This window comes from Bos grunniens, chromosome 3 (genome assembly GCF_055505025.1).
Source record: "Bos grunniens cultivar Pamir isolate PY7600 chromosome 3, Bosgru_T2T1.0, whole genome shotgun sequence".
Lineage (NCBI taxonomy): Eukaryota > Metazoa > Chordata > Mammalia > Artiodactyla > Bovidae > Bos > Bos grunniens.
In genome coordinates this window covers 100,601,355-100,838,499 of record NC_141167.1, presented here as the reverse complement: position 1 = coordinate 100,838,499, position 237,145 = coordinate 100,601,355, and the positions used below count along the sequence as shown (strand labels likewise).

At 43.7% G+C, this 237,145-nt stretch overlaps 15 protein-coding genes, 3 long non-coding RNA genes, 12 other non-coding genes and 1 pseudogene across 69 annotated transcripts; 18 read left to right on the top strand and 13 right to left on the bottom strand.

Moving 5' to 3' along the window:
• Positions 1-4,535: 4,535 nt before the first annotated feature.
• On the top strand, positions 4,536-5,159 carry H2AC21 (H2A clustered histone 21). The gene has a single exon (XM_086392355.1). It carries the CDS (start codon positions 4,679-4,681, stop codon positions 5,069-5,071), a length of 393 nt encoding a protein of 130 aa, XP_086248481.1. The 5' UTR covers positions 4,536-4,678; the 3' UTR covers positions 5,072-5,159.
• A 27-nt stretch (positions 5,160-5,186) lies between these two features.
• On the bottom strand, positions 5,187-5,674 carry LOC147376381 (histone H2A type 2-C). Its single transcript, XM_086392356.1, has one exon. The coding sequence runs from the start codon at positions 5,625-5,627 to the stop codon at positions 5,238-5,240; it is 390 nt and encodes a 129-aa protein (XP_086248482.1). The 5' UTR covers positions 5,628-5,674; the 3' UTR covers positions 5,187-5,237.
• H2BC21 (H2B clustered histone 21) lies at positions 5,192-8,234 on the top strand. The gene has a single exon (XM_086392357.1). The coding sequence runs from the start codon at positions 5,945-5,947 to the stop codon at positions 6,323-6,325; it is 381 nt and encodes a 126-aa protein (XP_086248483.1). The 5' UTR covers positions 5,192-5,944; the 3' UTR covers positions 6,326-8,234.
• Positions 8,235-23,710: 15,476 nt separating this feature from the next.
• Positions 23,711-28,001, bottom strand: LOC147376378 (histone H3). Of its 2 annotated transcripts, XR_015160933.1 has the most exons (2): positions 25,519-26,496; positions 23,711-25,032 (listed from the first exon to the last, which is right to left on the bottom strand). XR_015160933.1 is itself a non-coding variant. In XM_086392352.1 (1 exon), the coding sequence occupies exon 1, from the start codon at positions 26,494-26,496 to the stop codon at positions 26,086-26,088; it is 411 nt and encodes a 136-aa protein (XP_086248478.1). In that variant the 5' UTR covers positions 26,497-28,001; the 3' UTR covers positions 23,711-26,085. The 2 variants fall into 2 exon arrangements, 1 of the variants encoding a protein (XP_086248478.1); XM_086392352.1 differs by having other exon boundaries at positions 23,711-28,001.
• LOC147376379 (histone H2A type 2-A) lies at positions 27,450-28,001 on the bottom strand. Its single transcript, XM_086392354.1, has one exon. The coding sequence runs from the start codon at positions 27,950-27,952 to the stop codon at positions 27,560-27,562; it is 393 nt and encodes a 130-aa protein (XP_086248480.1). The 5' UTR covers positions 27,953-28,001; the 3' UTR covers positions 27,450-27,559.
• Positions 28,002-28,305: 304 nt separating this feature from the next.
• LOC147376376 (histone H2B type 1-C/E/F/G/I) lies at positions 28,306-38,633 on the top strand. 3 transcript variants are annotated; one of them, XR_015160932.1, is made up of 3 exons: positions 28,306-28,682; positions 29,394-29,525; positions 32,769-38,633. XR_015160932.1 is itself a non-coding variant. In XM_086392349.1 (2 exons), exons 1-2 carry the CDS (start codon positions 28,306-28,308, stop codon positions 29,458-29,460), a joined length of 444 nt encoding a protein of 147 aa, XP_086248475.1. In that variant the 3' UTR covers positions 29,461-38,633. The 3 variants fall into 3 exon arrangements, 2 of the variants coding, with proteins under 2 accessions (XP_086248475.1, XP_086248476.1); XM_086392349.1 differs by having other exon boundaries at positions 29,394-38,633; XM_086392350.1 differs by having other exon boundaries at positions 28,306-38,633.
• LOC147376377 (histone H2B type 1-C/E/F/G/I) lies at positions 37,856-38,633 on the bottom strand. Its single transcript, XM_086392358.1, has one exon. The coding sequence runs from the start codon at positions 38,575-38,577 to the stop codon at positions 38,197-38,199; it is 381 nt and encodes a 126-aa protein (XP_086248484.1). The 5' UTR covers positions 38,578-38,633; the 3' UTR covers positions 37,856-38,196.
• Positions 38,195-39,433, top strand: LOC147376375 (histone H2A type 2-A). Its single transcript, XM_086392353.1, has one exon. It carries the CDS (start codon positions 38,931-38,933, stop codon positions 39,321-39,323), a length of 393 nt encoding a protein of 130 aa, XP_086248479.1. The 5' UTR covers positions 38,195-38,930; the 3' UTR covers positions 39,324-39,433.
• Positions 39,434-39,573: 140 nt separating this feature from the next.
• LOC147376374 (histone H3) lies at positions 39,574-40,852 on the top strand. Its single transcript, XM_086392351.1, has one exon. It carries the CDS (start codon positions 40,387-40,389, stop codon positions 40,795-40,797), a length of 411 nt encoding a protein of 136 aa, XP_086248477.1. The 5' UTR covers positions 39,574-40,386; the 3' UTR covers positions 40,798-40,852.
• Positions 40,853-45,674: 4,822 nt separating this feature from the next.
• LOC147376373 (histone H4-like) lies at positions 45,675-50,627 on the bottom strand. Its single transcript, XM_086392347.1, has 2 exons — positions 47,670-50,627; positions 45,675-46,110 (listed from the first exon to the last, which is right to left on the bottom strand). The coding sequence occupies exon 1, from the start codon at positions 48,212-48,214 to the stop codon at positions 47,762-47,764; it is 453 nt and encodes a 150-aa protein (XP_086248473.1). The 5' UTR covers positions 48,215-50,627; the 3' UTR covers positions 45,675-46,110; positions 47,670-47,761.
• A 6,040-nt stretch (positions 50,628-56,667) lies between these two features.
• Positions 56,668-58,845, top strand: LOC147376372 (histone H3). Its single transcript, XM_086392345.1, has one exon. It carries the CDS (start codon positions 58,347-58,349, stop codon positions 58,755-58,757), a length of 411 nt encoding a protein of 136 aa, XP_086248471.1. The 5' UTR covers positions 56,668-58,346; the 3' UTR covers positions 58,758-58,845.
• Positions 58,846-59,048: 203 nt separating this feature from the next.
• On the top strand, positions 59,049-60,341 carry LOC147376371 (histone H2B type 2-F). The gene has a single exon (XM_086392346.1). It carries the CDS (start codon positions 59,859-59,861, stop codon positions 60,237-60,239), a length of 381 nt encoding a protein of 126 aa, XP_086248472.1. The 5' UTR covers positions 59,049-59,858; the 3' UTR covers positions 60,240-60,341.
• A 5,846-nt stretch (positions 60,342-66,187) lies between these two features.
• LOC147376370 (uncharacterized) lies at positions 66,188-69,817 on the bottom strand. 3 transcript variants are annotated; one of them, XR_015160929.1, is made up of 2 exons: positions 69,409-69,542; positions 66,188-68,696 (listed from the first exon to the last, which is right to left on the bottom strand). It is a non-coding gene; the product is annotated as an uncharacterized LOC147376370 (long non-coding RNA). The 3 variants fall into 3 exon arrangements; XR_015160928.1 differs by having other exon boundaries at positions 66,188-68,742; positions 69,409-69,526; XR_015160930.1 differs by lacking the exon at positions 66,188-68,696 and adding an exon at positions 69,013-69,294 and having other exon boundaries at positions 69,409-69,817.
• Positions 69,747-135,371, top strand: LOC147376367 (myomegalin-like). 30 transcript variants are annotated; one of them, XM_086392326.1, is made up of 9 exons: positions 104,711-104,949; positions 120,155-120,244; positions 120,429-120,579; positions 124,264-124,496; positions 125,767-125,818; positions 126,869-127,056; positions 131,518-131,751; positions 133,039-133,170; positions 135,140-135,371. In XM_086392326.1, the coding sequence occupies exons 3-9, from the start codon at positions 120,458-120,460 to the stop codon at positions 135,229-135,231; spliced, it is 1,053 nt and encodes a 350-aa protein (XP_086248452.1). In that variant the 5' UTR covers positions 104,711-104,949; positions 120,155-120,244; positions 120,429-120,457; the 3' UTR covers positions 135,232-135,371. The 30 variants fall into 30 exon arrangements, with proteins under 30 accessions (XP_086248465.1, XP_086248460.1, XP_086248467.1 ...); XM_086392329.1 differs by having other exon boundaries at positions 120,361-120,579; XM_086392325.1 differs by having other exon boundaries at positions 104,711-105,007.
• On the bottom strand, positions 74,119-80,700 carry LOC147376369 (uncharacterized). The gene is made up of 2 exons (XR_015160931.1): positions 80,586-80,700; positions 74,119-74,457 (listed from the first exon to the last, which is right to left on the bottom strand). It is a non-coding gene; the product is annotated as an uncharacterized LOC147376369 (long non-coding RNA).
• Positions 81,702-90,682, bottom strand: FCGR1A (Fc gamma receptor Ia). Its single transcript, XM_086392344.1, has 6 exons — positions 90,583-90,682; positions 90,176-90,196; positions 89,157-89,411; positions 85,126-85,377; positions 83,098-83,382; positions 81,702-82,273 (listed from the first exon to the last, which is right to left on the bottom strand). Exons 1-6 carry the CDS (start codon positions 90,611-90,613, stop codon positions 82,068-82,070), a joined length of 1,050 nt encoding a protein of 349 aa, XP_086248470.1. The 5' UTR covers positions 90,614-90,682; the 3' UTR covers positions 81,702-82,067.
• A 1,211-nt stretch (positions 135,372-136,582) lies between the features above and the next one.
• On the top strand, positions 136,583-137,577 carry LOC147376366 (elongation factor 1-alpha 1 pseudogene; annotated as a pseudogene). Its single transcript, XR_015160927.1, has one exon. The product of XR_015160927.1 is annotated as an elongation factor 1-alpha 1 pseudogene (transcript).
• A 14,349-nt stretch (positions 137,578-151,926) lies between these two features.
• On the bottom strand, positions 151,927-152,000 carry TRNAN-GUU (transfer RNA asparagine (anticodon GUU)). Its single transcript has one exon. It is a non-coding gene; the product is annotated as a tRNA-Asn (tRNA).
• A 678-nt stretch (positions 152,001-152,678) lies between these two features.
• TRNAH-GUG (transfer RNA histidin (anticodon GUG)) lies at positions 152,679-152,750 on the top strand. The gene has a single exon. It is a non-coding gene; the product is annotated as a tRNA-His (tRNA).
• A 4,237-nt stretch (positions 152,751-156,987) lies between these two features.
• Positions 156,988-157,058, top strand: TRNAG-CCC (transfer RNA glycine (anticodon CCC)). Its single transcript has one exon. It is a non-coding gene; the product is annotated as a tRNA-Gly (tRNA).
• A 5,987-nt stretch (positions 157,059-163,045) lies between these two features.
• Positions 163,046-163,117, top strand: TRNAE-UUC (transfer RNA glutamic acid (anticodon UUC)). Its single transcript has one exon. It is a non-coding gene; the product is annotated as a tRNA-Glu (tRNA).
• Positions 163,118-169,707: 6,590 nt separating this feature from the next.
• On the bottom strand, positions 169,708-169,779 carry TRNAE-UUC (transfer RNA glutamic acid (anticodon UUC)). The gene has a single exon. It is a non-coding gene; the product is annotated as a tRNA-Glu (tRNA).
• A 482-nt stretch (positions 169,780-170,261) lies between these two features.
• Positions 170,262-170,335, bottom strand: TRNAN-GUU (transfer RNA asparagine (anticodon GUU)). The gene has a single exon. It is a non-coding gene; the product is annotated as a tRNA-Asn (tRNA).
• A 653-nt stretch (positions 170,336-170,988) lies between these two features.
• TRNAH-GUG (transfer RNA histidin (anticodon GUG)) lies at positions 170,989-171,060 on the top strand. Its single transcript has one exon. It is a non-coding gene; the product is annotated as a tRNA-His (tRNA).
• Positions 171,061-177,112: 6,052 nt separating this feature from the next.
• Positions 177,113-177,186, top strand: TRNAN-GUU (transfer RNA asparagine (anticodon GUU)). Its single transcript has one exon. It is a non-coding gene; the product is annotated as a tRNA-Asn (tRNA).
• A 10,457-nt stretch (positions 177,187-187,643) lies between these two features.
• LOC147376357 (NBPF family member NBPF6-like protein) lies at positions 187,644-207,825 on the bottom strand. 2 transcript variants are annotated; one of them, XM_086392307.1, is made up of 7 exons: positions 207,495-207,825; positions 200,558-200,742; positions 198,210-198,312; positions 196,049-196,284; positions 192,137-192,188; positions 191,085-191,246; positions 187,644-188,076 (listed from the first exon to the last, which is right to left on the bottom strand). In XM_086392307.1, exons 1-6 carry the CDS (start codon positions 207,509-207,511, stop codon positions 191,099-191,101), a joined length of 741 nt encoding a protein of 246 aa, XP_086248433.1. In that variant the 5' UTR covers positions 207,512-207,825; the 3' UTR covers positions 187,644-188,076; positions 191,085-191,098. The 2 variants fall into 2 exon arrangements, with proteins under 2 accessions (XP_086248433.1, XP_086248434.1); XM_086392308.1 differs by having other exon boundaries at positions 200,558-200,700.
• Positions 207,746-214,632, top strand: LOC147376356 (uncharacterized). 4 transcript variants are annotated; one of them, XR_015160926.1, is made up of 4 exons: positions 207,746-208,022; positions 208,706-208,741; positions 213,834-213,886; positions 214,369-214,632. It is a non-coding gene; the product is annotated as an uncharacterized LOC147376356 (long non-coding RNA). The 4 variants fall into 4 exon arrangements; XR_015160923.1 differs by having other exon boundaries at positions 207,748-208,022; positions 208,503-208,741; XR_015160924.1 differs by having other exon boundaries at positions 207,875-207,966; positions 208,503-208,741.
• A 5,371-nt stretch (positions 214,633-220,003) lies between these two features.
• Positions 220,004-220,076, top strand: TRNAV-UAC (transfer RNA valine (anticodon UAC)). The gene has a single exon. It is a non-coding gene; the product is annotated as a tRNA-Val (tRNA).
• Positions 220,077-224,470: 4,394 nt separating this feature from the next.
• On the bottom strand, positions 224,471-224,542 carry TRNAQ-CUG (transfer RNA glutamine (anticodon CUG)). The gene has a single exon. It is a non-coding gene; the product is annotated as a tRNA-Gln (tRNA).
• Positions 224,543-228,908: 4,366 nt separating this feature from the next.
• TRNAN-GUU (transfer RNA asparagine (anticodon GUU)) lies at positions 228,909-228,982 on the top strand. The gene has a single exon. It is a non-coding gene; the product is annotated as a tRNA-Asn (tRNA).
• A 600-nt stretch (positions 228,983-229,582) lies between these two features.
• Positions 229,583-229,655, top strand: TRNAV-CAC (transfer RNA valine (anticodon CAC)). The gene has a single exon. It is a non-coding gene; the product is annotated as a tRNA-Val (tRNA).
• The last annotated feature ends 7,490 nt before the right edge of the window (positions 229,656-237,145 follow it).

The following is a 237,145-nucleotide window of genomic DNA, read 5'->3' as shown; positions in this document are numbered from 1 at the left end:
AGGAATTTAAGCACTTGCTGCTGAAGGTCACACAGCCACTTACAAAGACATGATTAGAACCAAGGTCTGCCTCACTCAAAGTCTGTGCTCTTTACCCCTCCAAGCACACTACTTCACTAACTAGATTATGGGCTTCATGAAGCAAGCCTTGCTTCCTCCCTATTACAGAGAGAGGGAGAGCTGGAGAGTTAGAGTGAGAGCTACAGAGCATGTGAGAGGTGTGGAATTAGATTTAATATTTTAGATTTCATCTAGCTATAAATCCTTATTAGATAAGTCCAGATAGGCCAATACCCTACAAATTACATCAGCCTCAATTACTATCTATTGTTCCCTGGAGTTCCTTTCCCAGCATTCTTACCAGAGCTATTAAAATATATAACAGAGTAGGCCATTTGTAAAAGCCAAATACCTTCACAAATAGACTGGATCTTATCCCCTTGAACACCTCTGGGATTTTTAACCGAAAGCAACTGAATTCCTAACCAGGCAATCTAGTTAATCAAACATTTAGTGCATTCGAGCTCCACTGTATCATTCCAACCATACTCCTTTCCACTTTTCCCCAGCTCCACCCTCAGCCCCCTCCACACTGAGCTGCACATCATTCATGACATGAACCAGGCCGTCCCACGGCTCCTAGCCATTGCACATAAAGTTGCCTTTGGCTAGAATGCTTTCAGTCTTCTCTTGACCCACAAAGTCCTCCTCATGGTTCCATGAGATATCACCTCCTCTTTCATGAAGCTTCCCTACTCCCACACATATAGCCTCAGTGTACCCACATCTCTTTGTTCATGGTCTGCTGATAGACTTGAAGCACTGTGTCCTGTGCTTTGACCTTGGTCTCACTTCCTTTCTGTGACCACTTCAAGGGTGAGACCATGTCTTCATCACCTTTAAATCAAGAGTCCTTTATTCCCTCCACCTGGCTCTTCAGTTCAGTTCAGTCACTCAGTCGTGTCAGACTCTTTGCGACTCTATGAATTGCATCATGCCAGGCCTCCCTGTCCATCACCAACTCCCGGAGTTCACTCAAACTAACGTCCATCGAGTGGGTGATGCCATCCAGCCATCTCATCCTCTGTCGTCCCCTTCTCCTCCTGCCCCCAATCCCTCCCAGCATCAGACTCTTTTCCAATGAGTCAACTCTTCACATGAGGTGGCCAAAGTACTGGAGTTTCAGCTTCAGCATCATTCCTTCCAAAGAACACCCAGGACTGATCTCCTTCAGAATGGACTGGTTGGATCTCCCTGCAGTCCAAGGGACCCTCAAGAGTCTTCTCCAACACCACAGTTCAAAAGCATCAGTTCTTCGGCGCTCAGCCTTCTTCACAGTCCAACTCTCACATCCATACATGACCACTGGAAAAACCATAGCCTTGACTAGACGGACCTTTGTTGGCAAAGTAATGTCTCTGCTTTTCAATATGCTATCTAGGTTGGTCATAACTTTCCTTCCAAGGAGTAAGCGTCTTTTAATTTCATGGCTGCAATCACCATCTGCAGTGATTTTGGAGCCCAAAAAAATAAAGTCTGACACTGTTTCCACTGTTTCCCATCTGGTAATAAATATTTGTTTTTGAATAAACAAATAAAACTATACTCTTAGAGAATTAGCATCTTCTTTTCTAAACTATTTCTCCGGCTCTCCCTCCCTCTGTAATAGAGGGAGGAAGCAAGGCTGGGCACAATGACTTCATAAAGCCCGTAATCTCCTTAGTGAAGCAATGGGCTTGGAGGGATAAAAAGCACAGACTTTGAGTGAGGCTGCAGGTCAGGAAGCAACAGAACTGGACATGGAACAACAGACTGGTTCCAAATAGGAAAAGGAGTACTTCAAGGCTATATATTGTCACCCTGCTTATTTAACTTATATGAAGAGTACATCATGAGAAACGCTGGACTGGAAGAAGCACAAGCTGGAATCAAGATTGCCAGGAGAAATATCAATAACCTCAGATACCCAGATGACACTACCCTTATGGCAGAAAGTGAAGAGGAACTCAAAAGCCTCTTGATGAAAGTGAAAGAGGAGAGTGAAAAAGTTGGCTTAAAGCTCGACATTCAGAAAACTAAGATCATGGCATCTGGTCCCATCACTTCATGGGAAATAGATGGGGAAACAGTGGAAACAGTGTCAGACTTTATTTTTGGGGGCTCCAAAATCACTGCAGATGGTGATTGCAGCCATGAAATTAAAAGATGCTTACTCCTTGGAAGGAAACTTATGACCAACCTAGATAGCATATTGAAAAGCAGAGACATCACTTTGCCAACAAAGGTCCATTTAGTCAAGGCTATGTATGGTTTTTCCAGTGGTCATGTGTGGATGTGAGAGTTGCACTGTGAAGAAAGCTGAGCGCCAAAGAATTGATGCTTTTGAACTGTGGTGTTGAAGGCTCTTGAGAGTCCCTTGGACTGCAAGGAGATCCAACCAGTCCATCCTAAAGGAGATCAGTCCTGGATGTTCTTTGGATGGAATGATGCTGAAGCTGAAACTCCAGTACTTTGGCCACCTCATGTGAAGAGTTGACTCATTGGAAAAGAGTCTGATGCTGGGAGGGATTGGGGGCAGGAGGAGAAGGGGACGACAGAGGATGAGATGGCTGGATGGCATCACCGACTCGATGGATGTGAGTTTGAGTGACCTCCGGGAGATAGTGATGGACAGGGAGGCCTGGTGTGCTGCAATTCATGGGGTCACTAAGAGTCTGACACGACTGAGAGACTGAACTGAGCTGACTTTGGTTCTAATAATGTCTTTGTAAGTGGTTGTGTGACCTTCAGCAAGTGCCTAAATTCCTCTGAGCCTTGGTTTCCTTATTTGTGAAACAATTTCAGTCGGCCTTCAGTATCCACGGGTTCTGAACCTGAGGATTCAACCAACTGTGGGTGGAAGATATTTGGAAAAAAAAAAAAAATCCAGAAAGTTTCAAAAAGCAAAACTAGAATTTGCCCTGCCTTGGCAACTATGTACATAGTTTTACATTTTACAACTATTTACATAACATTTACATTGTATTAGGTGTTAAAAGTAATCTGCTGCCCCTGCTAAGTCGCTTCAGTCGTGTCCGACTCTGTGCGACCCCATAGACCCCATAGACGGCAGCTCACCAGGCTCCCCCGTCCCTGGGATTCTCCAGGCAAGAATACTGGAGTGGGTTGCCACTTCCTTCTCCAATGCATGGAAGTGAAAAGTGAAAGTGAAGTCTCTTAGTCGTGTCTGACTCTTAGCGACCCCATGGACTGCAGCATGCCAGGCCTCTCTGTCCATCACCAACTCCCGGAGTTTACTCAAACTCATGTTCATTGAGTCGGTGATGCAGTCCAACCATCTCATGTCGTCCCCTTCTCCTCCCGCCTTCAACCTTTCCCAGCATCAGGGTCTTTTCCAATGAGTCAATTCTTCGCATCAGGTGGCCAAAGTACTAGAGTTTCAGCTTCAACATCAGTCCCTCCAATGAATATTCAGGAATATTCATGAATATATGCTGTAAGATGCAGGAAACTGTAGATGTTAGCTCAGGTACCGGGCAGACTGTTGGAACAATTCAGGGAAAGAACAAAGACAGGAGAGCTGGCGAGGGTAGGGGGGTGGCGGGGGTTGGCAGGTGACTGGATGAGTTTGCTCTTGGATAGGTCGAGTTATTGGGACAGACAGGTTGAAGCATCCAGTAAACAGGTATATAGGCCTGAGCTTCTGCAACAAATACTAGTTGAAAGCACTGAATTGGGTACGACTTCAGGAAGAGTTAAGAATGGAATGTGCGGAAAGGGCGAGTAGGGAGGCAGAGCCGAGCTTAACAATGGGATTTAAACACGGGCAGAGGAAAAGAAACAGAATGAGGAAGGACGGAGGGCGACGTTTTGAATGCCAAGTTAAAGAAGCCTTCAAGTTGAAGGCGGTTTGGGACGCCTCCTGGAGGTCAAGAGGAGGATGACATTCTATTCTGGGCTTCCCTGGTGGCTCAGACCGTAAGGAATCCACCTGCCTGCAATGCTGGAGACCCGGATTCGATCTCTGGGTCGGGAAGATCCCCTGAGAAGGAAATGGCTCTCGGTTAAACGGGAGTCTGAGGAACAGAGACGGGTGGGGATGGGGCGAAGCCACACCGCAGACAACAACTAAACTGAAAGAAAAGAAAAAGCCTCAGTAGTTCTATATTTTTTAAGGTAGTCTGGCTTTGACGAGCCAGGAAAAGAGGAACTTAGTAATTTAAGGTTCCAAGGCCCTTGAGTGGGAGTAACTGCATTTGCTAAAGGCTCTCTGCAGCCCTTTAGGACCCTTTTTAGGATTTCCCTTGGTGTAAACCGGGAAAAAACCTACCACCCGTAACCCAGAAAAATATTGCCACTCAGTAAATAAAGCAAAACAGAAAGGCGTCTTGTTTGAAAGCCTTCACTTTAAAAATCCTGGCATGCAAATAAAGGGCTTTAATGTGGCTCACAACGATTGGTAGGTACTTATAGAAGCCGTCATTTCCACGTAGCGCAAGATGCAAACGAAGAGTCTGCTTTTCGCTTTCCTATTGGCTGTTCGATCGGACTCCCCTTTTAGCCAATCAAACCACTTCCCTTCGCCCCTCCCGGTAGCTCTTATAAATTACATCAAATTGGTTACCCTTGCCATATCCTTCTCCTTGAAAAAGAAGCCGTAACTGCAGTTTTAGCAGTAATGTCAGGCCGCGGAAAGCAGGGAGGCAAAGCTCGGGCCAAGGCCAAGTCGCGCTCATCCCGCGCTGGCCTTCAGTTCCCCGTAGGGCGAGTGCACCGCCTGCTGCGCAAAGGGAACTACGCCGAAAGGGTGGGGGCCGGCGCACCGGTGTACTTGGCGGCAGTGCTGGAGTACCTGACCGCGGAAATCCTGGAGCTGGCGGGCAACGCCGCCCGAGACAACAAGAAGACGCGCATCATCCCTCGCCATTTGCAACTGGCCGTGAGAAATGATGAAGAGCTCAACAAGTTACTCGGGGGTGTCACTATTGCCCAGGGCGGTGTCTTACCCAATATCCAGGCAGTCTTATTGCCTAAAAAAACGGAGAGTCACAAGCCTGGCAAGAATAAGTAATTAAAAGGCTTGATACCATCCCCACTCACCCCAAAGGCTCTTTTAAGAGCCACCACCAAAGTGTCAAAATAAAGGGCTGATCACAAAATAGCGCATTAGCTCTTTTTTTGAAAACTTGGGTGGCTCTAAAAAGAGCCTTTGTTCTTTGGCTTACTTTAAAAAGGCTTTATTTGCTTTTGGCTTTATGGCTTTCGGTTTTCTTTGGTAACAGAACGGCCTGGATATTGGGCAAAACACCGCCCTGGGCGATGGTGACCTTGCCCAACAGCTTGTTCAGCTCTTCGTCGTTGCGGATGGCCAACTGCAGGTGACGAGGGATGATGCGCGTCTTTTTGTTGTCTCGCGCCGCGTTGCCGGCCAGCTCCAGGATCTCGGCTGTCAGATACTCCAGAACCGCCGCCATGTAGACGGGCGCGCCGGCCCCCACCCGCTCAGCGTAGTTGCCTTTGCGCAGCAGGCGGTGCACTCGCCCTACCGGGAACTGCAAGCCTGCGCGGGACGAACGCGACTTGGCCTTTGCGCGGGCCTTGCCTCCCTGCTTTCCGCGACCAGACATGACTAAAGATACGCGTAGTACGATTAAAGATCAGAGCCCCTCGGCTTAAAAAAGATTAGCAATTGGAAAGCCTTTATAAGTTTTCCGAGGGGTGGAGTCAGGAACGAGCTTTTCATTGGTCCTAAATTGGCTCCTGAAACAGCCAATAAGGTTAAGAGTCGGTGTTGTTCTGTCGCTATTACTGATAACGTAAGGTCTCTCCGCGGACCAATGGGAATGTAAGACTTTTGGAGCCTTAATTTGCATACGGTGGTTATAAATGGATCAGGCCCGCCCATTCTCATACCTCTTTTTTTGCCAAACGGCGTTGTTCTACAATGCCTGAGCCGGCAAAATCCGCTCCCGCGCCCAAGAAGGGCTCCAAGAAAGCCGTCACTAAAGCCCAAAAGAAGGACGGCAAGAAGCGCAAGCGCAGCCGTAAGGAGAGCTATTCCATCTACGTGTACAAGGTGCTGAAGCAGGTGCACCCGGACACCGGTATTTCGTCCAAGGCCATGGGCATCATGAACTCATTTGTCAACGACATCTTCGAGCGCATCGCGGGCGAAGCGTCGCGCTTGGCGCATTACAACAAGCGCTCGACCATCACGTCCCGGGAGATCCAGACGGCCGTGCGCCTGCTGCTGCCCGGCGAGCTGGCCAAGCACGCCGTGTCCGAGGGCACCAAGGCGGTCACCAAGTACACCAGCTCCAAGTGAGTCCTTGCTGGTACGCGGCGCTCGCACGAGGCGCAAAGCCGCTTGATTTTCCAAAGGCTCTTTTCAGAGCCACCCACCTAATCACCAGAAAAGAGCCTTGTTCACTTGTTTTTCCTCAGTTCCTCACAAAGTAAGTTACTCTAGTTGGCTAAAAGTAATGGAAGATGACACACGTAGCTTTTTAAGCCCTTATGACTTGAGATTCCTGGCGCGTGACTGGCTTTGCTTTTGAATCTAGGGCGCGTCTTAACCCTCACTGCTGCTTAGCTTTCGTATGAGTCAGTTCTAAATTAGGATACTGAGACTGCTCCTAGACTTGTGTCCTGGTGGCTCTGTTGGGTACGTTTCACCGGTGTTCCAAAACGAAGTGAGTGATTTCAGCTATCCACATTTAAGAAAGGACCCCAGGACACGACCAAGCCCGGGTCTTTCCGAACATTGCATCACAGCCCTGAAGAATTGCGAGTTTGGCAGCCGCGTGGGTGCCGGATCACCAGTTACGCCCTTGCGATGTGGCTTCCTGTGGACACCAGCGGTTCGGGATACTTCGTACTGAGCCCGCGCTGCCTGGTCTCAGCCTTTCCCTGATTGGACATGAATATTCAAAATCTCCCGCCGCTCTGGAATTCATAGGTTCTAGGTTTGCGCCGCTCACTTTGGCGCTGTGAAATTCCTGTTATTTCTTGGTTTGTGGATCATTTTTGCTTTTAATTCTCTTTTCTCGAAATATTTCGGCGTCAAGTCACTGCAAGGCACTAGTCATTTTAGTTTGGTCTCAAACGTCACCTCCCAGACACCTTCGGGAAGTTGTGCCTCTCCTTGCCTCTGGTCCCTATTTTATCTTCTTCCTAGCAGCTGTCAGAAATTGTTTTGCTATTAGTTTTTTTTCTTGTTTACCATTTTCCTCAAGACCTTAACAGAAACTTTATTGGTTTGGTTTGGTTTTTCTCTATATTGTCCCCACCAACCAGTGCTTGGCACACAGTGGACACTTTAAGTACTTACTGAATTAGTATTTGTTGAATTGATTTTTCTGTCCCTCTTCTTTTAAAAATAGCCTTCGTGGATGGATGGGTGCGGTTCATTTCCATTAGGTGTATGGGAAGACATGATGAAAATGGAAATGTTTCGGAGCTCCTTTCCCAAGTTGGCTATGGTCACCTCAGGGCAACAGCTGGGAGGAGGGCTGTATTTGTGTGTGTGTGTGCGCTAAGGAGGAGGTGGCAGTTTTAAGTCCTTCCTTTATGCTTTTCAGTTTGGTCTAATCTTTGGATTTTCATTAAATTCAGAACATTGCTCACTAGAAGATCCTTTTCCTTTCTTCATTTATGATACCCTCCTTCCATCCTTATCTTTTGTTCCCCATTGAGATGAACTTTTCATTTATATTAACAGTGTCATTTACTCTTCAGGAGACCCTATAAAATAGACAAGGTTGGGGCTTCCCTGGTGGCTCTGGTAAAGAATCCTCCTGCCAGTGCAGAAGACACAGGTTGGATCCCTGATCCAGGAAGATCCCAGAAAGAGGAAAAAAAAAGAGAGAATGTTAATATTTCTTTAAAAATGAGGTTGAGAGTGAGTGATCCACTGGTCATGTAGCTAACATTGTCCACCTTTGTACCCTCAGATGCAAGGACGATTGGATTTTAGTTTTATTTCATTGTAATCATGGAATGTTGTATTTTTCTGTCCAAGCCTTGATTCTGCTGATAATGGCACTGATGATCTGATCAGTTATTCAACTCTGCTTTTGGATAAGGGGTCCTGGAGTTGATTGCAGGTGTTTCATGAATCCAAATGGACTCCAGACATTATCAGAGACTGAATAAATCTTAATGTTTCTTACATGTGTGTTTTCAAATGTGTGTATATGCTATTGTTATTAATAAATTTACCAGTTAATTAAAAAGCTTGGCTGCATTCTTTTATCTGTAATATATTTTCTAACTAAATGAAGTAGATAAAATCACTACTGGCTCTAAGCAAATGTATAGAGATGTTTGAGTGCCTCTGACCTGGAAGGTGAATATTTATAAACTATCAACCAAATTTGCTTCTACTCCAGAAGGGTAGTGGGGCTGAAATAGTCTGGTAGGACACTATTAATGCTTAGTAACTGAAAAGTGCCTGAGCACAAAATGAAACAAAGGTCATGACCACAAACAAGAAGCACTATAAATAAAATAGAAAAAATAAAGTTATTAACAAAGTTTAGAAAATACCTGCAGAGTACTTAGTATGTGTCTGTCAGATGTTTTAGGTCCTTCACATGTATTGACTTATTTAATCCTCACAAGAACTTTATGAAATAGTTACCATTATTGTCTCCCACTTTACAGGTGAGGAAACTGAGGCATAGAAAGGCTTCTCCTCAGAAATGCTCAAAGAATAGACTCTTAGGTCAATGTTTAAGGGACTTGAGAAAGGAAGATCCCTCTCCAAAAACCTGTATTTGGGGGGAAATAAATAAGTATGCTTTAAAATTAAAGAGAAATATCACCTACTTTAATTTCAGGATGCACCGTGGGTATACATCTGTGGTGGAGGTGGTGGCTGAAAGTGTGTGGAGGGCTCTCATTTTCCAGAGGCCATAGCTCAACTCTGTTTAGTTTGTCCCCATAGTCAGGGCTCACCAGCTGAAATACTTTTACTAAGATAAGAGAGCTTTGGTTACTGGTTGTGGGCTCCTCCTGGGCATGGTGTTTACTAGGAAGGAAGTTACAAAGTGAGGAAGGAGAAAGAAGTGCTAGAGTTGATATTTTAACTCTGGAGGGGAGATGATTATTGATGGTGAGTTTTATTCTCCTAAAGAACCTCTTTGATCTTTTCTTTCTCCTTCTCAAACATCTCTATACATTTGCTTAGTGAAGTGAAAATTGCTCAGTCGTGTCAGACTCTTTGCGACCCCATGGACTATACAGTCGATGGAATTCTCCAGGCCAGAATACAGTAGTGGGTTGCCATTTCCTTCTCCAGGGGATCTTCCCAACTTAGGGATCAAGCCAGGTCTCCCACATTGCAGGCAGATTCTTTACCAGCTGAGCCACGAGGGAAGCCCAAGTTGGAGTTAATAACAATACTTGTTATAATAATACTTGCTTCTACTTATTGAGCACTTAACTGTTTACCTTGTCCTCTGCTGAGTGGTTTACATGCATTGCCTCATTTAATCTTCACAGCCACCACTTAAGATACATTCCATCCTTATTTTATAAGTAAAGGAAATTGAATCTCAGAGAAGTTAAATAACTTGTCCAGGATCATTTTGGAAGTAAGTGGTGGAACTACAACCCAATGTACACTTTAAAACAGTTTGATATTCAAGGCCCTCCATAATCTGCCTCTTCCTTCTTCGCAGCTCTATCTCCTACTGCTATACATACAGTTTTCTGCTCTAGTCACCTTCCCCTAAACCCATTTGCTGTTTCCCAGGACCATACTGCACTGCTCTTTCTTTCTGGCTTGGCCAGAGCTTGCTGTCAAGCCAAGGCCATAATCTTCCACCACCCCAAATGATACCTCTCAATTAATTTCTCTACCTTCATCTCTTCTTTAAAAATAGTAACAGAAAGAAATGGTTTACTGCGGTAATTGGCATACAATAAACTGTACATGTTTAAAATACAATTTGTTAAGTTTAGACATGTGTATATACCCATGAAAACATCACTACAATCAACATAATGGACATATCCATTTCCCCCCCCCCCTCCACAAAAGGTTTCTTCATGCTCCTTATAGAATTCTTCCCTCCTGCCCACTTCATCAGTGTCCTCCTTTGGCTCTGTTCCTGACCTCAGGGAACCACTGGTTTGCTTTATATCATTATAGATATTTTGTATCATACAATGGGTATCATTTGTATCTGGCTTCTTTCACTCAGCGTAAGATTCATTCATATTTAGGTGCATTCCTTTGTATTGGTGAGTTGTATTGCATTTTATGGCCACAATTGATAATTTCAGTCACTTGATGGATAGTTGTGTTGTTTCCAGTCTTTCTCCACCTTTTTTGTTTTCCCCCCCTTGGCTTCTCCACGTGGCAAGTGAGATCTTAGTTCCCCAATTAGGGATGGAACCTGTGCCCACTCCAGTGAAAGCATGGAGTCTTAACCACTGGACTGCCAGGGAAGCCACCTTCCTCCGTTTTTTAATGCATTCCAACTTTGTGTCATGATGGTTCCACACTAAAATTTCTGCCTTCAAATGGGAAAGGAATTCAGAAGGGGGATAAGACATATACACAAATACCTATTCTATTCGAGTAGGACAAAGTATTAGGGTTTCACTTCTGTTATCCTAGGCTCAAAACCTCTCTAATCCATTTTATGTCCTGTGACTAGAGTAGTAGTCTATAGCACAGACCTGACTTTATCACCTACCTGCTCACAAACCTCCAGTGGCCTGCCTTACTGACATAGTTTCGCCTTCAAAAGAAAAAAAATGAAAGTAAAAAATTCAAAACTCTATCAGCAATTCTTAGTCATATTTGGTTGTACAACATGGTCTGGGTAACTCTGGTCCTTTAAAAGGGAGGCTAACATTGATCACAATATGGCTAATCAGTGATTGTGGCATAAGGGAGTAAGCCTGAGGGGCAGCTCTGTTCAGGTTGCAAAATTGACCTCTAGCTGAAAGACTATCCCTGTGACTAGGGAGACTAGGTTTAATCATTCATTTAATATGGGTGATTGAAAATAAGAAGATTGTATCTACTTATTTTAAAAATAATTATCTAGTCCCTGATGGCTCATTGGTGAAGAATCTGCCTGCCAAAGCAAGAGGCGTAAGAGACTTGGGTTCAATCCCCGGGTGGAGAAGATACCCTGGAGAAGGAAATGGCAACTCATTCCAGTATTATTGCCTGAGAAATCCCATGGACAGAGGAGTCTGGCAGGCTATGGGGTTGCAAAAGAGTCGACACGACTTAGCAAGTAAACAACCTGGGTTGAAAACCAAGGCTGCGTCTCTGCATTAGAGTGATTTAGGTCCTTTGGACAGGAAGAGGATATTTCATTCTTACTGATAAGATTTCACACAGCAAAAGTTTTTAAAAGACCATGGTTTCTCAGTGAATAAGAAAGCTGTGGTCACATAAAGAAGGGGATTCTGATTCTTTGTAGCTACAGTTATATGTCCTTGGGACTTGTGTTTCCTCTAATTCTTTGATTAGATTATCCCAGCCTGATGAATGGCAGAACAGATTTTTTACTTTCTCAGTCCTAGCGAATGTCTACTTTCTCAGAATGCATGTTAAGTGGTATTGCGTTTTATATTTTATTCTATTTTTTATTTTCTCCCTTTCTAACCTATATTTTAAACATTGACCTTTGCCTCTCTACTCCCACAAAAAAACATCTGTATCTCTCTTTGCTATACATGTTGTGATATAAATGTGCACTCTGTTGACTGAAGTACTGCATTAAACTTCAAGAAATACAAACAGCACACTTATCCCCCTCTCTCCCAGTGAAAAGCACCCACATTTGCTCCAATTCCCCATCATCACAAAAATGCTGTTATAAACATCATTGTTCATTTCCTTATGTAAACCTAGCCTATCCCTAATTTGGCATTTGAGGTCCCTGAAAATGGTCCTTAATGTCCCCAGCATGAAAAGCTCACTTCTCCTTATTGCCCTTTTACATGTTTGTTTGTTTTCACTGTCCCTTCTGCCTGGATTATACCACCTTCCTTAGCCCCCAATCTGAACATGTCTCAAATCCTAAATATTCTTGAGAACCCACCTCAAATATCACCTCCTACGGGATGGGTTCCCTTGTTTGTTCAGCTGGAATTGAACAAACTTTCAATTTTCAATTCCTTTCCCTCTCAGCTCCCACAAGGCTCAACCTGCATTTCTCTTTGTCATCCTCCACAATAGGCCTTCCACTCTTGCTATTCACATGGGTATCACTTCCCCACAAAGGCGTCAGGTTGTGTGTACAAGAATAGAGAAATTCAGAAGGCATGTTTCCGAAAAATACTGACTTTAAAACATAAGATGAGTTTTACTTTATCCTTTGTAGTGTCCTCTAGCCACTGTTTTTTTAGCTGTGGGTTGTAACTTATTAGTGGGTTATGAAATTGGTTTTTGATAGAGATCACCTTTTTCCTCCCCCTTTTTAAGAAGAGAAGAGAAAAATATCAGAGTATATCACAAATAGTAAATATCATTTTGTGAAACCTATTATAATTTATATTCTTATGTGAATGTGACTAAGAAGCAATGTAAAAGTGTTACTTACTGGGGGTTGAGGTTAGGAGAGGTCCCTTCTACTGTACTGAAAGGTCATAGAAAATGCCACTCCAGAATATGCTACTTTGGCATATTGATAATTTTGAGCTGTAGTCACTTAGAGGCCGACTTTCTCTGAACTCCCATTAGCTGCCTAAGAACAGATTTTCCAAAAGAAACTTGATTGTCATAAATGCCCTCCCCCAGGAATTACACTGAACGGGAAAGATTGACTCATCACAGGAGAGGAGACTAGAAGTCAAGACCATACCCAGACCAACTTTGTCACAAACTATCACATCTCCCTGGTGGCTCAGATGGTAAAGAATCTGCCCCCAGTGTGGGAGACCCGGGTTTGATCCCTGTGTCAGGAAGATCCCTGGAGAAGGAAATGGCCACCCACTCCAATATTCTTGCCTGGAGAATTCCATCGACACAGGAGCCTAACAGGCTACAATCTATGGGGTCACAAAGAATAGGACACAGTTGTGTGACTTTCACTTTCACTATACCTCCCATCTATTATTCTAGGGCCTATTCCTTTCGCCTCAAAGGCATTTATTCTCCTTTAAGAGGCCTACATCTCCCATCCCCTTTCCCTATTAAGAATGATATTTAAGTCTGAATTCTAAGTCATCTTGGGGTGTTACTCAATTTTTTTTTCATGAGTACTTACTGTGTATACATGAGGTATACATGTTAGTAAACTTCTGTTTGCTTTTTTCTTGTTAATCTCTCTTTTATTATGGGGTCACACCTAAAAATTGAAAAGGGCAAATTAGCTTTCCTCCCCTACAGCACATGTTTTGATGTTATTTGTAGCTATTGTGTATACATCACGTTTCCCTGAAACATTGACTCTAACACAAAAAACTAAGAAAAAGGTAAAATACAAAGCTTAGATTCAAATTCCATCTTGGCCTTGTTTTAGCTGGGTGACTCACATTCCTAGGTGTCTCGTCTTCACCAGAAATTTTCTTTTCTGTAAGAAAACAAACAAACCCTCTTCATTTCCTGGGTTGTTGTGGAATCAAATGAAAGGATGTAAGTGAATGGCTTTTGTGATTCGTAAGGCACCCAGGAACCCAAATATTCCTAATGTTGGCTGCAGTCTAGCAGAATCTCAAGATGCTAATCATCTAGAGAAGAGATAGTGTACTAATTGTTTCCCATGTATTAGTCTTTTCACAACATGATTGTACTGTTGCCAAAGGGAATATTTAGGACTTGTATCAATTAGTGTTCATCATAATGTTAATTGAGTAATAATTATTAATTCATTGCCATGTTGAAACTGCTGTTAAGTATTTCGTATTAACTGTATTTATCTCATTTTATTTCTATGGTAATTCTATGAAGTGTATACATTTATTGTCACTGTTTTACAGGTATTGAAACTGAGACCCTGAACTCTTATTCTAGCTCTATGTCTTTTCTCTTTTAGCTTTTCCCAGACAAATGAATCCGGGGAACAATCTACTGTTGCCCAGACAGTTCAGGCCATCTCCTGGTTAGCAGAGGCCTTTAGCCAAGGGCCAAACACATCTCCCTGTACTGCCCCTCAAGCCTGGGCTTCCCCAAGTGGAGAGAAGCCTTCTCTCTAGCCTCCACACTCATGGACACAGGGAGCATTAGTAAAAAGGCAGACTCTCACTCTTAGCTTTAATACTCAGGTGTAAGTGACTGACTGAGGGCCTTTTGGAGGTGAAGGCTTCATGGGCACCTAGACAAGGGAACCAGGGGAAGTATGGGCCTGCTTCCAGAGGTCCATAGAGCTCAGAACTCAGCACCAATAGTGGGTTGAATAGTGTCCCCCCAAAATGTTCAACTCCACCCAGAAACTCAGAATGTGACTTTAGTTGGAAATTCAGTCTTTGCAGACATAACTAAGGGTCTTGAGATTAAATCATCCTGGATTGAGGATGTGATAAGTGAAAGGAAGCGGCAGAGTTGGACACAGAGATTCAGGGAAGAGGGTCTGGGAAGACAAAGGCAGAAACTGGAGTTATACTGCCAGAGGTCAAGGAACAGTAACCACTTGAAGCTGAAAGAGGCAAGAAAGCAAGAAAGCATTCTCCCCTAGAAGCTCTGGAGAGAGGATGGCTCTGCTGAGACTTTGTTTTCAGACTCCTGATTTCCAGAACTCTGAGAATATCAACTTCTATTGTTTTAAGATACCAACTCTCTAGTAATTCTCTATGGCAGCCCTAAGGGAAAAAGCACAGCACCCTGGCAGCAGTCTGGGTGTGAGCTGTCCTGAAGCGCAAGAAGAGCTCGCCACTGCTGCAGACCACAGCAGAGTCAACCTGGGCCCTTTCTGCCATGGCATGGCCTCAGGGAGCTCTCTAGATGTCCATGTCTAGGAGAGGTCACCACTGTCTAGGGGCCTTTGGTAACACTTGTGAAGATAGAGATGCCCTGAGGAACTCTGGGTTAAGCTGGTCAAGGGGCTCATGAAGAGGACAATCTGTTTGCTGTGGAACACCAAGTCTCCCAATCCAGAAGCCTTTTTTTCTCCTCTACTATCTTCCTTCCCTCCCTCCCACCTTTCTTCCAAGTGTATTGCACACTCTGTTCCTAATCACACTCAGATCTCCCTTCCCACAAATTAAAAAAAAAAAAACTAGTGTCTTTCATGAATGACAGGATGGTATATTATTTTCCCATTCAAACTAACAAATTACCACAGATTTAGTGGCTTAAAACAACACAGATTTATTCTCCTGTAGTTTTGGAGGCCAGAAGCCAAAAATGAGTCCTAAGGGGCCAAAAATCAAGTGTCAGAAAGACTGATTTCTTCTGGAGGCTCTGTGGAAAGAGTCCATTCCTTGTCTCTTCTAGCTTCTAGAGGCTGCTGGCATTTCTTGGTTCCTGGCCTCATCATCCCATCTCGGCTTCCATGATTACATCAGCAGATGAAAGGTTGTTGTTGAATCACGCGAAGACCCCGGGATTCTTGGCCCCCAGAGGAGAAGAATTCAAACGGGGGCCAGAGACGAGGCTTGATCGCTCAGAGCTTTTGTGTAATAAAGTTTTATTAAAGTATAAAGGAGATAGAGAAAGCTTCTGACATAGATATCAGGAGGGGGCAGAAAGAGTACCCGCTTGCTAGTGTTAGCAATGAAGTTATATACTCTCCAATGAATCCAAAGCATGTCTGGAGGTTATAAAGACCTCACCAGACCTACTCCCATAATTTACATTTTAAGATAACAGAATTAGCCAGAAGGTTTAATCCAGAGACTGTCCTTAATCCAGAGACTGTCCTCAGGCAGGATACATTATTGTTATATAATCCTAAGGAATGCAGAGAAGGAAAAAAAAAGTTTGTCCTTTCTTCCTCCTTGAGAATTCCAGACCCCTCTCTCCTTGGGGACCCCTAGACTCCTTATCAATCTGCCTAGGGAATGACTCTCTCAATCAGCTCCTCCCCACTTAGCCTCCTGCCTCCCTCTAATAAGGTCTGTTATGGTTACATTTAGGGCCCACAGCGATCAATGTAAAGAAATAGAGGAAAACAATAGAATGTGAAAGACTAGAGATCTCTTCAAGAAAATTAGAGATACCAAGGGAATATTTCATGCAAAGATGGGCTCAATAAAGGACAGAAATGGTATGGACCTAACAGAAGGAGAAGATATTAAAAAGAGGTGGCAAGAATACATAGAAGAACTATACAAAAAAGATCTTCATGACCCAGATAACCACAATGGTGTGATCACTCACCTAGAGCCAGACATCCTGGAATGTGAAGTCAAGTGGGCCTTACGAAGCATCACTATGAACAAAGCTAGTGGAGGTGATGGAATTCCAGTTGAGCTATTTCAAATCCTAAAAGATGATGCTATGAAAGTGCTGCACTCAGTACACCAGCAAATTTGGAAAACTCAGCAGTGGCCACAGGACTGGAAAAGGTAAGTTTTCATTCCAATCCCAAAGAAAGGCAATGCCAAAGAATGCTCAAACTACCGCACAATTGGACTCATCTCACATGCTAGTAAAGTAATGCTCAAAAGTCTCCAAGCCAGGCTTCAGCAATACGTGAACCGTGAACTTCCAGATGTTCAAGCTGGATTTAGAAAAGGCAGAGGAACCAGAGATCAAATTGCCAACATCCATTGGATCATCGAAAAAGCAAGAGAGTTCCAGAAAAACATCTATTTCTGCTTTATTGCTTATGCCAAAGCTTTTGATTGTGTGGATCACAATAAACTGTGGAAAATTCTTCAAGAGATGCGAATACCAGACCACCTGACCTGCTTCTTGAGAAACCTGTATGCAGGTCAGGAAGCAACAGTTAGAACTTGACATGGAACAACAGACTGGTTCCAAATAGGTCAAGGCTGTATATTGTCATCCTGCTTATTTAACTTATATGCAGAGTACATCATGAGAAATGCTGGGCTGGATGAAGCACAAGCTGGAATCAAGATTGCCGGGAGAAATATCAATAACCTCAGATACCCAGATGACACCACCCTTGTGACAGAAAGCAAAAAAGAACTAAAGAGCCTCTTGATGAAAGTGAAAGAAGAGAGTGAAAAAGTTGGCCTAAAGCTCAACATTCAGAAAACTAAGATCATGGCATCTGGTCCCACCTCTTCATGGCAAATATATGGGAAAACAGTGGAAACAGTGGCTGACTTTATTTTTGGGGGCTGAAAAATCACTGCAGATAGTGATTGCAGCCATGAAATTAAAAGACGCTTACTCCTTGGAAGTAAAGTTATGACCAACCTACACAGCATATTAAAAAGCAGAGACATTACTTTGCCAACAAAGGTCCATCTAGTCAAAGCTATGGTTTTTCCAGTAGTTGTGTATGGATGTGAGAGTTGGACTATAAAGAAAGCTGAGCGCCAAAGAATTGATGCTTTTGAACTGTGGTGTTGGAGAAGACTCTTGAGAGTCCCTTGGACTGCAAGGAGATCCATCCAGGCCATCCTAAAGGAGATCAGTCTTGAGTGTTCATTGGAAGGACTGATGTTGAAGCTGAAACTCCAGTACTTTGGCCACCTGATTCAAAGAACTGACTCATTGGAAAAGACCCTGATGCTGGGAAAGGTTGAGGGCAGGAGGAGAAGGGGACGGCAGAGGATGAGATTGTTGGATGGCATCACCAACTCAATAGACATGGGTTTGCGTGGACTCCAGGAGTTGGTGATGGACAGGGAGGCCTGGTGTGCTGTGGTTCATGGGGTCGCAAAGAGTCAGACACAACTGAGTGGCTGAACTGAACTGAACTGATAATCCAAGATAATCTCCCTCCCTCAAGGTCCTTAATCACATTGGCCAAGTCCCTTTGTCATATAAGGTAACAATATGTTCAGAGATTCCAGGGATTAGTCATGTTAATGGGGGGAAGATCTATTATTCAGTCTACTACAAATATGGTAAAGAATCCACCTGTAATGTGGGAGACCTGGGTTCGATCCCTGGTTTGGGAAGATCCCCTGGAGAAGCGAAAGGCTATCCGCTCCAGTATTCTGGCCTGGAGAATTCCATGGACTCTACACAGTCCATGGGTTGCAAACAGTCGGACACAACTGAGCGACTTGCACTGCACTGCACTACAAATATGAACCCCTCCCTAAAGCATCTTCCTTCAAGCACTGATCCCGTTAAGTGGGTTGTATGTGTGGGCTTAGTCCTTTCAGTTGTGTCTGACTCTTTGCGACCCTATGGACTGTAGCTTTCCAGATTCCTCTATCCATGGGATTCTCCAGGCAAGAATATCGGGGTGGGTTGCCATGCCCTCCTCCAGGCGGTCTTCCTGACCGAGGGATTGAACCCGCATCTCCTGCACTGCAGGCAGATTCTTTACTGCTAAGCCACCAGTACAGCCCATTAAGTGGGTTAGTAGTGGTGAACTCTGCCCTCAGAGGTCACTGGAAATAGGCTAACAGTTGGCTTTAGCCATTTGTGGGCAAGGGTTAGAGCCCAGGCAAACTACCTTCTACCCTCTTCTAGGGCAACCTGCAGGAAATTTCTTCTAGACTTGCTGTTGGCCTGCAAATTCCTGAGAGTTCCCTAAGAGCTAGAAGGGGCCTGGATCAGTTCAGTTCAGTCACTCAGTTGTGTCCTACTCTTTGTGACCTCATGGACTGAGGCATGCCAGGCCTCCCTGTCTATCACCAACTCCTGGAGTTTACTCAAACTCATGTCCAGTGAGTCAGTGATGCCATCCAACAATCTCATCCTCTGCCGTCCCCTTCTCCTCCTGCTCTCAACCTTTCCCAGCATCAGGGTCTTTTCCAATGAGTCAGTTCTTTGAATCAGGTGGCCAAAGTATTGGAGTTTTAGCTTCAACATCAGTCCTTCCAATGAACACCCAGGACTGATCTCCTTTAGGATGGACTGGTTGGATCTCCTTGCAGTCCAAGGGACTCTCAAGAGTCTTCTCCAACACCACAGTTCAAAAGCATCAATTCTTTGGCGCTCAGCTTTCTTTATAGTCCAACTCTCACATCCATACACGACTACTGGAAAAACCATAGCTTTGACTAGATGGACCTTTGTTGGCAAAGTAATGTCTCTGCTTTTTAATATGCTGTCTAGGTTTGTCATAACTTTCCTTCCAAAAGGCAAGCATCTTTTAATTTCATGGCTGCAATCACCATCTGCAGTGATTTTGGAGCTCAAGAAAATAAAGTCTGTCACTGTTTCCACTGTTTCCCCATCTATTTCCCATGAAGTGATGGGACCAGATGCCATGATCTTAGTTTTCTGAATGTTGAGCTTTAAGCCAACCTTTTCACTCTCTTCTTTCACTTTCATCAAGAGGCTCTTTAGTTCTTTTTTGCTTTCTGCCATAAGGGTGGTGTCATCTGCATATCTGAGGTTATTGATATTTCTCCCGGCAATCTTGATTCCAGCTTGTGCTTCATCCAGCCCAGCATTTCTCATGATGTACTCTGCATATAAGTTAAATAAGCAGGGTGATAATATACAGTTTGATGTACTCCTTTCCCTATTTGGAACCAGTCTGTTGTTCCATGTCGAATTCTAACTGTTGCTTCCTTACCTGCATACAGATTTCTCAAGAGGCAGGTCAGGTGATCTGGTATTCCCGTCTCTGGTATTCCCAGTTTTCCACAGTTTGTTGTGATCCACATAGTCAAAGGCTTTGGCATAGTCAATAAAGCAAAGTAGATGTTTTTCTGGCACTCTCTTGCTTTTTCGATGATCCAATGGATGTTGGCAATTTGATCTCTGGTTCCTCTGCCTTTTCTAAATCCAGCTTGAACATCTGGAAGTTCACGATTCGCATACTGTTGAAGCCTGGCTTGGATAATTTTGAGCATTACTTTGCTAGCATGTGAGATGAGTGCAATTGTGTGGTAGTTTGAACATTCAAAAGGATACTAGGTCCTTTTGAGTGAGGATTCAGAAGCCAAGGTTCTAGATCCCTCATGAAACAAATATTTCTTGACCACGTAGGCACTGTCAGGATGCTGACCTACAGAGACGAAAGGGACCAAATGCCCACTCTGAAGGAACTCAGAATCTAGTGAGGAACTAGAATGATTAACTAATCCTAGAGGAATTGCTAAAATGGAGGACCTGTATGCTTGTTGCTTCCCTGGTGGCTTAGCTGGTAAAGAACCCACCTGCAATGTGGGAGACCTGGGTTTGATCCCTGGGTTGGGAAAATCCCCTGGAGAAGGGAACAGGTACCCACTCCAGTATTCTGGCCTAGAGAATTCCATGGGCTGTATAGTCCATGGGGTGGCAAAGAGTCAGACACAACTGAGCGATTTTCATTACATGCCTATTGGAACCCGAGGAGAATGCTGCCTTTTGGCCTGAGGAGTGAGAGGGTTGTTGTTGTTGGGAGTGGTGGTGGCAGGGTGCAGAAGGGAAACATCACAGGGCTGAAGTCTACAGACTAAACAATAGGCTTGCACAGGAGGGGCACATATATGGACAGAAGAAAGGGTTTTGCCAAGTCATGGAAGTGGCTGGGAATTGAAGACACTGGGCAGGGCCAGAATAAACTTGTGCAACTTCTGCTTACTGAACCACGGAAAACTGTTTTTTGGAACTCAGGAAAAGCCTTGGAGGCTAAAGCCTTCCTACAAACAAGAGGTCAGGGGGCACAGGAGGGGATGGCCCCTCAGGAAAGCCCAACAGGGTCCTGCTTGGTTTCACTAGGGAAATAGCTAGTTAACATCTAATCAAACCCAAGGAAGATGTATAACTTTGGATGTATAAGGAGGTTTACCTTTATAATTTTGTTCAATTTTCTAAATTGCTAATAATAGCATTATAATTTTTTCTAGGGTTTATTTTGAATCATACACTGCTTGTCCCTTTACGGGAACTGTTCCTTTAAATATTTCCAAACACCACTACCAGGCTAGGCCCATTATCTCCATTTTACAGATGAGGAACTGAGGCCTGGTGAGATGAAGCATCTTGCCACAGTCATGCAGGTAGTAAGAGGCAGAACCAGGACTCAGAGTCACATGTGGGGCCTTGCACTTAGCCTCTGCCTCTCTGTACTGACTCTGACGTGTGGGTTCCATTCTGAAGGTAATGGGGTGGAGGGCGTGGAAAGACTGTACAGCGCATGAGGGGCAAGCTCAGCTCTGGCATTGGGTGGAGATGTTTCTCCACCTGATGACAGGAGACAGGTGGAGACTGGGTAAGCAGGTGGAGAAGATTGCACTGAAGCAGTGGGGCCATCAACCTGGGGTTCAATCCTGCCCCCTCTGGCATTTCCCCTCCCAGCTTCCAGAATGTGCCCTTTACTTGGTGTTTCCTGCTTCACGTGAACTTTGGAGCCCCAGCGCTTTGGTCAGAATCCTTTGCCCTAGCTGTGAAAGCTTGGGCAAAATACTCAAGGCTTCCTAGTCTAAAATGAGAATAAACTGTTTACTTCCCTTGCAGGGTTGTATTGGTGATTAAAAGAGATACAAAACATAAAGCATGGTCAGAGTCCCTGTGTTGACCATTTTTGCCTCTTTGGGATACTCTCTTCCGGTGGCCCTCTTGTATTTCTGGCTGTTCTGTCTCTTGATGTTCTCTTCATCTACGAGCCCCATCATTGTTCCTCCTTGCCTGTCTTCTCTTCTGACTCCTGGGTGCATGAGTGCTAAGTCTCTTCAGTCTGACTCTTTACAACCCTATGGACTGTAGCCCACTAGGCTCCTCTGTACTAGGCTCCTCTGTCCATGAAGATCTCATCTAATTTTCTGCCTTCTATTATCCTTATTTATCTCCTAAGGACTTCCCCCAGAGTAGCTCTAGCTGAGCCCCTTTGCTGATTAAATTAATATTCCTAACTCCTGGTGAATGTATTATAGATAAATAACCCGAATCTCAGCTATAATGTTGCAAAGGACTTATTGCAGCTTTTTGGTTCCAAAAGCAATTTCTTCTCTCTAAATTCTCTATCTTAGTGAAATCTACCATTATCTCCTGGCTTCTCAAGCCAAGGAGAGGCTCCTTCCTCTCTTGCATTCTCCAAATACCTATATCACCAAATATTATCAAATTTACTTTCAATAATTCTCTCAAGTTCATCATTTTATCTCTGTCCACTCTTAGCCACTGCCTTAGCTGAGGCCACCATCAGCTCTGATTAAAGGACCCAAAGTCCAACAAACAAGCCAATTCCATGGCCAACTTTTTCTGGAAACAGGCTGGACATGATGAAACTTTTAAAAAGAATGTGAATTGATTTTTGCTTGAGCTTCTTTTTTGTCATCTGAAATTGGGAAATTATTTAAGTACCTAAAATAATCAAATTTTGATACTGCCATTAAAAATATTGGGTACTACCTCACCCTAGTTTTGCAAACAATGAAGACATTCCAAAAGTTTTCTACTAGGCTTAGGAAGTTTGACCTTCACAGAATAGTGGTAAGAATGTCAACTTTGTCCTATTGCCCAAAATGTATCAATGTTTGCTGAGTGGCTCAGTTGTGTCCTGCAACCCCAGGCTCCTCTGTCCATGAAATTTTCCAGGAAAGAATACTAGAGCGGGTTGCATTTCCTACTCCAGTGGCTCTTCCTCACCCTGGGATGGAACCTGTGTCCCTTGCATCTCCTACACGATAAGTGGATTCTTTACTACTGAGCCAAATCTGTCACTAAAATGTTTGTGGCAGTTTGGGAAGCCCTGAAGGCACTGGAGAATTCCTCAGTCCTCCTAGAACATGCTCACAGTGAGAACCAGATTCTGTTGTCATAAGCTTGTGGGGCAAATCCCCAAGATGACTACTGATTGGTGAGACCGTAGTGTCTTGCCAAGGCCTGACCCTCCACTAGGTGAAAAGGATTGGGTCACGCAGGTCCCACTTTCTCAGAAAGTGAGTGTGCAGACACCAGTTTGCACTGCCTATTGTTTCTTGGCCGTATGTGAGGACAGGGGACTTAAAGAGCTGACCTGAGTACACTTCCACAGTCGAGGCCCAGAGCCCCGTTATGTAGCGGCCCTGGAAGACAGATCAATTACACAGACAAGGCCCTGCCATTAGGGAGTTCACGTTTGACCAGAAACCAGGAAAGACCAACCAGGGAGGCCCTCCCCTTTTCCACCACCAAGAGCCCAGTGCTCCTCCCTCTCTTTCTTTCACCATTCTCCTTTCACACCCTGTAAGTGTTGAGTTTGGGGAGTGAGCACTCCACTGTTGTGGCAGAAGTAACAGAGGTTGTTAGAAAAGTGAGGAAGGCAGGACAGACATTTCTGAGAAGCTAGGAACCCCTGAACTGCCTTAGCCATGAGAGATGCCCGAAGGCTGACCCCAAATTTCAGGACCATGGGGAGATCTTAGATACCTGCTTTTAAATCTGATATATTAATAGTATTACTTCAGGAAATATGATCCTTGGGAGGAAAAGCCCTGACATGGACATCTATACAGTCAGGGGTCTGCTCAGCCACTAATGGCTCAGACATGCTGGAAAGTCACTCACTGAGAACTTCACTCACTGCAACTTTGCAAACAAATGTCAGTGGATGAGATGCTGGGTACACACGGGCCACCCCTGCACAGCCCTGAGTCACTGCTGCTTCTGCTTATATCTCATAGAACACAGATCCTGAGGAACCCATCTTGCAGCATTGGTCTGAGCAGGGAATGAGACCCTGTGTCTGTATGCATTTCCTAGGGCAGCCATAACAAAATACCACAGCCTGGGTGGCTTAAACATCTTAACTTTATTTTCTCACAGTTCAAGAGATTAGCAGTCCAAGATCAAAATGTCAACAGGGGGACTTCCCTGGTGATCCAGTGGTTAAGAATCCACCTTGCTATGCAGGGGATACAGGTTCGATCCGTGTTTGGGGAACTAAGATCCCACATGCTTTGCCACAACTAAGACCCAATGTAGCCAAGTAAATAAAATAAATGAACGAATTTTAAAAAAGATATCAGTTGGCTTGATTTCTTCTGAGACCTGTCTCTTTGGCTTGCAGATGACTGCCTTCTCATTGTGTCCTCACAAGACTGTCCCTCTGCTGTCTGTGTCCTGATCCTCTTCTCTTATAAAGATACCAATCATATTGGATGAGGACCTATCTTAATGACACCATTTTAATCTTAATCGCCACTTTAGAGGTCCTGTCCCCAAGTAGAGTCACATCTGAGGTACTAGGAAAGGGCTTCGACATATGAATGGGTGGGGGACACAATTCAGCCCATAATAGGGCCTTTTCTGAAAATCTTTGTGAGCCTGGGGCTAAAAACTGGGTACCTACTGTCAGAAGCTACAGTCCACACCGCTCTTCTTTGCCCTCCCCCACCCCCAACTCCTTGCAAGGGGCAAAGGTTTTCAACAGTGTGTCTACTTCAATTTCTATTCCCCTGAGTGCATTTTCATTCATCTCTGAGTTGTTGGTAGTTCACATCTACCAACTGTGCTGAGACACAAAACCCCCGAACTCTGACGTCTTCAGGTGCAAACAGGCCATACTCAAGGTCTCGTGTAACATGGCCTCTGCTCTCCACCCCGCGAGGTGAACAGCTTTGTTCCTAAAAGACAGAAAGAGACCTTAGACTTCCACTGTCCTGTGGTGCAGGAATCCACTCCTCTGAGGCAGCGTCAAATCTCTGCTCTCAAATCCTAAGGCCGGGGGATGGGTGCAAGGAGGAGGCTCTGTTGCAGGCTCTGTTCTGCCTTCCATTGGTTCAGTGCCTCCCTGCGCTTCAATTCCGAGAGCCTTGAGCTGAATAACTTCTCAAATAACTAAACAGAGCTCAGGCCTGTGCACTTCAGGATGTCTCCAGGAAGAATCCGTCTCCTGCTGTGGAGCGGAGAACAATACCGACAAGACCGAGTTGTCAGGTAGTGAGCTAGATTATGGTGGCCTACGAACCCCGGTCCATTCATCCTCTTCTTCCCCTTGCTGTTCCTTCGGGCAGGTCAAACCCACTCGACTGTCCGAACTGAATGCCCGGCCGGAGACACAAGATCCTTCCCCATCCTTTGGTCTATTCCAGCACAGAGCTAGTGGTACTTGTCTGAGTTGTGTTGGTATTTGAAAGGAGCAAGGTTGAGGAAAGTGAGAATGTCAAGGGCTTAAAATACTAGGCAAAATCATTCAGGCTTGCGCGGGAATCTTGACAGAAAGTAGGGTAAGGGGATGAATAGCATCCGCTAATGTTTTCCCTGAGGGAAGTCCTAGCATTACCGTCATTCAACCTGCTGCCAGGGTCAAGAATGCCGCACTTTACCCCGCAGAAATGGGCCTGGACGAGGAGGCGATTTCCCTCCCTCCCAAGCGGGAGATTCACGCCAGCGGGAGGGGCCCTTTCCGGCGCGAGTGAAGAGGTCAGATCTGCGCCCGGCTCTCAGCCGCCTAAAAAGCCAGCCCCGCCTGCTCTAGCCCGCGAATCCTGAGTCCCCTAATCGCTCCGCCTCCCCTGCCCCCACCCACGCTCCCGGGACAAATTACAGTTCTGGGCTACAGCCCAGCTCCAAGACTCCCCAGAAGAACACGAACCTACCGGACGTCTTGGCCGCGCCCAAGAAAGCAGCGGCAGCCTCGCCAGTTCAGATAAGCACTTGACACTCCGGAAGACGGCCAGCAAGCAGGGGCTTAAACCGGTTACATGGCCTCTAGCCTTTGTGTTGGGAGTCGTGTTTTGCGCATTCTAGTGTCCTCCCGTCGCTAGCGCGCCTTCCCCTCCCGGAGCGTGGAAGGGCCTGCCAGAAGAAAATCTAGCCACCTCTAAGCGGCGAACTTGGACGTTCTAGGGCGCCCAAGGAAGCAGCGGCAACCCGCCAGGCCAGACAAGCACACTGACCCAACTCTTAAGTTACTGACATCTGGGAAGGCAGCAGCGAGCAAAGGTTTAGACTGGATAACTGGCCTTTAGCCTATGTCTGTTCGGAGTCCAGAGCTTTGCGCGCTCTAAGGTCCTCCCGTCTTGAGCGCGCCCTACCCTCCCGGAGTATGCGAAGGCCTGCCTAAAGAGCCTGGACAAGTGACACAGCTTCTTTCAAGTGTAGTCGTGGGTGGCTCTGAAAAGAGCCTTTGGATTTGATGGAACCTCGAGCACAGCGCACACTTCTTAAGCCCGCTCCCCGCGGATGCGGCGAGCCAGCTGGATGTCTTTGGGCATGATGGTCACGCGCTTGGCGTGGATGGCGCACAGGTTCGTGTCTTCAAACAGCCCCACCAGGTAGGCCTCGCTCGCCTCCTGCAGAGCCATCACGGCCGAGCTCTGGAAGCGCAGGTCCGTCTTGAAGTCCTGCGCGATCTCGCGCACCAGCCGCTGGAACGGCAGCTTGCGGATCAGCAGCTCGGTCGACTTCTGGTAGCGCCGGATCTCCCGCAGGGCCACGGTACCCGGCCGGTAGCGATGCGGCTTCTTGACGCCGCCCGTGGCCGGCGCGCTCTTGCGAGCCGCCTTGGTGGCCAGCTGCTTCCGCGGGGCCTTGCCACCGGTCGACTTGCGGGCAGTCTGCTTTGTACGAGCCATAGCGAACCAAGACGCGAACTTACGGGACCAGCGCCGCGCAGGAAGAGTAACCAGGGGTGCGACCGCTGCAGCAGTCTTTATAGGCAGTCTTTTCCCAGTTGGGCGGGACAATACTTGAAAGTCCCGCGCTGGCTATCCATTGGCTGGGACGTCGTTCTCTTTAGCGCCACTGACTGGCTTGGGCCGACTCCTCCCTACCCCGCCCCCTCCGCCCCACCGCCCATCGGCCTCCCTTTCTACTTTCCAGTTTGCCTAGTTTTTCCCTCTCCTCGGTTTTCATTTATTTCAGGGTGAGAGTCATATTTGAGAACAGCTGTGACAATGTTCCTTCTCAGTCCCTTAGAACACACTACTTACGATACCCTCTTGCTTTCTACGCTAACTCCCAAACCGAACCTCGACCTGTTTGCACCACCCCCGCCCCCAGCACCCTGAACGCAGTTACCTTTCCAGAGGTCTCCTAGTCTAGTTGGCTGGACGGATCTTGGTTTGTTTTCCTCCTTTCGGTGCTTTGAAGATCGGAAAGTTATCTCCCCCGCGGCAGGGCGCGAGATCCCGTTTCTAAAAGCCGAACCGGGGACCTCTATCTCCACCGCTAAGGCATCTTTATCCCTTTAAGATAGTAGACTTAAGTCAAAAACCCAGGCCCGCCAATTTCTTCACATCTGTCCGCTTCCCTAACACACTGGGGTGTCCGAGATGTATGCGTGTGTGAGGGAACATCCCGCTGATACTTAGACCTCCTCGAGTTGGGCAAAGGCCTGGGGAACAACTGGTGTTGAACCCTAGACATCCGACTCCCAAACATAAACCATCGCGCAGCACTTAGAACTGAAGCGACCGTGGCGCGCTCAAGTTTCCTACCTTCACCTGGCTTAAGTCCTAGGTTTTACGGTCCACCACAACCCAGGCTGGGCTCCCCGTTTACTACCGACAAGGTTGGAATCGAAAAGTTATTGTTAACAACTCTTTATTTGAAAGCGTGGGTGGCTCTGAAAAGAGCCTTTTGATTTTACAGATGCCCCTTCTACAGGAGAGCTGGGTAGACTTGCGGAGACCGGCCTCACTTGCCCTTTGCCTTGTGGTGGCTCTCAGTCTTCTTCGGGAGCAATACGGCCTGGATATTGGGCAAAACGCCGCCCTGGGCGATGGTGACCTTGCCCAACAGCTTGTTCAGCTCCTCGTCGTTGCGGATGGCCAGCTGCAGGTGACGAGGGATGATGCGCGTCTTCTTGTTGTCTCGCGCCGCATTGCCCGCCAGCTCCAGGATTTCGGCGGTCAGGTACTCCAAGACCGCCGCCATGTAGACGGGCGCGCCGGCCCCCACCCGCTCAGCGTAGTTGCCTTTGCGCAGCAGGCGGTGCACCCGCCCCACCGGGAACTGCAAGCCTGCGCGAGACGAGCGCGACTTGGCCTTGGCGCGGGCCTTGCCGCCTTGCTTGCCACGACCAGACATGACAGCGACACCCACTAACAGTTGCTCCCGCCAAACGCCCGACAAACTCGCCCTCCACGGCCCCACTTCACCCTTTTATAGGCAGAACGGCGATTGCCTGTGAAGCACTTTGATTGGCTACAGCACATCTTCGGCCTCGTGACCAATAGGATAGCGCAGTCAGAATCCACTCATTTACATAACCTTGTCTCCCTCGCGAGAGAGCCACTGAAATCTCGCCAATCGCAACGGGGCGTGATCAGAACCTTAATTTGCCTACAGTCTCTATAAGTACCGAGTCGCTGCCGGTCCGCCCGCGTGCTCCCTGTTGCCGTCTGCGTTTTTGGTAATCTGTGCAGCTTGTGTTTGCGGTTATGCCCGAGCCGGCAAAATCCGCTCCCGCGCCCAAAAAGGGCTCCAAGAAAGCCGTCACCAAAGCCCAGAAAAAGGACGGCAAGAAGCGCAAGCGCAGCCGCAAGGAGAGCTATTCCGTCTACGTGTACAAGGTGTTGAAACAGGTGCACCCGGACACCGGCATCTCGTCCAAAGCCATGGGCATCATGAACTCGTTTGTCAACGACATCTTCGAGCGCATCGCGGGCGAAGCGTCGCGCTTGGCGCATTACAACAAGCGCTCGACCATCACGTCCCGGGAGATCCAGACGGCCGTGCGACTTCTGTTGCCCGGCGAGCTGGCCAAGCACGCCGTGTCCGAGGGCACCAAGGCGGTCACCAAGTACACCAGCTCCAAGTGAGTCCTTGTCGGGACTCGGCGCTCGCACGAGTTGCCCAGCCACTTGACGTTCTAAAGGTTCTTTTCAGAGCCACCTGCCTTCTCAGTAGAAGCAGCTGTCATCTTTATTTTTGTTGTCTATTATGGTACTTTTTTGTACCGCCGATTTTTTTTTCTAGTAAGAACTGTCCTTTCCCTTAGGATGAAGAGGAAAAACTCCAGAAAGGACCAAGTTTTGTCAATTAGTCTAGAACTAGCTAGAGGAACTGTTTACTCATGCAAGTAACTTACCTTTTCCAGTAAAACCGTGAGAGATGGATGGTCAGTGTAAATCTACTCAGGAGGATGGGGAGGGAGGGTGGAAAGTTAAGCATTAGTTACTTTACAGCAGATAGAGTGGGTCAACTCAAGTTCATTTTTCTTGAGCTCAAAAACCAAATTTAATGTTACTTTAAAAGCAATATTTTGATACCATGCCCCAGCATGAATAGAAAACAGTGCACCTGGTTATCTCGATTCCATTTGTCCACTGAAAAATGCACAACCTGAGTTAAGAATTGTGTTTTATTCAATAACTTGTTGTGGACCTAAGCCAAGTAGATGGACTTCCCTTGTGGTTTAGATGGTAAAGAATCCGCCTGCAGTGCAGGAGACCTGTGTTTGATCCCTGGGTTAGGAAGATCCCCTGGAGAAGAGAATGGCTACCCACTCCAGTATTCTTTCTTGCAGAATTCTATGGACAGAGGAGGCTAGCAGACTACAGCCCATGGTGTGGCAAAGGCTCAGACATAACTGAGTGACTGACACTTCTAAGCCCAGGAGACAGCCTTTCAAATAGCACTGAGGGGCTGTTTTGAGAAGGTAAGGGAGGAACCAGAATATATAGCAGTTTTGCAAAAACAAACCAGATAGTTGAATATTCATCAAAAGATTTCTGCTAAAGAAGAAATCTCAATAAATTTAGCACTTCTTTATTTTGTGTATGGAAAGTTGGAAGAGCAGGCTGACTGAGATCATTCCTTGATACACATTTTAACTATCTAGGACCCGTATCCTGTTTTTCTCCATCCTGAATCCCAGGATGACTAGAGTGGCTGCAGTGGCTGATGGCTTGATGGCCACATCCTTTGATTACAGATATGGCAGTTGACATTTTTCATCCACACATAGTTAAAGTAATTTTTAATCTATACATACTTTTTGTCTCACTTTGCTATTCCTTTCAGGTGCCTACACTGAAGTCAATGTTTTGCCCAAATTCTAGATATTAAGCAACATTGTTAGAAAAAGGTTATACAAAAGCCATTGTTATCCATAGTAAATCCCACCCCCCCCAGATATTGATATCAACACAATTCCCTATAGTTGTAGTTTTGCTATTTTATAATTTGAGTAAAGAAGCAAGAAGGAAAGAGGCTTTATAGTCAGGGATTTCAAGAACCTGGGGCTGCCAATCATAAAATGTGCTCCAGAGACTTTATCCAGCAGTTTTTTTGTTGTTGTTAAACCTACTTAGCCTTAAAAATACTTTCCCCTTCCCTGGAACAATTCCCTCCTCTGAAAACAGAGACACCAAAAATGAGAGAATAAAGGCCCTCACCTTTTTTTAGACTAGATGGTTAAAAAGCAGTGTTTCCTACAAACAATTCAAAGGCCATTGGATCTTTAATTTACCTATCTACCCTTCAAACCCTACATACTTCCATTGAATCCAAATCACCAGGCCTCAGTGGGCGGTCGAGGGTTGGGGGTTGGGGGTGGGGCAAGGATGAACAGTCTATGGAACAAGTCAAGTAATTCAAATGTTTGATAACCACTGACAGATCAATTACAAGATTCCCATATTGCTTGGGAAGAACTTGTTCAGTTTGCAGTTCCCACCCTAGATATTTTCTTTCTTTTTTCCTAATTGTCCTTTCCCAGAACTGTTTGTAAAGCAACATGAAAAACTAGTTTCATTTATTCCCTCATTAATACAGAGTACCAAATATTGCATAGAACTTAACATTTTCTGCCTTTACTAGGATTTAAAAACACATTTTAAAGAAGGTAAAATGAGAACAGAAGATAAAGTACTGCAAGGTATAAAGGTGAAACTTCCTAGAAAAAAAAAAGTTAAGCTCACTACAAGCACCCTTTTATTCATTTTTTCTTATGTATGTACATAGAATCCCAAATATTATCTTCCAGCATTATTTTCATTACCTCTCATCTGTCCCACCCAATCAAAAACAGGTAACTTGTCTCCTAGTTATTGTACTAAATCCATACTTTCTTTGGTCCCAGAAAACATTTCCTTGCTTTTGACCTGCCTTGCTTGGATTTCCTGAGAGGTGAGGCAGGTTGCTTGGAGCTTGAAAAGTTCAGATAAAGCACGGTAATGTGGAGGAAAGACAGAAAGATGATAGGGGAAAGTTTGAGTTTACAGGATAAAAATAAAACAAATATTCTAAGAGGCATGCAGGATGTTGGGTAGATAACCTAATTACAAGTGGGTGAGATAATGGTCAGTATTTGGTTCTGAGGACTCAAAATATGAATAGGAAAGCGGAATGGAGAAATCCAAGACTCAATGCAACTTTATTACCCATCAATCAATAGTTCCTTTAGCACCAGCATTACACTTACAAGTGTGAAAGCAAAACTGACACCTTGTCTAGCTTCCTTTATGCATATCACTTCTCACAATATGGGAGAGGGAAAAAATTCATACTGAGATAAAGCAATAAAATAGCAATAAACAGAAAAAATCCCTGTCTGTATAAAACTACATTCTAGTTGATGGATGCTGAGAATAAGCGAAAGAAGGAAAAGAATAATAGTATATTTAGGAGGTGATCTGTACAGCAGAATATTGAGTGTGGATGACAGATCTGATCAGTTAATATTTGAACAGAGGCATGAATGAAAAAAAGTGAGCCATAGGATAACTTAGAGAAGTGTATTCTAAGAACAAAGGCCCTGAGGTAGGTATAAGTTTGAGAAGTTCAAAGAATAAGCAAGGCCACTGAGGCTGGAGAACAGTGAGCAAAGGAAAGATGTGCAGGGAGATAGGATCGGAAAGGTAGTTGAAAGTCAGATCGTGTGTGCCTTTGAGGGGCCTCCTAGGCCATTGGAAAGGTTTTGTCTTTAATTTGAAGTTAAGTTGGAGTGCCTTTGGAGAGTTCCATCATGAGAGAGTTCCATGACATTATTTGACTCATGCTAAAGCTCACCCAGGATACTATGTTAAAAAATAGACTATAGGAGAGCAAGAGTAGAGGCAGGAAGAATATAAAAGAGGCTATAGTAACACTCAGGAGAGAGATGGGTGGTAGCCATGGAGATAGTGAGAAGTAGTCAAGATATATTTTAAATGAAATTGATGAATTGTACGTAGGTTATGAATGAAAGAGAGGAGTCAAGGATTAATTGCAGGTTCTTGGACTGAGCACTTGGAAAGAGCTGCAACTTACTGATAAAAGAGGCAAGTAGGTTTGGAGGGGGAAAGCCTAGAGTAATATCTTAGGCAAAATGTTGAGATTCTTGGTTGCTATCCAAGTGGAAATATCAAATAAGAAATACCAAATTCCCAAGTTGGGAATATGAAATTTGAGAATCTGGAGTTCAGGAAAGAGAAAGGGGTTAGATTTTAAAATCCCACTTCTTGCTCGTTTATAGGGTTCTACCCTTTCTTTCCTGGTGTAGGAAATGGTGTTCTTGCCTGGAGAATCCCCGTGGACAGGAGCCTGGCAGGCTATAGTCCATGGGGTCTCAAAGAGTCAGACATGACTGAGCAACTAAGCAGAGCACCCTTTCTGGAAGCTTTTAGAATCAATTTAACATGTCTAGATACATTTTCCCCCCTCATATCTAACTTTGGCCTTAGTATTTCACTACAATTTGGACGTATTTGGGAGCCCTATTCTACCTACCCCAGCTGTTGACTGTTGTTATGCATTGAACTGTGTCTCGCTAAAAGATATGCTAAAGTCTAACTCCCTGGTGCCTTAGAATGTGGCCTAATTTGAAAATGGGATCTTTGTAGATGTAATCAGTTAATAAGGTCATTAGGGTCTAATTCATAAGGTCTAATCCAATATGACTGATGTCCTTGAAATGTAGAAATGCACAAGAAAAAAACTGAGACAAATGGGGTTACGCTGTTGTAAACCACAAGATACCTGGGGCTACCAGAAGCTGAAGACAAGGAAGGATCCTGGCAAAGAGGGACAGGGCCCTGCCAACATGTTGACTTTAAACTTCAGAATGATGACTGAATACATTTCTGAGAAACAACATTTCTGTTGTTTTAAGCCACTCAGTTTTGTGGGGCTTTGTTATGGCAGTCCTAAGAAACCAATGTAAACTAAAAATTTTAATAATAGAATTATATTATTTAATTTTAAATAAAATTTTAGATTTTTAAAAATTCCTAGACATTCCTTCTTAACAATTCCTTCTTAACAGTAGTATTAATCCCTGGCCTGGTCAAATACTGGTTTTAAAACTTGGACATTTAGTATAAATATATAGTTCTATTTTTCCTTATCTGCCTTATTTGGCCTCTTTGAGGCCTTCCAAGATAAAAGGTGTGTTGTCTTTCCTTTTATTCAGGGGAACTATTTATTACTGTTTCTCAAATAGTTCAAGATCCCAGTTAGTTTAAATAGTATGTCATACAAACTGGCTTCACTGGATGTCCAAAAGTACAGCAGGGCTCAGAGGGTGGCCGAACTCTGAATGGCTCAGTTCTCCAATTCTCCCCCTCAGCAGTTGCCCTCCTGAGTGCTGTCTACAGTTATTCTTGCCTTCATACCCACATGACCCTCCATCTTGCTGCTGCCTCTTGAAAACAAAGAAGTTTCTTTAACAAAAGATAAGAGCAATCTACATTCCCCTACTCCAGGGTACCTCTGGGCCGCTATCTTATCTGCGGTGGCATTAGATTAGAAATATAGTGCAAAATAAATGTAATGCACTTGAATCATCCCCAAACCATCCCCTCTCCACCACTGGTCAGTGGAAAAATTTTTTGTCTCCCACAAAATTGGTCTCTGGTGCCAAAAGGGTTGGGGAACCCCTGCCCTACTCAGTCCAACTGCCGAAATGTTTGTGCTAATCAAATTGGTCTAAATTTTTTGAGCTAATCAATGTGGAAAGTGGTTGGGACTACGTTTAAACCAATCAGGCCAAGGTTAAGAACTGAGATAATCTCTCTCTTTCGGGGAACACACAGTGGCTGCTGCTGCTGCTAAGTCACTTCAGTCAAGTCTCCTAGCGACCCCATGGACTGCAGCCCACCAGGCCCCTCCATCCATGGGATTTTCCAGGCAAGAGTGCTGGAGTGGGTTGCCATTGCCTTCTCCGACACAGTGGCAGTGATTCTCAAAACTGACTGCTCAATGGAGTCACGTGGGGAGCTTTTTAAAAATTCTAATGGATGAAAGTGAAAGTCACTCAATCAAACTTTTGCGACCCCACGGACTATATAGTCCATGGAGTTCTCTAGGCCAGAATACTGGAGTAGGTGGCCTTTCCCTTCTCCAGAGATCCCAACTCAGGGATCAAATCCAGGTCTCTCGCATTGCTAGTGGATTCTTTACCAGCTGAGCCACAAGGGAAGCCCTAAGTGAAGTGAAAGTTGCTCAGTCGTGTGCGAGTCTTTGCGACTATACAGTCCGTGGAATTCTCCAGGCCAGAATACTGGAGTGGGTAGCCTTTCCCTTCTCTAAGAGATCTTCCCAACTAATGGATGGCTATATTCTAAATCACTTAAATCAGAATTTCTGGGGATAGCACCAAGACATCAGTATTTCTAAGAGTCCTCCAGGTACAATGGGCCGTTGTTTTTGCCAAAAGTTTTCACTTTTGTCTCAGGTTCAAAGGATTTGTTAACAGAATAAGCCATTTGTTATATACAAGTAAATAATACAAATATTAGAGAATTATCTAGCTTACTTTCAATATACTAACATTAAATGAAAAGAAAAACAGAAAGAGCAGAGGATACATCACCAAATTGGGTTTTGACCAACATCCAGACTTAATTAGCACTGGGAAGTCCTGTGTCACAGAACATCTGGAGTCCCAATTGGGGAAAGGTCCCAGGCCGTGCGTCCACTCCATGGGTGAGATTGCAGTTTGGGGTTCCCACTTAAAACCCCAGGACAGATATCATCATCAATCTGTGACCAAATTGCAAGGCTGGTTTCATGTTAATGCTATTTGTTTGCTTATTTAACTTATATGCAGAGTGTGTATATATATATATATATACTTATATATACTCTAAGTATATATACCCATATATACTTATATATACCCATCATGTGAAATGGGTCCAGGTTGGAATGGGTCCATCCATCCAGGCTGGATGAAGCACAAGCTGGAATCAAGATTGCCGGGAGACAGACAAATGGCTGAGAAAGTTGTGGTACATACACACAATGGAATATTACTCAGCTATAAAAAATAGTGCATTTGAGTCAGATCTAATGAGGTGGATGAAACTGGAGCCCATTATACAGAATGAAGTCAGAAAGAAAAACACTAATACAGCATATTAATGCATATATATGGAATTTAGAAAGATGGTAATGACAACCCTATATGCAAAAGAGACACAAATGTAAAGAACAGACTTTTGGACTCTGTGGGAGGTGAGGGTGGGATGATTTGAGAGAATAGCATTGAAACATGTTACTACCATATGTGAAATAGATGACCAGTCCAAGTTGGATGCACGAAGCAGGGCACTCAAAGCTGGTTCACTGGGCCAACCCAGAGGGGTGGGATGGGGAGGGAGTTCGGAGAGGGGTTCAGGACAGGGGGACACATGTACACCTGTGGCTGATTCATGTCAATGTATGGCAAAAACCACCACAATATTGTAATTAGCCTCCAATTAAAATTAATTAAAAAGATTGCTGGGAGAAATATCAATAACCTCAGATACCCAGATGACACCACCCTTATGGGAGAAAGCAAAAAAGAACTAAAGAGCCTCTTGATGAAAGTGAGGAGAGAGTGAAAAAGCTGGTTTAAAACTCAACACTCAAAAAACTATGATCATAGCATCCACTCCCATCACTTCATGGCAAATAGATGGGGAAACGATGAAAACAGTGACAGACTTTCTTTTCTTGGGCTCCAAAATCACTGCAGATGGTGACTTCAGCCATGAAATTAAAAGACACTTGCTCCTTGGAAGAAAAGCTATGACAAACCTAGACTGCATATTCAAAAGCAGAGACATTACTTTGCCAACAAAGGTCCATCTAGTCAAAGCTATGGTTGTTCCAGTAGTCATGATGGATGTGAGAGTTGGACCATTAAGAAAGCTGAGCACTGAAGAACTGATGCTTTTGAACTGTGGTGTTGGAGAAGACTCTTGAGAGTCCCTTGGACTGCAAGGAGATCCAACCAGTCCATCCTAAAGGAGATCAGTCTTGAGTGTTCATTGGAAGGACTGATGCTGAAGCTGAAACTCCAATACTTTGGCCACCTGATGTGAAGAAGTGACTCATTTGAAAATACCCTGATGCTGGGAAAGGTTGAAGATGGGAGAAGGGGACGACAGAGGATGAGATGGTTGGATGGACATGAATTTGAGCAAGCTCCAGGAGTTGGCATGCTGCCATCCATGGGCTCACAGAGTCGGACACGGCTGAGCAATTTAACTGAACTGAACTTTGTCTTGTAAAACTTAGAATGTTGTTAAGTCTGGGGCTTGATTGGCCAGGCCCCCTCCACGGGCTCAAAAATCTCAAAATTCTTTCCCCATCTTATCTAAGGTGCTGCAAGTCTTGCACTCACAGCAGGCAGTCACTCCCAGTCACTCCCAGTCAGGGCAGTGTCCAGGCAAGGTAGAAGCAAGATCAGAGGCCTGCTCTGCTCTTTTGCCTCTGAAGCTTGAAGAAGACAACTTCTATTTTATTTCCCTAACAGCAAATTTGAGAACTACATACATAAGGGATTAGGTGAGTTCCTTAATGAAAATCAGCATGCAACTAGAAAAACAGAAGAAAAATGCTATATAGTAGTTGACAGCCCTATAATGTATATTATTGACTAAGTTATACTTCATAACATAAGAAATCAAGTCTTGAAGAATACTTTAAGGAAACACATAAGAAGAAATGAAAGTCTACAAGAATACTTTCAACTAAGAGTTTGAGTGCCACAACATAAGATCCTGCATGCTGCAACTAAGACCCTTAGCAGACAAATAATTTTTTAAAAAAGAATACTTTGACGTGATAGCCTTCATCTCCATTGCTGTGTTTACAGTGTGGACAAAGACTGTAACCTGCCATTTCAGTAAACAAAGGATGTTGTGGCCAAAAAGTCATCAGCCTCAGCAGCTGTCTCCTCAGTGCAACCTGAGGGAATTAGGACAGAGCAAAACAAGATAATGGCCCTACATAACCCTGGGAGTTGGTGATGGACAGGGAGGCCTGGCATGCTGCAATTCATGGGGTCGCAAAGAGTCGGACACGACTGAGCGACTGAACTGAACTTAGTGTCTGAAGAGTCCACTTTTAATGAATTTTCAGGTAATGCTAATACTGCTGGTCTCTAGACCAGATTTTGACTCACTTCTCTAACCTGTGACACTGTAATAGCCTTCTAGTTGCTTTCCTTGCTTCTACTGTGAACTACCTAGGATCTATGATCCACAAAGCAACCAAAGTGATTAAGGTTAATCTCTACTGGAAGCAATCCAACAGTTCCCAAAACATTAAAATGAAACTGCAGCTAGTCTCCTTTGCACACCCAACTGTATTATAACTTTCTGCTCCTTTAAGATTTCAGACTTTTTACTGCTTTGGAAAATATGCATAATTTGTTTCCATTGTATGGTCAAGTTCTTTATATACGGCAACCTTTTTTGAGTGGTAATTCTCTGGGGAGAACACTATCACTGAAAATTAGGCACGTTTTATGTGATTTGCCATGAGGCAGAGCAAAGGCAGCAAAACGGTTAGTTCTTGGGTATCATATCCAAGCTTCAATTTCCCTAACAGGGGAATCTACACATAAACTGGGCACCCATGTGCTTGTGAATGCAGGATGTATAAACTCAAGGAATTTGTTAGTACCAAGTGTAAGCTAAATTATCCCGTTTTGTACACAACACAGAACATGTTCTACAAAAATTCAGTACCACATCGTTATATCACTTCGGAGCACTAGACAGTCGCACCATGGATATTGAAACTTTTTAATCTTGTATGCTGAAATTCATAAAAAGCAACATCATCGAAAAAGCCAGTTTCAACAGCAGTTCTTTGAGAAAACTTAGCACATCTATACCCTATTATATTCTCCCACAAAACTAGATAATCATACTTATTCCCTCATTGTATCTAAAGGAATAAGGATATTTGTACTTAATGAGTGAAAACCAGCACAAAAAGCTGGGCAGCAGAAAACCTGTGTAAAACAAAATGACAGCTGCTTCTACTGAGAAGGCAGGTGGCTCTGAAAAGAACCTTTAGAACGTCAAGTGGCTGGGCAACTCGTGCGAGCGCCGAGTCCCGACAAGGACTCACTTGGAGCTGGTGTACTTGGTGACCGCCTTGGTGCCCTCGGACACGGCGTGCTTGGCCAGCTCGCCGGGCAGCAGAAGTCGCACGGCCGTCTGGATCTCCCGGGACGTGATGGTCGAGCGCTTGTTGTAATGCGCCAAGCGCGACGCTTCGCCCGCGATGCGCTCGAAGATGTCGTTGACAAACGAGTTCATGATGCCCATGGCTTTGGACGAGATGCCGGTGTCCGGGTGCACCTGTTTCAACACCTTGTACACGTAGACGGAATAGCTCTCCTTGCGGCTGCGCTTGCGCTTCTTGCCGTCCTTTTTCTGGGCTTTGGTGACGGCTTTCTTGGAGCCCTTTTTGGGCGCGGGAGCGGATTTTGCCGGCTCGGGCATAACCGCAAACACAAGCTGCACAGATTACCAAAAACGCAGACGGCAACAGGGAGCACGCGGGCGGACCGGCAGCGACTCGGTACTTATAGAGACTGTAGGCAAATTAAGGTTCTGATCACGCCCCGTTGCGATTGGCGAGATTTCAGTGGCTCTCTCGCGAGGGAGACAAGGTTATGTAAATGAGTGGATTCTGACTGCGCTATCCTATTGGTCACGAGGCCGAAGATGTGCTGTAGCCAATCAAAGTGCTTCACAGGCAATCGCCGTTCTGCCTATAAAAGGGTGAAGTGGGGCCGTGGAGGGCGAGTTTGTCGGGCGTTTGGCGGGAGCAACTGTTAGTGGGTGTCGCTGTCATGTCTGGTCGTGGCAAGCAAGGCGGCAAGGCCCGCGCCAAGGCCAAGTCGCGCTCGTCTCGCGCAGGCTTGCAGTTCCCGGTGGGGCGGGTGCACCGCCTGCTGCGCAAAGGCAACTACGCTGAGCGGGTGGGGGCCGGCGCGCCCGTCTACATGGCGGCGGTCTTGGAGTACCTGACCGCCGAAATCCTGGAGCTGGCGGGCAATGCGGCGCGAGACAACAAGAAGACGCGCATCATCCCTCGTCACCTGCAGCTGGCCATCCGCAACGACGAGGAGCTGAACAAGCTGTTGGGCAAGGTCACCATCGCCCAGGGCGGCGTTTTGCCCAATATCCAGGCCGTATTGCTCCCGAAGAAGACTGAGAGCCACCACAAGGCAAAGGGCAAGTGAGGCCGGTCTCCGCAAGTCTACCCAGCTCTCCTGTAGAAGGGGCATCTGTAAAATCAAAAGGCTCTTTTCAGAGCCACCCACGCTTTCAAATAAAGAGTTGTTAACAATAACTTTTCGATTCCAACCTTGTCGGTAGTAAACGGGGAGCCCAGCCTGGGTTGTGGTGGACCGTAAAACCTAGGACTTAAGCCAGGTGAAGGTAGGAAACTTGAGCGCGCCACGGTCGCTTCAGTTCTAAGTGCTGCGCGATGGTTTATGTTTGGGAGTCGGATGTCTAGGGTTCAACACCAGTTGTTCCCCAGGCCTTTGCCCAACTCGAGGAGGTCTAAGTATCAGCGGGATGTTCCCTCACACACGCATACATCTCGGACACCCCAGTGTGTTAGGGAAGCGGACAGATGTGAAGAAATTGGCGGGCCTGGGTTTTTGACTTAAGTCTACTATCTTAAAGGGATAAAGATGCCTTAGCGGTGGAGATAGAGGTCCCCGGTTCGGCTTTTAGAAACGGGATCTCGCGCCCTGCCGCGGGGGAGATAACTTTCCGATCTTCAAAGCACCGAAAGGAGGAAAACAAACCAAGATCCGTCCAGCCAACTAGACTAGGAGACCTCTGGAAAGGTAACTGCGTTCAGGGTGCTGGGGGCGGGGGTGGTGCAAACAGGTCGAGGTTCGGTTTGGGAGTTAGCGTAGAAAGCAAGAGGGTATCGTAAGTAGTGTGTTCTAAGGGACTGAGAAGGAACATTGTCACAGCTGTTCTCAAATATGACTCTCACCCTGAAATAAATGAAAACCGAGGAGAGGGAAAAACTAGGCAAACTGGAAAGTAGAAAGGGAGGCCGATGGGCGGTGGGGCGGAGGGGGCGGGGTAGGGAGGAGTCGGCCCAAGCCAGTCAGTGGCGCTAAAGAGAACGACGTCCCAGCCAATGGATAGCCAGCGCGGGACTTTCAAGTATTGTCCCGCCCAACTGGGAAAAGACTGCCTATAAAGACTGCTGCAGCGGTCGCACCCCTGGTTACTCTTCCTGCGCGGCGCTGGTCCCGTAAGTTCGCGTCTTGGTTCGCTATGGCTCGTACAAAGCAGACTGCCCGCAAGTCGACCGGTGGCAAGGCCCCGCGGAAGCAGCTGGCCACCAAGGCGGCTCGCAAGAGCGCGCCGGCCACGGGCGGCGTCAAGAAGCCGCATCGCTACCGGCCGGGTACCGTGGCCCTGCGGGAGATCCGGCGCTACCAGAAGTCGACCGAGCTGCTGATCCGCAAGCTGCCGTTCCAGCGGCTGGTGCGCGAGATCGCGCAGGACTTCAAGACGGACCTGCGCTTCCAGAGCTCGGCCGTGATGGCGCTGCAGGAGGCGAGCGAGGCCTACCTGGTGGGGCTGTTTGAAGACACGAACCTGTGCGCCATCCACGCCAAGCGCGTGACCATCATGCCCAAAGACATCCAGCTGGCTCGCCGCATCCGCGGGGAGCGGGCTTAAGAAGTGTGCGCTGTGCTCGAGGTTCCATCAAATCCAAAGGCTCTTTTCAGAGCCACCCACGACTACACTTGAAAGAAGCTGTGTCACTTGTCCAGGCTCTTTAGGCAGGCCTTCGCATACTCCGGGAGGGTAGGGCGCGCTCAAGACGGGAGGACCTTAGAGCGCGCAAAGCTCTGGACTCCGAACAGACATAGGCTAAAGGCCAGTTATCCAGTCTAAACCTTTGCTCGCTGCTGCCTTCCCAGATGTCAGTAACTTAAGAGTTGGGTCAGTGTGCTTGTCTGGCCTGGCGGGTTGCCGCTGCTTCCTTGGGCGCCCTAGAACGTCCACCTTGGCTGCTTAGAGTTGGCCCTGTGTTTTCTTGTAGGTTGGGGCTCTTTTCCAGCGCCTTTGTGCTCCACTGTGGCCCACGATTGTAATTGTCCCGGGAGCAAGGTGAGCTGTGATTAAGTGCGGGGCGACTGGTGGTGTGGGGAGGTGGGTTGAAAGAAGGCGGAGTCACGGGAACGCTCGGGATTCGCGGGTCAAAGGGCTTTTGGGCGGCTGAGACCCGCGCACAGATTGGACCTTCTCACCGGTCCGGGCGCTTGGCACCCCCCATCCCCCGCCTCCGGAGGGATACCGCCACTCGGGTCCTGACCCACTTCCGCCGAGTAAAGTGCGGCATTTCATCGCTTCAAGTGCCAGTAATTTGAAGCCTCAGTCCCACCCTCTACTTCTCAAAAGCCGGGGATGAATGATAGGGTGATTGTACAGACCCTAAAGCCACTTTGGTGAGCTGGGTGTTAAAGGGATTGCTTTCCTGCCCAGTTCCACAAAGAGGCTCCTAGAGGCTGTCGCTTCAACCTCTGGTAGTGTCTATATCTGTTTCATTCAGACATGTGGGAAGTCTCTTCTCAGGTTTTGGGTTACTCAGTGAAAGGAAAGAAATGGGGCTCCGAGCTCAAGTTTGGGGAAGAGATCAAACAGGCAGAGCATGGTCTTCCTTTGGGGAAATGAAGTCCTCCCCACCCCCCCGCACCTCCCCCCACCGATTTCCCGCCCCCCGCCCCCCACCCCCCAGCTCCGCCCCCGTTAGGAAATAGTGAGAGTGGAGGCCTGAGATGATTCTTGTACCATTTGGGCCGGGGGTGAGGGGGGGTGAAAGTGCAAGGCCTCTAATGGGCAGCAGAGTAGGGGCAAGGTCTTGCACAGCCCTTCTCCACAGATCTCAGACACAAAGGCTGCATAGGTCTTATCTTAACCTTCTCAGTCATCTATCTGAACTTGGACGAGGCCAAGGCCTGTTTTTTGTTTTGTCTCAGCACAGTGACAGGTTAAAAGCATTTGTTATAGAAGTCAGTGAGAATACAGAGGAGGGAAAAGGAAAGATACTTTTTTTTTTTCTTAAGCTTTAATTCAGTTCAGTTCAGTTGCTCAGTCGTGTCCGACTCTTTGCGACCCTATGAATTGCAGCACGCCAGGCCTCCCTGTCCATCACCAACTCCCGGAGTTCACTCAAACTCATGTCCATTGAGTCGGTGATGCCATCCAGCCATCTCATCCTCTGTTGTCCCCTTCTCCTCCTGCCCCCAGTGCCTCCCAGCATCAGAGTCTTTTCCAATGAGTCAACTTTTCGCATGAGGTGGCCAAAGTATTGGGAGTTTCAGCTTCAGCATCAGTCCTTCCAATGAACACTCAGGACTGATTTCCTTTAGAATGGACTGGTTGGATCTCCTTGCAGTCCAAGGGACTTTCAAGAGTCTTTCTGCTCCAGGGTCACAGCAATTTCCAGAGCATGCCTCCAGGTCTCTGCCTAGACCCTGATTACCTGCTTAGGTCCTCAATGCAGGGTGGATCTAGGACCTGTGTCAGTACTCTGAGTTAAAAAGTAGTAACTTTTAAGGTGTGGTGGGGCACCACCTTTGCACTTATCATCTCATCCATCCTCATGGTAAAACTTTCAGGGACAAACAGACATAGGGCTTTCTGAGGTACAGCTTGAGGCTCTCAGTTGAGTGACTTGATTTGCTGGCATATTGAGTGCAGCAGTTTCACAGTATCATCTTTTGGGATTTGAAATAGCTCAGCTGGAATTCTATCACCTCCACTAAGCTAGTGATGCTTAGTTAGTGTAGTGATGTTTGTAGTGATGCTTCCTAAGGCCCACTTGACTTAGCACTCCAGGATGTCTGGCTCGAGGTAAGTGATCACACTGTTGTGGTTATCTGGGTCATTAAGATCTTTTTTGTCTAGTTCTTCTGTGTATTCTTGCCACCTCTTCTTAGTATCTTCTGCTTCTGTTAGGTCCATACTGTTTCTATCCTTTATTGTGCCCATCTTTGCATGAAATATTCCCTTGGTATCTCCAATTGTCTTGAAGAGGTCTCTAGTCTTTCCCAGTCTATTGTTTTCCTCTATTTCTTTGCATTGATCACTGAGGAAGGCTTTTTTTTTTTTTTTTTAATCTCTCCTTGCTATCCTTTGGAACTCTGCATTCAGATGGGTATATCTTTCCTTTTCTCCTTTGCCTTTAGCTTCTCTTCTTTTCTCAGCTATTTGTAAGGCCTTCTCAGACAGCATTTCCCTTTTTTGCATTTCTTGCAGGTTATACAACAACAACAAAAGGAAAGATCCTAACTTGAATAATCTGGTTCCAGAATTCATGCTCTCAATTTCCAACAAGAAGTGTAACTGATTAGTCCATTAGCTCCCTGCAGGCAAATCTATATGGGAAGCCAAACTACAATCAGAAAGATTGGAAGAGCCTGGAGGCAGATGACTTCAGTGGCTGCCATTACTCAACCAGGGTACCATTTCACTCTAAAGGCTGCCTCATTACAAGAACTGGAAATGCTCACTAGAGAGTCAGGGTACGTCTGCCTTGGAGGGTATTTTGATGATTGCAACCCCCTTGTTCCCTCCTCTCCTCCCTCATTTCCAGCCCTCTTCTCTAATAAGGTTGTGGTAAGAAGTTACTTTGTTGTAATCATAGTCTTCTACTCTACTACCAGATAAGAAATCCCAGAGATCACTGAATAGAAAGGCCAAATAAAGATGTTCAAACCACAGTTAATTGAATCCATTTAAAACATGAAACAAAGAGCAAGGGAAAATGAGGAGCAAGGGGAAATTAACATCCATATTAATAGAACAGGGTTCAATGATGGGGGAAGTACAACACTGTATCCAATGCTGAGTTACAGTTTTCTGTCCTGTCTTGCTCTGTGGCCTCAGCCTTCCCCGTTGATGCTGCAGTTAAAAGGACTAGAGATGAGAGTGGACAAGGGGACTCAGCAGACAGAAGGTGCTTGATCCTAATTTAAGCTTGTTCAGTCAAAGAGATACAGGGGCAAGTGTGCCTGGCCGTTATTGTAATTCACCAGTAACTTGCTGAGTAGCTATGGATTTCTCTGTTTAGCATGCAGAGGACATTGGGCAACAGTGGCTGTCACCAGTGGATGGCTGATAGAAGCCATGAATACTGGGCATTTCATGTATCTCATGAATATTTGATATGGTGCTTACTTGGTACTTCTGCCCTTTCATATATCTATACAGGAAGATGCTCTATTTATTTATATTTAACATTTCTCACAGGCTATGTTATAACTTTCTACTTGTTATAACTTTCTACTCTTTATACACATTTTAACAGTCAAGTCAGCTGGCAAGTTTGATTCTTTAAGATGATTTCACATTTTTCTGCTCTAATTCTGAAAAATCTGGACCTGCCAACTTGTTCATACCCACCTTTACCCACTGTCTTCTTTGCTCTTTAAATTTTGACTACACTGACTCCCGCTTCCCCAGTTATGAAGCATAGAAGACCTACATTGGGTGAAATAGGCAGTAAATACACCAACTTAGGTTTCTATTTCATTACAAGACTTTCACATAGAAAGATTTCACTTTAATCTTTCAGAGATCTTCTCATTTGATCCTTGAATCATTTCTGTAAGAAAGTCAGGAATTCTCAGCAATATTACAATGAGAAAATGGGACTGTGGCAAAGTTAAGATTTTCCATGGGCCATATAACCCAGAATCTCTCTTCCTTTCTCCCTCATTCCCCATCCACCCCACATCTTCTGATTGTCTGGGTAGGGGTGGGGGCTGGTATTATACATGCTTATTTAAGATATTGGAACAATTCAAAACGTTAAATGATTATAACAAAAACCAACACCTATAAATCACTCAAATTTCTGTGAACATTCTTCCTGATAGTTTTCTATATATCCATACATATTTATATGTACTGATAATATTCTGTATTAATGATAATTCTATACTTTTGGCTCACATAGAGAAATAACATGTACATCAATAGTTTCAATATAAAGTTTGGAGTCGAATGTTTCAGAGGAAGAACGTTGTGAAAGATGACAGGCACATCTAGCCTTCAGGAGGATAATGCTGCTATTCAGAGAAGTTGGGAGTCTGGAAAGGTAAGGTAAGTCTTCTAACTGGTCCAGTGTGATGTCTGATTAGCCAGTGACACTTAAGTGCCTCTATCATCATGGTAATGGAAGTAGACATGCAGACTAAACAATCATTTGTATGCATGTATTGTACTGAAGGTCCTGAATCACCCATGGGAGGAACAAGCTGATAGCCAGGGCTGGCTTAAACAGTATTTGAGCCACTCAGGAGGTAGAAATGGAAAGGAAATTATTTTGTTACCAAATTAGAGGTGAAATAGCATTATATTCCTCACTGTTATACAAACCAATGATATTTAGTAAAACAAGTGATTTTTAGTAAAACAAGCTGACTACATTTTTTATTCGTGCATTTTTTTTTTGCCCCAAATGCTTTAAGGAAATAAGCAATTCTACCTTTTCCTCCTGTAATATTTTGTCCTAAAAATTTTTTATTAGGATCATTTACCTAAAGTTTTCTTTTTTTTTTTTGGTATCGAAGAATGCAAAATTTAACATATTGTAAACAAATTAGGGCAACATATACTCAGATTCTAAATATTTTTGTTTGATTTAAAGAAAAACTGTTATTTAACCAGTTGTTCTCAAACTTTAACGTGTTTCAGAATCAACTGAAGGGTTTGTTAAAATACGAATGGCTAGATCTCACTTCCCAGAGTTTCTCATGCAACAGGTCTGGGGTTTTGCAAAATCTGGGTTCAAGATTTTGGATTTCTAGCAATTCCCAGGTAAGCTGATGCTCCTAGACTAGATACCACACTTTGGGAATCACTAGTTTAGATAATGGATATGTCGCACCCTCCTTCCTTTATTCTTTGATTTCTCTTCAAAATTTGATAATCTCCTTCAGAGGATCTCAGCGAGGATCAGATATATTCAATCTGCATTGCCTTTAAAATGAAAAAAAAAAATCATAGTGATGTTTGAAATAGAAATGTCATCAGTTGCTGTTGAGATTTTAATTTGAAGGGAAGATGAAACATCTTGAACATTGAATCCTTTTGTTTACTTCTCACTTGGTCATCTTCACAAATGTTATTCTTGCCTTTCCCTCCCTGATCCTCCCCCTCCCCTTTACCATATATCTTATCAGGATGCCAGGCATTCTGCTCCTTCTTAACAGCCTGATACAAGCCCCACCTCTACAGCCAAGCCTGATCATTTTCCAGCAGCCAGTGACCTCTGCTGTTAGGACTCCTATAATAATCATCATTTACATTTCGCATCATCCCAAATATGTGACACCGTGTACTTTTGGGCTGTGTGTGTATGTATTTTATGTAATATTTTTCTCCCCTAGTCCGTAGGGCTGCAAAGAGTTGGAAACCACTGAGGAACTGAGCATTCACTCCCTCATTCTGATAATAACCTCTTTAGGGCAGGTTTCCCATGCTTTGACTTTCTGGCATCTCCATTGCTAAGAACCATGTTTTAAACCTAGTTGACCAAGTGTTTGATGCTAATGAGAGCAGCCAAGTGTGGAGACCAATAAAGCAGTATCTTTCGCGAATTGACAGAATTTCTTTTGTAGGATTTTTTTGGGAGCTACAGACAAGCCAAATTTAGCTGTAAAATCATAGGCCTGGAACATTAAAAAAAAACCTTTTACTTGCAAATATAATAGCTGCAAAACTATAATTAGGTTTAAGGACAAGAGGTGTGGACCTACACTTCAACTCAAATTAGGGCAATTTAGCAGTGGTGGTATAAAGACTATGTATCTCTATCTATATATAAAAATTTGCTTTTGCCTTGTTAAAAATTAAACTGCTTTCTGTATTGATGATATGTTTCTGACAGTCTGTTACTCTAAGCTGCAACAGGCCTTAATGGAAAAATCACATACCAGAATTTTGTTTCTTGAAGACGTGTTTTCACATTAAAGTTATGTACTCTGCTCAGCTTTTGAAAATTCGTATTTGTTTCTACATTTTATCTTTGTAATATCAGCGAAAGACAAATCTCTTAAATCTTTAAATTCTTCCTTGAATGTTGTACACACACACACACTACTCTCAGCAGCTAATTGTGAGGGGCCTTTAGCATAAAAAGCACAGGATACCAGAAATACCTTGCATACACTGGTCGGATAATTTCCGAATGTGTTTAAAACTCAATGAGCCCACCTCTGACCTAGCAACCCCTTATTTGCTTCATTTTTGAATGGTCGGTTACTGGATTTATTTCTTTGCTAATGCTCTTGCACCTTCCCAGGTAAGATCGTAATGGTAATTACCACCACCCAGTGTGATCACCAGAGCTGGAAAGTGAAGCCCACAAACTACTTTCCACAGCCTGGTCCAACGATTACAATTGACAGCGAGCCCAAAAGCAAACTTAAGTCGAAACAGACAAGAGCAGCTTTTGGTAAATGACTTGTCTTCCGAGCTGTTAGCACTTTTAGGACTCGCTACTTCTGACACCACTAGACAGATACAAAATTACCTACACTTTTAAGTATCCAGCTCTTCAGATGACCGTGTGGTTGGCCCTAAAAAGGGCCTTTGAGATTGTCGTCACACACAGCACAGGGGCAGCAGCTCAACCTCCGAAGCCGTAGAGGGTGCGTCCCTGCCGCTTTAGCGCGTAGACCACGTCCATGGCAGTGACCGTCTTCCGCTTGGCGTGCTCTGTGTAGGTGACCGCGTCCCGAATAACATTCTCCAGAAACACCTTCAACACGCCTCGGGTCTCCTCGTAAATGAGGCCGGAAATGCGTTTGACTCCCCCACGCCGAGCAAGGCGCCGAATGGCGGGCTTGGTGATGCCTTGGATGTTATCTCTCAAGACTTTGCGGTGGCGCTTGGCACCACCCTTACCTAAGCCTTTGCCGCCTTTTCCTCTTCCAGACATGACTGAGCTGGTCAGAAAACCTCTGATACAGAAAGGGCTGCTTTCCCCCAGATATACAAGAGCAGCGGACCTGACTGAAAACCGAAAGCGCGCGGGCGGGAAGAGGTCCCAATTGTCCCCGCCCACTCGACTGTCCGTCATTTCTGCTGTTTCCGTATCCTCCTCCACCCTCCACAGAGCCCTCTAATGGAGCCTCTCATTTTTATTTATTTTTGAAGTATAGTTGATTTACAATTTTATATTAGTTTCAGCTCTACCAACAACGATTCAATATTTTTATAAATCAGATTGCATTTAGTTATTATAAAATATTGGCTACATTATCTGTACTGTAGAATATGCCCTTTTAGCTTATTTATTTTATACATAGTACTTTGTATTCCTTAATCCTCTACCCCTATCTTGCTCCTCTCCTCTCGGACTGTACTCTTTTAAAAGATCTATTTGCCAGAATTCCCGGGAGAATTCGGATCCAAGTTTCCGGATCCTGCCGCTGTTTTCGCCTGTCTCGCTCCATCTGTGAGGTCCCAGAAGACATTAAATTTAGGCTAAGAAGAAAGGAATGGGGAGAAAAACCAGAGGACGGGCAGATGGAATCCAGAGACAGAAAGGAGTTAGAGAGCTCCGCGCCGGATCTAACCTCGACAGAGAGATCCTAGGCTTCGAAACCACGGTTACATAAAACAGCAGACACGGTTTCCACAATTAGACTGACAGACCCAGGAGGCGATCCCTAGGGCAGCTGCACCTGGCATGCGTGAGGACGGGGAAGAGAGAGAGCGCAGTAATTCCCGAGTCTCGTCTCTATTTTGTGCGTATGAGGCATGGAGTTTCACCTCACCCAGGAGAAATCAGATCCTAGGAAAATTGGTCTCTATACTGCAAGGCTTCTAACGTGGAGGTCAGTGAATCCAACGCACTGTCATCCTAAACTCTGCAGAAAGAAGCAATACATACAAAAAGAAGACTGAAGGGGTTTCTGTACCTCAGTTTCTACAGATCCTCTACATCTGACCCTTGTTTTTAGCAAGAATTCAGTGCCTAAATTGAGACCCCACATGGAGCTAGCAAAGTTTGCTGAATTGGGTTTCACACAAGAGGACATCTGCTCCATATTGAGAGTCATTATCAGAAACTGCCTTATGAAATTGATTGGGGTTCTACTGATAGCACATTCATTACCAGGGTCTTCTGTAGAATATAGGAAGAGATGTGGTTTCTACCTCAGAAAGAATTATCTTTTTTCTGAGATATGCTTATTATTATTTTTAATATCTAAAACATACAAACTTTAAAAAAAGAAAAAAGCTAATGGCTAAATGGAGCAATGTTAATAAGATGCAAAAAATTTATGTCCAGAATATTAGAAATTATAATTTTAACTAATATATTTGCAAATTATGTTGTATTAGCCTGGTCACTGGTGGGAAATAAGTCATAACAGACCTAAAAAAAAAAAAGCATAAACAACTTATCTGCCTTCTTTCATCTCTCCTTTAGTTCTATCTTCTGTGTGCTGCTGCTGCTGCTGCTGCTAAGTCATTTCAGTCGTGTCCGACTCTGTGCGACCCCATGGACGGCAGCCCACCAGGCTCCCCCGTCCCTGGGATTCTCCAGGCAAGAACACTGGAGTGGGTTGCCATTTCCTTCTCCACTTCTTTGTGCTAGTGAATCTTAAATCTATATCTTTATCTAAACTTCTAGGCTCCAGGAACAGAGATTCTCCTGGTTATTCTTTAGTCATTTTAAACTCAAAATCTCCCCAAATCAATATGTTTAAACTCTCCAAGGTGTGACTCTTGTGGGGGCTGAGGAAATATATTCTCCTCCTTCCACGCTATAAAAATTGAGATTCTCTCTCTGCTCATGTGGAGAAGGAAATGCCAACCCATTGCAGTATTCGTGTCTGGAGAATCCCATGGACAGAGGGGCCTGGCTGGCTACAGTCCATAGGGTTGCAGAGAGTGGGACACAACTGAGTGACTGAACAACTCTGCTCATTGGATGGTGCTATCATAAATCACAAGCCTAAATGAACACCCTGGAATTCACAGTAGATCTTGAAGGGTAGCAGCATATGCCACCTCAGAATATGACTGAGAGTTCTGGACATGCTACTTCAAAATATATGGCATTGGTATATTGATTATTTTGAGCTATAATACTTTGAAAAGCAGCTAATGTAGGGATAGACTTTCTTTGAACTCCTTTACCTACCTAAGACAGATCCTCAGAAAGGAACTCAGTGGAAATCCCATGGAAATGGGATTTCTATCAACCAGGGAAGATTGGCTCAACACAGGAGAGGAAACTGGACGTCACTACCACACTCAGACAAACATCACAAATGATCACACCACTCATCTGTTCTAAGGCCCCATTCATCATTCCTAAATATCATTTACTCTCCTTTAAAGGCCTACCTGACCACTCTTTCCTATTAAGATGGTATTTAAGTCTGTATTCTAAGCCATTTGAGGGAGTTATTCATTTTCCCCTGTATCTCTCACATAAACCTGAGGTATACATATTAATAAATTTGTTTGTTTTTCTCTTGTTAATCTGTCTTTTATTATAGAGGTCTCAGTTGAGAACTCAGAAGGGTGAAGGGAAAATTATTTTTCCTTCCCTGTAATATCTTCCTCTCCATTTGCTGCTTCAGGGCAGAGAAACACATGCTTTTTTCTGACTCTTTAGCCACTCTTACAGAATCTATCACATTATCTTTATGTATCTTTTGCATCTTATGTATTCCGCCCCCTCCCCCCGCCCCCAGCTTTGAGTGCCTGGCAGTGGTTTTTATTTTTCTTTGTAAACCAACATGTTGTTCAGTATCTAGCACAAGCTCAAAAATTGTTTATAAAATGAACAGTTCCTCCATTTGACTGCTTCAAATGCTACTAGGAAAGAGACACAACCAAAGTGTAAACAACTGCAAGCCAAGGTTTGATCTCAAGTGCTCTCGGCCTGCAGAAGCTTGAAGCAGGGCTTTGGTTCCTGGCCAGGCTGAGGCTGGGGTCGTGGTGGTGAGAGCACCAAATCCTAGCCACTAAACCAGAGGTCAGTGACAAGGCCCTGGCTCTCTGGCTTTGCAGAAAAGAATTTGCACAAAGATGGAAAATAGTGAAATCAGTATTTGTTAGGAGGAAAAAGAGTCCAATATGTGCAGACAGACACACGGGCAGGCTGAGAGAGAGTAGCACTCTCGTGGTGGTTTGACTCACTTTTATGGGGCATTGCTTCCAGGTTTCCTTTGGCCAATCATTTCTATTTGCCTGGTTCTGAGTCTGTATATGAGAATCCCAGGGACGGGGGAGCCTGGTGGGCTGCCGTCTATGGGGTCGCACTGAGTCGGACATGTCTGAAGCGACTTAGCAGCAGCAGCTGAGTCTGTATTTGGTATATCTCAGGATCTTTCCATGTGCTCATATGCATCTCTTAGCCAAGATGGATTCTAGTGAAGAGGCTTAAGGGTAGTTGATATCAATTACTATGAGGTGATGCCCCCTCCCTTTTTGACCTCCAAGGAGCCTTTCTGCATATATGTAACCAGGGAGGTCTCCTTAACTTCATGAATGAGAAATATGTGGTCTTTTATCTCTTATCTGGGCAGAGCCCAGCCTCCTGAAAGAAACTGTTCAGCCTAGGGTCCATGTATCTCCTTCCCCAGGCTGACAGAAGTGATGATTTTTGATGTCAGAGGGAACAGGGCCCTAGGCAGATTCAGAGAGAGTATCTACAAACTTTCAGTATGCTTCATCTGCCTGTAAAGCGACTAATCACTCATTACCTAAACAAAATTCTCTCCAAAATAAATTCTTTTCTCTGTTGCAAGTAAATTCAGATTGAGAAAGCAATCCATGTGCAGCTGTATTAAATGCAATAACATATGTACACTGTTGTTACAAAAATTAAATGAATGTTGAGGAAGAGGATATGTTTTAAAAAATACTTTTTTTTTTTTTTTCCCAGACAGGCTATATGTAGGTTGAGTTGTGAGCATTCTGTTCTAATTTTCCCCACAGACCAGAAGTATTATGTGTCCTGCTAACAACTGTGGCCTGAATTTTTTTTCTAAGTTGGAGTTCAGTTCAGTCTCTCAGTCGTGTCTGACTCTTTGCGACCCCATGGACTGCCACACGCCAGGCTTCCCTGTCCATCATCAACACCTGGAGTTTACTCAAACTCATGTCTATCACATTGGTGATGCCATCCAACCATCTCATCCTCTGTTGTCCCCTTCCCCTCCCACCTTCGATCTTTCCCAGCGTCAGGATCTTTTCAAATGAGTCAGTTCTTTGAATCAGGTGGCCAAAGTATTGGAGCTTCAGCTTCAGCATCAGTACTTCCAGTGAATATTCAGGACTGATTTCCTTTAGGATGGACTGGTTGGATCTCCTTGCAGTCCAAGGGACTCTCAAGAGTCTTCTCCAACACCACAGTTCAAAAGCATCAATTCTTCGGCGCTCAGCTTTCTTTATAGTCCAACCCTCACATCCATACATGACTACTGGAAAAACCATAGCCTTGACTAGACGGACCTTTGTTAGCAAAGTAATATCTCTGCTTTTTAATATGCTGTCTAGGTTGGTCATAGCTTTTCTTCCAAGGAGCAAGTGTCTTTTAATTTCATGGCTGCAATCACCATCTGCAGTGATTTTGGAGCCCCCCAAAATAAAGTCTCCTAATGTTTCCATTGTTTCCTCATCTATTTGCCATGAAGTGATGCGACCAGATGCCATGATCTTAATTTTCTGAATGTTGAGTTTTAAGCCAAATTTCACTCTCCTCTTTCACTTTCATCAAGAGGCTCTTTAGTTCTTCTTTGCTTTCTGCCATAAGGGTGGTGTCATCTGGGTATCTGAGGTTATTGAAATTTCTCCCTGCAGCTTGATTCCAGCTTGTGCTTCATCCAGCCCGGCATTTCACATGATGTACTCTTCAAGTAAGTTAAATCAGCAGGGTGACAATATACAGCCTTGATGTACTCCATTCCGGATTTGGAACCAGTCTCTTGTTCCAAGTCCAGTTCTAACTGTTGCTTCTTGTCCTGCAAACAGATTTCTTAGCAGGCAGGTCAGGTGGTCTGGTATTCCCATCTCTTGAAGAATTTTCCACAGTTTGTTGTGATCCACAGTCAAATGAATGTTAAAAATAATATCTGTAGCCGTTAAAATCCCTGCAATATGTAGCTCAAATCTCATCAGGATGGTTAATGAAGCAAAATAAGTTCTTGTTTGAATAGCTTTAAAATACTGTGTGTAACTTTACTTGAACCTACTACAGTCCACAGGGACATGTTATACTGGAAAGCCAGAAATTGTATAAACTTATAGCAGAGGGAATTGGAGAAGGAAATGGCAATCCACTCCAATGTTCTTGCCTGGAGAATCCCAGGGATGGGGGAGCCTGGTGGGCTGCCGTCTATGGGGTCGCACAGAGTTGGACATGACTGACGTGACTTAGCAGCAGCAGCAGCATAGCAGAGGGAAAATTTTCTTTTACATCTTAGATTCTGTGACTGGGCCTGATAATTAAACTGACATAAATCCAGTCAAAAGGAAAAACAAATGTAATTTCATATTTCTATGTGTATACAGGAGTCTTCAAAAGGAACATGAAGACCTAGGTAGGCCCCGAACTTATATATAACTTTTAAAACAATTAAAAAACCCGATGAATTCTAGAGATGTGACAAGACCAAAGGGTTTGGACAAAGGTAGCTAACTATGTCAGAGAAGGCAATGGCACCCCACTCCAGTACTCCTGCCTGGAAAATCCCATGGACAGAGGAGCCTGGTAGGCTGCAGTCCATGGCGTCGCTAATAGTCAGACACGACTGAGCGACTTCACTTTCACTTTTCACTTTCATGCATTGGAGAAGGAAATGGCAACCCACTCCAGTGTTCTTGCCTGGAGAATCCCAGGGACAGGGGAGCCTAGTGGGCTGCCGTCTATGGGGTCACACAGAGTCGGACACGATTGAAGTGACTTAGCAGTAGCAGCAGCTAACTATGTGAAGTTAACTGCAGGAGTTAACTAGGTAGAGAAGTAACTAGGAAGATATGGGTTAGTTTAATAAGGTTTGTTTGAGCAGATTCCTCTTGGCTTTCCAGGATTCCCTGTCTTGGAACACGCTCCTGTATAGGGAAGACATCTACTCTATGGGGCAGGGGGCTTAATCTCCTTTTTTAAGGAAGAAAAGGGGTTGTCAGAGGGCCCTTCTTGCATCTGCTGTTTTTCAAGTGCCTTTTGTTTAAAAAGTGAAAGTGAAAGTTGTTCAGCCATGTCTCTCTTTGCCACCCGTTGGATGTAGCCCATGCCAGGCTCCTCTGTCCATGCAAATCTCTAGGCAAGAGTACTGGAGTGGGTTGCCATTCCCTTCTCCAGGGGATCTTCCTGAACCAGGTATAAAATCCAGCTATCTTGTGTTGCAGGTGGATTCTTTACCATCTGAGTCACCAGGGAAGTCCCCTAGTTTAAAATAATCCTTACGTTAAAGTGACATATTTTAGGGGTGGCATATATTGCCACTGATGGGGTTCAAGACATGCTACTCCAAAATACAGCACCTCAGCATATTGAGTAAGCTGAAGAAATTTTGAGAAAATGACAACAGGGTCACTATGACCTTCCCCAGACTTTCTCACCTGAAAGAGGTCACAAAACTCTTCTGTGAGAGGTGCTCTCCCTATTCCCAGAGAAAAAGAGCACCCTTATCTCTGAAGACAGAGGGACACACAGAAGAATCCTAACAAGCAGGCCTTGCTGTTCTCCCAGTTTAGTACACTTACCTCATACTCATTAACCTCTCATATTTCTACACAACACCTGCTCTTCATTAAATCTAGCATAAAAATGCTCAGGCTTGTTTCTCCAGATCTTCATTTCCTTATGAATGTTCCTGCATCATGTAAAACTTAAACACGTGTGTGATTTTTCCCCTGTTAATCTGTCTTTGTTTACTTTTCAGACTCAGCCAGGGACCCTAAGTGGGTCAAGGAAAATTTTTCCTCCCAGACACATTCCCTCACTGTACCTTACAGGCAGTAGTGTTAGGGTCAGGCAGGAAAGGGGAAGTGTTTATCCAATAAGTAGAGTGTTGGGGGAATGAGTTTAGCTCAGAATGGGACAAAAAAGGAAACTCAAAATCCTTTGCCTTCTCTCAATTTGGTCCAGGGCTGCAAGCCATTCAAAGTGAAAAGAAGCAGGCATGTGGCCTGAAACCCACAGGCTGAAGATTTAGCCTCAAAATTGCGATACTTGAAACCTTGGGGGTACTTGAAGCAAAAAAAAGACACAAACTGTCTTCCTAGAACTTATAATTTAGTTCATTACTTTTGTATTAAAAACAAACACATGCACATACAAAACATTATATTTTTGCCTGCTTATTTCCTATGGCAAAATTTAAGCTTCTCATGCCTGTTTTCTTCCCCTGTTCAGTACTAAATAATGAAATTTTAGTGCTCAGTCTTAAAACTGCAGATTCTTGTTATTTCTAATGAAAGAAAGTTCAGAAATATTAAAAGAGAAAAAGATTGGCTCTTCCTCACAGCTGTAGCAAAGCACAGATTCTTCTGTTATAAACTTGCTTTTGATAAAGTGGTATATTGAGAACACTGACAGGATTATTACTCTATTGTCCAATGTCAATACTAGGTGAGACTAGGTGAAATTGAACTAATATGAATCAGAATTCTCTTATTAAAGGTGACTTCTAGACAATCATATATCATATTAAAGATGACTTCTAAGGTGACCATATATTAGATTGTTATATTCAGAGAAATGTTACTTATGACCCTAAGTAATATACGATTCTGATTATCTTATTTGATTTGTTGTCTCAGAGTTAACATTTAAGTTGGCATCACTGTTTCCTGAGATGTAGAAATTCTTATTCAGCTTCTTTATTAAGCCAGAGGAACCCTTTCAGAATTTTGTCATTCTCTGTTATAAAGATACCAACTAAAAAAAAAAAAAATGCACAACATGAGAGTTGTGAGTTAAGTTTTATTTGGGGCAATATAAGGACCGCAGCCTGGGAGACAGCACCTCCGATAGCTCTGAGAAACTTCCAAAGAGGTACAGGGAAAAGACAATATATACTTGATTTTGGCAAAAAGGGAGCACATGCAATCAAGCACATATTTTTTATAGAAAGTTTCTGCTGGCGTTATGAAACTTCTGCTGGTCACGAGAAACAAATATCACCATGAAGGATTTTAGTGTTTTTCTAGATATCTTATATCTGTATTTTCTTATAAGAATCGGGCTCATGAAATCAGCTCCTGAGAATATCTAACTATCTAAAGCCCCATCCTGCCAGTTTTCCAGAGCCCAGGGTGCCTAATTTCTGCTTTCCACCCTGAACTCCTTCAAGGAGTGTTGGAGGTCAGCAGCTGCAGCAGCCCATGACCTAATCCTTGTAGAGGAAGACGGCAAGCACCTGTGGCAAGTGCCAATTTTTGGTTGATAAAGGTAATACAAGTCCCATTACTGTTGGATTCTATATAAACAGACAGCTTGAGAATCTTTTTCTTGTTTAAATGAACACATCCCATACAGCTTGGCCAAGAGTGGATACATCAAAACAAATTAAAAAAAATTTTTTTTCAAAGAAATGTGACACTTGGGTGGACAGCTTTGGGCTGTAACCCAGACACCTGCCGTGGGGTAGTTTCTTCTTCTGATGGGAACACCTGAGTTGAGTAATTCGATTGTACGTTGGGAAAATTCTTTAGTGCTTTAAAATATACCCCAAGCCTGAAGAAACTGGAAATACATTGTAATTTCATTCTTGTGCTTTAGAATATTATGTAGGCCTTGTTACTTATCCAGGATGAGCCATAACATCTCTGAGACTCAGTTTCTTTATCTGTAAAATGAGTTTTTAAATAACATCTATTTCACAGTTGGAATTAAATAATATGCATAGAAAATTTTTAAAATACTGAGCGGTGCTCTGTATATACAAGACATTATTACAAAATAACCACAGAAGATGGTAACAGTTGTTCATATCAGCAACACTTTCTCACTGACATTTTAGATCTTCTCTCTATAGCAGGAGATTGCTGCTGCCTAAGGAGATGTCTAATATGAATCAGAATTCTGTTATTAAAGGTGACTTCTAAGGCAACCATACATCACAGAGTGTCTCCACCTTGTGTTTAATGTTCAGGAAAAACTCTCAAAATCACTTTAAACTTCAGGAAAGTGATCATCATACCTTGGAGCTAAGTTTTGAGCCTCTTGGGCCTGATTTTATTCTCAGGTTTGAGTTTTTATATGCGATGTTCTTCCAATCAAATAAGCATATCATTAAAAGTGTTTATTACAACTTTAAGCATTGGTAACCTTACATAACTTTTGTTTTATTACATGCAATTTTCTGAGAAATTCTTCAAAGCACAGGAAATAAAAGGCAAAAGATCTTCAATTTCTGTATAGAGAATAGAAAAGATTTGAAACTGTAAGCATTAGGAAACACTTTATTGAAAATATGATAGCAAATCAGTAATCAACAGATTATGTGCTTTGACCCTTTAACGTTAAATGACTGATAAGCAACTTGACTATTTAAAACTATTCACTATTGTAAGGAAGAAATTAATATTTCCGGTCTTATCTTCCCTTAATTAAAGCGTTTTGTCCATAGGACGTAATTACGCATTGATGGATTGAGGAGAAAACCCGCACTCAGTGGGTGGAGGGAGGCAGATGGCTCTGAGTTGGTAACCATCAGCACACAATTTTGGTATAGTTCCGAACCAGGTAAAGGTTAAGTTTAATTTCTGGTTCCTTCAACTACATATTGTTTTGTTGAACCTCAGTAGTAATGTAACTCTCGCTTAGCTCAGTGTCAGGAGCTAAATAAATTTGTTAGTTATGGGAGAGGAGTTACAATAACTAGTAAGTGGAAATGCATGCTGAACCCTAGGGCGTGCTTGTATTTTGAAAGAACCTGCTAAAATATAAATCCCAAGCGTGCAAAAACACTTCATAAATTGTTCTTACGAAAGTTAACAGCAATATAAAGAAAAGGTCTTTTTAAAAAAAATCTTTAATAAGATTATAGAAAAGGACTGGAAAAGGGAGGTTGTAAGTAAAGAGACTAGCATTACAATCTTCTGCCCAAATAGGATTGAATTCTAGCCAATGAGATTACAATTTCGGAAATTGCTAGCTTTTCTGGCCCAATCAAGACTAGGCTAAGTCTATAAATGAGACTGCCTAGGGGGTCGGAGAATAAAACCTGTGAGATACTATGGCGCGTACGAAGCAGACCGCCCGCAAGTCGACCGGTGGCAAGGCCCCGCGGAAGCAGCTGGCCACCAAGGCGGCTCGCAAGAGCGCGCCGGCCACGGGCGGCGTCAAGAAGCCGCATCGTTATAGGCCGGGCACCGTGGCCCTGCGGGAGATTCGGCGCTACCAGAAGTCGACCGAGCTGCTGATCCGCAAGCTGCCGTTCCAGCGGCTGGTGCGCGAGATCGCGCAGGACTTTAAGACCGATCTGCGCTTCCAGAGCTCGGCCGTGATGGCGCTGCAGGAGGCGAGCGAGGCCTACCTGGTGGGGCTGTTTGAAGACACGAACTTGTGCGCCATCCACGCCAAGCGCGTGACCATCATGCCCAAAGACATCCAGCTGGCTCGTCGCATCCGCGGGGAGCGGGCTTAAGGCGTACATTTTAAAGTAGACGATCTAAAGGCTCTTTTTAGAGCCACCCACGTTTTCTTAAAAAGCAGCTGTACCAGCTTTCACTTTAGTCGGTGAACTCTTAATGCACGAGTGTTAAGGGTAAAGCGGGTAGGGGAGTTTAACACGCGTTGAGTGGTGAGGCTATGGAGTTAAAGCTGACAGACGCTAGAGGGAGCGCCAGAAGCAAGGTCTGGGTCGTTTTTGTTAACTGAGCTTACAAGCTGGTTTGATTTCTTAATACAGAGCTCCAACCTAGTCATTTCCTTTTTTTTTTTTTTGAGAACCTAGCCATTTCTGAGAAAACTTTGCAAGAAGCTAAATTCTCTGCCAGTCGTTTCTAGCGCTTTCCAAGCTGCTAGTACAAAACGTTAGCACAAATCTGAATACTGAAGAAGGTCGTCATTATGTGATAACTGTAGGAATGGTAATCGGCTTCAGCTTGATTCTACAGTTACTAGAATTAGGCCAGATGTTAGATAAAATCCTCGATCCCCAAATAGTTCCTCGGTACTTCAACTGTTAAGAATGGGGACAAGAGTCCTGAGATATGTAGGATCCCATCTTCCTAACTGCATGAGACAGAAGGCGCAAACTGTAAAAAAAAAAAAAAAAAAGGCGGGGGAGGGGGTAGGCGGCTAAGGTATTGTTGCGAAAACCAGAACCAAACTTCCACAAAATAGTACAGAGGAGTAAAACGATGCAAAAATAAGAGAAAGTTAGCTTGTCTTTAGCACGCGCTTCAGATCTCTACTATATACAAGTCAATCAACGAGAAAAAGGGAAAATCATTTAACGAAAGACCCCAAACAGGTGAAACTACATTTACTTAATTTAGTGTGAAACAGAACATTTTGATTGGTTAACAAGACATTTGTTGTAAGAACCACTAAGAAAGCGCGAGCAGGACCTCATTTACATGACGCTGCCTCTCTATGACGACACTGTTGTATATTAACCAATAAAAATGCAGTACTCTGTTAGCCTTCATTTGCATACAGGCTCTATAAATAGCGTGTAAGCGGGCGGTTTTGAGGTAGTCGGGTCGTTTAGTACGGGCGTGTGGTGTGTCTTCCTGCAAAGATGCCGGATCCAGCAAAATCCGCTCCTGCTCCAAAAAAAGGTTCTAAAAAGGCTGTCACGAAAGTGCAGAAGAAGGATGGCAAGAAGCGCAAGCGCAGCCGCAAGGAGAGCTATTCCGTTTACGTGTATAAGGTGCTGAAACAGGTACACCCGGACACCGGCATCTCGTCCAAGGCCATGGGCATCATGAATTCTTTCGTCAATGATATTTTCGAGCGCATTGCCGGCGAAGCGTCGCGCCTGGCGCATTACAACAAGCGCTCGACCATTACTTCCCGAGAGATCCAGACGGCGGTACGCCTGCTGCTTCCCGGCGAGCTGGCTAAACACGCCGTGTCCGAGGGCACCAAGGCGGTCACCAAGTACACCAGTTCAAAGTAAGGGCGCGCAAGGGACGAAATCGAACGTCTACGTTATACACAAAGGCTCTTTTCAGAGCCACTTACGTTACCAGAGAAAGCGGCTGTAAACACTTAAATTAGTTGCGTTGGGTGGATCCGTAATTAGGATCGCATATACATGTAGGGCTATATCAGGAGAATGGTAAAAGTTGCCCTAGCAGTTAAAATTCGAAACGTCCCATGATCCAGTGGTGCCACCTAATGGTAAATGTTTTATTAATAAGTGGTGTTCAAGATGGTCCCTACCTGCCTAGTCTGAGTCCTCAGTGGAGTTTAGGTACAGAGGGGAGGGGGAGCTAACCTAATACATTGATTTGTTCTTTTATCTAGTAAACGAGCTGGGATTTACTGTCAACGTACAGATAGCCTTGAGTTCCCCAGTCCCCGCGGTTTACTAATATTTTAGTCTTTTTTTAAACGTACACCTCTGGGTATGTAGTCCCAAGCTTTTGCCAACATAGCCAGGTGCTTTAGCATGTTGGCCTGTCAGCAAATCCCAACCTAGCAATCCTCCCGTAACTTCTTTTTAGCCCAGTGACCTTCAACTAGATAAATTTTCGCACTCCCTCCCTCCCCCAGGCTCCCAACCATGGGGCATTTGGCAATATCTGGAGACATTTTTGATTGTCATCACTCGGGAGGGGGTGCTACTGGCATTTAGTGGGTACATCCTACAATGTATAGGACAGCTTACAGCCCCCACAACTAAGAGTTATCTCTTTGGTGCATAACGTTGATCCTTGTGATAAGGTTGAGAGACCCAGTGCCCAAAGACTTCCTTTCCTTCAGGGATTTCCCCCCCAACCTTTTAGGATTTAGTTCTCATTTAGATCAAACATTTTCCCCTGTCCTCTGCTTTTGGTGAAAACTGAGGAGTATACTGTGATTGTCTACACTCCTCCACAGGAAAATAATCTCCAGGGCAAGGACCTTGTCTTAGTTTTGTAACAAACTTCCCTGGTTACAACAACCACTTACCAGCCTGCTAAACATACATCCAGGTGCCTGTCCTGAAGTTCTCTGATAGGTTGGGGGTGGGGACTGGGGAGGTGGATTTTAGTATTCTCAGGTGTCTTTTTTTTTAAAATAGATTTTGGGGGCATGATGTATAAAAGGGCACAGTTAACGTGGGATGACACAGTTAACGTGGGACGAATTTCTAAGGCTCTCTCAGAATTTGCGAAACTCAAGACTAATCCTGATTATTTGTTTTACCAAATAAAATATACCCTTGAGGCAAAAGGACAAAATCTTAGTTTCCAATTCACTTGACAGTCAAGTTTTGATATTAATCAAACTTGGGAGAATTTACATGACTGTGCTTAAAATAAATTTTATTAATTTATAATGTAGGAGTTCAAATTTACATCTAATTAAAAGTTGAATAAAGTGGGCTGTATGTGATTTCTCTCTTTCAAGTGGAAATAAAGATTCTCAGTGAGTCATCTTTCCCCAGAGACTATAAGACAAAGAGGCCAGAGAAAGATGACTCAACTGAGAATCTAAAATTTTCAGTTGAAAGAAAAAAAATCATTATAAGATACATTTTATGGTAGCAAAAATCACTCTGTGTTTAAAGGCCAGGGTGGTGTGTCTTCTACCCAAACAAGCCATCAGATAGTATATCTCTTCTCCTCAACTAGAATCTTAAAGTTCAGGGGCTCTCTTCTCCCTGAGGACTAGGGACCATGTTTCTTATGGTCTTTTGAAGTTGTTAAAGCGTTGGCAGTTGGCTCACCTAATCAAAAGCCATCATTATTTATCCAATGACTAAAAGATTAAACCTCAGTTCCTTATCCTGAAACTAAAGGCCTTCTATCATCTTGCCAAAAGGTACCTTCTTCAATTACTTGTTTCCCCCAGTCCTCTAGCTTAGGTAAAATGTTCTACTCACTATCCTTTCAGTTCAGTTCAGTTGCTCAGTCGTGTCTGACTCTTTGCGACCCCATGAATTGCAGCACGCCAGGCCTCCCTGTCCATCACCATCTCCCGGAGTTCACTCAAACTCATGTCCATCGAGTCCATGATGCCATCCAGCCATCTCATCCTCTGTCGTTCCCTTTTTCTCATGCCCCCAATCCCTCCCAGCATCAGAGTCTTTTCCAATGAGTCAACTCTTCGCATCAGGTGGCCAAAGTACTGGAGTTTCAACTTTAGCATCATTCCTTCCAAAGAAATCCCAGGGCTGATCTCCTTCAGAATGGACTGGTTGGATCTCCTTGCAGTCCAAGGGACTCTCAAGAGTCTTCTCCAACACCACAGTTCAAAAGCATCAATTCTTTGGCACTCAGCTTTCTTTATAGTCCAACTCTCACATCCATACATGACCACTGGAAAAACCATAGCCTTGACTAGATGGACCTTTGTTGACAAGGAAATGTGTCTGCTTTTAATATGCTGTGTAGGTTGGTCATAACTTTCCTTCCAAGGAGTAAGCGTCTTTTAATTTCATGTCTGTAATCATCATCTACAGTGATTTTGGAGCCCAGAAAAATAAAGTCTCCCACTGTTTCCATTGTTTTCCATCTATTTGCCATGAAATGATGGGACCGGATGCCATGATCTTGGTTTTCTGAATGTTAAGTTCTAAGCCATCTTTTTCAACTCTCCTTTTCACTTTCATCAAGATGTTCTTCAGTTCCTCTTCTCTTTCTGCCATAAGGTTGGTATCCTCTGCATATCTGAGGTTATTGATATTTCTCCCGGCAATCTTGCTTCCAGCTTGTGCTTCATCCAGCCTGGCATTTCACATGATGTACTTTGCATAGAAATTAAATAAGCAGGGTGACAGTATACAGCCTTGACCTATTCCTGTCCCAGTTTGGAACCAGTGTGTTGTTCCATGTCCTGTTCTAACTGCTGCTTCTTGTCCTGCATACAGACTTCTCAGGAGGCAGGTCAGGAGATCTGGTATTCCCATCTCTTTAAGAATTTTCCAGTTTGTTGTGATCCACAACAAAGGCTTTGGCATAGTCAATAAAGCAGAAGTAGACGTTTTTCTGGAACTCTCTTGCTTTTTCAATGATCCAATGGATGTTGGCAATTTAATCTCTGGTTCCTCTGCCTTTTCTAAATCCAGCTTGAACATCTGGAAGTTCTTGGGTCTGTTGGAGCCTGGCTTGGAGAATTTTCAGCATTACTTTGCTAGCTTGTAATTAGTGTCAAATTACCCTAGGTTGTTGGGGTAGTTTGAGCATCCTTTATCATTGCCTTTCTTTGGGATTGGAATGAAAATGGACCTTTCCAGTCTTGTGGCGGGTTCCAGTCCTGTGGCCACTGCCACTGTTATCCCTATCTGCTCAAGCTATATCTGGAATAGAGTGGGCGCTTGCAGTCCAAGGAGTGGCAAACAAGATGATAGTCCCCAAACCTCAATATTTCTTTTCTTTGACTGAGAGCTCATTATACAATAAATATTTCAGGTGGTTTTCCTAAACGGCAGCATAAGAATCTAGAGAGTATCATTATCAACCAATCCAAGGAACTTTGCTTTGAATGGTCAAAGCCAGAAACAGAGAGCAAAATAGGAGAACTAATTGAGCTTGAGCAGTTCTTTACTGGAAAAGGCAATGGCACCCCGCTCCAGTACTCTTGCCTGGAAAATCCCGTGGACAGAGGAGCCTGGTGGGCTGCAGTCCATGGGGTCGCTAAGAGTCAGACATGACTGAGCGACTTCCCTTTCACTTTTCACTTTCATGCATTGGAGAAGGAAATGGCAACCCACTCCAATGTTCTTGCCTGGAGAATCCCAGGGATGGGGGAGCCTGGTGGGCTGCCGTCTATGGGGTCGCAGAGTCGGACACGACTGAAGCGACTTAGCAGCAGCAGTTCTTTACCACTTTCCCTCAGAGGACCCAGACCAAGATGATAACTGGTCTTGGGACTGAGGTAGCACAAGGTACCCAGAAGAAGGAATTCCTGTGGCAAAAAAAATGGAGGATGCAGATTTGTGAAATGAAATAAAGAACAATTTCTCTCTGTTGTTTTACAGGATCAAAGGCAATAATTTTAAATTGCCAGAAGGTAGGGGAAAATCCTTATCATTCTTTTTTTAATCAGTGTTTTTAACATTCAGGGGAAGACAAAATACCTAAAGCTATCAGCTTTATTTTTTGTTATTGTTCGAAATGATGTTGGAGATTTGTGTAGGACTTAGTTTCCAGTTAGTGGGATTATCATTTTCAAATGCATGGAAGGAAAACTCTAGTCCAAGAGGGAATGTGAAACAGAGTTCAGACATACCACAACCCTGGGCAAAGGTTGTTCAATGTTCTTAACAAAATTTCCAACTCTAGGGTTGGGCCTTAAACCACTCGAATTTCTTTCTGGAGATTTAGATTTCATCTAGTTTAGCATGTCCACTTACACTCCCTATTATAACATGGAGAATAATGAGCAGAAGAAAGTCATACTGATTAACTTGTATATATATCAACCATAAGACTACTTCCAGCAAGGGAGCATATCCTTGTTTAATAGGCTTTTCACTTTTCTCCCTGCTGCAACATGAAAATCAAGTAAGAATGATTTTGCCTATGCAAGCTGTCTTGTAGATGCCTTTTCCTGTGATGTCTTTGTAAATGTTTGAATTTTTATTTTCATGATTTTTTTACATTAATATCAAGGAACTGGGCGACAGAAATTATTCTTAAATGAATTTTCTTCAGAAACAACAAGTATGCCTAGAGAACACAATTTTAGAATTAGCAGTAAAGTTAACCAAGGCAGAATTTGAATTAAATTCTTAGACTAGAGAAAAAAAGTAAGAAATCTTTTCATTTGGCTAAAGGAACTTCATGGTATTTATGATTGTGGAATCTGTTTAGGCTGGAAGGGGCATAATAGGTAAATCTTTCTGGATTAGTGCATGGAAATCATTTATAATGGGAAACAGTAAAGTCCCAACTATTCTAAGAGTAAAACAAAACAAAGCAAAACAGCTGTGGCTATTTTTTTCTGACAGGAGAAAATAGTAGTATGTACATGGATTACAAGCATGACTGAGTCTTTTAGATTGAGTTGTCAGATAACCATGTAGCAGGGCCCCACAGCAGCACAGAGATGTCAAAGTGACAGTGTAGGATAATGTAGCCTTAAAATCTTCTGAGTATGCCATCGTACAGTGTGTTAGTAGAGAGCAATGCGCAACCCAAGTGTCATACATGGTGGTCCTGAGTAAAGAAAAGGAGACTTTCACAGAATTTATATCTTCAGACTGCAAGTTTTCCACTAAATGCAGAGTATACAGAGATGAATTAAAAGTATCTTTATCTATAGACATGGTGATAAAATGTCAAAACACAAGAGTTAAGGAGAAAATTGCAGAAACAGAAAATTCTTTGCAAAGAAATAGAAATCAAGTTATGTCAGACTTCTCATTTGGACAACTTTGGTTATAAGAAGACAATGAATTGGTAGTTTTTAAAATCTAGGGAAAATAATTTTGAAACTAAATTTCTGTGTCCAACGAAACTATCATCTAAGTGTGGATTGACTTTTCAAGCCCTCCCTGAAAGAATTTCTGGAATTGTATTCCTGCAAGAATAAGAAAAGATTCTAAGAGGAAGATATGAGATACCAGAAGGGGGCCATGTGCCAGTAAAATGTATTGCTAAGTCTAAGTTCTGAAAACTTTCTTTAAGGCTTAGAATACTTGCTGTTTATTCATCCATCTAATTTCATTATTGAATGTCTTTATTGAGAAATTAGAAATCAAGTGATAGGAGAGAGATGAAATAAATGAATCAGAAAAGGCTCAACTAATAAAGGAATATAACACATATACCAAATTACCTGTAATAAAATTTTAAAAAGAAATGTGCTATAAAAGATAGATACAAAGTGGTGCAGTGGTAAAAGAATCTGTGTTTTGCCCAAAGTTTAAACTTTCATCTCAGGTTCAAAGGATTTGTTAACAAAAGAAACTAATTGTCATACACAATTTCAATATTTAATAGAGAATTATCTAACTTACTTTCAATAAACAATCATTAAAAGGAAAGAGAAACAAAACAGCAGATACATAACCAAATTGGGTTTTTACCAACATCCAGACTCAAACAGCACTGGGAAGTCCCATGTAACAGCAGCAATCTGAAACCCCCATTTGGGAAAAGGTCCTAGGCAGTGTCCACTCCACGGGTGAGACTTCAAAATTGCAGTTTGGGGGTTCCTACTTATAATCCCAGGCTGCAAACTGATAACATCATCTGTCTGTGAGCAAACTGCAGCTCTGGTGTCACGTTAATCTTTCACAATGCTGTATGTTTTATCTTGTGAGTGTTGATACTCTCTGGCCTGGGAGATTGGATCTCCAGAGCTCAGGAGAATTCCAAGACTCACTCCCTATTTTATCTCTGATGCTGCCCAGCTGGCTGGTAACAGCCAGTGTACGTGCAGGCAGGCAAGTCAGGGACAAGTCAGAGGCCTGCTCTGCTTTCTTTGTTTCTGAAGCCTGAAAAAGACTACTTCCCTAACAGTGCCTGCAATGCTGGAGATACAGGAGATGCGGGTTCAATCCCTGGATTGGGAAGATCCCCTGGAGTAGGAAAGGGCAACCCACTCTCCAGTCTTCTTGCCTGGAAAATCCCATGGACAGAGCACGGAGGGCTACAGTGTAGGGTTGAAAAGAGTTGCATGTGGGATCAATTGTGAGGTTAGAGGTACAGGTGATGTTGTTTGTGATATCCTGGGTCACAACAAGAAGCGTTAATTTACTTTACCACCATGTTTGTATTGAAATCTCCCTCTGTTTTGATTACTGATTTAAGTTTGGATTTTAAGATTTTTGTTTAGGTAACTCTGATTACACAGTTTTTTACATTTACGGTCTCTCCTCCACATTTTGTCTACTATTTTAAAAAAACAAGAGTTCAAAACCATTAGTGACTTCAAATACAGATTCTTTTGGTCTGGATCCTAAAAATTAAAAAGAAAATCTGGACTTCAAATTCCAGATGATATTGACATGGTAGGGGGGTGAGAATGAAGAGAAATAAAACAAGCTAACTAATATTTGTGTTATACTCAGGAGGAGGATATAGATTATTATTCTAGAAGTTAGAAAAGTGTAAGTTTAAATACACCTGTACATACAAAATGTGTATGTATAAAAGTTGACTTATAAAAGTACTAAATATTTCATATTCTGAAAAGCAGAAATCCATTAAGCAGTGATCAAACCAGTCAATCCTAAAGGAAATCAACCCTGAATATTCCCTGGAAGGACTGATGCTAAAGGTGAGGCTCCGATACTTTGGCCACCTGATATGAGGAGCCGACTCACTGGAAAAGACCCTGATGCTGGCAAAGATTGAGGGCAGGAAGAGAAGGGGGCGACAGAGGATGCAATGGTTGGATGGCATCACTGATTCAATGGAAAAGAGTTTGAACAAATTCTGGGGGACAGTGAAGGGTAGAGAAGTCTGGCATGCTGCAATTCACAGGGTTGCAAAGAGTCAGACAGGACTTAGCAACGACAACAACAAAAAGAACTGTTTGCACTTGAAAGGTGACTGTAGGAAGAAAACTTCCAGTCGAATATGAAACCCATTTGCTAATTGTGTGTGTGTGGCGGGTGGGGGGTGGAGGGGGGGACAAAGCTTTTAAATTATACAATGTAAAAAAAAATTGTATCTAACACAGGTACACACACAAGTATATCCTCAAGAGTGCGTACACAAAGATTTAAAATAAGTCAACAATCAAGTGTTAATTATGTTAGCATAGATACATCTTTCTCAGGAATTAAGACTAAATCAACAAAAACTTATTTGAAGATATAGAGGATTTGAAGAACATAGTTAACAAGATCAATCATAAGTGTACTATACCTGCACCGTTTTTATCTAATAGAGTACATTATATTGAAATTCACATGGAAAACTGATTAGAAACTGACCATGTGTGAGATGACAAATGAAAACAAGTGCTGAAAAAACTGAAGCCATACAAGATATATTTGCTAATCATAATGCAATGAAATAACTAAAAATACTATCCTTGATCTATACTGTTGAGGAAAAGCACGTCCGTCTAGTCAAGGCTATGATTTTTCCTGTGGTCATGTTGGATGTCAGAGTTGGACTGTGAAGAAGGCTGAGCACCGAAGAATTGATGCTTTTGAACTGTGGTGTTGGAGAAGACTCTTGAGAGTCCCTTGGACTGCAAGGAGATCCAACCAGTCCATTCTGAAGGAGATCAGCCCTGGGATTTCTTTGGAAGGAATGATGCTAAAGCTGAAACTCCAGTACTTTGGCCACCTCATGTGAAGAGTTGACTCATTGGAAGAGAGTCTGATGCTGGGAGGGATTGGGGGCAGGAGGAGAAGGGGATGACAGAGGATGAGATGGCTGGATGGCATCATGGACTCCATGGACATGAATTTGAGTGAACTCTGGGAGTTGGTGATGGACAGGGAGGCCTGGTGTGCTGCAATCTGTGGGGTCACAAAGAGTCGGATACGACTGAGCGACTGAACTGAACTGAAAGATATCAAAATAAAAATTATATACTCCTTAGAAATAAAGTGAACATTACATTTTAAAACCTATATGAAGAGGTCAGAGGAAAATTCATAGCTTTAAAATGCATTTATGAGAAAATAAGAACTATTAAAAACAATGAGTTAAAGCTATTAAAAGCTAATAAAGGAATAATAAAACCCGAGGAAAACAGAAAAAATAAATTAGGATAGAAATCAATGGAACAGACTTCCCCACTCCCCCAAAACAATTAAAATCATAATCTGATTCTTTGAAAGAAAATTCTTTAGTAAATTTAAGTTTGAAAGAAAAAGTACATAACTGTCAGCAACATTAGATACAGAAGTATTAAAATGGTATGTATATTTTGGTACAGAGATTCCTTCTCAGACTAGTAACTTCCCGTGTGTTCTGAAGCGGGCCTGGACTCTAGCAGAAGCTCCCGTGATCCCCAAATGAGTTTAGGGCCCTCCTACAGGCTGGAAGGTGAAAAACAACTCTTCTCCACACCCGGTTGCCTGTTCAGCTCCATAACTGTGCTTCGGTCTAGCCCTGGGGAATATAAGATAAGGGCCCAAGGGCTTCTCAGATGAAGCCTTGGTAAATCCAGCTGGCCCTGGGTGTTGTCCCTGCTGAGACTGAAAGCGAAGGAAAAAAAACTCCAACCTTCCTCCTCTCTCCCAGCCAGCTGCATCAGTCCCCTCTGGGGCCTCGTTCTCAGCCCCGGAAATGTCTTCCGGAATAGACAGGCCTTGGACCCTTCAGGGAGAAGCTCCACAGTTCCCAAAAGTATTTCAGAGCAGCCTGGGGGCTCCCTGCCCAGCAGCCTGCACACTCTGCCGGCCGAGGGTCCCTTCCTGGCTCTTGATGGTGACGGAACCAGCAGGGAAGTCATCAGTGCTCTACTGGACAGCCGCCTCGTACTCTCCACCTGCTCCCTCCCTGCTGCTGCCGCCGATTCCAGCCGCCTTTTTCTTTAGGTCTCGCCCAGATGGCTAGCGCTCCTCCCCTTCCGGTGACCCCCGGACCAGGTTTCAGCCGAGGCCGCGGCCACCGGCAAACTCCTGCGTGCCCCGCGCCTCCTGGCAACCCCAGCGCCAGACGGCGGCCGGGAGTGCAACCGGAACAGGCGGCCCGGGGTTGGCGCCACCGTCGCCGGGCCCAAGAGCGGGACAAAGCCGTCCCTGTCCGCCGACCCGACCATAGCTAATTTTTTGCATTTGCTGGCTCTGGGGAAGCAAATATTTGTCATGGGACTTTGGGGAGAGGTTGCAGAAAGCGTGCACCCTGCCAGCCTCTGCGCCGCCGGATCCCCGAGCCCTGACCCCAGTCTCTGGCGAGCTAAGGTCGCAATGTGCACAGGAGATCACAGGATGGCGCCAGCGGTCTTCCGAGGGATACCGTCGGAGCACGAAGAGGATTCCGCGTCATTCCTAGAGCTACCGCTTTAGTCTGTCCTTCCGGTAGCCCGGTTCTAGTAAGTAAGTGTGGAGCTAAAAAAAATGTTTTAATGACCGTTAGTGTAGCAGTTTTACAGTGGAATCTACTAACACCAGTTAGAAACAAATGATTGCAGATTTGCAACCGAGTGAAAATATGAATATGGATTTACAGTATCTAGTACTGTGATCGAAATCGCACATCCATGTGCCCCATGCACAGTGAGACCCATCAATACTAAACATGAGTCTGGAACAGAGAAGGGTTTATTACAGATTCATACAAGCAGATGGGTGGCTCATGTCCTAAGAACCCAAAGTTACTGAAAGCTTTCAGCATGTCCCTTTAAAATCAAAAGGTGAGGGATGGGTATGGTTAGCTGTTGCAGACTTCTGGGTGTCAGATCCTTTGTTCTCAAGGTCAGGTCATGGTCAGGTAATGATGTTCCTGTAAATCTCTACCAGATGAATGTTATTCTCTGTCCTGATGAGAAAGGCAAAGTCCCAAGGCACAACTTTTACCTTCCAAGGTCCCAGTCCTGGCTAAGAGGAGTCAGATCTCAGTTGGCAGCTCCTTCAGGGCCAGATTCCCATATCCTGCCCAGCTATCATCCCAGAGGGAGTCAGGCATCCAACCCAAGTGGCCCTCAGTCTCCTCAGGCCATCCAAATGGGGAGACCAGGTCTCACAGACTATGACTCATACAGACGGCCACTGCTAGTGGGTCACAGAGACAGGGATGGGGAAGAGGTTCACTGCTTCTCAAGTCCTGGGCCTTGGCTAGTGGAGGCCTTGCTCCCTGGGCCCTCCAGCTCATCTGCTGGTCCAAGGCTGGGTAAACTGGAAGGCCTCCAGGAGAAGGCCTGCATCTGCCTCTTACCTCACTCTCTACCTGATGACCACTATCCCACAGACCCTTGACTGAATCACTTCCCCAGTGGTCCCTCATTGACAGTTACCGGTGGGCAGGGCCCAGCTCAGCGCTGACCAATAGCTTAGCAGGACAACTATATGTTGCTCATTGACAGCTGGTTGCTTGTGGGCAGGGCCTGAGCTTGAGGCACCGAGCAATGGCGGAACAAGACCTGTTGCCTAGTAACAGGGTGCAGAGTAATGAGGCACAGCAATGCTAGGTGTTAAGGGCTGTGCTCATCCTGCTCTGTTGCAATTCCCCCCTTTTCTTTGATAATCCTTAATCTTGAGGATAACACGTGGATATGTCAGGAGGAAACCACTGAAGTGTAGTGCTGAAGCTGATGGTGATCTCCTTAGGAAATTGATCTAAGCCTTAGGAATGACTGCCCTTCTAAAGTAAAAAGACCAGCATCTGATGTCAAGTTTGCAATTCCAAACATACCATGCTGTTAGTCACTGCAAGATTGATCCCTAGTCCAATATTTGTCGTTTTTCTATTATAAATATTATAAATGCAGAAAATGTGAAAGAAGAAAACAAAATAATTCACCACTCAAAGAAAGTCAGTATTAAAATGTGGAGAATTTCCCTCTTGTCATTTTTCTATGCACATTTTAGCATAATTATGTTTGTGTGTTATATGTAAAGATTTTACAGTCTGTTTTTTTTTTTTTCAGTTTAAAGTGATAGTATAGTATTTGTCCATGTTTTTTTTCCGCAGGTTATCCACATATATTAGCAAAATCCATTTACCTAAGTTTAATCTAATTTCAGCCTACCCATGCATAAAACTCCTCATGTGTTTTTTACTCAGCACATATATCCTACTTTCCTATTATATACTGATAATTTTTTCCTTTATTCTTAGTAACTTTAATTACACATTTAGATCAGAATCCTCAAGTCTTAAACACCTTAATTTTTAGTGAAAACCAAGAGGCAAGTAATTGTGAACTGTTTGTCATACCAGCATTTTCTGATTGGAAACTTATGGACTGTAGCCCTCCAGGCAAGAATACTAGAGTGGGTTTCCATGCCCTCCTCCAGGGGATCTTCCCAACCCAGGGATCAAACCCAAGTCTTCTACACTGCAGGCAGTTTCTTTACTGTCTTATTTGACCTCCAATAAATCTAGGTACATTTAGCAAGACAACAAACTTAAGCTAGTTTCAATACCAGGTATCAATTCAGTACTGAATATTTTTCCCATATCATGATGATATGAAATTCATTTTGGCCAAGTTTCTAAATATTAGAAAGTATTTAATTTGTAAGCACTTACTTTTGAGTCAGTTAAATAGAAATCATTTACAAATTAACTCAGAAGTATTATAACCAAAAAATGGTCCAATTCTGGAGAATGCAGCTGAATAAGCTGTATTCAGGAAACAAATTTGAGTTCCCCTAGCTGGCACACTTACACACAAAAGAAACACAAACACACACAAAGAACAAAAATGTAATCCCTGCAGGACAAAAACAAAAGGGTGAAGTTCAACAACTTCCTCAACTTTTTCAAACCAAGATTCCTCTTATTAATAACAAACAAATTTCATGCAAATTGAAAGACAGGAGATCATGACTACATGTGTCATGGCAATTCACCCGACAAACACAAAACCAGAAATAACAGTAGGAATAAGTTAACTTTATTTAGTTAACTTCATGCTTTCTCTTAGAAGTATTTTTATTTTCTTAGTGTCAGAATTCTGAAAAAAGTATTTCATCAAGCCAGCTTTCTCCAACTGCATATACAAAAAAGGGCCAGTTTTGGAATTTAAAAAGTTTCATCTTGACCAATTTTTCCCCCGCTCCAGAGTCTAAAGAATATAGTGGCCATGCAGTGTAAAAAAAAATTTTTTTTAACCCTAGAGGGGGACTATAAGATGGAATAGAGCTCTGATTATTATCAAATACCAGGTGTTATCAAATACCAAACAAACAAATGCAGTGCAAAATGGTCTCTAAGATTCACAGTTCCCTAGCACCAAAAAAATGAGACTTCCACCCATTGCAAAGGGAATATCCCAACCAATGTTCCACCACAGGCGAAACCCAGCTCAATAGGGAAGGGTACCTGATGTCATCACATGCTAGCTCCATTATTCAAAGACATCTCAACTAACCAGTGAAAATCCTGATTCACAAACATACAACATGCAAATAACAAATGTGGTCCCACGCACAGAAGGACAAACCAGAGTGACCCAACCCAAAATGATACACACAAAAACACAAACAACAAAGAAGCTGCAGTCACACAGACAGATAATTAGAGAAAGTGAGTCTAAAATTCCACTTCCACTACCAGAGGTCTCCAGAGTAGCCCAGCTCTCAAAAGAGAACAGACCCAAAATGGCTGACTTATAGAGTGGACAGAATTACTAGCTTGTGCAAGCTTGAGTGACTTACTCCAGGTGACACCAAATGTGGACCATAGCTCTGGATGTTTCTTTGCTCCAAACAGCCTTGTGCCTTGGGGCAGCTGGTGCCTGTAAGGGAGAGTCCCTTCCATTTCCCCAGAGCAAAATGAAGTCCAGCAGCTGCTGAGTATTTGGGAAGGGGCTGCCCCTGGCCAGGATCAACCTGCCCCAGTCACCATAAATTGTTACTGAAATCTCACATCCATGTGCCTGATGCACAGTGAGGCCTATCAGTACTAAACATGAGTCTGGAACACAGAAGGGTTTAAAATACCAATTTGCCTTCAACTTCTCCAATGGCTCAGTGGTAAAGAATCCATCTGCAATGCAGGAGACCAGGGTTCGATCCCTGGGTTGGGAAGGTCCCCTGGAGAAGGGCAGGGCAGCCCACTCCAGTAGTCTTGCCTGGAGAATCCCATGGACAGAGGAGCCTGATGGGCTACATCCATGGGGTTGCAGAGTTGCACACGACTGAAGACACACTACACACTTGTTTTACTTGAAGCTATAATGTTGAATCTGTTAGAAGTAAAAGACTTTTCAAGTTTTTAAAATCATGCTGCCTGTTCAACTAAGAAACAAGACTGAGTCATGATGAATGAAGATCAACCCCTTCCCTTTACTGAGATGATGCAGGGAGACATGGCTCTTTTGAAATTAGTTGGTATTTCCCAGCATGCTTTTGGCATAGCTTAAATACTCTGTGGTTGCATTTGTGCTGTTGTCACAATATTTCCAGCTCCTTGTTTTTGCTTACTTTAGGATTTCACATCCTCTTTGTGGCTGGGTGTAACACAAAGTTCTGACCCAAGCATTGGAAGTTGACGTGTTGGTTGTGACTTCTGGGCTAGAGCATTTAATTCCTGGTTTGAGATGTTCCAAAACTCTTTTTCATTCTGGCACAGACACCTGGCCTTCTCCCTCCCTCTCAGCTGACCCTAGAGAAAATATGAACAACAAAACTTTATTGGTGTAAGGTGCTGGGATTTTGGAGTTGTTTAAACCCCCAAACAACGTGTTACAGATTCGCATACAGCCTAATTCATAGATGACTAGATTAGGTATGGGCTGTGCATGTTTGTTGTCCCAGATGAGATAATTTGCTGCTGTTATCAGGTAGTAAAGAATTCATCTGCCAGTGCAGGAGATGCAAGAGATTTGGGTTTCATCTCTGAGTTTGGGAAGATCCCCTTGGGTAGGAAATGGCAACGCATTGCAGTATTCTTGCCTGGAAAACTCTGTGGACAGAGGAGCCTAGTGGATTATAGTCCATGGGGTCGCAGGGTCAGACATAGCTGAGTGACTAAGCATGTACAAGGTTGTTATCAAGTATTTCTTACTTACACTTTCTTTGCCTTGCTCTCAGAGGACTTTTGCTGCAGAGCCAAGCCTTTTTTTTTTTTTTTTTTAAATAATAATGCAAGGAAGCAAAGTCTTTGACTAAAAATTGTTGTGAAATCCGCCCTACTTCTCTATAGTATACTAGGATTCAAAACATCTCAACATGGGCCCACAGTGGTTTTGAATACCTGACTTGGCACCTAACTCCCATAAGTATAAGACAGAGAAAGATGAAAATTACCTCTGGTTTGTATAATAGTTCTTTTGTCTCTTTGGAATCCCCGGGGTAGTGTATCATGATTCGGGATGGGTGAGAGCTACCCATCTTTCACCCGCTTTTCTTTTGTAAACTAGGAGAAGGATGAGTGGGAAAGAAGAGTTTTAAAAGGATGAACCAGCTTCAGCATTTACAGCAGGCATGTTTTTAGGCTGCACAAATGTAATGAAAGGGTGCATATGGAAATTGATGATTAGGGGATGAGTTTCTTAAACTATCATTGCCAAGGTACCTGTTAGGACATCTTTATATATATCCCTGTGAGTTTGTACAGCCTTCGAGGACACCTATGCTGGTGAGTGAAGCAATCCATGTGTATGACAATAGGGAGTGGTGGTGACTGTAGAAAATAAAATGCCGTACGGTGCTTGTTTTACCCGTACTGAAGAAAATCATATTGACCCATTTCTTGATTCTGCAAATAAAATTAGTAGGCTTACATTTCTTTTTAATTAATTTATTTTTGGCTGCACTAGGTCTTGGTTGCTTTGCAAGGGCTTTCTCTAATTGTGGTGAGTAGGAGCTACTCTTCCATACAGTGCGAAAGCTTCTCATTGTGGTGGCTTTTCTTGTTGCAGGGCTCAGGCTCTAGGTGCACGGGTTTCGGTTGTTGTAGCCCGTTAGCTCATTAGTTGCGGCTCCTGGGCTCTAGAGCACAAGCTCAGTAATCGTGGCACTGGGGTTTAGATGCTCCGCAGCATGTAGAATCCATGACCAGGGATCGAACTCATGTCCCCTGCATTGGCAGGAGGATTCTTATCCACTGCTCCACCAGGGAAGTCCCCAGGCTTGCATTTTGTGTCTAATATTAACTAGTGAAATTCTAAACCCTGACTAAAATGCAAGCCTGTGTAACTCATAAAAGTATAATCAGAAAAAAAAAAAAAAAAGAAAATATTCTCTTGCTTACAGCTAGAGGGAGAGACAACATTTTTGCTTCATAGGACAGCTCAAAAAATTCAATTTGAGAAGGTGTTAAACCAAGAACATTCACAGGAATATCAAGCTTATTCTCCTGTCCAAAATGGAGGTGTGGTGCAATTATTTTTAATGTTTTGTTCTCTGTTACAAGAAGTGTGTCCCTAAACATGTTATTTGAATGTCTTATGAGACTCCAAAGGCTTTACAATTGTTGTAGCGACTTACAAACTGCTCAGGTTGGACTTTCTGGAAGCAGAGGCTGAGACAGTGTTTGGGGTGAAGTGAAGTGAAGTTGCTCAGTTGTGTCCGACTCTTTGCGACTCCATGGACTGTAGCCTACCAGGCTTCCTCCTTCCAGGGGATTTTCCAGGCAATAGTACTGAAGTGGGGTGCCATTTCCTTCTCTAGGGGATCTTCCCGACCCAGGGATTGAACCTGGGTCTCCTGCATTGTAGAGAGATGCTTTACCATCTGAGCCACCAACAAGATGATTATTAGGGATGAACCCTTATGAAAGGAAGAATGAGGACATAGGATTGGGCAGAAGAAGAAATCAGATTGCAGTGTAGGCTTTGATGGACCCTCCAAGGAGCTCTGGAGCAAGTGCTGCTCCTAATAAGTTATTTGAAAAAGGCCAGGTGCAATGGTGTGTATATTATGCCAACATTTGCTTACAAAGGGACATAGAAGAAAGAATGCCTTCTTTCATTTGCCTATGAAAGCATAAAAATCTCTGAGATGACAGAAAACAACCAATAGAAATTATCTTTGGAAAGGACATTAGAAGGTGCTATGGACTGAGTGTTCATGTTTCTTCCCAAATTCATATGTTGAAATCTTATTCCCAACGTGATGGATGGTATTAGGAGGTGAGGGGTGTTAGGCCGTGGTATTAGGCCGTGGGTGGTATTAGGGGTGTTAGACTGATGGTATGAGGCCAGGGGTGAGGGGTGATTGAGTCATGATGGTGGAGTCCTCATGGGTGGTTATTTAGTGCCCTTATGAAAGAGACCCCAGACAGCTCCCTCACCCCTCTGCATATGAGGACACAGAAGGAAGATAGTCATCTATAGATCAGGATTTGGGCTCTTCAGTTCAGTTCAGTCACTTAGTCGTGTCTGACTCTTTGCAACCCCATGAACTGTACTGCCCATCACCAACTCCTGGAGTCCACCCAAACCCGTGTCCATCGAGTTGATGATGGCATCCAACCATCTCATCCTCTGTGTCCCCTTCTCCTCCTGCCCTCAATCTTTCCCAGCATCAGAGTCTTTTCAAATGAGTCAGCTCTTCGCATCAGGTGGCCAAAGTATTGGAGTTTCAGCTTCAACATCAGTCTTTCCAGTGAACACCCAGGACTGATGTATTTTAGGATGGACTGGTTGGATCTCCTTGCAGTCCAGGGGACGCTCAAGAGTCTTCTCCATCACCACAGTTCAAAAATATCAATTCATCGGCACTCAGCTTTCTTTGTAGTCCAACTCTTACATCCATACATGACTACTGGAAAAAACATAGCCTTGACTAGATGGACCTTTGTTGGCAAAGTAATGTATCTGCTTTTTAATATGCTATGTAGGTTGGTCATAACTTTCCTTCAAAGGAGTAAGCATCTTTTAATTTCATGGTTGCAGTCACCATCTGCAGTGATTTTGGAGCCCAGAAAAATAAAGTCTTCCACTGTTTCCACTGTTTCCCCATCTATCTGCCATGAAGTGATGGGATCAGATGCCATGATCTTAGTTTTCTGAATGTCAAGCTTTAAGCCAACTTTTTCAATCTCCTCTTTCACTTTCATCAAGAGACTGTTTAGTTTGTCTTTACTTTCTGCCATAAGGGTGGTGTTATCTGCATATCTGAGGTTATTAATATTTCTCCTGGCAATCTTGATTCCAGCTTGTGCTTCCTCCAGCCCAGCGTTTCTCATGATGTACTCTGCATATAAGTTAAATAAGCAGGGTGACACTATATAGCCTTGATGTACTCCTTTTCCTATTTGGAACCAGTCTGTTGTTCCATGTCCAGTTCTAACTGTTGCTTCCTGACCTGCATACAGGTTTCTCAAGAGGCAGGTCAGGTGGTCTGGTATTTTCATCTCTTTCAGAATTTTCCACAGTTTATTGTGATCCACACAGTCAAAGGCTTTGGCATAGTCAATAAAGCAGAAATAGATGTTTTTCTGAAACTCTCTTGTTTTTTCGATGATCCAGCGGATGTTGGCAATTTGATCTCTGGTTCCTTTGCCTTTTCTAAAATCAGCTTGAACATCTGGAAGTTCACGATTCACATATTGCTGAAGCCTGGCTTGGAGAATTTTAAACATTACTTTACTAGCGTGTGAGATGAGTGCAATTGTGCGGTAGTTTGAGCATTCTTTGGCGTTGCCTTTCTTTGGGATTGGAATGAAAACTTACCTTTTCCAGTCCTGTGGCCACTGCTGAGTTTTCCATATTTGCTGGCATATTGAGTGCAGCACTTTCACAGAGTCATCTTTCAGGATTTGAAATAGCTCAACTGGAATTCCATCACCTCCACTAGCTTTGTTCGTAGTGATGCTTTCTAAGGCCCACTTCACATTCCAGGATGTCTGGTTCTAGGTGAGTGATCACACCATCGTGATTATCTTGGTCGTGAAGATCTTTTTTGTACAGTTCTTCTGTGTATTCTTGCCACCTCTTCTTAATATCTTCTGCTTCTGTTAGGTCCCTACCATTTCTGTCCTTTATTGAGCCCATCTTTGCATGATATGTTTCCTTGATATCTCTAATTTTCTTAAAGAAATCTCTAGTGTTTCCCATTCCATTGTTTTCCTCTATTTCTTTGCATTGATCACTGAGGAAGGCTTTCTCATCTCTCCTTGCTATTCTTTGGAACTCTGCGTTCAAATGGGTATATCTTTCCTTTTCTCCTTTGCTTTTCGCTTTTTGTCCTTCCACAGCTATTTGTAAGGCCTCCTCAGACAGCCATTTTGCTTTTTTGCATTTCTTTTTCTTGGGGATGGTCTTGATTCCTGTCTCCTATACAATGTCATGAACCTCCATCCATAGTTCATCATGCAGTCTGTCTATCAGATCTAGTCCCTTTAATCTATTTCTCACTTCCACTGTATAATCGTAAGGGATTTGATTTAGGTCATACTGAGTGATCTATTGGTTTTCTCCACTTTCTTCAATTTCAGTCTGAATTTGGCAATAAGGAGTTCATGATCCGAGCCACAGTCAGCTCCCGGTCTTGTTTTTGCTGACTGTATAGAGCTTCTCCATCTTTGGCTGCAAAGAATATAATCAATCTGATTTCGGTGTCGACCATCAATCTGTAAGCACCTTGATCTTGGATTTCCCAGCCTCCTGATCTATGAGAAATAAATTCTGCTGTCTATAAGCGACCCAGCCTATGGTATTCTTTTATAATAGCACAAACAGACGAAGACAAAGGGCTTGGAGTCTGAGATGGAAGGAGATTTTTGTACATTTTGGATTTGAGTATATATTCAAAAACAAAAAAAATTATTATAAATAGATAATGTGATACTAAATATTCAATAAATAGTCTTAGCTATTCTGAAAAAAGCATTGGGTTAAAAACATGTAAGACTTTGATTTGTCCTGATGATATTAAATTCTGAAAGATTTAAGTAAAATTACTAGAATTTTTGTCTTTATAGGTGGTAAAAGACCACTTAGGTTTGTTTACCAAGATACATCTGATTATAAATCTTGAATATGTACCCATGCATTAAGTTATTATTAGTTGACAAGATGGTGGCCAAATGAATTTGTTGCACATGATCTGGAGCCTAAACTTGGTTTCCAATGCACTTTCTGAAGGGAATTGGTAAAACATACTTCCTATATCCTCCAGTAGGTAAAAGCTGATGTCAGCTTTTACAGAAGCACTTCTGGGTGTCCCTGGATGCTAATACACACAGCAGAGGAACCTTTAAGAATCAGAGGCATTTTGGAGAACTGCCTGCAGGAAACATCTCAAGTGTACAGAAGGGCATGAGACTGACATGGTAGCACACAAACCACAGGAAACAGAATGGCTCCTTTACAGTGATCATGCATGCTCCAGAGACTGGAGTCAGCAACCATCTCTTGACTTTTTTCAGCTATGCCTCTCCCTGCAAACTGAAAACTGGTGTGAAGATTCAAGTTGATCAGTGTATTTGTCTTTGTGTCTGAAACAAATTGGATTTAGTGATTCAAAATATGAGACCATGAGGTCAAGTTTCCCTGTGGATGCCTGTTGATTTGTCTCTAGAGCAGACCTAGAGAATCTTTCACTTTCCTTCCTGTGGTTGCCTGGTCCCCTCATACATAGGCTTTAACCAAAGGTGGAGGATGATGAACAAAAAAGGGATCTAGGTCCTTTGGGCCTCTCTCTCCAGTAGGAGCCAGTGATTTCTGTATGTTTCCACAGTGGATGGAATAAAAATAAAGAGGAGTGAGCCCTTAGAGAGATTGGGCAAGTGCTAGGGAGACGGCAGTTAACCCCTGTAGAGAAATTGTAGGGCTGTACACCCACCTGGAGAAAGGGGGAGGCGGCATCAGACCTCGACCAGACTCAGCACCAAGGCTTGCGGACCAGGCAGGTGTGCCTCCGTCTGGATCCCAAGAGCCTGTTTCCAGCTATACACTAGAAATGAGGGTACATGGAGGTACAGATTGTTCAATCAAGAAACTAACTGAGTCAGATCCATTTTTTAAGTATACTAAAGTATATATGAGAAAATACTGTGGCAACGATACAAGCATGGAAAACTCCGGATAGGAAGCACAAAAGAAAAGCATGGGGAAGAAGGAAGTACTTCCAGATATGTTAACGATGATCAGCTTCATTACAATTTCCGCCAGGTCTGTATCCATGTCTACCCCCAACTTTCCGTCTCCAGGGAGCCCTATTCCTGAAATTCCATCCACCTAGTGAGGGTAGAATGTAACTGTCTCCTCTGAGTGTGACTGTCACTTCCTGCTTCAATTCCCAATTCCTCAGTCTAGAGTCTTCTACAGACAGTCTCTCCAGAGAGGGTCTTTGGGCCTCTTTCCTATGGAACTAATTCCCTGCAATTCTAATTTCTGTTTCCACAGTCCATAAGACCAAATATGGGTAAACAATAAGGCTCCTATGATGATCTATGACCATTTCTTTTAATACAACTGTTGGAGTTATATTTATATTGAGATGACAATTACTGTACTTTTTTTCTTAAGATGAAGGGGAGAAGGACATTCTCATTGTCCACAGACTAAGGAAGCAGGGGGCTATGGTGCTCTTCCATCTGCTTCAAGTCTCAAGTCTCTGATGACAGAGAGGTTATGAGAAAACCTCAAAGGAAAGGGCAAAAGTGATACACCCATTTTTCATCATGAGTCTCTTCCTTGTATCTCTTTGAGGTGTATGCAATACAGAAAAGTCATCAAGGGACCACCCAGACACCAAGAAGTATGAACTCTCTCATTCTCAGTCACCCAGATTCATTTGTGGGTTATAGTTCTTCTTTTTTTTGTTTATACTGTTTCCTCTTGTCTCCCTCATATCCTTCCCCTCTCTCTTTCTCTCTTTCTCTATCTTAATCTCTTACATATACACACACTTACTTTTCCACCCTGTCTCTGTAAATAAATTCTTGCTCATAAATAATAATTTGATAACAATAATTTATTATTTTAATAGGATAATCAGGTTAGACTTGACTTCCAAGTTTAAAAAAACTTTTTCTTTAGAGTAAGTCTTATAATCATCCTTGTTACCAACTTTTCCAGTTTATTTCCATTGAAGTCAACCTCATTTACTTGCTTTATTGAAGAGTTAGATGCCATGGGAGTTGCAGTTCTCATGTCTGTCAACATTTGGGTGTTTGTGCCCCGTGCTTACACAGAGAAGAGGGGAAGGGGCCTCTGGACCTCTGGGCACCCATGGCATGATTGCCACAGTCCACCCTCTCAGGGCTTCTCCTGGTGTGTCCTTTCTTACAGTTGTTCTTGTTTCTGACATTTCCGCTTTCTTTTAATTGTCTATGTTTTTGAAGGTAGGAGGTACCTCCTTCCCATGACCAGAGTCCAGAGAGTCCAAATAGATTTCTAAATTCCACATTTTCTTTCTTTGTAGTTCCTTATGTATTACAATACATAAAACACTGTCCACCAAAAACATTATCCCCACTGCCAGATAGAAAAGAAAATGAAACCAGACAGGAGTTGTTGACTGGAGGCCTGTAAAAGAAAACAACAGAGGATAAATGCTATTTAGAAACCAGAGGGATCTGGCTGAATTATGTTTGGAAGAGAAGGTTGGCTGAGACTTGCTATGTCTGTGCCTGAGGGAGACTCTGGGGCTTTGGGGGGCAGGAAGGAGCTGGTGGTAGCTGGAGCTGGGCTCTATGGTTATGGACAGGGGGCATGCTCCTCGTAAGAGCCTAACTGCCAGGGCCTTGCCAGTGCACTTACTTCCTAGTTTCAGCAACAACTGCTATCTGTGCCATTTAAAGATTAGAATTTAGTTTGAAGATAAACATTTTTCCCCAAAGAGTCTTTGTTCTGGAGCTCATATTCCCTCTACCTCAGCCATACGTAGACACTGTGGCAGGCAGGTATTCATGTGCAGTCCACAAAACCCCCGTCTCACCAATCTACCATGTGAGCTCTCTGAAGTAAAAAAAAACTGTACCCCAGTGTCTTTATATCCCCAGACCTATAAAATAGGAAGAATTCAATATATTTTTTATCAGATTATTGGTGAAAGAGGGAGGGAAGAAAGGAGGAAGAGAGACAGAAGAGAGAGAGAGAGAAGGCAGGAGAAAATACAGAGAAAGGAAAAGAAGGGAGGAAATAAATGGAGGAAGGAAAGAGAAGAAAGAGGAAAGGAAATTTAAGGAAGTTTATGAGGAGAACAGTGAAGTTTTGAATCAAGAGTGCAAAGACCTGTTCGTGGTTTTTTCCTGGGTGGGCTGTGAAAAAAGTGTCATGAGATCTCAGTCCCAGAGGAGGGAAGGGCATGTCTCCTTGTATATCAGTCAGTTCCCCTCGTTCCTACTTACCAAGCACCGGAAGCTCCAGCTCAGGGCTGCGCTTGATAAGATTCCCATCTCCTGTGGCAGCTTCACACCAGTATAGCCTACGGTCTTCTTTTTTAGCAATGAATGTCTGGTATTCAGAGGATGTGGTCCTGCTTATTAGGGTCTTGTTTCCCACATAGAAGGAGAAGTAAAGCTGCTGACCAGGCTTCTCTGAGGGCAACTTTGTTTCACAGCTCAGGTTGACCAGATTCCCCTCTTGGTGAGGGGATGAGAAGGATGTTCTCAGCACTGGGGCTGGAAATAGCTCTGAAGAAAAAGTTGATAGGGAGAGGGTGGCCTGCATCAGTGTCAAGGTTCTTTTGTTTGTTTTTTAACAGAAGATATACTCCTAGCCCCTTTGGGAAACCTGCCCCTAGAGAATATATCTATAAGACAGAGTTTCTCCACTTTCAGCAGAGAGGTATTCTTAGGATTTCCTCATAGACATACTTGCAGTTACTAGCTTGACCATATTATTCTGGGGAGAATACCTCTACATAGTTCATGCTTCACTGAATAGCCATGTCATTTATTATATGACCCTCTGGTAATGTTTAACCGGGAGTGGACACTGACACCCTGTCAGGAAGCATTTAACAGGAGGCTTCCTGTGTGCTGTTTTGGATCTGTCAGGAATTCTCTGCTCCTTATTAATTCCTGAATATTCAGGAATTAAGAGGAGAGGCAAGCCTGTCCCGGGACTGAGGAATCCAGGCATTTCCTTCGTTAGTTTTTCTATACAGTAATAAGTACCCTCTTCCTTTTTATGAACCATATGGTAAAAGTGGTTATTTACAACTCTCTTTCATATGGATGACCTCATGTTTTCTTGATAACTTGTAAGTTTTGATTTTATCTCTGCTGAAAATAGCTATCTTGTAAGACAGTATAAATACCTACACAATGTTGAATAAAACATCTTTGCTCCATCAGAGCTCTGGTCCCTGTGTCTTTCTTTCTCTTTCTTTCTCTCTCTCTCTCTCAGGCTATTTCTTTGTAGCACAGAGGCCCTCGGAGTTCACCCTCTCAAGAAGGTGCTCTGTGGCTTCACCCCATTGAGAGGGTGCCTGAGGCCTCCATGAACAGAGCAAGCCCTGTGCCAGGAGCTTTATTGGCTTTCTGTGTAAACCAAGGCATATCAGCCTCTTTCTCTCCTTTACTTTCTTATTGTCGACTCCGGACCACCAGGTTCCAGTCCACTAAGGACCTCAACAACACCCCCCCCCCAGCCAGTTCAGTGACTCAATACTTGTGTTTCTGACTCAAAAGATAATCTGGAGGGGAATTCCCTGGAGATCCAGTGGTTAGGACTCAGTGCTTCCACTGCAGTCAGGGCAGGGTTTGATCCCGGTCAGGGAAGTAAGATCCCTCGAGTTGTGTGGTGCAGTCAAAAAGACAGAAAGAGATAATCTGGGACAATAATTTTTTTTCCATAGGAATGAACTATTTTTCAGACACACAAAAGTTGCTAGTGGTTATGACTACTAAGATAAAGGCCATGAAAGAGTTATTTCAAGAACCACATGCAAACTAGGACAGAGGGAACTACTTAATTAGCAGATGTTCAGAGGGAAGTGGAACCAGAGAGGCCACGTGGTCCCTGGGAAATAGATGGAAAGTATAAGCACATCCTAATGTCTTCCTTACTATGGAATTTTTATTAAATTTCATTGAGTTATTTTCTAATAATCTTCCTACCTACCTTGAGTGCATCTCTGTTCCTTGCAACTAAAATAAAATGGGTGAAGTAGATTCCCACTATGGCATGGCCTTGACGTTAGCTCCTGGAATTAGTGATGGGGCACTGTGGTATACCGGAAAGAGCAATGGACAGGGACCCAAAAGACCTCAGTTATGCTCCCAACCCAGCCACTGGTCATTGTGTGGCCTTCTTAAAGGCAGTTTACCTCTCTGGAGTTCAGTTTCTTCACTTGCTAATTGAAGTGATAATTTATGATGGTTCTTCTGGTTCTTATAACTAATAGCTCTATGACTATTTAGATATAGTACCTTTTATAGTGATAGATACTCCTGCCGATGTGTAGCGACGCCTTCTCTCGCCCGAGCAGTGATAGATGCCATTGTGACTCAAGTTGGTTTGCAGAATGGTGAATTCAGAATTCTGATTAGAAAACCTAAAGGGCTTGCCATCTTTGTAGAAAAGCATTTTGTACACTGGCATATTCTTCCATGCATGACACCTCAAGGCCAGAGGGTCCCCTTCTGTGAAGACTCTGCTAGTGACCTGGAGTAGTAGCCAATCTGGAAAATATGGGCACAAAATGTGTGTATAAGGTGGCAGAGGTACAAGGAAGCCAAAGCTGGACCCTGTGGGTTTATCTTTTTTCACTTTGTAAAGTTCCAACTTTAGAACTCTGTTGAATTTAAGGTCTGTCTCCTGTTCCTCAAATATCTTTAGCTTTGCTAGGAAGAAAAGTAATCTTTACCAGCAGGCCCTTCTTACTTTTTCTTTCCAGGTCTCAGAAGTTGGTTGGGACAAAAACAGCTTACTCTATGTGGTAGGCAGCATTTTAAAATGCCCCCAGTGAGTCACATTCTTGCATGTGGCTAGAACCTATGACTTACTTCCAGTCAACAGAATATGGCAAAGTTTCTGAAATGCCACTCCTATCATGATGTTACATTATATGAGGTTGTCTTAGCTGACTGGGCTGCAGGAGACTCCTGCCAGCCTTGAAGAAGTGAGCTGACATGTTGTGAGAGGGCCTGTGTGAGGGCCACAAAGAAGGGGGTCTTCAGGAAATGAGACTGGCCTCCAGCTGACAGCCAGTAAAATGGCGGGGACCTCATCCTACAACTGCAAGAAACTGAGTCCTGCCACGGTCATGGGAGGTTGGAAGAGCTGCCAGGAGGAACATAGCCCAGTCAACACCCTGACTGCAGCCTCAGTAGAGCACCAACCAAGCTGTGCCAAGACTCCTGACCCATGGAAAGATAATAAATGTATGTTGTTTTAGGCTGCTAAAGTTGTGGCAATTTGTTACACAGCAATACAAAACTAATACATTCTAACTCCTGACTAATTTGTTAACGGTATCACACATACTAAGACAAACACACAGAATGGCAAGTGTATGTAAGTGTATGTATGTCAATGCTCACATATGTGCAAATCAGTGACATAGCTGATAAAAACAAACTCCAAATCAAATGAGCCCTCCCTTTTGATGTTCATCTCCATACATACCCCAAAAGGCCTACTTTATTTTATCTCCCTTGGGGCAGTTGGCTTAGCTGAATGAGGATGAGGTTCTTACAGGACGAAAGAGGAGAAGAGATAATAGTGCTTTTCCTCCCTCCAGAACTTATCTAAGAATGGACAGCAGGTATTCCGTGCTATATGGTGTATGGTTTTTACAGTCTAGGATGCTGCCATAGTGTTTCTAAATAGAATGAACATTCTTTATTCCCATATTTTCATTCCCAGCCAAAAGGTGCTCAAAGACTGCACTGCCCAAACACACAGACACCTTTGCTTTCTGCCTCCACACACACAGTGGGAAATTTTAACATGCTTCCATCAGAAACTGTCAAAACTACTAATAAAGATATAAATATTTGAATGATACAATTAATAGACTTGATTTCAGGATTTATAGAATGATGTACCTTAAAAAAAGAAAATTCACATCCTGTGCAAAGACACATGCAACAGTGATTAAAAAATGAGCACATAGTAGGCCACAAAGCAATTTTCAACACACATCAAGGAACTGATACCAGATTTAACACAAATTTTGACCAAAATGCTACCTAATATATCCAGAATATACAAAGAATCACATGAATCAGACACAACTTAGCAACTAAAACAACAGTAAAATACATGTATAAAAATGTTGGACTGAGCAACTGAGCACATACACAGTATTAGAAGTCAGTGTTGAGGGTAGTGACAAGAAATCGGCAAGAGGGAATTTCTGTGATTCTAGAAATGTTCTGGCTATGATCAATAGGGTCACAAAGAGTTGGACATGACTGAAGCAACTTAGCTTGCAAGCACACATGATATACTTCAATAAAAGTTTTACATTAAAATATATATAATATATGTAAAGTCACTCAGTCGTGTCTGACTCTTTGTGACCTCATGGACTCTACAGTCCATGGAATTCTCCAGGCCAGAATACTGGAGTGGGTAGCCTTTCCCTTCTACAGGGGATCTTCCCAACCCAGGGATGGAACCCAGGTCTGCATTGCGGGCAGATTCTTTACCAACTGAGCTATCAGGGAAGCCCAAAACATAATGTAAAAGATATATAGTATACTGTAACAAATAATGTAAAAGATATTTTTCTCAATAAGTCATCAGTGGAGAAGGAAACGGCAACCCACTCCAGTATTCATGCCTGGAAAATCCCATGGACCGAGGAGCCTGGTGGGCTACAATCCATGGGGTCGCAAAGAGTCGGACATGACTGAGCAACTTCTGTGTGTGTTTGAAGTTCAAGAGTCTGTGCAGAAGCAAAGAAAATGGCCCCTTCCCAGCCCTAGCTCATCTTTTGTTATTTGAACTATGAAATGTTTCTGCTTCTGCTTGAATTATACAAAATCTCATGTTTAAACAGTTCTGTCAGCTTCCCTTACCTCTCTCGCATAGGAACTGAGTCTCGGAGTCTTAAGAGACACGTAAGAAACATCTAGCATTTGCTCTGACACTCTCAACATTTCCTTGGCTAAAGCACATTTCCTCCAAAAGCACCCTTGTCTACATAAATCTAATTCTGCCTCCAGTATGAGTTAACTTTTGATTAATAATTACAAAGAAGTTTTAACATTGCTTTTGAATAACTGAATCACCCAACTGAATGATTTGTCCTGAATAATGAAACATTTTGCCCTAAAAAATACTACAGTCTCCATTTCTTGATAAGTAGGAACCTCTTACAGATTTAAGTGGGTGGAGATTGTTTTCTCTGCTTCCATTCACCAAAGTTTTTAATTCTCAAAGTCTCACAGTAATTTCATGTCCAAAATATTATATTACCAATATATGTGAAATGTGCCCCAGACTATGTGTATAAAGATGTTTACTGCAGGCACTGATTGTAAAAGCAAAAATGGAAACAGTAGAGGTTTACTAATATAATGGTTAATTATAAAAGTTGGAAGTAGATTTCTATTGATATAAACAGACAGCCAAAGTATTTTAAGTGATAAAAGTAAGGTGTAAGATGTATATGGAGTATTCTATCAACCACTTTTAAAAACAAATGTATATATACTAACAGTTTCATTTTTGTGGAAGGTAACTGCAAGACTTGGGAGTTCATATACATTAACAGTTTCGTTTTTGTGGAAGATAACTGCAGGACTTGGGGTTTGGGTGGGAAGGAAATGTGATTGTTCATTTCTCTGAATTACTATTTACTATGTGTGCAGGCATAACTTTTTTCAACAGAAAGAGATAACTTTGAAAAATAAAGTCTTAGTAGGGTATCTAGATTAAAACTTAGACCCTAAGGACTGCAGGGAGATCCAACCAGTCCATTCTAAAGGAGATCAGCCCTGGGATTTCTTTGGAAGGAATGATGCTAAAGCTGAAACTCCAGTACTTTGGCCACCTCATGCAAAGAGTTGACTCATGGAAAAGACTCTGATGCTGGGAGGGATTGGGGGCAGGAGGAGAAGGGGACGACAGAGGATGAGATGGCTGGCTGGCATCACTGACTCGATGGCCGTGAGTCTGAGTGAACTCCAGGTGTTGGTGATGGACAGGGATGCGATTCATGGGGTCGCAAAGAGTTGGACACGACTGAGCGACTAAACTGAACTGAACTGAAGAGCTGCCCTAGATGAGGTGTTGTTGGGCACAATTTAAGAACCCTAATGTTATGTTTTGAGTATCTTGACTTTTACCTGGTAGACACATAGAGCTGAGACGCATACTCAGATAAATCGGTACACACACGCGCGCGCACACACACACACACACACACACACACACACGGCATCCAGGAAGGAGAAAACACCAATGAAGACCTGGTGATTTCTAGCCCTCCTGTTCCATGCATACTCACCACTGTGGATTTCTAGCTGTACTGGGTCACTTAGCATTGAGAGGCCTGTCTGGCACTTGTATTCACCACTGTCATCGAATGTAGCACTGTTAATACTGTATCTGGGGGCCAGGGTCTTGATGGCTGTGCCGTTGAGAAACCACTGTGTAGCAGTGTCCCCAGGCTGGTGGGGCCCCTCACACAATAAGGTTACATTTTCTTCTTGGAATACACTGACCCATGGAGGCTTCAAGGTGATCACTGCCTTTGTGGGGTCTGCTTGGGGATTAAAAGAAAAGAAGAAGATCAAGTGGAATAAAAGGGAAGTCTGAGCAACTGGCAAGATATGGCTAGCACAATGAAAAAAAAATCCAGTATCAATACTCAGATTGAAAAATAGGCAAGTAGAAAACTACAAAAGCTAACCATTAAGAGTATCCAGATCCTGCAGCAGAGTTCTATTCATGTTATTAAATCTGCATCTGGCTATTGGAGATTTGGGGTTCCTGAGAAATAATTGACTAATTTAGGTCTCGGTAAGCACGAAGCATGGTTTTAAACTAGGGCAAACTGACTGGAGCTGATTCTCCTATCTTCTGTACTGTTCTGTCTCTGAAGGTTAACCTCAGACTTTAATTAGCATCTGTGTTGGAAATCTATGTTCAAACTCTACACTTTGAAACCTTCAGTACCTGTTTGTTTTTTTCTGAGGAGAAGTAAAAAACAAATAGTTTTCGTCTAAAGGGGAATGGTGTGGGGGGTATTGGAAAACACAGCAGAACTACATCTATGCTTTTGCAATTTTGGTCCTTTCTTATTATTATATACACATTTTTTAGGCATTTAATCAAGAGATCAGGGTGCATTTGGAAAATTTTACAGAGAAACCTTAAAAACCAGGATTTGGTCACAATCATACTCTGAATATAGGGAATTTTACATCATTTATAAATCTTTCTCCTTTCTGTCCTCTCCCTCTACTCTCTTCTTTAGAATAAGGGGACCCATTCTGTGACAGGAAAGGAAGTTGAGTTACTCACCCACTTGCTCAGCAACTGGAGCTGTAAGAGACAAAGAACAGAGACATCAGTTGGTCAGTGGGAGATGACAAGGAAGGGAGAATTGAGGAAACAATTAACGTGGACTGAATTTAGGTCTCTTGAGTTTCTCTTTACCCACTTTTCCAAAATCGGGTACAGGTGATAATGAACAGCCTACAGATGGTTATTCGTGGGGCTTTATTTTGACATCCTGCTTCCAGGCTTATTGTTACCTCAGAGTTTCCCTCCCCAGTTTTTTGATACAATAGACACGAGTAAACCATGGAAGCACAGAAACAGTTGTCTCCATACTCATGAGTTCTAGCCTAGGATACCAAAGGAAGACAAAAAGTCCTGAGTCCCCACAGCCAGAGCCTTCTAGTTACCCCTTTCTAAACCCAACTTACCCCCAAGGATCAGAGCTATCATGAGCCACATCTCCAATCTGACAGGAACAGTGAAATCTGTAACACACAAGGCATGAAAGTTTCTGTTTGGGGTTCTGGAGTCAAGATTAGAAAAGAGGAAGGAAACCGCTTTTCATCATGCTCCTTTTCTGGGAAACGCATCCCTAATTCTTGAGGCATGATCTCATTTTCATACTTCTAGGCTCATTTCCCCAGTTTGACACTCTGGATTTTGGGTTTATGGAATTTATAGAATCCAAGGGAAGGGCTAAAGTTTTGACATTCTCTTCTGATTATATTCTCTCTCCACCAATTCTGTTTCTTGGGGCTAGACTACGGCAAATCTCCATTTAAAAAAAAAAATTGGTTCAAAGACTGGCTAATGCCTTCAAAACCTGATCATTTGAATCCAGATTATCTATATCAGTGTTGATGAGGCATGTGAAGAGTTACTCATCTGTGCAAACCAGCCTCTGTACCTCTGGGAAAACATGCAGGATTTAATATCCTATTTTGGTTTTTAAAAAAACCATCCCCTAAAAGACAATATGAATTTGGGATATTTATCTTGGCTGAATCCAAGGAAATTCAATATTTAATGTGAGTACTATAGAGAAGAAAAATAACTCATATATATGGGTGGAAATATCCCTCAGAGGGAGTTTCAGAGTCCAGATGGGAAGCCCTTATGCCACCAAAGTGAGCTCGTTCCTGAGTCAGAGTTGCAAAGATACAAAGAAATTTTTAGGTATTCTGTTATGAGAGAAAGTAAACTAAACAGAAACAAGGATGAATTCAACGAGTACAAAGAGAGACTTGGGTAGCAATCTTACAGACAGACAATTTAAAATGATGACAAATAACGTAGATTAAATTACTGGCTCCAATTTCTTATCGCTCCTCGAATCTACCCCATCTCTACAGCTTCATGAGAGGCTGGGGGTATTTCTCTGACCCTTGGATTTGGCTCATCCACGTGATTTTCAGTGACCAATGAAACGTGGATGGAAACAGATGTGTTCATTCTGAACCTAGGCCTTAGGAAGCTTCACGTATTGTCTCTCATCCTCTTATACTTCTGTGATTGTCATGATAAGAATGTATTCTGGCTAACTAGCTCTGTTGTGAGGTGGAGCTATCCTAGCCCTGAAGTAGAGCTGCTCCATCTGCCCTGCAAATTTCTAGTGAGAAATAAATGCTTACTGTTTTATGCCACTGAGATTTTGAAATTATTATAGCTCTATAGCTGACTTATAGAATGAAAAGCAAGAAAGAAAGGTCTAAGAATAACTCAAGATGTTCTGGGAGAGATGGGAGAAGCCTCAGCTCACTCCAGTTTACTCTCGAAGTCTGTATTCCAAACTATTATACTATTTTGTCTCCAAAGTTTTCCATTGTGTAGCTGTACCATACTTTATTTCACTAACGTCTCTTCATAAATGTTATTTCTAATGTTTTACTGTTAAGACCAGCACTGCAATGAATAATCTTATCTTTAAATAGTCAACTTGTTATTCCCATAGGTGCAGTCCTAGAATCAGCATTGCTCTGCCAAACAAAATGTACATTCCACCCCCCAAACCCCAACTTTGGAAAGATTGTTAGGTTGTCTGTTATCATCATCATTTCATGTAGCTGTAGAGTGCTTATTATATGCCAGGAAAACATGCTCGATATGTATTTTCTCATTTAATCCTCACTGTAAACTATGAGTAGACACACTGTTCTCTCCATTTTATAAGCAAAACTAGCCAGAGAGGAATTTGGTAACTTGACCAAGGTTATAAAAAGTAGGGGCAGGATTCAAAACCAGGCAGTTTGATTTCCTTTGCATTCTTACCAGTAGATTATAACAGTACCTTCTTCATCCCTTACAGTTCCTGCTTTCTAGCAAAACAGCTGCTGCTTTGAAAATGAGTCAATGTGTTTTACTGACCAGGAAGATATGGGGGAAGAAGTATTGTTACAGAAAAGGAATGAAAGAAATTCATAACCTGGAAGGATGAAATACTTTTTTTCTAGTAAGCATCTATAATTTCCAAAATTTGAGGATGTAAGTTTGAATTCATGTAAAAAAGAGCAATCGTTTTAACTAAGGCAGGGAGTAGTCTCTAATATTTAATGATCATTGTATGTCATGATGCTCACAAGAGGCATTAGGAGAATTTACATCTGTAAAAAATTCTTAGGAGCAGTTAAGTAAGAGGATGACAAATGCTAACTCAGGGAGGACTGAGGTGGTTCTTAGTTACAGCCATATTCTTCCCCTTTACACTCAATCCGCTAGATCTCACTTCTATTTCCAAGCCTTAGTTCAACCATAGAGACATCACTGCCCCAAACACGGCCCAGCCTTCAGTTCTGTCTCTACAGTTTCAAGAACTATGAACTATGAAACCAAATGAAATAGATAAGATTAGAGGCCTAGGAGTGCAAGGACTTCCTGGGATCATATTATTATTCTCCCTGTTTTGGTTAGGAATATTTTATCCTAGCTCAAATAGATGGCAGTTCGTTCAGTTCAGAAAACTCACGTGGGGAAAGGCCATTTCCAGCATCAGATTTGTGGCATTCTCCTTCTTCCCTAAGGTAAGTGAGTTTAAGGGTGCTTTTTCTTTCATACATACTAAAAGAAAAAAATTATTTCCCCTACTCATGACACTTCGGATACCAGATGTATGAATTCCGCCCCCCACCGCCACAATAAGCAATTCTGATACTAACTACTCAAAGTGTAGACCCCACATGGCCAGGGCTCAGTCCCACAAGACTGCCCCCCACTTCACCTGTGCTTCTGACTGACCAGCTGTGAAATAGGAGTTCCCACAACCTCCTCTTCACGTTTGTAAAAATTATTGATGATATCAAGTTGGAAAGAATGAAAGAAAAAGGATACTTTTACACTGTGTCAATGGAAGTAAATTGGAAAAGTTTGAAATATATATATATATAAAGCAGTGTATAAGCAAATTTGAACTTTTTTCATTAGGTTAGTCTATTATGTTGAGCCATATGAAACTGCCAATATTGAAAGATTTTGACTTAAAAGTGGACTTAATGACAAATCAAAAGAAACCATCAATATTGAAACACAAAAAACGAAAAAAGAGTGAAATGTTTTCATATTTTCAGGAGCACCTGGGTCAGAAAAGAATTGAACCAGACCAAAATTTATTTTTCATCTTGGTAGCTCCATCTACTGGTTAGATAAGGCAAGAACTTCCCTCCTACGTAGGACATGAGGGGTAGGTGGCGTTTCAACTCCTCTATCAATGTTGCTACCTCCTAAGAGAACACTCTTCCTTTCCTGGTTCCCAATCCATATACTTCACTGTCATTTAAGGGAGTATTTTATTGTGTTTGATGTCTTCAAAGACTACTTTTCACCTAAAAATTGAGAATGTGTTCCTAAGCCATACTTTCTAGATATTTTGAAGCAGGAAATGAGATAACCATCCAAATAGGAATGGTAACCATTTCCAGATGCAGTGTTAAATAATGCACGACTTACTGAACAGGCTTTATGATAGAAATGCTAGAGATTAGGTTTCTTGGGTCCTAAGATAGACTTTTAGAAACTAACCCTTGAAATATTAGAGATATTGGAGTTATCATAGAGACTGTAAAGCAGTTATGTCTATATTGTTTATGAAACAATTGAAAAATCTGAAAATACTAACTCAAAAAACTACATGCATTCCCATGTTCACTGCAGCATTATTTATAATAGGATGTGGAAACTATAATTGTCCATCAAGAAATTAATGGATAAAGAAAATTCAGCATACACACATACACAGAGGAATATTATTCAGCCATAAAAAGATATGAAATCTTGCCATCTGCAACAACATGGATGGACCTTGTGGACATTATGCTAAGTGAAATAAGTCTGATGGAGAAAGATAAATACCATGTGATCTCACTTCTATGTATTGGACTGGCCAAAAAGTTTGTTTGGGTTTTTACATAAAACCTTAAAAGAAAAAGAGGGGGGCTTACAGTTACAGAGAACAGATTGGTGGTCACCAGAGGTGGGTAGTGAGTGGTGAACAGAATGGGTGAAGGAGGTCAAAAGGCACAGATTTCCAATTATAAAACACGCCATTGGGATATAACGTGCAGTATGGCAACCATGAGGCTTCCCTCATATCGCAGTTGGTAAAGAATCCACCTGCAATGCAGGAGACCCCAGTTCAATTCCTGGGTTGGGAAGATCCACTGGAGAAGGGATAGGCTACCCACTCCAGTATTCTTGGGCTGCCCTTGTGGCTCAGCTGGTAAAGAATCTGCCTGCAGTGCAGGAGATCTGGGTTCTGGAAGATCCCCTGGAGAAGGGAAAGGCTACCCACTCCAGTATTCTGGCTTGGAGAATTCTGGCCTGGCTCACAAAGAGTTGGACATGACTGAGCAGCTTTCACTTTCATGGCAATTATAGTTAATTGTACTGTATTGCATATTTGAAAGTTGCTAAGAGAGTAAATCTTAAAGGTTCTCATCACAAGAAAAAAATTATGTGATTAATGTTAACTAGACATTGCAGTGATCATAATGCAACATATGCAAATATTGAGTCATTATGTTGGACACCTGAAACTAATATAATGTTGTATGTCTATTATACCTCAATAAAAATTTGTCTTCATTGAAAATTTGGAAGAATTTTGCTCATTTAGGGAGTTTTCTTGGTAGTGGTGATGGTTTAGTTGCTAAGTTGTGTTCGACTCTTGCAACCCTATGGACTGTAGCTCCCTAGGCTCCTCTGTCCATGGATTTTCCCAGGCAAAAATACTGGAGTGGGTTGCCATTTCTTTCCCCAGGGGATCTTCCAGACCCAGAGATTGAACCTGTGTCTCCTGCATAATAGGCAGATTCTTTACTGCTGAGCCACCGGGAAAGCTGCTGTTCAGTGGCTCAGTCATGTCAGAATCTTTGAGACTCCATGGACTGCAGCACGCCAGGCTTCCCTGTCCTTCACCATCTCCCAGAGCTTGCTCAAACTCATGTCCATTGAGTTGGTGATGCCATCCAACCATCTTTGTCCTCTGTTGTCCCCTTCTCCTCCTGCCTTCAATTTTCCCCAGTATCAGGGATTTTTCTAATGAGTCGCTCTTTGCATCAGGTGGCCAAAATATTGGAGCTTCAGCTTCAGAATCAGTCCTTCTTAGCTAGTTCTTAGCTGCAACTAAACATTCAGAACCCTAAGGCTTTCATAGGCCACATATGGCATCAGTCTACTCAGAAAGATAAAAGATAAGAACTACAGCTTCCTTGCAAGCCAACCTCAGGCATCATTCTTCTGTGGGAATAGTCCTTGCAGCAGTCAGCACTGTCACCCAAGATATATTATCCTGGTTCTCTGCCCCTCACTTTCTAGTCTTGGACAGCTGGTGTGAGGTGTACGGCAACAAGATACAGTAGAGCCATGCTGGCTTTTAAACTCCATGTCCCAGGAACCAATATCTGTTGCAAAACTTCACAGAGTAAGCAGATAGGGTAGGGAGGTGCCTGGAAAAAGAAAACCAGGCATAGCTTTCTTGACATAAGAGAAGCCATTTTTGGCCTAAACCATTTTGTGATCTAAGCCTGGCCACAGAGTCAGGGGAGACTGTAGGAAAAAAAAAAAAATCAACCCAGGATGACACTGTCTCTGGCATGCAGATGAATAGATGGATGGTGGTGCCAAATTCATTGCCTGCTCTTGCCCAGCTTTCAGCTGCTCTTTTGTCTCTGCTGCCCACAGTGAATCAAATGGTCGTTTATGTGGCTTCTCTGATGCCAACTGCTTTACTTATCACTGGGCCATCAGCAGAAGGTATTTGGACCAGAATAGTCTTAAAGAATACGCCTGCAATGCAGGAGATGCAAATTCGATCCCTGGGTTGGGAAGATCCCCTAGAGAAGGAATGGCAACCCACTCCAGTATTCTTGCCTGGAAAATTCCATGGACAGAGGAGCCTGGAGGGCTACAGTCCAAAGGGTTGCAAAGAGTCAGGCACGCCTGAGCACAGGACACAGCAACACAACAGTCTTCTGCCACTCCACTGAACTTCAAACATTATCCCTTCTTCCTTCTTAATTGTGTCTTTTCTGAACACCAAGACTGATGATGCCCATTTTCCCATCCTGTGTTTCTTGTACATGTATCAAAGAAGCAGAGGTCTTTCTCTCTTGCACTTTCAGCCTTCTGAGCGGGCAGATTTAGACAGATTAGAGATAAGGAGGACACGTTTTCTGTTTTGGCAGATGAACTGTCCACATTATCACTTGATGTAGACTCATCTGTGAGGAGTGGCCATGTGGTAAATCAGGGAGTTTTGCCATTAACTGAGTGGTTATCAATGAAAGCTGATTGGGTTTTGACTGGCTTTAGCACTTTCTAGAGCTTCTCCCACACTTCAGTTTCTCTCTCATTCTAAACAGCTTTTGTTCTGTATTTGTTGTACCCACCTAATAATTAGCCGGAAGTTCTGAATACTCCTCTGTTATCTGTAATTGTCTGATAGACAGTTAGAAAAGGTAAATAATTAGCATTCAAAATGAACAATTGACTTCTCAGATAGTAGATTCCAAAAATTAATGTACAATTTTAACCATTTGAGATGTTGTGGTGACCTGTATGAAAGTCCCTCAGTTGTGTCTGACTCTGCGACCCCGTGGACTGTAGCCCACCAGGCTCCTCTGTCCACGGAATTTTCCAGGCCAGAATACTGAAGTGGGTACCTGTTCCCTTCTCCAGTGCATCTTCCCAACCCAGGAACTGAACACAGGTCTCCTGCATTGCAGGCAGATTCTTTACCAACTGAGCCATGACCTGTGCAGTGACCTGTTGAGAGAAATGTCTTTATTGACCAGCTTCCTCATCTTTCTGGTCCAATGTAATATATAGGATGTTCAAGAAAAGTTTATGCAATGGCAACCTAAAGGATAGGATGAGACCTCCTCTATATTCCTGAAATCTCTTAGGGGTACATTTACATGCATCATGACAAGAGAAAATCAGAATATTATAGGTATGACAAGGGAGAGAAGTCTTCTGATCTTCCAAAGCTAGCTTCCAAAGAGAGAATACACAGTAAAAGTATTCTTCATATTCTAGGCCACTCATTTGGTAGTGGGTGATGTCATGGTGTCAGAGGTGATACACAGAGTGTGGCAAGGATTTTAGCTCTAAATGTTACATGTCCCAGCAACACACCAGAACTCATTTCCTGCCTTGGAAGATGCACCCCATAGGAATAGCTGTGTAACTCACACCAGACATTTACCTTTCCATGATGACAGACCTATCCCAGTCCCAAGGCACAGTGTTCAGTCATTTCTTTCCCCAAACACTGACCATTTATTCTTTCCCTCCCTTTCCTCAGCTGACTGTGTTGCTCCTACCTGTTGGATCTTGGCATAGATGAGAATTGCCTTTGCAATAAAGACTTAATAGAGGTAGTAAATGAAGCCACTGTGGTGGAAAAAAAGACAAAAAATTGTTTTGGCATGCAATCAAACCTGGGTCACTCGTGTGGGAGATAAGATTCTTCCTACTGAAGCACTGGTCTTCTTAAAGTGTTCTTCTATAGGTCATAACACATCCAGTACTTCATGAGACTCATTCTCCCACAACCCCAGCGGGCCCTGGGACTTCATCTACCAGGATTCTTCAAAGAAATGGAGCCACCTGTCCACCCCTGGAATCAGTGATCACACAGATTCCAGCATATTAAGCAGCCTACTGTTTCTGGAGCTTGGTCTGGGATGGAAGCTCCCCCAAAGGATAAAAGTTCTCCCCCGAGGAACCTAAAATTACCCCTGTAGGAAGACCTATGTGCTCCTAAGACAACCTCTGAATCTTGATCACTGAGAATTCATGTAAGACCAAGTTTCAGAATGTTTCCTCCAGAGAATGTATTAGAGGGGCCTTTTGGTGGCCTTTACTCCTGCTGTGAGGAAACTGACTCAGTGAAAGTGAAAAACCAGAAGGTCAGGTGTACCAGCACAGTGATTCATTTTTATCCTTGCTTCCTAATTTCCAAGCCCTGTCAGAGACTTGTGCTTCTCCAATATGTAAATATTTCCAAGTCAACATAAGCCCAGAACCCACTATCTCCAGAGGCTGATTCTATTGCAGTTTGTTTCCCAGTGCCTCCCACAGTCTCCAGGGCCCTAATGATCAAGGGAGGAGGGACTACTGTTGCTTGGCTACTGTCTTGGATGATGCGGAATGTCCAGATTTATGCCATGGAACGGTCAATCAGAACGCAGTGTGGCAAAGGGATTGAATAGACTAGACTAGCTGTAGGGAGGGCATTTTTTGATCTAATTATACTAATGGAGGTAAGAGGTGATAGAGGAAGGGCATAGTAATGAAGCAGAGGTGAGTCTGTAGAGAATCCAATAAATTTAAGCACTGTTTGTTAATTATACTGGAAATAAATTTCTATGCTGGGAGGATGAGAGAGTTTATCCAAAAAGGATAGCAAGATGGGCAACAGGCTGGATGGTGGTGAGGGTAAATGTACCAGGCAGGGAAGGGAAGAGGTCTGGGAATTGTTTTAGTGATCAGTTGAAATATGGGACATATGTAACATGCTGTACCTGGGTCTGACCATAGTGTTGAGGCAGAGGGTAGTGTGTGATGCTGACAGGGATCGGCTGGTATGTTGAGTTTTAACATATGTGACTCTGAGACACATGTGAGGCATCGACTTGTGGATTAGGAGTTGTGAGTTGAAAGTATAGGTCTGTAGTTTAGAAAGAGATGTGGGGACAAATGTTGATCTAGTTGATGTAGGTGGTAACTGAAAACATGTCGGCCAGAGCATATGCGTGTCTTGGGTGTTGGGCAGAGGGCAGCCAAAGCTCTTCAGTGTCAAGGTAATGATTGTTTTCCTTGTTTATGACTCAGCCTGGAACTAGCTTAGCTTCTCAGCAGAAGAAGCATAATTACAGGTCACAGCTCCTGTCTTTCAAAAAGTCCTAAATCCCGACATGTGAGGATCTCCCCAAGTTCCTTTCGTCAGTTTAATTTCCCCAAGGACAACTGAAGAAAGAAACCTCTATACTATTTGAACTTCACTAAAAGATCACAATGCTAATATTTTAATGATCAATATTTCTTTTAAATAGTCTACTCTTGGGATTTCCCTGGTGGTCCAGAGGTTAAAATGCCACGCTTCCAATGCAGGGGGTGTGGGTTAGACTTCTGATCGGGGAACTAAGACCCAACATGCCAGTTGGTATGGACAAAAATAAATAAATAAATTTAAAAATGAAAGAAAAATAAAATCATCTACTTCTCACACAGCTAATAAATCAAAGCCTATTAATTTCAGAAAAGACTCTTGAGAGTCCTTTGGACTGCAAGGAGATCAAACCAGTCAATCCTAAAGGAAATCAACCCTGAATATTCTTTGGAAGGACTGATGCTGAAGCTGAAGCTTCAATACTTTGGCCATCTGATGCAAAGAGCTGACTCATTGGAAAAGATCCTGATGCTGGAAAAGATTGAGGGCAAGAGGAAAGGTGGGGCAATAGAGGATGAGATGGTTGGATGACATCACTGACTCAATGGACACAAGTTTGAGCAAACTCAGGGAGATAATGAAGGACAAAGAAGCCTGGCCTGCTACAGTCCATGGGGTTGCAAAGAATCAGACATGACTGAATGACTGAACAACAACCTCAAAAAGCAGACACATACTATTATTATAATGATCATAACACTGACCTTTACTCTTTCAGGAAAAAAAAATTTTAAAGGCTCAGACGACCAACTCCAAAATTTATCTCTCCACTATTTCTATCTTGATTCTGTCTTTTCCCCCCTCTTTCTTCTAATTTTGATTCTGATTCTGATTTCTTTCCTGGATTAGAATTATATCCTACCTAACCTACAAGATAGAAGACTTACACAGAAGGGACTGTGTAAGCTATAAAACACTTAGCTGCAACATGAAATTGGTTCCTTCCCTCTTGTCATCAAAAGGGCAAAGGAGAAGCCCCAGCAAGATGGTAGGAGGGGTGAAATCGCCTTTAGAATCAAACCCCATACCTGCCAGAGATGCTCAGAGGGCTCAAATATACCTTTTGCGCACCAGGACCCAGAGACCCAATCGAGATTGAGACAGAACTGTGTTTGGGTGTCTCCTGAGGAGGTATGGGTCAGCAGTGGACTGCTGCAGGGTCAGGGGCTCTGGGTGCAGTAGACCTGGGTATGGCATAAGCCCTCTTGGAGGAGGTCACCATTAACCCACCCCAGAGCCTCCAGAACTTACACAGGACTGGGGAAACAGACTCTGGGAGGGCACAAAAAGAACCTTGTGCACACCAGGACCCAGGAGAAAGGAGTAGTGACCCCACAAGAGACTGATGCAGACTTGCCCGTGAGTGTCCAGGAGTCTCTGGTGGAGGTGTGGGACGGTGGTGGCCTGCTGCAGGGTCAGGGGCACTGAGTGTAGTAGTGTATCCATGGGACCTTCTGAAGGAGGTCATCATTATCTTCATTACCTCCACCATAGTTTGGCCTCAGGTCAAACAACTGGGAGGGAACATAGTCCTGCCCTTCAACAGAAAATCGGATTAAAGATTTACTGAGCATAGCCCTGGCCATCAGAACAAGACAAGGTTTCCCCTCAGTCAGTCTCTCCCATCAAGAAGCTTCCATAAGCTGCTTATCCTCCATCAGAGGGCAGACAGACTGAAAACCACCATCACAGAAAACTAACCAATCTGATCACATGGACCACAGCCTTGTCTAACCCAGTGAAACTATGAGCCATGCCACGTAGGGCTACCCAAGATGGACAGGTCATGGTGGAGAGTTCTGACAAAATATGGTCCGCTGGAGAAGGGAATGGCAAACCTCTTCAATATTCTTGCCTTGAGAACCCCATGAACAGCATGAAAAGGCAAAAAGATAGGACACTGAAAGATGAACTCCCCAGGTTGGTAGATGCCCAATATGTTACTGGAGATCAGTGGAGAACTAACTCCAGAAAGAATGAAGAGATGGAACCAAAGCAAAAACAACACCCAGTTATGGATGTGACTTGTGATAGAAGCAAGGTCTGATGCTGTAAAGAGCAATATTGCATAGGAACCCAGAATGTCAGGTCTGTGAATCAAGGTAAATTGGAAGTGGTCAAACAGGAGATGGCAAGAGTGAACATCGACATTTTAGGAATCAGTGAACTAAAATGTACTTGAATGGGTGAATTTAACTCAGATACCATTTTATCTCCTACTGTAGGCAAGCATCCCTTAAAAGAAATGGAGTAGCCATCATAGTCAACAAAAGAGTCCAAGATGCAGTATTTGGATGCAATCTCAAAAATGACAGAATGCTGTTTGTTTCCAAGGCAAACCATTCAATATCACAGTAATCCAAGTCTATGCCCTGACCAATAATGATGAAGAAGCTGAAGTTGAATGATTCTATGAAGACCTACAAGACCTTCTAGAACTAACACCCAAAAAAAGATGTCCTTTTCATTATAGGGGACTGGAATGCAAAAGTAAGAAGTCAAGAAATACCTGCAGTAACGGGCAAATTTAGCCTTGGAGTACAGAATGAAGCAGGGCAAAGGCTAACAGTTTTGCCAAGAGAATGCACTGCTCATAGCAAACACCCTCTTCCAACAACACAAGAGAAGACTCTACACACGGACATCACCAGATGGTCAATACCAAAATCAGATTGACTATATTCTTTTCAGCCAAAGATGGAGAAGCTCTACAGTCAGCAAAAACAAGACCGGGAGCTGACTGTGGCTCAAATCATGAACTCCTTATTGCCAAATTCAGACTTGAAGAAAGTGGGGAAAACCACCAAACCATTCAGGTATGACCTAAATCAAATCCCTTATGACTATACAGTGGGAGTGAGAAATAGATTCAAGGGATTGGATCCGATAGAATGCCTGAAGAACTATGGACGGAGGTTCATGACATTATACAGGAAGCAGTGATCAAGACCATCCCCAAGAAAAAGAGATGCAAAAAGGGAAAATGGTTGTCTAAGGAGGCCTTACAAACAGCTATGAAAAGAAAAGAATTGAAAGGCAAAGGAGAAAAGGAAGGATATACCCATTTGAATGCAGAGTCCAAAGAACAGCAAGGAGAGACAAGAAAGCCTTCCTCAGCGATCAGTGCAAAGAAATAGAGGGAAACAATGGAATGGGAAAGACTAGGGATCTCTTCAAGAAAATCAGAGATACCAAAGGAACATTTCATGCAAAGATGGGCTCGATAAAAGACAGAAACAGTATGGACCTAACAGAAGCAGAAGACACTAAGAAGAGGTGGCAAGAATACACAGAAGAACTGTACAAAAAAGAGCTTCACGACCCAGATAATCACGATGGTGTGATCACTCACCTAGCCAGACATCCTGGAATGAGAAGTCAAGTGGGCCTTAGGAAGCATCACTACAAACAAAGCTAGTGGAGGTGATGGAATTCCAGTTGAGCGATTTCAAATCCTAAAAGATGAGGCTGTGAAAGTGCTGCACTCAATATGCCAGCAAATTTGGAAAACTCAGCAGTGGCCACAGGACTGGAAAAGGTCAGTTTTCATTCCAATCCCAAAGAAAGACAATGCCAAAGAAGTTCAAACTATCACACAATTGCACTCATCTCACACACTAGCAAAGTAATGCTCAAATTCTCCAAGCCAGGCTTCAACAATATGTGAACTGTGAACTTTCAGATGTTCAAGCTGGTTTTAGAAAAGGCAGAGGAACCAGAGGTCAAATTGCCAACATCCATTGGATCATCTAAAAAGCAAGAGAGTTCCAAAAAAAAAACATCTATTTCTGCTTTATTGACTATGCCAAAGCCTTTGACTATGTGGATCACAACAAACTGTGGAAAATTCTTCAAGAGATGGGACTACCAGATCACCTGACCTGCCTTGTGAGAAACCTGTATAAAAGTCAAGAAGCAACAGTTTGAATGGGACATGGAACAAGAGACTGGTTCCAAATCAAGAAAGGAATAGGTCACGGCTGTGTATTGTCACCATGCTTATTTAACTTATATGCAGAGTACATCATGAGAAATGCTGGACTGGAAGCACAATGAAGCACAAACTGGAATCAGGATTGCTAGGAGAAATATCAATAACCTCAGATATGCAGATGACAGCACCCTTATGGCAGAAAGCGAAGAACTAGAGAGTCTCTTGATGAAAGTGAAAGAGGAGAGTGAAAAAGTTGGCTTAAAGCTCAACATTCAGAAAACTAAGATCATGGCAGCTGGTCCCATCACTTCATGGCAAACAGATGGGGAAACAGTGGAAACAGTGACAGACTTTATTTTGGGGGGCTCCAAAATCACTGCAGATGGTGACTGCAACCATGAAATTAAAAGACGCTTGCTCCTTAAAAGAAAAGCTATGACAAACCTATACAGCATATTAAAAAGCAGAGACATTACTTTGCCAACAAAGGTCCCTCTAGTCAAACCTATGGTTTTTCCAGTAGTCACATATGGATGTGAGAGTTGGACCATAAAGAAGGCTGAGCACCGAAGAATTGATGCTTTTCAACTGTGGTGTTGGAGAAGACTCTTGAGGGTCCCTTGGACTGCAAGGAGATCCAACAAGTCCATCCTAAAGTAAATAAGTCCTGGGTGTTCATTGGAAGGACTGATGTTGAAGCTGAAATTCCAATAACTTTGGCCACACCTGATCCGAAGAGCTGACTCATTAGAAAAGACCCTGATGCTGGGAAAGATTGAGGGCAGGAGAAGAAGGGGACTACAGAGGATTAGATGGTTGGATGGCATCACCGCGACTCAGTGGACATGAGTTTGAGTGAACTCCGGGAGTTGGTGATGGATGGGGAGGCATGGTGTGCTGCAATTCATGGGGTCGCAAAGAGTCAGACTCGACTGAGCGACTGAACTGAACTGAACGGAACTGAAACTTTTCTGGCTCCACTGGTCAAAATCTCCCTCTTCCATGCCCGTCCTCAACGGCCGGGCCGCGTTAGCGCAGCCGCGCTTGCAGGATCTGGAGCCTCACACCGCGCGCGGCGCCGGCGGAGAAGCTTCCGGCACCGTGCAATCAAATTGCTTGGAGCTTGCGAGTTGCAGGTGCGCGCATGCGCACGCGGCGACTTTGTTCTCCAACATCCGCTGCCCGCCTCGTTCTGACCCTACCGGCAATAACGTCCGGGCAGGAAGAGACCGGTAGGAGAAGGGTGGCCTCTCCTTTAAAGTCCTGTCCAGACAGAATCCAAAAACGATCTTGAGACGGAGGGAGAGGTGGAAATACGTTAAGGGAAAAGAAATCCTCGGTGATTTCCTCATCTTAAAGCACCCTGAAGATGAAGTCGTCGTCTGCAGGGACCAGGTTCTCCGGGCGCTGGTGAAGGTGGGTGGAGTCCCCATTAGCAGTTGGAGCCAAGCAGACAACCTGAGCCCGGCCACCAGTGAGTAAGCAGCCCCTCTTCCTCCCCGGATGGGCAGCACTTGAACTTCTCCCGTTTGGCTTTGGATGTATCCCAAGGATGCAACAGAAATGTCTACTTTTAAAGTTCACTTACTTGGGGCAAGAGTACTTTAAAATCTCTTAGCAAAGGAAACGGTTTATGGTGGGTTTTGACAGATTTTAGGTGTTCGGAATCTACAAAAACCAATACGCTAGGGAAAGCAACTACTGTTAATGACACACTCCCAGAAACAACACTTAAGCCAAGTGCGTTTGTCCGTTAGGTTGCTGCTGCTGCTGCTAAGTTACGTCAGTCGTGTCCGACTCTGTGCGACCCCATAGACAGCAGCCCACCAGGCTCTCCCGTCCCTGGGATTCTCCAGGCAAGAACACTGGAGTGGGTTGCCATTTCCTTCTCCAGTGCATGAAAGTGAAAAGTGAAAGTGAAGTCGCTCAGTCGTGTCCGACTTCGCAACCCCATGGACTGCAGCCCACCAGGCTCCTCCGTCCATGAGAGTTTCCAGGCAAGAGTACTGGAGTGGGTCGCCAGTGCCTTCTCCGGTCCGTTAGGTTGGACCTACTTTAAATGCACTGTTAGTGGAACTTCAGAAAAATCTAGGACGTTCACAATGAATATTTTAATTTTAGTAGTTTTATATGGAGATACACATTCCAGAAGTTAAGTAACAAACACTTGAAGCCCCCCTTTATGCCAACTTTACAAAAATGAAAAGGAAAGATGATATATAAATGACAAGACCTAATAAAATTACTTTTAATATTATTTTTTCCATCAATATTTTTCCCCCTTTGGATAGGTAGCATCTAACTCCTCATTCGATGAAATCTGTCAACCACTGCAAGAACCTAATACCAGCTTTCTAGTTCCAGCTTACTCTTCCCTAAGACTTTCCTCAGCATCTTCCCATCATCTTTTCTATACCATAAAAGTAAATTCTACTTCAGCCTTTAATTTGCAACCCCAAACTCAACAATCAGCCTAGTAAGTTAGGGTAGAAGCCCTCCAAGGGACTCTCCCTACAAAGAAAATTTCAGGAGCTTCCCTGGTGGCTCAGTGGTAAAGAATCCGCCTGCCAATGCAGGAGACACTGGTTTGATCCCTGATCCAGGGAGATCCCACATGCTGGGGAGCAACTAAGCCTGTGTACCACAACTATCAAGCCTGTGCTCTAGAGCCCATGAGCCACAACTACTGAAGCCGGCGGGACCTACAGCTCATTGCTCTGCAACAAGATAAGCCACCACAGTGAGAAGCCCGTGCACCTCAACTAGAGTAGCCCCCATTCACCACAACTAGAGAAAAACCCTCACAGCAGCAAAGACCCAGCACAGCCAAAAATAAAATTGCATAGCAAATGTTGTATTCATGTTCATAAGGAAAACAAACTTTTTTTTCCACCAAGAAAAACCCAGATTCATTGTTGAATGTTACAGATATTTTGTCTCTCAATCAGCTCTGGAGATAACTAGAGATTTTTCTTTGGAGGCTGCAATAGAGGATTGTTGGCTAATAGGTCAGCTCTAATATGTGAAGGCATGTATCCTGCAATTAAATGAGAAGAGTTAAGTGAAAGTGTATCTTGATTTGCATGGTGGCTACTTTAGTATGCACATTTCAAAATATCTTCAGCTGTGTGAAAAAGTCAAACCTGGAAGACTTTAAGATTTACTATCAAACTGTTTTTTACTGCAAACAAGATAGTATGGCAGAGGCAAAACAATAAGCCGCATACACCTATAGATAAGTGTAACTGAATTGAGATACCTAAAACAAACCCACCTTGCATGGGCAAATTATTTTTTTTAAGGACACTAGAGCAACTCAATGGGAAAAGGAATATCATTTTAATAAATAGTGCTGAAACAACTGGATATCTATGTAGGGAAAAAGCCTGCAGTCCTTACTTTGCAATATACACAAAAACTAATTTGAGTTGGACGATAGATCAAACCATACTAACTAAAACTATAACATTTTATAAGAAAATACATGAGAATATCCTGTGACCTGATAGTAAGCAAAGGTTTTCTAAATATGACAAAGAAATAAGTAAAAAATACAATGATAACAACTTTGCTGTATTTATGGATAACTATAAAATATAACTTTTTAAACAACTTTACAACTTGTTAAAACAACTTTTTAACAACATTAAAAAGTGTTCTCATAAAGTATACCATAAGTAGAAAGGCAAGTTACAATGGAGAAAAATAGTTACAAAAGATATCTGACAAAGACTGTCTCCAGAATATATAATGAACTCCTACAATTCAGTACTAAAAACTAAAACACCCATTTTTAAAACAGGCAAAAGCTTAAATACACTTCAGAGAGAGGAAGATACAGTAATGGCCAGTAAGCACATAAAAAAGTGTTCAATATCATTATATGTATTAAAACTACATTGAGATACCTCTCCAGTAGTATGGCTAAAATTACAAAGTCTGAAAATATCAAATCTTGGTGAAGATGTGCACAAAACCAGAATTCTCATCTGGGGATGTAAATGTTATAATCACTTTGATTTGACGATTACTTATACATTTAAACATAAATTTACATAAATATCCTTCTGTTCCCATGTTTTGCTGGAAGTTTTACTTTCATTTCAGATTCAAAGGATTCCTTAATTAAAAAAACACTTGTTACATACAAATAAACAATTTCAATATTTAAAAGAGGATTATTTAACTTAATTTCAATATGCAATCATTAAAAGAAAAGAGAAACAACAGAGAAGAGTAATAGCACATACGTCAGCAAATTGGGCCGACCAACATCCAGACTTAAACAGTGTGCTGGGAAGTTCCGAGCAACAGCAATCTGGAGTCCCAGTTAGGAGAAGGGCAGTGCATCCGCTCCACAAATGAGACTTCAAATTGCCCTTTCCAGAGCTCCCACTTATAATCCCAGGCCACAAACTGATGTTATCAGTTTACATGGGAAAATGCAGCTCTGGTTTTACTATAACATTTTTACAATGCTGTTTGTGTCACCTTGTGAGTCATAGGATTTCGTTAAACCCCAAGCAATTGGCCAGACCTCCAGGGGCTCAAGAATTCCAAGACTCACTCCCTTTCTTTTCTGAAGTACCACTTGATTTGCTGTGCTTGCAGACAGGCACGGAATCCAGACAGGTTAGAAGCAAAGTCAGAGGGCTCTCCTGCTTTGAAGCCTGAACAAGACTTCCTCTATTTTAATTTCCCTAACATCCCAGAAACACTTCGTTTAGATATTCTTCCAAGAGAAATACACATGTTCATACAAAAAGAAGTTGTAGCAAGGATGTTCATAGCATTTTTAAAACTATTTTATATTGAAGTATAGCTGATTAAAAATGTTGTGATAGTTTCAGGTGGACAGCAAAGGGGCTCAGCCATACATATACATGTATCCATTCTCCCCCAAACTCCCTTCCCGTCCAGGCTGCTGCATCACACTGAGCAGAGTTCCCTTTGCTATATAGTAGGACTTTGTTGGTTATCCATAAATACAGCAATATGTACACGTCTATCCCAAACTCCCTAACTATCCCTTACCCAAATTCTTCCCCTCTGACAATCATAAGTTCATTCCCTGAGTTTGTGAGTCTGTTTTGTAAATGAGATCATTTGTATCATTTCTTTTTTAGATTCTACATATAAGTGATGTCATGATAGTTCTCCTTTTCTTTCTGACTTACTTCATTCAGTATGACAATCTCTAGGTCCATACATATTGCAGCAATGCCATTATTTCATTCTTTTTTAATGGCTGAGTGATATTCCATTGTATATATGTACCACATCTTTATCCATTCCTCTGTCAATGGACTTTTAGGTTGCTTCCATGTCTTGGCTATTGTAAACAGTGTTGCAGTGAACATTGGGGTGCATGGATCCTCTTGGACCATGTTTTTCTCCAGATACAAATAAACTGTGGAAAATTCTGAAGGAGATGGGCATACCAGACCACCTGACCTGCCTCTTGAGAAACCTGTATGCAGGTCAGAAAGCAAGTTAGAACTGGACATGGAACAACACACTGGTTCCATATAGGAAAAGGAGTAAGTCAAGGCTGTAATTGTCACCCTGTTTATTTAACTTATATGCAGAGTATATCATGAGAAATGCTGGGCTGGAGGAAGCACAAGCTGGAATCAAGATTGCCAGGAGAAATATCAATAACCTCAGATATGCAGATGACACCACCCTTATGGCAGAAAGTAAAGACGAACTAAAGAGCCTCTTGATGAAAGTGAAACAGAAGAGTGAAAAGTTGGCTTAAAACTCAACATTCAGAAAATTAAGACCATGGCATCTGGTCCCATCATTTCATGGCAAATGGGGAAACAGTGGAAACAGTGGCTAACTTTATTTTTTTGGGCTCCAAAATCACTGCAGATGGTGATTGCAGCCATGAAATTAAACGACACTTACTTCTTGGAAGGAAAGTTATAATCAACCTAGACAGCATATTAAAAAGCAGAGACATTACTTTGTCAACAAAGGTCTGTCTAGTCAAGGCTATGGTTTTTCCAGTAATCATGTATGGATGTAAGAGTTGGACTGTGAAGAAAGCTGAGTGCCGATGAATTGATACTTTTGAACTGTGGTGATGGAGAAGACTCTTGAGAGTCCCCTGGACTGCAAGGAGATCCAACCAGTCCATCCTAAAGGAGATCAATCCTGGTGTTCATTGGAAGGACTGATGTTGAAGCTGAAACTCCAATACTTTGGCCACCTGATGCGAAGAGCGGCCTCATTTGAAAAGACTCTGATGCTGGAAGGGATTGGAGGCAGGAGGAGAAGGGGAAGACAGAGGATGAGATGGTTGGATGGACCAACTCAATGGACACGGGTTTGGGTGGACTCCGGGAGTTGGTGATGGACAGGAAGGCCTGGTGTGCTGTGGTTCATGGGGTTGCAGAAGTCGACTGAGTGACTGAACTGAACTGATATGCCTAGGAGTGGGATTGTAGGGTCGTATGGTAGCTCTATTTTTAGTTTTTAAGGAACCTCCATACTGTTCTCCATAGTGGCTGTACCAATGTATATTCCTGCCAAGAGTAGAGTAGGATTCCCTTTTGTCCACACTCTTTCCAGCATTTTTTTGTTTGTAGATTTTTTGATGATGGCCATTCGGACTAGTGTGAAGTGATATCTTATTGTAGTTTTGATTTGTATGTCTCTAATAATTAGCAATGTTGAGCATCTGTTCATGTGCCTTTTGGTCTTATGTAAATGGCAACCCAATCCAGTACTCTTGCCTAGAAAATCCCATGGACGGAGGAGCCTGGTGCAGGCTACTCTCCATGGGGTCGCAAAGAGTCGGACACGACCGAGCGACTTCACTTTCACTTTATGTCTTCTTTGGAGAAACATCTATTAGTTCTTCTGCCCATTTTTTTTGACTGGGTTGTTTGTTTTGATAATGTTAAGCCTCATGAATACTCATGGTTAACTTTTTAATGTGAGTTTACATTGATATACCTTGGATCCCCTAAAGATTAAATTAACAGGAGAGCAGCAGGATGAAGCAAGAGTCCAGAAACCTGACAACAGAACTGAAGAGCAAAAAGAACTCCACTATGAGCCAGAAAGTAAAAAGCCAGGCTGTAAAGGAGAAATGTATCTTTCCTGATTCAGAAAAGTTGGTTTCTGGGCTGAAATGTGTTTTTAAAAATGTCCAGAATCTCTCTAGTACTAAGATCCCAGACCCAGCTAAAAAAAAAAATTCTGATCCAACTTAAAAACATTTGAAGCCAGTGGAAAACTGAATCTACTTAATTAAACAAAAGCAGCCCAACTCAAGAAAGACATGTTAGATTGACTGAGCTGTCCACACTAGAGGCCTGATAGAAAAATGAGTATGTCCATGTTGTTGTTGTTCAGTGGCCAAGTTGTATCCAGCTCTTTGCAACTCCATGGACGCAGCACACTGGGCTTCCCTGTCCCTCACCACCTCTCAGAGTTTGCCCAAGTTCATGTCCATTGAATCGGTGACACCATCCAACCGTCTTATCCTCTGTTGCCCTCTTCTCCTGCCTTCAATCTTTCCCAGCATCAGGGTCTTTTCCAATGAGTCAACTCTTCCCATCAGGTAGTCAAAGTATTAGAGCTTCAGCTTCAGCATCAGTCCTTCCAGAGTATTCAGGGTTGATTTCCTTTAAGATTGACTTGTTTGATCTACTTGCTTTCCAAGGGACTCTCAGGAGTCTTCTCCAACATCACAATTTGAAAGCATCAATTCTTTGGCACTCGGCCTTCTTTATTGTCTAACTCTCATATCTGTATGGAGAAGGCAATGGCACCCCACTCCAGTATTCTTGCCTGGAAAATCCCATGAACAGAGGACCCTGGTAGGCTGCAGTTCATGGGGTTGCTAAAAGTTGGACACGAATGAGCAACTTCACTTTCACTGAATTTTCACTTTCATGCATTGGAGAAGGAAATGGCAACCCACTCCATTATTCTTGCCTGGAGGATCCCAGAGAGGGGGGAGCCTGGTGGGCTGATGTCTATGGGGTTGCACAGAGGCGGACATGACTGAAGTGACTTAGCAGAAGTAGCAACAGTAGCGTATCTGTACATGATTACTGGAAAGACCATAGCCTTGACTATATAGACCTTTGTCAGCAAAGAGATGTCTTTGCTTTTTAATACACTGTTTAGGTTTGTCATAGCTTTCCTGCCAAGAAACAATCATCTTCTAATTTCATGGCTGCAGTCACCATCTGCAGTGATCTTACAGCCTAAGAATAGGAAATCTGTCACTGCTTCTACCTTTTCCCCTTGTATTTGCCATGAAGTGATGGAACCAGATGCCATGATCTTAATTTTTTTAATACTGAGCTTTAAGCCAGCTTTTTCACTCTCCTCCTTCACACTCATCAAGAGGCTCTTTAATTCCTTTTCACTTTCTGCCATTAGAGTGGTATCATCTGCGTATCTGAGGTTGTTGATATTTCTCCCAGTGATCTTGATTCCAGCTTGTGGCTCATCTAGCCCAGCATTTTGCATGATGTGCTCTGTGTATAAGTTAAATAAACAGGGTGATAATAAACAGGCTTGTCATACTCCTTTCTCAATCCTGAACCAATCAGGATTGTTCATACAATTGTTCCATACAGAGTTCTAACTGTTGCATTTTGACCTGCATACAGGTTTCTCAGGAGACAGGTAAGATGGTCTGGTATTTCCATCTCTTTAAGAGTTTTCCATAGTTTGTTATGATCCTCCCAGTCAAAGGCTTTAATGTAGTCAATGAAACAGAGGTAGATGTTTTTCTGGAATTCCCTTGCTTTCTCTATGATCCAGCAAATGTTGGCAATTTGATCTGTGGTTCCTCTGCCTTTTCTAAACTCAGCTTGAACATCTGAAAGTTTTTGGTTCACATAGTGCTGAAGCCTAGCTTGGAGGATTTTGAGCATAACTTTACTAGCATAGGAGATGAGTGTAATTGTCTGGTGGTTTGAACATTCTTTAGTACTGCCCTTCTTGGGAATTGGGATGAAGGTTGATCTTTTCCAGTCCTGCAGCCACTGCTGGGCTTTTCAAATTTACTGACATATTGAGTGCTGCACTTTAATAGCATCATCTTTTAGGATTTTAAGTAGCTCTGCTGGAATTCCATCATCTCCACTAGCTTTATTGGCAGCAGTGCTTCCTAAGGCCCGCTTGACTTCACACTCCAGAATGTCTGGCTCTGAGTGAGAGACTGCACCATGGTGGTTATCTGAGTCATTAAGGTCTTTTTTATACAGTTCTTCCGTGTATTCATATTGATCTCTTCTGCTTCTATTAGGTCTTTACCATTTCTGTCCTTTATTATGCCCATCTTTGGATGGAATATTCCTTTGATATTTCTACTTTTCTTGAATAGATCTCTAGGCTTACCCTTTCTGTTGTTTTCCTCTATTTCTTTGCATGTTCATTATTGTTGTTGTTCAGTCACCCAGTTGTGTCCGACTCTTTGTGACCCCATGAACCGCCGCATGCCAGGCCTCCCTGTCCATCACCAACTCCCAGAGTTCACCCAAACCCATGTCCATTGAGTCAGTGATGCCATTCAACCATCTCATCCTCTGTTGTCCCCTTCTCCTCCTGCCCTCAATCTTTCCCAGCATCAAGGTCTTTTCCAATGAGTCAGCTCTTTGCATCAGTTCCTCTTCACTTTCTGCCATTAGAGGGTATCATCCACATATCTGAGGTTGTTGATGTTTCTCCCACCTATCTTGATTCCAGCTTGTAACTCATCCAGCCTGGCATTTCTTATGGTGTGCTCAGCATATAGGTTAAACAAACAGGGTGACAGCAGACGTACACCTTTCTCGATCTTGAACCAATCAGTTGTTCCATACAGGGTTCTAACTGTTGCTTCTTGCATATTCATACTGGAGAGTAAATATTTGCTTCTGTCTCTACACTGCCAAACACACTGTCTGACACATATTAGTAAGTTACTGGAGGCATAGTGAAGCAAAAAGTGACATATAATCAAAAGAAAAAGAGATGACCAATTTAATGGACATGAATTTGCACAAACTCTGGGAGACAGTGGAAGACAGAGGAGCCTGGCATGCTGCAATCCATGGGGTTGCAAAGAGCTGGACATGACAGCGTCTGAACAACAACAAAAAGACAACTCTCGGGTGGCCTTGATGCTGGACTATTACACAAGGACTTGAAAATAAACAAAGACGTGTTAAATGACCTAACAAGCCAAAAAGTAGAGTAAGAAAAAAATGTGAATCACTGTAAAGAAAGCATTAAGTTTTCAATGATAAAGGTTCACGTGCATGCTCAGTCACTCAGTTGTGTCTGACTCTGCAACCCCATGGACTGCAGCCTGCCGGGCTCCTCTGTCCACAGAAATTTCAAGGCAAGAATACTGGAGTGGGTTGCCATTTCCTTCTCCAGGGGATCATACTGACCCAGGAATGGAACCTACCTCTCCTGTCTCTCCCCAGTGGCAGGTGGATTCTTTACCACTGAGCCATTAGGGAAACCCCAATAAAGGTACATGGATATGGCTAAATATGAAAGGGTTATGTCATTAATGAACTTAGAAAAGCATGAATTTGTCTCATTTTTTATGGGATATTCTCCCTTCTCCTTGTCCCTTTAGGAGCACTGCCTCTTTAAGTCAAGAAGAGGTGCTCAGCTGTCCCCTCTACCCTTTGAACATAAAAGACACTGTTAACCCTTTTTTCTAGGAGCCTCTCTAGGGAACTCCCTTGTTTCAGATCAGGAGAATCAAGATCCATAAATACTTCTGGTTGGGAGATATGATCACATCATCTCTGGAACCATGTAGTCTGTTTTGGGGTAGATTAAATGGTTTTTATTTACTTTCTTCTCTTCCTTATTTTGTTAATTAGGCTAAATGTTTCATAAGCCTTCCTTTCAGTCTTCTTTTTTTCTTTGAAATCTTGGAGGTGGAACAAGAAGGAAGAGATGCAAATCTTAGTGAAGCCTTCTCACTGAGCATGATGGCCAAGGAGAAGGGCTCTGCCTGGGTCTGAGTGCTGGGTCCCATCATCGTAGTGGTGGGACCCTTAAAAGGTTAGCTCGGCCTTTTACTGCTTCACTGTTTTCCTCTGCAACAAGAGGGTGGTAAAATCCTACACTATGTTTCAGAGTTATGTGGACTTAATAAATTATTACATAGTAAAGCACTGAGGAATGGTGCTGGTCACACAGTAAAGCTCCAAGAAAGCTGTTATTTTTGTTATTATTATTAAGCCTTTTATTTCCACTTCTAACTATACCACTGCTGACTTTCAACATTCCCTGGAATAAATTAAGGATGTCTAATGGTTTGGCTGGCCTCTTCTCCTGCATATTAGTGACCAGGAAAACTGGTTATTGGCAAGGTTTGATAGTGATCTAACTAAAGGGCAGACAGCTCAGCAAGGAACTGGATCAAATTTCATCAAATTCTTGGACTTCTATGCAGGCATAATGACTTTTCAGCTCATGGTAGAAAATCTTTTGCACGTGATTCTAGGAAGTGCTTTTAGTATACAACCAGACTTGTTGTTTAGTCACTAAGAATACTGGAGTGGGTTGCCATTTCCCTTCTGCAGGGGATCGTCCCAATCCAGGGATCGAACCTGAGTCTCCTGCATTGCAGGGGGATTCTTTACCACTGAGCCACTAGGGAAGCCCCGACCCACCTGCAATGCAGGAGCCAAATCAGACTTACCCAAATATAAGAAAAATCCAAGTATGTATCAGAGACCCCTTATTTTTTGTTGTTCTTAAGGAATCAAAGTAGGAAAATTTAATTTACCTGAAATTTGTAGATTTCCTCTTTCAGTTATGGAGTATCTGTAGCAAACCAGCACACACTCTGAAAACAAGTAGATAAAATCTGATTTAAAGGAATTCTATTTGAAGTCTTTGGAAAACTACCAATGCAGTCAGGACACACAGAGCCAGTTCTAGAGAGAGCCTCATTGGAAGGAAACTAATTCTCTGCCTTTGCCCCTCAGGGCATTTGCCAAGTTTTGGCAAGGAACAAGAGGCTGAGAAGCTAGGTAGAGGGCAGATGCTAAAGAGGGGGGAGAAAAGTAGCAGCACTTTGGGTAATCTCTTGGGATCAGGGATGGGGAGTTCAGTTTAGTTCAGTTGCTCAGTCGTGTCTGGCTCTTTGCGACCCTGTGGACTGCAGCACACCAGGCCTCCCTGTCTATCACCAACTCCCAGAGTTTACTCAAACTCATGTCCATTGAGTCGGTGATGCCATCCAACCATCTAATTTTCTGTCACCCCCTTCTCCTCCTGCCTTCAATCTTTCCCAGCATCAGGGTCTTTTCAAATAAGTCAGTTCTTCGCACCAGATGGCCAAAGTATTGGCGTTTCAGCTGAAATGGAGATGGGTGAGGCTTTTTTCTAAGTGTAATCTTAATACAGTTTTCATTTTTTAACCGTGTCACTGTTTTACATATTCTGAAAGAGGATAAAAAAGCTAATCTTAAAACTAAAAAAATAAAAGCAGAATAAATGAATTTAATTATGCATTAAATGATAATATAACCACATAGAATATAATTAATTCAAATAAAATTTGAACGCATGCTTGTCTATAAACTCATAGTGGGGTATATCCCAAGGACATCGTGAACTTTTACTTGATACGTTTAAGGTTGGTCATCGTTGTGGTTGTTCAGTTGCTAAGTTACGTCCAGCTCTTTGCAACCCCATGAAGTGAAGCACAACAAGCTTCCCTGTCCTTCAGTATCTCCTGGAGATTGCTGCAGCTCATGTCCATTGAGTCAGTAATGCCATCCAACCATCTCATCCTCTGTCACCCCCTTCTCCTGCCCTAAATCTTTCCCAGCATCAGGGTCTTTTCCAATGAGTCAGCTCTTTGCATCATGTGTCCAAAGTATTGGAGCTTCAGCATCAGTCCTTCCAATGACTATTCAGAGTTGACTTCCTTCAGGATTGACTGCTTTGATGTCCTTACTGTCCAAGGAACTCTTAAGAGGTTGGTTGCAGAACTGGTATAATAATTCTGAAGGTGTCTAGTGTTGTGAGATAGAGAAATTAGTAAAAATGTTGATATTGTCAGGAATCAAGGTTATCAACTTGGAAGAAGGAGGACAAAAATATGAAATGGGAAGAGTTGAAAAAGAACCTTATGGTTTTGGATTGAAATTGGAGATAGTCATATCAAGTAATGGTAACCAGTCCAAGCTCTGCTACTGCATGCTGCACCAGTCAGTTCAGATCAGTTGCTCAGTCATGTTCGACTCTTTGTGACCCCATGGATTGCAGCACGCCAAGCTTCCCTGTCCACCACCAACTCCTGGAACTTGCTCAGACTCATGTCCATTGAGTCGGTGATGCCATCCAACATCTCATCCTCTGTCGTCCCCTTCTCCTCCTGCCTTCAATCTTTCCCAGCACCGGGATCTTTTCTAATGAGTCAGTACTTCACATCAGGTGGCCAAAGTATTGGAGTTTCAGCTTCAGCATCAGTCCTTCCAGTGAACACCCAGGACTGATCTCCTTTAGAATGGACTGGTTGGATCTCCTTGCAGTCCAAGGGACTCTCAAGAGTCTTCTCCAACACCAGTTCAAAAGCATCAGTTCTTCGGCGCTCAGCTTTCTTTATAGAGCAACTCTCACATCCATATTTGACTACTAGAAAAACATAAAATAGAAAGGCAATGGAAATTTGCTGCGTGACTCAGAACTCAAATTGGGGCTCTATAACAACCCAGAGGGGTGGGAGGTGAAAAGGAGGTTCAAGAGGAAGGGGACATATATACACCTATGGCTAATTCACGTTGGTGTGTGGCAAAAATCAAACCAACATTGTAAAGCAATTATCCTTCAACTAAAAATAAATTTAATAAAAAGAACATAGATCATGTTATAAAGGGCAAAGTACCACATGGTAGGAGATGGAATGTGGATTGAAAACAATTTTATAAAATGTAACAGTCAATGAAAAAAATAACTAATGAGCTAGGAAGCCAAATATATAAGAAATTCTACCAACTACAAACAGGATAAAAATGAGAGCCACATCTAGGTACATGGCTGAGAAACTGCCGAAAATCAAAGGCAAACAGAAACATCATAGAAATGTCCAAAAGAAAAAAAATTCACATTGTAATCATTATTAAAGAACTAAAATGCTATAATTTCCAATCTACAATTTAGTCCCTGACAAAATATCCTTCAAAGGGAAGGTGAAATAAAGGCCTTTCCAGATAAGCAGCATACCTTCACTAGAGGAAATACAGAAGGTAGTTTTTTGGGCAGAAGTTAGGTGATCCCAGAGGTTTCCCTGGTGGCTCAGACAGTAAATAATCTGCCTGCAATGCAAGAGACTCAGGTTCAATCCCTGGGCCAGGCAGATGCCCTGGAGAAGGGGAATGGTGCCCCACTCCAGTATTCTTGCCCAGAGAATTCCATGGACAGAGGAGCCTGGAGGGCTTCAATCCATGGGATCCCAAAGAGTGGGACACTTTTACTTTCACTAAGTGATCCCAAGCGAAACATGGAAATGAAGGACATGGGTTGAAAAATATTGAATAGGTTTAATACGTAAGTAAATCAAATGAATATTACTGTTCAAAACTGTAATAATGTTGTTCTTCAGTCTCTAGTTCCGACTCTGCAACCCCATGGACTGCAGCATACTGGGCTCCTCTGCCCTCCACTATCTATTGGAGTTTGCTCAAATTCATGTCCTTTGAGTTGGTGATGCTATCTGACCATCTCATCCTTTGCCACCTCCTAGCTCATATGGTAGAGCATCCACCTGCAATGCAGGAGACACGGGTTTGATCTCTGGGTTGGGAAGATCCCCTGAAGAAGGAAATGGCAACCCACTCCAGTCTTCTTGCCTGGAGAATCCCATGGACAGAAGAGCCTGACAGGGTTGCAAAGAGTGAGTCATGACCTGAGCGACTAACACACATCTCCTTTTGTCATTGGTCTTTCCCAGCATCAAGGTCTTTTCCAGTGAGTCTGCTCTTTGCATCAGGTGGCCAACTATACATCAATTTAAAAACAGAAAAGTACTGTCCACCCCAAAAAGAAAATAGTAACAAGGTTGTTTATAATGAACCACTGTCACACAGATGCTAGGTGGTGTTAGCCTGTGGTGTTAAAAAAGTTTAACACCACTTTCTGTTTCATAGCTATGACTCTCCTTTCTGATGAGTGAATTAAACTGTTGAAGTGAGGCCCATGAGAATTTCTTATCTTTTAATGTACTTTGACATTGAATACCCTCTAATGTTGGTGCTAGAATATTGGCGATTCCTAATGAAAAGCAGCACATTGTACATTACCATACACCTGTACCAGCCTGGTTTGTACCATCTCAAGTCAAATTGCTATGGCCTAGATCTTACTGGGTTCTGTCAAGGGGCATTTTCAATAGGCTTTTTGGCAGCCCAGGCAACTCTATTAAGACCTAAGTGGAAGAATAAATACATATGTTAGATTTTTAAAATCAGCACCAACATAAAGTATCCATTAATTATATTAAAGGAGATAAAATATTTTAAGGGCCATGATAAAGTGGAAAGTAACTTGTAGATCCAGAATTCAATTGAAAACAGACATTAGTAGTATAATGTTTATACAGATTTTTTTTTAAAAGCAAAAACAATCTTCTGTAGATAGCAAAGTTGGGTGAGAGTGGTAGTTTGGAAAGTTAAAATTGACTTCTTGTTAAATGAAACCCTCTGCATGTATCCCTACTTCAAGGGAAAGAAACCCAACATTGCTTTGCTTTGGGATATATTAATAATTATGGAATAAAAAGATTGTGATTAATGAAAAATTATTATGCTGAATTTATTAGTCAGAACATAAACTCCAGCTTTTGATTACTATGTTCTTAGAAGAATATTAAAAAGCAAAATCTGGAGAGTTCCCAAACAGAAATGGTAAGAATCACTAGAAGTCTTAAAAAACTCATTTAAGAAAAGCCGCAAGAGTTGTTTTCATTGAACCTATCTTCGAGAAAATAAAAGGTATTGAGAAAATATTATTGTTTGGCGTTTTTTTTTTTAATTATTTATTTATTTAGGCCACACCACATGGCTTGTGGAATTTCCCAACCCTGGAATCGAATCAGGGTCTCCTGCATTGCAAGCAGATTCTTTACCAACTGAGCTATGAGGCAAGAGTGATTGATTGGTAGTATCAGCAAAAGAATACACAGATATTAAAACTGGCTAGTGAGAGAAGTGGTCTTTATTGATAGAGATATCCAGAGAGAAACAGCCTTGTGTTGAGTGTAGCAGGCCATCAGGAGGCAAGGCTTCCTGGGGTTTTGTAGCTACCTCCACATTCTATGTATGATTACAATTTGCCACCAGATACTCTTATCATGGTGCAATTGTTGAGTCCCAGTTACTCAAAATAGATTTGAACTCTGACATCTCAAACTTTGTTTCTGCCCACATAGTTGTCAGAAGTTAGGGATGATAGAAAGGCTTTCTGGTTTCTGAGGGGACACTCCCAAGGAACTGTGTCTCAACTGTATGAATCAAAAATACTCTTCCTCTAGCCCAGTTTAAAGCCCACTTGTTTTCATGTGTTTACTTCATTGTTTGCTTGTTTTCAATGCTAATATTTCTCTGAACCCTCCTCTTCTTCCTTATAACAGCATCTACCCCTACTTGCTGCATCTTTTCTCAATCCCAGTGGATCACCATGGTTCTCATGGCTGATAAAGAACTCTTCAAGGGAGCACATTGTAGGTTTCATTGTTTTACTTCCTTGTAGCTTCTGCTCTTGTGATTTTTATGCTCCTGGGGGACCCTTCTTATAATCCAACCTTTTTAAACCATTATTTTGTTTTGATTCCTCTAGGGAGATGTGGAGGAGAGGCTAGTCATTGTGGATACCCAGATGCATTTCTTCTCTTTTTCCTTTTGAAGGAGGCAGCAAGAGGTTTCTTTGTGAGAAAATGCTCCAACTGAAGCCTGGGATGCATCAGCCCTTGGAGAAGAAGGGACCTTCTGAGAGGAGAGTGAAAGAGCAGAAGACTCAGCCTGAGAAAGCCAGATTCTCCTCTATGTCCTACAGCGAGTAAGAGACTCTCTGTTTCAGAGACTGTTATAGCAGCTTTCAGGGTCTGTATTCAAGCTGTGTACCTTAACTGTAGGACTTTCTCTTAAGACCAGCCTGGAAATTTTTTAGAGAAAAGTCTATAGTATTTTTATTTTAATTACTTTATATTATTCAGAGAAATTTGGTTTTATCCTAATTAACAATGCATGTTGTTGTTGTTTAGTCGCCAAGTTGTGTCTGACTCTTCTGCGACCCCTTGGACTGTAGCCTGCCAGGCTCTTCTGTCCATGGGATTTCCCGGGCAAGAATACTGGGGTGGGTTGCCATTTCCTTCTCCAGGGGATCTTCCCGACCCAGGGATCAAACCTGAATCTTTTGCATCTCCTGCATTGGTAGGCAGTTTCTTTACCACTGAGCCACCAGGGAAGCCTAACAATACATATATACACCAAATATATGATCTCATGGATACTTGAGATTTCATGGAGCCCTTCCAGTCATGTGAGTGGTGTCTCTTCTGCATTGATGGGAGCACATAAGAATCTCCTATTACCTCATATGTGTTGATGGTGAAAAGTTGACCCAAATTAGTGCTGAAGAGGTGGAATTATACAGAGGCTCCTCCATCTCTACTCCATTCTCTTCAGAAGCTCACATCCCTGGTTTCTAGAATAGCAATTTGTATAAGCTTAATTTTTTAAACTTATTTTTTGTTGAGGTGCCATCAGTTTACGACATTATATAACTTCCATGAGTACAATCTTATATTTCCATTTCTGTATGCACTACACTGTGATTAGCTCAATTTCAAAAATAAGCTTACAAAATTGCCAAATAATGGCCTGATCGCTAGATTTGTCAGTCTGTATTTAATGGCCATTTTCCTAAAACTTTTCAAAGACATTCAATTAGTATAGAATTAATCTGTTATATAATTACCTGTGAGCATCAGTTACTGAAGTACTAAATCATCACTAACTTGCTTAGTGGTTGAGGATCAGCTTTGAAGGTGGTTCAGGCTTTGAAGGTTCATACTCCATTGAATCTCTGTTAATATGTAACACTTAAATTTCACTGACCCAGAAAATAATGTTAGAGCTAAAATAACTTGAGAATTATTTTAGAACTGAGAACACCAAGGCCCAAAGATATAGTTGCTTGCTCACAATTGTACAGTGGACTTTGGCAGAAATAATATCAAAATGCTGGGCTCTCAGTTCACAGAGCTCCACCCACTTTGTCAAATGCATTTAAAATTTTTATATTCTCACAATCATTCTTTTTTAAAAGTAGACTTTGTTTTCAGAACAGGATGGTCAGAGCAAAATTGAGCAGAAAGTACAAAGAGTCCCCATCTACCTATCCTTGTCCCTGCACATGCATAGCCTCTTCCTCTAGTATCAACTTCCTGTACCATAGTGGTGTATTTGTTGATATTTGTTGCAGTCCATGAAAATCATTATCACTCAAAGTCAATAGTTTACGTTCGGGTTCATCCTTGGTCTTGTACATTCTATGGGTTTTGACATGAGTATAATGACATGCATCCATCGTTACAGTATCATATAGAATGAGTGTTCACTGCCCTAAAAGTACTCTGTGCTCCACCTACTCATCCTTCTCTGCCTTCTAATCCCTGGGAACCACTGGTCTTTTTACTGTAACTACAGTTTTGGCTTTTCCAGAATGTCATATAGTAGCAATCATATGCTATGTAGCTTTTTCAGACTGGCTTCTTTCAATTAGTAATATGCATTTAAGATTCATCCATGTCTTTTAATAGTTTGCACATTTAAGAACCAAAAAATATTCCATTTTCTGGATGTACCACAGTCTATTTATCTGTTCACCTACTGAGGAACATCTTGGTTGCTCCCAAGTTTTCACAATTTTGAATAAAGCTGCTGTAAACATTGTGTGCAGATTTTGATGTGGACATAAATTTTCATCTAATTTGGGTAAACAGTGAGGGATGCAGTTACTGGGTCATATGTAGGAATATGTTTAATTTTGTAAGAAATTGTCAAACTGTCTTCAAAGATAGCTATAAATAGCATTTTGCATTCCCACCAGCTCTAAATGAGAATATCTGTGGCTTCACATCCTCACCAGCATTTAGTACTATCAGTGTTCTGTATGGGCACCATTCTAACAGATGTATAGTAGTAGCTTAGTGAAAGTGAAAGCTACTCAGTCATGTCCGACTCTTTGTGACCCCATGGACTTTATAGTCCATGGAATTCTCCAGGCCAGAATACTGGAGTGGGTAGCCATTCTCTTCTCCAGGGGATCTTCCCAACCCAGGGATCAAACCCAGGTCTCCCACATTGCAGGCAGAATATTTACTGTCTGAGCCACCAGGGAAGCCCCTAGTAATAGCTTACTGTTTGTAGACTTTTTTTCATGATGACCACTCTGACCAGTGTGAGGTGATACCTTATTATAGTTTTTATTTGCATTTAGTAGTAGCTTACTCTTGTTTTAATTGGCAGTTCCAAGATGAAAATGATGTCATTGAAAAATGGGCAGAATACCTAAATAGACATTTCTCCAAAGAAGACATACAGATTGCCAACAAACACATGAGAAGATGCTAAACATTGCTAATTATTAGAGAAATGTAAATCAAGCTATAATAAGGTATTACCTCACACTGGTCAGAGTGGCCATCATGAAAAAATCTACAAAAAATAAATGCTGGAGAGGGTGTGTAGGAAAGAAAACCTTCTCGTGGTATTGGTGGGAATGTAAATTGATACAACAACTATGGAGAAACAGTATGGAGGTGCCTTAGGAAACTAAAAATGAAACTACCATATGACCCAGCAGTCCCACTACTGGGCATATACCCTGAGAAAACCATAGCTCAAAAAGACACATGTACCCCAATGTTCATTGCAGCACTGTTTACAATAGCCAAGACATGGAAGCAGCCTAAATGTCCACTGACAGATGAATAGATAAAGATGTGGTACATATATTCAATAGAATATTGCTCAGCCATATAAAGGAATGACATTTGGTCATTTTTAGTGATATGGATGGATCTAGAGTCTGTCATACAGAGTAAAGTAAGTCAGAAAAACAAATATTGTATATTAACACACATATATGGAATCTAGAAAAATGGTACAGATAAACCTATTTTCAGGGCAGGAATAAAGATGCAGATGTTGAAAACAGACACGTAGACCCAGAGTGGGAAGAAGAGGGTGGGACGAATTGAGTGAGTAGCACTGACATGTACATTACCATGTAAAATGGATGCTAGTGGGAAGCTACTGTACAGCACAGGCCGCCCAGCTCAGTGCTCTGGGATGACCCAGAAGGGTGGGAGGGAGGCTCAAGAGGGAGGGGATATGTGATACACATAGCTGATTCACCCTGTTGTACAGCAGAAACTATCACAGCATTGTAAAATGATTATACTCCAATTAATTAATTAATTGATAAAGTAGAACTAGAGAAGAAAACCATTTTTAGAAGTATGGGAGCAAGGGAAAAGATGATCTTAGAAGGAATCTTTTACCCAGCGACACTCTCTTATTTTCCTTCCTTCATTCCCTTTACCACATTCCCATCACTAAACACCAGCTAGAGTTCCACGTGGGGATTCTACTGGTGAAATTCTCAAAGCACCTTCTGCTGAAGCACCATAATCTATCAGTCACCCCTTTCTACCTTTATCACTTCCCACTTTAGGAAATATTCCTTGATCCAGGATCAAGCTCGAGAGTTGACCCACCTGCGGGAAAAGATAAGGATTGGGAGGGCTGTCTCTTCCCTTCTCATCCAACATGTCCAGAACGCAGTGAAGACCTTTGAAGAGCTCCTCAGCAGTAGGAAGATTGACTATAACGTGGAACAGCATTTCCGTGAGCAGCTGGCCAAGGGCAGCCAGCTGGCAGAGAGGCTTGCCAGCAGGTTCAACACAGGTAAGCCAGCCCTGGGGTTCAGGAGGGCCCTTAGTCCCTCCCCCATTCACACCCCCAGACCTACACGCATTCACAAGTGACATTTCAATCTGGTGTCCTGTTCTGTAATCACCATCTTGGGGCCATGGCAGAATCGGGGCTGGCTGGTGAGAAGCAACAGAGAGGCACACAGGCTTGGGAATGCCATGATGATTACCAGCTACTCTGTGTCTCATGGAGTATGGCCGCTATGGCAGGAGGCATCACTGGGGGTGACAGCATGTATCTGAAACTAATTGGTAGAAAGAGAGGTGGAATGGGGCAGCTGGTTGCTATGAAAAGAGTCCTAAACTAGGAATCTAAAGACTTCTGCTCTAGCTTGTATGTGTTCATTGCTAGTTCTGGACATGTTTATATTTATTTTGATATCTGTTTCCTCACCTAAAAAAATTTAGATCAAATAATACAAGCCCCTAATTCTTGCATGATTGTTCTTAGGATCAAATAAACAATATTAATCAGTGCACTTGAAAAGAATGATAAGCGAATCATGCTGATTTGGAAATTGTTTAGAATACTGGTTTTTTTTGTATGTTTCGGTTTTTTGATCATGAAGCATGAGGGATCTTAGTTCCCTGACCACGGATCAAACACACACCCCCTGCATTGGAAAGTGAAGTCTTAACCACTGGACTGCCAGGGAAGTCCCTGGGAATGGTCTAGGCACTCTATGTATAAGTGCCTTTTGTGGGGATGTTTATTATTTCAGAAGCCAGTTACACAGAATATTGCCTAGAGACCTGAGGGCACATAGTAAGAGCTGGTTTGAGGCCATTGTGCAGGCTTCTGATGGCAGATGCAGAGGTGGGACAGGGTGGCTGTCACCTCTCTGGAGACAGGTTCTGCATGAAAACTGATGGGACACACAGACACAGGACTGGGAACCCACCCCATAGCAGGACTGGGAGGCTCTGGCCAGGGTGATCGAGAGGCCAGCTGGACAAGTACCCCATGATCTGTGGGAAAAGAGACATTTTCAATGTTTTACTCTGACTCAGAGCAGAGCAAGTAGAGATGACTGATGATCTTTGAGGTGGGTTCAGGAAAGTTTGCCAGACATGCTCTCTAAACACTCAACCCAGTGTCTCGCGAAAAAATTCAGAGAAGCCTGTACTTGAGCATCAAGCAGCTATGTGTCTCTGACCCCAGAGAAAGAACCCAGTGTGTGCTTGTATTTGGTAAATGAGAGCTGTTTAAAGTAAGACTGCTCCTCTTCTCAATTGGATTTCAGATGACTGTATAAGTAAGAAGAATCAAAGAGAACAGGTGCTGAAGAGACTCAGGTAACTCCAAATTTTCAGGGGCTATGAAAGATAAAATCTAGTCAAGAATCCAGAGCAAGGGCCAGAAGATCAGCAGAGCATCAGCTCTCTCACCCCATGAAAACCAAACAACTGATTATACCATCAAACCATTGTGTGTCCTTAGTGACAAGGTGGTCTCATTTCCTGTTTTTTTAGTTTATTATTCTTCTGGTTCCAAGGCTCATATTAATTCACTCATTTAATAATGTAGTAATTTAGCCTAACTCTCCAGTCTTAGGAGTCTCCCATCCTCCCAGGGATCACCTCTGGTCTCCCCTAGATCTTTAAAACCTGGAGTGAGATCATATCTGAAATCTTTAAGAGTGACCCAACAAGTGCTGGCAGATGTTGAATGGCTACAAATTTCTTTCAAACAAAAAAGATTTATATTATAAGTATGACATAGATTTATATTATGTATGACTAGGGAAAGTAGAAGTCACTCAGTTGTGTCTGACTCTGTGTCCAGCCCTTTATGATCCCATGGACTGTAGCCCGCCAGGCTCCTCTGTCCATGGAATTCTCCAGGCCAGAATAACGGAGTGGGTAGCCATTCCCTTCATCCAGGGGATCTCCCCAACCCAGGAATCAAATCCAGGTCTCCCATATCGCAGGCAGATTTTTTCCCAACTGAGCCACCAGGGAAGCCACAGAGGTCTGGAAACTACAAGACACCTAGAGGGGAGTATTGCCTCAGGAAGCAGTTTTAAATGGGCCACCACAAATACTATTTAATGGATTATGTCACAGGGTATGTTGAGCTCTCATGGGCCTCTGGGTGTCTTGTCAAAGTGTTAAAGAGCCTGACGGGTCTTCTCTCTTTCTCAGGATGTTTGTGGCCAAGGCACTGGATACTGTTGTTCTCCCTGCCTCCCAACTCTCTACCCCCCAATATAAATGGATTGTTTGGCTTCTTCTCTGAAGGAACAACCTCCTTGACTCCTGGGGTCTCTCCTCTAAGCCCTTAGATCAGTATAACTGTGATGTTTGGGTGACTTTAACTTTTCCTCTGTCTTTCTTACTTCCTAGTATCTTAAGGGAGAAGCAGAAGATGGGTAAGAAGACAGAAGTCCTGCAGACCCAGCAGGATGCCCAGCCACAGACTTGGCCCCAGACCTGCTCCAGCATCCATGCCCAGTCCACCGCCCATCACTCCCCTAGCAGCACCTACCTGCTGCTCGATGAGCAGAAAGTGCGCCCTGCAGTGGACATGGCCAGTAAGTACCCAGACATCCTCCAGTTTCTGGGCGCTTGCTTATTTGTCTAGACCAAGAGGCGGCATCGTGGCATCCACAGGCTGCAGACCTACTGTGACATGCCTGATTGAGCACAGGTCAGGGATTCAGTGCCGAGCACAGGCTTCAGGGGTGTCAGATAGCTTTTCTTCATTCCTAGTGCCACACTTCATTAGCCACCAGACCCCCCTCAGGCACATACGTGGTGCTGGATTTGAGGGGAGGGGTCATAGTTGGGAAGGGGAGGGGACAAATGCTCCCTCATACCTACAACACAGTCATGTCACCTTTCAGACCACAGACACGAATGTCATTAACATTGGACCTTTGATCCTGAACTCCTTTGGGTAAAGAGCCACAGTTTCTATTTTGTGTGTGTGTTAGTTGTTTGGTAGGGTCCAACTCTGGAACCCCATGGACTGTAGCCCACCAGGCTCCTTTGTCCATGGAATTCTCCAGGCAAGAATACTGGAGTATGTAGGCATTCCCTTCTCCAGGGGATCTTCCCAACCCAGGGATCGAACCCAGGTCTCCTGCATTGCAGGCAGATTCTTCACCATCTGAGCTTCCAGGGAAGCCCATTTTTTCCTATTATTTATTTATTTTTACATTTATATTTTTTACTTTTTCCTATTTTTATTCACCACTAAATATTCTCTATCATCTGTGAATTTACAGATCCCACCCATCATTCTAGTAATTCAGCTGTAATATCCTCTAAACCATCAGTTACTGGGACTGACTGAATCCATCACCATCATGACACTCCCCAGACTTCCTCAAAGAGGGCCCTTGGGTAGCTTTGGTTTAAGAATAAGTTTAAAATCAAGCCTTCATTTTTCTCCTGCTCAGCATTCCCTTTACTTTCCTTCCTAAGGAAAGCATCTGACTCATACAGAGTAAACAACCAGGGGCCAGGAAACCATCCTTAGTCCCTGGCTATATCTGTTTGTTTTTATTTTTTCTGGATATTTTAGGCATGTTGTTGTTTTTGTTGTTCAGTCACTCAGTCGTGTCCACCTCTTTGCAACCCCATGATCTGTAGCACGCTAGGCTTCCCTCTTCTTCAACATCTCCTGAAACTTGGTCAAACTCATGTCCATTGAGTTGGTGATGCCATCCAACCATCTCATCCTCTGTCTTCCCCTTCTCCTGCCTTCAATCTTTCCCAGCATCAGGGTCTTTTCTAATGAGGCATGAATAAGCCATAATGGATTTTGACCTGTAACTATTCCTGTTTCTCATTTTACACGAGAAGCAAAGCAGCATATCTCCTCTTGAGTATAGCAGTCAAGGGAAGACAGAAATTCACATTTATTGAACATCTATTATGCTCATATTATTGATCACTATATATATGCTGCCTCATTTAATCAGGACAGCAATCCTTTTAAATTAGTGGTGGTGTCCTGATTTTACAGCACAGCTAAGAACACTGAGGCTCAGTGAGGTCAGGGAACTTACTGAAGCAGTCCAGCTTGGAGTAACATTGACTATGATCCTGGCTGACTCTAAAGCTTGGAGTGCCCACTGCACTGCGGCCTGAGCAGTCATGGACCAAGCTGGGAGGGAGTCACTCCTGTGCACACCTCTTTGTCTAGGCTTCTGGAGCCAGTGTTTTCCCCATTCTACTCTTTCTTCCTCTATGCCCAGCACAAAGGCCTAGCCTCTGCAAAGAAGACAAGACTCTATACACGTATACTTTCACATACATTCACATACATTCACATTCACATAAATTTCGTATACAAAATTTATAAATTTATTTTGGTTGTGGTTTAGTCACTAAGTCATGTCCGACTCTTGTGATCCCATGGATTCTAGCCCAACAGGCTCCTCTGTCCATGGGTTTTCCTAGGCGAGAGTACTGGAGTGGGATGCCATTTCCTTCTCCAGGGGATCTTCTCCACCCAGGGATTGAACCCGGCTCTCTTATATCTCCTGCATTGCAGGTGGATTCTTTACCACTGAACCAGCAGGGAAGCCCACTATAAATGAATAGGCTGCCCTTGTTATGTACATGACATTGTCCAAGAGGCTGATGGGAATTTGTTGTGCATCCTTGAACTCAGCTGCCCAGAGGCATTTGGTTTCACTTCAACACTTCCTGAGAGACAGCAGATAAAGGGCAAACATACCTTCTCCTTACCTGCAATTCCTGCCACTACTTGTTAGAATGGCCACATTTGAGATGTGACCACTGGAGTGGCAGTCTCAGAAAGTATCAGCCTTGTTTTCTATTATTTCTGTCTTTTCTGAAGGAAACTAAGCCCTTCTTTTTCCCACCTGAAGTCATCATTTTTCTCAGAGGGGCAATGGTTTATCAATACTCCTTCTTTGGGGGCCAAAATTTCTAGTGCCACAAATGGTGTGTGGCAGTGTCACTGTGAGACTTAATTCCCCTCCCAGGAGGCTCGTCTCTGCTGCTTTCCATGTACAATGTAGGACATGTTTCCCGTGTTGTGTGGCAAGGGAAGAATGGGACAAGAACATGCTGATCACTGTTGCTGACCAACTAGAAACCTCGTATGCCCTTGGCTGAGAGTAAGCTGATTTTCTGGGGAGGGAATATAAAGGAAAAAGATTGGGAATCACATTTTGATTGAGTTTCTACTTTAAGTTATGCCTTGAACTAAAGGCTTAACATAGTCTATCTTACTCTTTATTTCACAGCAATGTTAGTTACATCTGATATTGTGTAAGTCAGGGAAGGATACTGATTTAAGTAAGCAGTTCCCTAAAGGAATTTGGCTTGGTTGAGGAAAATAAGACCTCACTCTGACCCTGCTTAAGGTCATGGCACCCCACTCCAGTACTCTTGGCTGGAAAATCCCATGGACAGAGGAGCCTGGTAGGCTGCAGTCCATGGGGTCGCTGAGGGTCGGACACGACTGAGCGACTTCACTTTCACTTTTCACTTTCATGCATTGGAGAAGGAAATGGCAACCCACTCCAGTGTTCTTGCCTGGAGAATCCCAGGGACAGGGGAGCCTGGTGGGCTGCTGTCTATGGGGTCTCACAGAATCAGACACGACTGAAGTGAGTTAGCAGCTGACCCTTCTTAGAGAAGAAACCTGGCTGTTCTGTGGCCCTTGATAATAATCCTTGAAAGGAGAAGACTCTTAAACTTTCCTCTGATTTATGGCCCTGTCACCCAGCCAGGTTTTTTGTCTAAAGTGAACCAGCAAAGAACATGATATAAATGTTCTCATAGCATCATTGAGCTGTATGATACCACTTTTTTTTTTTTTTGGTTCTATAATCCCCTGTGCAAAAATATTGTACCCCAGTCATTCTTTGGACAGGAGCCAGACAATCTGAGCTATACTTAAGAATTCTTTTTACATTCTCATGAACCATTCTGGGTGGATTGCAAATCACCACTTGCCTTCCTCAGACACCCCCTCAGCCTCAGAAGGTGTCCAGAGTCAACTCAGGCAGGAGCAGTGGGAGCCACCAGGAGTAGGCTGCTCTGTCTAGGTTTGCTGCTCATCAGCCAAAAGTGAAGGCTATTTTGCCTTCCTCATCTTCTACCAACAGTCCCAATACAGAACAAGCTCAAGAAGGATTAGCCGCTGTTTTGTGGCAAGGGCATAGACTGTTGGGTGAGAAGATCACACGTTCACAGACCAGTTTGAGAGTCCTTACTCTCATGACTTCTAAGATTGGCAGTGATTCCTACAATTGGAGGAGACATTTCTGAAGTACCTCTCTGGGATCATTCTAGCATTTGAGGATCTTAGAAGGAATGAGGAGAGAGGCCCCTGTACTTTTCCTCTGTGTGCACTGTGACCCTCAGACATTGTATCTAGCAACTGCTTCTTGATATCATAGGCCAGGAGTGCCAGGAACCTTGGGATCAAATTGATAGTCCTTGGGAAATGAGTTCTTAGCTGATACTAAGCAATTGACTGATCACTGTCATTCACCTTAGTCTTCATTCCATGGATTGCTGTATCAGTTTTCTCAGGCTGTTGTAACAAAGTATCACAAACTGGATGTTTTAAAACAACAGAATTTGTTCTCTCTCAGTTCTGAAAACCAGGAGTCTGAAATCAAGTAGGCAGAGCCATGCTCCCTTCTTTCTTGCCTCTTCCTGACTTGATGGTTGTGGGAAGCATCCTTTGCCTTGAAGATGCATCACTCCAATCCCTGCCCCCATTGTCACCTGGTCTTCTCCCCTGTGAATCTCCTATCTCCGTCTCCTCTCCTCTTCTTATATAGACGTTGGTCATGTTGGATTTAAGGTCCACCCTAATCCAGTATCATCTCCTTTTAACTAATTAAATGTATAGAGACTCTATTTTCAAATAAGGTCACAGTCCTAGGTTCCAGGTAGACATGAATTTTCGGAGGATACTATTAAACCCAGTATAATTATTGTTAAAACACTTCATTTCTGACTTCCCCGTTTGTTTCTCACTCATATTCCTTTCTGGACAGATGTCAGCCCAGCCACTCCTGCTGATTCAGCTTCATTGCCCAGCAACCACTCAGAAGCTGTATCTGCTCAGCCCTTCTATCCTTTGGGTGGCACCACAGAGCAGAATGAGACACCAGACCCTGGGCATCATGGCAGCAATCACCCATGGGAAGAGATGAAGCCTCAGAAGATGAATGCATCCGGGAACCTATCCTCCTCCTCCTCTTTGGACCGGCCCAACTCCAAGCCCTCTGGTAAAATAACAAAGGAGCAGTTGGTGAAATACAGCCATTGACAGAAAAGACACATTCCTTTCCTGGCCAGAGGGTATTTTGTTCCTCAGTTAGACCCTGGCTCACAGAAGGGGGTGAGAAGATGAAGGGGCAATAGCCCATGGGTCAGCCAGAGAATGAAGCCCCAGCTCAGTGCTGATCCTTTCTATGTGCCTCTCTCATTTCCACTACCTAGGGGCTCACTCTGGGCAGGAGAGTAAAGGAAGGCAAGGGCATTCTGAGGCACTCTATAAGGAGGATGAGTTCCCTCACATTTGTGTGTTCCCTTTTTTCTGTGCTATAACCTTTTAGGTCTAGATTTTTTGGACTATTCTAGAATCCTAAGTTCAGACTTCCAAGGGGAAGGTAAGTCTTCTTAGATCAAGAGTTATTGCAGAATGGAAGACTATTTCTATACACACATACAGAGAGAGACACACACACTTTGTATACAATTATAAGCCAGTCCTGCTTCTCATTCTTTGCCACTGGGTTTGGAGCCAGGCCTCCTGGCACTTGGTGGCTAGGGGTGCACCCATGTGGAGGAGCTGCTTGGAAGCAGCTTGGTTTCAGTATGCAGACAATATAACAAAACAACATTTGAAATTCTCAGAGGAAAAACCTAGCCCTAAGCAAGATGTCCTGGTGAAGCCTATTTTTGATCTTTTTACCCTTCTCTTTGGGCATCTTTTTCCATCCTTGAAAGTGTTCCCTTCTCTCATTCCTCCTTCAAGTCCTGACACCTCCCCAGGCTCTTTCCCTCACTCTTCACCCAAGGAAAACATTCAGTGTCATTCATTATTCACAGCCTGATCTAATTTCAAATGCATTTGCCTTAGTTTCTTTTACTGGGTGAATGTTAAAAGTTATTCAATCATGGATCGTAGGGTAAGAGAGGTCTGAAGTAGAGAGGGATGCCCTCTGGATTTCTACCAAAGGAGGTGGACACACGTTCTCATTGTTAGGCCAGTCCTCCCTGGAGCACTTTAGTGGCTTCTCACCCTTGTTCACCAGCCCAGTGTCCATCTCCCTCAGATATACTCAAATTCTCCCTGGGAGGAGGCCTCATGGAGTTCCTAGCAGAGGGCTGTCTTGGGATTGAAAGCCTAGGACCGCTTTAAACAAAGTTGCCTGGTGCTTCCCAGGTGCCAAGGTGAGCGGAGGAAGTTGACAGAAGTATGGATATGGGCAGGGATCTTACAGAGGGTCCCATGAGGGATCCGCCTTCCTCATTTCCTACCTCTCCCATGTCTTGGTGGTATGTGACAGGGGCCGACCTGCTAGAAAAGAATCTTATTGAGATCCAAAACCTGCGCCAGCGCCTGGAGGAATCTGTATTCATCAATGACCGCCTGCGGGAGAGGCTGGAGTATGTGCTCAGCGATGCCGGCCAAGGAAAAGGTAGGAAGGACACAAACTTCCCGGCTCTGCCCACTTCTGGGGGCCTCACAGGGCATGTAGGTTCACAGCTATAAAGACACTGGTGTGCACTACCCTACTCTTCCTCAGAGTCAGCCCAGAGAGGTAAGCAGGACAGGCACTTTTGCCCCTACTTTATAAATGAAAACACTAAGTGGCTTGCCCTGGGTGGGGCTAGTTCTCATCTTCTTGCGTGCATGCTCAGTCACTCAGTCATGTCCGACTCCTTGGAGACCCTATGGACTGTAGCCCGGCAGGCTCCTCTGTCTATGGGATTCTCCAGACAAGGATACTGGTTCAGTTCAGTTCAGTTCAGTCGCATCTGACTCTTTGCGACCCCATGGACTGCAGCACCCCAGGCTTCCCTGTCCATCACCAACTCCCAGAGCCTACTCAAACTCATGTCCATTGAGTCAGTGATGCCATCCAACCATCTCATCCTCTGTTGCCCCCTTATCCTCTCGCCTTCAGTCTTTCCCAGCATCAGGATCTTTTCCAGTGAATCAGCTCTTTGGATCAGGTGGCCAAAGTATTGGAGTTTCAGCTTCAGCATCAGTCCTTCCAATGAATATTCAGGACTGATTTCCTTTAGGATGGACTGGTTGGATCTCCTTGCAGTCCAAGGGACTCTCAAGAGTCTTCTCCAACACCACAGTTCAAAAGTGTCAGTTCTTCAGTACTCAGCCCTCTTTATGGTCCAACTCTCACATCCATACATTAGTGACTACTTGTCTGCAAGTGACTACAAAACCATTACTTTGACTAGATGGACCTTTGTTGGCAAAGTAATGTTTCTGCTTTTTAATATGTTGTATGGTGGGTTGCAATTTCCTGCTCCAGGGGATCTTCCTGATCCAGGGCCTGAACCTGCGTCACCTGCGCCTCCTACACTGGCAGGCAGATTCTTTACCACTGCACCACCTGGGAAGCTGTTCTTATCCGCAGAGCTATCTAATGTGATGCCCATTCTGGTAACTCCCTGGACTACTTGGTGCTGCCCCGAGGGCTTATGGCCTGACTGTCAGATGGTAGAGCCAAGGCTTCCATGGTGCCCTCAATAGAGGGAGAACCACATCCCACCTTCATGTCACTACCACATGCTCTGGATGCCACCTGCCACCCTCCTCCCCTCTCATGCAGATGGACCGTATTTCTACTTTCTACCCAAATGTTCTCCCTTGTCATGATCAGGAATATGGTGACCAGGGCCCTGACAACATCACAGCAGCAGCCAATTAGGGGGAAAGACTATGTTCCACAACTGGAGCCATTGACATGAGGGTGTGGCCCATAGTGACTCAGCCACATCAGACTGTTGTCCCAGTGCATGAGGCTCCCAGGTTTGGCCAAAATTTTGGTGGGTGAAGGGAAGTATATCTTTGAAAGCATCTGTTACCCAAATGTGTGACTTGTCTGATTTGTTTTTATTTCCAGAAATAGTATATACCTTTGGCTTCCATGGATAGAACCCAGAGTCCATACCTCAGCTCTACAACAAGAAAAGGGCCTTGAGGGAAGCAAGCTGGAGTTTTCAGACTTACACAGGGCAAAACCCAAACGTGGTTACTTCTATATCCCTCCTTTCTGCAGCAATACCCAGCTGCAGAATCACAGAGAGTGGAGAGTACAAAAATTGCTCAGACTCACACAGCCCAGTCTAGATAAGGTTGCTTCTTATGAGGTCCCACCTGCAAGTCCTTAGATTCACAAGTTCTAGGAGTGAAGCACACTGGGAAATTCACATTTCACATGTAAGTCCCTTCCCCAGATAACCAGAGGGTTACTGGCTGTGAACTGGATACCAGCTTGGTGTTTTTCTCTCTACTTTCACACTTCCAGTTGCATGTGAATAAGGAGGGGAAAAAATGTCAGTTTCTGTTGGGAGCAGTCATTGAAGAGAGTTCCCTAAATCCCTCCAGACCTCACTGTAGCTCTGTCTCTCCCCCGCCAGGTGCTGCACAGTCAGCTTCAGATGTGTCCCTCACCACCCCTCATTCATACACTGAGAGTCACTCTTCTGGCTCTGGTAAGGACATCTTGTGACATGACACCGGGAGGGTCTACAGGAATGTTTTCCAGATTCTCCAGTCGTATCCAACAGCGTTTGTGGGTGTAAACTTGGAGGCATCAGACATTACCTTTAAATGAATGGATCAGATTAATAAATTATTATTTAAAAATTATTTATATGTATTTATTGAATGACTATAAAAAGTAAAATTTGTGCAGGCCATAATGGCCTGAAATTCAAAGAAAAGATTAAACAAAAAATACATTTCCTCTATTATCTCTCTCTATTTAGAGAACTAGATCAGAAAGGCCAATGTAGGGGGAAAGTTAGATCTATGGAGAGTGGGCCTGTGGGATCCTTGAGCCCGATTACATGCTTGGAAAGAAAAAAAACTATCACATGTGAAAATACAGTAGGATTAAAATCTAAATGTTTATAATGAAGACCATTTGCAAGACCCAGGTGAACACCATTTGAGAGAGTGACAGAAACTGCTTCTCAGAATCATGAAGATCAGAGTTGCCCCAAGCCTGGAGATAGTAGTTGTTGAATTTTCAAAATGGTAGAAATAATATATGTTAATATATATAGAAGAGTAAATTTTATTTTGATCTTTTTCAAACTAAGAATGGATTGATATTAATAAGATGACATGTCAGTTCAGTTCAGTCGCTCAGTCGTGTCTGAGTCTTTGCAACCCTCTGGACTGCAGCATGCCAGGCCTGCCTGTCCATCACCAACTCCTGGAGCTTGCTCAAACTCATGTCCATTAAGTCAGTGATGCCATCTGACCATCCCATCCTCTGTTGCCCCCTTCTCCTCTTGCACTCAGTCTTTTCCAGTATCAGAATCTTTTCCAATGAGTTGGCTCTTTGCATCTGGTGGCCAAAGTATTGGAGTTTCAGCTTCAACATCAGTCCTTGCAATGAATATTCAGGACTGATTTCCTTTAGGATGGACTGGTTGGATCTCCTTGCAGTCCAAGGGACTCTCAAGAGTCTTCTCCAACACCATGGTTCAAAAGCATCAATTCTTTGGTGCTCAGCCTTCTTTATGGTATAACTCTCACATCCATACGTGACTACTGGAAAAACCATTGCTTTGACTAGACAGACCTTTGTTGGCAAAGTAAAGTCTTTGCTTTTTAATATGCTGTCTGGGTTTGTCATAGCTTTTCTTTCAAGGAGCAAGCATCTTTTAATTTCATGGCTGCAGTCACCATCTGCAGTGATTTTGGAGCCCAAGAAAAGAAAGTCTGTCACTGATTCCATTGTTTCCCCATCTATCTGCGGTGAAGTGATGGGACCAGATGCCATAATCTTTAAGTTTTTGAATGTTGAGTTTTAAGCCAGCTTTTTTACTCTCCTCTTTGACTTTCAAGAGGCTCTTTAGTTCTTCGCTTTCTGCCGTAAGGGTGGTGTCATCTGCATATCTAAGGTTATTGATATTTCTCCCAGCAATCTTGATTCCAACTTGTGCTTCATCCAGCCCAGCATTTTGCAGTCAATGTAACAACTGAAATGAAGTCTGTAGAAATGCACCTTGAAGCATTGAGTGAAGCCCTTCCTGGGGACAATGTTGGCTTCGGTGTCAAGAACATGTCTGTCAAAGATGTTCGTTGTGTCAGTGTGGCTGGTGACAGCAAAAATGACCCACTAATGGAAGCAGCTGGCTTCCCAGCTCAGGTGATTATTTTGAACCATCCAGGCCAGATCAGTGCTGGATATGCACCTGTGCTGGATTGTCACACAGCTCACATTGCTTGCAAGTTTGCTGAGCTGAAGAAGAAGATTGATTGCCATTCTGGGAAAAAGCTGCAAGATGGCCCTAAATTCTTGAAATCTGGTGATGCTGTCATTGTTCATACGGTTTCTGGCAAGCCTGTGTGCCTTGAGAGCTTCTCTGACTATCCTCCCCTGGGCCGTTTTGCTGTGTGTAACATGAGACAGACTGTCACTGTGGGTGTCATCAGAGCAGTGGACAAGAAGGCAGATGGAGCTGGTAAGGTCACCAAGTCTGCCAGAAAGCTCAGAAGGCTAAATGAATATTATCCCCCAAGTCTGCCACCCCAGTCTTAATCAGTGGTGGAAGAACAGTCTCAGAACTGTTCATCTCAATTGGCCATTTAAGTTTAATAGTAAAAGACTGGCTAATGATAAAAATGCATTATAAAACCTTCAGAAGGAAAGGAGAATGTTTTGTGGACCATATATTTTGTGTGTGGCAGTTTTAAGTTATTAGTTTTTAAAATCAGTACTTTTTAATGAAAACAACTTGACCAAAAGTCTGTCACAGAATTTGAGACTCATTCAAAAAAAGTTTAATGAAAAATGTAACTTTTTTGTTACATTCAATTAAAGCTTTATTTTTTATGAGAATGAATGTTCTCTGTATTTTTTGTACTTTTTATTTTGTTTTGGGGTATAGCCAATTAACAACAACAGGACTCAGCCGTACATATACATGTATCCACTCCTCCCCCAAAACCCCTTCCCATCCAGGCTGCCATATAACACTGTGCAGAGTTCCATGTGCTATACAATAGATTTTTGTTGGCTATCCATTTTAAATGTAGCAGTGTATACATCCTTATATAAATTCTTTTTAACACATACACACACACACACACACACACACATATATACCAAAATCACTGCAGATGGTGACTGCAGCCATGAAATTAAAAGACACTTGCTCCTTGATAGAAAAGCTATGACAAAACTAGATAGCATATTAAAAAGCAAAGACTTTACTTTGCCAACAAAGGTCCGCCTAGTCAAAGTATGGTTTCTCCAGTAATCATGTATGGATGTGAGAGCTGGGCCATAAGGAAAGCTGAGTACTGAAGAATTGATGCTTTTGAACTGGGGTGTTGGAGAAGACTCTTGAGAGTCCCTTGGACTGCAAGGAGATCCAACCAGTCCATCCTAAAGGAGATCAGTCTTGAATATTCATTGGAAGGACTGATGCTGAAGCTGAAACTCCAATACTTTGGCCACCTGATGCAAAGAGCCGACTCATTGGAAAAGATCCTGATGCTGGGAAAGATTGAAGACAGGAGGAGAAGGGGAGAACAGAGGATGAGATGGTGGATGACATCACCGACTCAATGGATATATGAGTTTGAGCAAGCTCTGGGTGATGGTGAAGTATAGGGAGACACCTCCATGGAGTCACAAAGAGTCAGACACAACAGAGCAACTGAACAACCAGAAAATATATGTATATCTATTTTATATATATGTCTGTCATATATATGACAGACTGTATGATTTCAATACCTTTATACCATGAAATTTTTATACCCTGTTTTATGTCCCTGAATATGTTCCAATGACTCCTAGTTTATAGTCTATGGGAACTTGAATAGAATTTGTATCCTGCTGTTGTGTGAAAATTGTATAAATCATAATTCTGTTGAATTGGTTCATAGTGCTTTTCAGGTCTACTATATCTTTCTACATTTCTGTCTATTCTATTTTTGAGAGTTTGATATTGAAACTCCAACTAAAAATCCTAATTTATCTACTTTAAAATAATTATAATATATAGGGGAAATATATGTAACTTTGTTCTGTATTTTCCAAGTCTCCTGTAAATGTGTTTATCATTCTTTCATAATTTAAAATAATGAAAAATGAGGAAAAATAATAGTTTCAATCAAGATTCTGTCACCAAGATGATTTCTCTCATGAGATCAGCCCAGGGCACAGAGGTAATCACATCTGTGGCTCATGGGTCGACTAATTCCTTGTTGCCACTTATAGCTTAAATTGAAGGTAGAATAAAAGAAGGTGGAGTGACAGTATTTCACCGAACTGGAAGGAGAGGAGACAGTTCTACCATTGTTCTTATTTCTGTGCCCTGTACTTACCAATCACTAATACTTTTGTGTAGTCTTACATCTGTCCTGGGCTTGGTTGCTCTGATGGCCTTATAGACCTTCCAATGCAGACATTAATTGACTGAAGGTCCCAGCTATGCTTTAAAATCTATCTCTGAGGCCGCATCTCCCATGGGCTGCTCCCTGCCAATAACTGAGTGCAGTGGGGATGGAAAGGCAGACCCACTCCTGGGAGAGACAAGACTTTTCATTGGCTGACTTTGGCTCAGTGACTCCACAATGACTTTGATGAACTTAGACTTCATGGCAGGCAGTCTTGGACACCTTCTCTTCTCTTCCTTACTAAGTCAGATTTGCTTCATGACCTGAGGCATCTCTCATCATTCCCAAGCACCTTCCTATTTCCTTGCACACAGGTATTTTCCCTAATGAAGTCCTTGCACGTTTAATTAATTCTCACCATTTACTTTTTGGAGCATCTGGAATAACATGGATGTCATCCTGCCAGCCCCTTCTATGGCTATGTGCTGTGGGCACTTTGTACTCTGCTTTGTTCCAGACATAACTGTCTTGATATTACTCCTCCTATCTCACCCTGCCACACAGTCACAAGGGACTCCATGCACTGTTATCATTAGTAGTTTATTTATTAAGCCCATAAACATGGAAGGTGCTGTGTTGATCACCCTTTATTATTCTATAGTTATCTGGCACATATCCATGAACATAGGACATTCAGAGAACAGAACAAAACCTTTAAACCAGAAATGAAGGAATTTCATACTGACATCACACATTATGGGAATGCTTAGAAGTTTGGAAGCCATGTGATTTCTCAGCCTTAAAAAAAAAAAGATGAAATCTTACCATTTGCTGCAACATGGATAGACTTGAGGGTATTAAGCTAAGTGAAATGTCTTTCAAAGGAAAACAAACAGCATGCAGTTTCACCGCATGTGGAATCTTTTTTTAAATTTTAAAATGAACCATCTGAACCATTCAAAAACAAACATATAAACAGGTAATGGTTATCAGAGGGGAAGACTGAAGTGGGGAGGGAAAAGTGAGCAAGAAGAGTCAACTGCATGGCAAGAGACGGAAAGTAAACCTATTTAATGGTGAGCTTGCTGTAATGTATACAGAAGTCAAAATATACTGTACACATAAAAATATAGTTAGAAACCAAAAAATAAGTAAAATGATATCCTAGCAGGGTACAGAGAGCCTGGCAAAAGCCAAGGGGGCAGCTGCACTTCCCTGAAGGCTCTCTCCTGAGGTAGGTGGTTCTAGTGCTCAGTCTGGCCCGCGACCCCACTTCCCACCAAGGGAATCTGGAGGAGGCTGGAGGGCAGCCTGTGCTGTGGAGGGCCAGGGATGACAGCCTAGTGGAGTTCCTACAGGCACTGGCCTGCACTGCCAAAGAGAGCTGAATAAAATACTGCCTGAAATTTCTTACAGCCTGAAGAGAATGGGGCAAGAGGGGCCACCTTGCAAGGACAAAACCTTCCCCAAGTCTTGGAGGACAAGGTCTCATGGGAGCTGGTTGAGAGGGAGATGCCAAAGGAGAAGAGCAATAGTGGTCCAACCAATGATCTTAGGATGTCTGCAAGTTCCTCTCAAATGGTGGAGCAAGTCATGTATACAGAGAGAGAGTAAGAAAGCGAATATGGGAAAATGTTAATTGATGAATTGAGATGAAGAATATATGCAGTTACTCTTCTTACAAATTTTCATAAGTTTCAGTGTGCTTTTTAAAGGAATAAGTACTCAGCCAGTTTCATGCAGCCATGAAATTAAAAGATGCATGCTCCTTTGAAGAAAAGCTATGACCAACCTAGACAGCATATTAAAAAGCAAAGACATCACTTTGCTAACAAAGGTTCATATAGTCAAGCTAAGGTTTTTCCAGTAGTCATGTAGGGATAAGAGAGTTAGACCATAAAAGAAGGTTAAGCACCAAAGAACTGATGTTTGCAAATTCTGGTGCTAGAGAAGACTCTTGAGAATCCCTTAGACTGCAAGGAGATCAAACCAGTCAATCCTAAAAGAAATCAATCCTGAATATTCACTGGAAGGACTGATACTGAAATTCCCATTCTCTGGCCACCTGATCGGAAGAGCTGACTTATTGGAAAAGACTGATGAAAAAACTGATGCTGATTGTAGGCAAAAGAAAAGGGCAGCAGAGAGCGAGATGGTGAGATAGCATCACCCACTCAATGGACATGAGTTTGAGCAAATTCCAGGAGACAGTACAGGACAGGCTGGTGTGCTGCAATCCATGGGGTGGCAGAGTCAGACTGGCCTTAGCGACTTAACAATAACAGAACAATTGGTACTCAAGTCCCAAGTTCTCTTTAGATGGACACTGAAAGTGAGGCTTTAGGTTTCCGGTGAAGGGAGGAGTGGAGGCGAGGGGCTGTCCCGACTGCTCCTCACATCTCCCCTCTATCACCCTAGAAAATGCCCTGGACCCTGGGATTCTACCTCATTGGCTGAAGGATTTGATGCAGAGACTCCACTGCAACTGGACGGTGGGACACATAACACTTGTGGGCAGGAAGTGAAGATTGCTGGAGATGCAGCCAAAACTAAAAAAAAAAAAAAGTAACCAGCCTTCCCTTACCGGGAATCGAACCCCGGGCGCGGTGGTGAAAGCGCCGAATCCTAGCCACTAGACCACCAGAGAACTACCTACCCCAGTTCTTATAAGTGACAACAGGAAGCCCGAAAAGAGTGTGTTGTGTCTCTCGCCCTCGAGTTCTGAGTCCCGCACTTCCCTCCAAGGAATTGTACCCGAAGAACGTTCTTTCTCTGCTTTCTCCAAATAAGCCCCATACCAAAAGCCGAGCGCTCTGCGAGACAGTATGACGCGCCCGCGAGGTCTGCCTGGTTTTTTCAAGTCCCCACGACTTGCCCAGTCCCGGCGCACCTCACAACTGCCCTGGTGACGCGCCTTTTCCCGGCGAGCGCGCGTGGAGAGCAGGTCGCCGGGGCGGGGGCAGAAGAGGCGGGAGGGCAGCCCCGCGGGTGAGACCTCGGGATCCCCAACGACACGAAAGACTCCTGGCGGGTGCAGGAACCGGGAGGGCTGGATGGAAAATTGCGAACAAGGCTCCGCGCCCAGACCTGGATCGTCCGGTCTTCCCCCACGACCTGCTGCCCTGCAGTTCTCCCGCCTTGGATTGACGCCATCTCCAGCTCCCTGGGCTCAGACCTCCAGTTGTCCCTGACGCCGCGCTTTCCTCAGACCCACATCCAATCAGTCAGGACTTGGCGTTTGCTTCTCGGTCCATGTTTACTTCGGCCAACACAGTCCCAGTCCCTCCTTTTCGCGACTCTGGACTTGGGCAAACGACTCTCCCGAGAAAGATGTTCCCTCGGGCATCCCCTGTGCCCCCGCTCCGTCGGGGAAAGGACTGCCGCCCCCTTCTCTTGTCCACGTAGGACGGGAGCGCATTGGACACAGCCGAAAAGACCGCGAATCCGCTCCTCTGGCTGGACGTGGGAGGTCCTGCAGGGGAGGAAAGCAGGGGAATCTCATGAAAGGTCCTGATCTAAAGCTATTTTCATATCCGCCTCCTTGGGGACTCAGACTCCAGCGCTGGTAAGGGTGCTGCCGCGCAGCTGCACCCGCGACTGCACTCGGAGTCCACGTGAAACCAGTCGGAGCCCTGCGGCCTCGGGGCCGGTGCTCACGCAGCCCGCGTCTTCCACCTGGTCGGAGCCCCTGAACCTCAGACAGGAAGGAAACGGCTGTGATAGCCGCACTAAGAAAAGAAGAAACCACTGCAGGAGAAAACGCATATGCATTCCCAAGTTTGTGAAACTTTACTTCTAAAGGAAACCAGGGACAGAGAGACACACAGACAACAAAGCATAAATTCTTTCAGCAAAAAGAAATGCTTTCTGCCCACTGGCGTTATGCTGTGAAGTGAACACGGAAACACATCCTGCTTTCTGGGGGGAATTGCCTTTACCTCTCTTTGGTTCTAGGTCAAGATTCGTACTCCATGATCCGTTGAACTGGAAAATTATAAAAGGCAAATAAGTTTTAGACATCATACCGGGGTGGGAGGAGAGTTTAGGGGAGAATGGATACATATTTATGTACAGCTGAGTCCCTTTTCTGTCCATTTGAAACTATCACAACATTGTTAATGAGCTATACTCCAATATAAAATAAAAAGTTCTTTTTAATTTAATTTTTTTGAAGTTTCAGACATTGTAAACGATAAAGCAAAACTATCCTTAAAGAAGAACCTCAACCGATGAGGAATGAACCACCGTGAGATTTGGGTAGACCGAGCCTGGCTCCTCCGCGACTTTAGGCGGGGCCTGGTCTGCAAACGAACTCAGCACAGGCGGGGAAGAATGGCTCTGCCCGCGTTGATGCTCTCTATTTTCAAACAGATAAAAGACCTGAGCCGTCAGCTTTTACTGGGCTTCCTGCTCAACGTGAAAGCGTGATGGAAGTCTTGGACTTGAACTACAGTAGACAACTAGAATAAGCCACAGGGGCAGAAACCTGAGGAACCCGGTTTCCTGTGGTCTTTGCGGGAGAAGCACTGCGGCTAAAGGGCTGCGAGGAAAGAGTGCGCGGGTCAGGGGCATCGGAGCAGAGCGGAGCGCGGGTCCTCGGGTTTCTGGGTGGATTCGAAGCATCGATCATTTCCAAGAGCCCAGAGCATTGACCACCGAGGGCCACCGAGGCGTCGGGTCCGCAGCCCGGGAGGAGTAGCGTCCACACTTCTGGGCTGAGGGGTCACCGGGGTTCAAACACGTCTAACCCCCGGCTCCTGCGGCTTCTGGGAACTGGCGAGTCAGCGGTGGCGACCCTTGCACTCGGATGCATAGCTGTGAAACTGGAGACCCTGCCTTGGGTGCGGGACCTCCAGGCTAGACTGTTGGGGACCCAGGGACCTCGTTTCGGGGAAGGCGAGGAACCTAAGCCAGAGTTCAGTCTCCTCACCTGAGGGATCGCCTGTGCCCCTACAGTCCTTTTCCTTTCAAAAATGTTTGTGGCCAGGCGTGGTAAGAGGGACAGTTCTTGAGATGTGTTATTAGACAACAACAGTTATCTGGTTTCCGTAGTGTAGTGGTTATCACGTTCGCCTAACACGCGAAAGGGCCCAGTTCGAAACAGAGCGGTATGTTTACGTGCTTTTTCTTCTCCCTGAAGCTTACATTCACATTTAAACCCTCCCACAGCTCCTCTCTGCGCTCCCCGCCCCAGTTGATAAAGAATCTGGCTGCAATGCAGACCAGGGTTCGATCCCTGGGTGGGGAAGATCCCCTGGAGAAGGGAATGGCTACCTACTCTAGTATTCTTCCCTGGAAAATCCCATGGACAGAGGAGCCTGACGGGCTACAGTCCACGGGGTCACAAGAGTCGGACACGACTTGATGACTAAACCACCACCACCCCCAACATACACATACCAAAAAAGAAAAAAAGAAAAAAAACTGGGCTAGAGAGATGGATTATAGAAGCGTGTGCAGTTGCACTTTCATGCCCCACCCACAAATACAGGAGGAGTTCCCTAATTACCTAAAAGCCCATTCAGCACTAGGAGCCAGCCCTCCTTTGTCTGCTCTGAGTCACTTTGAAGACCAGGCCACAGAAAGTCCAAGGAGGGCACAAAGCCAGCTTCAGGTTAGCTTTCCTCTGGAAATGCCCTCACCTTCTCATCTGGTGCCTAAATCTCCTCTACACGCTGACAGGCATTTCATCTCTGAAAACCAAGGAGCTTTTCCCTGTGATGTTCACTCGGTTTTCCCCACCTCAGCACACCTGTGGAACAATTTGGTTTGCCTGACAGAACCTAAGAGACTGTCAACGACCCAGTGCTCAACCCAAAGACACATAGATGAAGGATTTCAGGCTCTTGAATTGCACGGAAAGGAGTCCTTACGCGTGCCATTATCAGGAGAGACCCTGGAGTCAGGTGAGAGATCAGGAAGCAGACCTATCCCCTCATCACCCACTGAGAATGCCTAATATAAGGAAACTGAGATTCAGAAAGAGAGCATGACCTTGGCTCTGCTGTACACAGCACTAAAACCAAACCAAGAGGGACTCAGCCTGTCACCTTTCAGCCTGGCCTCAGAGCCCAAAGCATCACCCAGGAGGGAGAGTGAAGGGAGTTGAGCAGACAAGGGCTGGAGCCTTGCCCAGCTGCATGCAGCCCTGGGCCACTGGGACTCACCTCCTTTTCTGCTCTGCCACTCCCAGAAATTTAACCTTTACTGTCAGTTTTCAACTGGAAAAGCCAAATTAGAGGGAGGAGGTAGTAAGGTAATGTCTGGTTGCCTGGTAGCTACAATTTGGCATTGTTACTGCTGTGGTCTGGATTCAATTCCAGGTCAGGAAAGCTCTAAATTGCATTAAATCTTCCTCTTCCTGACCAGAGTGGTTTACTGCAAGGCACAGGCAAGACCCTGTGCAGGGTTCCTGTGGCCAGGTGCCCTTCAGGTAGGGGAAGAGAAACGTGATGAACCACCAGGACTTCTACCCTCCAGTCTTTTCTTCCTTTATTTCAGAAACCTAGTGTCTCACATATGGAATTTTCATTCAAAGAGAACCTGGGACTTGAGTTCTAAAAACTCATTAAGAAAACAAAAACATAAAACCTTTTAAAATACAAAAAAAAAATTGAAATCCTCACACTGTATATTCTGTCCCAACTGCACAGTTAACATTTTCCCGCGTTTGCTTTCTCACTCTCTTCGTCTACACGATTTGCTCCATCATTTGAGAGTAACTTGCAGATATCTCAACTCAAGACCACTGGTTGGGCCACTGTTGCTCCTTTCCTTTGGTCTTTCCCTCAAAACCAGCTTCTGTAGGACCTGTCCTCCAAGGCCAGGGGAAGGCTTTGTCCTCGCACAGAGTTCCTGCTTGCCCCTTCAGGAACCTGAAGTCTGTTCTCTTTAGGCTGCAGAGAAGCTTCAGGCAGTGTTTTATGCTGCTCTCCCCAAAGTGTAAGCCAGGCTTACCCTGTGCTTGTAGGAACTCTACTAAGCTGTCATCCCCCCGGCACTGCCTGCTCTTGGGACTCCTCCTGGTTGCCTTGCTAGGCAGTGGGGTCTTGGGTCAGTCTGAGTGCTAGAACCACCCACCTCCTGAAAAACCCTTCAGGGAAGTGCAGCTGCCCTCTTGTCTCTTGCCTGGCTCTTTTTGTCCTGCAGGGAGAACAAAGTGTTGCAACTGGACAGAAAGATGAAGGATCTTTCCTGTGGTGGGAGGATGAAGGGATCAGGTGGGAAATGCATTAAAGGAAGAGGGAGAGTTCTCAAGAGCTTCCCACAATTGTCTGCATTGGTGCTGTCAGAGGGTTGGCTGCCCTGTGATCATGGTATGTAGTCTTGTCTCGTCCTGGCCTTGGCCTGGCCCTGGGTCCAATCTGAGTCCAAGCAAAGAGAGGCAACCTGGTTTGCAGTACATAATCCATTGTGCCTCTCTCCAAAGTGGGGTAGTCACTGAACTTCTAGTTCCAGGATCCCAGTGGATGGAATCCAAGGGTTGGGTTTTTTCCTTTTTCCTTGAACTTCCTTTCTTGGTGATCTGTAACTCAGGGGGAAAAAAAATTAGCTCAGAAAAAAAGTTTAGCTGTGCATAAATTTGTGATCATCTGTGTTAGGTAAAAGAAAAAATACTTTTAAAGACTTTTAAGAATTCTAATAATTGACATATAATGACACAGACAATGTTTTTGTCATGTTATGCTTCTAAAGATGACTCCTTTTATGCATCACGTGTGTGCATGCTCGCAACTGACTGTTTGCAATCCTATGGGGATTCTATAGGTAAGAATAGTGGAGTGGGTTGCCATGCCCTTTTCTGGGGGTCTTCCCAACCCAGGAATATAACCAGCATCTCTTATGTCTCCTGCATTGGCAGGTGGGTTCTTTACCACTAAGCACCCCCTGGGAAGCCATGTATGCATCACACTTGTTTAGTAATTTCAGTCTAAAAGCTATTTTATGTTTTCTTCCAGATTTTCTAATAATGAAGAAAATATTGGTGGCAAAGAGCTCTAATTCAATGTCTGTAGAAGTCTTGGATTTATTTTCTCTTCAAAATTCTAATGACACTGAACTGTCTGATTTTCCTACACTGGTTTTACTGGTCCAATAAGCAAACTTAAATCTTATAAATATTTTTTATAAAAATGTAAAATATGTGTTGTAGTAAATTAAATGTATCATGGGCGTCCCATGGTACTAGCAGTAAAGAATACCACTTACCAAAGCAAGAGACACAAGAGATAAGGGTTCGATCCCTGGGTTGGAAAGATCCCCTGGGGCAGGATATGGCAACCTGCTCCAGTATTATTACCTGGGAAATTCCATGGACAGAGAGGCCTGGTGGGCTCCAGTTTATAGCTTCTCTGTCCATTGGGCACAGAGAGTCAGCTGGGCAACTAAGCCTAAATAATATACCATATGATAAATAGAGACTAAGTCATAATTCTAGAAGCCACTGTGTTAATTATTCTACCTACCATTTTTGGGGTAACTATCTCATTATTTTATAGATTATGAAGTGTCCATATGGTCACAGATTAAGAGGAAGTGTCAGTACTTTAAGGGTGGTGAGCATGGCCATCACTGTCACTTTTAAGAAGTGTAAAACACATGCAGTGTCTGCGCCAGGAATTAAGGAGCTGTCACTGGAGACTTCTTTCCCTAAAATGTTATTTATTTAAAAAAAATTTATGTGTGGGGCAGGTGTGTTCCTTGTTACCTGCCTTCTAGATTGTGAGTCACTCTTTCCTGTTCTTTGTTAGGTTTTTCTTGTCCTTTTCACTGTTAGTGCCATGGGAGGGAAACGGGAGGCCACACCTGGAAAGGACACAGTGCCAAGCTGTTATGCTTCTGCTATGCTCCAGATGCGGGCTCAGCAGGGCAGGGGTTTGCCTTGGGTTTGCTCAACACGCAGCATCTCTCCCAGAGGAGGGCCTGGCACTTAGTAAGCCCCTAATATGTGTTCAGTGATGAAAGACATTCTAATGAGAGATCCCAGAAAACAGAAGAGAGGGAGAGAAAAATGGGTAAAATTGGGGGCAGCCTAGAGTACGAGGGACAGAGGAGGACAGGCAAAGAGAAATACCCATGCATGTGCACACTTACACACACACACACACACACAGATTGTCCAAGAACCATATTTAGTGTATAAAGGCAAAGGGCCCAATTATGCTCATGAGATTCAACAGAAGAACCAAGGGAAGGTGTGCCAATAATTCTTGGTATTCAGGTCTGCACATGATGCATTATCAGCAGCAGGATTCTTGGTTCTAATGATTTGTCTCAAGTAGGCTAATTTGTTTTTCAAAGATAGTCAAACACTGTCAAGGAATCACATGGAGACAGTTATCAGTTTGCTAATTCACCCTGGTATAGGAGGCAGCCCAGTCATTAAAGTGTGTGCATACAATGAAGGCAAAAAGGCAATCCACAAAGGAAAGGCAAGAGGAGCAAATGTCTGAGACCAGTGGTTTCCCTAATTCCAGTCAGTAAGCTACGTGGCAGGAAGCAATCTCAAGTCATTCTAGTACAGTTATGTAGGTCACTACTGAAAATGAAGAAGGAAAGGAACAAGTTGCCCTGACTGGACTGACTCCATTTTGAAAAGAAAGGGAACTCCATCTTACACTCTCGGTGAACTTTGGACTGTATATGGAGGCCATGGAAATAAAAACAGAGCAGGCCTCTCTGGTGCAGGGAAACCAGACCAGGCTGACCCATACCTAGACTTCCCAGAGCCAAAAAGAGTGCAATGTCCACTATGTAATCAATCACTATCTGTAATCTTAATACCCATTGTTGATGTAGGCTAAACTGCATGTCCAGATGACTTTAGAATGTAAATTTATGGCTGTAACCTGATTGTATCTCTTACTTACATTGTCCAGAGTGGGCTTTAGAGAATTTGGGGGTTCTGAGCTTGGGCACATTTGCTTTGGGTATAAAAAGTTGTCACAAAAATTGGTCGGGGTCCCTCACTAAAGAGGAATCTCTGCCTCAGACCCACCGGTATAATAAACGGTACTCCACTATCCGTACCGCCCTTCTGAGTGAGTTTTCTTCCCAGGGCACTTGGCTACAACAAAAACAATTGGAAGTTGTTGGAAGACTTTCTAAACATCTTGGAGATTTAGTTGCTGAACATATGCAGTAGGGTGTCTGTGGGCAGTGGCCACATTGCTCTTCTGTTGTATTTCTTGCTTAGGAGGGCACCACTCCCCATTTTGAAGGAACAGATAGATGCATAGAAAGCTTGTCATACTGACAAGAAAAAGATCTTTCATCAGATTGGAACAATACACTGGAATATCAATAAATACAACTCCTACTGAAGCTCAACTAGGAACATAAAAAGATGCCTTCAGCTTCTGGCAAATGTGGAGTGACAGAAATTTTATTTATCTTCTTGCTGGAAATACCTTCCCCTTTTCCCCTGCTTCCAAGGGGGAAAAAAAAAAGAAAGACATGAAACACTAGCTTTCCAAACACTGGAAATAGGCAATAAAAAGAGAAATCACAGAGAGATGAAGAACAAACAAGGTGAGCCCTACCATTGGTTCAGCTTACTGATTTCAGAGAGATTGCAAACTGGGCATGGGGAATAAGATCTGAGGCCAGGTCCTTGATAGTGAAGATAAAGCCAAGAGCCTGTGGAGAGCAAAGTAGCTGGAGTCCATAGGACAAAGATCCAGTGATGAGAGAGATGGAAGAGAGAATCCAGACATATGAAAAAGATCTCCCTCAAATAGTAAACAGAGTTCTGATCAGAGCATACTTGCAGAGAAATTGCATGATGCCAAGGAAGGAAATTCTGAAAAGATCATAGAACTGTGTCTGGTACTCACACAGGGCAGAAAATCTTACTCCCACCAGCCATATTGGGCTACTCATCATTCATCAACCATTGGCTAGAGACCTCAGGAATTTTGCCTCACTCATGGGAACACTCAGTCCTAGACTGACTGACCTAAAAATCATAAAAGCAAGGTCCAAAAACATGAAAGTAATTACAAGTCACTTAACTGTCCCCCAGAATATATCTCAAGATTCATAGGAATGCTAAAATAACCAGTTTCCCCAAAGCAAAACTTTGACAATATCTGGCATCCAAAGAATACCAAGCATGCAAAGAAGCAGGAAAACATATCCCATAAGGAGGAAAATAATCAATCCAAACTGAACCAGATTTTAAATTATAGAGAGGATTTTAAAATAGTTATTATGACTGTGTTACATATGTCCAGTTAAGGAAAGATGTAGAACATAGACAAAAGATGAGACCCAAACTTCAGAGATGAAAAATATAATATCTGGGATGATACATTCACCAGCTAGAATTAACAATAGATGAGACATTGCGGGGGCGGGGGCGGGGGGAAGGATTATGGAACACAAAGCCACAATCAATTTTTAAATATCCAGAGTGAAATTCCCACAGTCAAAAAAAAAATTTAATAGCATGCATAAATGAAGGGTAGGGCAATTTTAGAAAGTCTAATATAATTGGAGTCCCTGAAAACACTAGGGGTAAATTTTGTGAAAGAAAATATTTTTGAAGAAATAATGACAGAAAACATTCCAATCATAATTAAAAGTATAACCCTACTGAACCAAGGAACCAAATGGACCCTAACACACTGTAATTAAACTGTTCAAATCCACTGAAAAAGAAGGACTCTCAAACGAAGCACGGATACTGACAAGCTGCATCCAGAAAACAAACAGATTATATCAGATTTCTCATCAGAAGCAGTGGATATAAGATAGTGGTAAAGCAACTATACCCCAATTTAAAAATAAAAACTTTTTGAAAGGAATCAAGAAATAGGAAAATAAACTCTGCTATATACATTTACAAAAAAAGAGAAGATGATAGTGGAATAACATCTTTAAATCTTTAAAGGATTGAGGGTGGCGGGGGGGGGGGGGGGGGAACAGTTTACACCCCCCCCACCCCCGGCAAAGTCTTGGAGAGATAAAAATGAAAATTTTACAGACATACAAATGTTGAAAGACTTCATCACCAGCAGAACCACACTACAAGAAATGTTAGAGTCCTCCAGGAAAAAGGAAACTCATACTAGATGGAAATAAGGATGTACACAAATTGATGGACAAGAAAAATGGCATCTGTGGGAGAAATATACAGCATTTATTATTATTATTGGTATTATCATTACTGTTTAAACCTTTTTAAAAGCATGCGACAGTTTAAAGAAAAGTAACAATGATAGATTGTGGAGTTTATAACATAAGCAAAGTAAGCACGCATGACAACAGCATAAAGGCCAGCAGGGGAGAAATGTAAAAAGGTGTGACATGGCTTGAAGGCAGACTGTGGTGAGTTACAGATGTATGTTGTAAAGCCTAAAGCAATCTCTAAAGTAACGAAACACAGTTATAGCTAATAGGCCAACGAAGGTGGGAGAATGGAACCATACACAAAACCATGTAAACACTATGATAGAGCAGTTGCTCTTCCAGAACTCTATCCTATAGACATGTGCACAAGATTGATGAATGTGTATTAATTGTAACAGAAAATGCATAGAGCCAAATGAATTTCAAAGTTAGATGGAAAGAGTTCAGTAAATACTAGTACAAACAATGGGAGAAACTTCATTGCTAAAAGGAACCCAGAGGATAACGATTAGATGAAGAATCCTGGATTCCAAGTGACCTATTTTCCTCCAGAGCTCTTCCGTGGGGATCAGTGATGTCCTCGCTTATGTCCTCCTGTTGTGCATAAGATTCGGGGAACAGAAGGGTAATGGAGGACTTCTGCACCTTTAGAGGAATGTTTGGGGTAGAAATAACCGCACCCCCTTTTCATTCTATAAAAGTTGGGAGACGTCCCTGGGTGGGCTCGAACCACCAACCTTTCGGTTAACAGCCGAACGCGCTAACCGATTGCGCCACAGAGACAGCTGGAGACATCGCTCTATTCCCCCTCCCCCACCTCATTCCCTTAGAGTGCAAGCAAGCCTTCCACGCTAGGAGGAGCCACTAGTCCTTCTCCGAACGGTTATACCCGCTCCAAAGCCTCCGAAAACCAAAGAAACCTGTGGGGAAGCCGGGGGTCGGGCGATTCCGAAAGCAGAAGTGCAGTCGAGCGTCCCCGCAGCGCCTGGTGCCACACTCGCCGCAGATGCAGAGCTCCGGAGACGCTCCGGGCCTGATCCTAGCGAGCCCCAGGGAAGCTGAACCCCGAGTGGACTCAGTGCTGCCTCCCAGTTTGCTCTGCCTTCATTCTACCGTCTGCGCCCCTGGCGTTGCCCCCTTTCTCCCTGCGTTCAGCCAGCCAAGGAAGCCAGAAAGAGGGCTTGGGGACGGTTGATCAAAACAGAAATATAAAGAGGCGGGAATGAAGCAGAGGCGGCAAGGACAAAGCAATGATAACTTCTGGAAGCCCGTGCAGTGACAAGGACTGGACGCGGGGGAAATGAAAAATGCAACAGACTTGAGAGGGCGTAACGGAGGGAAGATGTGAGAGAGAATCGGGAGTGCCTACAATTATCCAACAACAGAATAGCACAGTAATTGGAACGGATTTGTCAAAGTTTAAAAGAGCAGTGTCGCACTTCGCTTACCGTACAGTGGCGCGCCGTGATCGTATAGTGGTTAGTACTCTGCGTTGTGGCCGCAGCAACCTCGGTTCGAATCCGAGTCACGGCAGTGTTTATCTTTATCTTTTGCATTGTATCTACCAAAACAACTCTTGGCCTGGTCGCCGACCGCCAAAACAAGGAGGGTCAGGATAACAGAGGTCACCAGGTTATAGAGTCTGGACGTACTCCAGATCTCGCCATTTAAGATAAAATATCTATAGTCCAAGTTCAAGCTCTAAATGAGTCTTGTATGTATATTTCACGAAAGAAACTGTCAAGTTGTACGGGGATTTTGTTTGTTTTTTGGTGGAAATATTTCAAGTATCAGTCATGCTTTTTTTATATACAAAATAAAACAGATTTTAAAGAGTTTAGAGTATACTGCAAACTGATCATGGCCTACACGGGATTTTCTGACATCCCACCTCCCATTTTTATCCTGAAAGGAAATCATTAAGTTGTGTTTACAGAACAAAATGTTTGTATCATTAATGGGCAGCTGTTTTAATACTGTAATGTGTAGTTGTCACCAGGATCGACAGAAAAATTTTATCATTCAAGCATGGCCCTTAATACTTTCCAGGTAATGCATATCCATCCTCTGATACTTAACTCTGATGTCTACTCCTTCAGGTGAGAATTCTTTCTTCAAGTTCATGTGAATGAATATATGATTTTTCTATCTAGCTATTAACAAGCAACGTGATGTTTTTTATATATATGTATGTTACTGAATTTCTCACACCTTAATTTTGGCATTATGCCAATATAAAACTATGTCACAAATGATGAACATTTGGATAATTTCAAACTACAGCTTTTGGGAAAGGCTAATATAAATGCCATTCTACTAGTTATTTGTGGATGTGAGCATAAAAGTCCATTGAAAGAAAGGGAGTAACGGACAGGAAATTGTCAAGGAAGGCAAGACCAATGGCTTTCTATCAGAGAGGTTTTAGTATGCCAGAGTAGAGAGGAGCAGTGAGGCAGGTCGTAGAAAAGTGGAATATTTACTGCCACTGAAGAGCACTAAAAAGGTGACTAGAAAGTAGATTGTGGCTGCCAGTTACCATGTCTAAACACTCATGGTTCCATAACCTTATTTGCCACTAGCAACATTTGCAGAAAATTGCCTCCTCTCACTTCTGCAATTTCTGAGTGCATCTACATAGACCTTACATTTTTCACAAAACGTAACTCAAAATAGTTCATAGACCTAAAAGGAACATGCTAAATTATACATGTTCCAGAAGATAGCATAGGAGAAAATCTATGTGACCTTAGGCTTGACACTAAGTTTCTTGTGTATGAACCTCCATAGTGCGATGTAGTCCGAGACTGGGATAAGAAAAAGGATATGTAGTAACAATGGTTTCGGTTTCAAAAATTCCAAACCTCTAGTGGATAAACTCGGTACTTCAAAGACATACTCCCAACAGGAGGGGTCCTGCAGCATTAGCGGTTTGCAAGCACTTCGTGGCTTCAGAGGGCTGCAAAAACTGACTTTTCCAGCTAAGACAGTTCGTTAAATGTCAAAGAACACAGTATCTTAAGCTGTGTATTGGTCAGGAATTGAACCCGTGTATTCCTGGATGGCAGGCAAGAATTCTGCCACTAAACCACCAGTGCTCTCCTCTGAATGTTTGCTCTCGGCATCACCAGGAAGAGTCACAGGAATGATGCTGCAAAGCCAGTTCAAAAGATCAGTTTATACAGGCCTCTTTACTGGAAATGCCTCCAAAAGCACACCCAACGGAAGTTTGTATAGGAGGTTTAGGTCAAGAAATACCATCAAGATGTGGAATTCAAATCAAAATACTGGACTTCATTTCCTCACTTAGGATGCATTCTCTTTGCCCTCCCACGCCTTGGTGCCTTCCAAACCCTTTCCCCTCACTCTTGAGACAAACACCAATTCTTCTCTAAACAGGCATTCTGGACCCAGAGACAGTTTGGGAGGCTCAAAATTTGGAGATGTGCCTGAGTTACTTCAGAAGATCTGAATGACAGTTAAGCCTCTCTTCTCCTAAGGTTCTTTTTCTTTCTTTTTTTAAAAACTTTTAAAGAAATTTAATATCCTCGTCTCCTGATTCAATAACAGTAACATAAATTATAACAAAAATTTATTAAAGTGGACACCTAAGTGAATTTAATCTATTCTCTTCAGAATTAATGATTAACCAGATAAGATACTCTTTTGAGTTGTTGAAAAAGGCCAAAAATCAAATGGCCTTGCTTTTAAGCTCTTGTGTTTGAGAGAGACCTACGAAAGGGAGAATAAATGCAAATTTCACTCCAAGATTTCCCTTTAGCCCCACCCTCTTTGGTCACTCAAGGAGGATATGCAGAGAAGAATGATTGCATTTGATTCTGGGTAGATGCTGGATTGCTACTCTTCTGTCTAATATAAATTTCTTTTGCCCTTTGCCTTGTCTGATTTTCAAATTATCCCTTTTTTATTCTTTTTTTTTTTTTTTTAACAATTAGCCTGGTATAGGCCAAGCACTAATCCATGCACAATCACTGCAGAGCCCCAGAGTTTCTCTCCTCCTGAGCATCTCTTTTAAGTCCTTCGAAAAGCCCAAGGATCAAAATGGCCAGTTTTCAAATTCTGGTGTCTTACAGAGACCTACACAGAAGTATAAGTGAAGTTTTCGCACCAAGGTTTATTCCCTTCATCACACCACACCATACCTTTCCCCTCTCCTTCCCAGTTCTTGAGTTGTTTTCAACTCTGAAGATCCACTCAAGATCTTTGTAGCACATTACACTCAGGCAAAACTTTATTTTTGATCATTTTATTCTCCACCTTTTTCAGTTGTTATGCTGCAGTTCCGATGCTTTGCAGACTAATCATTCTGCCTATCTTGCTAAATTTATTTTTTCTTTATCTGTTAGTGTGTGTGTGTGAGAGAGAAACTTTCCTTTATTTGCTCCTCTCTCTTTCCTTGTTTAACAACTCTAGACTATAAACTATGCTAGGCACTATCCTATCTTTTGAAAATATTTTATTTACATACATAGTCTTGGTTTTTCTGGAAAATATAAATCTTTTTTATGAAAATATGTCTTTGGAAGACAGAGTCAAGTAAAATGTGATTTTGTTAGAACACAATGTCAAAAGCAAAGTGGACACATCACACATTCAATTCCAGCAGTCAGGAAAGTCTCTCCAGGGGAAACTTCTGAACTGAGACCTGAAGAATGAGGATGAGTTTGAAGAATGGAGAGGGTGTTGTGAAAGGCCCCCCTGTAGAGAGAAGCAAGTCCCTGAAAGGGAAAGAGTTCCTGAAACATCAAGTTACTTCACTGTTGCTGGACTTGGGAATTGGCAAGAGGTATCTCGATGATAAGGATGGGGAGAAGCAGAGTACATGTCCTAGAGGTAATAAGACATTTTAGTGAAGGAATATGGGGACACTGGGTGGCTTTAGGCAACAGGCATGTTCAGATTTGGGCTGTGCAAGGTCACTCAGGATACAGTGAGGCAAATGAATACCACTCTGCCATAAGAAAGAACAAAATTTTGCCATTTGCTGTTCATGGATGGACTTGGAGGGCATTAAGCTGAGTGAAACTAGTCAGACAGAGAAAGACAAATACTGTATGGTATCACTTATAGGTGGAATCTAAAAAACACAACAAACTAGTAAATATAACAACAACAAAAAGATAAAAAGAACAAACTAATGGTTATCAGTGAGTAGGGGGGCAACATAAGGTTGGGAGTGTGGAAGGTTCAGACTATGAGATGTAAGATAGGCTCAAGGAGCCAACATGATGAATATAGCCAGTATTTAGTAACAACTGTAAATGGAAAGTAACCTTTGAACTTGTATATTTTGAAGTCTTAAAAATAAAATGTTTAATTAAAAATATTTTTCACTTGCCTATTTTGGCAAGTTAGACCATTTTCTCAGACTCTTTAAGACCATTAAATAGACTCTTTTAGGTAAAATTTAAGGTTGACAGTTGAAAGTCTAGGGTTATAAACAAGGGATCTGGATGAATCTCCGATGTTTTTCTGCAAGGGTCTGTTCTGTGATTGGAAAGAGCCTTTATCAGAGCTGTAATGTGAGTGAACAAAACCAATATTTCTATATTTTCATTTGGTTGTCCCCACCGCATGCTATTGCCTGATTGTCCATCTCTTTTGCAAGCCTTTGCTTTGATTGCCTTTCAGTCTGTGAGTTCTATCTTCCAAAGACAACACCTATCTGGGAAGTCTTGTTTCCCCACCACCAGGAGATTGGTTATTGTAGAGATTCTTTCTGGAGAGTTGTCAAAATGTTGCTTGTGGCAAAGCATTGGTGGTTCAGTGGTAGAATTCTCGCCTCCCACGCGGGAGACCCGGGTTCGATTCCCGGCCAATGCATAGCGCCCAAGTACTTTTCTCACTTCCTCCTTGTTTTGCCTAGTGCACAGTCAGGTCAGAATACTACGCGGTTCTGGCCACCAGGAGCAGGAAAAGGAGAACTGAAAACCTCGAGGTGGTTCTGAACAGAAGACTGTAAGGAGATGATGTCAACTGGGGCTTTGCAAAGCTCTGAGCTATTTGGGTATATGGAGCAGCATTTGGTGGCTGGCAGCGCAGCAACCACCTCGCTGGTGGGTTCCTACCTTTCAGTGTGTTTCTGTGGGCCTTTGATTTAGAATATTTGGACTTGTTGCTTTTCAGTTTTTCTCCCAGAAGGTCTTAGCAACCCAAAGAGCCATCAGGTCGCTGATTCACACTCTGGAGCATGGGCTGATGAATGGGCCACAACCCACCAGGGAGCGAGAATCAAGACAGCAGCTGCGGTCCCGCTCGACCCCCCAGTGTCCGGGGAGGCGTCAGCGGCCGAAGGTAGAGAGAAGCCGGAGGGGAGGAATCGCTCCGACAGGAGTGGAGATGCGAAGACGGGGTCTTGCCCAGTAGTGGCGAGATGTCTCTGAGTCTGTGAGCCGGACGCTGTGATGAATTTAACATCGTCAGCCACCTCTGCCCCTGCGTGTCCTGTGAGCACATCGGAGTTCCAGGAAGGATCTAATGTACCTGGAAATACGTCAACAGTACTATATATATAGTTGTTCAGTTACTAAGTCGTGTCCGACTCTTTGCGACCCCATGGACTGCAGCACGCCAGGCTTCCCTGTCCTTCACTCTCTCTCCGAGTTTGCCTACGTTCATGTCCATTGAATTCGGTGAGGCCATCCAACCATCTCATCCTATGTTGTCCCCTTCTCCTCCTGCCTTCAATCTTTCCCAGCATCAGAGTCTTTTCCTGCAAGTCGGCTGTTTGCATCGGGTGCCCAAAGTATTGGACCTTCAACTTCAGCATCAGTCCTTCCAATTCAGAGTTGATTTCCTGTAGGATTGATTGGTTTGACCTCCTTGCTGTACAAGGGACTCTCAAGAGTCTTCTCCAACACCACAATCCGAAGGCCTCAGTTCTTCACCCTCAGCCTTCATTATGGTCCAACTCTCACATCCCTGCATGACTACTGGAAAAACCATAGCTTTGACTATACCTTTGTCAGTAAAGTGATGTGTCTGCCTTTTAATACGCTGTCTAGGTTTGTCATAGCTTTCCTTCCAAGGAGCAAGTGTCTTTTAATTTTGTTGCTGCAATCACTGTCCACAGTGATTTTGGAACCCCATATTCTGTGTAGTAATTATTATTTTCTTCCTCTACATAGTTAATGTGGCTAATTAGATTAATTTATTTATTAAAGAGCTTCAGTTATTTTCCAAGATAAGACCAATCTTGTCATAGCATTCAATGAGCTTTCTTGGTGATTCAAATGGTAAAAAAATTGCCTGCAATACAAGAGACCTCGGTTCAATCTCTTGGTCAGGAGGAACTCCTTGCTCCCTTCTTCCTGTCCTAGTGTTCTTTTCTAGGGAGTTCGATGAATAGAGCGGCTATATATCCCATTGGATCCCAAAGAGTTGGACAGGACTAAGTGACTACTTCTTACATACATTACTACTATATTATTTGGTTCGATATTTAACACTTTCCACATACTTTTTTTTCTTATTTTTCTTTATTTTCACATACTTTTGTAACATATTTCTTGATTCAGTATTTTTAAATTACAGCTATATTCAGCAATGACAGTCCTATAACTTCTGTTTTTTACACTATATTTTTTGGAGAGTTTGGCTTTAGTCTAAACTCATACAATAAATTGGAGAAAATGCGGCATCTTTTAATTCTTTTGGAATTTCTTTGCTCAGGAGCCATTTCTTCTAATGAACATTTTTTAGTCCTGGAGCTTTCTTTGCAGGAAGATTTTTAAATTCTGACTTGAAAAAATTCAGTGCTTGTAGACTAGTTCATCCCCCCCCCCAAAAAAAAAATCATTATTAGGACAAATGATTCAGTTCCTCTAAAATATTTGTGTTTAAGAGATTCACTTATTGTTCCCTTATGTCTACAAGTTTAGTAGCAATGACTTCCTTTTTCTCTCTTAACAGTTTTATCAGCTTTAGTAGTCTTTTCAAAGTCAACCATTTATATTTTCTCTTCTGTATATTTATTTCTAACTTTAAAATTTCTGCTTTTCTAGATAATTTCTACTCCTATCTGTTTTTGTTATTGTTATTCTTCTAGTAACTATAAGATGAAGATTTATCTCTTCAACAATCAGCCTTAATTTTCATAATTTGCATTTATGTTTGTGTTCAGTTCAGTCGCTCAGTCGTGTCTGACTCTTTGCAACCCGATAAACCACAGCACGCCAGGCCTCCTTGTCCATCACCAACTCCCGGAGTTCACTCAAGCCTATGTCCATTGAGTCGGTGATGCCATCCAACCATCTCATCCTCTGTCATCCCCTTCTCCTCCTGCCTTCAATCTTTCCTAGCATCAGGGTCTCTTCAAATGAGTCAGTTCTTTGCACCAGGTGGCCAAAGTATTGGAGTTTCAGCTTCAACATCAGTCCCTCCAATGAACACCCAGGACTGATCTCCTTTAGGATGGACTGGTTGGATCTCTTTGCAGTCCAAGTGACCCTCAAGAGTCTTCTCCAACACCACAGTTCAAAAGCATCAATTCTTTGGTGCTCAGCTTTGTTTATAGTCCAACTCTCAAATCCATACATGACCACTGGAAAAACCATAGCCTTGACTAGACGGACCTTTGTTGACAAAGTAATGTCTCTGCTTTTTAATATGCTGTCTAGATGGGTCATAACTTTCCTTCCAAGGAGCTGCAACTGGGCAACTGAACAACAACAACAGGCAGTCTACCCCAGAAAAGATTAGATTTCAGAGATGCAGAGAGCAGAAAAAAAGGTGATTCTCAGCCCCGAGGGCTGAAAGCAGCTGTGCAAGGCTCCCAGCCTTTGCCTCACTGCTCATCACCCTTCACCACCCTCTCCCTCCTGAGTGAGGCTTTGGGCTCAGAAGCCAGGCCACAAGGTGGGTTCCATCCTACTCTAGTTTTAGCACTGTGTGCTGGGGGAGCCAATGTGATGGTCTCTTTGCCTCAGTTGCCTTATGAATCAGGGGCAGACTTGGTTCTCAGTGGGTGATGAGCAGATCCATCTATTTCCTATTTCCTGACCTGACTGCGGGGCACCTCTCCTGGTTAAAAGCATGTGTACCGGCTCCTTTTCCTCCCCAACCAGCTCAATTTGTGAAGCATGAAATTCTTCATCCTTGTGTCTTTGGTTTGAGCCCCATGCAGAGTTGAATTCGTTCTCTATTTTTCTGTCGTGAAAACCAAATTGTTTCACAAGTGTGCTGGGGTGAGGAAAGCCAAGTTTGCTTCACAGGGATGCATTTCTTGGTTTTCTGAGACATGATCCTTGTCAACATGTAGAGGAGATTTAGGCCCCTGAAGAGAAGGTGTGGGGATTTTCAGATGGAAAGATAACCTGAAGGCAAGCCTTCTCCTGTGTCCTCCTTGGAATGTGTGTGGCCTGGCCCCTAAAGAGCTTACTCAGAGCAAAGAAAGGAGGCCTGGTTCCAAGTGCTGAGTTGGCTTACAGTAGTAAGAGAACTTCTCCTGGTTTGGGGGAGAAAAACGCAGCTATACATTCTGCCATAACCCATCACACTTGCCCCAGTTTTTAAAAAAAAACCAGGAGTTCGGGGGGGGGGGCGGGGGAAGGAACCTGTTTCCGCCCGGGGAACCTTTCGCGTGTTAGTCGAACGTGATAACCACCACACTACGGAAACCTCCTGAGTACCAATGCCTAATGACAGCTCCAAGAAATGAACTTGTCGCCAAGACTGGCCCACCAAAAATTTTTAAAGAAAAAGGATCCTGGGAGCACCTTCGATCTCTGAAGAAGCACGTAGATTGCGGCTCCCGAGAGGCCTTCCTTAGGGTTAGGGTTCCTCACCTCCCCGAAGCGAGGTCCCTGGGGCTCCCACGTCCAACTGAGTCTCCAGTTCCTCAGCCTAGCGCCAGAGACCAGGGATCGCTCCACTAAATCCCCATCTCCCAGAAGCCGCAGGAGCTGGGAGTGATGGGCGCGTCTGAGCCGCAAGCACCCTGGACACCCTTCAGTGTAGACGCAGGCCCTCTCCGGCTGTGTACAGCACAGGCGGTCGGTCAAAGCCCTTGGCTCTCGGAAATGAGCGGTGTTTCGAATTCACCCGGGAACCCGAGGCCCGGCCCTCCCCTCTGCTCCCAAGCGCTTGATCCGCGCGCTCTTGCCTTGCAGCCTTTTGGCTTCTCCCTCGACGTCCGCGGCAAACGGGGTTCCTCAGGTTCCTGCCGCTGTGGCTTATTCTAGTTGTCCAATATAGTTCAAGTCCAAGACTTTCATCACGCTTTCACGTTTAGCATGAAGAGCAGCAAAAGCTGAAGGCTCAGGTCTTTTGTCTGTTTGAAAATAGCGAGCATCAACGCGGGCGGAGGCTTACTTCCCTGCCTGTATTGAATTCGCTTGCAGACCAGGCCCCGCATAAAGCCGCGGGGGAGCCAGGCTCGGTCCACACAGATCTCAAGGTCGTTATTCCGCCCTCACTGTATTTGAGATTCTTCTTGAGAAACGTTTTGTTTTACCCTTTACAATACCCGAAACGCCTTTTATAATTTTCCAGTTCAACAGGTCATGAAGTAAGAATTTTAACCTAGGACGGCAGAGGTCAAGGCAATTTTCCCAGAAAGCTGGTGTCTGGAGGGGTTTCCGTATTCACCTCACAGCAGGCAGTTTCTTTTTTATGAAAAACATAATACAGTGTTGTCTGTGTGTCTGTCTGCCTCTGGTTTCCTTTAGAAGTAAAGGGTAACAAGCTTGGGGATGCATGTGCGTTTTCTCCCGCAGTGGTTTTTCTTCTTAGTGCGGGGGTCACCGCGTTTCCTTCAGGTCTGAGGTTCAGGGGTCAGACACTGAGGGAGGCGCGGGCCGCGTGCGCACCGGCCCCCAGGCCGCGGGGCTCCGCCTGGTTCCGCGTGGACTCCGAGTGCGGTCGAGGGTACGACCGCGTGGCAGCACCCTCACCAGCGCTGGAGCCTGAGTCCCCAGAGGCGGACTTGAAAATTGCTTTAGATCAGGACGTTACATGAAATTCCCCTGCTTTCCTCCTATCCAGGTCCTAGTTTTCACCTCTCACGTCCAGCCAGAGGAGCGGATTCGCGGTCTTTCGGTCGGGTCCAGCGCGCTGCCCTTCCACGTAGACTGGACGAGGGGGCGGTGGTTCTTTCCCCGACAGAGGAGGGGGAAAGAGGGACCACCTTTCTCGGGAGAGTCGTTTGCCCAAGTCCAGAGTCGCGAAAAGGAGGGACTGGGACTGTGTTGGCCGAAGTAAACATGGACCGAGAAGCAAACGCCAAGTCCTGACTGATTGGATGTGGGTCTGAGGAAAGCGCGGCGTCAGGGACAACTGGAGGTCTGAGCCCAGGGAGCTAGAGACGGCGTCATCCAAGGCGGGAGAACCGCAGGGCAGCAGGTCGTGGGGGAAGACCGGACAGAATCCAAGTCTGGGAGCGGAGCCTTGTTCGCAAGCGTTTTTCATCCAGCCCTCCCGGTTCCTGCACCCGCCAGGAGTCTTTCGTGTCGTTGGGGATCCCGAGGTCTCACCCGCGGGGCTGCCCTCCCGCCTCTCCTGTCCCCGCCCCGGCGACCTGCTCTCCACGCTCGCTCGCCGGGAAAAGGCGCGTCTCCAGGGCAGTTGTGAGGTGCGCCGGGACTGGGCAAGTCGTGGGGACGTGAGGATCAGGTGAACCTCGCGGGAGCGTCCACTGTCACGCAGAGCGCTCGGCCTTTGGTGTGGAGCTCCTCATTTGGAGAAAGCAGGGAAGGAACGTTCTTTGGGTACAATTCCTTGGAGGGGGGTGCAGGACTCAGAATAGGAGGGCGAGAGACACCACACACTCTGCAGGTTTCCTGTTGTAACTTACGAGGTATACGGCACGTAGTTCCCTGGTGGTCTAGTGGCTAGGATTCGGCGCTTTCACCGCCGCGGCCCGGGTTCGATTCCCGGTCAGGGAAAGTGTCTCTTTTGCTTTCATCTCCGCATACAGAGTTTTCACTTACTCCCTGTGGCTCAGACCTAAAGAATCTGCCGGCAATGCGGGAGACCTGAGTTCGTATCCCTAGGTCAGAAAGATACCCTCGAGCCGGGAATGGCAACCCACTCCAATATTCTGACTTGGAAATTTTCAAGGACAGAAGGGCCTGGCCTGCTACAGTCCGCGACGAACACTTTCATTTTCCACAAGTGTGATGCACCCCAGTGTCCCCGTGCAGTAAAATCTCTGCATTGAATCCTTAAGTCAGTGAGACTGGGCCACAAGTCCAGGGCATCTCCCAGAGTGGTAGGGAGAAATGTGAGGAGCAGCCTGGACAGCCCTTCACCTTCACTCCTCCCTTCATTTCAGGAACCCAGAATCTCACTTTGAGTGTCCATCTAAAGAGAACTTGGGACCTGAGCACCAATTACTCCTTTAAAAAGAAATACTGAGCACCAATTACTCCTTTAAAAAGAAAAAGAAAAAAAAATGTTTGAAACCTATAAAATTTTACAAGTGTATTAATAGAATATATTCTTCACTTCCCCGATGCCTCAGACAGTAAAGAATCTGCCTGCAATGTGGGAGACCTAGATTTGACCCCTGGGTGGGAAAGTTCCCCTGGAGAAGGAAATGGCAATCTACTCCAGTGTTCTTGCCTGGAGAATCCCATGGACCGCGGAGCCTAGTGGGCTGCCGTCTATGGGGTCACACAGAGTTGGACATGACTGAAGCGACTTAGCAGCAGCAGCAGCAGTACTGCATTGTGTATGTATGCCACGTCTTCTTTATCCATTCATCTGTTGATAGACACGAGTTGTTTCTATATTTTGACTATTATAAACCATGCTGTGATGTACATATGGGTGTATATATCTATTCCAATTACTGGTTTTGTATTTTCTAGGTTAAAAACCCAGAAGTGGAATAGCTGGATCATATGGCTGTTTTATTATTAATTTTTAAAGGAATTTCTACACTTTTTCCATAGTGGATGCACCATTTTAATTCCTACCAATATTGTAAATGCTTCTGACGCCACAAAAAAGTGAAGACTTTCCTGTGGTGGGAGGATGAAGGGAGCAAGTGGTAAATTATCTCCTCAAAAGTAGGGGATAATTCTCAAGAGCTTTCCAGAGTTGTCTGAATCACTGTTGTCAGGTAAATGGCCGCCTTGTAATGATGGTGCTTAGTCTTTTTTTTTTTTTTTTTTTTTAAGATAATCTCATTAATTTTAAAAAATATTTTGGGAATGTCTTTTTTAAGAATCTGGCAGTACACAACATTGTTCTACTCTAAAACCACCCTGGAATTGCTAAAGGATTTTCATATATTTAGATTACTTAACACTTACTTACTGAACCCATGCTTTAACAACCCAAGAAACAATGGTGCTTGGCCCTGTCCTGTCCTGGTCTTGAATGGTCCTGGCTCCAGTCTGAGGTATCTTGATTTGTGGTTCATATTCAACTGTGCTTCTCTCCAACATGGGTTAGTGATCAAGCTTCTACAACCAGGATTCCAGAGGAATCCAGAGACCCACTTGATGGGGTTTTTTCTTGCCCTTCCATAGACATTGAAAAAAAAAGGATACGTGAAAGTCTTTCACAAAAGCAGTTTCTACCTGCTTTCCATCTGAGATACTTTCCTATAAGAAGAACCTGTAATGGGAATTCCTAATAATATACTTTCATGGCCTTGAGAAATTCCACAGAAATAGCATCTGGAGAAACAGCATATATTAAGAAATCATGTTAATAATTATCTTTCATGTTTTACTTAAGAATAATCTCCTTGTTACAAACCCCAAGGCCAGACCCAGAAGGGAGTATGACTGGGATCATGAAAGCATGGACCTTGGAACACTGGTATGGCATCAGGCATGAACGCTGCCTGCTGCTGCTGCTGCTGCTGCTAAGTCACTTTGGTCGTGTCTGACTCTGTGCGACCCTATGGACAGCAGCTCACCAGGCTCCTCCGTCCACAGGATTCTCTAGGCAAGAACACTGGAGTAGGTTGCCATTTCCTTCTCCAGAACGCTGCCTATGCACTTGCTAGTTGTTCCAAAGACTAGCCCAGAAGGGAACAGCCTGGGGTAAACACAAGGAGATCTGGACTATGTCAGTGTAGTCCATGACATTTAGGGGTACATGATTAACACAGCATGTGTCTTGAGAAAAATAAGATCTGAGAAAGTCTTGTAGTCTGCAATTAGGACCAAAAGCTGGACTCAGAGTGGACTCTGCACCTCAGTCCAATAGAGGCTGCAGGTCCCCTGACCCATTGCACCAGATTTCATTTTCTGTCTTCATTCTCGTCACTTGCTCCCAGGCCATTAGGGCAACAAGAGCCATCTAAGGGAATAAAGAACCTAAAGTCAAAAGAAGTATAGTCACCATGACTGTCTGTATTTTCTGGACCTTGGTCCCCCACTAGGTGGTAGCCCAGTGATGTGAATAGTTCACACTTGGCCTCATGGCTGGTCTTTTGTTCAATTCAAGCATGTAATCAAGAGCTGACTTGGATAAGAGATTGACCATTTTAAAACAGCCAAATGCTCTGAGACCTTCAGGCTTGGCTATGGAACTGTTTAAAACATGAAGACCTGGTTAGACTATAAGACTTGAAATCTGATGAAACAGAACAAAGGAAAGTGACAAGAGCCAGAGGGATTTCCCATTTCTGAGGGAAAGCAAGAAAGAAACACCGAAGCTTAAGAGAAATGAGCTGGCAGAGCAATGAAATGAAGGGGAATAAAGGGTGGCGGAGGGGAGGAGTCCCACTGATCTTGGCTTGCACAGAGGTCTCTCACCCTCTAATCTGTGCATGTGCCCTAACTCCTGCAGGCAGCATCCAGGAGCTCTCAGATTCAAGGGGTGAAAACTTTCAACTGGTATTCTGTTTTCAAATCAGGAGATTTGAGATTCTGACTCCTGACTGAGATGTGGGATGCTAATCCAGATGTGAAAATCCTGGGTCTTTGCTTCCAGGGAAAGGCAATACAGGCCCCAAGCAGAACCCTATGCTCTCCTTCCACTGAAGCACTGTCTTAATTCTTTCTGGAAATATTGCTCCAGATTGCTCCAAATCTGGTATATGATGCAGCTGAATTTTGGATATCACATAGTCTGAATTTGGAGCACTGAATTCAGGAGAGGGTGGGGCGCTACAATGGACCGGTTGCCTCAATGTGAAAAATGTTCATTCAAAAACTGGGTAGAATCATCTCTCTTTTGGAAAGACACTGATGTACTCTTTTCAGAAAGGTTTTGTTTGAAAATACAAGAAATATAAAGACATCTTGGATCCCAAAGGAACCCTGGAGATAGATCTAAGCTCACTGAACTAAGCAAGAGTTGGAAACAGGTTTGGGGCACACCAATCAGCCTTCCAAGGATACACAGTTACAAAGAACTAAATTCTGCCAACATAAGAAAACTACTTTGAGAGCCAATTTTACCTTTAATTCCCAGAGCTTTGGATGAAAATATTTCTTTTATGTCCACCAACACTACTAATTAGGGCTTTTTGTTATTTGATTTAAATGATAAGGGCAAAGAGGATGAGATCACTGCTGAAATGACAGCAAAAGTCAACCATGTAGAGAATCTACCTGAAAAGACTCAATAGGAAGCTTTGATTCCAAGTAGGTTCATGCTCCAAACCCACTTAGTTGATAGCCCAAGGGACTGGAAGTCTTCGCACCACACTCTGGAATGTGCTTATGAGAACCTAGGCTAGTGTTTCTTTCATCTTTTGCTCTTTCAAACCACTCTAGCTCTGGAGGTCTCAGGAGGTTTCAGACATTGGAGACATGACTGAGGAAGTCATGTCACAGAACAATTTGGGGGCTCACGAAAACACCTGTTAGTTAAATGATTTCAAGACCAGACTGAGTCAATTGCCCTCCCACAACTTGCTCCTTACCTCCTTCAGAATAAAAGCTTCTGCATATTCCAACTACAAATGGAGAGGTGGAAACATTACTTCCCTTTAGTGGAAGTGACATGTCTTATGGACTCAGAAGCCTCTTTCCAACCAGTTTTGACTGTCATTTCTCCTCAGCACCATGGTGAATATAAAAGCTTCCATTTAGCTTAATACCCAGATGCCAGCAGTGTTACTTCAAATTTCTCTTTGTCAGAAAAACAAATATTTAAGTGTTACTTTTCTAAGCTCTTTTTTTTTAAACAAAAAAAATCCTGGAATGGACAAAAAAATGCTCTTCTTTGAGTTGACTTCTATTCAGGGAACAAGTCTGTAATGTCAACAATACTACAATTCTACATTTACCTCTGTTCCTGAGAGAGGGGGCCTGGGGTTTGAAGAAGGAAAAGCTGTAGGACGGCACAAATAAATGAAAATCTAATGAGAGGAAGCAGAGGAATGGTGAGGCAAGTGGGACAGAAAACTGAGGCCTCCAAGGTAGTCTAAGTCTTGCTTTGTTTTTACTGAAAAAAATAAATGCCTGATTAATATGTGGGCAGGAGGAAGTAAGAAGTGTTTTTTAATTTGTATATGTGGACACAAGAAAGTGGTATGGTACCAGAAATCCCTAACTTCAGTATGCTGAAGTTCCTAGTCATCTTTGTATGTGCCATTGTTCCACTGGGTTTAGTATTGTTGTAGCGATACCCTTGGTTAGAACTGAGTGATAATAAGTGGAGTGGGCCCCCTCCTACACTCTTGGTAGGAATGTAAATTGGTATAGCCACTTAGGAGAACAGAATGGAGGTTCCTTAATAAACTAAAAAAGCAGAACAAAGGCTAACAGTTATATCAAGAGAACACACTGGTCATGGCAAAGACCCTTTTCCAAGAACACAAGAGATGACTCTACTCAAGGACATGACCAAATGGTCAATTCTGAAATTAGATTGATTATATTCTTTGCAGCTGAAGATGGAGAAGCAATATACAATCAGCATAAACAAGGTGCAGAGCTGACTGTGGCTTAGATCATCAGCTCCTTACTGCAAAATTCAGGCTTAACTTGATGAAAATAGGGAAAACCACTAGGCCACTCAGGTATGACCTAAATCAAATCCCTTATGATTACACAGTGGAGGTGACGAATAGATTCAAGGGGTTAGATCTGATAGACAGAGTGCCTGAAAAACTATGGATAGGAGTTTGTCATATTGTATAGGAGGCAGTGACCAAAACTGCCTCCTATAGAAAGGAGAATCTCAAAGAAAAAGAAATGCAAGAAGGCAAAATGGTTGTCTGAGGAGGCTTTACAAATAGCTGAGGAAAGAAGAGAAGTAAAAGGAAAAGGAGAAAGGGAAAGATATACCCATCTGAATGCAGTTCCAGATAATATAGCAAGGAGAGATAAGAAAGCCTTTTTAAGTGAACAATGCAAAGAATTAGAAGGAAAAAATAGAGTGGGAAAGACCAGAGATCTCTTAAAGAAAAATGGAGAGATCAAGGGAACATTTCTTGTAAGGATGGGCATGATAAAAGATAGAAACAGTAAGGATCTAACAGAAGAAGCAAAAGAGAATAAGAAGAGGTGGCAAGAAAACACAGAAGAACTATACAAAAAAGGTCTTAATGACCAGGATAACCACAGTGGCGCAGTCACTCACCTAGAGCCAGACATCTTGGAGAGTGAAGTCATGTGGGCCTTAGGAAGCATCACTAAGAACAAAGCTAGTGGAGGCAATGGAATTCCAGCTGAACTATTTAAAAGCCTAAAAGATGATAAAGGTCCATATAGTCAAAGCTATGGTTTTTCCAATAGTTGTGTACTGATGTGAGAATTGGACCATAGAGAAGGCTGAGCACCAAAGAATTGATGCTTTTGATCTGTGGTATTGGAGAAGACTCTTGAGAGTGCCTTGGACTGCAAGGAGACCAAACCAGTCAATCCTAAAGGAAATCAATCCTGAATATTCATTTGAAGGACAGATGCTAAAGCTGAAGGTCCAATCCTTTGGTTACCTAATGTGAAGAGTCAACTGATTGGAAAAGACCCTGATGCTGGGAAAGATTGAAGACAGGAGAAGAGGGCAATAGAGGATGAGATGGCTAGATAGTATGATTGATTCAATGGACATAAATTTGAGCAAACTCCTGAAGATAGTGAAGGACAGGGAAACCTGGCATGCTGCAGTCCATGGAGTCATAAAGAGTCAGACCTGACTTAGTGACTGAACAACAACTGCAGAGCTACACTGCTTTCTTCACCTTTACAGGAATTGATAAAAACATAAAATGTGTGGGTAAAGGTGGCACAAAGAATATGTCTTTATACAATAGCTCCAAATGAGTAAAATGGCAACATTCCAAGCTATGAATAATGAACGTCTTTATATTTAATTTAAACTTAAATTCGTGCTGCTGAGTCGCTTCAGCAATGTCTGACTCTGCACCCCTGTGGACTGGCCCACCAGGTTCTTCTGTCCATGGGATTCTTCAGGCAAGAATTCTATAGTGGGCTGCCATGCCCTTCTCCGGAGGATCTTCGCGACGATGGAACTCGCGTCTCTTATGTCTCCTGCGTAGGCAGGCGGGTTCTTGACTACTAGTGCCACCCGCAAAGCTGCAAAAAAAAAAAGATACATCTTCCCTGACCGGGAATCGAACCCAGGCCGCGGCGGTGAAAGCGCCGAATCCTAGCCACTAGACCACCAAGGAACTGCAAGATATAAAGGAATTAATTTTAAAGGTATATGTAAGTTCAGTTCAGTTCAGTCGCTCAGTCGTGTCCAACTCTTTGCGACCCCATGAATCGCAGCACGCCAGGCCTCCTTGTCCATCACCAACTCCCGGAGTTCACCCAGACTCACGTCCATCGAGTCAGTGATGCCATCCAGCAAGGGGTTAATAAATACCAATACAAACAATGGACGGAACCTCACCGTTGAAAGGAACCCGGAGGGCAACGATGAAACGACTCTGTTCTTTCGATCTTGGTTTCCAAGTGACCTACCTGTTTTCCTCTAGAGCCAACATTCTTTTGTAAGAATCAGCGATAATCATGTCTTAGGTTAGCCTGTTGAGAAGATATAGGTGACAAGAAGGGTAAAGGAGTCCTAGTTCCAAATTTTCAAAAAAGAATGTACAACGCAGAAATAACCGCAAATCCTTAGGTTACGTCCTAAAATAGGAGGACGGGGCGTCCCTGGGTGGGCTCGAACCACCAACCTTTCGGTTAACAGCCGAACGCGCTAACCGATTGCGCCACAGAGACTCTGGAACGGTTGCGTTTGTCTCCTACCTCCTGCACAACTTCATCTGGCAGAAAGCAATCACGCCTTCCGCTCTAGGGGGAGCTCCCTGCCTTTAGCAGGACAGCAGTACCCGTTCCAAAGCCTATGAAAACGGGAGGAACCCGTGGGGAAGCCGGAAGTTGAGCATTCCGAAGGCAGAAGTCCAGCCGAACGTCCCTGCCGCGCCTGGCTCCCCACTCGCTGCAGATGCAGCGCCCCGGAGACGCCCCGGGCCTGAGCGGAGGAGGGCTCGAGGGAGGCTGAACGCCCGGTGGGCTCAGTAGTGGGTCTTTCGGTTCTTTTCTCCGCCTTCATCTGAGCTCCTGAGCCGTTGGCGCTGCCCTCCCTCCGCTAGGTTGCGGTCTGTGGGCGTGAGCCGGAAGCAGGTGTTGGGGAAGATCGGTCAAATGGGGAAATGTAACCAGGAGGAGAGGCAAGGTCAAAACAAAGATACTTCCCAGGAGACCTGTTTTGAGGCGCGGGCTGAAAGAGATGAAAAATGCATCAGAATGGGAAGAGAATAACGGAAGGAAGACGTGACGGAAACGCAGGAGTACTTGACAGTTATTCAACGAAACAGCTATACTAAAATGTAGGAGCACAAAGACGCAGTTTATTGCCAGCACAGTGGCGCGCCGTGATCGTATAGTGGTTAGTACTCTGCGTTGTGGCCGCAGCAACCTCGGTTCGAATCCGAGTCACGGCAGTGTTTCTTTCTTTTGCATTGTATCTACAACAACTCTTTAGTCACCAAACGGAGTAAGGTCAGAAGAACGGAAGTCAACCCAATGGTGCTCTAGGCTGAAGCACTCTGGACTTGATCCAGGTCTCACCATTTACGAGAAAATATCTAAAGATCAGTTTCAAACTCTAAGTGAGTCTTGTGTGTAGCTTCCACGAAAGAAATTGTGGACTCAGACAAGAATCTTTGTGTGTGTGTAGAAATATTTCTCGGAGAAAGTCATGGCAACCCACTCCAGTACTCTTGCCTGGCAAATCCCATGGACGGCGGAGCCTGGTGGGCTGCCGTCTATGGGGTCGCACAGAGTCGGACACGACTGAAACGACTTAGCAGCAGAAATATTTCAAACAGCAGTGAAGCTTTTTTACACAAAACGGAATAGAATTTAAATAAAGAATTTATAATATACTCCAATCCAGTCATTGTCTTCACTGGATTCTCTGACATCCTACCGACAATTTTTATCCTAAAAGGAAATTATTAAAATGTGTTCACACAACAAAATACACAAAACAGTAAAGGGCGGCTATTAGAATATTGCAACATGTAATCATTACCAGAATCACGACAGAGTAATTTTTTTTGTCATTCAAGCGTGCCCCTTTGATACACTTAGCAGATAATGCCCACCCATCCCATACTACTTTAAACAATTCTAATGTCAACTATCTCAAATTCGGCTTTGTCCTTTCTTCAAGTTCAAGTGAATGTGTGCACAGTTTTCTATCTAGCTATTATCAACCAACATTATGTGATATATATATATACATATATGTATCTATCTGTGTGTATTTGCGTTTCTCACACCTTAATTTGATATTAATGATAAGCATTACACTAACGTAAAACTACTTCACATATGATGAACATTGGGGTGATTTCAAGCTACAGTATTGGGAAAGGCTAATATGAATACCTTTCTACTATAACTTTCTTGTGTAACTTCACAAGTTATTTGAGAATCAGATCGGAGATCAGTCGCTCAGTAGTGTCCGACTCTTTGTGACCCCATGAATTGCAGCACACCAGGCCTCCTAAAGATAAGGGAGCTAAGGACAAAAAATTGTCCAGGAAAGCAACACCAGTGACATTCTATGCTGGAGTGAGGGAGTGGAAGGGAACAGTGAGGCAAGTCAGAGGAAAGTGGAATTTTTACTGCCAGTGAAGGGTATAGCATCGTCAATCATTTCTCCACTCTCCAAGGTTCACTGAAGGAAGAATGGCCCAGGGAATCATCATTTCAAAGCGGTTTAGTGCATAGTCTAGGCTCTACAGGAGCATTTTCTGGGCATCTCTTCTGTAAGAGTGGACCCGTAGGATTTCTTGCTGTTCCCTAAGCAGCAGTGGGAGAAACACCAGCCTGGTCAAGCCCCTGGGCTGTGCCACCCAAGCGCTCAAGGAGGAGCATCATTCTGGGCCCTCGTGTCAGCCAAGAGAACCAACAAAGCAAGAGGTTGCCTCCAGCCACCACAAGTTCTCTGTCCTCCTGTTGTCAGAAAACATTGATCCAACTCCTTCCCCAAGCACTAGAAGTGTGTTGGGACATTTCACTTGTTGGGAGATTTCTGCTTGTTGGGAGACATGGCTTACACTCCCCAAGAACACAGCTGGTGTGGAGAAGGGAAAGGGAGAAGGGAAAGCCATATGAGAGGCCTTAGAATTGGCTAGGCCTGGAAGGGAAAGTGCCCCTTGGTCCAGAGAGCCTCTGGCCTCCTTGTTCCTGAAAGGGGTGCCTCCACTGCCCCCACCTGACCCCTATTTGGCCCCAAAGGTATGAGGACTCTGGGCCACATTTCCCATGTTTTTCCACAACTCCTGAGGTGTGGCTTCTCTCTTGCTGGTGCCTGCTAGCCAGCCCTCAAGGGCTCCCCAGGCAAGTGCCAAGTCCAATAGGTGGGGAACCCACGTGCCCACAGACAGCACAGTCAGGAGGCTTGGCAAAAGAAGTAGGACCCATCTATACACATTGGTCATGAAACAGGAGGGCCATGAAAATGCAAGTGCTTACCCTAATTCCCAGGCAGTTGAGTACATGGAGTGGTGTGGCTCTTGCCCTGGGTCAGCATAGCACAATGAGGCATTATGGAAGAGGTGTCATCTGAACCAAGGGATTATCAGGAGAAAGGTGTGACTCAAACCCCTCACTAGCACCACGTCCCTCCAACAGGTGGGGAAATCACAGCCATCAGCTTTCACAAGTGCAACAGACAAGGCTTACACCCTGGGAAAACACCTTCAAGACCATGGCCTCTCTCTTGCAAGGTAACTAGGGGCACAACACCTGTAGGCACAGTGCAGCCCCTGACCCCTCCAGGGTTCACTTGGGGTCACAACCCTCCCCTCCATCTGCCTTTCACTACTCTTCTAAACTGCTTTCTCCAAACGAATTCAAGAGAATGCCCTCCAAATCTCTCTCACCCACCCCTACACCCTCTCCTACACACAGGAGAACCCATAGCCCACCCACCAGAAGGATGGACCCACAGCCTCAGCGCTGTCTCACATACTCCACCTGTTGCCTCTGCATCCTTGGTCTACATCATCCCCTCCTCCCCTCTCCCTGGCTCTCCTCTTGCCCTACAGTGTAAGCAACATTTGTCCCAACAGGTCTTCAGCTTGAGTGTCCAAGGGAGAGAGGAAAACATCCTCTCTGTAGGGCAGAGACCACGGGAAGTTGAATTAAGAGCAGTTGGAGGAGTTGCCTAGATCACCATCCTTTTGGTATTCTGGCATCGATCTTTATACCCAACTTCTGATTATGGTGCTGATAATAGTTTTGCATTTGTGGTAGTGAGATGAATTGAAAAGTCAAGTTACTCAGAGAATATTTTAAAAATATATTCTGCTCTCGGTCGACTGACAAGTGCATGGATATGGCAAAGACCTGGGAGGCCAGCTGGGTAGGCTGGTGCTGTGCTAGTCATTGATCTGTACCTGTTGCTGCTCCAAACACCAGGAGTCTGGGTCTCTTGTCTCAAGAGACGTCTGGGGAGGATCTACCAGCACTGTGGCGATGGACTTTTTCAGCCAGTTTCCTTCTGGGAAAGCTAAGCCGATGTTTTACTAGATCACAAAGGAAGATATCTTAATAACCAAAAGTTCTAAGACAATATTCTTGATATTTTTATTTATTAGGAACATTCACATTAATACTATAAGAAGGTATCATCACACAGCCTCCAGTATGGTTATGTTTAAAAGAATTAGTACACCAAATGCTGACAGGAATGTGGAGCAACTGCAACCATCATTGCTGGTTTGAAACCATTCTAGAGCCCTGTTTATCAGTTTCTAGTAAAGTTAAACTTGCAGCTATTCCATGACCCAGCAGTAGCAGTACTTCTGTGAATGCAAAAGTACACAAAAAAGACTGGTACAGAATATTCACCAAAACACCAGCAATATTCATCAATAACAATAACACCAAAATTAATACAATAAAACCAAAATTAAGAAGTGATATACAGAGTAATATTTGGAGAAGGGCATGGCAACTCACTCCAGTATTCTCACCTGGAGAATCCACGGACAGAGGAGCCTGGTGGGCTACAATCTACAGGGTCACAAAGAATTGGACATGACTGAACTGACTTAGCACGCACGCACACATACACAATAATACAGATATGCTTAATGAAAATAATATTTTAAAAGCCAGATACAAAAAAATGTACATTCATTCATTTAAATTTGAGTAGCAATAGTAACCTCTGCAATAGACTTCACAATAGCAATTAACTAACTGAGATTGGGTAACAAGTGCCTGGAAAAGGGCTCAGAGGACATTTCTGGGACGATGGCTATTTTCTATAACTTGATCTGGGTGATGATTACGTTTACTAAATTCCACAAATTGTGTTTTAAAGATTTGTGCTTTACATGAACTATATAGTTCAAAATTAGTGGCTGGTGAATGAAGACAAGTTGGTTTAGACCATGACAACTACTTTGCATTTTATACAAACTTGTTCTCATTTAGTGTCAAAACCCTCACTGGTATTTGAATTATCTTTAACAGCAAAATGGCTAAGCTCAGACAAGGCCCCCTAAGAGGCAGTATTTCACCCTTAGGGACATTTCTTGCTCAATAGTGAGACAAGCAGTCATCCTTGGTTTCGCTTTGAGCAGCCACTGGCAGGTGTGTGCGCTGTGGGAGTTACTCCTCTTCTCATGGCATTGTACTGTGTGGCCAGGAGTAAACTCTGCTCTCTGACCGCTTCTTAAGGGGTCTAGTTGCTTAACTTGGATTTGTACCGAGGGTAATTGAAAAGTTGTTGCTGAACCATGAAAGAGCCAGAATTCTTGGCCTCCGGAGGAGAACTCAATCCAGGCCCAGAGACAAGGCTTGATCGCTCAGAGCTCTTGTGTAATACAGTTTTATTAAAGTATAAAAGAGATAGAGAAAGCTTCTGACATAGACATCAGAAAGGGGCAGAAAGAGTACCCCCCTGCTAGTCTTTAGCTGGATGTTATATAGCTACTGCTGCTAATTCACTTCAGTCCTGTCGGACTCTGTAGCACTCTGCTAATTAAAGAAAGGAAATGTCCCAAAACTCAGAGAATGGCACCAGGTGAGTCATCCTTAGCCATAAAACAATTGGCATGAATCTTGAAGAAAGGCAGATTTCCATACAAATATATAGTTTCATTAACATAGATTAGGAGAACAATGTATAATATACTGGTTTGTCAAGTCGGTTCTGAGTCTAAGGTAAATACATAGTACATTAACATGGCTTAAGACAAACATTTCCATAAGAAAAATGCATTGGTTACCTCAAGGTTTGAGAATAGTTAAGTTCAGGTGGAACCAGGTGTCATTATGGCAACACAGAATTTTAAGAGAAACCTCTTTTTAAATTTGTAGAGAGAAGGGGGAAAAAAAGTAACACTAGTTTGTTTCCTTCTGCCGCTTAAGAGAGAAAAGATGTCTGACACTTGCAGCCTATTTCCTCCGTTTGGAGACCCCTGGCCTTCCTGCCTGTTTTCCTCTCAGTAATGAAGCCACAACACAGCACTAACCATTTTACAGTCACGATGCACCAGAGGCCCGCAGGTTAATTTCTTTGACGTAAACATATCCACATTATTTTTGCTGTTTAATTATTAGACGCACATACTCATGCTTTTCTCTCCTTCATGCCCTTCTCTGGTTCTGCCTCCCTATTCAGCTACTTAATAAAAAACAATTTTCATCTCTCAGGATACGGCCTGTGCCTCACAGGCTTCCTGGGTTGTGAACAAATCCAACAAACTAGGGTTGTCTCATCCATGCTTTTGCCAGCTGCTCTCGCACCTTTTCACGTTTCCTCTTTAGACCTGATCTCTTTCTTGCTGCAGCCAAACCGACCACATCTACTAAAGAGCTGCCCAGAGGCGAAGATGGTCGAGTGCTGCTGCTGCTGCTGCTAAGTCGCTTCAGTCGTGTCCGACTCTGTGCGACCCCATAGACTGTGCGACCCGTCCCTGGCACTCTCCAGGCAAGAACACTGGAGCGGGTTGCCATTTCCTTCTCCAATGCATGAAAGTGAAAAGTGAACGTGAAGTCGCTCAGTCGTGTCCGACTCTTCGTGATCCCATGGACTGGAGCCTACCAGGCTCCTCCGTCCATGGAATTTTCCAGGCAAGAGTACTGGAGTGGGGTGCCATTGCCTTCTCCTATGGTCGAGTGAACGCGCAGCAAATGCGGAGCCGTCACAGAGCCCACCGAGGGGGTGGGGGCGGGGATCAGCTTCCCTCGGGACCCCCTCGGCACCCCCTCGGCTCAGGCTCGGGGCGTCACCGGGGCGCTGCATTTGCTGCGGGTGGGGAGCAAGGGGCGGCGGCGAAGCTCGGCTGCCCTTCCACCTTCGAGTTCGCCTGACGCCCGGCTTCCTCGCGGGAACGAACACGCTGCATCGACTCCACCTCTCCAGTTGTTTGAGGCTAGGAACCGGAGCCGCTGTCCTGAGAAAGGCGAGTGGCTGCTCCTGGCATGGAAGAACCACTTACTCTTTAGCGAAACGTTGTCATTCGAGTCTCTGTGGCGCAATCGGTTAGCGCGTTCGGCTGTTAACCGAAAGGTTGGTGGTTCGAGCCCACCCAGGGACGGCTGCCTCTATGACGTTTTTAGATATAGTTTAAGGGTTTGCCCTCATTTCTGCTTATTAATTCATCCTTTCTACGTAAATATGGAGGAAGGCCTCGACTTCTTTAACCTACTTGTCGCCGACGTCTTGTCCACAACAGGAGAACCTAAGTCAAGTTCACTGCTGATCTTATCCTCACAAAAGAGCCCCTGAAAAAAACAGGTCGTTTGGAATCCAGGATTTCGCGAAAAGAGAGGAGAGTCAACATCTCATCGTTACCCTCTGAGTTCCTTTTAACAGTGAGAGTTCATCTATTGTTTGCACTAGTATTTATTGACTAGTTTATAGTATGGTCCTCTGGTAGTCTACGGGCTAGGATTTGTCACTTTTACCCCTGTGGCCCAGGTTCGATTCCCAGTCAGGGAAGGTGTGGTTTTTTGAGGGCTTCCCAGATGGTGCTTGTGGTAAAGAACCCGCCTGCCTACCACAACAGAAATAAAGAGACGCGGATTGGATCTCTGGGTTGGGGAGATCCTCTGAAGGAGGAAATGGCAACCCATTCCGGTACTCTTGCCTGGAGAATCCCATTGACTGAGGAGCCTAGCAGACTACGGTCCATAGGGGTGAAAAGAGTCGAACGTGACTGAAGTAATTTAGCACGAGCAAGTCTTTGAAATTAATTTGCTTCTATGCTTTATTATTACAAACAATACTGCAGTCATAATTCTTGTACACAGGCATATGGGTAGAGTGCCAGAAGGACAATTGTTCTATAAGAGAGTTTACATGGTTTTACCTATGGTTCCATTCTCTAACCTTCATTGGCTTATTAGCTATAACTCTTTTGTTATTTCAGTCACTGCTTTAGGCTTTAGAGCAGACATCTGTAACCTACTCCAGTTTGCCCTCAAGTGATCACACCTCTTCACATTTCTCCATTACCTGCCTTTATGCATTATCATGCATTTTACTTCTCATATATTATAAACCCCTTCTTTAAACTGTCCCATATTTTTAAAGAGATTTTCTTGATAAGAAATAATCTTATATATTTTCCATCAGATACCATATTTTGTCTTTCATTCCTTTCTATACATCCAGAATTCTGTCTGGTATGGGTTTCTGTAAGTGACATTATTCATCATATCTTTTATTTTTGAAAGATATTTCATGAGGGAAGATTAATAGAATTCCATGTTGACTTTCTTTTTTCTCTCAGTTTTTTTAAAGATGTTGCTCTACTGCCTTTATTTTTGTTTTCTATATCTAGCACACCTTATTGCTTTGGCTGCTTTAGAGAGTTTTTTCTTTTTCTATGGATTTAAGCAGTTTAATAGTAACGTGTTAGGTGTGTGTGTGTGTTTTTTTTTTTTTCCTATTCCTTGTGCTTTAGTGATGAGAGAGATGAACAGAAAGAACCCAGGCATTTGGAAAGGGTTTCTTTCAGGTAGTCAGCAGAGTTCTGATATGAGCATGTTTGTGGAGAAATGCCCGAGACGAAAAAAAGAAACCTTGGAAAAGATCATGGGACAGTGCCTGGTATTCACACGGTATAGGCAATTGTACTTGCCTCCTTGGATCAGTGGCTTTATAATTCTCATTAAAATTAGAATATTGTCTGTCTTTTTTCTTCAAAAATCATTGAGCTCTGTTCAGGAGCTTCAAACCCTCCCATGTTAGGCCTCTTAAAATTGTCCTAGCATTCAATGAGGCTATGCATTAAACATTAAACTGTGATTTTCATTTCAGATCTCTTCAGTTAGTCATGTCTTTTTAATTCCATTTGGTGACTTTATTACATCAGAAGTTATAGTTTTTGTTCATCTCTAAAGTTTTATTTTGGCCATTTTTATATGTTCTACATTTCTACAATTCTTTGGACATATGTAATGTAGTCACGATAACTGTTTTAAAGTCCTCTCTGTTGACTTTAACATGGCATCAGTTCTGGTTCAGCGTGGTTCATTAACTATTCTTCCCCTTATGTCACATTTTCCTGCCTCTTTGCATGCCTGACATTCTTTGATTGGATGCCAGATATTGCCAAACTTTACCTTCTAACGTACCGGTTATTTTGGTCTTCCTATAAATCTTCTTGAATTTTGTTCTGGTATAGAATTAAGTGACTTGTGAACAGTTTGATTTCTTTGAATCTGGGTTTTATGATTTTTTTTTTTTAAGGTAAGTCACTCTAAGGCTGATTAATCCAAGTAGTAAGGCACAACCTTCTTTGAGTGTGCTTCTCAATGACCCTTGTGAGTAGCCTTGTCTGGCTTGGGGAGTGAGTACAATTGCCTGTACCATGTGAAGACCAGGGACTGTCCCATGATCTTTCCCAAGGTTTCTTTTTTTCATCTCGGGCATTTCTCCACAAACATGCTCATATCAGAACTCAACTGACTGCCTGAAAGAAACGCTTTCCAAATGCCTGGGTTCTCTCTGTTCATCTCTCTCATCACTAAGTGTGTCCTATGAACTCTAGCTGCCTTGCTCTCCATGGACACTCAGCAGCATCTCCACAATCCAAGGAGTTGGCCTCAGATCCCCTCCTTGTGCTCAGCCTGGAAACTGAAAGCAGTAAGCTGGGCCCATGGTAGGTCTCACCTTGTTTGTTTCTCGTCTCTCACTGCCTGATTTTCAGTGTCTTGAAAACTGATATTTTATGCTTTTTATCTTTTTCTTTTCTTTGGGGCTAGGGGAGAAGGGTGGGGTGAGTTTTGGGGCAGAAAGGCCAATCTTATTTCTGTTACTCCACCTTTACCAGAAGCTGAAGGCATCTCTTCATGTGTTCCCATTTTGATTTCTGAAGGAGATGTACCATTTTTATAGACCAATATATTTGTCCAACTCTATGAAAAATCCTTTTTCTTCACATTTTTTCTAGTACAACAAGCTTTCTCTACATCTATCTGACACTCTTACAAGGGATGTTGGCCTCCTGACTCAACTAAGCAGGAGGTATGACAGACAGGACAATGTAGACATTATTCAGAGATACTGTATTGCATATGTCCAGCTAATAACTTCCAAAATGTTTAGAAAGTCTTTCAATAGTTGTTATTGGTTTTGATGGTGACCTACTTAATTGGGTCCAGAAAAGACTGACCAGAATGACCCTGGGTTCCTTTCTACCAAATAGTGGATCAATTTGAGGGGAATAATTACTGGTGCCAGACATTTATTCATCTTCCCTTCCTTTTGTGAATTTTGCCTTCTTGGATGCTCACCATCTATGGACTGGTCAGCTTCATACCCAGAGTTGGGTGAGTAATCCAATAGCTCTCTCTGTATGATTCCTTGACAGGGCTTGGTTATTTCTGGAAAAAAAAAAAAAAGCGGGGGGGGGGGGGGGGTAGAAACACTTGTTCGATTCTAGACCAAAGGTTGGAAGAAACAGAACCCTACACCTGACAAGGCTTCTTGTGCAGACCTGGATATCAAGAGTTGTTGGCCTTCCCTCTCTTGGTTCTTCTGCTGAATTTCACAAGCACACATGAGCTCCTAGGCTTTTATAACCAGTGTTTGAACGTTCTTTCTACCCTCTTCATGTATATTTTTATCTGCTTCTGTCCCTCACACACTAAACTGCCCCATCCACCCACATTCTTTTCCTCCTCTTCAGCTTTCTAGAATCTTACCTTAGAATTCATTCCTTCAATCACTGAGCACTTACTAGGTGTCAGGCCCTGCTCCAGGAGAGATGCTGCATCCTCAGCAAACCCAATCTCTGCCTGTGGCGCCCCCTTCTGGAAGCATCAGAAAGTGTCAGGGCTGTGGTTCCTGGCTCTGCCCGCCTGGGCCTAGGGGCACTAGCAGTGTTTGAGACAAAAGAAGCATAAGGAACAATGGAAAAATTGATGAATTCAGATCTAGAAGGGAGGTAACTAAGATTAAAAACTCCCCACATATTCCATGTGTTTTAACACTTCTTCAAATGACCTGATAGCTGTGTCCACCAACGTCCTCCTTTTAACCTGTTAATCTATGGCCACTCTATAATCTATAAAAATATGCATAAGCATTATGTAAAAACAAGGTTTTGTTATTTCCACCTTAATTAGAAATTCTCCAGGCAAAATTATACATTAATTAATTTAGTGTCAGTCTAGGGACTTAAGGGGCTTCCCTGGTGGCTCAGAGGTTAAAGCGTCTGCCTGGAATGAGGGAGGCCCAGGTTCGATCCGTGGGTTGGGAAGATCCCCTGGAGAAGGAAATGGCAACCCACTCCAGTACTCTTGCCTGGAAAATCCCATGGACGGAGGAGCCTAGTAGGCTACAGTCCATGGGGTCACAAAGAGTCGGACACGACTGAGCAACTTCACTTCACTTCACTTCCAGTACTCTTGTCTGGAGAATCCCATGGAGGGAGGAGCCTGGTAGGCTACAGTCCATGGGGTCGCAAAGAGTTAGACACGACTGAGAGACTTCACTTCACTTCACTTCTAGGCAATTAAAGATAATGATAGATCTTAATAAATGCAACTTTAGCTGAATCATAATAGAGAAATGCATGCTGGATTAATATATTGAATGATACCTAAAAACATTCACCCCCAAACTGTAAGTGGAATAATGATAACAATGACTTCTAGAATTATAAAACTAAATTTCTATTTAAAAGCTATTAGATGGTATATTTAACTTACTGAAACACATAATTTTAAATGTTATAAACCTAAATATGTATTGAAAATAAAGTTATTTTATTGGATAAGTAGAACCAGAAAAAGAAGCTTAGGCAATTGTCATGAGGATTTTGAAGAGAACATAAATCCAAGGCATGTATAAACTAGAATACTCTGCAACCAATATTTTCTACATTATTAGAAAAATCTGAAAGACAGCAAAAATAATTTTTTGATCAAAATTATTAAGCCAGTGTGATGCATAAAAGGAGTCATCTCTAGAAATATAACATAAATATTTTCCATGCCATTATATGTCAATGTTTAGAAGTCTTTAAAGTCTTTAAAAGTATTCAAGATTTATCCTTATTGTCAACTTAAGTTTTTTTTCTTATACCTGGCACAGAGACCACTAATCATCTAGACCACTAACTTATCTCCTTTTTAATTTTCCCCGATTTAAATTTCAGCAAGAAAGAAGGTTCAGGGATCTGTGAAGGAGAAGAGAGAGAAAAGAGTCAAAAATGTATTTGAAGAAATAACGAATGAAATTTTCCCGAACCTGAAGAAGAAAACAGATATCTAGGTACAGGAAGCACAGAGGTCCCAAATAAGATGAACCCAAACAGACCAACACCAAGACAAATCATAACTAAAACGGCAAAAGTTAAAGACAGAATTCTAAAGGCAGCAAGAGGAAAACTATGACTCATACACAAGGAAACCCCCATACCAGCTGATTTTTCTGCAGAAACTTTTCAGGCCAGAAGGGAATGACATGATATATTTAAAGTGCTGAGAGGGAAAATCTACAACCTAGGATACTCTACCCAGCAAGATTGCCACTTAGAATTGAAGGAGAGATAAGAAATTTCTCAGACAAGAAAGTTCAAGAACCCCCACGGATGCTATCCAGCGGGATCCTGGATCCGGCAGCTCAGTGACTACTCCACTTTGGAAAGATGCACTATGGCATTTGTACTGCAAACCAGAATTCCTCTGTCTTTGGATTCAGACTGCACCTGGAACTGGGTCAAGACAAGACAAGACTAACTGCCATGATTACAGGGCAGCCACCCCACTGACAGAACCAATGCAGACGATTCTGGGAAGCTCATGAGAACTCTCCCCTCTTTGACTCATGTCCCACCAGCTCCCTTCATCCTCCCACCACAGGAAAAGATGCTTCCCTTTTGTGTCCTGTCAGAACCCTTTCTGCTCTCTGACGGGCACAGAGAGCCAGGCAAGAGCCAAGGGGAGATGCACTTCCCTATGGGTCTCTCCCAAGGAAGGTGGTTCTAGAGCTCAGGCTGACCCAAGACCCCACTGCCCACCAAGACGACCCGGAGGAGTCCCAGGGTGCTTCGGAGGGGCAGGGGGGCTGACAGCCTAGCATGTTCCTGCAAGCCCAGGGCGCACCTGCCCTGCACTTAGCAGGGAGGGTCATAGAACAGTGTCTGAAGCTTCTCTACAGCCTGAAGAGAATGGATTTCAGGTTCTTGAAGGGGCAAGGGGTCCTTTCCACCAGCACAAGGCCTTTCCCTGGCCTTGGAGGACAGGTCTTGCAGAAGTTGGTTTTGAGGGAGACACCAAGGGATGCCAAGAGATGCCAAGGCAGCAACAGCTGCCCAACCAGTGATCTTAAGTTGAGACATCTGCAAGTTACTCTCAAATGGTGGAGCAAGTCATGTATACAGAGTGAGAAAGCAAACATGGGAAAATGTTAACTATGCATGTTGGAATATAGAATATATGATGTTAGTATTTCAATTTTTTTGTTATGTTTCAAGTATTTTATGTTTTTGTTTTTTATTGAGTTTTGGGAACTCAAGTTCCAGTTTCTCTTTGGATGAAAGCAAGATATTAAATTTCTGAGATGAAGGAAGAATGAAGGTAAGTGGCTGCTCAACCCTGGCATCTCAGCCCCTCCAGCCTGGGCGACACTAAGGAGCCTGGGGCAGGACCTCACTATTTCTTCTGACCTGGCTCCAGGAGCCTCTCCTGATAAGCCCGCAGGTACTGCCTCCTTTTTGCGCCTCGACAACTCAATTCGTGAAGCCTGAAGTTCTTTATCTACCTATCTTTGGCTCCAGTCCCCAGTGGAGAGTTGGGTTCTGTCTCTTTTGTTATGTCACGCAAATTAAAAAAAAAAAAAAGTAGGAGTATGGGAGATTGAGATAAGCCAATGCAAACTATAGCAAAGAGTTTGATTTTATTTTAAATGCACTAAGTTCATTCTCATCTCTCCCTAGAATTCCCACTAATATGTAAAATATCTCACCCAGAAAAATAACCTCAGATGTGCAGATGACACCACCCTTATGGCAGAAAGTGAAGAGGAACTAAAAAGCCTCTTGAAAGTGAAAGAGGAGAGTGAAAAGGTTGGCTTAAAGCTCACATTCAGAAAATGAAGATCATGGCATCTGGTCCCATCACTTCATGGCAAATAGATGGGGAAACAGTGGAAACAGTGGCAGACTTTATTTTGGGGGGCTCCAAAATCACTGCAGATGGTGACTGCAGCCATGAAATTAAAAGACGCTTACTCCTTGGAAGGAAAGTTATGACCAACCTAGATAGCATATTCAAAAGCAGAGACATTACTTTGCCAACAAAGGTCCGTCTAGTCAAGGCTATGGTTTTTCCAGTGGTCATGTATGGATGTGAGAGTTGGACTGTGAAGAAGGCTGAGCGCCAAAGAATTGATGCTTTTGAACTGTGGTGTTGGAGAAGACTCTTGAGAGTCCCTTGGACTGCAAGGAGATCCAACCAGTTCATTCTGAAGGAGGTCAGCCCTGGGATTTCTTTGGAAGGAATGATGCTAAAGCTGAAACTCCAGTACTTTGGCCACCTCATTCGAAGAGCTGACTCATTGGAAAAGACTCTGATGCTGGGAGGGATTGGGGGCAGGAGGAGAAGGGGACAACAGAGGATGAGATGGTTGGATGGCATCACTGACTCGATGGATGTGAGTCTGAGTGGACTCTGGGAGCTGGTGATGGACAGGGAGGCCTGGCGTGCTGCAATTCATGGGGTCGCAAAGAGTAGGACATGACTGAGTGACTGAACTGAACTGAACCCAGAAAACATGTCTATAATGGCACCATTTCATTAGTGGAAGCTCGGAGAAGGCAATGGCACCCCCACTCCAGTACTCTTGCCTAGAAAATCCCATGGACCGAGGAGCCTGGTGGGCTGCAGTCTATGGGGTCACAAAGAGTCAGACACGACTGAGCGACTTCATTTTCACTTTTCACTTTCATGCATTGGAGAAGGAAATGGCAACCCACTCCAGTGTTCTTGCCTGGAGAATCCCAGGGACAGGGGAGCCTGGTGGGCTGTCGTCTATGGGGTCGCACAGAGTCGGACACGACTGAAACGATTTAGCAGCAGCAGCAGAGACTCCTTGACAGCAGGAATTTCACCTTTGGGAGTAGCTTCTGAGCATGCTCAGACTTGGGGCACATCCAATGTTCCCAATGGCCTGGCTCTAGGTTTGTTCACTGTGGGTTCTCCTTCCCTTCTCCAGATCACATTGTGCAGGCAAGTCAGCAGTAAATCCTGCTTTATGGCTGCCAGTAATAATCGCAGCTGGTGCTGGGATTAAAAGCAAACCTAGAGTCAGTTCCTGTCAAGTTAGATGGCAGACATTGCAGTTTGGATTGAAGGATTTCAGACACAATGTAGACTCCTAGCCTGGCTGATAGATGGTATGTTTCCTTCAATATTTTGTAGCTTTGTTCTTGGACAGCTTGCTTCCTGACTGGATGCAGTAGGAAGCACAAATGGGATGTGCTGACCTTTTGCAAAAAAGGTTTAGTTTGATCAGAATGTAGAACACTAAACAAGATAATTAGCCTATCTTCTTCAGAAATTCAAAGACATCAGAAACAACAAAAACATACAAGTCAGGAGACAGTTCCAGGTAATAAGGACAAAATTTAGAAACTTTAATTGGAACATGGGGAAATATCAGTACCATAACACACACAATTCTTAACCTCTCTCAAATATGTATAATATAGAGGCATATGTTAAATGTATCTAATCGCTATATCCATACACATATAAGCATGTAGATATGACAGTTTTTAAACAATGGGAAATTTTATACCTCGAGCATATATGAGGTAATGTTATTGAAATAATGTTAATGTACTTAGATTTGATCATTGATTATGGTTGTATAGGACAATGCCCTTAATATCAGGAAATACATGCTGAAGTGTTTAGCAGTGAAGCAGGCTTTTTGTCTGCATTTAATAAAGTGATATGAGTGTGTGTGTCAGCCCAGACAGAGAAAAGGAGAAAATGACTGTTAATTGCTCTATTTAGATGAACAGAATAGAGATATTTGTTGTATGAGTCTTTCCAATTTTCTGTTGGTTTGAACATTTTCAAGGTAAATAATTGTGGGGGAGAGGGGTCAGAAATGATTATAAAACACAGGAAGCTGCGAAGAGCTGAGCCCTGGACTAAAAATTGGCTCTCAATCGGTCTCTCCCTTGCAGAAGGGTGTGACAATGACCAATGCCACATACTGGTACAAGAAAATGTAAGTCACTGGTGTAGGGTACAAACCCATGTAAAGGTCCCTTCCTGCCACCCAGGATTTGCCCTCCTTAGAAGAATCAGCTTTCTAACCTGGGAATCTGGTAAGTTGGAGGCTATCTTACATGTTTTACAGCTTCTGAATGAGATGTCCTGATTTTATATTGAAAAGTAAAAGACAGACAGAGGGTATGAGAAATTTATTTTCAGAAAAAAAAAAAAACACTCCACATGAGAATGGAGTAATTTGAAAGCTGCCAGTTCCATCTAGGCGGCTTCCTTGGTGGTTCAGGGATGAAGAAGCCGCCTGCAATGCCAGGAAACATGGGTTCAATCCCTGGGTCAGGAAGTTCCCCTGGAGGAGGGTGAGGCAACCCACTCTACTATTCTTGCCGAATCAGATGCGACTGAAGTGACCGAGCAGCAGCAATTCCATCCCGGTATGTTAGATCTCTCTCTGTGGGTCCGAAACACAGACCTCTAGGATGGACTTTTGCTGAAGTATAGCAGTGAACAGCAGACTCTCAGGATCCTTCTCTGTAGAAATACTGGTGGATGTGTATAAGACTGCTGCTCTGCTTGCAGATGCCCAACCTGGGGGCAGACATTTTTGCCTGAGTACCTTGGTTCCCAGACAGTTGGACACAGTGAATATTTCCATGTAATATTCAGTTCAGTTCAGTCACTCAGTTGTGTCCAACTCTTTGCGACCCCACGAACTGCAGCACGCCAGGCCTCCCTGTCCATCACCAATTCCTGGAGTTTACCCAAACTCATGCCCATTGAGTCAGTGATGCCATCCAACCATATCATCCTCTGTCATCCCCTTCTCCTCCTACCCTCAATCTTTCCCAGAATCAGGGTCTTTTCAAATAAGTCAGCTCTTTGCATCAACTGGCCAAAGTATTGGAGTTTCAGCTTCATCAGTCCTTCCAGGGAACACTCAGAACTGATCTCCTTTAGGATGGACTGGTTGGATCTCCTTGCAGTTCAAGGGACTCTCAAGAGTCTTCTCTAACACCACAGTTCAAAAGCATCAATTCTTCAGTGCTCAGTCTTCCTTATAGTCCAACTCACATGTAATATTAGGTACTCAATAACTAGGTGCTCAATAATAATTAGGTACACGTAATTAGGTGCTCAATTAGGTGTAATTTTGGAATGAAGTATGCATTCAGCCTTGATTTCTATCACTCTGGGGTATAAATGTAGTGGGCACATTAATGTTTGAGTTCTTTGCTTTAAGCTGAAGAAAAAAAGTTTTATAATTTTGATTTGTAAAAAAAGATGATAGCCAACAGAATGCGTATAAAATAAGCTTTATTTTAGGATCTTTATAATCCCCCAACCTCCCAGGAAAAGGGACATGTGCTGAAGAGCTGATGAATGGTTTGCAGTGACATTATTCTGACGTATTCTCCATCCAAGTCCTTGCCATTTGCTTCCAGCTGCTGCTGACTCTAGTTATCCACAGGAGGGAGATGGGAGGGAAAAGGGTTAGATTTTTCTCAAGATTATCTGTGAATATAGGCATCGGTGTCCCTTGGGCAGTTATATTTGTAGGCTGAAGGGCTGAGACTTCTGCAAACTGGAGTAAAAATCTAAAGTAGTGTGAACTCTTGCTCTTCCTCTCAGATTTGGATTTTTCCTGTTTTGTTGTTTTTCTCATCAACTGGGGACTATGTTCTGTTGAAATAAGACAAAAATTTTCACACAGTTTCAGCATTAGTTGTCACCTGAAACAGAAAACAAACCATAAAAAAAGTGAGGATTTTCTGTCAGATTCTGCTGATACCTAACTGAGGTTGCAGTGAGAGCTAAGAGAGGAAAGATGCCATGTGCCAACTGAATGTGTTACGAGGATAAACTGTGGCAGTCAGCTACAATCTGGAAAGAGAAAGCTGTGCTAGCAGATGAGAGGAAAGTCCTCTGAAATATACCATCTGCCCTGTGGTGTGGAACATAGGACTCCACCACCCCAAAACATTGATGGCCCTGCTTAAAACTGCTGCATGTGGTTTAGCCAGATCCCTCCCCCCTCCCCCCCCCCTACCCCCATTACCTCCACCCTCCCCACCCCCCACCCCCTCTCACCCTGCTCAGCATCAGTTTACTCTCCATTCTACTCTTGTGGAGAAAAAAGGAAGACCTTTCACACCTCTCAGGAGAGAGGTGCCTAGCTTCAAGCATGCGCATTCAGAAACAGTCTGTTCTAGGACTTCCCTGGTGGCGCAATAGATAAGAATCTGCCTGCCAGTGCACAGGATGTGGGTTCCATCCCTGGTCTGGGATCCATATGCCAGGAAGCAACTGCCCCGTGCACCACAGCTACTGAGCCCATGCTCTAGAGCCCTCAAGCTACAACTACTGCACGCACTAGGGCCCTCGAGCCGCAGCTACTGAGCCGCTATGCTGCAACTCCTGAGGCCCTTGTGCCCCAGAGTCAGCAAGCCGCAACTACTGAGCCTGGGTGCTGCAACTATTGATGCCTGTGCTCCTACAGCCTGTGCTCTGCAACAGGAGAAGCCACTGCAACGAAAAGCCCAGGCACCACAATTAGAGAAAGCCCGCATGTAGCAGCGCAGACACAGCACAGCCATAAATAAATACAGCAGTGTGTACATGTCAAAAAAAAAAAAAAAAAAGGCAGCCTGTTCTAGGAAAGAAAGGCTGTTTTAAATAAGAATCTGGCTCCTAAATCCATGCCCTATCCCTTTTAAATAGAAAGGTGGTGCTATTGTGAAACCAGGAGGGTCCTCAGACACTATCAGTGCCTTGTGACTTATAATAAGAAATACATATTTGGTCTTCATCCCTGTTTCTGGCATAGAACTCTGAAAACCCTTGTAATTTCCTAAGCAATGGAGGGATAAAGGTACTTGTGTTTATATTAATAAAGCAACTTTTGGAAGCAAGTATTGCTGGGGGCTTCTTGCCAGGAAGGTCCATCTTGTGATGAGAGGGTTGGAATTTCCGGTCCCAGCCCCTGACCTATGGACGGGGCAAGGGGCTGGAGATTGAGTTCAATCACTATGGCCAGTGGTTTCATCATTCAGGCCAGTGTAATGAGCTTCCATAAAGTTCAAAGGGTTTTCAGGATTATGAGAGCCTCTGGGTTGGTGACCACACGGAGGTACTAGGAGAGTACTAGGTACTAGGCTTTCTCTGAGAAGGCATGGAGGCTCCACACTTTCCCCCATGCCCTGCCCCTGTGTATCTCTTCCATCTGCTGTTCTGAGTTATATCCTTTTATAATAAACGGATAGTGTAGTAAGTACAATGTTTCTCTGAGTTCTGTAGGAACAACTCTAGGAAATTAATTGAACCTGAGGAGGGGGTGGTGATATCCTGATTTCTAGCCAGTCAGTCAGGAGTTCAGGTAACAATCTGGGCTTTCAACTGCCCTCAGAAATGGACAGGGTGTGGAGGTGTGGGGTTATCTTGTATGACTGAGCCTGTGGAATTGGAAATCTCCCTTACTACGTCGGAATCGGTTCCAGAATCTAAATATATTCAAGCATACTTCCTTTGCCCCTGAGGAAACAGTAGGTCAAGAGGTTAAGTAGTAACTAAAGCTACATGACCTGTAAGTTGAGAAACCTAAGACTGGAATTCAGGCTTAAATAATAGAGTGAATTTTGTAATTAAATGGTGGGTTTCCTAGAGCCATTCCTGGAGCCTGGAGTCTGCAGACCTGTAGAGGGAGCATCTTTCTAGATAGAGAAAACTATGAGAATTATGGATTGTGTAATAGTGTTGTTCTCCACATCTTTTGTTTTGATAGCCAGATGTGGCAAGAGAAGAGAGCGATCTGAGGGTGGTCTTTCCTGTGGGTTTTGACCACTTATCTCTGGAATATGACTCAGGTGAGGTGGAAGGCTCTGATTTTCTCCCCTGATGTCTGTTTTCATTGTACAACTGGGCAGTGGATTCCAAGATCTGCCTGTAGAAGTGAGAAGTGCATCCTGTTCCAGGAAATAATTACTGTTGAGTCGAGTTACACACATTTGCTTCCAAGGATGCTCTCTGGAGTTCCTTGTTCTGTGCTTCTGCCTCAGCCCAGAACAAAACCAGGACTCAAGGGTGGGACTTCAGTGTGATGGGGCAGAAGCTTAACTTTCACCACCTGATAGTCTGTACTAAGATGGAACCTTATGGGGAGAGAAGCCACCTGAGGGGGGATGGACACTGGTGCTTAAACTCAGGAGCCATGGGTTCATGAGGAACCTGTCTCGTCTCCTGCATTACTGAGGAACCATGATAAGTGGATCCCTAAAATGGGCAAGACTGATGATATTCTCGGAAAGCTAGAAAAGCCTAACGGGTACCATTTAGAAACTGTAATTAGCTAGAACATTTCAGGAAAACTAAGATGCTTCATCTTAAATAATGAAGTTTATTTGTGCTGAAGCGTGGCAGAAGAGTTTCTCATGATCCCTTCACTCTCTGCACTCTGGTTTGCCCAGGGTTCCTCAGCTTGCATATGCCAGTGGGGGCCAGAGAAAGCGGGGTGAGGTGTGGACCAGGGAGAATGCAAATGAACAGACACACCAGTGACATAAAACTTGGTCCCAGAACTGAATTCAGCCTAATCACTTTTTCAGGGTTAGTTCTTATGGTCTGCCTTCAGAGATGATTTCAATCAGTCTAGACAGAGATAGTGAGCAGGTAGAAGCTACCAGAGCTTTATTATTCAGTCTTCTGGTTGTTGGGGGGTTATTCTCTCGGTATTGGGAATACTCACTGGCTCAGTCTACCTCAGAGCTGGTCCTGCACATCACACACAGAGGCAATGCTGCTGGGAGGCTGGTGGGAGTCATGGCGACTGGAATGTGTCAGATACTTTTCATCTAGTGAGTCCTCCAGGACTTCATTCACTTCTTCTCCCTGGAGCCCCATGCTGAGCCTGAGTAAGGGATGGAGAAAGAGGCAGACAAGACAGGAGATGAAAATAAGGCAACCAGCATCAACCTGACAGCTGGTGCTCATCTGAAGCTCATGGAAGAGGCACCAGAAACCAAAAGACCTATCCTCTCAGAAAAAACATAACAATCCACTTCTAACTGGGATTTCAGTGTGCATAGAATAGGGGTAGGAGACAGAGTAGCATGTGTTCAGTGCACTGACCTCTAAATGTGGATGAGGAAGGAGACTCAATGACTTCTCTAAAATATACTCTGACACACAGGACACTCAGAGTCCTATAATACAGACATTAAAATGCTGTGGACAAATTTTATTCAAGAGTATGTGAAGGGGTCCATTGAATACTGGCTCCTGAGGGAATGTAACCTCCTAGGACTCTTGTAGCTTTTAGATCTCTCTCTCCATATATATATATATATATATATATATATATATATATATATATAAATGTATATTTATACATATGACGTGATTGGCTTTATTTTTCAAGATATTTCTGGCTATGAAACATTGGCCAACATATCTCAGGGCAAGTGGGCAGAAACAGGCATTTCACTTCAGTTTCTAATCATACGGGTTTTCAGAAAATAGAGACCAGGTTTCTCTGGCTGGTTTATCTTTAGGTCAAAATGACTCAGTTAACTAAACTTGAAGAATTACTAAGAAATGGCAACTAATACAAGAACTTCAATGAGAACAGATAACATGGGTTAAAGGACACATCATTTTATGATGAATGAATGAAATAGGAACAATCAGCAGCTTCTGGTTTCTCCTGGATCTGGGACCTTTGGCCTCTGGGTCTCTTGCTTCAGGACTCCTCTCTAGGTTTCACCACTCCATTATCAGCCCTTCATCACTCAGAGTTACCTGGCTGCCAGTGACTCCTGTCCCTCTTCATCCTTCCTATCATGGTGATTTTCTGTGAACCAAAAATAGAAACAGCTAGTGGGGAATTGAGCAGGTCCCATATCATCCTTACAAACACAAGGGCCTATCTGACCAGAGACACAATACTCTATATGTTTGTTCAGAATGCTCTGGGAGAATTATTCCAGGAGGGCTAAAGTTGCGTCATTAGAGGAGCAGCTTGTCAGGCTTTCCTGAGCAATGGTGAACAATATATTGCTGGTTGGCTGAATCGTCACCAGGACGTCTGCTATTGAGTCAAGGCAAAAAGTCCACAATGTCCTGTTCTCCAGTGCACGGGATACTTGCCTGGCTGTCTTCTGCATTCCTTCAGCTCTAACATTCATTTCCCCCACAAACTTGGTTGATGGACCATGGCTGTGAGTCCCAATACTGCTCTCACACAGATACTCCAGCAACCACAGAGGAGCAAATACAACAGGAGAAACCCCCTGTTCTATCTAAACGACTAGATGGGGGGACCTCTGCTGATAAGTGTAAAGAGACTCTTCCGCATTTCTTTTTTTTTCTCTCCTGACCCTGCCCAGAGACCAGCCCATGTGCAGAACTGTGTTGTTGAGGCAGCTGAGCAGGGCTGTTAACCACAAATGAGAACCTACTGCTCTAGTCCAAAAGGGACTAATTGTCTGAAAAGTGTGAAGAGTGTCCCTTACTTTTTTTTTCTGTCTCAGTTTTCTTGCCTTTTTGATCTTAGAGTAGCCCCCTGCAGTTCTGCAGGACAGTGTGACAGGAGAAATGACTGGGAGAACCCAATCTTTCTGAACAGAGGAATGTGGAAGAGGCCCCTTGGGAACTGGAAAGTAGAGAAGAAATGCCAGAGAGAGGAGAGGCTGGGAAACGATTTACAGACTGTCAAAAATATTAGGGTTCATCCCCAAACTCAGCCTGTGTGGAACAGAGACAAGGAATCATGGCAAAGGATTAGAGGACTGAATTACCATATAAACCATCAGCTAGCCCAGACTAAACCTAGTGGCATGCTTGCTGAACTGACCCAAACAACACATCGAAGGCCCTGAACACTAAACTGATGTTGGAACTGCTACCCACAGAACGTAAGACAGAACTTGCAGTCTAAACCTAGAAGTGGTTGATTGCCTGCTAAGAAATAATCCAGAGGGCTTTAATAGGACCCAGTGTCTCACAATATAATATTCAAAATGTCCAGAGTACAATCTAAAAGGACACAACATAAAAAAATATGTATATAATCATTTGTTCATATTTTAGATGAACAAAAAGGCATTTGACAAAAACAACATCAATTCAAAATAGAATTCTTAGCAAATAAGGAACTTCCTTAAATAAGTTGGAAGTTTTATTTAGCTGGACCACGGCCTGCTCATATTTGTGTTAGGAGACAAAACTTATTCTCTATTGTCAGCAGTCACCATCATAAAACAATAAAAAAATGTTTGCGTGTTCATGGAAATATGAATAAATAAAACAAAGACTAGCTCAACCCGATGAAAGACATTATGATCATTAATTAGAATACCCAATATTATTAAAAATGTCAATTCTCCTTAAACTTTTCACAGATTTAATGCAATGCCACTCAAAATCCCAATAGGATTTTTTTTATAGATAATGACAAACTGACTGTAAAATCTATATGGAAAGGCCAAGAACCCTGTTTTAGGCAAAGAGTTCTTAGATAAAACTAGACAATGATGATCCAATAAGTCGGACTTCAACAATATTAAGAAATTCTTCACCCTGAAAGAGAGTTAAGAGGATGAAAAGATAAGCCACAAACTGGGAGAAAATACTGACAAGTCAAATATCCGATAAAGAACTTGTATCCAGAAATATAAAGAACTCTCAAGACTCAATAATATGAAAAACTACTTTAAGATGAACACTATAGTGGACACTCACTTTTCCAAAGATATATGGATGATCAGTAGACATATGAAAAGATCTTAAAAATCGTCAGTCAATAGGAAAATGCAAATTAAAAACCACAATGATAAGCAACCACACACCTATTAAAAGACAAAAAGCCCAGAAACAACAAGCTGATAATGTCAAGAGCTGGTATTGGGAACAACTGCAATCTAACTCATTGCTCAGGGGCATGTGAAATGGTTTTGTCACACTGGAAAACAGTTTGGTAGTTTCTTATAAGTTAAATGTACAATCTTATAATGTACACTTTAAGGATACATACACTCTCTTTAAGCTTCCCTTGGGGCTCAGATAGTAAACAATCTACCTGCAATACAGGACATGGATTTGATCCCTGAGTTGGGAAGATCCCCTGGAGAAGGAAATGGCAACCCACTCCAGTATTCTTGCCTAGAGAATTCCATGGACAGAGGAACCTGGCAGGCTATACAGTCCATGGACTCACAAAGAGTCAGATATAACTGAGTGACTAACACACACACACAAACGTACACTCACCATATGACTCTGCAATCCTACTCCAAGATATTTATCTAAGCAAAGTGAAGTGAAAATGTATTTTCACACAAAAATCTGTATGTGAATCTTAACTATGAATCATAATCACCCCAAACTGAAATCCAAATGTCCTTCAGTGGATGACTGGATAAACAAAAAGTGGTGCATCTCTGTCATGGAATAGCAGTCAGCAACAAAAAGGAACAAACTCCTGATACATTCTGGAGATTAAAACAAATATCTAAAGGGACAAAAAACAGATCCAGTGGTTGCAGGGACTTGATCTGGAGGAAATGGTTGACTACAAAGAGGTACAAGGGAACCTTTACAAGTGATGGAGCTGTTCTGTATCTGGATTGTGGTGGTACTTTTACATAACACTGTATACATTTTTCAAAACTCACAGAACTGATTCTACAGTAGGTCAGTTTACTGAATATCAAGTATCTTAAAAACCAAAAATGATTGGATGGCTGCTGCCTCCTGCTCCAAAAGCCTGTGATGATGAAAGCAGTTTTAACAATGTGGTCTCCAGCCCCATATATTCTCCACTGTACCCTCGAGTACCATTGTCATGGTCCCCAGAATACAGGGTGAGAAGCAGGTTTACTGTAAGCACCTGACAGTCCTCTTCTTTTCAAATTGTAACCCAAGTGCTGATATTAGGCTATTGATTCTGAAGGCATCCACTCTAAAGACAGCTGTCTCGAAGGAACACATGGGCAGCTACAGGGCCAGATGAAGAGGCAAGGTGCTCCACTTCTGAAGTTTCTCTTGTTTTAGAGATCCCTGGCTGATTTAGATCATTGATGTCTGACGCCTTGTTTTTCTTTCCTGCACTTTAATCACCAATAAAGAGTGAACCTATGAAATCCTAGGCACCCCACCCTCAACCCAAATTAGGCAGATCCACAGCCCTGTGCTGTCTCCCTCTTTTTACAGGTAAGTGGACCCTAACCTCACTCGGTAGCCCTGGGTGAGCCGTGTACCCTCCAGGAAATGTGAGTGATATACCTCATGTTTTTCAAAGTTCCCTGATGATTGTAGCTGAAGTATATCTTGCAATCATAAGAACCACAAGGGTCAGTCCAGTGACAACATTGGCTCCTTTTTGGAATATATCTGTGGAGGCTCGCCTTGGGCCCAGGGTTGGACTCCCAGGTATTTCTAGCTGATAGCTTCACTCTGGAGTGGGTTGCCACTTCCTTCTCCAGGGGATCCTCCTGACCCAGGAATCGAACCCATGTCTGTATCTCCTGCATTGGCAGGCAGGTTCTTTACCAGCTGAGCCACCAGGGAAGCTGTCCTGTAGCTGAGAACACCACAGAACCACAGGACACCTGGCTGCAACGTCACTGTGGGAGTTGTGAAGGTGTGGCGTCTCATGTGAGGCCAGGACCTCTGGAGGAGCTAAGTGTTCTCAGAGCCTATAAGATAACTTACCAGTGGAGAGTTTGCTGGCAAGTCTCTCTGCCAGCTGGCTTCCTTGGGCCAAGAGCTCACAGAATCTCTGTCTCTGGTAGTAGGTCATGTCAGTGGTCTTGATGAAAGTCTCAAAAGTCTTGATTGTGTTCTTTGCATGCTGTGTGAATAGATGACAGACACCTTCCCCTTCCTGTATCTTCTGTCGTAAGCAGGTCAGTTCTCGGGCCTGAGCCTCAATCAGGGAATCATATCTCCTAACATGGCAAAGAAAAGTAAAATGTAAAAGTGAATGTCATGAATGATAAAGTTATGGAAATTTCAGCAGAGGTGTGTCTTTGATTACTTGTGAGGAATTTCCCAAGTTCAATACTTGCACAGGTTGTGTGACTTGCCTGTAACAGAAGGAATGAGGAAATAGTATTGGATTTGTTTCTCTCTTTTTCATTAACCTCACTTAAAAAAAAAAAAGCCCCTTCAGTTCCTCACTTCAGTCCACATCCATTTTAGTGTCATATGCATCATCAAGCATTATACAGAAAGTGTGGCCAATTGGGGGTGGGGAAGCCAGGTACAGAAGTGTTGGACAGGTACATCTGGGATTAACTGAAAGGATGAAAAGAGAAATCAGTGAGAGGGTCAAGATGAAGAGCATTCCTCTGAATGACATGAAGATAAGCTATTCTAACGGGTAAGGAGGCACTCAAGAGTAATTAAAATTCTGAGTAACAATTACATGACTCTGTCTGGGATTTCACAGTTTTCTAATTTTGTACAAATATTTTTTACAGATTCCCAACTAGAATGTGAGCTCTGTGAGGCTAGAGACAGTCCATATGAACCAGCATACAGTACATAGTAGAGCCTACATACCTGAGTAGGCAATCAGTTAATACTTAAAACCACATAATCCTAATGCTAGACTAGATATTAATAGCCATCTACCCCATCTGATGCTTGAATCTCCTCAATACTAAGTAATCATCCACAGATTGTCTTTCAAAACTCTATTCCTCAGAGTTCCTATAAAGTGTCAGAAGAGTGGAAGGCAGAAGTCAGGGAGAAACAGGGTCTCCAGACCTAGGCCTCCTTCAGTCAAGTATCTCTGCTTTAGTGGCTCTTACACATCTGAGCTTCTCAGATTTCATTTTAACCAAGGTTGAGAAGATGTCTTCAATGCCACAATCTACCCTAACTATGAAAGTCTCTAAGGGTAGGCAATACTGGGCCTTGCAAATTAATAATTCATTTTCCAGGTAACGACTGCTGAATTACCTCTCTACCTAATGGCCCTACCAGCTAACAGTCCACATAGTCTGATACTTTTAGAAATAAATCAATCAATCAAAGGTGGGGAAGAGAAACATTATTATCATGAAAGGCAATTGGGAACATTAGAAATTAGGAGTGTCCCTTCCCAGTCATGGCTAAGCCCCAGCCTAAGGGCAGAGGTCCTCCTGGTCCCCAGGCTGCCAGCTGCCAGGGACCTAGTCTTACAGAGGCCCAGGCCTGAGGCAGCATAACCTGGGGCAGCCAACATCAAGAAACCCCTCTCAAGAGCCAGGGCTCTTTTGCCACCATGGATTCCTCTAGTCAGGACTGTATAACTAAAACAGTTACAGGGTTTTTTTAGCTTACTTCCCAAATGTGACTTGCAGCTTTGTGTCAGCACTTTGTTCTCATGTATGCTCTATAATAAAAACCAAATCTAATATTTAAAAAAAGATGATAAGTACTAGGCCTATAAAAAGCAAGAACAGGTATAATAATTACAGCTAATATTGCTGAAAGCTTCACATGTGCGTGAAATGGTTCTAACTGCTGGTCATCATGCATTTAATCTCCATAACCCTCTAAGGCAGACACTGTCAGTATTTTTATTTCACAGATGAGGTTGCTGAGACTCATGGAAAGTTGAGTTCACTTGCCCATTACTAATTCATAAACCACATTTCCAGAATCCCAATACTAGCATGTGAGCTCATTTTATTCATATATTACTTCAGGGAGAATCCAGAGACTTACCTAGTCCTCCATTAGTTCCCACAGCCCCACAGGCTGTCTTTGTCTAGCTCTGTGCCTGTGTATACATTTCTGCCCTTCTCCCTGCACAAGTTTTCTCTTTATTCTACCTCCCTGGGCTTCCCCACTTGACACACTTTCCACACAGCTTCCTCCTTACCCAAGCCCTGTAGCCAGTCTCCTCTTCTCTGCCAGATTCCCTTCCTCAAAGGGCGCTTCCTCCTCCAGCACAGATTCAATGAGGTCCTTGTACTCTTCACACTCTGGGAAAACAGAGACACTGTCTCAGGGGAAGCTGGCCCTGACGCTGTGGCCCAGCCTTCAAGGGAGGAGGAGGGGCCACCCCAGGACAGATATCACCTGGGTACTGGGCTCCACGCAGGGAATCCCACATCTGATTCCTCAGCCTCCCAGCTACTAGCATTTGATTCCCCCCAAGTTAGAGCTGGGGAGAGAGAACCTCATCAGTTCAGTTCAGTTCAGTCGCTCAGTCCTGTCCGACTCTTTGCAACCCCATGAATCGCGGCACTCGAGGCCTTCCTGTCCATCACCAACTCCCAGAGTTCACTCAGACTCACGTCCATCGAGTCAGTGATGCCATCCAGCCATCTCATCTTCTGTCATTCCCTTCTCCTCCTGCCCCCAATCCCTCCCAGCATCAGAGTCTTTTCTAATGAGTCAACTCTTCGCATGGGGTGGCCAAGGTACTGGAGTTTCATAGAGGGTAAAATAACTCAAGATGATTCAATCAGAACAAAGCAAAGTCAGAATTCACATACTCTGAATTGTGACTCCAAATCTTGGGCCACTTTACCAAACCTTGCAGCCTCTTAAGGAAAATATGAACCTGGGCACACAGTAGGAATTCCCTGTGTGTTTGGGAATCCTCCAAGGACTATAGGGCTGACAGTGCTCCCATGTTGAGAGTTTCGATAATCCCTCAATATTTCCAAGATTTTAAAGTTTATCTAGATACAACTGTGTAAAAACGCACACGAAGGGGAAAAAACCTGAAAGACATGCTCAATGCTAACCTGTGCTGCGTTTTGTTGGTGGGAGAACTAATACACAGTGTTTGCTAAGGAAATGGCACCCCACTCCAGTATTCTTGCCTGGAGAATCCCAGGGACAGGGGAGCCTGGTGGGCTGCCGTCTATGGAGTCGCACAGAGTCGGACACGACTGAAGTGACTTAGCAGCAGCAGCCAAGGCCTTGTTCTAACAGATTTTCAAGAATTATCATCCTGAAATCATCACCTCTCTCTGAGGAGGTAGAGACTATTCCTGTTATCGTTACAGATGAGGAAACTGAGGCATGGAGAAGATGAACAACTTGGGTTTGAACCCTGGAAGCCTGGCCTCAGGGCACACACTCTTAATTACTACACTGTGTTACCTGTACTGGAGAAGGCAATGGCACCCCACTCAAATACTCTTGCCTGGAAAATCCCATGGACGGAGGAGCTTGGTAGGCTGCAGAACATGGGGTCTCAAAGAGTCGGACACGACTGAGTGACTTCACTTTCACTTTTCCCTTTCATACATTGGAGAAGGACCTGGCAACCCACTCCAGTGTTCTTGCCTGGAGAATCCCAGGGACGGGGGAGCCTGGTGGGCTGCCGTCTATGGGGTCACACAGAGTCAGACACGACTGAAGTGACTTAGCAGCAGCAGAGTTACCTATACATGAAGATGTTGAGTGACATCTTTCTTCTTCTCCAGTTTTAAAAAAAGCTGTATTATGATCATAATAAATGATGTAAACAAACAAACCCTTACATTCTCATACCTGAAAGCTCTTTTCACTTCTTTGATAAATAGGCTTTAATTTTTACTTTTTGATCCATGTCAATCAGTTGGATAGCAAATTTTATCCCCCATTGGTTTATTGAAAACTAATGGTAGAAATTTGAAAGCAAACTCAACTTCTGCATCAGTAAGCATTCTCCCCTTTTATTCCTGTCCCCCTCGGTCCTCATTCCCATGTTCCTCAGTCACTATAACTCCACCTCCTCCCTTGCTGTGTGCTATTGATGTTCTCATTTCCAGATCTCTGTGGTTCAGTTGGGAATAGACAGCTTTAAGGACCTTTAAGGCAGGCAGGGTGTCCTGTCGCTTCTTTCTTCCCTAGTGCAGCTAGCACAGTGCTCTGCAAATGGGTGCTCACAAAAGTTTGCATTAAATCCTCAGATGTTTAAGCCAACAAGGATATTATATGTTTATAGAATCTAATATACATTCCTGAGACAGAAAAAAGTCTGGTGCCTGAATGAGATCTTAGCCTCTATTCCTCCCTATACTCTCACTGCAAACTTTACCCCTTTGTTCGTCAGTGTCTCCATCCTCTGAGAAGTGAGAGTTAACTACCTGCTTCCATCTTTCTAGGAGTGTAGTAAGGATGCAATTTATTTTGATGAAGGAGGGAAAAGAATACAGTTTGAGGGCGTTTTGTTTCTTAGAGGGAAGACAATCATTTATCACTATGGTGACTGTGACCCCAAGGACTTACTGTATTTCTGCAGCTGTTTGGCCAGGGAGTAAACAGTAGCTTGGGACGTGAGCAGTTTCTCTGTGAGGTCTCGAAAGTCCTGTTTGCTTTTTTCCAGCTGGGAGTGCAAGTACTTGTTGGTTTCCAAGAGGCCCATTTCTGTCCTCAAACCAGAGAAAATGGTGTGAGATACTGCCATGCTGAAGCTTCGGGTAGAAGAAGCAGAACCAGAAGGTGGGGAAAAGAAACCCAGAGAAATAAGAAATTAGAGACAAGTGAATGGATTGTGGTGATGAATGTTCAGCCTGGTAAGTTACTAAAATAATTAAAGTATACAATTATAATGAGTGGGTGAGGATTACAGTATGTAACTTTTGCTTTAATAAGATTTCATTCAGTGGAAACAATGTATTAAACATGTTTTTAAAATGAAGATGCAATTTATTACTTACTTTAGGTCTACTTTGTCAGCATTCCTCAATGATGAGAATCCTTAACTGTAAAAATGAGGCACAAGAAGCCAAAGCTCAGAGCTCAGGCTCTGACAAGAGTGCCAGAGAGAGGACCCAGTGTGCCAGGTAACCACGTGGAGTTGCAATAACAGAACTGGAAGGTGGGGGTGTCATGGAATCTTGGGAGCTCCTGTATTCTAGTTGACTAGGCCAAACTGATACTCAAGGCCACCTGGTCTATTCTGAAGGTCGCCACTGATGGGGACATTCCCTCAGTGGCCAATATTTGTGTACCCTTGTACTGATATTACAGACCTATCTCTTTCTAAACTTTAAAGCTATTTTGTACTTCTATTCTTGCAAGCATAGAAAACATCGAGGAATCATTATTTTCCCAAATTCTTTCATTGTCAAAAGGACTGTCATGAAGTCACTTTTCCATCAGAAAAATTTTAAACTTTTAGATAGTATTGGTGCTCTTTGTTTCTCTCATTTCTTCCACACCATTTTAATATTGTGGGGGGAAAATCCTGAATTTAATACTGTACTTGGTATGTGAATAATTATAAGGATTGCTGACTAGATTATGTCTTAATTACCTTCTTGGTGGAGACCAGTATTATGGTAGCTTCTTTTCCCTCACTGGGGAAGCATGTGGGCTTCTCATTAAACTTGAAATCAGGTTTGACCCCCCTGCCTCCAGCCCCATCTTCCTCTTCTCCTGTGGGTTGCTTTGTGTTTTAATCTGCATATAAGATTTTGTGCTTGTCACTTGTGAATATCATCCTAACACCACAGGGTTTTTTTCCGACTTGTCAAAGTCACTGAAATAGGTTTTGTTTCTTTTAAAAAAATATATTTATTTTGAATTTTAAAATTTTATTTATTTTAAATGAAACAAAGATGATTTTTAATGATAAAAGGTACACAATTCACAAAGAAGACAGACATCATAAACCATTAGACATCTTAACAACAAAGAAACAAAGATACATAAAGCAAAAATCATAAGAAACATAAGAGAAAAGAAAAAATATATAATCATAGTGAAACATTAACATTTCTGAGAATATTTTATCAAGTGCAGAAAAAATAAGAATAGGAGCATCTTGAATGGTGTCAATAATTTAAATATAATAGATTTATATTTATATTAATCATATCCTACACAAATATATTTAAAATTTTGTATCTCATATGCTGTTATTAGATATCCATAGGACATTTAGAAAAACTAGCAAAAAGATAAACATTATTAAATTTTCAAAAAGTAGAATTCTTTTTTGTGTGCTTCAGTTACAATATACACATATATTATTTTTGAAATTATTTTCCATTAAAGGTTATTACAAGATATTGACTATAGTTCCCAGTGTGTGTCTGCGCTCAGTCACTCAGTCATGTCCGACTCTTTGTGACCTGTGGACTGTTGCCCGCCAGACTCCTCTGTCCATGGGACTCTCCAGCCAAGAATACTGGAGTGGGTTGCCATGCCCTCCTCAGGGGATCTTCCTGACACAGGAATCTAACCCATATCTCCCATGTCTCCTGCATTGATGCAGGTTCTTTCCCACTGAGCCACCTGGGAAGCCCATAGTTCCCTGTGCTATAACGTAAAACCTTTGTGGCTTGTTGCATATCCTTTTTTAAATTAGAAATTCAGCATTCTGTTCATACTAAGTCAAACAAGTGGAACCAAAATGTCATAAATTTTAAAAATATTTAGTTTTGGCTGTGCCAGGTCTTTGTTGCTGAAGGGGCTTTCTCTAATTGCGTTGAGCAGGGGCTCCTCTCTAGTTGCAGTGTGCGGGCTTCTCATTGTGGTGGCTGCTCTTGTTGTGGAGCACAGGCTCCAGCGGACAGGCTCAATAGTTGTGGCTCACAGGCTTAGTTGCTCCATGGAATGTGGGATCTTCCAGGACCAGGGATCGAACACGTGTCCTATTGTCCATCGGCAGGCAGACTCGTCATCACTGGACCACCAGGTAAGCCCCACAAATACATCACTTATGTTCAGAGTAGTTTTCATAGAACGCCACTGGTTTGTGTGGATGCAAAGCTATTGACCTATGGTTGTCTTCTCAGACAGAGCATAGTAAACATTAAGACCATGGGTCTATGGTGGTTGGTGGTGACCTACAGCACTCCTGTGCAGTGGGATTTAGTGACATAGAAGCTGAGGCTTAAAGAGAGGCACAGACAAGCAAGACAGAAAGTCATCCCCTGACCTCTGCTTACTTCCTACATGCCAATTCCTCCCTGGCTTTGGAAGCCTGAGACTAGAGCAGCTTCCCTGAAATACTGTCTCTTCTCTTTAGTTGCCTAGCTTTTCCAGGCTAGTGGCCTACACATGTCTGCCCACTGCCACCTCCCTAAGTGCCCCCGAACATTCATGAGAAAGTGAAGGAAGGACAAGCTACCCAAGCCCCTTGCCACCCTTCTTCTAGACTGTAGCACTGGTATGTGAGATGTCCCAAATTGCATGTGACTTCAACCCTTATAGATGCATTTGACTTATTTTATGGCTTAGTGTATAGTTTCTCCTGGAGAATGTTCTCAGTGTACTTGAGAGAAACTGTAGTCTGCTCTTGTTGGGTGAAATGTCTACAGATGCCTGTAAAGTCCTATTGTTTAAATCTTCTTATTTATCTTCCGCCTAGTTGTTCTATCCATTACTGAAAGTGTAGAACTGAAATCTCCAATAATTATTGTTGAATTGTCTATTTCTCCCTTTGGTTCTGTCAGTTTTTCTTCTTGTATTTTGAGACCCTGTTAGATGCATTGTGTTTAAAACGATTTTATCTTCCTGATGGATTAACCCTTTAATCATTATAAAATGTCATTCTTTATCTCTGATAACATTGTATTGTTGTAAAGTCTCCTGACTATTTTTTCTGGTGTTAGTATAGCTACTCCAGCTTCCTTACGGTTGCTATTTGCATAATTATGTTATGTTACCTGGCAAAAGGTACTCTGCAGATGTAATAAATTTGACCTCAAAGTGGGGAGACTATCCAGGTGGACTAACCTAATCACAGGAACCCTTTAAATCTGGGTCAAGAGGTCAGAAGACTAGGTAGGGAGTCAGAGAGAGTTCAAGCTGTCAGTGATTCAGTGAGTCTTTATGGGCTTCGAAGGTGGATGGAGCCAGAGGCAAAGAAACACACTCCTCAGTACTACAGCTTCATAATTATTGCTACCCATATATCCTGACAACTTACAACTGCATTTATTGTGTGTGCTGTAAAGATGCAGGATTCCCACTATTTCTGACCATCCTTATCTTCTGCTTGCACATTACTATAGCTCTCTGAACTGGGGGACCAATTGACAGGTTTTGCTCAGTCTCTTCTCTCACACGTGTGTGGCTCTCTGACTCTGTTGCAGGCGGGGTGCTGAGCTCAGGCTCCTGGTGTTATTGGAAGCTCCTGATTGATCTAGACTCTGAGAGTCACTTATCTGGAAAGCCAGAGCACTGTCCTCGAGCTTCCTATCACAAGAGATCAGTACATTAGTATATTGCCCTTCCCCAACCCAAGGCCATCGTCTCTAACATCTTTACCACTTTTTGGTGTATACGACCCACCCCCGGGCTACTCCCCTTCTTAGAAAATCACTTATTCCATCCCTACAGCACTGGGGACACTACCAGGTGACCAGCCCGAGGGCCAGTTTGCAAATCAGGGTGAAACAATGATCTGAGGATGCTTTGTCTAGATCACCAGAGGTGTAGGTGAATATGCCAAGGAGGTTACTTCTAAAGGTTCCACACTGCAGAAACACAGCAGAGTTGACATCCCACCATGGAAGACACAACCTGGAGGACCGGTTGTTACACCTCAGGCCAAACACTAATCCCTCCAGGATCACAACCTGATCCCCAAGGCTGCCAAGCTACTGTTTAGACAAACTCTTGAATATCTTTTATTCCAAAATCACTGCTCGGTTCTCCACCATTTCTTCAGTTGACAGCAGCATTGCTTCTGGTTGCTAGATCTCTGCACAGAACAGACTTACCTGTGCCATAACCAATATAGCAGAGACAGTAAAAAGGGTGACTCTTCTAATCTTGAATGCACAATAAAGATTCCCACACATGCTCTGCAGAGGCAGAAAATGAACTGTGGCAGAGTGAATAGCAAGCATACACCTTGGTCAGGAGTCAAAACTGGGTGTGTGTGCTCAGCTGGTAAATCCTGTCCGACTCTTTGCGACTCTGTGGACTCTTTGCCCTCTAGCTCCTTTATCAATGGAATTTTCCAGGCAAGAATACTGGAGCAGATTGCCATTTTTTCCTTCTGGGGATCTTCCAGACTTTCATATCTCCTGCATTGGCAAGAGGATTCTTAACCTGCCAGGAGTAACCTACCTGGGAGGCGAGGTTCAAATGAAACCACACAGAGTGAATGACTCACACTGACCACAGTGAGTGACACTGCCACTGAGTCACCAATATTCTAAATTCAAGGTTGCTTGGAAAGCTCAGAACACTCCCAATAGGTCAGCTTCTGCAACCACCACATCTGACCTGGGGGACAGCACAGCTAAACTGAGAGCCCTTCAGGTTTGGGAACGTGGTCTGGAAAGAACCAAGTGGAAGAGAACTGCAACTAGGATACAATTCCTCCTTAGGCTACAAATTTCCAGCTGGGTTCTGGAGTCCAAAACAGTTCCTGTGCAAAGGTCTGCGTGCTCCAATGGCACCCCTGAGAACTGACTAAGAATTTCCCAAGACTAAGCTGGGTAACATTTCCTCCATCGAGTTTGCCTGGAGGGATCTTTAGTAGCTCTCATCCAGCTTCTGGAGAACTCAGTTGAATGAATTCAGAAGTCGGAAGTTCAGGCACATCAAAGGACTGCTGCTGGTCAGTTACTCCTCTGATTAGTGTGGTGCAGATGCTTTCAAGACCTTGATACTTGAAAAGGAAGCATCAGAGTGGTGCAAACCTTTGGAATTCTGTCTTCAAAATAAATGCGGCAGGAGGGGAGGACCCTGAGGTGAGATTTGGATTCCCAAACATCGCTAACGAGGATGGATGTGGAAAGGGGACAGCCTTAATGAAAAACACTTCCAAGGAAGGCCCCAGGGCTCCAAACGAAATTCCGAAATTCCAGATCTTTCCCCAGAAACCTGTGGCAAGGGTGCTTTCCCACCTTAGCTGATGCTCTGTTTGCTGAGGGCAAACACACTTCTCTTTGACGCCAGTCTTTCATACCACACTTCCAACTTGTAAGAAAAGCTTATTCTTCAATTGTGCGCTTTGATGCACACAATCTTTTTCGTGTGTGATTTAGGCCCTCAACTCTCCTGATAAAGGCGTGGAGATAAATTCAACTCGCGACGGTCGCTCCATCAAGACTGTGGAGTTTGAGACCTTTAAGCTTGGTCCTGGTTTTGGGCCGTACTTAGCTCCATGGTCGAAAATCGACCTCTCCTGGACCTGTCCTAGAGGGCCGGGGGCGGGGTCAAGAGCTCCACACCTCGGGTGGCGCGAACGGAGACGCTTCCGGCGGCGGCGGCGGCTGCGGCTGCGTGGATTCAATTTGCCCAGAGCCCACGAGGCGCAGGTGCGCGGTGCGCGGGGCGACTCCGTGGTTCTCCGGCGCCCACTGCCTGCCTGGTTCTAACCCCGCGGGCAGTAACCGAAAAACGGTCTTGAAGAAAGAGAGGGAGAGGTGGAAATACATTAAGAGAAAATAAGAAATCCTCGGTGATTTCTTCATCTAAAGACACCCTGAAGATGAAGTCGGCGTCCGCAGGGGCTCAGTCCTCCCGGCGCTGGTGAAGGTGAGTGAGTAGACTTCCCAACAGCAGCTGGAGCCAAAGCAGACAACCTGGGCCCGGCAACCAGGGAGTAAGCAGCCCCTTTTCCTCCCCAGAATGGCAGCACTTGAACGTGTGTCTCTCCCTCGGCTTTTGAAGGATTCCCAGGACGCAACAAATAGGATTCTTTTCATTGCCCTTACTAAGGTCGGTAGTGGCTGGTGGCCAGATGGCGCAGCATCTTTTGTTTGCTGCTATGGCAGGCAACCTTTTTCATTCACATCTCTCTCCTCTCACTTCTGATCCTTCCTGTGACTGCAGCCACCGGGATCCCAAGGGCAAGAAAAACTGGGAAATGCTGGTTATGGGGGTCAGCCTCAAGCACACAGATCAGGGGAGAAGGGTAGAGAGGAAATCTGGAAGGGCAGAGAATATTTAGTCCAAATGCAATGTGAAAAAAAACATCCAAAAATGTGCACCTCCTAACGCACGGATCATATGCAAGGAGACGTGTTAAAAAATAATTTCCAGAAAAAGGTAAAATCATAACTTGCATAGTTATAACAAATGAACATGTGTTAAAGAATGTATTTGATTCCTAGGACAGAGGAATATAGGTGTTAAAAATCTGTTCGAAGATAGAGTCAAAGTAACATTTGAAGATAAAGTGAACGAAATTTTTGATGAGTGAAACTGAACTTTCAAAAATTCAATAAATTTCACCGCCGGTCGTGATACTTACTGCGTCTTACTAGACATACACACAATACTACATCACAAAGACAACTGGATTTGAAAGGAACCGGTTTCCCCTGGACTGCTAAATGTTCTGTTCTCCGCATTGAACGCCGTTATTTGAAAAAAGGTGCACAGGCTTCAGCCGACTGCCAGACAGATGCTGGGCAGGACAAAGGTCAGGCAGGCAGCGGAGCGCGCCTGGCCGCAACTCATAGAGGGTGGGAGAACAGGAGCAGGAGGCGGACGTCACTTCCCCTAGAGAGCGCCCGCCCGCCGGTTGGCCGCGCCGGACGCCGTGGGAGGAGGGAGGCGGGGACTAGGGCGGGGCGTGGGCTGGAGGGAAGCGCGGATTCCCGTTGACGTCACGGATGGGGCGTGTCGTATGTAGATATCTGAGCGCAGGGGCTGCTGGTCCGTCTTCTGGTGCTTAAATACTATATGGTCTCCCGTGGCGTGGAGAGGACTTTTGCTTTGAAGTGCGTGTATCCGCTGTGTGGAAAGTCCAGGAAGGCTCGGGGATGCGGGGAGTGAAGTGAGCATGTCTAAATAGTGTAGGGCTTATGAGGTTGAGGTGGGGCAGGCAAAATGCGATGTTATGTATTTGGAAACAAATATAATTGTAAAGGGGGTGATGTCATGCTGATGTTAGTCGAATATACTCCAGATTTGTTGATGCTTACGCGATTTTCCCAAGTGGGGAATTGAGATACTGGGTGAATATGCATCGCGTTTTCCTTTGGTTTTTTTCATGCATAAAAAAACAGACTTCATTGATGAATGTTAGCTTTCTATTTTATTTTTATGTAATAAGGTGATTTATCAGTTATCACACAGGTGTGCAGGAGAAGTTTTATGCTACTGAGAATGTTTTGTGTATGTAAGCTCCTGAGGTTGTAACTGTAATTAGATTTGCAGAGGAGCCAAGAGCCGTAATGTAACCAGTTTTTTCATCTGACGGTGAGAGACTGCAAGTAAACCATTTTTCCTACTGGTTTTCTGTCCTTTAATCTAGGACGTTATTTCTTGAATCGTCAGCTGACTTGCTTTCACATATTACCAAGTTGCTTCGTCCTGGCCTAAACTGATTTAGTGGTGTCTGATTTTTTGCAACCCTATGAACCATAGCCTACGAGGCTGGTTTGTCCAAGAGATTTCTCAAGCAGGAATACTGGAGTGGGTTGTCATTTCTTTCTTCAGAGAATTTTTCTCACCCAGGGGTCAAGCTCGGATCTCTTTAAGTCTTCTGCACTGGTAAGTGGTATTTGTTTGTTTGTTTGTTTTTACCGCTAGTGAATTATTGGTAGTGTGTGCCTGCTCAGTCGTGTCCGACTCTTTGCAACTCCATGGACTGTAATCCACCAGACTCCTGTGTCCGTAGGATTTTCCAGGCAAGAATTCTGGAGTGGGTTGCCATTTTCTTTCCCAATCATTTCTAGGGAATTCCCTAAGTACCACCCCACTTATCATTTGCACCCCAAGCAGCCTCTTCGTATTTCTAGATCCAGTTCTGTCTTCCCCTCACCTTTTCTCTCAGACTTTCTCTTACTACCTCCCTAGACAGAAAGCAGTAGTTCTCTTTCCTAAGCTTCCAGTGAGCACCTGACATGCTTCAGTAACCTGGCAAATTAGGAAGTTTCCTAAACATCCCTTCTCCTTAAATGGCAGTAAGAATTCTACAGGGCATTTTTTTTATTCAAATATAATCTTAGTTTTTTCCCTATCTGAAAATATTGATCTACAGTTTAGAAGAAAACCTCAGGTCCAGTGTGGCAGATGTGGCCTATTTTGCCAATCCCTTCACTCTCAGTTCTGATCCACAAAGTATTTGCAAGTAGAAACTATGGGGGCGATTCTTACTATTTTAAAAAGTTAACTTCTTAAGATATAATTTGAAAATAATGACATTTTTAAAAATTAATTTAAGACATTAAAACTTGGAATGATTCTTATTACTTTAAAAAATTAATTTCTTAAGATATAATTTGAGAATAATGCATCCATTTCAAGTTTGATGACTTTTGACAAATCAATGTACCCAAGGAACCACTACCCTGTTCAAGAAAAAAGAACTTCCCCACTACTCCAAAATGTCCTCCTGTGCTCCTTTGCGGTCAATCTCCCTACCACTCCCTGTCCCAGGTGATCAGTGATCTAGTTCCTGTCACTATGGACCAGTTTTGTCAGTTCTCAAAATTCAGAGTATGTACTTGTTCATCACCCAGCATGACGCTTTTGAGAGCAATCCATATTATTGCCAAGTATCAGGAATTCATTTCATTTTATGGAAGAGTAATATTCCTTTGAATGACTGTATCACAATTATATCCATTCACCTCATGATGGATATTTGAATGGTTTTCAACTGGGGGGTCTAGAGGGCTTCCCTTGTGGCTCAGACGGTAAAGAATCTGCCTGCAATGCAGGAGACCCAGGTTGAATCCCTGGGTCAGGAAGATCCCCTGGAGAAGGAAATGGTCTGGAGAATTCCAAGAACAGAGGAGCCTGGCGAGCTACAGTCCATGGGGTTGCAGAGAGCTGGACACTGACCGAGTGACTAATGTGAACAAAGCTACATAAAAGCAACCCTTTTTTGTGGGCATATATTTTATAAATTTCATTTAAAATTTTTAATTCTTTAATATGAATTTATTTTGTGAAGGATATTACATTCACAAATACAAAAATTATTCAAATGTCCAAAAGGCTGAATTGTTTCCTATCAAGAGCATATTTAATATAAGCCACACAGTATGTCAGGTGTATTATTAGATTATTTCATTTAATCTGCACAACAACTTTATGAAGTACTTATTATTATTTTCATGTGAAAGTGAAAGTCGCTCAGTCATGTCTGACTCTTTGCGACCCCATGGACCATACAGACCATGGAATTCTCCAGGCCAGAATACTGGAGTGGGTAGCCATTTCCTTCTCCAGGGGAATCTTCCCAACCACACTTGCAAAACTGGCGTTGCCCAAGGTCAAACAGAAGGCGAATAGCAGCAAGTTCTGCCAATCCCACAGCCACACCTCATCAGATTGGGCTCCTAACCACAAACCCACCCTAATGTCATTGTAATAAACTCAGTGTGTCTGACAGACCTGGAAACCAATATCCAAGCAGGCCCTAGTCATGGTGTTATTTCTTGATTGGCTTTTTTTGGTCAAAAACTCATCTGTTGGGAGTGCAGAGCATAATAGCATGGACAGACTTCCTTGAGACTGAGGAAATCTGTTAGAAACTCGAAAAACCCGTTTTCTAATCAGTAAGGCACTGAAAGTTAACTTTGGTCTTGGTTTATATATTTCATATTTGACCAAGGAAACTTCCCACTGTTGGGGATGAGTAGGATGTACAACTTTTACTTTCAATGACCTAGATACTCCATCTGCATATTGTGCTTTTTAATTAGTTTTCTTTGGACCTACCCTTAAACATCATCCCACTCTCCACTCACACTCTCAGTACCCACTCGGATCTCAGAGGCTTCTGGGACTGAACAGATCTATGAATGCCATCCCCGAGGTAGTCAGGAAGGGATGACAGTCCTTCCCTCCATGCTCCTGGCTTTCCTATTTGGCCCCTGTAGTTCCAGGTCTTAATGTCTTAAGTTATGTTTAAATGTCTATTGTTGTTGTTAGCCTTTACAGGGTTCTTTTTTATTTTTTGCTAACTCTAAAATGTTTATTCTCTAAAAAGTTAGTTGCTTTTTATACAGTTGTACAAAATTCTTAATGTTTCTTTGGCAATGGAATATACTGGAATTTTCAGTCAGTTCAGTTCAGTCGCTCAGTCATGTCCGACTCTTTGTGATCCCATGAATCGCAGCACGCCAGGCCTCCCTGTCCATCACCAACTCCAAGAGTCTACCCAAACCCATGTCCATCGAGTCGGTGATGCCATCCAGCCATCTCATCCTCTGTCGTCCCCTTCTCCTTCTGCCCCCAATCCTTCCCAGCATTAGGGTCTTTTCCAATTGGAATTTTACAACTATATAAAAATGTTACCTTTACCTAAGAAAGAGTATTTACTATATGTACATAGTTGACTGACAAAATTCTCTACCATCCAGCACCCTATTTAATTAACAAAATAAGTTGCCTCAAAAGGGATATTATAGGATTTCTAAAAAAGAAAGAAAAAGAAAGATAGACTGACCTCCTTCCTGCCACACACACACACACAACCTTCTGTAGCTCAAAACACAGTATCATCACAGCCCTGCTGTTGTCGTTCAGTTGCTAAGTCATATCTGACTCTGCAACCCCATGGACTGCATCATGCCAGGCCTCCCTGTCTGTCACTATCTTCCACAGTTTGCCCAGGCTCATGTCCATTGAATCAGTGATGCTATCAATCCATCGCATCCTCTGTCGATCTCTTCTCCTCTCCTCCTGCCTTCAATCTTTCCCAGCATCAGGGTCTTTTCCAATGAGTCAGTTCTTCACATCAAGTAGCCAAAGTATTGGAGTTTCAGCATCATTCCTTCCAATGAGTATTCAGGATTGATTTCCTTTAGGATTGACTGATGTGATCTTACTGTCCAAGAGACTCTCAAGAGTCTTCGCCAGTACCACAATTTCAAAGCATCAATTCTTCAGCGCTCAGCCTTCTTTATGGTCCAACTCTTATATCTGTATATGACTACTGGAAAGACCATAGCCTTGACTACATGGACCTTTGATGGTAAGGTGATGTCTTTGCTTTTTAATACACTGTCTAGATTTGTCATAGCTTTCCTTCTAAGAAGCAAGCATCTTCTAATTTCATGCTGCAGTCACCATCCACAGTCATTTTGGAGCCTAAGAAGAGAAAATCTCTCTGCTTCCACCTTTTCCCTGTCTATTTCCCATAAAGTGATGGGACTGGATGCCATGATCTTAGTTTTTCTTGTTGATTTTTAAGCCCGATCTTTCACTCTCTTTCACCTTTATCAGGAGGCTTTTTAGTTCCTCTTCACTTTCTGCCATTAGAGTGGTATCATCTGCATATCTGAGGTTGTTGATATTTCTCCTGGCAGTCTTGATTCCCACTTGTAACTCATCCAGCCTGGCATTTTGCATGGTTTACTCTGCATATAAGTTAAATAAACAGGGTGACAATATACTGCCTTTGTATTCCTTTCCCAATTTCACAGTCCTGTTTGCAGGCAACGTGCAGCAACTGCCAAATACAATTTAGTGATAAGATAGATCCTTTCAGTGATGAAAAAATACTTTCAACTTCCACTGGAGTTCTATACATAAGAAATTACCTAACCTTCTGTTGGGAGAAGGAAATGGCACCCCACTCCAGTACTCTTGCCTGGAAAATCCCATGGATGGAGGAGCCTGGTGGGCTGCAGTCCATGGGGTCATGAAGAGTCGGACACGACTGAGTGACTTCACTTTCACTTTTCACTTTCATGCATTGGAGAGGGAAATGGCAACCCACTCCAGTGTTCTTGCCTGGAGAATGCCAGGGACGGGGGAGCCTGGTGGGCTGCCATCTATGGGGTCGTATAGAGTCGGACATGACTGAAGAGACTTAGCAGCAGTAGCAGCAGCAACCTTCTGTTATACCAGATATATTTAATGCTCATGTTTTAAGATGAGCATTGTATTGTATTGTATCTTTGAAATTAAGCGGGAAAACAAACAACCTAGTGCTAATGACAGATAATACAGCAAATTCTCTTCATTCCTCTCAAAGATTGAAACCAATTCTTAGGACCAAGAAGAACTAGAAATCCATCTATTTCCAAAGACTTGTTTGTAGACTATGCAGCTAGTTTGTTGTCTTTCCTGTATTCAAAATCTGCAAGCTCCTTGCCTTCATGACCTCCTCTCAATCCACCATGAAATCCTTGAGGAGTGGTGAAGGTACCACCTCGACCATTACTACAACTTCAGCCACCACAGAAACCTCTCTTTTATGATAAACAATTTGCTTGAAAGTTCAACTATTTCTTAATTTTTGCATTTTTGATTTTCTTGCATTAAATATGTGTACTATTAAGTAGAATATTTTAAAATAGAAATAGAATCTGTAAGAGCTCATTTTATAAAAGCATATGTAGATGCTTTTCTGTTGATATACGAAAACAACTCTATCAATATTTACCTACATTAACAAAAGTTATTTTTGAATTTAAGAGGTTTCAAAACTTTACATATTTGTTTTTTCTTCAGCATTTGAATTTTATATAATCAGCACATAAAAGTTTTGCAAAAAATGTAAATAACTTAAAAATAGATTTGAAGAAAATACATAAAGATGTTAATAGTAGTTAATTTCAGGAATTGGAACTATGGATGACTGCTTGTTTACTTCTTTATATGTAGTTAACATTTTTTAATTTAGAAAATGAATGACCTGGACGTGAAAGAAGAGAAGAGCTATGAAAGAGGTATGAGGTAGGTGAGAGGAAGAGATAAAGGGGAGAGAAAACCTAGTTCTGGCAGGAATTGTGTTTAAGTTGGAGAATTGGCAGGAACTGCTGTTGGAATGGGTTCACAGGTGGAGCTAGTGGTAAAGAACCTGCTTGTTAATGCAGGAGACATAAGACATGTGGGTTTGATTCCCAAATTGGGAGGATTCCCTGGAGGAGGGCATGGCAACCCACTCCAGTATTCTTGCCTGGAGAATCTCATGGACAGAGGAGCCTGGGGGGCTACAGTCCATAGGGTCACAAGAGCCAGACTCGACTGAAGCAACTTAGCACGCATGCATGCTGTTGGGATAAGAAAGATCTTTGGGAGGCAAGTGGGTCATGAGGATATTTAGTACAGTTTAATGGCTGTTACATGACTCCTCCTTGTTGTTTTACCAAAAGAAATATTCAGGCTTAAATTTCTGTCAAGCATTTTTACCGCTTGTGTTTCTCTTTGATTGGCAGCGTATCTTGTGGACCCAAGTGGGCTTCAGATCAAATTCCTCCTTTCAGATGCTACGCACTGACTGAGCAATTGAACAAGTTCGATAAGCTTTCCATGTCTCAGTTTTCTCATATATGAAATGAGGATGGTGATATGATAGAAGCCTGTTGAAAGGATTAAATAAGTGCACCCATGTAAAACTTGTAGACCATGCCTGGGCACATGGCACTTTGCATGTCATCATTGAGTGTAAGCTTTTACATTTTGGCACAACACTGCATAAAGTCTGGGTGTGGTTTTATTTAAGTTACTGATGGCTTGCAGTGTCTGTGGAGCCTCCAAGAGAGAGTAAAGCAATCCTGTTTGATCAGCAGTAATCGCCTGGACTGGAAGGATCTGAGTTTATCAGCTGATCTGATCAGCTCAACAAAACAGCAATAATGGTCCAACTCCTTGCTTCAAGAATGCTGAACTTAAAAAAAAATCATGGTTTTACACTGGAAAATATTCCCCTACACATGACACGAGACCCAGAATTTTTAAAAAGTGATACATATGACTACATACAAATTTAAATTCAAAATACAAGCAATGAACTTTAGAAAATATATATGTAGTACAAAGATACACATGCCCCAAAACAGTAGTCTCTTGATCCCTTCTCATGTTCCTTTTTTCCAGGGATAACCCCTTTCACTGCATGTTTGGCTATATATCTCCTTATCTCTAAATAAATATTGACCTTGCTGGAAATTTTCCAGTTTCCCACCCCAGACGCTGCAGACTGGCCTGCAAAGGGGAAAGTGGAGTGTGTGTGTTTCCTGCTCACCAGTCATCTACAAGGCAACAGCCAAGACTTCCACTCACCTGCAGACCCACACAGCCCACCTCACTGCTCCACACAGAACCGCAAAGGGAACTTTGCCAGAACAAATGCCACTCCAGCAGCTTTGCGATTTGGGGTGAATCGGGTCCTGGGACACTTCAGTAAAGGGTGGGAACATCAGAGTGAGACGCTGTGGTCACCCCAACCCAGAGACCACCCACTCCTCTCCCTTCCAATCCCTTTCTCCCTTCTGGCTCATCCTGTGTTCCCTCCTGATCTTTGCCTTCCTCAGATCTTTTCGCCAGCCTCACACCTTTGTTTCTTGTCCTACAATGACAGCTGCGTCATTGAGTCCTTTGTAACCACTGAAAGTTCCAAATTATAAGTATCAGAGTGATGCTTCTTAGCACCTCGAAGGGAAAACTTTAACGAGCTATTCAGGTCCATCACGGGCCTCATCAGTGTTTTTCTCCCGAGCAGTAGAGGACACAAGTGTTTCCATTCGCTCACGTCGTGAGAAATCATCTCAGTGGAGCAGAGTCTCGGCAGAACGAAGGGAACCCAGCCCCCCGCTTCGGACTCCCAATGGCTCATCTCCCCTTCGTCCACAGAGCAGCCTGGCCGGGCGGCCCTGGGTCAGGGACCTGGGTCTCCTCAGACGCCGGAATATGCTACCCTCGCTCCTCTTTCGGTCTGAGCTTGGGACCAAAGCACAGGATTCCATGAGTGAAGGTTCGAATCTTGACTGAACAGCGGCTTTGCATGTCCAACGGAGACTTAAGAGTGAGAAACTCTGAATAAAATCATAATAAACTGAGACAGGGCAAATAAAAATTCGGAAGAGTAGAGAACTTGAATAAAACGCAGTTCTTCCCATTCAGGTCTGGAACTCTCCACCCGAAAGCTGTCGGGATTCCCGGCTGATTAGCAACATCGCAGGCCCTCCATGTCACCATTTACTCACAGGGACATTGTTTCTAATTAATCAGAAAGGTCTCACGAGATTTGAACTCGGATCGCTGGATCCAGGGTCCTCACCATTACACCATGGAACCTCTTTGGCAGCTCCCTTCTCTCCCCTGCCAGGGAAAGGGCATCTGCTTCTTCAGCTTCCATATGCCCCATTCCTACTCCCAAAACTTGAACACAGTTGACACTCATCCCTTTGCTTTCTTTCTGCTCCTCTCCTCTGATAGGCTCAGTTCACTCTCACCTCAGAAAATGAGGTAAAATCCACTTTGGGTTTTGTGCCAGGGAAGAGCCCCCTAGCTCTCCATCATCAACCACATATTCTGCCCTGGTTAAGCAGAATGTCCCATCTTGAGGTAAAACTTCTGCAAATAAGAGTGTTATTTGCCTTTTCCTTGCTTTCACTTTTTCTCATTGCTTCAAGAGGGCAGATGGTTGTCAGGGCAGGAGGTGGGATTTCCTGGGTCCCTTAGTTTTCCCATAGTACAGATTACCCTCCAAAACCGCCGCCAGCACCTCTTATCTGTAACATGTAAAGTGTGTCAGCAGTGGAGTGGCAATGGAGGCAGGAGAACTCTCCTTTTCTTCATACATTTCTGATATGGGAGGGGTAAAGTTTTCTCACAGCAAGTGTATATTTGTTAGATTTGCAATATAAGTAAAAATAACCATTTACATCAAACACTCAGACAAACTAGCTATACTCACCTAGAAGTGAAGGGAACTTCGCTCAGTCTTGTTTGACTTTGTGACCCCATGGACTGGAGCATGCCAGGTTCCAAGAGATTCTCCAGGCAAGAATACTGGAGTGGGTGGCCATTCCCTTCTCCAGGGGATCTTCCCAACCCAGGGATTTAGCCTGGGTCTCTTGCATTGCAGGCAGATTCTTTACCCGCTGAGCCACTAGGGAAGACCCAAACTCACCTGGGGTGACTCAAAATCAACCACATGTCGAGGAGAACATGAGGCACAGCTCTGACACTTAGGCAGTCACAGACTCTTTGGTCAGGTCGGTCAAGTCAGTTTCTCTCCCATTTCTTAACATATCAAACCCAGAAATTGCAGTTTAAAAAAAGGCATACAAATATCAAGGTACCCAAGAGCACTGATTGTTGAATCATAGAGGATGCACATCCAAGTTGTCTTACAGTACAGACAGTACTTATGTACCCAAAATACCACCACATTAAATATTTGCATGTATAATAGGTATAAATCCTATCAGGGCTCAGACTAATAATCTTTAGTTCTTCATTGTATCCTAAAACTGTTTCCTCCCTAATCCAATACACAGAACAGAAAAAAATAGCACTAGTTTTTGGCCAGCCAAAAAACACAGAAAGATGGCTAGTGTTGCCTGGAGATGTATTTTGTTCCAAAAGACTGGACGGAGAGGTTGACTCGAGGAGGAAGGAGGCAAAGGGGAAGCTCTTATTATGAGGAGGAAGTTCACAGCTCCAGAGTGAAAAGATGAAACTTCTTTTTGAAAATCAAGATGTTGAGTGGTAATAAACAAGACAAAGTACTCCTCCAGGAAAATTGAAGAAAGGTCAAGGTTTATGGGTACAGGACCTGAAATGGACTCTGACTCATAAAGGAAGAAAAGAAATCCATAGAAAGTATGTTGAGAGATCACAGAATGGCCAGGAAACCTGGAGAACAGGGCTCTCACAAGGGGCAAGGACAGAATCAGGTGAGGTTAGAACTGGGATGGGTGGAGATGTGTGTTCTTCCCTTTTCCTCCAGCCTGCCCATCGGTCCTGATCTGCAAGCAGAGAACTGGCAATGAAAGGTGGTCCAGCTGTATCGGAGCAAACTGCAAGAGCAATCACAGGAGCCTTTGTCTTGATTCCATTTACAGAACTTTCTAGAAGTATCAAGTTAATTTAAGGTGAAATATATAAGGATAGAGTTTGTCAGATTCTAAGAATAGTGACAACAATATGATTTCACAGCTGATAACATGATTCATCCAGTAGTTTCTAAACCCAGGCACATCTGACAACAAATGCTTACATTCCTCCCATTTTAAAGCAGGAAGAAGGGAGGCACAAGAAATTTTCTTTATTTGTCTAAGGCCACATAAGGACAGAACTATTTTTACAACCCAGAATTTGTGCACAGATAGTTGGGTCTCTCTTCTCAGAAGTGGGTGTATCAAGATTTCTCAGTTGTAGGGATGGGAAGAAGACCAAGAAGAGGAGAGAAGGCAAGAGAGGGAGGGGGGAAGGGTAGAAGCACAAATTCTTTTATTCTCTCCTTCCTCCCCTCTCCGTAGGCCTCCTTGATTCTTGCCTGCACCAGCCCTTTCCCTCCTTCCCCACTCTGCTACCTGGAGTGGAGCAATGTTCAGCTCTAAGGATTCCTGCCCAAGCCTCCTGGGAGGTTTCAATGCCTTCCTCCCAAACCAGCCTTCCCAGCTTGGTTTTGACCCTTTCCCGCTCCCAGGTGGACCTCACAGAACGCAGCCTACACAGGCTGGGATGCAGGAGCTCCATCCAGCTAGCGCTGCAGATTCCAAAACTGGGATAAAGGCTTTTTAAAAAGAACCATCCACTTCGAAAACTTTTCTGTATTTCCCTTCTCAACGGTCTTCATGGGACGAAGGGCTAAAGAAGACAATGTATTCATCCTAGAGCATCCCAGTGAGTGCCCGACTCTGTCGCTGGCGTGCAGACACAGAGCGACCATTCCCGCGACCTCTGTGCTTAGTCGCTAAGTCCTGTCCGACTCTTTGTCACCCCATGGACTTAGCCCGCCAGGCTCCTTGTCCATGGGGATTCTCTAGGCAAGAATACTGGAGTAGGTTGCATGCCCTCCTCCAGGGGATAGTCCCAAACCAGGGATTGAAACTGGGTGTCCTGCATTGCAGGCGGATTCTTACCGTCTGAGCCCCAGGGAAGCCCACTCTGGTGGAAATCGCCTGGTGGACACAGGAAACCTAACACAGCCCCGGAGGCCTATGCCAGGGTGGGCAAACTCTGATTCGTTGGGTGTAGGCGAGGACGTGGGAAGAGCCATCATGGGAGCCCACCGTGTGTTCAGCTGTCCTTGGATCTATTTCGGTTCAAGCCCGCAGGATTGGAGCCCTGGCTCCTGGTATCTCTGGGGGCTCTGGCATCTGTGGTCGGTAGAGGGCACGGAAGTGGCACCGTTTCCCTGGGGGCAGGGGTCTTATCCTAGAAAGAAGTGTCAACTCCATAGACTCCAGGAAAGGCCGGTACTGCTGTCTTCCTAGCGCAATCGACTAGAGCGTTTGGCTGTTAACCGTAAAGGTTGATGGTTCGAGCCCACCCAGGGACGGTGGGGTGGCATTTTAGAGACCACCAAAGAGCCTCCCTTTTGCCAGTAGAACACCAGAAAGTCCAGCGGCGAGCCGGAACGCAGAGAAAGAGCACAGGAGTCAGGTACAAAGGAGCAGCGGAGAGGGCGGGTCCCGGGGGATTGGAAGCATCGATCATTCCTGAGAGCCCAGAGTGCTGACCGCCTGCGCCATGACAAGGGCCACCGCGGCGCGGGACCGCAGAGCGGGAGGGGCGGCGTCCACACTGCTCGGCCACGGAATCTCCTGGCCTCGGACGCATCCACCGTCCCCGCCTCCTGCGGCTTCCGGGAGCTCGGCAATAGGCTGGGGCGACCCCTGAGCTCGGGTGCGGAGTTAAGGGTCTGAGGACTCTGCGTTGGATGCGGGACCCCGAATGCAGCCTGTGGGGGCCCGAGGGTCCTCACTTGAGGGGAGATGAGGAGCCCTAAAGCAGGGCTTCAAGGTTCCTGTTTGAATGTTACCATTTGGTGGTCTGGATGCTGGTGGCAGCATTCGGTATTTCATGGATACAGTGTTAAGTAACGGAGGTGGGCCGGTTTCCGTAGTGTAGTGGTTATCACGTTCGCCTTACACGCGAAAGGTCCCCGGTTCGAAACCGGGCGGAAACAGGTTGCTCTCCCCCCACCTCCGCCAACCCCACCGCCCCACCGCATTTGCATCGGCAAAGGCGAAAGGCAAGGGGTGAGGCAGCAGACTCAGCTATAGGCCGTTGAGGTATTTCCTTTTCTGCTTTCTGACGATTCATCTAACACTCATCTTTCTCCTGAGGAAGCGAAATAACCTTTTTCTTCACAGTTCCTTGGTGGTCTAGTGGCAAGGATTCGATGCTCTCAGCGCTGCGGCCCCTAGTTTGATTCCTGGTCAGGGAAAACTTGCTTTCTTCCAGCGTCTGCACTTACACAAGTCACTCTCTTCCTGCCCGGATCGGAACAGTATTTTGCTTAAAGGTCCAGTGCAGAACATTTCTGCACAGAGTTTCTAAATGCCGCTGAGTCCGGGCCTCAGGGTCCTGGACCTCAGGCTGGCTGTTGGAGCTGAGATGCCGTGAATAGCCTGTGCTGGCCAGCTCTGGCCTCCACTCTTTTCTCCTGGCATGGTAAACCCAGAGTCTTACTTACAGTTTCCATTCAAAGAGAATGTGGGGCTTCAGTTCCAAAAATTCATTCAAAACCAAAACCAAAAGCTTTTGAAAGATACCAAAAGTTTGCAAGATGGTATATTCTGTACCTACGTGGGCAGTTAACATCATATTCTTTCTTTATGTAAGAGTTATGACATCACTTGATAATAACATGCCAACATCTCAGGATCCTTCCTTTACTTTGGAGTCCCTCTCAAAGCTATCTTCTGTGCGACCTGTCTTCCAAGGACAGGAACAGCTTGGCCGTCCAGAAGAGGGCCCTCTTGCCCCTCAGGAACCTGGAATCTGGTCTCTTTTGGATGTAGAGAGGGTATGTGTGTTAGTCGTTCAGTCGTGTCAGACTTTTTGAGATCCCTTTGGACTGTAGCCCACCATGCTCCTCTGTCCATGGGATTCTCCAGGCAAGACTACTGGAGTGGGTTGTCATTTCCTTCTCCAGGGGATCTTCCCAACCCAGGTCTCCTGTATTGCAGGCAGATTCTTTACCATCTGAGCCACCAGGGAAGCCCCAAACAAAAACGACCGCAATGCATTCACTAGGAATCAAACTGGGTCTCCCGCGTGATAGGCGAGAATTCTACCACTGAACCACCAATGCTCCTACTGAGAGGCTTTTTAAGAGAATAACTTAGATGGTGTTTTATTCACCTCTTTTCCAAGTGCAGGCAGGCCTGTCATGCCCTGTGCTTGTAGGATAGTCTAGGCTTTGATCCTCTGCCCTCTGCAGCACTGGCTGCCCTCTGGCCTCTTACAGGTTGCTTTGGTGGGCAGTCAGTGGTGTTTTGATCAGTCTGATTGGTGGAACCACCTTATCCTCACCCCCACTGGCTCAGTCATGTCCTACTCTGTTCAACCCCATGAACTGTAGCCAGTCAGGCTCCTCTCTGTATGGGATTTCCCCGCTACTTTGCTGGAAATCCATTGTGCCGGGAGCCAGTGTGAGGAACTCCACCCGTGGCAAAGGTCATGAGGAAGGAGGCTTGGCATACGCAAAGGCGGGATGGAACCTCAGGAGTCCCCCTGGAAATTCTCGAGCATCTACCCCCAAAACCAGGGTCTGCCTACTTTACTGCTTTGTGCTCTCACCGACACCTCTGACTTTATGGGGGCTGTCCCCCACCACCATCTCTCTCCTGAATAGGTTCTTCAGGCCATTTGTGATTGTTCAGAGCCTCCCAACCATGAGAGGCATGAGATGTTCTAAACTCTGAATACAGATTCCTTTGAGCAGTTAAAAGATTGATTAGAAATTGTATTGGTGAAGGGTTTTTCACTTTTTGGGCCAATGTTTGCTGCTAAGTTTCCATATCCCTTACCTACTGTGTCCCTGGCAGTGCGTTGATTAATATAATTGGTGTAAGTAGTAGTGTTAATGTTTGTAAACTTGGACCCTTGAGTTAATTCTTTTTCTTGTTATAGTCCACCACACCTTTGCCCTATAGGAATGCAACTATCTAATGCTTTTGGAGGGTGGCGCCTGACTAACCACCTTTAGAGAAAAATAAGTTTTCTGAAGAAAGGGTCTTAAAATGTTAACAGGCCTCTGGGCCAGAAGATGATGCAAATCACCTAAACTTTTGCATATGATAAGTTTGCAGGAAGAAAGCCTAGATTACTGCGTAACTCTACCCCTTCCCCCATTATCCTCTATGCATAACTTAAGGTATAAAAACTACTTTGGAAAATAAAGTGCAGGCCTTGTTCACTGAAACTTGGTCTCCTCATGTCATTCTTTCTCTCACCTTTTGGCTGAATTATTCAGCCTCTTTGCTCCACTGAATTTCCTCACTGAGCTATCCTTATTTAACCACTCTTTATATCCTTAATTAACGTTTATTTAAGCAATTGTTTCCTGATCCTCGCTGACACTGTCCCCGCTTCGAATTCCCTGTATCCACCGGGGCTGGACCCCGGCACCATCGGGTCCGTGCAACTGCCCCCTTCTCTCTTGCCTGGCTCCCTGTGTCCTGCAGGGATCATAAAGTGTTCTGTCAGGACACAGAGGTGAAAAGTCCTTCTCTGTGGCTGGTGGAATAGAGAACCAGATGGGAAACGCGTCCAAGGGAGGGGGAGTATCCTCAAGAGCTTTCCAGGACTGTTGAGTGGGTGCTGTCAGGTGGGTCTAAGCCCCAGGATAATAATGCCTAGTCTTGTGTTGTTCTGGCCTTGACCCAGTCCCAGGTCCAGTCTGAATTCAAGCACAGAGGCATCCAGCTTTACCACACATATTCCACTCTCCCTCTCCAAAGTGGGGTAGTGAATCACCTTTTCTATCTCAGTGAATAGAACACATGTGGGTTGTTGGTTTGTTTTTTTTTTCCCCTTGAACTTTCTGATTTGCTGAAATGTAACTCAGGAATATAAAAAAACATATAGATTTAGATAAAGTAGTGCTCTCCATGCTACATATAAGAAAAAATTTCAAATTGATAGTAAGGATGAATCTTGAATACTTTTAACACTCTGCTGCTACTGCTGCTAAGTCGCTTCAGTCGTGTCCGACTCTGTGCAACCCCATAGATGGTAGCCCACCAGGCTCCCCCGTCCCTGGGATTCTCCAGGCAAGAACACTGGAGTGGGTTGCCATTTCCTTCTCCAATGCATGAAAGTGAGAAGTGAAAGTGAAGTCGCTCAGTCGTGTCTGACTCTTAGCAACCCCATGGACTGCAGCCCACCAGGCTCCTCCATCCATGGGATTCTCCAGGCAAGAGTACTGGAGTGGGGTGCCATTGCCTTCTCCTTTTAACACTCTAGATAATTCTAATAATAGATGTATAATTGTATAGAAAATATTTGTCCTGTCATACTCTCAGAGATGACTCCTGGTATGCCTTACCCAGCTTTAATAATTTTGGTCTAAAAACTACTTCATGTTGACTTTCAGATTTTCTAAAAATGTGGAAAATATTGGTGCCGTATTATTATAGATTGTAGAAGTCTTGCATTTATTTTCTATTCAAAATCCTAATGAAAGTGAACTGCCTAAATTTCCTGTATTGCTTTGATTCCCATAAAGTGAAAGTGAAAGTGAAGTCGCTCAGTCCTGTCCGACTCTTTTCAACCTCATGGGCAGTAGCCTGCACCAGGCTCCTCCGTCCATGGGATTTTCTAGGCAAGAGTACTGGAGTGGGTTGCCGTTTTCTTCTCCAGGGAATCTTCCCGACCCAGGGATCGAAACCAGGTTTCCTGCATTGTAGACAGACGCTTTACCATCTGAGCCACCAGGAAAGTCCTGATTCCCATAAGCAAACTCTAACTCCAAAAAAATATTTCCATTTATAATATTCAAATTTATGTGTCACAGAAAATTAAATATACCATATAACATTTTTTCAATGAAGATTAATAAGTATTTTAATTATAGAAATCATAGTTACTTATATTCACCTTTCAACGTGGGGGTAAATGTTTTTAGGTATCATCTAATATGTGAATATCAAACATGACAGCTCATCCCTGGCACCCATTTACTCACAGGGACAACCGTACAGTTACAAGACGGGCAGTGCGAAGCCCCCTCGAGGGGCAGGACTCCGTGAGCTCAGCCTCTGCCTTTCGCTCCGGAGACCCAGGGGACACGACGAGAGGGAGGCACTGGCTGGGCCGCTGCGCCCCTGGCCGGGGCTTGGAGGGCAGAGGAGGGGCTGGGCTCTGATGGCCAGCGATGGGCAGAGCCGCCTGGGTCCAGCGAGGACGCCCCGGGTCGGTCCCACACCTGTCCGCCGTGTCCGTGTGAACCACGCCACTAAGGGTTGCGGGAGCCGGAAGGCGGGTCCTATTAGGGGAATAGGGTTCTCTATTAGAAAAAGTGTTCTTCTAACTAGGGTTCCCTATTAGAAAAAGTGTTCTACCTAGGCAGAAAGGTCCCACCGAGATTTGAACTCGGATCACTGGATTCAGAGTCCAGAGTGCTCACCATTACACCATGGAACCCCCTGGGGAGCCACCTGGTCTCCATCTCCACAGAACGATATCCGCTTTTTTAGCCTCCATATGTCCCACCCATAACCTCAGGGCAGTTCTCCTAAGGCCCTGAGGAGACTCCAATACAGTTGACTCCTGTGGGTGCTCATCCTTCTTGCTTTCTCTCTGCTCCTCTCCTTTGATCGACTCAGCTCACTCTCACCTCAGAAAATGAGGTGAAATCCACCTTGGATTTTGTGCCAGGGAAGACCCCCTTAGCTCTCTATCACCAACTGCATAGTCTGCCTAGGTTAACCAGAGTGTCCCATCCTGAGGTAAAATTTCTACAAATAAGAGTGTTATTTTCCTTTTCTTTGCCTTCACCCTTTTCCCATAGCCCAGAGAGGGCAGACATTGTCAGGCAGGGCAGGAGGCGGGGTTTCCTGGGTCCCTTAGTTTTCTCACGTCGCTGATCACACTCCTAAGCAGCCACCACCTCTTATGTGTAACATATAAAGTGTGTCAGCGGTGGAGTGGGAATGGAGGCAGGAGAACTCTTCTTTTATTCTTCATATATTTCTGATTTGGAGAGGGATAAGTTATTCTCATTGAGTTAGACAATGAAACTAAGCCATGCCCGTGGGGCAACCCAAGACGGGCGGGTCATAGTGGAGAGATTTGACAGAATGTGGTCCACTGGAGAAGGGAATGGCAAACCACTTCAGCATTCTTGCCTTGAGAACCCCATGAACAGTATGAAAAGGCAAAATGATAGGATACTGAAAGAGAAACTCCCCAGGTCAGTAGGTGCCCAATATGCTACTGGAGATCAGTGGAGAAACAACTCCAGAAAGAATGAAGGGATGGAGCCAAAGCAAAAACAATACCCAGCTGTGGATGTGACTGGTGATAGAAGCAAGGTCCGATGCTGTAAAGAGCAATATTGCATAGGAACCTGGAATGTCAGGTCCATGAATCAAGGCAAATTGGAAGTGGTCAAACAAGAGATGGCAAGAGTGAATGTTGACATTCTAGGAATCAGCAAACTGAAATGGACTGGAATGGGTGAATTTAACTCAGATGACCATTATATCTACTACTGCGGGCAGGAATCCCTCAGAAGAAATGGAGTGGCCATCATGGTCAACAAAAGAGCCCAAAATGCAGTACTTGGATGCAATCTCAAAAACAACAGAATAATCTGTGTTCGTTTCCAAGGCAAACCATTCAATATCACAGTAATCCAAGTCTATGCCCCAACCAGTAATGCTGAAGAAGCTGAAGTTGAACGGTTCAAATGAAGACCTACAAGACCTTTTACAACTAACACCCAAAAAAGATGTCCTTTTCATTATAGGGGACTGGAATGCAAAAGTAGGAAGTCAAGAAACACCTGGAGTAACAGGCAAATTTGGCCTTGAAATACAGAATGAAGCAGGGCAAAGACTAATAGAGTTTTGCCAAGAAAATGCACTGGTCATAACGAACACCCAACAACACAAGAGAAGACTCTATACATGGACATCACCAGATGGTCAACACCGAAGTCAGATGGATTATATTCTTTGAAGCCAAAGATGGAGAAGCTCTATACAGTCAGCAAAAACAAGACCAGGAGCTGACTGTGGCTCAGACCATGAACTCCTTATTGCCAAATTCAGACTTAAATTGAAGAAAGTAGGGAAAACCACTAGACCATTCAGGTATGACCTAAATCAAATCCCTTATGATTATACAGTGGAAGTGAGAAATAGATTTAAGGGCCTAGATCTGATAGATAGAGTGCCTGATGAACTATGGAATGAGGTTCGTGACATTGTACAGAAGACAGGGATCAAGACCATTCCCATAGAAAAGAAATGCAAAAAAGCAAAATGGCTATCTGGGGAGGCTTTACAAATAGTTGTGAAAAGAGAAACGAAAAGCAACGGAGAAAAGGAAAGATATAAACATCTGAATGCAGAGTTCCAAAGAATAGCAAGAAGAGATAAGAAAGCCTTCTTCAGCAATCAGTGCAAAGAAATAGAGGAAAACAACAGAATGGGAAAGACTAGGGATCTCTTCAAGAAAATCAGAGATACCAAAGGAACATTTCATGCAAAGATGAGCTTGATAAAGGACAGAAATGGTATAGACCTAACAGAAGCAGAAGATATTAAGAAGAGGTGGCAAGAATACACAGAAGAAATGTACAAAAAAGAGCTTCACGACCCAGATAATCACGATGGTGTGATCACTGATCTAGAGCCAGACATCCTGGAATGTGAAGTCAAGTGGGCCTTAGAAAGCATCACTACGAACAAAGCTAGTGGAGGTGATGGAATTCCAATTGAGCTATTCCAAATCCTGAAAGATGATGCTGTGAAAGTGCTGCACTCAATATGCCAGCAAATTTGGAAAACTCAGCAGTGGCCACAGGACTAGAAAAGGTCAGTTTTCATTCCAATCCCAAAGAAAGGCAATGCCAAAGAATGCTCAAACTACCGCACAATTGCACTCATCTCACACACTAGTAAAGTAATGCTCAAAATTCTCCAAGCCAGGCTTCAGCAATACGTGAACCGTGAACTTCCTGATGTTCAAGCTGGTTTTAGAAAAGGCAGAGGAACCAGAGATCAAATTGCCAACATCCGCTGGATCATGGAAGAAGCAAGAGAGTTCCGGAAAAACATCTATTTCTGCTTTATTGACTATGCCAAAGCGTTTGACTGTGTGGATCACAATAAACTGTGGAAAATTTTGAAAGAGATGGGAATACCAGACCACCTGATCTGCCTCTTGAGAAATTTGTATGCAGGTCAGGAAGCAATAGTTAGAACCGGACATGGAACAACAGACTGGTTCCAATTAGGAAAAAGAGTTCGTCAAGGCTGTATATTGTCACCCTGTTTATTTAACGTATATGCAGAGTACAATCATGAGAAACGCTGGACTGGAAGAAACACAAACTGGAATCAAGATTGCCAGGAGAAATATCAATAACCTCAGATATGCAGATGACACCACCCTTATGGCAGAAAGTGAAGAGGAACTCAAAAGCCTCTTGATGAAAGTGAAAGTGGAGAGTGGAAAAGTTGGCTTAAAGCTCAACATTCAGAAAATTAAGATCATGGCATCTGGTCCCACCACTTCGTGGGAAATAGATGGGGAAACAGTGGAAACAGTGGCAGACTTTATTTTTCTGGGCTCCAAAATCACTACAGATGGTGACTGCAGCCATGAAATTAAAAGACGCTTACTCCTTGGAAGGAAAGTTATGACCAACCTAGATAGCATATTCAAAAGCAGAGACATTACTTTGCCAACAAAGGTCCGTCTAGTCAAGGCTATGGTTTTTCCTGTGGTTATGAATGGATATGAGAGTTGTACTGTGAAGAAGGCTGAGCGCCGAAGAATTGATGCTTTTGAACTGTGGTGTTGGAGAAGACTCTTGAGAGTCCCTTGGACTGCAAGGAGATCCAACCAGTCCATTCTGAAGGAGATCAGCCCTGGGTGTTCTTTGGAAGGAATGATGCTAAAGCTGAAACTCCAGTACTTTGGCCACCTCATTCGAAGAGTTGACTCATTGGAAAAGACTCTGATGCTGGGAGGGATTGGGAGCAGGAGAAGGGGGCGACAGAGGATGAGATGGCTGGATGGCATCACTGACTCGATGGACGTGAGTCTGGGTGAACTCCGGGAGTTCGTGATGGACAGGGAGGCCTGGCGTGCTGCGATTCATGGGGTTGCAAAGAGTCGGACACGACTGAGCGACTGATCTGATCTGAAGTTATTCTTACAACAAGTGTATATTTGTTGAATTTACAATGTGAATAAAAATAACCATTTAAAGAAAACACTCAAATGAGCTATACTCACTTAAACTGAAGTCAATGTCGTTCAGTCGTGTTCAACTCTTTGTGTCCCTAGGGACTGTAGCCTCCCAGGCTCCACCGTCTAATGATTCTCCAGGTAAGAATACTGGAGTGGGTGGCCATTCCCTTCTCCAGGGGATCTTCCAAAATCAGGGATTGAACCAGGGTGTCCTGCATTGTAAACGGATTCTTACCGTCTGAGTCCCCAGGGAAGCCGACTCTGGTGGAAACCGCCTGGTGGACACAGGAAACCGAAGCACAGCCCCGGAGGCCTTTGCCAGGGTGGGCAAACTCTCATTCGTTGGGTTTAGGCGAGGAAACGGGAAGAGCCATCGTGGGAGCAACCCGGTGTTTAGCTGTGCTTGGATCTATTTCGGTTCAAGCCCGGAAGTTTCGAGCCCTGGATCCCCGTTTCTCCGTGAGCGCTGGCATTTGTGGCGGGTAGCGGGCAGGGAAACGGCACCGTTTCTCCGGAAGACAGAGCGCTCACCCCGGGAATGAGTGTCTACTCCAGAGAGAGTCCAAAAGAACCCCGTGCTGCTGTCTCTGTGGCGCAATCGGTTAGCGCGTTCGGCTGTTAACCGAAAGGTTGGTGGTTCGAGCCCACCCAGGGACGGTGGGGGTGACATTTTAGGCAACACCAAAGAGACTCTCTTTTGCCAGGAGGACACCGGAGAAGTGATGCGCCCAACGGACTTTCAGAGAAACACAACAGGAGTCAGGTGCAAAGGAACAGCGGGGAGGGCGCGTCCCGGGTGGATTGGAAGCGTCAGTCATTCCTGAGAGCCCAGAGCGCTGATCGCCGGCGCCGAGAGAAGGACCACCGAGGCGCGGGTCCGCAGCCATGGAGGGGCGGCTTCCACACCGCTGGGTTTCAGGGTCACTGGGCCTCGGGCGCACCCACCGTCCCCGCCTCCTGTGGCTTCCGGGAGCTGGGGAGGTGGCGGGGGCGACCCCTGAACTCAGGGTGCGCAGCTGAGGATCTGAGGATTCTGCGTTGGGTGCGGGGCCCCAAAGGCAACCTGTGGGGGCCCGGGGGTCCTCACTTCAGGGGAGAGGAAGAATCCTAAAGCAGGGCTCACGGGAGCCTCCGTCTCCGCGCCTCAGAGAGCTTGGGGATTCAAGGTTCCTCCTGAGTGTTAAGGTTCCTCTTTGGTTAGTGGTGGCGGGACCTCCGGATTTCACAGACAAATAGTTCACACATAGAGTTTGTTCCGTTTCCGTAGTGTAGTGGTTATCACGTTCGCCTCACACGCGAAAGGTCCCCGGTTCGAAACCGGGCGGGAACAGGGTTCCTCTTTCTTTTTCCCCTCGGGATGTGCCTCCTCATTGGCAAAACCAACAGGCGCGAAAGGCACGGGGTGAGGCACGGGACGCAGCTGGAGGAAGACTTGGTGACCACCTGGAAGTCTCTTTATTCAGCGCTAGGAGAGGCCCCGGAGCCACGTCAGAGATCTGGAGGTGGACGGATTCGCTCATCACCCGCCACTCATCACAGAGCCTGACGACAAAGAAAACTGAGGTTCACAAGGAGAGCAAGACATGGACTCGGCAGCACGCAGCGCTACAGCTAGACCAGGAGGGACCCAGTCCGCTACTTTGTGTCCTTGCCTCAGAACAAAAGCGACGCCCAGGAAAGGAGACGTGAAGGGCGATGAGCAGCGAGGGCAGGGCTGGGAGCCCTGCACAGCATCACACAGCCCTGGGCCGCTGCGATACTGCTTTTCCAGCTTTCTGACTTTCTGAAGGTATATCTTACACTCACCTTTCACCTGGAGAAACTAAAGAGATATTTTATCTAGAGTCCCTGGTGGTCTAGTGGCTAGGATTCGGGGCTTTCACTGCCACGGCCTGGGTTCAATTCCCCATCAGGGAAAACTTTCTATCTTCTAGAGTCTGCACTCATACAACTCTCTCTTCTTGCCCTGATCGGAACTGTATTTTGCTTAAAGGTCCAGTGTAGAACATTTCTGCACAGAGTTTCTAAATGCCGCTGGGTCCGGGCCTCTGGGCCCTGGACCTCAGGCTGGCTGTTGGAGCTGAGATGCCGTGAACAGCTTGGGCTGGCCAGCTCTGGCCTCCACTCTTTTCTCCTGGCATGGTAAACCCAGAGTCTTACTTAACAGAGTTTTCATTCAAGGAGAACGTGAGGTCAGTTCCAAAAATTCATTAAAAACCAAAAGATTTTGTAAGATACCAAACGTTTGCAAGAATACAAACATTCTATATTCTGTACCTAAGTGCCCAGTTAACATCATATTCTTTCTTTATGTAAGAGTTATGATGTTACTTGGTACTAAGATGCCGATATCTCGGGATTGTTCCTTTCCTTTGGCGTCCCACTCAAAGCTAACTTCTGTGGGACCTGTCTTCCTAGGCCAGGGAACAGCTTTGCCCTCTGGAAGGGGGCCCTCTTGGCCCTTTAGGAACCTGGAATCCATTCTCTTTAGAATGTAGAGAAGGTATATGTGTGTTAGTCGCGCAGTCCTTTTGGGCTTTTTACCACCAGTTGGACTGCAGCGTTCCTCTGTCTATGGGATTCTCCAGGCAAGAATACTGGGGTGGGTTGTCATTTCCTTCTCCAGGGGATTTCCCAGCCCAGGTCTCCTGTTTTGCAGGCAGATTCATTACCGTCTGAGCCACCAGAGAAGCCCCAAACAAACAAGACCATAATGCATTGCCAGAGTCCAGCTCCAGCAGCCAGGGATTCAACCTGAAGGGATGAGCAGTGTTGGCGAGAAACTGAGGCAGCCTCTCATTTTTCTTGGACTGCCTGTTTATTTCAAGCTTATAATTCTCTTTTATACTTTTACAAAAGCATTAGGTTGGAGGTTTGATATTTTTAGTTCCCAGAGACCCAGATTTATTTTTCTCCAAAAATCATTGTTGCCCCTCAAAAGGAGTTCCTTCCTCAGCGATTTTCTTATCTACTTTTTCTCATGTGTCCTTGTGAATACACTGTAACTCATGCTAATGTCTGGGCTGCATACCACATTCCTCAGTTTAATTCTTATCTTTCTAAGTCCTGTTTGCCCCTAGTATCCTAAGCTCACTATTTCTTAGAAAGGGCTTCTTGCTAATAATATCTCTGAAGTCCCTAATTTCTATAAGCTATAATAGAATATGCTAACATTACAGCAGTCCTTAAATCTTTAGCTTCTAACTATTTTAATTATTCCTAAGCCCTCAATTCAGCAAACTTCTTAAACACTTTTCTCACAAATGGGCTTCAGATAGCAATCCCTCCCATGGCCTCAAGTTGTGGCCTGTGTGCTCACCCTGGAACACTTTTTTGTAAAAGTCCTTGAACAAATGTCAGTGATTAACTTTATGAATTATTCTTTGAGCACAGCTGCAGAAGGCTTTATGCCTTCTTGTGCTCCTCTCAAAAACAATAAGCACCTTAATATTCTCTTCAGTCAACTCAGCCGAGGAAAGGAAAAAACAAGTCAGAATCACAAGGCCTGACTCCTTCATTCCGGGTCAGTGCATACGGAACAAAGGGAGGGGGTTTAGGGCCGTGCCTCCATTTTGTCAGTAGTGCCTAACGTGGCTCCCGAAACTGCATTGGCTGGGAATTGATCCGGGGTTTCCCACGTGCGAGGTGAGAATTCTACCACTGAACCACCAATGCCACTATAGAGAGCATATTTGCATGGATAGCATAGATGGACTTTTATTCAGGTCTTTCTCAAGTGCAGGGCACTCATGCCCTTTGCTTGTAGGACGGTCTAGGCTTTCATTCTCCGCCCTCCGCGGCACAGGCTGCCCTCTGCCCTCTGGCCTGCTGCGGGTTGCTTTGGCGGGCACTCAGGTGTGCTTTGGATCCGTCTGAGTGGTGGAACCGCCTGCTGCTTGTGCTCACTGGCTCAGTCTTGTCCCATTCTTTGCGACCCCTTGGACTCTAGCCCACCAGGCTCCTCTGTCCATGGGATTTCCATGCTCCTTTGCTAGAAACCCATCGAGGCAGTACAGCTGCCCCCTTGGCTCCTGCCTGGCTCTCCGCGCCCTGCAGGGAGCATAAAGTGTTCTGTCAGGACACAGAGGTGAAGAATCCTTCCCTGTGGTTGGAAGATGAGAGAACCAGATGGGAAATGCTGCAAAGGGAGGGGAATATTCTCAAAAGCTTCCCAGAACTGCTGTGTGGGCACTGTCGGTTGGGTGGCTGCCCTATGACAATAATGCTTAGTCTTGTGTTCTGGCCTTGACCCAGTCCCAGGTCCAGTCTGAATTCAAGCACAGAGGCACCCTGCTTTCCCACACATATGTCATTCTGCCTCTCTCCAAAGTGGAGTTCTGAACCACCTTCTTTATCTCAGTGAAGAGCAACCATGTGGGTCTTTTTTTTTTTCCCTTTAACTTTGTTTTGCTGAAATGTAACTCAGGAATATAAAAAAGGTTTAGCTTTAGATAAATTAGTGCTCTCCATGCTACAAACAAGAATAAAATTCAAGTTGATAATAAGGATGAATCTCAAATACTTTTAACACTGTAAAGAATTCTAATAATTGATGTGTAATTACATAGAAAACATTTGTCCTGTCATGCTCCCAGAGATGACTCTTGGTATGCACCACACTACTTTAATAATTTTGGTCTAAAAACTACCTCATGGTTACTTTCAGATTTATTATTATTTATAAAATTTTGTGTCCCAGTAAATTAAATATACCATATAATATATTTTAAATTAGGATTAAGTCTTTTGATTTAAGAAATCATAGTGACTTAATTATTCCCCTTTCAATATGGGGTCAGTGTTTTTAGGTATCATCTAATATGTGCTTCTAAGCAGCATTTATGAGCCATGACTGAGTTCAAATTTTAAGATATATCATTAACTTTAAGTTATTTGACTGATATTAAATTGGTTCAACTAATGTATACTCTTTGCCTGGAGAATTTCTAATTAAAATAATACTGCCCATATTTTTATAGGTTATATATAGAAGGGCTCTAGCTTAACAGCTTAAGAGAATGTGTGGATATGTTTAGGAGATATTCCTGAATGTAGCCATAACGTCACTTGAAGAAGAGTACAACACATGGACTAAGTTAAGTAAGGACGTGTTGCTTACCTGATGTACTCCTTTATTTAAAGAAAAGAAAAAAATCCTGATTCTTAGTTACCTGCCTTCTAGATCTCAAGTCACCCATTTTCCCATGTGCTAGGTAATTCTTTTTTTACTCATTGCTGGGAGCCTTAGGCGCTGGCAGGCAGATGAACCTGAGAAGAACATGACAGGTTGTTCTCCTGCTGTGATTCTTATTTGTCTTTGTGTGTCTTATTTTTGATGCCTCCTGGTGTGAATGCACCAAGGAGTGGGACCTTGACTTTGCTCCTGATACACCAGTTTTCCTGGAGAAGGGCCTGGTACCTGGTGAGCACCTAGTAAGTGCTTGCTGACTGAAGGACTCCTAATGCACAGTTCTGGAAAACTGATGAAGAGGACAGAATGTGGGTAAGATCCACAGAGGCCTAGACTATAAGGGACAGAAGGACACAAACTCCAAGAGGGAGAGAGAAGGGCAGAGAGAAATGTCCTAGAATTTAGAGACATCCTCGACTGAGTACGGAAAATCCGAAGAGCTCTTCTTTCTTCATGAACTTCAACCAAGGAATCAGTGGAAAGTGAACCAGGAACTCTTAAGGATCCAGGTTTGTACAAGATGTTATTATTGGTGCAGGATTCTGTAGCTTGCAACAATTTGTCTCAAATGAGATAATTTTTGCAGATGTAGCCACGTATAGTCGATATATCATACAGAGACAGTCTCAGGCTTGCAAATGCACCCACATACCGGAGGGAGACCCCTCATTAGATTGTGTGCATCCAACCAAAGCCAAAATACAACTCATGAAGGGAAGAGGATAAATGTCTGGGACCAGTTTTTTTTTTTTCTTTTTCAACTCCTGTAATTCATAAGCTGCTCTGCAAGAGGCTCTCCAGAGTCATTCTGGCTGGTCTTGTCTGGACTCAATGACTTGGTCACCAATGAAAACAGTTACAATTATTAGAATACTTTCCAATCAGCTTGGAAGTTTAGCTGCTGAATAAGTGTAATCTCTGGGAAATCTACACACTGTTTTTTCAATGTACCTCCTGATAGGTTGAGTCAGTAGGGCACAAATTCCTTGGTTAGAGTAACAGACAGGTGTATTGACAATTTCTTGTGATGCCAAGACCATGAAGAAAAAGACTCTTTCCTTGAGTCGGCAAAATACATTGGAATATAAATTAGCACATCTATTTAGGGAAAACTAAGAACATAAAGAGATGCCTTCAGTTTCCAGCAAAGGTGTAGTGACAGAAATCAGATTAACCCTCCTTCCTAAATCTCACTCTCCCCTTTGTCCCACTCTCAAAGGAACAAAAAAGGCAAAAAAACATGAAATACTGATTTCTAAGACACTGGAAATCAGGCAGTGAAGGATAGCAAGCCTTGAGAGGTGACAAACAAACAAGGTGAGTCTTGCCATTGGCCCAGCTTCCTGCTTTCAGTGAGTTCCCACGCTGGGCACCAAGAGGAGGATTTCAGGTAGTGTTGGTGGACAGCAAGGCAGCAAGAGTTCACAGGACAAAGATCCAGTGATTCTTATTTGCAAAGCAGAAGCAGAGCAAAGGCATGGATATCAATGCGGAAAGGGGAGTTGGGGGAATTGGGAAATTAGGATTTACCTATATACACTATTGATGCTATGTATGACACCACCCTTATGGCAGAAAGTGAAAAAGAACTAAAGAGCCTCTTGATGAAATTGAATGAGGAGAGTGAAAATGTTACCTTAAAGCTCAACATTCAGAAAACTAAGATCAGGGCATCCGGTCCCACTACTTCCTGGCATATAGATGGGGAGACAGTGGAAACCATGGCAGACTTTATTTTTCTGGGCTCCAAAATCACTGCAGATGGTGACTGCAGCCATGAAATTAAAAGATGCTTACTTCTTGGAAGGAAAGTTATGACCAACCTAGACAGCATATTAAAAAGCAGAGATATGACTTTGCCAACAAAGGTCCACCTAGTCAAGGCTATGGTTCTTCCAGTGGTCACGTATGGATGTGAGATTTGGACTATAAAGAAAGCTGAGCACAGAAGAATTGATGCTTTTGAACTGTGGTGTTGGAGAAGACTCTTGAGAGTCCCCTGGACTGCAAGGAGATCCAACCAGTCCATCCTAAAGGGGATCAGTCCTGGGTGTTCATTAGAAGGACTGATGTTGAAACAAACTCAAATACTTTGGCCACCTGATTCAAAGAGCTGACTCATTTGAAAAGACCCTGATGCTGGGAAAGATTGAGGGCAGGAGAAGGGGACGACAGAGGATGAGGTGTTTGGATGGCATCACCGACTCAATGGACATGGGTTTGGGACTCCAGGAGTTGGTGATACACAGGGAGGCCTGGCGTGTTATGGTTCATGGGGTCGCAAAGAGTCGAACACGACTGAGCAAGTGAATTGAGCTGAACTGGTACAATAAATAACAAATGAGAACCTATCCTATGGCATAGGGAATTACTGGATCCTCTGTGGGTACCTAAATTTGAAGGAAATCCAAAAAAGAGGGGATATATGTATATGTATAGCCGATTCATGGTGCTATACACACAACATTGTAATTAACACATCGGAAAACAGCTATACTGAAATAAAAGCTAATAATAAAAAAGAAACATGAAGAAAAGTCCCATGATGAGAGAGAGTGGGAGAGAGAGAGAATGCTGGGATATGAAAGGGTCTCCCTCAAGTACTCAGCAGAGTAATGATCGGGGTATCCTTATGAAGAAAGTGCCTGAGGCCAAGGAAAGAACATTTTTAAAAGATCCTGGAACAACTCCTGGTGCTCACACAGGACAAGCAATTGTATGTAAGTGATCTCCCCACACAGACTGGACTACTTATAACTCATGGGCCATTGGGAAGAACATTCAAAAAACTCTTGTGATGGACAGGGAGGCCTGGCTGTTAAAATACTGCACTCAATATGCCGGTAAATTTGGAAAGCTCAGCAGCAGCCACAGGACTGGAAAAGGTCAGTTTTCATTCCAGTCCCAAAGAAGGGCAATGCCAAAGAATGTTCAAACTACTGCACAACTACGCTCATCACACATGTTAGCAAAGTAATGGTCAAAATTCTCACTGTGAGGCTTTCACAGTGTGTAAACTGAGAACGTCCAGATGTGCAAGCTGGATTCAAAAAAAGGCAGAGGAACCAGAGATCAAATTACCAACATCCATTGGTTCATAGTAAAAGCAAGAGAGTTCCAGAAAAACATCTACTTCTGTTTTATTGACTATGCCAAAGACTTTGACTGTGTGGATCACAACAAACTGTGGAAAATTCTTCAAGAGATGGGAATACCAGACCTCCTTACCTGCCTCCTGAGAAATCTGTATGCAGTTCAAGAAGCAACGGTTAGAATCGGACATAAAACAACGGACTGGTTCCAAATTGGGAAAGGAGTATGTCAAGACTGTATGTTGTCACCCTGCTTATTTAACTTCTATGCAAAGTACATCATGTGAAATGCCAGCCTGGTTGAAAGACAAGCTGGATCAATATTTCTGCAAGAAATATCAATAACCTCAGATATGCAGATGACACCACGTTTATGGCAGAAAGCAAAGAGGAAGTAAAGAGCCTCTTGATGAAAGTGAAAGAGGAGAGTGAAAAAGCTGGCTTAATATTCAACATTCAAAAAACTAAGATCATGACATCCGACCCCATCACTTCATGGCAAATAGATGGGAAAACAATGGAAACAGTGAGAGACTT

What these genes read in the sequence shown, in the direction of transcription:
- LOC147376371 (XM_086392346.1), top strand. Translation starts at nt 59,859, where the DNA reads ATGCCGGATCCAGCAAAATCCGCTCCTGCTCCAAAAAAAGGTTCTAAA.
- LOC147376378 (XM_086392352.1), bottom strand. Translation starts at nt 26,496, where the DNA reads ATGGCTCGTACAAAGCAGACTGCCCGCAAGTCGACCGGTGGCAAGGCC.
- H2BC21 (XM_086392357.1), top strand. Translation starts at nt 5,945, where the DNA reads ATGCCTGAGCCGGCAAAATCCGCTCCCGCGCCCAAGAAGGGCTCCAAG.
- LOC147376377 (XM_086392358.1), bottom strand. Translation starts at nt 38,577, where the DNA reads ATGCCCGAGCCGGCAAAATCCGCTCCCGCGCCCAAAAAGGGCTCCAAG.
- LOC147376372 (XM_086392345.1), top strand. Translation starts at nt 58,347, where the DNA reads ATGGCGCGTACGAAGCAGACCGCCCGCAAGTCGACCGGTGGCAAGGCC.
- LOC147376376 (XM_086392349.1), top strand. Translation starts at nt 28,306, where the DNA reads ATGCCCGAGCCGGCAAAATCCGCTCCCGCGCCCAAAAAGGGCTCCAAG. An exon ending in ACCAAGTACACCAGCTCCAA is followed by an intron (nt 28,683 to 29,393) that starts GTGAGTCCTTGT and finishes TCTTTCTTGCAG; the next exon opens with AATTCTATGGACAGAGGAGG.
- LOC147376375 (XM_086392353.1), top strand. Translation starts at nt 38,931, where the DNA reads ATGTCTGGTCGTGGCAAGCAAGGCGGCAAGGCCCGCGCCAAGGCCAAG.
- H2AC21 (XM_086392355.1), top strand. Translation starts at nt 4,679, where the DNA reads ATGTCAGGCCGCGGAAAGCAGGGAGGCAAAGCTCGGGCCAAGGCCAAG.
- LOC147376374 (XM_086392351.1), top strand. Translation starts at nt 40,387, where the DNA reads ATGGCTCGTACAAAGCAGACTGCCCGCAAGTCGACCGGTGGCAAGGCC.
- LOC147376379 (XM_086392354.1), bottom strand. Translation starts at nt 27,952, where the DNA reads ATGTCTGGTCGTGGCAAGCAAGGCGGCAAGGCCCGCGCCAAGGCCAAG.
- FCGR1A (XM_086392344.1), bottom strand. Translation starts at nt 90,613, where the DNA reads ATGTGGCTCATGATAGCTCTGATCCTTGGGG. An exon ending in GATAGCTCTGATCCTTGGGG is followed by an intron (nt 90,197 to 90,582) that starts GTAAGTTGGGTT and finishes TGTCTCTTACAG; the next exon opens with CTCCAGTTGCTGAGCAAGTG. An exon ending in AGTATCTATCACTATAAAAG is followed by an intron (nt 83,383 to 85,125) that starts GTACTATATCTA and finishes CTTTTTCTTCAG; the next exon opens with AGCTATTTCCAGCCCCAGTG.
- LOC147376381 (XM_086392356.1), bottom strand. Translation starts at nt 5,627, where the DNA reads ATGTCTGGTCGCGGAAAGCAGGGAGGCAAGGCCCGCGCAAAGGCCAAG.
- LOC147376367 (XM_086392310.1), top strand. Translation starts at nt 118,351, where the DNA reads ATGGCAACCCACTCCAGTCTTCTTGCCTGGAGAATCCCATGGACAGAA. An exon ending in CCCTGCAGTGGACATGGCCA is followed by an intron (nt 127,057 to 131,517) that starts GTAAGTACCCAG and finishes CTTTCTGGACAG; the next exon opens with ATGTCAGCCCAGCCACTCCT. An exon ending in GCCCAACTCCAAGCCCTCTG is followed by an intron (nt 131,752 to 133,038) that starts GTAAAATAACAA and finishes GGTATGTGACAG; the next exon opens with GGGCCGACCTGCTAGAAAAG.
- LOC147376373 (XM_086392347.1), bottom strand. Translation starts at nt 48,214, where the DNA reads ATGACGGACAGTCGAGTGGGCGGGGACAATTGGGACCTCTTCCCGCCC.
- LOC147376357 (XM_086392307.1), bottom strand. An exon ending in CAAACAGCTGCAGAAATACA is followed by an intron (nt 198,313 to 200,557) that starts GTAAGTCCTTGG and finishes CTGTTTTCCCAG; the next exon opens with AGTGTGAAGAGTACAAGGAC. An exon ending in CAGGAGTCACTGGCAGCCAG is followed by an intron (nt 191,247 to 192,136) that starts GTAACTCTGAGT and finishes TCCCTTACTCAG; the next exon opens with GCTCAGCATGGGGCTCCAGG.